Here is a 288,358-nt window from a genome sequence, read left to right on the forward strand (position 1 = left end):
CCTATGCAAATATCCCGTCGTGGTGCAGCTCAGTTCGTAGTGGGAACGGGGCCTAGGTGAGTGCAAATTTTTGTTTTGTTTGTGGGCACTGTCTACAAGGGGAATGTGGAGGGCTGTATGGCAGAATCTATGGAAGGGGGTGGGGGCTGTATGACATCTACAAATGGGAGGTGGGGGCACTGTCTACAAGGGGGATGTGGGGGGCTGTATGGAAGAATCTACCGGGGGAGGTGGGTGCTGTATGGCACTATCTACAAAGGGGACGTGGGGGGGGGGCTGTATGGCACTGTTTACAAGGGGGAGGTGGGGCTGTATGGCACCATCTACAAAAGGCAGGTGGGGGCACTGTCTACAAGTGGGAGGTAAGGGGCTATATGGCAGAATCTACAGGGGGCTGTATGACATAATCTACAGGGGGCACCATCTACAAGGGGGGCTGTGTGTGGCACCCAGGGGAGGGGGACATTATACTGTGGGGGGGCACAAAGGGGGCATTATACTGTCTGGGGGCTGCTAAGGGGATATTATACTGTGTAGGGGCACTACAGAGGGCAATATACTGTGTGTCACTTAGGGGACATTATACTGTGTGGGGGCACTAAATAGGGCATTATACTGTGGGGGTCATTTCACTTTTTTATGGCATTTGTTTTATGATGGGGTGGGGTGGGGCGCCAAAAGAAAATTTCACACGGGGCGCCATCTATCCTAAGGCCGGCCCTGTTTGTATAAAGGTTTGATGACCAGGAGATCGAAGACAGTTTTGCATATCCTCTAAATTGGCTGACTATAGTACCAGTTTTAAAAGAAGGAAGAGCAGCCCTCAGACACTAACTGCTGCACTGACAAGTAAAATACTGTGTAGACCACAGAGAAGGACCATTTATAATCACATTACTATTTGTTTGTGAATCTCTTTTAAAAAAATACTCAGTTTGCAGGATCCCATGATGTTGGTAATATGTTCAGACTGATAGAGAGGTATTGGTAGGACAGGAAAGTTATTCCAATCCCGCAAAGTGATATCATATTGCTAAGACAACTGCCAGGACCACCACCGACCCTGAGAATAAAGGGGCTGCAACACTGATTTAGCGCTGCGTCCCCTTCTGTTTTTCACTGCACAGTGGCACTCCAGGCCACCCGGCTGAGAAGGAAACAGTAGCACTGCCCCATTTACTTGAATAGAGCTGGGGTGCCTTTCCCTGTACAGCTGGGGACCGGGAGCACTGCTGTGCAGGGAAAACAGGGAAGGGACCAGAACACTAAATCAGTGCTAAATCAGTGCTGTGGCCAATTCAATCTCACAATCAGTGGAGTTCTCGGCAATCTGTCCCTCACCAATTGCAAAGTGATGGCAAATCCCAGCGAAATGTCATCACTTTGTGGACTACCCCTTCAAATAAACAGATTTCAGATTGCATCGTTTTTTTTTTATCCATAAAATGTATTGTAGACTAATCATATCTATGCATTTGTACTTCGCTTTCGTCATGTCAAACAAAGCTGCTCATAGTCATTAAATTGTTATTGTCAGAGCCAATTTAATCAGGATTGCCTGGACTGAAAGGACTGTACTGTCTGTACAAGTTGATTTTTTTCTATCCAATTCTGTTGTTTCCCCATAGATAAGTGGCATAATTGGTGTCTGGCAGCTCCTCTACTCCCTACATTAACATGCACATTAGGCCTCATGCACATGAGCATATTACGGCCCATTACAACCTCTGAGTCATAGAAGCCGTACTGTACCTCTGTATGCCCCATACAGAATCATGCCCCAAATTAATCCGCCAGGAAATAAAAATTGTGCCATGCTCCTTTAGATACTGTTTTACAGAGCTATACTCCCTTCTATAAGTATTATTTGTAAGAGAAGAATATCTCTGTTAGGGCTCATGTACACGACTGTATTGCAGCACCGTTATGTATTGAGCAATACTAGGGCTTCCATAAAGGTGCTATCCCTCTACTGTACCACCGTATGCCTACGATTTCATATGGAGGCACACAGAGGTTTTTTCTGGCAAATTCCATACGAAGAGAAAATAGTGGCATGCCCCATCAGACTCCATGTGTACACAGCTCCATAGTAGAGGAACCGTACAGTCTCTGAGCACTGCCATACAGGCTTCGAACACGCTCTGCTGTGTGCATGAGCCATAATATGATAATAGGGTGCCATATGGCGGCACTCAGTTGTATGAAGACACTGGAACTCCATGTGCCGCAGCCTCCGTACAGCCTTTGTGTGCACGAGGCCTTAGTCTGCCAAGTGCAAATATTAATAGAGAGTTGCGGTTTGGGACAATTATTTGACCAATAACTATCTAATGTCTATGGACAGTTTTACCCCGGTTTGCATGGTAAATATTGTTGCGTTCACAATAAAACTCAATCACACTGTGGCATTCTTTGTTAATAGCTATACTAACCTTAGTCATCTTATTGTTTCCTACTATATGGTCTAGATTTGAACAGGAAATACACCACTCGCAAACAAACAAGCAAACAAACAGAGACACAGCTGTGCGCCACAATTAAAACAACAGAAAGGTAGAACAATAATAAAATAAATAGAATTTCTCAGTCAGCCAGGAAACCCCTCCTTTCACAGAAGCTCTCATGTCCTATTTACTGTTTACTTCAGTTACTAAGCCTAACATACTAATCCCCTATTAGAAGATCGGATACGTTTTCAGGGGTCAAATGGTCACAGATAACTACCTGCAATTATACTAACAGGGCCCTCTTCACCTTCTGCCTCTGAGCAGTTTGTCTTGTTTGGCAACCAATTTTTACATTCTTGATTGTCGTGCCAGGCATCAATGGACCATGATTTATGAGTGTGTAGTAATTCATAGAAAGATAAAGAACTGCACTTTTAGATACTTGATACTAATGAAAAATATTAACTTTTCCACACATGAAACATTTAGTATAAGATTTAGTATACAGTTCTATTTGTTAACACAGTTTACAAAGCCAATGAGTGCCCATAGCCAGGGTTACATACAAAATTGCATTTAAATTAAGGTATTTCAAAAATAGGCAGTATATGATTAAAAATGAGACACATAAAAAGAACAAGATGGCATCAGCGGGGCATATGTTTATGTAATACATAGATAAGTAATAAATGGAATTTATCCCTGTATCACTATTCATCATAAGTAAAGTTCTAAAGTGCAAAACATGGATAACGTATATAATAACATGTCATTTCATAAAGCAAAGCAACAAACCCATATTAAAGAGTTCACCCGGATGGAGCCCACCCCGACGCGTGTTTCGACTTTAACCATTGCATGTGGTCTGCCAGACTTAGATTGAGCCTGTAACAAATAAGGTGTGTGTATATAACCTGCTATAAAAATTTGTGTGATATATTTGTTAGTGATACAGTATGTAGCGTCCATGGCCGCGGCCCATCGGGTTTACTTACCTCTTGACGCCCGCAGCCATGGATCTGTTATCGCTGGTCCCCATCTCCTTCGTAGGAGACGCCAGCGCTCACTTCCACGCCGGTCCGCTGTGTCCCGCTCTTAAAAGGCCAGCGCCCGCACATGAAAACAATCATCATCATCAACTCACATGATTTCCTGGACTATAAGAAGGTCCCTGCCCTTCTGATCCTTGCCTGAGCATTGTTAGTGTATCCCAAGTCTGTCTTGCAAATAGTCCCATAGTGTTTTCCCATTCCAGTTGTTACCAGTGCCCTGTTACCCGTATCCTGTATCCCGTGCTGTGTTCTAGTTTCTGAGGCTCTTAGTGTTGGAGTTGTGTCTTACTGCACCTGCTGTCGTTTGCCACGTCCAGTGTCTTCTCCCACGTCTTGTACTGTCCGCCACGTCTGGCGCAACCTGCTGCACCTACCTCCATCCGTGCTGAAGCCACAGCCACTGTCTGGACTAGTTCAGGTGCCCGTGTGTTACGAACTGCTATAGACTTTTGTATAGACTGTGACTAGGCCAGCTGCCTCTCCACTACGGCGGAGCGGCCTAGTGGGTCCAGATACCCTGTGATCGTGACACAGTATATACAGTCAACACTATGATTTAATGATTCTATATGCCCTTCAATGTGTTCAAGAGGAAATGGACTGAGGGATTTGGTCACATTTGCCAATGGAAGTCTATGGGGAGGAAAGGTGGGGGGCAGGGTCAGAGTGAGAGAGAGGCAGAAAGACATACAGAGACGCTGCTTAAAGAGGCTCTGTCACCAGATTTTGCAACCCCTATCTGCTATTGCAGCAGATAGGCGCTGCAATGTAGATTACAGTAACATTTTTATTTTTTAAAAACGAGCATTTTTGGCCAAGTTATGACCATTTTTGTATTTATGCAAATGAGGTTTGCAAAAGTACAACTGGGCGTGTTTAAAAGTAAAAGTACAACTGGGCGTGTATTATGTGCGTACATCGGGGCGTTTTTACTACTTTTACTAGCTGGGCGTTCTGACGAGAAGTATCATCCACTTCTCTTCAGAACGCCCAGCTTCTGACAGTGCAGACACAGCCGTGTTCTCGAGAGATCACGCTGTGTCGTCACTCACAGGTCCTGCATCGTGTCAGACGAGCGAGGACACATCGGCACCAGAGGCTACAGATGATTCTGCAGCAGCATCAGCGTTTGCAGGTAAGTAGCTACATCGACTTACCTGCAAATGCCGATGCTGCTGCAGAATCAAATGTAGCCTCTGGTGCCGATGTGTCCTCGCTCGTCTGACACGATGCAGGACCTGTGAGTGACGTCACAGCGTGATCTCTCGAGAACACGGCTGTGTCTGCACTGCCAGAAGCTGGGCGTTCTGAAGAGAAGTGGATGATACTTCTCGTCAGAACGCCCAGCTAGTAAAAGTAGTAAAAACGCCCCGATGTACGCACATAATACACACCCAGTTGTACTTTTACTTTTAAACACGCCCAGTTGTACTTTTGCAAACCTCATTTGCATAAATACAAAAATGGTCATAACTTGGCCAAAAATGCTCGTTTTTTAAAAATAAAAACGTTACTGTAATCTACATTGCAGCGCCGATCTGCTGCAATAGCTGATAGGGGTTGCAAAATCTGGTGACAGAGCCTCTTTAAGCTTCTAGTCAGTGTTATATTTCACCCCAGTGCTGGAATCACAGCTACACTGCTCATTACTTCTGTATAATGCAGCATCCTGCTGTTGCTTCTTTATATGTGATAGAGACAGGAGAGCAGGATTCTACTCTTCTATGTGTGCTGTGTATAGAAGACATAATAGCAGTTAGGCTCCACCCACTATCTCAGAGACAACGGAGAATAAAATAACGCCTGCAGAGGGGAAAACTGCTAAAATAAAAAGTCATATACTGGCCAGAAATAGTGTTATTTCTCATGTACACACATATGACATATTATTCTGAAAAGGCACCCAAAAGATTAGGTTTGCTTTAAAGAGTCCCATAGCAAAGTCAGGGATGGATCCTGCACCAGTTAGTTACTAAGCTGCAGTAAGGGCTCATTCGATGACTTACAGAATCTGTGAGAACAAACCCTCTATGTCTCTACATATAAAATTGAGACACATGGAGGTACAGTAGGGACTTATAGAATTCCATAATACATTGGTATTCACAAGGCCTTATGCAAACAGCTGCTTAACTACTTTTACATGACCAGTGATCAAGGCATGGATATATGATAGATGGTCAATTTGCTTATAGTATCGTAGTACCACACAGCAGATATTCTGAACAAGGTGCTGAGTTCACAATTTGTCACACATAAAATAGTTACTGTGTACAGATATTAAGAGTTGGCTTTCTATCACCGACTACTGGTCACTAGCAGTACTGCAGCCTATATTCAGTTTCAAGAACAATGTTAATTAAAATGAGATTACTTCTTAAAATCACATCCGCAATCACATATAATCTGTGCTCTTAGTGAGAAACACTTTAAAAGCCAAAAATATGAGTGTTTAACATACGTTTGGCCGCGATTCGTCGGAGTACATTAAAAAGCATAGACAACTGTAATTTCCAAAACAGAAGGATCCCACAAGAAAAAACCATATACTATGCAATATACACTTCTTTTTACAATGGGAGTCAATGGTAGACATGTGCAATTGTAAAGGCATTCAGTTGCATGTGTCTGAATACGTTTGGTGGCACATTTAAAACACGTACGTAAGACCCAAGCACAGTGGGAAAAGAAAGGTAAGCTATTCTTGATGTGGCTTAAGATGTTCAGAATTTCCTATTATAAAAGAAGGTGATTATCACTTTTCTTTTCCCCTAGTAAAATGTCGTAAACATATATATATAATAGATTAATGACTCAAACAGAATAAATAATCTAATCTAGCCTCAAATAATCTAATAATTAATAATCCTTGGGTACATGAGCCAGAGGCGTAGCCAGGTTCTTCAGCACCCGGGGCAAGATTCAGTTTGGCGCCGTCCCCAGACACACACCCTCCTGTTAATAGCACTATACCCCCTGTCCATGTACATAGTGCCATTGGAGCTCCCTAGAGGAGCCCCTGACGTCACTGTCCATATATGAATAGAGACATCAGTGGCTTCTCCTCGAGTGAAATCCCTGGGAAGAGCGTCGGCAACGGTTTGGCCGGGGATTCCTCTATGCCGCCCAACTTTCAAGTATCACAAAGAGGCACAACTGATGCAGCACACACAGCAACACAGTATAATGCCCTCTAGCTGCCCCCACACAGTATAATGCTCCCATAGCTGCCATCATACAGTATAATGCCCCCATAGATGCACTTATACAGTATAAAGCCCACACAGATGCCCCTATACAGTATAATGTCCACACAGATTCTTCTATGCAGTATAATGCCCACACAGATGCCCCTATACAGTATAATGCCCACACAGATGCCCCCATGCAGTATAATGCCCAATCACATGCCCCCATACAGCATAATGCCCCTATAGCTGCCCCATACAGTATAATGCCCACTTAGCTGCCCCCATAGAGCTTAATGCCCCCAAAGCTGCCCCCATACAGCATAATGCCCACATACAGTATAAGGCCCTATAGCTGCTGCCATAAATGTTTTGACTGTAAATAAATGTAGTAAAATTGCACTATGGAAATATAACCTGCCTTATTCACACGCCGAAATGTGCAGTTTTTGCATGCATCTTTTCCTGCCAAAACTGAGATTGGATTAAAGGAAAAATCCTCTCTTAGGGCTCATTCAGACGAGTGTGTTCCTCGTCCGTGTGTTATGCGTTGAAATAGCTCACAGCACACGGACCCATTCATTTCAATGGGGCTATTCAGACATGCGTGAGTTTTCATTCAGCATGTGTCCATTGCGTGAAACTCACTGCATGTCCTATATTGGTGCGTTTTTGCGCACCTAGTCGTCCATTGAAGTCTATGTGTGCTTGAAAACCACAGACAGCACACGGACGACATCAGTTACAAAGACACTGACATCAGTTACAAAGAAATGCAGAGAATTTTTTTAAAAAAAAGTGCATCCACGGAAGTGAAAAAAACATGCCACACGCAAAGCACACTGATGCCAATACGCAATGCACACTGATGGCACACGGACATGAAATGTAAGAAAAACGCTGCATTTTTTTGCACACGCAAATCGTACACGCTCGTCTAAATGTAGCCTAAATATCAGCTCCCGGCTAAAAAAAATAAACGAAGTCACCGAAATTGAACACAGACATAGTTCCTTGGTCACACCACAAACTTGTTGGATTGTAGTAAGCATATTGTTTCGGAGAGAGATAATGAAATAATTCACAAGAGAAGTTACCAGCAGCGCAGGGCATGCGGAAAGACAGATAGAAGGGTGAATAGATCAACTCATCTTATTCTGTTTCAATAATCACTTTATGCAAAAGCATTACCCTGAAGACCCAGTCTGTACAGGGCATGTGCGTTCTTGCTGAATTGACAATCCCCACAGATACCTGAACTCACCCGGATGACACAGATAGAGGTCCAAACGAGTTTATTTGGCAAAACAATGGATGAACTATCATAAAACTGTTCTTATGTAGCCGGGTTATCTCTACTCACACTTGTAGGGATTGTCCCACATTTAATTACACGAAAGAAACTCGGACATAATATAATGCGTGACAATCTCTTTCTAACAAAGTTATAACCAGCCCTGTATCTTACATCAATCCAGAGATCTTCCCATACATTGCTCCGATAGCTCTGATAGATTTTCTTCAGACTAGCAGATAAAGGGGCGTGTCCTTTTTGCTGCAGCCCCTCCCCTTCCTGTCATAGTTTGTATCGGCGATCGTTCTGTTTCAATGCCTCTGCCTCCTCCCTAGGAGAAGCTTTATAAATGCCCCCATTACATGTATTTTTAGAAGGAGAGCCCAGCCCTATATAACTGAAGAAGACAAACTGTGTTTTTGAATAATAACTTCTTCTCTACTTTTTTTACGTCCTCCCTCGATCAGCTCAGTAGGACGTGCACGTTAGTATACAGAATGAACACCAGGGGGCGCCATTATAATGAACTAAAGGGAATATCTCGCAACTGGAGCATTTTTGTAACATAAGGTAAATTACAAAACGAATAAATTTTTAATGGTGATCTATATTTATATAACATTTAATACTGGGACATCCCCTTTAACTGTGTACTAACAGAACTACTGGTCACATACAGGAATAAAGCAAATGATACATATTTGTAGGGGAGGAGTATTGAATGTGAGAAACAGATCTGCTAGAAGGACTGATCAAAATAGAGGGGAGAAATACACACACTACTACTGCTGTGGCAGCACACTACTTGTTTGGTGTCGGTCGATACCACTATATAACTAATATAAAATACATGCTATGGCAATAATACATATAGTTAAACATATGAAGAATTTTCTTTTCTGCAATCTGTAATATAAAAAGAACGAGAAGAAAAAAAAATAAGCATAAACCAACGCAAATACGCAGTATAAAGACAGATGCACTTCGTCTATAAAGTCTAAGGCTGGATTCACACGACGATGTTACGTCCGTAATGGACGGACGTATTTCTGCTGCAAGTCCCGGACCGAACACACCTTGTCAGACAGTGGCTGGGGATCAGCGAAAGCAGAGCAAGGAAGGACGGGGGAAGGGGGTTGTCAGGGGGCCCCAATCTAGAGATAGGTGCAAGTGCCAGAGGTGGAATCCGCATCTATCGGACATTTATGTCATATCCTATGGATATGCCGTAAATATCCAAGATGGGAAAACCCCTTTAATTATGGCAGCTACTTCAGCTATAAGAGTGACAAACACTTTATGAGTCAGTCGTGTGGAATTCAAATCCAAGAGCAAAGAATCCAGAATCCGCTGGACAATGCCAATCATTGGTTCCCTTGATTCACCCATATAGGATGAATGAAGAAAATGGAAAATGGAACTTCCATTCACAGCCTTGGCTATTCAAGTGGCTTTAAACAAATTTAGTGTCAAACTGTAAAGGCCGCTTTACATGGGTTAATGATCAGGCAAACGAGCGTTCATATGATTAGCTGATGAACAGGGAGTCATCGGCTGATCGCATCTTTTATGCAGCAATAAATTCTATTGTTGTCTGGAGCACAACTCCCTGTGTAAACAAGGAGCTGTGCTGCCAACCTGACTCAAATGTAAGCGGACGAGCGATCGTAATAGCAATCAACATTTCTAGCAAATTTCATATTTCAGAAGAACTTCTTTGGGTTCTTGAAGTGGCTTTTCCCTAAATGCACGATAATTTTAAGACAATGTGGCTTTTTGTGGATAGGACACTGTTGGTTTGCATTCTCAAAACCTTGCAATATGGAGGGCAGGGGAGTTGTTAGGGTCTGAAAAGATCAGGAACACAAGCCCCTAGACAAATATTTACTCCCCCCCCCCCCCCTGAAATATATATATATTTTTTACATATATATCGGAGATAGCATATCTATAAGACTAAGGCTCCTATAGCTACACCACTGGATAGAATTGGATGTATTGTCTCAGCAGACCGTATCATACATGATAGGCTTAGATATATGGCCCCAGCAGACAGTATCACACATGATAGACTTAGGGCTCATTGAGACGAGCGAAAATCTCATCCGTGTGCTGTGCGTTGAAATAACGCACAGCACACGGCCCCATTGATTTCAATGGGGCTATTCACACATCCGTAAGTTTTCACGCAACGAGTGTCCATTGCATGTCCTATATTAATGCGTTTTCACCTAGCCGCTCATTGAAGTCAATGGGTGCATGAAAACCAAGGAAAGCACACAGGCGACATACATGTGCTGTCCGTGTTTCACAAGTGATGCAAAATGCAATGCACACGACCAGATTTACACACGTTTTTTACGCACGTAAATCTGTCACGCTCGTGTTAGCCTTAGATACAGGGCCCCAGCAGTAAGTATCCTTGTACTAACCCACAGGGGCAAATTTGGCATTTCAGGGGTCCCAAGCAAAGTTATGTCTTGGGGCTGTAATCAAAGAAACCTGTAGTGCGTTCCCCACACAATGCCCCCTGTATATAGTGTCACAAACCCCCCTGTATGGTTCCACACACAGTCCTCCTGCCATACATCCCGTTGTAGACAGTGCCATGTAGTCCCCTGTATGTAGTCCCACATACCCACCTTGTCTCAGCAGACTGTATCACACATGATAGGCTTAGATATATGGCCCAGCAGACAGTATCACACATGATAGACTTATAGACTTAAATACAGTGCCCCAGCAGTCAGTATCACACATAATAGACTAAGGCTGGGTTCACACGAGCACATTAACGTCCGTAACGGACGGACGTATTTCGGCCTGGAAGTCCCGGACCGAACTCAGTGCAGGGAGCCGGGCACCTAGCATCGTAGTTATGTACGACGCTAGGAGTCCCTGCCTCTCCGTGGAACTACTGTCCCGTACTGAAAACATGATTACAGTACGGGACAGTTGTCCTGCAGAGAGGCAGGGACTCCTAGCATCGTACATAACTATGATGCTAGGAGCCCGGCTCCCTGCACTGAGTTCGGTCCGGGACTTCCGCCCGAAATTCGTCCGTCCATTACGGACGTTAATGTGCTCGTGTGAACCCAGCCTTAGATACAGGGCCCCAGCAGTAAGTATCCTCGTACTAATATTTGTCCACCCCCCAAAAAAAATGTGTGTGTGTGTGTATGAGGGGCATAACTAGGAAAGGCTAGGCCCCATAGCAAACTCTTGACCAGGGCGCCACAAGCAGCCTGCCTTATAAATAGTGCCCCCTGTAGAATGTGCCATACAGCCCCCCTGTAGACAGTGCTATATAGCCCCGCCTATAGATAGTGCCACACCCCATTTGTAGATAGCGCCCCACCTCCCCCTTGTAGATAGTGGCATACAGCCCCATGTAGATATTGCCATAAAGCCCCCACTGTATATAGCGCTATACAGCTCCCACCGTATATAGTGCCACACAGTCCCCCTTAGTAGATAGTGCAGCACAGTCCCCCCTTAGTAGATAGTGTCACACAATGACCCCTGTAAATTGCGCCATACTCAGCCCCCTGTAAATAGTGCCATACAGTTCCACCATGTGTATAGTGCCACACAGCTCCCCCTTGTGTATAGTGCCACACAGCCCCCCTTTGTGTATAGTGCCACACAGCCCCCCTTTGTGTATAGTGCCACAAAGCCCCCCCTTGTGTATAGTGCCACAAGGCAATGGCGCATCCGAGAAAGTTGTATCAGCCAGGGAGATGTCACTCAAACATGGAAAGGTGGGTTTGGAGGCAGGACTATATGACTCTTCAGGATAGCGGCACCGCCCCATGACCCTCTAATGAGTAATTAGCATATAGTGTGCGCCGATTTAAAAGTGGATTTTAAAGATTTTGCTGCATCTGAAATATTGTCAGGTCATGTGTTACCGCGTGGTGGCAGTTCAAGGGGTTTAAACTACCTGACAGATTCCCATTAAATATACAATCAATTGAGAACAATTCCATCTGCCCTGCAATTTTGTTATTATAAATATATCCTATATAATTACAGATCCAGAACCAAGCTCTAACATATATACTGTACCAGAACCAACCTCAGTACATAAATACAGCACTAGAACCAAGCCCATACATATATACAGTACCACAACCAAGCTCAGTACATAAATACAGCACTAGAACCAGAGGCGTAGCTAGGTTCTCCAGCACCCGGGGCAAAGATTCAGTTTGGCGCCCCCCCCAACCTCTTTCCCGACATCTCCTTGCCCCTCGCCGTGTTTGTTTTCTCTACCAATCAATGACGTGTCATTTCTTTTCCAGATTTCTTTTTATGTAACTCGAGCATAAAAACATTTGTACATTTTACAAGCAATATAGTTCTATACACAACACCAGAACCAAGCTCAGTACATAAATACAGCCCCAGAACCAAGCACAATACATATATACAGCACCAGCACAAATACAGCTCAATTTAGTGCAACCCCTGCTGTACAGGTTTGTACAGCGTAAAACTACAGCTCCCAGCATGGCCCGAACAATGATAAGGATATGCTTGGAGTTGCTGTTTCACAAAAAATAAATCTTATCATAATCACACCACCCATCATCTCGCTGCAGATCATACAGTGACTACAGTGCTGATTAGAGGCATAATGAACATTTACATTAAGTGACTCACCGGTGACGTCTCAGATTCTAGTTCTTTTTCTCCATCCGGTCCAGACCTCTATGATGACTTCTCCCGGTCACAGCCCATTTCTGCAGTTTGCCGCTCAGATGTCTTCAGCTTCTCACTTTTCCAACATTTCTACACCTATAAATAAAGATAAAGTTATCATTATACCGCACACTACGCCCCTAAATATAATAGCGCCAGACACTGCACCTCTAATTATAATAGCACCATACACCGTGTCCCACACACACACACTGTGCCCCCAGTAGATAGTGTCTGCCTTAGAGCCCCCTGTAGATAGTGCCCCCATAGAGCCCCCTGTAGATAGTGCCCCCATATAGCCCACCCCTGTATATAGTGTCCCACAAATAGCTCCCCCTATAGTGCTCTACAGCTAGCCCACCCCTGTATATAGCCCCCTGTAGATATAGCCCAGCCCTGTATATAGTGCTCCACGTATAGCCCAACCCTGTATATAGCCCCCTGTAGATATAGCCCACCCCTGTATATAGTGCTCCACAGATAGCCCGCCCCTGTATATAGCCCCCTGTAGATATAGTCCATCCCTGTATATAGTGCTCAACAGATAGACCACCCCTGTAAATAGCCCCTCTGTAGATATAGCCCACCCCGGTATATATTGTAGTATTTCACACTTTTCGGCAGCAGAGAGATCCTTTTTCTTTCCCATATTGCTTGAAACCTGTGGCCTGCTTAATAATGTGGAACGTCCTTCTTAAGTAGTTTTCCTTTGATTGGGCACACCTGGCAAACTAATTATCACAGGTGTCTGAGATTGATTACAATGATCCAAAGAGCCCTAAGACACAATACCATCCATGAGTTTAATTGAAAAACAAATAATTCAAAGTTTATGACACTTAAATCCAATGTGCATAACAATTTGAAACATGGTGTGTATGTATATATATATATATATATATATATATATATATATATATATATATATATATATATGAGACAGCATATCTGCAGCACTCTGACACTATAGCTATGGATAAAATTAGATACAGTGGCTCAGCAGACAGTATCACACATGATAGGATTAGATATAGGCCCCCAGTCGTTGACATTACGGCTCCAGCGCTGGATCCAGGAAAGTTAAGTATAATAATTGTTTTGCTTTATCATGTGTAACTAATTATTTTTTTGTGTTTGTGTTTTTTTGCAGGTTCGGTCATTGGACTATGTCGGATTCGAGGACTACTTAGATGACGGCTTTTTTTATTCTCAATAAAATGGTTAATGAGGGTTCTGTGTTTTTTTTTATTTTAATAAAATATTTTTTTATGTCCTTGTATTTTTTTTAAACTTTATTACTACCGCCTTAGTAATGGCCGCTGGCTGATTGACAGCGTCCATTACTGAGGTGGGGCTTAGTGTTAACCAGTGCAGAGGCTAACACTAACCCCCATTATTACCCCAATACCCACCGTCACCAGAGGTGCCAGGAAGAGCTGGGTACGAATAGTACCAGATCATCGGTAGGGATGGTTGAGCAATGGGGCGGCCGCAGGCTTGTGTTATTAGACTGGGAAAGGCCAAAAACAGTTACAGCTTGGTTCTGGTGCTGTATTTATGTACTGAGCTTTGTTCTGGTGCTGTATTTATGTATTCAGCTTTATTCTGGTGCTGTGTATATGGACTGAGCTTGGTTCTGTGGATGTATATATGTACTGAGCTTGGTTCTGGTGCTGTATTTATGTACTGAGCTTGGTCATAGCATGAGAGGGCCCGTGCTACCCGGCCCATAAATGTTAGAAGCTCGGCGGCGCGGGCCCCATAGCCCCATAACGGCTGCACGCGGCGCCACCAGGCATATGGGGGGACGTGTCATTGGGCGGCACGGGCCCCCTGCTTCAGCAGTAGTTACGCCACTGACCCCTCAGACAGTAATCTTATACTGTATAAGATTACTGTCTGCTGGGGCCCTGCATCCAAGGCAAACATGTGGTAGGCTTAGATACAAGGTTCATGTGTGATACTGTCTGTTACACCCTGATATCTAAGCCTACTACAAGGTAGCCTTAGATACAGGACACCAGCAGACCATAACATTACACTTACCCTCCTCTTCGGCTCCGGGTGCAGCAGATGTCCCGCGGCGCACAGTGTCGTGACATCATGACACGAGAAGACGTCAGGACTTCCGCTGCGCTCGGGAAGGAAGATGGGTAAGTATGTGTCATTACTATAGTAACAGGGGCCCGTGTATTTTACTAAATAGGCCCCAGTTACTATAGTAACTTTTGTAGATGCGGTGCGGGCGGCTGCGACTGCTGCGAGCCGAATGTGGCAGTCGCCGGGGATCCAGGGCACCGGGCCAAAGATCCGGGGCTTGGACCCAAAGGCCCGATGCTAGCGACACCCCTGATGGGAGGGGGGGGGGGTGAGACCTCAGTTCTTTTGACAAATATAGTGTTCCTTAAAGTGTACCTAACTTTTCAGGTGACTTTTCAGAATAAGCTGTCATATGTGTGTACATGAGGAATAACACTATTTTTGGCCCTTATTTGACTTGTATTCTGCATTTTTTTTTATCAGTTTCCATCTCTCCAGGCTCTATCTCTGAGGGTATGTTCACACGCTTAACCAAAAACGTCTGAAAATACGGAGTTGTTTTCATGGAAAAATAGCTCCTGATTTTCAGGCGTTTTTTAATCAAACTCGCGTTTTTCGCAGCGTTCTTGACGGACGTTTTTGGAGCTGTTTTTCTATTGAGTCAAAGAAAATCGGCTCCAAAAACATCCCAAGAAGTGACATTACAGCCCGAAAAATGGCTGAAAACACTATGTGTGCACATACCCTCATACTCAGCTGTCTCTGAGCTAGACTACAGGTACATGCACAGTATAATGAGTTAAATGACTAAGGTGTCCTACTCACATCCACTACTAGTATATAAAACATAACTAGAACATTATCATAAGAAGGCATTCTTTTGGTTAAAGTGAAAGGCCACAGCTTTATTATTCTGATGGACAACGTCAACCTGCCCAGCTACGATGGGCAGCAAACCGTCCTGGTATGTCCCAGCAATATTCTGCCGTGGACAAATAACATGCAATAGTTATAAACGGCTTGCTAGACATGCCAACACCGCCAGCTGTGACATACAATACTCTTTTACAATAAAATGCAAAAACAGAAATTTATCAAAAAACACCAGGGAGGGCAATTTTCTGTTGGAACAGCCCAGAAAGCGGCCTGAGGTAAGTGTGCTTTCAACTTATATAAACTCTTAACCCCTCCTCTCTTACTGTCCTCTCAGTGACCTGTAACATAAACATAAAAAAGGTTGGGGCCAAGGAGGGAGCAAAACGAGTATTCCCGCCCTGACCTGCCTCTGCCCTTTATTAACTCTAAACTGACCCATAGTCCAGGGCACCTTCCTTATGCAGTTTGGCGCCCGCTAGTAGTTGGTGCCTACCAGCTATCATGTTTACTATAAAGTGCACACATAGAAGAGAAGAATCCCGCTCTCCTATCTCTATCTATTGCATATATATATATATATATATATATATATGCAACAGCATGAAGGGCATTATACAGCAGTAATGAGCAGTGTAGCTGATAATCCGGCACTGGGGTGACACAAAAGTCTTGCCAGCAGCCTGTGTCTTTCTCACTCTGCTCCTCCTTGCTCCCCCTGCTCACCCCTGCCCCTCCATAGACATACATTCCACACACAGAGGTGTAGCTAGCAGGGGGGGAGGTGGTGGCCCCAGGCCCACTAAGAATATACAGGGCAGAAATATAGACATTGCCCAATTAATGGTAAGCCCAGACATTTTACCAAAGTCATCAAGGATAGACAAAGCAGACCTAAGTGATTGTGGCCAATCATCTAAAGACAATAAAAGATCATCTGCATACAGTGCAACTTTCTCACAAAGATCACCATATGTAAAGCCCCGCACATGAATAGACTCTCGGATCGCCTCGGTCAGGGGTTGAATAGCCACTGCGAAGAGCACCCGTGAACAATGGGAATATGTCAGATAACAAGCCATTAGCTTGTATTCTAGCTCTCGGGGACGCGTACAAGTACCTCCGCTCCACACTATCAAAGGCTTTGGCTACATCCAAAGATGCAACCATTATCCGAGTATCCCGGTAAGCCTGAATATTAAGGTACAGTCTTAAAATATTCACCTCAGTAGACATATCTGACATAAAGCCGGCTTGATCAAAATGGATTACAGCTGTAACTACTTTGGACAACCTATTAGCCAAAATCTTAGCCAGTATCTTAATGTCCACTGTTAGCACAGAAATCGCTCTGTAAGTTTCTGCTAACTAAGGATCCGCATCTGGTTTCGACAACACTACTACAATTGCCTCATTCATGAGTGTGGGAGCCTCCCTGCTTCTAGGGCCTCTTGGTAAACCTCTAACAAATGTGGGAGAAGTACATCTGAATATTTCTTAAATACCTCTTCAGGCAAGCCATCTACCCCAACGGTCTTGTCATTGGCCATGTCTCCCAGAGCTGTCCCCAGCTTCTCAAGAGATAATGGGACATCCAATTAAGAGGCCTGTTCCATAGTGAATAACAGTAAAGATAAAGAATACAAAAAGTCAACCAGCCCCTTATCTGAAGGATCAGCCTTTGAAGAGTATAAATTGGTATATAAGGAGGAGAGAATCCCTAGAATCCCTTTTATAAGTGGATACCAGCTTACCATCCTCCCGTTTTAGAGTGGCTATATGTGTGGACCCATGTTTATCCTTCGATATGACTTCTAGTAAATGCCCAGCTCTCTCCCCCTCCTCATAATATCTCTGCTTCTGGAAAAAACACTCATTTTCTGCCGTGGTCAATAAATGTTCATTAAGCTGGCGTTGAGCCTCGCAACATTTTTGTTCGAACTCATCCGAGGAGTCCAAATAATATGCACTCTCTGACAATTGAACAGCCAATAGTAAGCTATTCTAAAATGCCTTCATTTTAGATTTAACCATGCACACCATTCGGATTAAAAGACCCCTTAAATATGCCTTCATAGTATCCCACACCATTGACTTGACCGCCGCCCCTTAGTTATGTACAACAAAATTCAGAGATATGGTACTGTCGGCGCTAATGACAGTTAGTCAATATGGGTTAAATCTCCAATAAAAATGACCCCCCTCAATTACTAAAACAAAGTTAACCTTAGCATATACCGGGGTGCGATCCAATAACCTGCGAGGGAGATAAGTGACTTCAACTACAAGATTAGCCATATTGTCATTGGCTAGAACTAGATATATCCGGGACAGAGACCTATGCAAAACAGAATAGCTTTGTCCCACCCAGTACTTATTTAAGAATTTCGTACCATCAGCCCCCATGTGCGTCTCTTGTAAACAGCAAATTAAGGGCTGGTATTGTTTCAAAGATTCAAAGATGGCCCTATGCTTATTGGCATCCACCATTCCCCTAACATTCCATGTAAGGAACCTAACAGACTCAGTCATAGTAGAAAAGTATATGTAGAAGAAAAACCTCCAGCTCACCTTCGATAGAAACCCGCTGCCAGCTGCGCTCGGATCCTCGTGTCGGCACGCGGTGTCTATGGATAGGTAGCGGTACAAAGTAGGTTCCAGCGCAAGAAGATTCGTAGAAGATGGGCGATTTAAAATGGAATATTTTCCAATTTTAGTGTAACAATGGTAAAACAGGGAGACAATATCCCACGAAGAAAGGTGGATGTAAATGATGCAGCGTGCTAAAAAACTTATTTATGGCAGTGCTTTTAACTGGCTCCTATCAAGCCCTGGCAGACAAAGATGGCAGACCTGGGGCCTCCATTAAATCCCCAGGCTGCTATGACAACCATCGGCACCATACGATTGCATTGCGGAGGGGCAATGGGCTAATGAATGGGTCCACCCCGTATTCCTAATGGCTTAGATGCCGTGATCAATGTTGGCCGCAGCATTTAAGTGAGTAAATGGCTGGGCTCAAAGTTATATCCCATCTTGGTTATTGCATTGAGGTGTCGACTGCAACATATAGCCTAAACCGCTCCATACTCCCCTTTTGGCGGCTGTGACGTACAGTTACGTCACATGTTGCCAAGAGGTAAAGCTGACCATACACCTTAGATAAAAGGCCTCTGAACCTGTTAGAACCGGTTGATGATCTAATATTTATGGGGGCCTCCTAACTCTTCCCAATGGCTAAGTTCAGGGAAAAGAGGTATTGAGCATTTTGGATTTCAGCATGGCTGATCCTTTGTTTCTACGAGAGATAAGCCAATGCCAGACATTTCTTTCAGGGACAGGCATACAGTCACTAACACTGACGTCCCTTGCAGTCCCAGTGGAGCTGCGCTTTCGGCTCATCTTGCCTGATAGATGGTGCAGCCGTGTCCTCAACCCATTGAAATAAACATGCATGTAAATTTATGGGGGAGTCGGGGGAAAAAGCTGTCTTGTTTGTATGGCCAGGTTTAGGCGTGAGATTCATTTGCTTTTAGTTGAACTAGCCCAAGAACATTTTTCAATCATGTTCAATAAATGTTCCAACCAATTGATCAAATGTCCATCAGCTTTTTACAAAAAATGCCAATTTTTGATACATTTTTTCTTTAGTTGCAATGTTGTTTTTAGTACTTAAAGCTGAAAATGTAAAGACAAGCAGAAACCAGGATTCAATGGATCAGGCAAAGTTTTCCAATCCTCGTGTGACTGATGCTTCTTAGCTCGCTATGACCCTAGTTTTTACTTTTTTTTTCCTGAAAGGGATGGTTTGTTGTAAGATTGTCAGTTTCCAGACACCAGCTGTGTCAATGTGCGATCGTGTGCAGTCTTTTATATGACTTGTGCATTGCTCTACAGCCTGTCAGCTGACTAACTACAGCAACATTAGGCGATCTGAAGAATTTGTATTAGATGGAGTTCTTCTATAACAGGATTTATTAAACCGTTTCATAGATTTGTTAAATCTCATGAGAAAGATTGGGGCATTTTGTGAGATACATTGGATGGCGTGATAGACAGTTTTCTGTTTTATTGATTTAATTTAGCTAAAGTGGTTAAGTTTAGATATCTCAGTTATACATAAGTATATAATTTGCTATATAAAGCTCCTTAGTGTAAAGTCATTAAAAGACTTCTGAGTGTAATTCAACGTATAAATCTGAAAAATACAGCGTGACAACATTCCCAACCTACAATACAAAATGATAACTTCTTTATTATGAAACCTTCATATGGAAAGCAGACACAATGTATCAAACCAACAGGTTCTTCATGGAAAGAGGTTCAATAGTTAATACACTAATTCACTTGAATGGGACAGTGGTGCAATACCTTGCACACCTGTTACGAATGTAACGGCGCAAGCAAAGTACGAATAAGATGGAAACCATGTAAACAATGAAGAGGCTACGCCGCTAGTATGAGTGCCGCGGCCCCTTCAAACAACTGGTTGGCGGGGATGCTAAGAGTCAGAGCCCCATCCTAAGGACAGGCCATCAATTTTAAAATCCCGGATCTCCCTTTTAAAGGGGTACTCCACTTTGGACAATAACTACTTGTAAGAAGGGTCCCTTAACAATAATTATATCACAAACAGTGCCCCTGCTTAAACCTTCAGCAATCAGCTGTAATCTGTGGGGAGACTTGGCAGTAAAGGTTCCTACACACACACACAGCGTTTTTAGGAGGAACGCCACGTTTTTAATAGCAATTTTCCTGGCGTTTTTTTTTGCCACATTGGAAATCAATAGGAACAAATAAAATTCACTACAAACCTCATATTTTTGGGTTGGGGTTCTCTTTTTTTCTTTCGTATTTTGGCTCAATGCCATTTTTTAAAAAATGCAGCACGCGGTTGGTTTTGCATTTTTTTTCAGCCAGTTATTTGCAAATTTTTTACCTTAGACCTTCATTGTTTTTTGTTATTTTTTTTACCTAATCTAAAAAATGCTCGTGTTAATGTGATTTGCATTTTTTATGGTGTTATTTGTGCCATTTTTTTTTTCAGAAAAAATCATGTGTTGCAAAGACGAATCTGTAAGTCATCTGATCTTTGAATCACATGATTTGCATTGTGAAAAAGGCCACTTAAAAAAACCTAGGTACGAAAATACAAAAAAATGCTGAAAAAACACCTGAAAAATCACATATACCATAAAAAAAGTTGGCGTTTTTCCATGCAAATTAGAAACACTGCAATAAAAAGGGTGTGTGAAGGAAGCCTAAGCGTTTAATTTCCCTGCAGTGCCCCCCAAGGGAAATGAAACGTTACAGTGTCCCTTCAAACCAATGGAATGTCTGTGTTACGCAGGACAAATCCTCAAGTACGAGAGAAGCTATTTGTAGCTGCTCTCCATTCTGGCCAAGAGATGGGATCCTGAACACGGGACTTCCATCTATTACCTCAGAATTCCCTAATAGGGTATCTGAAAATGGGGTTTTTAACTAGACAACCGCTTTAAAGGGGTTTTTGCACCAGGAGCCCCGAGGGGAAGTGCGCCCAGCCAGACAGCAGCAGTCGAAGGGTTAGGCAGGGAAGTTTCAGAGAGCGTTTTAATTTTTGTTACTGCTACAGCTGAAGTAGTCGATGCTTAGAGTGACAAGGGGTGAGGCCTACCAATACACGAGTAGAGCTTAGTGGTGCTATGTCCTACCAGGATTCTCCTTCTCAAGCTTCAGCAGTCTACAAAAGAAAGCAGGTAAGTCTTGCAATGCGACTGGAGTGTTGTGTGCAAAGCATAGAGCATGAGCCGAAAATACAGATCACTGGCTTTGATAAAGGGGCCCCTAACTCTGCTAAAGGGGAACTCTGAATCTGATAAAGAAGAGACATTCCCTTGTTTAAAGGGAATGCCAATGCTGGATGGGAATATTAACTAGCTCTGTTAGAGGAAACTGTATTCTTGTATCATTTTGTAATGTTTTATACCCTGTAAAATCTAAATGTTGCAATATATCTATGGTTATCTTTATATAAACTTTATCGTTATCTCTATATATATATATATATATATATATATATATATATATATATATATATATATACCTGTCTAATTATTGTTTTCATCTGGTTTATGATTCTAGCCAACACTACTGAACATTAGGATTCACCTAGCGTTGTTGACTTCAAATTTTCTGAGTCGAAGATCTGCCGTACAATGTTTAAGGAGAATTCATGCTAATGGAAGGCAATATTTGAGGTGTGAAAAGTGGCAGGAGACCTTCATACACTACCATTTATTTCTATGCAAATAAGCAGAAAACTGGTGTAATTGCATTCATGTATGACCTTAATTAATTAAACCGAGTGATAATCTGTCTCAGTGCCTAGGGCAGCATGAGGTGTAAATTTGGCCCTGAGTATTAGCAGTACATATCCAACGTACAAGTGAAATACTTTTTTGTGAGCAGCTTATCGGTATCATGTATCTAATGCTATAAGGTTGCCATACACATTAGCTGTATGTCGGCCGAAACCACTGATCTAATGTGTATGGCGGTGTCCCGACTCTTCCCTGACAGCAGATATTGGGGGAGAGAAAGATTGGAATTCCAACATGCCCAATCCTTTGGTTTGCAAGGAGATAAGCATCTGGCAGTGACTTTCACTCTTCTTCCTATTGGCCGAGCCGAGCATGCGTGTGTATGGACAGGTCGGTAGGAATAGTTGTCGGCCAGATGATCATTAGGCCGAAAAGCCATCTAAAGTGTATAATTTAGCCTTAGTGGTGTCTGTGCAGTATATTAGTTGTGCGGCAGCATGTGAGCGGTGTCTGTGAGGCAAGTGCCCAGTGTGTTAGTGGTGTATGTATAGTGTGCATTAGTAGTTAGAGTGTAGTTAGTAGTGTGCACAGTATGTGTCCAGTGTGTAAGTGGTGTGTGCAGCATGTGTTGGGTGTGTAAGTGATGTGGTTTCCAGTGTGTTAGTGGCATGTGTGGAATGTGTCTAGTGTGTGAGTGGTGTCTGTGAGGCATGTGTCCAGTGTGTGAGTGGTGTCTGTGAGGCTTGTGTCCAGTGTGTGAGTGGTGTCTGTGAGGCATGTGTCCAGTGTGTGAGTGGCGTCTGTGAGGCCTGTGTCCATTGTGTGAGTGGCGTCTGTGAGGCATGTGTCCAGTGTGTGAGTGGCGTCTGTGAGGCTTGTTTGCAGTGTGGAAGTGGTGTCTGTGAGGTATGTGTCCAGTGTGTGAGTGGTGTCTGTGAGGCATGTGTCCAGGGTGTGTGTGGTGTCTATGAGGCATGTGTCGAGTGTGTGAGTGGCTTCTGTAGGGCATATGTCCTGTGTGTGAGTGGTGTCTGTGAGGCATGTGTCCAGTATGTGAGTGGCGTCTGTAAGGCTTGTGTCCAGTGTGTGAGAAGTGTCTGTGGGGCTTGTGTCCAGTGTGTGAGAAGTGTCTGTGGGGCATATGTCCAGTGTGTGAGTGGCGTCTGTGGGGCATATGTCCAGTGTGTGAGTGGCGTCTGTGAGGCTTGTGTCCAGTGTGTGAGAAGTGTCTGTGGGCATATGTCCAGTGTGTGAGTGGTGTCTGTGAGGCTTGTGTCCAGTGTGTGAGAAGTGTCTGTGAGGCATGTGTCCAGTGTGTGAGAAGTGTCTGTGGGGCATATGTCCAGTGTGTGAGTGGTGTCTGTGAGGCTTGTGTCCAGTGTGTGAGAAGTGTCTGTGAGGCATGTGTCCAGTGTGTGAGAAGTGTCTGTGAGGCATGTGTCCAGTGTGTGAGAAGTGTCTGTGAGGCATGTGTCCAGTGTGTGAGTGACGTCTGTGAGACATGTGTCCAGTGTGTGAGTGGTGTCTGTGAGTCATGTGTCCAGTGTGTGAGTGGCGTCTGTGGGGCATGTGTCCAATGTGTGAGTGGCATCTGTGGGGCATGTGTCCAGTGTGTGAGTGGTGTCTGTGAGTCATGTGTCCAGTGTGTGAGTGGCATCTGTGGGGCATGTGTTCAGTGTGTGAGTGGCATCTGTGGGGCATGTGTCCAGTGTGTGAGTGGTGTCTGTGAGACATGTGTCCAGTGTGTGAGAGGCGTCTGTGAGACATGTGTCCTGTGTGTGAGTGGTGTCTGTGGGCCATGTTTCCAGTGTGTGAGTGGTGTCTGTGCCAGCATTTGTCCAGGGTGTAGGTGCTTAGACAGAGAGAGCTTTTGGATAAACTATAGCTTTAGTGGTTTTGCCATTGAATGGAGAGGGGCCAAGCCAAACTTCTTGCACAGGGACACTTTGCTATCAGGATCCTCTTCTGTTTTATATAATAATACACGCTAGTTCTGCTGGATGTCCCAAAATGTTGTGTCCCATTAACTCTATAAAGAAATCAGAGGTGCTTGATATGGGCCCATTCACAATCCGATAACTGCATTGGACCAGATTTTACAAAAGCATTGAATATGTCTATACTAGTGTAATAATATAGTCACAGACACTCTCACAAGACCCTGTCAGTCAGTTCTATTATATCACAACGCAATATATTTATAGCTCGTAAATGTGTCTTTCTATGATTTTATAGCAGGTAGCGCCACTAAGATCGCCTGTATCCTGTGTCACTCTGTATGATCGCATACACATCAGCATCACAATATGTCAATGTATTTATGCTTGTTTTACACAGTCACTTGCCTATTGCCATAAAGTAATATGCCACCCAATGTCTGACAGTTTAACAATGAGCCACTGAGTATGTAAGTGTTCTGCAACGTCTCTGTTTATCTACATGACAGTGTCTGCTTGTGTCAATGTGTTCTTTTCTATATCTGCCAGTCTGAATGTGTCACATGCAGATCCCTGTTATGACAGACTGTCAGTATTTGCCTGCATGGCGACAGCTATATACATGACAGTGGGCGTCTGTATCTGCAGGTCAGTGACAGTAAGTCACTGTACATCTCTGCATATGTAGCTGAAAGAGGTTTGTGTCTGTCCTTTTCACTTACAGCATTATCAAGCACGTCTTTTGTTACCGTGCAATAGTATTTCTCCATTGCCTTCCTTTTGTCATTGCATATGTGTTATTTAACTGTTAAATTGCTATATTTGTCTCGTGTTAATTATTTCACATGTAGTCATTTAGATTGTAAGCCCACATGGGCAGGGCGCTCATTGCTACTGTATTTGGTCTACAAGGTATTTACATGTATTCTCCTATGTGATAAGTTGTATATTTCACTTTTTTATTTTTTTATGTATGTGTTCTTGTAAATGTATTACTTTTTGGTTTTACATCGTCATGAAAGACTACAGTGCTACATAAATTATTGTTGATATTATTATTATTAATAATAATAATAATAATAATGATGTAAAATAATTTAATGCCTACTAACAATGAGTTGATTTGCTGAATGTTGTATCATTTGTGTCACAGTGCAAGTCCATGTACTCTATCAGTAGGGAAGCTGACATATCATTTAAAAGTAGACTATGGACCAACTAATGGGGCCAAGCCGTCACAGAATGTCCTCTTTTTTTTCAGACATAGAGTCGCAGCTCAGTCAGGTCACAGGGACAGAGTCTTATTACAGTCAGCGGTGCCCGTCCTGCAATTCAGACATTAAAGTGCAGTATTTTTCAATTAGAGCTGACGAATTCAATCAAAATTCCATAGATTAGGATGAAATGAGGCATGGGTCATTTACACGAGATTTAATTGCAGGGCTATTAGACAAATAGTATATCTGCCACTCTCACATGATCTATCATTTCAAACATCAATATCTGAGGCGCATCTAGCCTAATATCACCTCCCTCTGATCACCCCAGACATCCCCCCTCCCTGCTCAGCTGTGCTGCTCTTTTGATGAGGACCGGATTCATTTAAACCAGTGGGTGTCAAAGATTAATGTGAGGTGGGGTGGGGTATGTTTCTGAGTGTACAGCACTCATTACTTGTTTTTCAATGGTATCATGAGTATAACATTATATTAAGGTAGGCGTAGATGTAAAGATTACCCCCCCATCAGACAAACAATCCAATATTTATTCAGTATTGGAACATTTGTCCAATAACACTCTACTTGTAAAGAGTGTTGCCACCATAGACCAAAGATTGTCATGCCATCGGTTAGATCAGCTAAAGCCAGAGGCATAACTTGAGCCCCAATGCAAAATCTGTTCCAAGGGCTCCCACCTACCATCTGCCATTTATAATACTGGTGTCTTCTTATGTGGCAGAAAGGCCATTGGGCCCCCTCAGACACTCTTTAGAGTGTTACTGTCACCTCTGCACCCCCTATAGTTATGCTATATATATATATATATATATATATATATATATATATATATAGGGGCTAGCGTCATCTCAACGTTGAGTCAATAACCCAGAACAAAGTAAAAATATTGACAATTTCTATAATGTTGTCCATAATTTCGACTTAAAATTTGCTTACAATGTACCTGAGGAAAAATTTAAAATAATTATCTAAACTACAGCTCAGTGCTTCACGCCTATCCCTAAGGAACAAGTATCTCACGCCAGGCATTAAGGGGTAAATTGTCTCATGTCTATTTGGTTATAACCAGGGCCTTTACTCTGCTAATGAGAGGATGGAGGCATTTCAGCTATGTCCTTATGTGTTTTGAGGGGGAGTCATATGTTTTGTGTTGAGGTTACGGGGTGCGCATATCTATATATTGTAGTAGCAGGAGAAGTGTAAAATCTATTCCTATAATGAAGGATCTCAAATCTGTATCTATGGAGGGATTAAGAGTCTGGGATCTAATGACAGTATATACAAACGAAAGGTCCAGGATCTGTAATGAGGAATTGAGGGGTTTTGTATTTGTTCTTATAACTAGAAGAGGGGGGGGGGGGGGGTCGTCAGCTTTAATGTTCTGATAAAACAAACCACACATCATTTCCCCACACGAGGGTCTCTATTCTGGGTACAAAGTGTGAGTTTGAGACATTTCAGGGAGATTCATTATAGAGGAGGGGGGGGGGGGGCTCTCTCCTCCCCAGTAACGTACTGGACGTGCTTTCATTGCTGCCTGTGCTGCCTCAGTAATTTAATTGGAAGTAAATGTGCAAGATAGTGGATGTCATTGAGGAGAGTCCATGCCTCACTTGCCAGGAATCTCATTGTGTTAACCAGGAACCCACTGTGCTCCTTTTAGAAGCTCTAATCACATTTTTATGTGGTTCTGTATTACCGGTTAATGGGTCTGTACCCCACCCCCCCTCACCGCTCGCTGATACACAGTAATTGTTTCAAGACAATCACAAAAGGCAGATTGCATGGGGGGGGGGGACGACGACAAGAAAAGAACAATTATTCTTTCCAAATGTTGTTCTAACTCTAAAACTTCATCAGTGAAACTAGAAGATACATTATTGGAAAGTGTGGCTGCTAATATATATATATATATATATATATATATAAATATATAGCTATACAAAAATAGAGAAATGTAATATGCAATATATATATATATTTAGACAATTACGTGCATGCTAGCACACACACACACACACACACACACACACACACACACACGTAAATACATACATACACTACCGTTCAAAAGTTTAGGGTCACTTAGAAATTTCCTTATTTTTGCAAGAAAAGCACAGTTTTTTTCAATGACGATAACATTAAATTAATCAGAAATACAGTCTATACATTGTTAATGTGCTAAATGACAATTCTAGCTGCAAACGTCTGGTTTTTAATGCAATATCTACATAGGTGTATAGAGGCCAATTTCCAGCAACCATCACTCCAGTGTTCTAATGGTACATTGTGTTTGCTAACTGTGTTAGAAAGCTAATGGATGATTAGAAAACACTTGAAAACCCTTGTGCAATTATGTTAGCACCGCTGTAAACAGTTTTGCTGTTTAGAGGAGCTATAAAACTGACCTTCCTTTGAGCTAGTTGAGAATCTGGAGCATTACATTTGTGGGTTCGATTAAACTCTCAAAATGGCTAGAAAAAGGGAGCTTTCATGTGAAACTCAACAGTCTATTCTTGTTCTTAGAAATGAAGGCTATTTCATGCGAGAAATTGCCAAGAAACTGAAGATTTCCTACAACGGTGTGTACTACTCCCTTCAGAGGACAGCACAAACAGGCTCTAACCAGAGTAGAAAGAGAAGTGGGAGGCCCCGCTGCACAACTGAGCAGCAAGACAAGTACATTAGTGTCTCTAGTTTGAGAAATAGACGCCTCACAGGTCCTCAACTGGCAGCTTCATTAAATAGTACCCGCAAAATGCCAGTGTCAACGTCTACAGTGAAGAGGTGACTCCGGGATGCTGGCCTTCAGGGCAGAGTGGCAAAGAAAAAGCCATATCTGAGACTGGCTAATAAAAGGAAAAGATTAATATGGGCAAAAGCACACAGACATTGGACAGAGGAAGATTGGAAAAAAGTGTTATGGACAGACGAATCGAAGTTTGAGGTGTTTGGATCACACAGAAGAACATTTGTGAGACGCAGAACAACTGAAAAGATGCTGGAAGAGTGCCTGACGCCATCTGTCAAGCATGGTGGAGGTAATGTGATGGTCTGGGGTTGCTTTGATGCTGGTAAAGTGGGAGATTTGTACAAGGTAAAAGGGATTTTGAATAAGGAAGGCTATCACTCCATTTTGCAACACCATGCCATACCCTGTGGACAGCGCTTGATTGGAGCCAATTTCATCCTACAACAGGACAATGACCCAAAGCACACCTTCAAATTTTGCAAGAACTATTTAGGGAAGAAGCAGGCAGCTGGTATTCTATCTGTAATGGAGCGGCCAGCGCAGTCACCAGATCTCAACCCCATAGAGCTGTTGTGGGAGCAGCTTGACCGTATGGTACGCAAGAAGTGCCCATCAAGCCAATCCAACTGGTGGGAGGGGCTTCTGGAAGCATGGGGTGAAATTTCTCCCGATTACCTCAGCAAATTAACAGCTAGAATGCCAAAGGTCTGCAATGCTGTAATTGCTGCAAATGGAGCATTCTTTGACGAAAGCAAAGTTTGAAGGAGAAAATTATTGTTTGAAATAAAAATCATTATTTCTAACCTTGTCAATGTCTTGACTATATTTTCCAGTCATTTTGCAACTCATTTGATAATATAAGTGTGAGTTTTCATGGAAAACACAAAATTGTCTGGGTGACCCCAAACTTTTGAACGGTAGTGTATATATATATATATATATATATATATATATATATATATATATATATATATATATATATGTATACATAAAAATTCTAGACACAAATCTAAAGATATGCAAATGTAGCTGCATGTAATCTGTGATTGTGCTACTTATTGCCTATGTTGAAGTGTTGGTGGAGTAGAGCTGGAAGTTTCAATCAATATCTAAAACTGATTTTTTTTTATGATTTAATCAAGTACAGGAGCCTGTGCAGAATATAACAGCTATTTAATTTCAGATAATTACAGTACACAGATTGTACACCGGGACTGGATAAATCACAATGATCGAATCAATAAAGATCATCAGCCTATCAATACAGCGACTTCACAGTTCTTATGCTGAATGATCAAAAAGCAAAGGCAGTGTATAGCCTCTATATAAAGAAAGCACACTACTCCACACACATATTATATGTGAATATATTTGATAAGAACTGAAAAAAACTTGAATTTAAGGTTGCAGCAGGTACAGGACTTATGTGTAAGACAGAGATGTGTAAATGTAGTTTGATGCCAACCACTAGTGCCAATTATAAGGCCAGGATCACACATGCAGTTTAAGTTTTTGGTGACGTTTTTGTCTGTATTTTGACACAGGAGTGGACACAAAAGAAAAGAGATGCTTCAGTCTTATCTTTATACCTTTCCTTTCTTTTGGATCCACCTCTGGCTTTGGCCAAAAACTGCTCTAAAAACTGTATAAAAACTCTGTGTGATCCTGGGCTAAAGCTACTTTGATGCTTCACATTTTAATCTGCACTTAAATCCAGTAAATGCAAGTGAATGGGTTTCATTCCTTTAACCACATTCACATGCAATGGTAAAAATCTGCAAGGATGAAAATCCATAGCATGCCCTACCTGTCATAGATTTCTAGCAGAAAATCCACGGGTTTCACTCCTTGTAGAAAGATTTGCATGTTTTCTGCATGTTAATACACACAATTTCCGCAACTGTCCTAGTCCAGAGGAATAGAAAAAATGATTTTCAGTTGCAGCAATTCCTGCAACAAATGTGCCGTGTGTGAATATGCCCTTAGGCCATGTTGAGACATGGCGGATTTTCTGCAGATTTCCACTGTGGATAGACCACAGCGGAAATTGGGAGCAGACTTTTCTTTCTTTGTTTTCTATAGCTTTTTAGTTTACTTAGTGCAGACCTTGCCGAAATCAGCGGTGCAGAAAACAGCTTACGGTGTGGAATTTACATTCCGCAAGATGCTCAGTGTTTCACATCTGGATGCCCCCTCAAATATGGTAATTTTGCAGCAGATTCATTGTGTAATTGCCACAAAATCTACAGTGGCCAAAATTGTCCACTATGTCTGAACATGCACTAATAGTGCTCATGATGTTTTCACAAAGAGGGAACGGCATACAAGGAAGCTCAGGATGAACAGTGTTAGCCCATGTTCAGACGTGGCAGAATTTTTCCGCTGCAAATGTTGGTGCAGATTTGGGGCAATTACGCAATGAATCTGCACCAACATTTGCATATTTGATGGGTAATTCAGACGTTGCAGATATCACAGTGGACTTGCCACAGATTTCAGTTTTTGCATTGCAAAGGCTGAAATCCGCATTGAAATTCAGCTTCTTCTCCGCAATGGAATGAGCATGCTGTGGAGGGAAAATTCTGCACCGCAGCCTGATTTCCGCACAGTTACTTTCTGCAACGTGTGAGCTAACTTTCCTAAAAAATGTATAGAAAGAAATTAAAAAACCGGCTGCTGCAGAATTCCACTGCGGACTGTCCAGAAGCCACAGCAATTCCGCCACGTGTGAATGTGCCCTTACAAGTCACTCCACAAAAGAAAATAGTGCCTGCCATAAAATGTTTAATAACATGTTTTATTTATAAAATATTATCTATGGGTGTTATCTATGGGGGGGGGGGGGAGTATTTATATTCATATGCCGTCCCATAACATTATCAGATCTGAATGCTGGATTACGGATTTTTACCTATTAATGCTTGTTAACAATGTGCCATGAATACTAGATGGTAAAATCAATTCGCCTAGTTCAAGATTGGTAATGAGTCAGGCGCTGCTTATTTCTGGGAAAACAAAAGGATTGGACATTAAAGATCCATTAGACATTAGATGGTTGAGAGATTCTGTCAAAGTTCCCAGGATCTGCTCACAGAATCACCAGCTTAGGCCAGATTCACTGTGGCCCATTTTCTTGTTTTTGTTTTTTTTTAAAACAAAAAGCAGAATCAGATCTTGTAGTGAATGGAAGCAGAAATGGAAACTTTATACTTCCTCCCCCTACTGGATATGAGCCTGGTTTTGATCAAATAAAAAACAAAAAGTGCAGGTAAATGTCATACATTAACATTACAAACATTGAACGAAACATTATACGTTTGGTCTCCAACCTGTGGCCCACCAGCGGTGGCAAAACTACAACTCACAGCATGTGGTGCAGCTGGCAGAGTAAACCAAGCACGGAAGTACAAAAACATATATAGAAACTAAGCACCATGGCATTTATGTGTGTATGTGTATATAACTATTCCCAATGCATTTGTTTTTAGTGTCCAGAGCTGTGGAGGTGTTTATCTAAAAACCAAAATATCTAAAAAATATATATGATGCATTATAGATTTGGCTGAGGCCTGTAGCATCATTAGTTTCAGTTCACACGAAGTTGTTCAGCTCTCATTTTGACGTGGAAACTTTGTTGGAATCAGCACCAAAAAAAGGCAGAAATCGCCCCCATTAACTTCAATGGGAGGCATTTTTTTTTTCCAGAGAGGCTTCTGGCCACTTGCAGGAAAAAAAGCATCTTGTCCTTTCTTGTGGCAGTTAGGGTATGTTCACACGACAACGCAAAATACGTCTGAAATTACGGAGCTGTTTTCAGGCGAAAACAGCTCCTGAATTTCAGACGTTTTCGCATGAACTCGCATTTTTCCCGGCGTCAATTACGGACGTAATTGGAGCTGTTCTTCATTGGTGTCAATGAAAAACGGCTCCAAAAACGTCCCAAGAAGTGTCCTGCACTTCTTTGACGCGAGCGTAATTTTACGCGTCCTCTTTTGACAGCGACGCATAAAATGACACCTCGTCTGAACAGAACATCGTAATACCCATTGCAAGAAATGAGCAGATGTTTGCAGGCGTATTGGAGCCGTCTTTTCAGGCGTAATTCGAGGCGTAAAACGCCTCCATTACGTCTGAAAATAGGTCGTGTGCACATACCCTTAGTCTCTGAGCGTTTTTCACGGCGTTTTTCCACCACGGTCCTTGCATTAGCTCGAATGGCCCCAGGCAAAAAACACTGGGGAAAAAATTGGGTAAATAAGTGCAGGCAGTTAAAAATGTGCCTTAAAATTCCTGAAGGCATTCGGAGTCAGATTTTTTCTGCCTGCAAAAAAATCTTTGTGAACAGGGCCTTAAAATGCCATCCTAATGTTATTCTAGTTTTTATTGATTCTGATGTACTATATGAACGGGATACAGGACAAGACATAAATCTAATTTCCAAAACATTCCTAAGTATGCAAAATGCCTATTAATAGTAGATGTCAAAGAAGTTTATGGGAAAATTTCCACGCTCATTGTTCTACCACAATTGTGTATTATTTATCCCATTAGTGTCATGGCTTTAGTAGGTGTTATATAACACATGTATAATGCTTAAAATAGAGCAAATGTAAGGCTAATGTCTTTAAAGAAAATAATCAAATATATGCATTTGTATAAGCGGATTGTAAATCCATGTATAGTGCATACGAAGCACATGATATATATATATATATATATATATATATATATATATATATATATATATATATATATATATATATTTAATTTTTTTTAGATGCACCTGACTTCATGGTTGTAATTTCCATGCACAGTAATTGGGGCTCACATTAGCTTTTTCTCCATTTACTTATGGCCTGTTCACATCTGCATTAAAAGGCTTCGCAAGGGGCTTACATCGCAAATCCGTTTGAAAATATCGGAAACAATGGTGCAGTGTGCTGCGCTATTGTTTCTGGTAAAACCACGGACACCCTGATTAAAACCTGAAGGAACCCTTTTAAGTTAAATTGGTGACGGAGTAAAACAACGGAAACTCAAACGCAGATGTGAACAGGCGTTTAAGTAATAGACACTTTCTGAAACAGTGCTCCAAATCCCTTACATAACTATACAGTTTAATAACAATATTCTGGCTGCCTACAGTAAACTCTAGAGGGAGCATAGGAGCCTAAAGGGATTTTCTGAGATCCCCATAAAATGTACTGACTGCAGGAAATTGGCCAAAAAAATAAATGAACCTATATTCCCCTGGTATATTCAGCGGGTGCTGCTGCTCCAGTGCCATCACTTCGGTGTTCCCCGGCGCTCTTTGTTTACCTAGTATACTTAGCCTCAGCGTTCCAGTGCTAAGCTACAGTGATCATATAGGGAATACGGACTCTTCATCGCTGCAGTTAGGCAAACTAGGTAAACAAAGAGAGTCAGAGACCACCATAGTAGCGGCGCTGCAGGAGATTTGGATCTTTGTATCGGAAGATCAGAGCCCTGACTGCTATAAAGAAAAATTATTAAATGAATTAGTGCAGAGTTTCGGACCCACAAACGACATGGTATTAAAAAGTGGACATTTATTTTAAGGCTTATTTTTTTTCAGAATAGATTGTAGAGCTTAAGTTTGTAGTTATAAAACCAATTTTTGTTACCATTATCCTGCTACTTGTATACTTCTAATATATTCTGAACTGCTGTATACAATATATCTTATAATCATTCACCTCTATAACATATAAACTCTATACAGATGCTTGCCTGGTGTGAAATGGCTTATGTATACTGAAATAGGTTGTTATATAGATAAGACTATGAGGCCTGGGATAATTGACGACCTTTGCAGTCGCATAATTGTTGCACGGTGGCTGCATACTTGATAATGTACAATTAGACTGTCATACACTATCAAATTATCGTTTAGCACTGATCTTAGTGTTTTGAGATTACACTTTGTATAACATACAAGCAATTATGTAAAATTATATTGGAAGCTTTTCAACTTTTGATTTTTTTGAGCAGGCTAAGGATTTAAATGTGAAATGGTTACGGTCTGTGGCAGAGTTTAGACTTGTATGTGAAAAAATTCTTCCTGTGCAGAGCTGGAGAATTTGCTATATATAGCAGGGAGGTGAGGGGCCTCTAGGCTCTGGTTAATCAATATTTTAATTAGTACAATTCCTGTGTGTGATTAGAGCCTAAACAGTTCTCTATGGAGTTTCTGCTATGCATGCACTGCCACCTGCTGGACAATTTGGAACAAAATTGTATTTTCACAAATGATCTTCCTATTTAGGTTAACATTATCATTTTTGTTATACATAGGGTTTTTCACAGATAAATTTGTCCCTGATATTACATTTCAATAGTCTATACCAGTATTTCTTATCTGTCCCCACGGTACACACAACAGTTCATGTTTTCAGAATTTCCTTAGTATTTAACAGGTGAAATCATTGTTGTCAATGCATCAGGAATTAGCACCGGTGTTCTCTCTATGGGATATCTTAAAATCATGACCTGTTGGGAGTACTTGAGAACTGGATTTGAGAAACCCTTGTCTAGTGAACCTTGTGTGCAAGGCAGCACCGTCCATGAGGCGAGATGAGCTTCTCACCTCAGGCGGCAGCCTGCTGCCTCTCTGAGGGGACTATAATTGTTCATTATAACACTATAACTATGTTCACTTGAACACTATAATGGTTCCTGCGTCAATAGGATGCAGATACAATTACATGCATAAGCGCTGAATTCGGTGCCATTCAGTGCCTTTCAAAAACGCAAGCAGCACGTCATTGTAACGCTTATGTCCTTGAAAGGCACTGATTGACAGGGCAGAATGACTTGCCCTGTCATTCAGTGCCTTGTTCAGCCCCAGCAGACCTTCTCAGAAGAGAGCAGGCCTGCATTGCCACAGAGCAGCATGGGAACGGGATCAGGTGCACTATCTATAGGGGTAGCTATATGTGGGGCACTATCTACAGGGAGCTATATGTAGGGCACTATCTACAGAGGGGCTATATGTGGGGCACTATCTACAGGGGGCTATATGTGGGGCACTATCTACATGGGGCTTTATCTGGGGCGCTATCTACAGGGAGGGCTATAAGTTGGGCATTATTTACAGGGCTACTATCTATAGATGAGGGCCACTACCTACAGGGGGATCTATGTAGGGTACTATCTACAGTTGGCTCTATGGGGGTCACTATCTACAGGGGATCTATCTAGGGCACTATCTACAGGGGGCACTATCTACAGGGGGCTATATGGGGGCAATATCTACAGGGGGCTCTATGGGGGGCACAATCTACCGGGAGCACTGTGAGTGTGTGTGGGATACAGTGTATGGTGCTATTATAATAAGGGACACAGTGTATAGCGCTATTATAATTAGAGGTGCAGTGTATGGTGCTATTATAATCAGGGACACAGTGTATGGCGCTATTATATTTAGGGGCGTAGTGTGTGGCCCCATGAGAATTTTATCTTCGTTTATAGGGTCAGAAATGTTTGAAAAGTGAGTAGCTGAAGACATCTGAGCGGCAAACTGAAGAAATGGGCTGTGGCCGGGAGAAGTCATCATAGAGGTCTGGAATGGATGAAGAAGAAAAGAGAAAAAAACTAGAATCTGAGAAGACGTCACCTGTGAGTAACTTAATGTAAATGTTTATTCTGCTTCTAATCAGCACTTTAGTCACTGTATGATCTGTGTGAAACAGCATCTCCCAGCATATCCTTACCATTGTTCGGGCCATGCTGGGAGCTGTAGTTTTACGCCATACAAACCTATACGGCAAGGGTTGCGCTTAATTGAGCTGTATTTGTGCTGGTTTTGTATTTACGTACTGAGTTCTTGTGCTGTATATATGTATTATGCTTGGTTATGGTGTTGTATTTATGTACTGAGCTTGGTACTGGTGTTGTATTTATGTTTTGAGCTCGTTCTGGTGCTGTATTTATGTACTGAGCTTGGTTCTGGTACTGTATATACGTACTGAGCTTTGTTCTGGCATTGTATATATGTACTGAGCTTGGTTCTGGTACTGTATATATGTACTGAGCTTGGTTCTGGTACTGTATATATGTGCTGAGCATGGTTCTGGCATTGTATATATGCTTGATTATGGTGTTGTTTTTATGTACTGAGCTTGGTTCTAGCACTGTATTGAAGTACTGAGCTTGGTTCTGGTGTTGTATTTAGGTATTATGCTTGGTTCTGGTGTTGTATTTAAGTACTGAGCTTGGTTCTAGTGCTGTATAAATGTGATGAGCTTGGTTCTAGTGCTGTATAGATTTACTGAGCTTCGTTCTGGTGCTTTATTTATGTACTGAACTTGGTTCTGGTGTTGTATATATACTGTGCTTGGTTCTGGTGTTGATTTTCTCTGCAGAACATATAGCTTATCCACAGTGTATAAATTAAAGCTCCATGGGATGCTGCTACTTACTGTATGTGGATTGAAGTACCATGCAATGAAATTGTTACCTTTAAGAGACAACTTGCAAGATTTTTCATAATGTATAGGCTCTAATAGATCCCTAAACATGGGACATTTTGACTTTGAAGATGGAATTGGGGTGACAGTGGACATCTTAATGCAAACATCATTTTCAGAATAAATTCACACTGTTAGACCAAAAACAGCAACACCTGTACACCAGGGGCGTCGCTAGCACCGGACCTCCGGGGCCCAAGCCCCAATTTTTAGCCCGGTGCCCCGGATCCCGAGACGACTGCCTCTACAGGGGTCGCAGCGGTCACGTTTGCGACAGGGCTGTGGCCCCCGCACCGCTATAGAAATATACTATAGTAACTGGGGCCTATGTCATAAAATACACGGGCCCCTGTAACCACACAAATACTTACCTTCCTTCCTGAGTGCAGCGAAAGTCCTGACGTCTTCTCGCATCATGACGCTGTGCGCCGCGCTTGACGTCACGATGCTGGATGGTATCGGGACATCCGCTGCCCCGAAGAGCTGGGTAAGTGTGACATTGTTACTGTCTGCTGGGGTCCTGTATCTAAGCTTGCCTTGTGGTAAATGTTAGACACAGGGTCCAACAGACAGTATCACACATGGGCTTAGATACAGGGTCCATGTGTGATACTGTCTGTTGAACCATGTATCTAAGCTTACCACAAGGCAGGCTTAGATACAGGACCCCAGCAGACAATGTTCTTATACTGTATAAGATTACTGTCTGCTGGGGCCCTGTATCTAAGCCTAATATGTGGTAAGCTTAGATACATGGTCCAACATATAGCATCACACATGGGCTTAGATACAGGGCCCATGAGTGATACTGTCTGTTGAACCATGTACCTAAGCTTACCACAAGGCAGGCTTAGATACAGGACCCCAGCAGACAGTAATCTTATACTGTATAAGATTACTGTCTGCTGGGGCCCTGTATCTAAGCCTAACATGTGGTAGGCTTAGATACAGGGTATACAGGGTCCAACAGACAGTATCACACATGGGCTCTGTATCTAAGCCCATGTGTGATGCTGTCTGTTTGACCATGTATCTAAGCTTACCACAAGGCAGGCTTAGATACAGGACACCAGCAGACAGTAATCTTATACAGTATAAGATTACTGTCTGCTAGGGTCCTGTATCTAAGCCTGCCTTGTTTTTTTGTTGTGTTTGTGTTTCTTTACAGGCTTGGTCGTTGGACTTTGTCGGATTCGAGGATTACTTCGATGACGGCTTTTTTTCTTTTCAAAAAAATTGTTAATGAGGGTTGTGTGTTTTTTTTTATTTCAATAAAATATATTTTTTCTATGTCTTTGTATTTTCTTTTAAACTTCATTACTACCGCCTTAGTAATGGCTGCTGGCTGATTCACAGCGTCCATTACTAAGGCAGGGCTTAATGTTAGCCAGTGCAGAGGCTAACACTAACCCCCATTATTATACCGGTACCTACCGCTACCAGGGGTACCGGGAAAAGCTGGGTACGATCCAGTACCCGACCATCTCTAGTGATGGCCGAGCACCGGAGCGGCCTCAGGCTGGTATTATTAGGCTGGGAAAGGACAAAAACAGTGACCCTTCTTCTCACCCTGGTAATGCTAGGCTGCTGCTGTGTTGTATCTGGCTGGTTATCAAAAATGGGGGGGACCCCACCCTTTTTTTAACCAGCCAGATACAACACAACAGCAGCAGGCTAGAATTACCAGGGTGGGAAGGGCCACTGTTTTTGGCCTTTCCCAGACTAATAATACCAGCCTGCGGCCGCCCCAGTACACTCCCTGCACTACAGAAGGTCGGGTAATGGATCGTACCCAGCTCTTCCCAGTACCCCTGGTGGCGGTGGGTACCAGGGTAATAATAGGGGTTAGTGTTAGGGGCCCCAGAAATGCAAAATTTGCCCCTGTGGGTTAGTACAAGGATACTTACTGCTGGGGCCCTGTATGTAATGCTACATTCACACGAGCGTGGCAGATTTATGTGCGTAAAAAAAGTGCGTAAATCTGGTCATGTGCGTTGCGTTTTGCATCAGTGTGCTTCGTGTGTGGCATGTGTTTTTCACTCACTCGCAAGCACTTTTTATTTCAGTGTAATTGATGCGTAAAACACGGACAGCACACGGATGTCGTCCGTGTGCTGTCCATGGTTTTCACGCACCCATTGACTCCAATGGGCGACTAGGTGCGTGAAATACACCAATATAGGAGATGCAGTGAGTTTCACGCAATGGAGACTCGCTGTGTGAAAACTCACGCATCTGTGAATGACCACATTGAAATGAATGGGTCCGTGTGCTGTGCGTTGCTTCAACGCACAACACATGGACGAGAATCACGCTCGTCTGAATGAGCCCTAAGTCTGTCATGTCTGATACTGTCTGCTGGGGCCATGTATCTAAGCCTATCATGTGTTATACTGTCTGGTGAGACAATGCATCCAATTCTATCCAGCGGTGTAGCTATAGGAGCCTAAGGGGATGTTCACACTGAGTATTTTGCAGAGTTTTTTGACGCGGAAACCGCGTCGCAAAACTCGGCAAAAACAGCCCGAGAACGCCTCCCATTGATTTCAATGGGAGGAGTTGGCGTCTTTTTCCCGCGAGCAGTAAAACTGCCTCGCGGGAAAAAGAAGCGACATGCCCTATCTTCGGGCGCTTCCGCCTCTGACCTCCCATTGACTTCAATGGGAGGCAGAGAAAGCGTATTTCGCGCTGTTTTATGCCGTGCAGGGAGAGGAAAATCTGCCTCAAAGTCCCAAACGGAATTTTGAGGCAGATATTCCTCCCCCAAAATACTCCGTGTGAACATAGCCTAAGGCTGGGTTCACACTGAGTTTTTTTGCAGGCGGAAAATCTGCCTCAAAATTCCGATTTTCGCAGAGTTTTTCGCCCGTGGCCATTGATGTCAATGGGAGGTCCGAGGCGTAAACGCCCGAAGATCGGGCATGACCCTTGTTTGGGAGAAAACCGCCTCCGCCTCCCATTGAAAACAATGGGAGGCATTTTCAGACGTTTTTTGACGAGTTTTGCGTCGCGGTTTCCGCGTCAAAAAACTAGTCAAAAAACTCAGTGTGAACATACCCTTAGTCTTATAGATATGCTATCTCCGTTATATATGTAAAAATTTATTTATTTTTCAGGGGGTTGGGGGAGTAAATATATGTATTGGTGCTTGTGTGCCTGATCTTTTAAGACCCTAGCAATGCCCCTGCTGTACACACACTGGTGCCGGTGCCATGCACCTGGCTAGAGTAGGTGTATATGCCAATAAACATGTAAGGCCACATGCACACGGCCGTAATTTTGATCCACAATTACGGACCATAATTGCGGATCAAAGTACGGACCCATTTGTTTCTTTTGCTCCCGGACACCTTTCCGTATATTTACGGGAAGGTGTCCAGGCCGTAGAAGGGCTCTGCAAAAATAGGACATGTCCTATTTTTTAATTTTGCGGACCGTGCTGCCATACTTTATAACGGGAGCATGGCCTGCAAATGCGGGTGACTGTCTGCGGCCGGCTGTAGCTGTAATCACGAACCGGGATTACGGCCGCGTGCAGGGGGCCTAAAGCCTCATGCACACGACCATAAGGATTTTTACTGTCCGCAAATACGGATCCATAGTCATCCGCAAGTCATCCGCAAATACAGGACGGTATCCATAATTATGGTCCGTAGTGCATCCGTATTTACAGATCCGCAAAAGAAACAAAACAGGGAGGAGACTTGAGAAATCCCTGACATAGCGGATGGACCGGAGAGAGCGGCGGCGGCAGGAGCAGGTAAGTTATTTCTGTGTATGTACGTGTTTTAGTGTGTGATTACTACTGTATGTAAACCTACTACACTGTGTGTTCGCTCAAAAAATGGCGACACACAGTGTAGGAGGTTTGAACGTTCAATCCCCTCCTTTCTCCTGGCACTAGCCAGGATAAAGGAGGGGGGATTCTGTGAGCTCACTAGAGCGAGTTTGTCTTCTCAAATTTTGCAGCATAAAGCAATGTGGTTGCTTTACCACATGCCAATGCTGCAATTTTGGAAATTGCTCCATCTAGTGACCAGCACTGGGAAATGTTATAAATTAGAATTTAATTTATAATATTTCCTGACTCGTGAAAAAATTAAAAAAATTAGAACAATGCTTAATCATTTATACACTAACTGTTTAACTAAAAATAAAAATAAAATTTTTCTAGCGACACATTCCCTTTAAACCCAAAGGAAAACAAACGCGAGACGTGATTCACCAATTAGTTCTAATGCAAATAAGTTCCATGCTTTATTTGTTATACACTAAAAAATATTTAAGAATGAGTCTGACAATACAAACAGAAGGCCAAACAGTAGTTGTACTAATACATAATGTATTCCATATGAAAAGCATGACAAGATATCCCCAATGACCAAAGTTTTAGGCTAGATAATGTAATAAAGTGCAGAAGTATTCAGATAGTCAGGATCATCATTCTATCAGGCAAAAATATAAATGTATATAACCCATGTTCACAGAACCACAAGAGATGCATCCATCCTGACGGGTGTTTCAGCTTTTTTTTTTGCAGAAGAGCCTTCTTCTGAGGGTCTTTGAAGTTTTCTGTTCACACTTTGTTTGCACAGATATATGTTGGGAGATATACCCCTGACGTGTACCTCCAACGGAAGCCTCCTACGTATTGCATTGTATGCTACTGACTCCTATTCTAAAAATACATATACCGCATGGTATAATAGGTTTTTTTTTTTTACGCGATGCATTTGTATCGAATAGCTTAGTTGACTACGCTATTGAATACAGTTAAAAATGGTATGCCGATACGGCTTCGACTTATGCCAAAAGGACAGTATCGGCATATGTTGGATCCTATACGGTACTTATATTATGACAATATATTCTGCAGTGCTGTATAGAAGTTGTCCTCACTCGCTGTCCACAATCGAAATACCCCAGTTGTCTGTATATTTTGTTTGTGTGGGAGGAAACCCACACAAACACATGGAGAGCAAACAGTACAAACTCCATGCAGATGTTGCCCTTGGTTGGATTTGAGACCAGTACTCTGAGGCAGCAGTGTAACCACTGAGTCACTGTGCTTCCCTAATAAAACCTACGGATTACTTCAGCATATATATATATATATATATATATATATATATATATATATATATATATATATATATATATATACTTAACATAAAAATAAATGGTATGTGAACACAGACTTAGCAATGCATATCACAATAATAATACACTTATATACTGGGCCTTCTACAGGTTATATGCTAATACTCTATTCAGTGATCAGGGTTTGACTGGCCCAGCAGAGTACCAGAGGATCCCCTAGTGGGTCCAGGCTCTAACACAGGGCCATGCTCTGTTCTTCAACTACGCTTCTGTCCACTCCCTAGTATCACATTCTTAACTTGTTGGTTTGACTTCAGTTCATGTCTGACTACATTCGCTACAGCCAGCTGTCACTGATCAGAAGCTACTCTGAGGAACATGACCTGGAGATTTCGCCCGTAAGGAGGTCAAGGGTGAAAACCAGATAATCCCATAGATTTCACATCTCAGATTAGCTAGCATTAATCCAATCATCACACAGAGGGTTCACTTTCTTCAGCTTTCCATGTCATGGTGCGTGACGCAATCATTAAAATCTGGATTGTGAACACAAATCTTGAAGCCCACCTTGAAGGTCCAGATTGAAGAATGGACAAAGGGGGGAATTGCCTTAGGGGATTCATCGCACTACCCCCAAAATATATACCCAGTTTGACAAGCAATTGTTTGGATACTGTTTGTTTGTATTTCTTGGGCACTGTATAGTAGCATTATTTGATTCCACAGGGCAGTATTAGTTGTGCATTGAATGGTTGAGTATTATTTGGGAACTCTTTATTACCATTACAAAAGAGGTTGATACATACTTTTTCACCACTGATTGGGGACAAGGGTGATTATGGGAAACTTGAGTTGATAAGACTTTCATTAACCAAAAAGAAATTGCTTGGGCTTGATGGCCCTAAAATTATAGAAAGAGTTCATACTTACTGATACAAGAACAGGTGAAAAACCAGTTCCCAGTAGGATGTGACAAACCACATGGGGGAGGTCGCACCCGTGCAAAATACTGATGAACATCAGTTCGCACATCTACTATTCAGGAGTGGGGACTGCTTACTGTTATAATTGCAGACAGATAAGACTTCCGTAAGGTGGCAGTCACATGGTTACGTGTAGTGCACCATGCTACCTAACAACCGTTTAGTTACAAACATACTATTAGATCTGCCTAGCACCTTCTAAGTGTACCACACACACAGTACTGACACATCCTCATGGATGATAGGAGTTTTGCAGGATGCAGTCTGGCCTTGTGATGTTGGGTGGAGCATGGGGTGTCATTACTGTGAGGATTTGGAGCACTGTATCAGAAAAAACAAAGCTCCGATTGCTGTAAAGAGATATTCAGAAGTTAATCAGCACAGAATTTAGAATCTTAAAATGGCATTATGTGTTAATCATGTCTTCCGTTACAAGCCCTCCCGGGGCCAAACCACCTCTAACCCAAACCGTTTATATGATGCGTTCTATTCCTTCTATCAAAAACTATAATCCAACCCCAAACCACCTTCCGAGACTGCGGTGAGGGCTTTCCTTGCCAATATCAATCTCCCTCGTATCAATCCTGAAGCCCTTCGGGTTCTTAATGACGAGGTCACGGTTGAAGAACTTAAGCTCACCATTAAAAACTTGAAGTTAGGTAAAGCCCTGGTCCCCGATGGCCTTTACTACAAAAAATTCTGTCAACAGCTATGATGCTAGGTCTACCAATGCCTGCTGAATTTCTTTCTGCCATGATTACAGTTATACCTAAACCACGGAAGGATCCCCTGATGCCTTCTAATTACAGGCACATTTCATTCCTTAACATTAACACTAAAATATTTACATAAATTCTTACTATCTTGTGGAATAGGTTTGTTCCTAGTCTGGTGCATAAGGACCAGGTTGGCTTTATCCCAAGTCGAGAGGCCCCAGACAATATTAAGAAAATCTTAAATATCATTCATTCTGCTAACTCATCAGCCACACAAATGCTTCTTTTGGCTCTTGACAATGAAAAGGCCTTTGACAGCCTTTCATGGGAATTTCTATTTTGGGTCCTGGAGAGTATAGGGAATGCGGGATTCTTCCTTCAGGCAATAAGATCTGTTCATACAGCCCCAGAGGCTTACCTTAAGCTTCCAGCCTCTGTGTACCGTCCCATTCATATTCATTGAGGTACTAGGCAAGGTTGTTCTCTCTCACCTGCTTTGTTCGCTTTGGCCATAGAGCCTTTAGCCATTATACTTCGAGAGAATCCTCTTTGCGGATAATCTGATTTTTTTCCCTTACCAAACCCCTCGCATCCCTTCCTAACTTGATACATGAGCTGGATTCCATCTCCACGGTCTTGGGTTTCCAAATAAACCATTCCAAATCTGTAGCCTTATACTGTATATTTTCCCACAAGTACAAAAACGTATGAATTTTAGGTCCCACACTAAAAAACGATTTCTACTGTACTTAGGTGTACCCCGTACCCCACTCCCTAGATACCGTATACAAGCATAATTATCCCCTATGCATAGATCTATACGGTGGGATCTCCTTAAATGCAACAAATTACATTATCATGGATGGGTAGAATTCACACAGTTAAGATGGTCACCCTTCCCGACTCCTGTATTCATTTAGATCCCGATCCAGATCCCCTCTCCCAGTTCCATTCAGGGATCTCTAAGTCCTTCAGAAAGACATCTTTCGATTTGTGTGGACCACGGATTACGAGGAGGACTATGTTTATCCACAAGCGAGCTGGAGGTTTATTGGTCCAGAACATTGCCAATTATAAAGCTGCTCGGGTAGCCCTGTTACTATTAACGCACCGCCCTCCCACTCAAGCCGCTCTCTGGGTCTCCCTTGAATTTGATTTATTTACTCCTTTTTCCTTGGAAGCCCTAATTTGGATGCCTTCGATGCTACATAATACATTGAGAAACCTATCCCTTTTGTCCCATTTCTTCACTGGCGCACAGTGCGATTCAAGCAAGGTCTCAAATCCCGCATTTCCCCAGCCACCTCTATGTGTGGTAACCCCTTGTTCCACCAGGGTTGTGTAAGACTACATATAGTTGGTTAATATATAGAATATAGGATGCACTCAAGAAGTAAGAGTGAGGTGCCTGATGAACAGGGCTACCCACTTCAATAGTATAGGATAATCACGACACTCTATTAACGAAATTCATGCATAAAGTGATTTATTGAATTCACAATTCGACAATGATTTCATACAGGTCAAGAGTAAAATTCATATGTGTAAAGAGACAAATATAAGGGATGTTTCGGTCCTACCAGACCTTACTCTCCAAGTTGCTGCAAATGAAAAGAAGAATATTAATGACCGAGCACTAAAGAGGGGCTGTGTAATAGGTTTAGTGATAGTCGGGAAATGGGGAAAAACAGTAGTATAAATAGGGGTATAAACATAAATCAAATGACAAAACACAACATAAAATAGTATAAAAAAGAATAAAATTCCAGATGACACTTAACGTAATAGAAACTAGTCTACATTGATCTATGGTCTCATAATTAACCAATTTCTTGGGGTTGCTCTAATAAGTTACTCTGTATATTTTAGGTGATTAATTGTAATAAAGCAGAGAAGCCACAGAGAAGAATTGTAGAACAGAGATAAATTATGACTGACCCAGAGAGTAAGGTCCGGGAGGACCGAAACGTCTCTTATATTTGTCGCTTTACATATATGAATTTTACTCTTGACCTGAATGAAATCATTGTCGAATTGGGAATTCAATAAATCACTTTATGCATTAATTTCCTGAAGAGAGTGCCGTGATTATCCTATACTACATATAGTTGGTGGCACACCCAGAAAATGACTAGGGTTCATGAATTCCTAACACAGGGTAGACTGATGACATATACCCAATTTACTTCTGCTTTTCATCCACCAACATCAGAACATTTTGCCATAAATCAGAATTTCTCCTTCCTTCAGTCATTCATCCCAACCAATAACCCAGTAGAGTACATCTCTACAGAAAGGTTTATTATTCACTTTCCCTCCCGTATAGGTTTACTTTCAACTTTGTTTAATTTGTTTAATACTCTTCTTCAAGGTGTTCATGCTGAAGTGGGAGGAGGACATGGGTTCCACCCTTTCTATAGACAAGTGACAACAATGCTGTGAGATCATTAGTAAAGGTAGCTGGCAGTATTCCTTAGCCGAGACCTCAATCAAGATCTTGCATAGAACTTATTTGGTCCCTGCTCGTTTACACTCTATTTACCCTGACGTTGTTCCCTGTTTCTTTAGAGGATATACTGCTGAAGGGACCATGTATCATATATGATGGTCTTGCCCTATAGTGGCTCGAATGTGACTCGAATTTGTGAACTAATCTCTGATATTTGCCAGCTTACAGTCCATACACGGTTGTCTATTTACCTGCTAGGTCTGAAACCACTTAGACTGCCTAATGCTAAATTCAAACTCCCCCTGTTTATATTTCTAGCCAACCAAATTTACATTGCCTCCAGGTGGCGCTCTCTTACCTTGGACTACAATGCGATAATTGAACTAAAAATCTGCATTGCGATTTATGAAAAATTAGATGCCATTAGAAATTATTCCCTTGAATCATATTGCAGGGTTTGGGACCCATGGTTCTCCTCCTCCCACACACCAGATGTTCAATATTGTATAACCTTGTAATGTTTGTTTTCTGCGATAGATCACCCTATGATATGATCTCACCACCATTCTCTTGGAGAATTAACATAGCAATTTTCATACTTGTAAATGTGGCCTTTTTTTTTTTTAGCCTAGTACCGATCGTATTTGTTATCTACTCTTGTTGTAGTTCCTCATTTGTAACTGGATGTACATTATGCCCTTGTTTCCCCCTCCCGTTCCTCTCCCTTTACCTTTTTTCTCCACCACGTCCTGCATGGTGTTTGATGCTGTTACTTCATAATAATATCTCCTGTTTGCATACCTTCAATAAATACTTTTTGAAACAAAAAATGGCCTTATGATTTATTTTACTGGGGTATTCCCATCTCAGACATCTATGCTATATCCACAGTCCATGTCTGGAACCCGCATCTATCTGGAGAATGGGGGCCCCCTGACCCCTTTCCCACCTGGTGAGGCAGAAGAAAGCTGCCGCATCCAGGCAGAGAGTAAAACTCCCATTTACTTTTATGGGATTTACTGTACATACACAGCTGATCACGCTTATAGATATCCATAACTGTCCGAAATAGAAAAATCCCTTTAAGGGAAACTTTAGGATGATCATAATTGAAGGTGCACCTGTCTTGGCAGGTTTCTAAACCCCTAGGTATATTTTTTAGGTAGCTCAATGTAACATATTGACGCTGAGGATATACAGCTCATCTGATTCAACAAATATCAAGCCCATGCGTTCTTGAACAAGGTACTTGTACAGTTATAGAGGCTAATAAATATTTGACCTATGTTTCACCTCCTACACAATTGTTGGTGAAAGGCCCGACATCTTTAAGTTATTGAAAGGGTATTGTGCAGTTTGTCTTAGTCTGTAACACACTTAGAGCAAGGTTGTGCCATTGCAGCAAAGGTAAAAGAACTACTGTACAATGTTGCCTCAGGAATACAGGCTTTATTTTGCTGTTGTACAAAATGTTACATATCACAATGTATATAAAAAAATCAATACATTTTTAATGAGTAGCTTATGAAAAGGTTATCCTTCAAATTAGATGTTTAAAAGCAGAAGGATGTAGAACCAATAGGACAATTTATGACACGTGGCTTCTGAAGTGCCCCTAAAGACCATAATCCTGTTTGTATATGAAAGGGTTACATAACTAAAGAGCCAAATTGTCCAAAGAGTACGTGAGTGGTCAAAATTCTTATACAAGAAGTGTGGAGGTTTCCTTAAATGTAGTTTTTGGTCAGTTAACGTCATATCCTTTTCCTTGATTTGCCTATTGAGATATTTTGAAGAAGTAGAAGGAGACAATCCATTGCTAGGAAATGGATAGTGCAAGGGTGGATACTGTAAGCACTGGTATACCAACACACAGAGGCTGTACCCAAAATGGGAAATTATAATCTGCGCAATTGACATTCTTCAAAACAGGCTGTTTAATTATATATATAATTAGAACAGGGAACACTGGAATACATTGGCTGTTTTCATAGACTTTTTTGGTTGGATCATGTACATGAACACGTAAAATCAGATTAATCTCACCATAGACATAAAGTCATAAAATACAGAAAACTATATATATATATTAATCCAAAATCTATAGGACATGATAGGTGCCAAAATAAGATATCCAAAAGGTATTATATTCAAGATTATCAGACAGTCATAGGAAAGTATAAAAAAGCATGAAGAAAGCCCAATAAAATGATAACACAAAGCCAGCTACTATAACTTTTTTCAGAAGTTGCTAGTGAGTTATCTCTGATTAGTCTTCTGCTTTAAGGTTTTTTTAAATGTTACTAAATATTAAATTTCTAGGCTGGAAATATGTGCCAGATTATCAGACTTTTCTGTCCTATTGGATGTTCGTTTAAAGACATTTCACTGTATATTTATTTACAAATGTGAATTGTTAAGCTGCCTATTCCCATCAATGCAATAGTTCCTTTCTATCAGAGTAAGGATATTTTAGATTCACATTAACTTGAATGATACATTTCATAAGCCTCATAAAAGAAGATAAAGACAATCAATAGAAAAATAAAAAATATTGACCAGTATATGTAGAAATAATCTTCCAGGTCCTTACATTTACAGAAGGTGGTCTAGAGGCAACATAGTGGTTCAGAGCAGGCAGGAGCTCTGTTCAGTGGCAAGTAGAAGATAGTCTTTAATAACTGTAGGGACTGGTAGTAAAGGAATGATAAGATAACACTGACTACCAAAATGTTTGCGGAGTGTAAATCTGCACAAGTGCTGCAGGGATCGCACGCTTCCAGAGACATTGAAGAATGTTGTGTAGAAGGAAAGATGAGTCTAGAAGAAGTAAAAAACTTAGTATGAGAAAACTAGGACATGATCGGAGCTGGTTATTTTACCTATTGCAATAGAGCCAATTGTAAAAGCTTTTTTTGTCAGCCTCCAAATATTAACCACCTTAATATGGTTCCACACAAAGGCACCATGCCGCAGCACATGGGGTGCCTATGGCTCCATGCATAAAGCCCTAAACTGGGCACTACAGGTGACACAGAAAAACTGGTGGTGACTAAGCAGATCAGGGAGAGAATGGTACTAGTGATCGCAAATTGAGGTATATAATGCTGCAAGTTAGATTGCATGATCAGCAGTTATCTCAAATGATTCTTACCTGAAACACATCCTCGGGGATATCTTGTCTCCATTTGGAGCAAACTTGAAGGTTTAAGTATGAGTTGTAAAGTAGCGCAATTACTTCAGGGAGTCCAGAACAGCAACGCAGAACCTATAAAGCATTAGGTATAGTTGTCTTAAATATCAATAGTTATAACTAAAAATGTATTTTGGTGATCAGTTTCCTCCTACTGTTGCCCTGATTGTCATATTTGTATAATTGTTAATAATTTCTATTGTTAAAGAGGTATTTCCAACTAATACATTTATAGCATATCCACAGGATATGCCATAAATGTGTAATAAGTGTGTGTCCCACCTCTGGTACCCACACCTATGTGGAGAATGACAGAATGTGCAGACCTGCACCTGTCATATATATCCAGCTATAAATGTGTGAGTTGTGAATACCCCTTTAAAATTAAAATGTCATGGTACAGTAACTGTGCAATAAAGACAAAGTACAAAAATTAAAGTCACAAATCATCGTAAAACCTCTAACATTCCCCATTAAACTGTTAAGGTTGCAGGCTGGTATCCTTATCACCCCCTTCTCCCCAGATTTTCTGTAGGGTACTTTAACTACGACCTCTACCAATCGCTAGAACAATGATAGATAAAAGAGAAAAGGACACGGCGCCAGAAGAGGTTTGTTTTTCCAGGGAAACAAAATATGTGCTTCCTTTTCCAAATTGCAAATACTGGCAGGTAAATGCAAAGAGGTGCAAGCTGCTGCCGATCCCCAAACGCAAACACCTAAAGGAGTTGCCTTGATGAAAATTGTAAAGAAAAGAAAAGAAAAAAGAGGGATACTGTAGGCGCTGCTTGGTTGATAAAAGTTGGTTTATTGCATAAAGCAAGGTAAACAGATTGCTACGCGTTTCAACGCCGGACTGGCGTCTTCCTCAGGCAGATAACCAACTTCAGGCAGATAAACCAACTTTTATCAACCAAGCAGCGCCTACAGTATCCCTCTTTTTTTAATTTTCTTTTCTTTACAATCGCTAGAACAAAGAAGCCATTGCATTTGCACATTACAGTCATATTGATTTCCACAGAGACATGTCAACATGACCTGGAAATATCTTACTTTCTGTATTAGGACAAAAGGGGCACAGAGCCCAATAGACCTGTGTGCAATTGATCACTAGGATCTCATGCTGCTTGCACCAAATTCTGACCCTCCCATCAGCATGGTGCAACAGAAATCTGGATTCATCTGACCAGGCGATGTTTTTCCACTGCTCAGAGATCCAATTTTCTTTTGCCCACTGATGTCTTGCCTTTATCTTTCCGTAGACAGCCATGGCACTCGAAGTGGTCATCTGCTGTTATAGCCCATCAGTGCTAAGGAATGACGAGTGAGTTCAGACACATTATTTGGAGCACCAGCATTGTATTTGACTGCAATTAGTATGGCTGTTCCCTGCCTGTTTGTCAGAACGATTCTTGGCATCCTCCTCTGATCCCTTTCGTCAACAAATTGTTGACATCAACAGGATCCCATTTCTCTGGCTGTTTTTCCTCGATCACACCATTCTCGGTATACTCTCGACACTGTTTGCATGAGGAAACCCCACAAAGTTGCCAGTTCTTTAAATACTAGCCCTGATGACCGTGTCTCGTTCAAAGTCACTCAGATTGCTAGATTTTCCCATTCTAATGAGGATTCATACTAAAACTGATCCACAGAAATCTTGCTCACTTGATTTTGTGGTGCTTTCCATTGACACGTGTCTGATTCCATACAGGGAAGCTCCACCAGTGAAAGGGCAGGTGTCTAATAAAGCGGCCATTTAGTGTATACATCACTTACCTTTCCAAAAGCTTCAGGACACACACATCGGGCTCCGTGGTTAAGCAAGGTGCGTACAGTACAATGTGGTTTCTTGCCTTGGTACAGCTCACCATTTTGTAATACACAGCTTAGTGGCAGAACTCCATTATAATCAGCAGCATTGACATCCACATCATAATTCAGAAGCAACTCCACCATATGGTGTTCGACTGTTCTGCAGGCATGGTGTAAAGCTCTTCTTTCTTGCTGGTCTTGAGCTTCTGGGTCTGCACCATTTTCTAGAAGAAGGCTGCAAAGTTGCAGGCAGGTATCCTCATTGCCACCTTTTCCACCACAAGCTGTAATCAAAGGAGTCTCACCATCAATGTTCTTAGCATTGATGTCTGCTCCACACCGTAGGTATAATCTCATATGGCCCAAAAGACCTAGCCGTGCTGCAATGTGGAGTGGTGTTTCCTGCATTACTTCTGTGGTGTGATTCACATGGGCCCCCTGCTGTAGGAGCAACTCCGCACATCTAGGACAAAATATAAATAATGACAAACTGAACTTTACCTTCACATGATCAATGGAAGAGTTAATGGGCACTGACAGTTTGATACAGATAATAGGAAATGCACTCAAAGGGATGCTCGAGTTAAAATATAACAAAAAGGAAAAGAAATAAAAACTACAAGGCATCTATTCTCCTCCTTCCAGTACTATAGCGGTTAGTATACATTTTCCCTACCGCCTTAACTAAAATGTGGAAGACAAAAAGCTTTACATACTGACAAATAAGAATGTGTTTGCATTCTGTTTATTTTTTTCTCATTCTAGGTTTCCGGTCCTAGGGAAAAACCTGTCCCCTAGGATATGCTTTTCGTCCTACTTCATTCTAACCTGTGGGCAGATGGAAGGGAATATGACTGCAGAATCAGACTACACAGGGTTGGCTTGTGGTCTGTAACCATGGAGACGCATACATAGGTTGGCAAAGAAGTTGTAGACACAAACCAGTAGGATGTTTTTAACCAATATTTGCCAAGTTTATTAATTTCTTATTGGAAATTCAAGAATAGTTACAATCAGTAATATCCTTTCTCAAGTGATGGCAAAATTAATAATGGCATTTATAAAAAGCAGATTATTTTTCATACAAATAATTGCAAAGTATTAACTTAAAGCTCAAGGGCCCAAATGTAAAATCTTCAACAGGGCCCCCTATCTACCATGTGCCATTTTAAATACTGGTATATTCTTATGTGGCAGAGGGACCTATTTGCCCCTCAGGCCCCAGGGCTTAAAAAGTGATGCCATGTGCCAAAATTGCACCAAAATATGGACATTAACTAAGCCTACCAAGAGGTGGTATAAGAAAGAAAAAAGTGTCTAGCATTTCTAGCTAGTTGCGCCAAATGGATCAAACAGCGTGCACCACCTTGATAAATTTGGCGTATCTTCTGACTGCCTGGTCTAAGTTTACACTGTCTAAAACAGACAATATTAGTAAATCTGCCCCAATGTGTATTCATCCTACCTCAAAGAGGTTTTTATGTCACAGAGATGTAGAGGGATAAGACCATCATCACTGCAGTGGTTAGGATTGGCTCCATGTTCTAGCAGTAGTTGGACACAACTATCATGTCCTCCAGTGCAAGCTTCATGCAGGGGAGAGCGCCCTCCAGGTGCAGCATTGGGATCTGCACGACGGTGCAGTAGATATCGGACACATTCTGTATAACCATGGGAAGCAGTTATGCATAAGGGTGATGTTAACTCTTGCGTATATTCCAGCGTCCACAAACCTGGGATAGATAATCACAAAAATAGATAATGAAAAAATGACTGGGACAAATGATGTTACCGAAGTTAGCAGAATATGGGGACGCTGATATTAAAGTGGATGTCCAGTTGTGAGCATGAGATGCATATGTAAGTCGGCCATACACATGAGATAGCTGCTGTTTGAATGCTTGTTTAACCACTAGCTATCTCCCTCAATTTCCCTATAAATATGCACTGGTTGGGAATGCATATTTAATTCAATTGTAAAATAAAATATTGAAACAACTTCAGTTTATCTGAATAGGAGTCTAACACGGGACGTCAGTCTCCTGTTGACCGATAGCAAAGTCATAAACACAATATAAAGTGTGCTTGGAGCTCTCTGCCTTTGTGATACAAATATTAAAAATAATTACACCTCACGTGCTGGCCTGTATGGTAGGGAGTCTCTTTGCTTCTCCAAGTCGGAGAAGCAAAGAAAGTTGCAACAATACAAGCCAGCATGTAGCGGTGAGGTGCAATTCATTTTAATATTTAATTCAATAACAAGAAGCGTCTTACTACTTAAAGAGGCTCTGTCACCAGCAGCATCAGCGTTTGCAGGTAAGTAGCTACATCGACTTACCTGCAAACGCCGATGCTGCTGCAGAATCAACTGTAGCCTCTGGTGCCGATGTGGCCGACACGATGCAGGACCTGTGAGTGACGTCACAGATCTGCACTGCCAGAAGCTGGGCGTTCTGAAGAGAAGTGGATGATACTTCTCGTCAGAACGCCCAGCTAGTAAAAGTAGTAAAAACGCCCAGATGTACGCACATAATACACGCCCACTTGGACTTTTACTTTAAACACGCCCACTTGGACTTTTGCAAGCCTCATTTGCATAAATACAAAAATGTTCATAACTTGGCCAAAAATGCTCGTTTTTTAAAAATAAAAACGTTACTGTAATCTACATTGCAGCGCCTATCTGCTGCAATAGCAGATAGGGGTTGCAAAATCTGGTGACAGAGCCTCTTTAAGGTACTGAGGATCTGGCATATTGAAAGCCAAAATCTTTCTTCCGACGCCATACTTTGAGGACTGTTGGGCTGCAATTATACACTTCACTAAAAATCAACGGGTTTGGCAGATATTTTTCTAATGTGTATTTCCCACCAAACACATTTTTCACCTATCCACAGAATAGATAATAATTGTATGATCACTGGGGACCCCACTACTAAGACCCTCACCAATCACTATAGCAGGGATTCTGAGTCTCCGTTCCTCCACACCAATTGCGGTGAGGCAAAGGTTGAATGGAGCGGTAGTCAAATATGTGCACAGCCATTCCATTCAACTCCATGCAAGTTACATAAACATCCAAATACTGCATTTAGGAGGATTTGGGACAGATTTTTTAGTGATTGCTGAGGGGCCAAGTGGTGGGGACCCCAGTGATCAAACATTTATCACCTAACTGAATTTAATGATGGACAAGAATATTACAAATTGACAGGTCTAGAATATTCAGCCCTTAGTACTACACTGAGCTTAATTTGTTATTGTATACTAGGATGATCATAATGCAAATACTATTGACCAATAGACCACTTCTTGTGCCTTCTAGAATTTAGGGATTCAGGTGTTCACAGCTTAAGATATTCCATAATTTAGAGGATCCATGAATATTGCTTCCAATTAAATCTGACCAACTGCTTCTGTGGGTCAGTATGTGTAACAGATGAAAATCAGTACTAGGAAGTGATCTTGATCCATTTCATTACGGAAACTTTATGGTAGGGAATGGATAAAGGAATAATTTACCTCTATTCATGTTTACAATTGATTCCATAGTACTATTGTTTCTCAAATAACAAGTTCTATAGGAGGGACTTGTATGGACTGCCATCTGTTTTCTTGTATTTACCCATCAAGGGTATGGAGTACTAATGTTACGGGATCCTGTTGTCAGACTGTACTAAACAACCACAACTAAAACATATAATATACAGTAAAAATGGAAGAATAGGATCCAGCGCTGTTTCATTAAAAGGAATGAAATTCCATTATGCCATGACTAAGCACAGGTGTTCTGTCTGAAACGCGTAGGCTTACTGCTGAAGCATCCACCCTTACTCCTAGTGGATTTTACTCTTTGTCTGAAATAAAGTTGGAATATCATTCCTTTTAATGAAACAGCGATGGATCCTATTCTTCCGTTTTTGCTGTGTTTGTACGGTATGCCACCACGTGGATCTGTACGCAGTCCAAGTCTGGATATACATATCGGTGAGCTGGAGGAATCCTCCTATATTTTCAAAAATATACAGCTATACTATTGACACAATAAACATTAAACCATCCTACCTGTCAGGCCAAACCTTGCAGGGGTCTGTGCCTGATACCCCATTTCCTCCCCTCTGATATTCAGCACACAGTTTGCATGCCTGGATCCCAGAAGTTGGACAAGACTTAGGTTTCCAGTCTCCAGTGCTGCAAGGAAAATGTTCTCTGGGGCCGGATGCTGCTGGTGGCCCATCTCTGATATGACCCGCAGCTTCTGCAGAACTTTGCTCCTCACACTGTCCATCCCAGTAGTCCACCCCTGTATTACCACCGGCACGACAGCCCATCTGCTGAGTATTTATAGGGCTCTGTTTGTGAATGTGAGGCATGGGGTTGATAAATCTAACAAAGTGGCACAGGTCACATGCTGACTACACAAAGCTACTTGTGATTATTATATTGGCATTGTGCCCAGACTTACATTCTTTTTCAGCTACATTATAAATATACATACAAATAAACAGCATACAAACACTATGCAGCGTTGAATGATACATACCAAATTGATGTAGTTCAGAAAACATGCCCGTCTATCTCAGCTGTTGTGTCAGGTGCTGCATGGCATCAATTCAAAACATAGTTTGGTACTTCCACTGAGAATTTTTTTTTTTTTTATATTAAGACACATTTCGAGTGTATGCTCTTAAAAGCTATGTAAACAATTGAATGACATTTTTTTAAAATAAAAAGGTCAGTCAGTGTGATTGGTGCAACTTTATAAATAGTTTTTATTAAAAGTAATTTTAACTTTTTGAGATACAGCTGCTCTGTATTCTCTATACAAAGCAACTGTATCTTTCGCTATGACCTGAATCCGTCAGTCCCACATACCTGATTTGTTTAGTATCAGCGGGTCCTCTGTGTCTCTGACACGCAGGATCCACCTGTAATCTATCACATCTAAGTTATGAATACATATAGACCGCTGACCTGATGGATTCAGGACAGAGCGAACGATACAGCTGCTCTCTATTGAGAATACAGAGCAGCTGTATCTCAAAAAATTAAAATCATTTTTAATAAAAACTATTTATAAATCACACTGATTGATGTTTTTATATGAAAAAAAAAAAAAATGCCATACAAAGGTTTACATAGCCTTTAGGGTATGTTCACACTGCTTATTTTCAGGCTGATTTAGGAGCCTCGTTTTATGCTCTAAAATACACTTGAAATAAGTCTGAAAACAGTTTCCCATTGATTTCAATGGGAAGTACACTGTTCACATGAGGTGTATTTTTACGCTGCTGAATTAAAAAAAACTCCTGGTAAAAAGAAGTAGCATGTCACTTCTTGTGGCGTTTTTTAAGCTAATTTTTCATTTACAGTATAAAAACATGCCTCAAAAAACACAGCAAAAGAAGCCTCAATTTAAAAAAAGCTTCATTTTTAGCTTCAAAAACGCCTTGAAATCAGAGGCTGTTTTCCCTTGAAAACAGCTCCGTAATTTTCAGCCACTTCTTTTTCTCAGTGTGAACATACCCTTAAATGTCAGTTCACGCGCTGCGTAAATACTGCGGTTTTACTGCAACGGATTTCTTTGCTAAAAATACGCAGCAAATACAGTAGCAGCAAAGTGGATGAGATAAAATAAATCTCATCCACACGCTGCGTAAATACTGAGCAGAAAAAACGCTCAGAAATGTACCTGCGGGGCGGAATTTTATTCCGCAGCATGTCAATTGTGTTTGCGCAAACGCTGCTTATTTGTTGCGGCAGCTAAATCCCACAACAAATAGCATTCGTTGAATTTTTTGCGGCGGGTTCGTAGCGATCCCGCCGCAAAAAACGCAATTCAGAAGGAAAAAAAAATCACATACGTACCCAGAAGTCTGTGTTCTCCCTCCAGCGCAGTCTCCTAGGATGCCGTTTTATCCCCGCAGCCAATCACAGACTGTAGCGGCGGTCACATGGGATGAAACATCATCCCAGGAGGCCGGCCTGTATGACGCCACAGGGCCGGTCTCATGGAAAGATGCTTTATCCCATGTGACCACCGCTGCAGCCAATCACATGCTGCAGCGGTCTCCTGGGCTGAACGGTTACTGCAGCAGTTTTCCACAGCGGACAGTCCGGGCGAAAAACTGTAGCACATTTTGGTGCGCTTTTTCTCCCGGGATTCCCTGTGGCTCACAGGACAAATATGCTGCGTGCTTTTATGCAGAGTGTGAACATGGCCTAAAAGATCTTATTTATCATTGTCAGCAAATGCCAAAGAAGATCTCCAACAGAAGATAGTGTGCGGATTTCAAGGGCTCGTCGCTGAAACATCAATTATGTACAGTATACAGATGTAACCATCTTTATCTTGACTTTTAACGCATTAAATACACAGTGGCAAGAAACTTTAACTTGACTTTTCAATGGCCTTTTTGTGTGTGATATCACGCTGCAGCAAGTTATCAGAGTCAAGATACACTTGGCTACATCTGTATACAAGCATAGACAAACTGGCCAATAGATGGACACAAATTATTAGTATTTGGAATACATGAAGTTCACAGACTGTATTTCAATCAATAGGTTTTAACATAAAGTGCTGTGAAAAAACATTTGCCAATTTCACCTACTTTTGCATATTTGTCACACTTAAATGTTTCAGATCATCAAACTACTTTGAATATAATACGAAGATAACCCAAGTAAACATTTTAATTAGTGAAGGAAAAATGCTGCTCAGTCCTATGTGAAAAAGTAATTGCCCCCTAAGCTACTAAATCAACCAATTACCCAAATTCAATTGACAATTGTGTCCAATTTCACTAGCCATACCCAGGCATGATTGCTGCCAGACCTGTTGAATCTAAACATAACTTAAATAGAATCAGGCTTACGGTATGTTCACACGGCAGCGTCCGTAACGGCCGAAATTACGGGGATGTTTTCAGGAGAAAACATCCCCGTAATTTCAGCCGTTACGGCATGTGCAGGCGCTTGAACGCCGCGTCCATTACGGACGTAATTGGCGCTGCTTTTCATTGGAGTCAATGAATAACGGCTCCAATTACGCCCCAAGAAGTGACAGGTCACTTCTTTGACGCGGGCGTCTATTTACGCGCTGTCATTTGACAGCGGAGCGTAAATATACGCCTCGTGTGAACAGACAAACGTCAGCCCATTGCTTTCAATGGGCAGATGTTTGTCAACGCTATTGAGGCGCATTTTTCGGACGTAATTGGGGGCAAAAACGCCCGAATTACGTCCGTAATTAGTGTGTGTGAACATACCCTAAAAGGTCTCAAAAAGTAGAACATGATGCCACGTTCTAAAGAGATTCAAATGCAGATGCCAAACAGTCATTAAAATCTACCTTTCTAGAAAGGGTTACAAAGCCATTGCTAAGGCTCTGGGACAAATGGAGAAAACTTGGAACAGTCCCATCCCAGGGGTGGGTGGTCTACCTTATATTAACATTAGTTGGATGATCTGAAACATTTAAATGTGAAAAAATAGTAAAAATAGAAGAAATCGGGTGGGGGAAAAATAATTTTTTACAGAACTGTTTATTTACAAAGATCTGCCTGCTGATTAAAAGACGGATTGCACGTATATTCAATACATTAACTTTCATGCTCAGATATTTCCATTAGACACAAAGACTAGAAGAGTTCTGGATAGGCCCTATATGTCTGATATGTGCGGGTTACACCTCTGGGACCTCTGGAACCTGCACCTATTTTAAGTACGGAGGTCCCCTGTCCTGCCTGGTGAGGCGACCACTGGCTGCTGCATTTAGGTGTTAAATAAATGGAGACGTCCACGCAGGTGTGCAAGCAGCAAGCAAGCAGACCAGCACCCATCAGATATTTATGGCATATTCTGTGGATATGCCATAAATGTCTATAATGGGAATAACCCTTTAAAGGGAGTACTAAGATTTTCAAATATCTTATTAGAAAATTCTTATTTAAGTTTAGTACCCCCATCTATTAATGAGATCAGCTACAAAGAGCACCTCTTGCTCTGGAGGACCAAGCACGTTGGTGTATTACATGGAAGGCTCATTGAATTTATAATGCACAGTGGCGCTACAGTGAAATGTAACCCTTGAAACCGGTTGTAAAGTGTGTGGGATAAATCCCCATTTAAAGGATACGTTATTTTCGTTTTCATCCCTCCATAGCATTGTAAATATTGTATTGCGCCTTTAGTATGAGCGCTCGTTTTGCCAGATTATCGGCCCGTGTAATAGAGCCTATACTCCGGCCACTGTATTCTATTGTACTTACGTGAACAGCAATGCCTGCATGTTTGATTTGCCTTTGACTGTGTTTTTCCAGTAGATAATGTAGACATGCTCAAAATTGAGGACCCCTCTTGACAGTGTAGATGTGGCAGAAGATGGAGAGGGTCCATGTTTGCTAATGTTATGCGCTGTAATTTTATGTCATGTTGCCTTGCAATGCTGTGACTTTGTTTCAGGTGTCATGGCAATTGTCTGGTTTGCATTTAGACATGAGCGAATTTCCCAATATTTTTTTCGGGGCTGATACATCAAATGGGTTGTCCAAGAATTAAGCATTCCAGCCATCATACGCCTGCCTGAGCCATGACTAAAGACTGTGCCTCTCATATTGGGAAGAACTGAGTATACATGTGGCCGTGTGCACCATTGGCACCAGCCTGAATTAAAGTTTGCAACTACCTCTTGTTTTCATACTATTTATCCCGTTAAACAATCTGCACGGGGCCCTATACCATCCACGGACCCATCACTACCTTACACGGTTTCCTCAGAGATTACAGCTGATCGCTAGGGTTTCCAGCAGCGGCACAATCTGTGATCTGCTTATCATCAGGAGATTCTTATAACAAAAAGGTCTACTGAGACCAACCCAGTGCCGTATTTGCCAGTTGGCACCAGAGCACAGGTGACAAGGTGCAGCAGATTTTAGGGGAAACACGACACTATAATGAGAGCATTTTTTCTTTTGCGTAGCTGGCTTGCGTAAAAAAATTATTTATGTATTGAGTACATATCTATTCTAAGGATAATAAAAAAAAGGACTTATATAATCTAAGGATTATAAAACCACAATTATTGAATCTCGTGGGGCACTTGATCACATCTATAGTCAATTTGATGCTTGATAATAATTCCTCCATTTCTGTGGAGAGACACGACTGTTTTCGTAATAGGAACACTAGTAACAGACGCTAACCAAAGGCAGATATTTTTGGAAAGGTTTACCTGTCGTTATTTTTTTTCCGTCACTATGGGGTTCTGAAAACGGATGTCTGAAATTTGTAATGTAGACTATTTGAGATTCTTAGAAGTAGCAACAGACCAGTGTAGCCTATTGGTCACATTATGTTTAAAAGTTAAATTACTTGTGATTTGTATTACTGTAGATAATATTATAGATAATATTTGCAGGACAGTAATAAAAGTCTCTATGATCAGTAATAATAAAGGCACCAAACAAGTAACCAAAGAGTCCCATAGCAAAACATTAAATTAGGCACTACTGATCATCTTCAGAGGTGAGATCAGGAAATTTAAAGGTCATTATTAGGGTATGTGCACACGGCTTACTTTCGGATGTTTTTTGGGCCGTAAACGCCTGAAACCGGCCGAAAAATCGGAAGCAGAACGCCTCCAAACATCTGGCCATTGCTGTCAATGGGAAAAACAGTCGGGTAAAAAAAACGGCCGCGAAAAAGAAGTGCATGTCACTTCTTGAGATGTTTTTGGAGCGAAAAACGCGAGCTGCTTAGAAAACTGCTGAAAATCAGGAGCTGTTTTCGCTTCAAAACAGCTCCATATTTTCAGACGTTTTTTAGTAAGCGTGTGAACATACCCTTATGGTTTACATTCTGTCCTTTTTGTAATTTTCTCTCTTTTTTTGCATTAAAAGGATCACTAATACTAGAAGCGAATGACAAAAGCAAACAGGAGATAAACTTGCTCGCACTGTTTTTCAGTCTGCAGGATTTTCTACATGTTCCTGAAACAAACAGTCTTGTAGAAATTCTGCAGAGAACACAGGGGTTAATTTCCTGCTGATCTGCTCCATTTTCAACTGGTGAACAGATGAGGGAAAGACCTAAGTAGAGTGGTGGAGGTTCATAATCTGTGTGTCCTGCTGCAGACAGGGCAGAGGGGGGAGGCTCCTGCTGAAGCCAGTAGTCTTACAGCCAGACTCAGGATAGTGAAGCTGATTACCTAGAACACATATATAAGAATTCTTTAAATATTTCTCAGTATTAATTGAATTATGAGCCAAAATAGGATCACAAGAAAGGAGATTAAAGGAGAAATTGCTGGAATATATTTTGTAAATCCAAAACTTTTTTTAAAGTTCTTTTTATATGCCATTCACTGCATGATATTAATAACATGTTAACTGTATTATTATGGGCATTATAATAACGACATTACCAAATATGTAACTTTTTTAAATATTTGAGCACTTTTATTCAATGCAGTTCAACAATTTTAATTATAAAAAAAATGTGCTGTTGTTTTTTACTTGTAGCTGTTTTTTCACAACTTTTTTTATTGTTTTTTTATTTTTTGTTCCTCTAGTGGACTTTCCCTAAATATTTTTACTGATAAATAATAATAATGCATTGGAACACCTAAGGCAAGGCCTAATACTGCAACCCTGATAGTCTTTGTTAGGACCCCGGCTGTCATAGCAACTCATCAGCATCAGCACCCAAGTATCAGTGTTGCCTTCCCTTTGTCTGCACCCTTAGTTGGTGCAGTTGATAAGGACCGTGACGGTGAAATTACCAGGACCAGAGTTTTTTTTTTATAATCCTAGTAGTTACTGTGGGATGTCAGGTGTCAGTGCTTCCCGCCCGTGGTCACTATTAGGCTGGGTTCACACGACCATGTTACGTCCGTAATGTACGGAACGTATTTCGGCCGCAAGTACCGGACCGAACACAGTGCAGGGAGCCGGGCTCCTAGCATCATAGTGATGTACGATGCTAGGAGTCCCTAACTCTGCGTGGAACTACTGTCCCGTACTGTAATCATGATTACAGTACGCGACAGTTGTCCTGCAGCGAGGCAGGGACTCCTAGCATCGTACATCACTATGATGCTAGGAGCCCGGCTCCCTGCACTGTGTTCGGTCCGGTACTTGCGGCCGAAATACGTTCCGTACATTACGGACGTAACATGGTCGTGTGAACCCAGCCAAAGTTGCATCGTCTTAGGTGGTTAAACAGACAGATTCGTCATTATCTTCAATCCCGGACATTGCAGCGGGATATAGGCTGTATAGTACAACCAGCATCTACTGCTGTTGGCATGGGCACAGTTCCTGTACCCGTGTCATCACCGCAAAGTAACTGTATGCTGGGAAGTTAGTCCACACCATGATGTGCAATTACATTGTGGCATACCTCCCAACCGTGCCGGATTCAGCGGGACAGTCCCGGATTCCGGGAGGTGTCCCACTGTTGAAGGAACCATTAGCGCCCTGTCTCAGCATTCAACTATGAAGTCCTCGGCCAGACCAATGGAAGCTCTCTGGCCAGGAACTCCTGTCCTGTCATTATACAGTGGGGAGGCACTATGGGAGCATGATACTGTGTGGGCTGAACTGGGTGTGTATGGGCAGGGATTGGGCAAGGATTGGGCAGGGTTAGAAGGAAAAAAATTTGCAGCGCCGCCGCATCAGTTGTCCCTCTTTGCGATGCTTGAAAGTTGGGAGGTATGCATTGTAGTGCGGGTAGGAGTTTAAAAGTAACATTATTTCTCTTCTGCAGACTAAATTTAAATACATGAGACATTACTTTAAGCTTAATTTATATACAATGGAAACCCCCTTTAAGTCCCGTTATCCACTGTTTCTTCTACCATTACATCACTGGACAGCATGCAAAACAAGTTTCAGTTCTTTAGGAAACAATTGTGATATCAAGCAACAAGTAACACATACCGTGGTTCCTGCAGTTCCATCTCATCTCTTCTCCCTTAATAACCAGGGTATGATTCACAATGTCCAAACACTCTCTGAACAACATGATGATCCCATCCAAATCACCCTGACAAAAACAGCGTACAATACGCCCATCATCCCAAGAGTAGTTCCTAAACATACTATACTTGTTCTCCGGTCTGCTTACAGGCAGCTACTACTGATAATTTGCTCATGCCAGAGAGGAGCACAGGACTGGATATGGCAGCCTGGGGATAATCTCATGAGCTGGAGATCTTTTGTATTTTAATCCATATAGGTTGTAATTTCTTTTTTTAACATCTAAGGATAAGCACATTAAAGTAAGTGAGATGTGATATACTAGACCAAGGATTAGTGCAATAGATAGCGGACAGAAATCATGACAGCTAGAAAGACAGGGGTTTAATAAAAACAACAAAATCCCAGTACAAAACTCAATGACCCTGAAGCTCTAGTCTAAAGCAAAATTCAATATGTTTGCTTCATTGCAATTAAAGCAATATGTGCCTAAAGAGGCTCTGTCACCAGATTATAAGTGCCTTATCTCCTACATAATGTGATCGCCGCTGTGATGTAGATAACAGCAGTGGTTTTTATTTTGAAAAACGATAATTTTTTAGCAAGTTATGAGCAATTTTAGATTATGTTAAGTAGTTTCTTAACTGGGCGTGTTTTTACTTTTTACCAACTGGGCGTTGTGTAAAGAAGTGTATGACGCTTACCAATCAGTGACCAATCAGTGTCATACACTTCTCTTCACAACGCCCAGTTGGTAAAAAGTAAAAACACGCCCAGTTGTCTATTAAGAAACTAATTAGCATAATCTAAAATTGCTCATAACTTGCTCAAATATGATCGTTTTTCAAAATAAAAACCACTGTTGTTATCTACATTACAGCGCCTACGAGATTATGTAGGAGATAGGGCACTTATAAATTGGTGACAGAGCCTCTTTAAGGGGAATCTGTCAGATAGTTAAGGAGTAAACAAACCTATGTTACCAGTTATAGTCCTTGCATAACTCAGAAAAAGTAGTTTTAATCGCCTATGCGCTGTATGCAAATAAGCTGGCAAGTGGTCCGCCGAACAGGGAAGTGTCCTGCATTCTCTGCTGTAAACCCTCCCCAACTGCTCCCCTCTGCTGTTGATTGACGGTGCTACTGGTCCTCACCATCATACGCTGTGCTGAGGGCCATTAGAGCCATTAGGGTATGTTCACACGTAAAAGTAAAAACAGCTGACAATTACGGTGCTGTTTTTAGAGAAAACAGCCTCTGATTTTCAGCCGTTTTTGAAGTTGAAAACATTTTTTGAGGCGTTCTTTCTAGACGTTTTTGGAGCTGTTTTTCCATTGACACAATGAAAAACAGCTCCAAAAACGGCTCAATGGCGTTTTTTGAAACGCCATTTTTTAAAATGGCGGCGTAAAAAAAAACCCCCGTCTGAACTAAACACTGTTTTTTCCATTGAATTCAATGGGCAGATGTTTGTAGGCGTTTAACTACTGTTTTATCAGGCCTATTTCGGGGCGTTTACACCCTAAAATATGCCTGGAAAAACAGAGTGTGAACATACCCTAACATTTACATCTACAGCTGCCTAAGGAGTGATTGTCATTTTTATGTACTACCTGTATATTTTGAGACTCCTCATGCTGGCTAAATGGATGGGCTCCTCCTGGTGTGAAGTCAACGTTATGTTGTGTGCTCTGATCAATGAATAATCCGCCTTTGCTGTTCCCGCTCCCCTCTTCCTCTCATGCTTTTTCATGAGAAATTGCAGCTACATCCCCCTCCTCACCCCTCCTACCTGTCATTTATTTACTGTTTGTATATTTGATGATTTAGAAGGTTTAAACGTTCACAGAGAGGCTGCAAAAGGTGAGGAAGATGCCACTTTCCAATGATAATGTCGTCGAATGTAATATTATTATATACCTATCCCCGATACTACATTTAAGAACTGGTCAGTCTGACTTGCAGAAAGTTACAATATTTAACATCACACTTCTACAAGGAGCTACCTACACAAGTAGAGCGGTAATTGCCGTATTAATTCTGCCTCCGTAAACCTTGGCCCTGGGAAGGTTAATCTAGAGAGGCTGGCACAATATTATAGTGGGGTAGTGTATAGTTAGAGTATTACTAGGAATTGAGTGATACTAGTAATCAGTAGCTGGAAACAGTGACCTCATGCCAGACTTTAACCAGATGCTGCAGTGTACGGCCTGGGATATTTATAACTCAGAGGTTTCTCACTGTTGATCCACGTATAATAATAACATTCTTTGGACAGAAAGTTCTGTACAAATAATATTTTAAATATTCTAATGTTTTGTATTCTTACTGTTTAACCTTCTATATCTACAACTAAGGTATAGGTAGTGTTCCATAAATAAAATATTGATAAAATATTTAATTCTAAACAATTACAGACTTCATCAAAAGCAACGGTGACTAAGAATGATCTAGGCCCTCAGATAATTGCCCCTCAGCACCCATCTAACTGATACACTTAAAGGGTAACTAAACTTTCAAATAGCTTTTGACATGTCATAGTTACATGTCAAAAGTTTTGATCGGTGGGGGTCCGAGCACAGAGACCCCCACCGATCGCTAAATCAAAGCAGCAGAAGCGCACAGGTTATCGCTGTCCCACTTAGTTTCTGATCATCTTTCCTCGAAAAGACGAACAAATGGTGTACGGGCTCAATAAAAAGTCTATGTGCCCTTACACCGCTTGATCGGCTTTCCAAGGAGACCTGATCGGAAACTAAGCAGCACAGCACTCACCTTAGCGCTCCTACCGCTTCGCTTTAGGGTATGTTCACACGGCCTATTTACGGACGTAAATCGGGCGTTTTTGCCCCGAATTACGCCCGAAAATAGCGCCTCAATAGCGCTGACAAACATCTGCCCATTGAAAGCAATGGGCAGACGTTTGTCTGTTCACACGAGGCGTATATTTACGCGCCGCTGTCAAATGACGGCGCGTAAATAGACGCCCGCGTCAAAGAAGTGACCTGTCACTTCTTTGGCCGTAATTGGAGCCGCTATTCATTGACTCCAATGAATAGCAGCGCTAATTACGGCCGTAATTGACGCGGCGTTCAAGCGCCTGCACATGCCGGTACGGCTGAAATTACGGGGATGTTTTCAGGCTGAAACATCCCCGTAATTTCAGCCGTTACGGACCCCCGCCGTGTGAACATACCCTTAGGGTATGTTCACACGTAGTCAACCAAAACGTCTGAAAATCCAGAGCTGTTTTCAAGGGAAAACAGACCCTGCTTTTCAGACGTTTTTTACCAACTCGCATTTTTACCAACTCATTTTTTTACCAACTCGTTTTTGGAGCTGTTTTCATTGGAGTCTATGAGAAAACAGCTCCAAAAACGTCCAAAGAAGTGTCCTGCACTTCTTTTGACGAGGCTGTATTTTTACGAGTCGTCGTTTGACAGCTGTCAAACGACGACGCGTAAATAACAGGTCGTCTGCACAGTACGTCGGCAAACCCATTCAAATGAATGGGCAGATGTTTGCCGACGTATTGTAGCCATATTTTCAGACGTAAAACGAGGCATAATACGCCTCGTATACGTCTGAAATTTGGCCGTGTGAACATACCCTTAGCGATCAGTGGGGGTCTCAGTGCTCGGACCCCCACCAATCAAAACTTCTGATATTTCACTATAACATGTTTTGTAAACTGCCTGAAGAAGGAGCCTGTGTGCTCTGAAAGCCGCATATAGAACTTTTATGGTTAGCCAATAAAGGTATCATACCTTCTATACTTTTGTCTTTTTTGACACAAAAGTATTTAACATTGCATACTATAACATGTCAAAAGTTTTTTTTAAAGTTTAGTTACCCTTTAAATTACTCTTAGCCGAAGAAATATATAAGCGCCTTGTAAATGCGAGAAACTTCTTTTCATGATATGACTTCTGTGGAGAGTTTTCAGAGCCTTCATTTAGAGACCCAAATGTCTGTTTTCTAGTGATCTCATAACACATTTTTTTGTTCTGATTACTTGTAGTACCATTTGTCCAGTGGGAAAGGTAGATAAATGATCTGTTATCTTGTATATTGTAGATGGTCACTTACTACAGATGTGTCCACCCTTCACTATTCCCAAAAAAAACATATATATTAGATGTACAATCTTTTTTTTAACATGGAAGCCTATGAGCAACGGATGGCAGAGGTATACTTTTTTTTTACCTCTTTGTTTAACATCTCGCGCCATACGTCTCAGAATATGTCAGATTTAGATATGTTAAAAAAGGAAGGATACATCTATAAGCAGTAGGCCAATGCTTCTTAAACTATGAGCCGGACCTCGCCACAGAGGTGCCCCCTAGTTTTGGGTGAGGCGCAGTTAGTGAGGCAGTTTTTACAGAAGTGATTATATTCTGCACAGTCCTTTCTTTCTTTACACCAGTCTTTGGTTTAGCAACATAATTGACTAATTTTGTGCTTATTGTAAAGTTATTCTTGGTTTCAGAGACAAATGAAAGGTAAATTAAGAAATATTTTACATTTTGGCATGAACTTTGATGACCAGTGGTGATGCCCGAAATTATCATGTTCTGATTGGTGAGGTCCCAGTAGAAAAAGATTTAGAAGCCCTGCAGAAAAAGGAAGAAAGGCCCGTGCAAACTTAGCCGTGGTCAACCGAGGAACTGATCAGCTCTTTGATCTCCCCTTGTAAACAGGGGATGTGCTGCCGACAATCGTGCAATAAGGAGGCAATTGTATAATGAGGAGGAACGAGGGTCAGGACCCCTGTTATAGAGATTGATGGGGGTCCCATTGATGGGGCACCTGCAATCTTACATTTATCACCTATCCTATAGACTTGTGTTCTGTTTAGTTAGTGTTCAGAATTTGGCATCTCTATCTCTTTCACTTTCTCACTAACTGCCACTGTTCGTAACTGTACAAGGCTATGGTGACCTGCTTATGAATTTGACATTAGTCTGTATCTGCAGTGCATTGAGAGAATACGTCCTACAAGGAGAAGCTTACATTTTATTAAGGGGTCCTGCAGGGCAAGTGTATTAAATTTGATATGTTCTACAAGACGGTTTATTGTGCTTCTCAGTTATTTAGATACTATTATTTTCAGAAATTATTATTTATCCAGCTCTTTAATGTCATCTTTTTAGGTGCACCAAAATGGCGCTTTACTTTTTGTATCAGCATCATTGTCAACAAGCAAATGAGTTTAATCGAAGACAGTGTAATAAAAAAAGGAAGTGAAATTAATTATTTTAAAACGGGAGCAAAACAGTGATACATATTACATACAGAAGATATACAATGTTACTAAATTTAGTGCATACAGTAACTTAATATACAGATGTAGCCGTCTTTATCTCGACTGATAACTTACTGCAGCGTGGTATCACACAACAAAAACTTGAAAAGTCATTGAAAAAGTCAAGTTAAAGGATCATGCCATTGTGTATTTAATGCGTTAAAAGTCAAGATAAAGATGGCTACATCTGTAGATGTTATAATAATAAAAACCATTGGGCCAGGAGTTCAAATGAAACTGCTTTTCCAGGAGTAGGGCAGGGGGAGTTATTGCAGCTCTGTGGGAAGCTGAATGGTAGGATGCCCTCTTTGGAAATCCCGAATCTTTTAGGTCAAGATAACTCAGAAAAGTTAAAAAGAATATTAATAGAATTCACTTTAAGACTTTACATATTAAAGAGAGCCAACTAGTTACCCAATAACACCTGTGGAGGGATTGGTGCATCTGTCTCCTTCATTCAGTCATCATTGGAGAGCTCGAGGATGGCATCAACATGTTTGACTTGATTTTTTAGCAGGTCAATAATTGATTTTTCTTCCCCCTTGGCCAGTAATGATTTCAGGTGATGAACGAATACAGATTGTGCTGAATGGTCAGGCCTAGAAATCTGGGACAGAGTTTTACTTCCCTCGGTCCAGGCAGACATAGTAAAGGATTCTTTTGCCGTGCTTTTTAAGTAATATGGAACAGATTGATGTATGCGATTTGTGGCAGTCTGTCTGTAGAGAAGGCTGTGTGTATTTCTGTGCTAGTTGGTGTCGCTGGCTCATGCTGGTGTCTATAGATAGAACTAATCATGTGGTTTAACAGTACTAAACTGTCCAGAGAAAATCACAGCAGAGGCAAATGTTTAATCCCATAGAAAACGAAATAACCTAAAGTTCATTTATTCCATCAGTATAACTCCTGATAAAACAAGACCCGGATAAGATTGTCATATTTTTGTTAAACTCCAAGCTGAAAGTCTACACATGTTTCAATCAATTGCGGTGGTGTACAGAAGCGAAATGATGAAAATTGAGTGACAGTCCAAATAATTTTGTAGGAAAGAGACACACCAACGAAGTTAAAGGGATAGTCCCACAATGAATGATAGGTCTTAATATATAGCATTTTAAAAATTATTAATATTTGTAATTTACATAAATGAGCCAAATTGCTACATTCAAAAGAAAAACTTTCCCCAAGTACGCCAGCTCCTACCTGTGTTGTGATCCCCTTTCCAGTGGCTCCGCGCTTCTGTAGTTAATTTTCAGCGGCATGAGTATTACTTCTTTCAAATTTTAGTCATTCGCACTGGAGCCCAGGAAAAATATGCCAACCACCAAAAGAACTGTATCATGTGACAAGCCCCTTATGCAGGAGAAGATAACTGGGATAACATTACTCTTAGGCCAGATTAACACGAACGAGTGCAAACTTGGACGTGAAAAACAGCCATTTTTAATGTGCGACTTGCACCCTTGTGGGACCCGTTTTTACGGATCCCCATAAACTTTAGTCTATCAAGGGATCCGTGAAAACGGACGAAAATGGGACATGTTATATTTTTCAAAGGACCCTTCAGACAGTCCGTTAAAACAGCGGCCGTGTGAACCGTCCATTGAAATACATGCGTCCGTGTGACGGCCGTTAAAAAAACTGACCGCACATTGACCCATGCAATTCAATGGGGATATTCAGACAAGCTTTGTTTTTTATGCAGCGTGACGTTGTGTGAAACTCACTGCATATCCTATTCTGGTCCGTTTTGCGGACCATGTCGCCCATTGTAGTCTATGGGTGCGTGAAAATCACGGACAGCACACGGACGTTATCCGTGTGCTGTCTGTGATTCACGCACCAGTTGCTAAAGAAATGCTGAGAAAAAAATAAATAATTAACAAAATGTCCACCAACACTGACATGAAAAACTCATGGCACACGGAACAAACACTGATGGCACACGGAACCGCAACGCAGGGAAAATGGTGCGTTTTTTTCAGCCGTAAAACAGACACGTTAGACTAAGATGGAGCCTGAAGTTGATCAGCATTATCAGGGTGTATTCAAACCTAGCATTTATGTTACAGTGACTAGTGCTAAATTGATGCAAAATTCTGTGGTTATGTATTTTGTCTCAATTTACTGGTAGTTGCTGCAATGGAGGTTGGAATATATCCTGATCATACCTTTTAATTAGCTTTAAAGAGCAATCTCATTATACAACTCAATGGAGTTTCCAATTCTTCTGCATAAGTTGTCCATGCACAACATCTGTCAACCAACTTTAGTCAATCGAATTATAAGAATGTTATACCAGTTTTAGCAATTGTACAGGAGTGTCTGTTTCTGGACCTTTTTTTATTTCTAACCTTTTTGTTTTGTTTTTGGCTTTGCACACTCGCACATTATTTTTCAGAAGAGCAAATCATTTCATTGCTTTGTCATTTTGAGAAAACGACTTAAAGGGAAGGTGTCATGAATTTTCTTTTTTATCATATTGCTTTTAATATGATATTAACATAAATTTAATTTATTTGTGTTCTCATGTTCTACTTTTTACTTTGTTCTTATTTTTACTTCTCTATGGGGGCTGACATTTTCCTTTCATCTCTGTATGTGTCGATGTGTCTGTATGTGTCGATGTGTCTGTATGTGTCGATTAGATGGAATACGGCACATACCACCCCATAGAGAATGCGAACGGGAGCCGTTCCATTCTCTGAAGCGTACGCTGTCTGTGTGGGAACGGCGCATGCGCCGCTCCCACACAGACCAAAACGAAGCTCATTTGCAGAGCGAAATCCGGCGCCATTTTCATGTGGACCGGAAGCCGCTGCCGGACAGTAAGGGCATGCCCCCACGTGGCGGATTTCCTCCGCAACTGTCCGCATCAATGCCGCACCTAATCCGGGTTGCGGATTACGGCTGCGGATCTGCCCAAAATGTGCAGTAAATTGATGCGGACTAGCTGCTGCGGACTGCGGAAAAAGTGCTTCCCTTCTCTCTATCAGTGCAGGATAGAGAGAAGGGACAGCACTTTCCCTAGTGAAAGTAAACGAATTTCATACTTACCGGCCGTTGTCTTGGTGACGCGTCCCTCTTTCGGCATCCAGCCCTACCTCCCTGGATGACGCGGCAGTCCATGTGACCGCTGCAGCCTGTGATTGGCTGCAGCCGTCACTTAGACTGAAACGTCATCCTGGGAAGCCGGACTGGAGACAGAAGCAGGGAGTTCTCGGTAAGTATGAACTTCTATTTTTTTACAGGTTGCTGTATATTGGGATCGGTAGTCACTGTCCCGGGTGCAGAAACAGTTACTGCCGATCGCTTAACTCTTTCAGCACCCTGGACAGTGACTATTTACTGACGTCGCGTAGCAACGCTCCCGTAATTCCGGGAGCCCCATTGACTTCCTCAGTCTGGCTGTAGACCTAGAAATACATAGGTCCAGCCAGAATGAAGAAATGTCATGTTAAAAAAGCAAGACGCATACGCAGCACACATAACATGTGCATGACAGCTGCGGACTTCATTGCAGAATTTAGAATCTCCATTGAAGTCAATGGAGAAATTCCGCCATGAGTCCGCCACTGCTCCGCAACAGACAGAGCATGCTGCGGACACCAAATTCCGCTCCGCAGCCTATGCTCTGCAGCAGAATTTTACGCATCGTCTAAACGAACACTTCTAAATTTAAGTGGAAGTCAATGGAGAAACGGCTCCGCTGCGGATTAACGCTGCGGAGTGTCCGCAGCGGAATTCAAGTGAAATTCCGCCACGTGTGAACCCAGCCTAAGATGACGACTTCAAGCCGCGGCTTCCGGCCATATGTTTATGGAAGCGAAGGCGCAAGGAATAGGAGCGGAGGCAGGTGAAGGTAACTTATGTTCGTGTATGTGATGTGTGTATTATGTTCGTGTATGTTCGTGTTATACTGTCTGCTGAGCACTGTATCTAATCCTCCTACACTGTGCAGTCACTCAGAAAATGGTGGCACACATTGTAGGAGGTTTGAAGATTCTAACCCCTCCTTCTCCTGGCACTAGCCAGAATAAGGGAGGGGGTATTGTGTGAGGACACTAGAGCGAGTGTGTCTACCCCAAATTTGCAGCATAAAGCAATGAGGTTGCTTTACCACATTGGCCATGCTGCAATTTTGGGAACTGCTCCCTCTAGTGGCCAGCACTTGTAAATGTTATGAATTAGAATCTAATCTATAATATTTCCTGACTTGTGAAAAAAATAAAAAAAATAAAACAATGTGTAATCACTTAAATAATAATTGTTTAACTAAAAAAAAAATAAAAAAATTCTAGCGACACATTCCCTTTAAGCTTTTTGTGAAAGTCAGTCCAGCTGCCATTGTGATACTGTCTACTAATAAGTAAGTGCCCCTATCAGTCTGTGATAACAGTATTAGCAGGGCCCCATCCGACTGTACTTTTTTTCAATATATGAATGCTTGAGTTTCCAAGCACCTGGCTCTTTGTGCCCTTGTTGTTACCTATTGCCCACTCCTCCCTCATTAGTATGGCTCACAGAGAAGGCGGGGAAGGTCCTCCTATCTCTTGCCAAATTACAGAGAGAAGGACACTGAACAATGAGGACACATCTGAATCCATATATCACTATGTCGGTGCTTCCTGTGCCCATGGCAGGAGGCAGGTAAGGTGCAGCAACATGTAATCATAGGGATCCTGAATTGCTCACCACCTATCAATCAAGCGTGGACCTTCTACAGCACCTCCGTCCTTCCCTGACCATGTTCTGCTCACCCTGAAAATCCAAGACCGCTGTGATAAAAGCTTGGGTAGAAATCATGAACTTGTCACTGTAATAATTTGATAATACTGGAAGGGTAAAAAGAACTAGACCTTCCCTTAATATAAAATGTAGAGGTGCATATATTGTCATACAGTAGCCATTGCCTCATAGTGTCCTGTATCTGGTAATTGGAATCCATATAATCACATTACATTTAATTGATATTAGACTAGCATATTATATACATATCGCTAGGGCACCATTATTCTTTTTTTTTAAAATAATGCTCTGCATTTACATTTCCTTGCACAAAAATTGGACGCTATATCAGTGGTGCTGATAATAGTGTTGGTATTTTGGTACCATGAGTGCGTTTCTTTAGAGAATTGGTAAGGGAATGGTGCCAGTCACACATGAGCAGATTTTAATGTATTAGGGTAGCCAGCTGGTCCTGAATTGAGAACTGCACATGTTTGGAGGGGAATGAGGGTGGAAGTAAAGGGCAGTCTTATTATATATTAGAACACTGGGAATTGGTGGGGAAAGGGAGGCAATGGGGGGCTATTACATGTATGATTGCCAATTCAGCAGCAGTTTATATTGAATTTCAGGGACAGGCTGTCCCACTCCTGCATACAGTAGAGGATAACCAGTTATGGGATGTGCTACTACAATTGTCATCTACAGCCTGGTTGGAAGGGTGAAGGGCTTTTCAATGATTTGTATAAACAGGGGCATCAGAATCACAATCGTCATATATATAATTACATATTCCATTAATTACTCCTTCAGTCAGACATAAGGTAGGAAGATGAAAAATCTTATCCTTGAAGCTAACACCTTTTAACACATGCTCCCAAATCATTGCATCCTCAGCAGGAAGTCCTCAAAGTTTTTGTGTGAAAGTTGAGCCGCTGGGTAATAATGAAGCTGTGACTTAACCGTCATTATTATAGAATTGGAAATGTGTATAATCATCCGCTCTCATGTTGAAATCCATTATCTGTATCTACAGTTCATCAGTATGATACACTTATTGGAGTGTCCCTCTAATTTTACAGAGATAAGACTGTGTGATGTTCAAGGCCAGAAAGAATCAATATATAGAAGTATTATTTAATAGATCTCCATCTAATTCATAAGGTGAAAAGTGATCATAGGAAAATGTAATACAATAATCAGTCTAATTAGAGTGCTTTCACACTGCGTTTACAGTGTCTGTAGAAGGTATATGTTGGGAGGATTTCCTGACTTATACCTCTGATGGATTTCACCGTATAGGCATACTGTAGCATCCTTCGACTATAGGCTCCCATGTTAAAAATAATTATAGTGGTATACGTTTTTTTTTACCGGACACCCCTGTATAAAATAGAGAAGATCATTTAGTATTCCATGCAAAAAAAGTTATACCGAAGTATACAAGCCCGATGGAGGTCAAAAGGACAATTTATTTGCTCTTCGTCAGGGTGAATTTGACTATGTGCCAGAAGCATTCACGATGCATGGGAAGCGGAAATTTCAATTGCAGTGTGAATCCATCCTTACTTTGCAAAATCTTGAAGAAGCCTACTTCTGAAATTATACATGGCTCATTTTCTGGATCAAACCAATTTTATTGTGGTATTCAAAGTATGTGGAGATAATTTATTATAAATCTACATAAGATATAATTCACAGATATAGTGTACAGGCACTTTTGGTGTGTGTGTGTATATATATATATATATATATATATATATATATATATATATCTCTATAGATATATATATTTATATATATATCTATATCTATATAGAGATATATCTATATAGATATATATATATATATATATACACACACACACCAAAAGTGCCTGTACACTATATCTGTGAATTATATCTTATGTAGAGTATATACACATACACATTTCCTATGGAGTTGATAGAAACTATTTCTTCTTCCCTTTCTTTGCTCCTTTCTTCTTCCCTTTATCTTTTCCTGTCTCTTCCTCCGCTCCAGGCATTGCTTTGCTCCTCTTCTTTCCCAGCGGTGTTTTAGAGTACCAGGTCTGTTACATGGCCAAACAAGAAAGTTCCGTTATTCTAAAGCACTTAAGAAGATATTAGATCATTATTACAATTTGATTAGTATCAGGGATTTAATACATTTTACATTATTTCCTGGCAACAAGGAAGGAATATAATAGGTAACAACAAAGTAAAATGGCTGATCTGCAAAATTGTGTAATAGCAACAAGGGCTTTGTGTTGATAAAGCCCAGTTAACCCCTTAACGACGTTTGACAGATATATCCGTCACGGTTAGGTGCTAGTTCCCGCTTCATGACGGATATATCCATCACTCTGATCTCGTGGGTACTACCACTGTACCCATGAGATCACCGGCAGGAGCACGGCTGTTATACAAAGCCAGGCTCCTGACGGAATCGAAGAGCTCTCCGATCCTGGGGGGTTTAACCCCTTGGATGCCACTGTCAATAGCGACTGCAGCATTTAAGGTTTTTGAAATAGGGAGGGAGCTCCCACTGTCAACCCATCGGCACACCCACGATGCAATCGTATACCAAAACATTATATCTGCGATCAGAAGTGAAGTCCCCTGGTTGCAGGAAAAAAAACTTTAAATAAACAGTTAAATAAAGTTTATGAAAAATAAAAATAAAAAGATTACAGTAAAAATAAAATAAAACCACATTTTTTTTTCCATAAAAGTGGTTTTATTTAGTAAAAGTGTAAAAGAAAAAAACACATACACCCATATGGTATCGTCACAATCATAACGACTCGAACAATGCAGTTAACATCTTAATGAAACTGCTGGTTAATTGGCATCCAAAAAAAAATCAATATATTATATGCATCCAAAAAGTGGGCAATTGAAAAATACAACTCGTCCCGCAAATAACAAGCCCTAATACGGCTATGTCGACGGAATAAAAAAAGATTATGAAAAGTTATTGGAATGCGACAGTGAAAAAACAAAAAAGAGTCCTTGGTCATTAAGGCCAAAATAGGCCTGGTCATTAATTAAAGGTGATGTATTATCAGAGAATAAATATTATATAAATCAGATATTTATTATGACATTTTTTAAAATTTATTTCTGTTGATGTTTTTTTCATATAAATATCCAAATAAAAAAAAAATATTACATTTTTGCACACACAACAAGCTGACATGTCCTGGTTTCTGCAGCTCATTTCAGCTTTGCGTTTCCCAGGGGCGTAGCTAGGGGTGGGCAGGTGGGGCACATGCCCCGGGCGCAACCCGGTGGTAGGGAAGGGGGGGGGGCGCCGAAGAGCAGCTGATCGCTGCTGATAGGCGCCCCGTATGTCGGATTGTCATAGTTGGAAATACATTTTTCAATTATATTCTAGACTGGGGCAAGGTCAGCACAGTCATCTTTTTATCATTAGAGGGCAGAGGACTTAATGTTTGAGGCCTAGATAGGGCAGGATAGCAACACTATAAACTGTATTCACAGATAAGGCTTTGTGGGCAACACTCTGTCACTCCCTGATCTTTGAGGGAAGGGGCTGTGCTTCATTTCATTCTGGAGACTAGACTAGAATAGACTGGAGTCTATTGACACTTTTCTGTCCATTAAGTCCCGTACTTTGCAGCTGAAATAAAGCGCACGCCCACACCCTTCTGTACTGTCTATACAGACAATGCAGGAAGGGTGTATTATCAATATAACTGCCTCCAAATATAGAATAAATAGCTGCAACAAATAAAATAAACACATTATTTGTCTTCTACAAACTTACATCTAATTAATGAAGCTAAAAATTTGTCCAGGTGTTTTTTTTCATACTGATGACAGGATAGGTCATCAGTATATGATCGGTGGGGGTCCGACACCTGGACCCCACACCAATAAGCTGTTCCGGCGGCCTCCAGGCACCGGAAGTTATGCATTGGTCGGTGCCAGAAGCAGAAGGCTCCGTAGACTGTATAGCGGCCATGCTTGGTTACTGCAGCTCTGTTCCTATTTACTTGAATAGGAGCAAAGCTGCAGCACTGCAGCAAGGCCGCTATCCTGTGACATCTGCATTTGGCACCGACCCCTGCAAAACTTCCGGTGCAGCCAGAACAGCTAATCGGCGCGGGGTATCTGGGCATGAAAAACTACCCCCTGCATCTGGACAACCCTTTTACATACATGATACATTCCCATTAAAGGGCAATTGCACCCATCTTCTAAAGTCACCATGCACAATCTGTAGCAGGATTTGGTGCCAGTAGTGCAATGTAAATGTTACCTTTGCAAAGATTAACAACTGTTCTGTCCCTGTCTGGGGTTTGTCCTTTTCCTTCGCAACACAGATGTAAAGGCAGGCAGAAGATCCATCTAGTCCAATGCTTTACATGATTTGTATTATTCTGAAAACACACTGACCTTGAAAGCCTCCTCCTGTTCACTGTACACTAGCTCATGTCTGGACAATGGACCCAGAAATTCTGCGGCAGTTAGTGGTTTCTGAGAAAACTGCATTATTCTTCTTTCATTGAGCACCGAGTCCACGGCTTGCACCATGTGACCAGGGGTAAACCCATCTGTGGTCTTAGCCAAGGAACTGTAATTCAGAGAAGGGGCACTGACCACTCGAAGGGAGATCAGCTGCTTCCAAAGAACTGATGAGAAAGGATATGATTGATTATATAATATACAACAAACAGCATCTTCAGGGACTAACTGGCGAGAGGCTTCATTTTGAAAAATGTGATGTCTGAATAGAGATTTATATAGAATTGTTAGAGTTGAAGTTTATTAGTTTAAAACTTCATTTATTTCATTAGGTTGCATATCTAAAATATAGATTTTGCAGAATGTGCCCAAGCAAGAAACACCTCCCGCAGTGCCTTGATGAGGTTAAAGACCGTTTGAGTAAAGTATAGCACTTCTTTCATTCATTCATTTGTTCATCTTTGTACAGTAGAAATATGGGATTCCATCTCACCCAGACGTGCTGCGTAATCTGGCCGTGGCACCAGAATAATTTTCTTGTACACTTTACTCAAAGGTTTGACTTCTGCATCAAATGGTCGCTGACTGGTTCCTACGACAAGGATTCGATCCTCTGGTTTTATGGATTTCAACAGTTTTGGAAGATCCTTTTTCAAACGTTTGGGATCTAACTATAAATGAGAAAGGTGGTTGAGACTAAAACATAAAAATGGAACAATAAAAGACGTATTATACGTAACATATATGTTATATGTATATGAGAAATGATAATGATATGTCTTTTATGTATCAATGTTGCATCTCTGATGTAATCTTATGAAGTCATGTAGGATAAATGTTGCAGGTGTGGTATAGTATAAATAATGAACACCAGGGGGCAGTAAATCAATGAAGCATAACTAGTATAGTGGAAATTTACTGGACATATATGTTAGCGTTTATTCCCTGTATTAGTGTTATTCATATAACGGATTCTAGCAGGAGAGACCAGTATGAATAAAGAAAAACATTTACCGCAATTACATATAATGTGCTGAAATATGTAAAACAAGGTAACAGATTCTCAGCAGGGCAGTGTCATCTTATATAGCAGAGCTTTTACAAATCCATTGCATTGATAGGATCTACTGTATTTACCTGTTTCTCTGTCTTAGGTACCTTCTTATAAAACATCTTCTCCGCATTTTCAATCCAGATGATGGATGGCTGCAGCTGACGGGACACCTATAAATATTTTACAGTAATCTGTGATTCTATCTCCATCATCATTAATACTGAAACACATACTTAATGGAAGTGCAGTCAATTCTCATCATTGCTTTTTTACATTTGTGTATTATGTTTGCGTCTTAAAATCCAATTGGAATTGAACCTTTGTTCCCATCTTATCCAAATGTTTGCATTTGCTCTTATTCCTGATTAGATTGATTTATGTGCTGGAAACAAGTATATACATTGTGGTCTCATATAAATAAACTTTTGCATAGATCAATTTCTTTGGAGATTTTTTTCAGTATGCTATTACCTACAGTCACCACTAGAGGATGTCCTTCCATCACTGCTACACAGCCACATGTGCCTCATTTACAGCACCTGCACAGTGTGAACGCAGATTCTAGAATAACCTGTATATTATGAGTAACGTACAGAAATGTACCCTAACCCTGCGTATAGGCTGAAACTACTCTTTAAACCTTATTGTCTATGATTTTCCCTTCATCGGATGGGGCTGATATTTTCTGACGGTTATATGACGGCTGCTTCAAAGATACAATTGTTGTTCATATCCTGCAACGTCAAAGCCTGGTTCAACATGCAAAGTGGCCACTTTCACAGATTTAGATAGAAATGTTATGCGATAGATCAAGAAGACGCTTATTTTATTCTCTAAAAGATCAGTTCTGCTCCATTAGAATAGTTGGTAATAGTCAGATTGAACACCTATGAAATGTATTCACGCATCTAGGACTTTTTCTACTTTTGTGTAACAGTAAGGCCAAATTCACACGAGCATGTTCTGTCCGTGATATACGGTCGATGTATCGGCCTCATTTCCCATACCGAACACACTGCAGGGAGCCGGGCTCCTAGCATCATAGTTATGTACAACGCTAGGAGTCCATGCCTCTCCGAGAACTACTGTCCCGTACTGAAAACATGATTACAGTACGGGACAGTTGTCCTGCAGCGAGGCAGGGACTCCTAGCGTCGTACATAACTATGATACTAGGAGCCCGGCTCCCTGCAGTGTGTTCAGTCCGGGAAATGTGGCTGACACACGGACCGTATATCACGGACCGAACACGCTCGTCTGAATTAGGCTTAAGGGTAAGTTCACACATAGCTAGTTGCAGAAAATCTGCAGCATAATGCAGTAAATCCTATATACAGGGCATGCATGCTGCATCATCTGGCAAAATATATTCCCTTATGACTTGCGACTGTACTCCCAAAATATATTAAACCGAGCAAAGAATGAACCAAGGAGTCTTTAAGTAAAAAAATACATGTAGTCTTTTTATTCAACAATGTTACGCTATTTATACAATATGAATTTCTAAAAATGAATCACAAATAAAAGCATGGCCGCCACAAGAGTCAAATATTAATCAAAATAGACTCATGTGAGTAGGTATACACCTCAGGACAAAAAAATGTAAAATACCATGATAACAATGAGGTGAGATGTACAAGCTACAGGTAATGTGTTGCACTGCTTAGAAAATGGTTGAAAGGGATGTAGCTCACCAACATGCAAAGTACAATTGAGACAGGACTACTAACCAAATCATATAGTGTCCACAAAAGACTGATGCATGTATGAATATTGGGATGATACCCATATGCGTATGAGAACCCAGACAGCAACTAGCAGCAAATAGTGAAAGACGAAGTACTGACAGAGTACTGACCCATGTAGCTAAGACTCCACGAATGGCAGCCGGCCCCAACGTGTTTCGGCTTCCGCCTTCGTTTCGGCTTCCGCTTTTATTTGTGATTCATTTTTAGAAATTCATATTGTATAAATAGCGTAACATTGTTGAATAAAAAGACTACATGTATTTTTTGACTTAAAGACTCCTTGGTTCATTCTTTGCTCGGTTTAATAATAATAATGCAGTAGCAGCAGAGTGGATGAGATTAAAACAAATCTCATCTACATGTTGCGTAAGTGATAAATGGGAAAAAAACGCTCAGAAATTAACCTGTGGTGCGTTCTTTTAATCCCAACCATGTCAATTGTATTTGAGTAATCACTGATTTTTGTTGCGGGTTTTCCTTATTTAATTCAATGGGGAGGTAAAACCCGCAAATAATAGCAGATGTTGCGATTTTTGCAGTGGAAAAGCTGCGATTCCGCTGGAAAAATCGCAACTCAGAAGAAATAAAAAAATCTTATACTTACCCAGAATTCTGTGCTTCTTCGTCCAGGCCGGCCTCCTGGCATGACGTTTAATCCCATGTGACCACTGCAGCCAATAACAGGCTGCAGCGGTCACATGGGATAAAACGTCACCGCAGGGCTACTGGATGTTGGAGGGACGCATCACCATGGTAAGTATATCCTTTTTTTTTCACTGCAGGATTTCTGCAGCAGACATTCGGGCCGAAAAACTGCACCACAATTTGGTGTGTTTTTTCGGACAGAATTCCCTGCGGCGACCAGGGCGGATTCGCTGTGTGCTTTTACGCAGCGTATCTGCCCTGTGTGAACATAGCCTAATAGATCACAGGGAGTTGAATTAGATTTTTTTTATCAATAAACAAAAACTTTTTACCTTCAAATTAAATAGTGATCTGCATATTAAAATTGTAATTTTTAACAGCAACTACAGCCTTGAGTCTGTCTGTACAGTCTACAATTTCGCTGCCAGGGGCAGGCTGATGGCTGTAGGTTTTCTAGCTGCTTTTCACATGTGAAATAGCAAATTCTTCTTTGCAAAAATATTCAAGCCCTGTCAAATTGTATGGGGCAGTGACTGAAGTGCACACAGGGGCGTAATTATAGTAGGTACAGAGGTAGCAGTTGCACTCAGGCCCTGGTGCATGAAGAGGCCCAAAGTTCTATCTGCCACTTAAGAGGACACCAGTATTATAAATGGCATATGGTGGCTGTGGGGCCCTTAAGGCCAAATGCACACGATGGGTATTACGTGAGGATTTCCGCATGTATTTTTGTGGGGCAAATCCGCAGCGTAATTCAGTAGCAGCAAAGTAAATGAGATTTCAAGAAATGTCATCTACAAATTGCGGATTTTTTTCTACATGTAAATTGACCTGCGGTGTGTATTTTAAAATCCGCAGCATGTCAATTTACCTTGCGTTTCCGCTTGCGAATTGCATCTGACTAGTTTTAAAAAAATCTGCACCAAAATCGCAGCATAAAAACGCACCTATTTCCACATCAAAATGTAAAAACCGCGGCACAAAACGCATAAAAACGCACTATTGGGTGTGGATTTTACCTGCGGAATTACCTGCGGTTTTGATGCAGATTTTCTACGCCAAATTCCGAACGTGTGCCATTTAGCCTAAATTGGGGTCTGGACTTGACCGCTCAGACATTAACATTATTGGATGCCGGGCACATGACTGATGCTGCGCCATTGCTTTGTATCGGAAATAAATCCTTCCAATGCTGCATTTATAACTCAGAAGATTATAGGAAGTTCCTGCTCTAAACACAGTTTATGTAGAAGTTATAATTTTTAACAAACCTGTAGTGGAATGTCGTGGTAAAAACCTGCAATGTGGGGTTTACTATTTCTTTTAATAAAAATGTTCTTTCCCGTGCACATAAAGGAATCATCAAATCTGATCCAAGTCATGGAGCGGAGACAAGCTGTATTTTGTGATCATTGTAGCCTTGTGTATAAAAGCAGTATAGTTTAAACAGGTAACTAATATTTATGTAAAATGGTATTTGTCTTATCTTACATAGTTCTTAGCTGTATTTGTCTTTTAGGACACATTTATGTAATAAAGAGACCTCAGATTTTGACAATGAGGTGTGATAAATATATATTATACACTATATTGCAAAAAGTACGCGTGCACCCCTCCTAATTATTGAGTTAAGGTATTTCAGCTAGACCCATTGCAAACAGGTGCATAAAATCAAACACACAGCCATGCAATCTCCATAGACAAACATTGGTAGTAGTATGGGTCATAGTGAAGAGCTCAGTGACTGTAAGGGTATGTTCACACGAGGGCGTCCATAACGGCTGAAATTACAGGGATGTTTCAGCCTGAAAACATCCCCGTAATTTCAGCCGTAACGGCATGTGCAGGCGCTTGAACGCCACGTCAATTACGGACGTAATTGGCGCTGCTATTCATTGGAGTCAATGAGTAACGGCTCCAATTACGGCCAAAGAAGTGACAGGTCACTTCTTTGGCGCGGGCGTCTATTTACGTGCCGTCATTTGACAGCGGCGCGTATATTACGCCTCGTGTGAACAGACAAACGTCTGCCCATTGCTTTCAATCGGCAGATGTTTGACAGCGCTATTGAGGCGCTATTTTCGGACGTAATTCGGGGCAAAAACGCCCGAATTACGTCCGTAAATAGGCCGTGTGAACATACCCTAAACATGGCACTGTCATAGCATGCCACGTGTGCCACAAGACAGTTTGTGACATTCGTGATCTGCTGTGGTCAACTGTAAGTGCTATTAATGTGAAGTGGAAGTGTCTTGGAGTGAGGGTAAGTTCACACGCTGAGTCAAAAACGTCTGAAAATACGGAGCTGTTTTCAAGGGAAAACAGCTCCTGATTTTCAGACGTTTTTTAAGCCACTCGCGATTTTCACAGTGTTTTTCGCTGCGTTTTTTACGGAAGTTTTTGGAGCTGTTTTCCGTAGAGTCAATGAAAAACGGCTCCAAAAATGTCCCAAGAAGTGACCTGCACTTCTTTTTCGCGGCTGGTTTTTTACGCGGCCGTTTTGAAAACGGCCCGTCGGAACAGAATGTTTTTTCCCATTGAAATCAATGGACAGATGTTTGCAGGTGTTCTGCTTACGATTTTTTAGGCCGTTTTTTTGGCGTTTACGGCCCAAAAAACGGCCAAAAATAGGCCGTGTGAACATACCCTTTCAACAGTCAAGGCAAGAAGCAATAGACCATGCAAACTCACAAAGAGGGACTGACTAGTGCTAAAGTGTGTTGCATGTTAAAATCAACAATCTGTTGTATTACTACATCATTCCATACTGCTTCTGGAAGTGACATCAGCACAAGAACTGTGCATCCGGAGTTTCATGAAATGGGTTTCTATGGTCCAGCAACTGCACACAATCACCATGTACAATGCCAAGCGTCAGATGTGGTGTAAAGCACGCCGGCACTGGAGTCTGCAGCAGTGGAAACATGTTCTGGAGTGATGAATTACGCTTCCCTAGCTGGCAGTCTGATGGACTAATCTGGGTTTGGTGGATGCCAGGAGAACGCTACCAATCAGAATGCATAGTGCCTACTACAACATTTAGTGAAGGAGGAATAATAGCCTCGGGCTGTTTTTTAGGGTTTTGGGCTGGGTCCCTTATTTCCAGTTAAAGGTAAAGTTAGTGCTACAGCAAACCAAGACATTTTGGATAATTGTATGCTTTACACTTTGTGGCCAAAGTTTGGAGAAGACGCTTTCCTGTTTTACCATAAATGTGTCCCAGTGCACAACGCAAGGCCCATAAAGACATGGTTTAATGAGTCTGGTGTGAAGGAACTCCAGTGGCTACACAGAGGCCTGACCTCAACCCCATCCAAAACCTTTACGATAATTTTAAAACGCTGATTGTAAGCCAGACTTTCTCGTTCAACATTAGTGCCTGACCTCACAAATTCTCTTTTGGCTCAATGAGCACAAATTCTCACAGACAGACTCCAAAATCTTGCAGAAAAGGGGAGACTGTTATAGCTGCAAAAGGGGGATCACCTCCATATTAAGGCCCATAGTTTTGGAATGCGATGTCCATCAAGCTTATATAGGTGTGATGGTCAGGTGTCAACAGAACTTTTGCCATATAATGTATTTACGTTGGTTTTAATGTGATCAGTGGTTCTGCAGAATAGATGAGTGTTAAAGTGTAGCTTTGGTTTTACAAATGCTCTCACGTGAGATAGAAACATCATGAATTTACATAGGTTGAAGTCCTTAAGCTGTGCCCCCCACCAATCACAAAGATGAAGGGCCCCCTAAAACTTGCGATTTGACCTCAGATCACATCTTATTACACCATCACCAACATTTACTTTGGTGTTTTTTGGTGATGCGCAGATGTCAGAGATAAAAGTTGGAGAGGCATATGGCTTATAAAAGTGTCAGGGTCCCTTCATACTAGAGTTTGGTGAGGTTCCAACTCAAGGACATATCAGTAGTTTTTAAACTAGAGGTGCACTGTAACATTGTGGTTCTCTTATCATAAGAAGCTTATAGGTGTTCAGGGAAGCAGGACATCTGGGTCAGGGCTCCGTTCAGGGGTTCCGTCTGAACTTTCCTTCAGGGGAACCCATGAACGGAACCCTGACTGAAACAAATGGAAACCATAGGTTTCCGTTTGAATCACTATTGATTTCAATGGTGACGGATCCGGTGCAAATGGTTTACGTTTGTCTCCGTTGTGCAAGGGTTCCGTCGTTTTGATCGAAGCAATACCGCTGTCCAGTAGTGACAGAAGCAATACCGTAAAACTCTGATGGAACCCCAGAACAGATCCCTGACGCAGAAGTGAACGAAGCCTTAGGGTATGGTCACACGTGCACGTCCGTTACAGCTGAAATTACGGAGCTGTTTTCAGGCGAAAACAGCTCCTGAATTTCAGACGTAATGGCAAGTGCATGCGTTTTTCGCAGCGTCCATTACGGACGTAATTGGAGCTGTTTTTCTATGGAGTCAATGGAAAACGGCTCCAATTACGTCCCAAGAAGTGACATGCACTTCTTTGGCGCGGGCATCTTTTTTACGCGCCGTCTTTTGACAGCGGCGCGTAAAAAATGACCATCTGCACAGAACATCGTAAAACCCATTCAAATGAATGGGCAGATGTTTGCCGACGCTTTCAAGCAGTATTTTCGGCCGTAAATCCAGGTGTAAAACGGCTGAATTACGTCCGTCAATAGTACGTGTGAACATACCCTTAGCTAGCGATACGGATATAGTGAACCTTGAAAGGGAATATAGAAGGCAACCCCTTTAATTGTATGTTCACATGCTTAACAAAAAACGTCAGCTCCTGGTTTTCAGACGTTTTTTTTAAGCAACTAGCATTTTTTGTGGCGTTTTTTACAGCTGTTTTTCTATTGAGTCAATGATGGCTCCAAAAACGGCTCCAAAAACGGCTTAAAAATTGACCGGCACTTCTTTTTATGGTGGCGTCTTTTTACGCGCCATAATTTGAAAATGAGGCGTAAAATAACGCCCCGTCGGAACAGAGCAACGTATTTCCCATTGAAATCAATGGGAAGATGTTTGTAGGCGTTCTGCTTCCAATCTGAAAATAGGCCGTGTGAACATAACCTTAGGGGAGCAGTGTATGGGCATGACCACACGTGGCGGATTTCCTCCGCAACTGTCCGCACAAAATGTGCAGTAAATTGATGCGGACTAGCTGCTGCGGACTGCGGGAAAAGTGCTTCCCTTCTCCCTATCAGTGCAGGATAGAGAGAAGGGACAGCACTTTCCCTAGTGAAAGTAAAAGAATTTCATACTTACCGGCCGTTGTCTTGGTGACGCGTCCCTCCTTCGGCATCCAGCCCGACCTCCCTGGATGACGCGCCAGTCCATGTGACCGCTGCAGCCTGTGCTTGGCCTGTGATTGGCTGCAGCCGTCACTTAGACTGAAACGTCATCCTGGGAGGCTGGACTGGAGACAGACGCAGGGAGTTCTCGGTAAGTATGAACTTATATTTTTTTACAGATACATGTATATTGAGATCGGTAGTCACTGTCCCGGGTGCAGAAACAGTTACTGCCGATCGCTTAACTCTTTCAGCACCCTGGACAGTGACTATTTACAGACGTCTCCTAGCAACGCTCCCGTCATTACGGGAGCCCCATTGACTTCCTCAGTCTGGCTGTAGACCTAGAAATACATAGGTCCAGCCAGAATGAAGAAATGTCATGGTAGTAAAACCAATACGCTCCGCAGCACACATAAGATCTGCGGACTTCATTGCGGAATTTTGACTCTCCATTGAAGTCAATGGAGAAATTCCGCCATGAGTCCGCCACTGCTCCGCAACAGACAGAGCATGCTGCGGACACCAAATTCCGCTCCGCAGCCTATGCTCCGCAGCGGAATTTTACGCCTCGTCTAAACGAACACTGCTAAATTAAAGTGTAAGTCAATGGACAAACGGCTCCGCTGCGGATTAACGCTGCGGAGTGTCCGCAGCGGAATTTAAGTGAAATTCCGCCACGTGTGAACCCGCCCTATCAGTGTACAGTCATGATGGAAGAAGCTAGTATATATATATATATATATATATATATATATATATATATACATACATATATAGTCTTCAATTAGCGGACATTTACTAATGCTGTTCTAGCCACAAAAAAGAAAAAAATGTATTGTATTTTTATTGTTAGTGCCTACATCTTATATTCTTTAATACCTAAAGTTCCTCCTGTTTCCTATTGAAATATATGATATGCTGTGTTTCACAGGTTTACTATTTATCTACCTTTGCCATGTAAACATTTCACTTCTACAAGCAGCTTGTACTTTTTCTGTCAGAAAAATATTGTTTTCCCTCCACCACCCATAACCCTGTGATGTCATTGCGCCCCTCATTGCAGCTTCTTGCTCTGAAATCCCGCTCCTTGCTGGCAGACAATAAATCAAGAACAGTATTTGCTGATGATGTAGATCGCAGCTGTTCTGGGTCTACGATTGGCTAATTAATTATCGCAAAACGTTACAGTTGGCAAAACTGGGCCTTGGATAAATACCTCCCTCACACTCTGGAATCTTCCCTGAAATGACTTCACCATGTCCAAAGCATCTTCCTCCTCCTCATGTACATCGGTTAACATAGTGCCTGTCTAATACTCACTGTTGATGGACAATGACCTCTCAGCATAACACCTAAAATGACTATGTTTGCCACAGATATAAAGACATTTTTAGCCAAATTTTTTTTTTTTAATTAAGATGTCTGATTCCTCAATTGACATGTACATTTAGCATGGCCCAATATCAATGTAATGTCTATGAATGCAGGAAGATGAGCAGTTTTGCTGCTTACATGTATGTTGAGTAAACAATTGGATCAGACACAAAAGAACCTGACCAATCTCTATTTTCTCTGACAGACTTCAGCAAGGATTTACCAGCTCACGTAGTCATTACGTTTTGGATATGGATTCTGAAAATTTCCCTCTAATACCTAATATATATACAGAGCAGCTGTATCGTGCACTAAGACCTGAATCCATCAGGTCCGCGAAACTGACGGGTTCAGCGAAAACGGGTCCTGCATGTCTGCGCAGGATTCAACGTGTAATCTATCACATCTAGGTTATGAATTTAGATGTGATCGGTAACAGCTCGATCCTGGACCTGACAGATACAGGTTTCAGTGCTAGATACAGTTGCTCTGTATACAATATACAAAGCAGCTGTATCTGAAAAAGTTAAAATAATTTTTAATAAAAAGTATTTTGAAAGTTGCACCAATCACAATGAATCACAAAAAAAAAAGATTTCAAAGGTGTACATAGCCTTTAAAGCTGGTCATACACATAGGATAACGGTCAGATAAAGAAAAAAAATTTGGCCCACAAAATCTTCCTCAGCTCCCCCTTTAATATGTTATTAATCTCAGCCTAAAATCCTTTTTTTTTTTTTTTCAATAAGAGGGAGTGAGGTTAACTTGAGCCAGACACCTATGACGTAGCATATTTCCAAAGGAAAGAAAGGCTGGATTCACACGAGGTCATTACGTCCGTAATGGACAGAACGTATTTAGGCTGCTAATCCCGGACCGAACACATTGCAGGGAGCCGGGCTCCTAGCATCATAGTTATATACGATGCAAGGAGTCCCTGCCTCGCTGCCGGACAACTGTCCCGTACTGTAATCATGTTTTCAGTACGGGACAGTTGTCCTGCAGCGAGGTAGGGACTCCTATCTTCGTACATAACTATGATGCTAGGAGCCCGGCTGTTGTGTTCGGTCCGGGACTTGCGGACGTAATGTGCTCGTGTTAACCCAGCCAAAGGATCCGATGGGTTTAAATTCAAGCCTTGCTTTCCCCAACAGGAGACATCAGGGTACATTCTACATTAGATAGTCGGTAAATCCCATTGTAATCAGCAAAGATATCTAATCTGTATGGATATACTGTATATGTATAGCCAGCCTAAAGAAATACCTTATACAAGTCTGTCATTGCGTCTTTTAATTTCGGAGGATAGACTCAACAACCATCTCTGTGCTTGTGTACTTACCTTTAACACCATATGCAGCATCATCTGTAGTCCACTTTTGCCTGGGTACTTCCCAGAAATGTTAGCTGGCGATAGGTTAAACAGGTTGGCTCCAGTTTCATTGCAGATGGCATTCACCAACATCTTTTTACCCACACCAGCTGGTCCTGTGAGAAGAAGAGCCTTCACCTGTGGGGCCTTCTCATGAACTGATTCACAGCCTGCAATATAGAGATGACAAGTTATAACCCATAGAATCCAAAACTTGCAAACTATAAGATAAATAATAAGATATTTGCATTTCCAAATTCCAGGGGAGACTAAGTGGCAACCGGCACAGGTTTATTTCTTCAGTTCTCAATATGGGGCTTTTCTGTTGGATGAATAAATATTGCGATCTTTGTTATCACTTGCACAATAGTCTGATGGAGGAATCACCTGCCACAACCTGAACCCTTTTTGTTATTTCTGCTACAAAGTAGCAGCAACGTTTACAGCAGTCAGTATTGTGTTATATAATAATCCTACAATGTACAGACTAGATGGCTAAACACTAATGGTCCCTGCAAACAATCACATCATATTAAAGCTTGACCTCTGCTAGATAATCAATGAATCATAAATGATATACGCTATACATGTTCTCATTAACACGGGTCTCATTGAGATACTGCTGCATTTTTAACTATTTTCTTCCCTGGTACTTAGCAAACAGGGTAATCAACTCCCACGTAATTCAGCCTTCATTTACATTAGCTATGTTATGTCTGATAATCATTAATGAGGCGTGTTATTTAGCAAGGAATGGTACATCTTCTCAGTGTAGAACCATTTATGATGAGCTCCTACATCACTTCATGTCCCCTGTTACTGTACTACATGACAGCAAAGTCACATCTGACTCTCATTATATAGGAACATCCTTGTTCTACAGCTGGAATCACAACAAGTCCTGCTCCATGAGAAAAGATAATATCCACCAAGACCTGACCTGGCCTTCACTATCCTCCCCACACGTCCTTCACCAAGAAGAGAGTGGCCGAGAGCAGCCATGTGTTCATCAGGAGGGCCCTTGGTCTTACAACTGACTTCAATAACCCTAAGGTTATAACATTGAACTCTTGTATTGGAAAATGTTATATTTTTTGTTATTTTTGTTAATACTGTTCAATTAGATAATTCATGAGTAGAACGTTTGCTGATTTATAGACCAGCCGATGACTGGATATAATGTTGGATATAATGTTGGACAATGATATAATGTTGGATATAATGTTGGACAATGATATAATGTTGGATATAATGTTGGACAGTGAACTGTGATGTCCCCTATTTTTTAATTGTGCAGTGAAAGAAGCTGGGCTGGAACAATGAGAAGTGCAGGACACTGATTAGTCACTGATTGGTCAGCGTCATACACTTCTTTACAACACCCAGTTGGTAAAAAGTAAAAACACGCCCAGTTGTCTATTGAGAAACTAAATCTAAAATTGCTCATAACTTGCTCAAAAATGATCGTTTTTCAAAATAAAAACCACTGCTGTTATCTACATTACAGCGCCGATCAGATTATGTAGGAGACAGACCACTTATAATCTGGTGACAGAGCCTCTTTAAAGAGGCTCTGTCACCAGAATAAAAAGGCTCTATCTCCTACATCAGTTTATCGGCACTGGAATGTAGTTACTAGCAATGTGTTTTTATTTGAAAAACGATGTTTTTTAACAAAGTTATGGCGTTTAGAACATTTATGCAAATGAGGTCCATAATGCCCAACTGGGCGTTTTTTAATTTTCAATCAAGTGGGCGTATGACAAAGAGATGTATGACGCTAGCCAATCCGCATCATACACCTCTCTGCCTTACACCCAAGCTAGATTCACTGAGCAGCGTGATCTCGCGAGACCGCGCTGTGACGTCACTTCTGCCCACAGGTCCTTCATCCCTGCGTCTGAAGACAACATCTTTCGTCTCCCTCCAGGCTGCTGCTGCTGCTACTACCGATCCGACGACTGGGACTTCTCATCGGCCTGGAGGGAGACGAAAGATGTTGTCTTCAGACGCAGGGATGAAGGACCTGTGGGCGGAAGTGACGTCACAGCATGGTCTCGCGAGATCACGCTGCTCAGTGAATCTAGCTTGGGTGTAAGGCAGAGAGGTGTATGATGCGGATTGGCCAGCGTCATACACCTCTTTGTCATACGCCCACTTGGTTGAAAATTAAAAAACGCCCAGTTGGGCATTAAGCACCTCATTTGCATAAATGTTCTAAACGCCATAACTTTGTTAAAAAAACATCGTTTTTAAAATAAAAACACATTGCTAGTAACTACATTCCAGCGCCGATAAACTGATGTAGGAGATAGAGCATTTTTATTCTGGTGACAGAGCCTCTTTAAGCAGCAGCAATTGTACCCAAACATTTTTTTTAAATTTGATTTTAGACTTTAAAACGTTCCCCCAAATAGCTCTCCTCAGCAAGGAACACTCGCCGACGAGGAACTATGTGTGTATATTAACCCAAAAATTAAAAGACCCTATTACCAAGTGATTTGCTTCAGAGTCAGCTTCCTATCGGGCTGGTTATTATGTCAGAACCTGAGTCCATCAGAAAACCTGTTGACTATTGACACTGGTGGCTTTTGTTTTTATTACAATCACTCATTTTTGACATTTCCAGCAGGGTCTTTATTTAGTGCCAAAACGGCAAATGCTAAATTACAAGTGCATAAAAAGTACACAGTAAGGTTAGAAAGACATCTTGATCCAGAGTTTGATCAAAGTCTGTTCATCCAGAGGAAGGCAAAATCAAACGAGTATTATGTAGATTCCAGTTATCCTCATTTTAGAGGACAAACAAATTCTTCCTGTCTCCATTTACGACACCCAGAATCAATTACCCAAAACTAATACAGAAAACGAGTAATATTACATATTTACAGAAAGATATCCAGACCTCTTTAATATAATGGAACAACCATTACAACATCCGTGGGCAGAGAATTCCATTGCCTCACTGCTCTTACAGTAAAGAAAACCTTCTGTGCTGATGATAAAACTTGTTATATTTACAGGTCTAGGTACAGAAAAAATACTTAGAAAGATGACTGCATCGGCCTTTCATACATTTGTACATAGTAATTGAGTTACATTTTTCTTTCTTCAAACTAAATATATTTAATTTGGCTAAACTGGCAACAAGCTATTCCTTTAATTACTTTGGTTGCTCACTTCTGAATCCTCTATACCTCTGCTACATCTTTCTTATACACAGATGCCCAAAACTGGTCAAAGCATTCCATGTGCGCTTTCACTATTCAAATGTAAAACTATGTTCTTAATATGTGTCTCTGGGCCTTCACGTTCATTATGCCATCCATCAGTAATCCTAATGTCTATTTTTTCCAGGTTTTTTTTACCATGCATGCGCATTACAGTTAAAGTGAGATTTCCACATCAGAAGACGAAGCAGCATGGTGCTCCACTGATCACCATGGCCCCTTTGATCTGGCGATCGGTAGGGGTCACAGACCTTTTTAACAGTGACATCTTCTGACTGTCTCAGTGACATGTCAGAAGATATTTTAAGATGAATCATCCATTTAAGACTAAGTAAACCTTTGAAGACTATGTATATATATATATATATATATATATATATATATATATATATATATATATATATATATATATATATATACAGTATATAAAACAGTGTATTAAAGTGTTTTGTGCAACTTTGTAATTTGTTTATTTTAAAAATTATTTTTAAGCTGTGTCGTGCGCCGAAACCCAAATCCGTTAGGTCAGAGGGACTGACGGCTTCGGTGACGGTGGATCCTACATGTCTCTGACACGAAGGATCCAGCTGTTATCGATCACATCAAAGTTCTAACGTCTTCAAAAGGTGTTCATATCCTTTAAGCCAATTGTTAACACATTTACGTACATTTTCCCCAATTCTTAATGTACGTCTTAGCTTAGGCTGCTGTATGAGGAAGGAAAACTTTTGACGTTTTAAGCATCGCAGTTGAAATCATTGATACACCATTTAAAGACTACTCTTCCTGAGATCTGACAAACAGTTTTGTTGCCAGTCATTGTATTGTGCTTGAGGCCATCTGCATACAAGGCTATTATTAAAAAAATATGGTACAATAAAACATGAATGAATATTTGTGAACACAAAGCATGGGACAGCTGAGAAGCAGGAAATACGGCAAACTACGAATATTAAAACAATTACTCAGTACCAGAATAACAATAAATATTTTGCCTTGTGCAGCTATACAATCTCTAGGGCTGGAATATTGTCCTTGGTATTTGTTGTTGTTGTTGTTGTTGTTTTTTGATAGATTTATAATTCTCTGTATACACTGTGCAGAACAAACCTGTAGATAATCCTTGTTTATTTGTGAGGATGGGGCTGTATAGTCTTTTTAGTCATGTGAAAGCCACAGTCCATAGAAATATATTGAGTCCTTCAAAAGTTCATTAGTAGGGCCATGGCGTGAAGAAACTAACCTTTCAGTGTGTAGCCCTAACCTTTATGTGCAACTGACCTATAAAAACAATTCTATTCTATACATTATATTAGACCCTAGTGCCTGCACACAAGGTTATGGCAAGGAAAATAAATATAAACCGCTGCAGCATGCCTGAGCAACCCCCTAATATTTATTAGGGCCTATGCACACAGTCGTATTAAGGATCCATATTGTACAGATCCATAATAAGGCGCCTATAAACTGCTATGAGGCCATAATGTACCTGAGGTTTTTTGCGAGCATGCCATGATTTTTACTCTGTATGAATCCGTGAGGAAAAAATTGTAGCATGCTCCAACGCACTCCATGCGACAGAGGGACTTCATGTGCCACCAAAACGGTCCATTCCCACAGCTTTGCTATAAACATGAGCCCTTAGGCTGATAGGGCATTTGGTCAGTAACAACAATAACCCCTGGAGAATTTGTTATCTTTTCTTTTATATGTTACCTTATAAGCTTGGGAATACAGTGACTCATAGAAGCACAATACGATGGCACATTGGCTTGTAGGACTGTAGTATGGATGTAAAATGTCCAAAATAGAAAAAGTGGCAGGGCTTGAGAGCCATCCTCTGTGCCACTCTTTTAAACTCTGTCTATATATTCACTAACAGGTTATGTACTCTGTTGATAAATAATGTGCACACCACACTGGGGGAGCGAGTGCCCACTGATTTGAACAACATTTTGGGGTATTACATTGTCTGTAAGTGAATATGACTGCCATGAAAGTTCCCATTTCTGTTACTGTATTGATATTAATTCAGTTATAGGGTATCTAATAATACATAGGAGTAGGTAAACTGGTGTAATTTTATATTAGTTTATATTTTAGTTTTATTTTAGTTTTTTTTAAATATAAAATACAATTTTTAAACAAATACCAACTGGAGTGTTTTATTTTTTTTTCAGGATAACCTCTATTCATATAAAAATTAGAGAGATTGGCCTCTCCAGGTCAATGGGTTGGTTTTCCATAAAATAAAAATCAATTGAAGACGATTCCATGGGCTTGACCTGGTACAATTGGCTCCAATGTCTTTTTTAACTAAATCACTGTTCAAGCTATTTTGGAAGAATCCTTTTCAAATCTATTAAATATTATAACTTTGAACTTACGAAGTTTATAAATTTTGCTTCTGAAAATGTTTACAATGTAAAGTTTGTATGTGTTGTATTTGAATGTTAGTTTCATAGACAGTATAACTTTATACAATGATCTCGGCTATGAGCTGAGCTATGGCCTGCTTGCCATTGCAGACCACAGCCATTGCATTGTGTTAATGTGTGGCCTAAAATAGTATAAAAAACATTCATAGAAGCCATTTGTGCTCACCCAAAGGTAGAACTCCATAAAGAACAAGAAGCTGTTTGACATCGCTAAGAGATGGCATTGGTTCTATATCAGCCTGGCGCAAAGTAGTGCCTAAATAACTATATTCACCTGAAAACAAACACAAATATGCATATTTAATAACACTAACACTGTACACTACATAATACACAGTAACAAATCATCTATTGTTTCAGTATTACAAAATTGCAGCTGCCCCCTCCCCATTGTGATGGTTAATATTCAATTCCCTGTTATTATTTCTAGAAATAATATTTTCTAAATATATTAATCTTTTAATTTTTAAGACAAATGGCCATGTTTTCTGGAAGTTGCTGTTCTCATCATTTAGGGCTAGACAGTACTCCATCATTTTGTAGGCAGACAGATGATGGCAGTCAATGAAGAAGGGGTACAGTATAATATAGAGAATAAAAATGTACCGGATGGTTGCCTTGGTAACTACACCTTGTGTAATAATGGTTGTGATCATATAACAGCCATGAAATATATAGTTAGGGCACAAAGAAGTAAAGCTGCAAAACTGCACCTTACCAATAAAATCTGACAGTTTCACAGGCTTTGGTTTGATGAGAAGACCTTCTGTGACGAGCTCCTCATATAGCGAGTCAATGGTCCTATAGATAAAACAAATGTTTGTAATACAATGCATATAACTGTATGGGCTAGAGCATCCCAAGTAAGAAAAGACCCCACTGCTCACAGCTACATAAACTTTTCAGTGATAAGACCTCATTTCCAACTTTATCAAGAAATGCAATTTTCAGTTCCAGGTGAAATTTAAAGGGGTTTTCCCAAGAAATGTATCACCTAATTAGAATATAGGTGATAAATGTTTGACCACTGGGGACACCACCTCTAGGACCCTCACCGATTACTGTGCTCAACTGTATCTATTAGTTCCATAGAGTTTGAATGGAGTGGCAGCACGCATGCTGGATTACCGCTCCATTCAAAGTCCTTCTCACTGGGGTCGTTCAGGTATGGGGAAAATGAATAGTGATCATTGAGTTCCCAGCAGTGTGGCCCTCAGCAATCAAACAACTATCACCTATTCTGTGTAATTTTTACCTTCATTGAAAGCAAGTTTATTAGAAAGTTGCAGAACTCATAGACTGTAAGCTCTTGCGAGCAGGGCCCTCACTTCTCTTGTTTGAATTGTTCATTTGTTTTGTCACTATGTAATGTCTGATATTGTCTGTACATGAACCCTCTGAATTGTAAAGTGCTGTGGAATATGTTGCCGCTATATAAATGGAGATGATTTTTATTATAACTTTTAATTATACAATCGATAAAGTGTAGCTAAATGTTTGACAAACTTCTGACATGTCATAGTGACATGTCAGAAGTTCGGAATGGTGGGGGTCCGAGCGCTGAGACCCCCACCAATCGCTAGAACGAAGCAGATGAAGTGCTCGTGTGAGCGCTCAGCTGCTTCGTGTCTGTTCGGCTTTTTCAGTAAATAAATGTATCGGTGTACGAACTCAATAGAAAGTCTAGGAGCCCGTACTCCCATACATCGGCTTTCCGGAAAAGACCGAACAGACACGAAGCGGCTGAGCGCTCATTCGAGCGCTTCAGCTGCTTCATTCTAGCGATTGGTGGGGGTCCAAGTGCTCGGACCCCGACCAATCCAAACTTCTGACATGTCACTATGACATGTCAGAAGTTTGTCAAACATTTAGCTACACTTTAAGCTTTATTTAAATAAAACTGAAACCTTTCCAAAGCACATCCTTTATCTTTCTTAATGTTCTTTGTTTCTTAAAGGGGTTCTCCTGGCATTTTCTACTGATGGCCTATTTTAAGGTGTTCATTAGTGAAGCCTCTTCAATGTTTGCTAGGCACATCGCCGTACAGATCTGTAGCAGCTGTGCCTGGGATTGCAGCTCAGTCCCATTCCCTTAAATGGGACCGAAATTCTAATCCTAGACACAGCCGCTATGGAACTGACTGTAAAGTGTGAAAAGGCTGTGGCAACTAATACCGCGGCCCCATTAATCAAATGAATGGTGAGGGTGTCGGGAGTTGAACACCCACTGATCTGATATTGATAGCCTATCCTAAGGATAGACCATCAATATATAATGCCTGGAGAATCCCTTTAAAACTTCTATATTGTAAATTAGACAAGTTAACAAATCCTTCCACTGAGTCCCTGGCCGATAAAAGAGTGATGTCTTTTATAACACACTTGTTACAATGAAAACAGGAAAAAGTGACATTATTCCCATCTACAAACCTCTAAAAAACTTGCATCTCCAAATATTACTTATTAAATATTAAAATATGTGCCACATAAAATGTGCAATCAAAAAATGTGTGCTGAGTCCTGCATACCCCAGTGAAACATTGCGTCTTGTCAGGTGGTGTGGTACTGGTGGTAACTAGGGTAAATACCTAATTATCCGCATACCTGTCTGGTGTTAAATCCTTTTCCTTCTTTTTCTTTCTCTTTCCACTTTTCTTGCCTTTTTTCTTTTTCTAAAGTAAGACATATTTAAAGGGAATTTGCCATAAGAAAATGATCTATGGTTTAGATTAAGTTTTTAAGTATAACATATTTTTTAAGAATTTTGCGTGATATTTTTAAAAACATTTTCCATGTGACTATATCTAAAAAAAAACAATCCTTAAAGATTGCTGTTTTCACACTGGCCACTGAGCCTCATAATAGACTGACACTTCCTGTTCTGTAGAGATTACTTCTCAGCAGTCATCTCATTATCATAACAGGGAGGATTACAATAAAAGGTAACACCTCTATATAGATAACACAGGATTTCCCATTGGCAATAGGTGATGGACACAACTCCCCAATAAACCCTCCCTACACAGTGACCTCTGCACAGGTCACAGAGCATGCCTAGAACACTCTCCAGTAGAAGTCAATAGGTCAACTTCAGACTATTGTTTCCTATGGTCAATATGGCGGCTGTAAAGCATATCTCTAAATAGCTCAGGCAAAATGGCTACCCCATAATCATGTACAGAAAATAGAATTAAAAAAAATGTACAATTAAAAAAATTCAATCAGATTAGAAAAAAGAATATGTATAAGTATCCGGCTATAATTAGTAAAAAAATAAAAAATGAAATCCAAGTAATACTTTTCTTTTAAGCAGTTTAGACATATAGATATAACCCATGTCTGTACAAAATATTCATATAGAATGCTGCAGGAATTGCCTACTGTTCTGAAGGGTGGTTGTACATGGAAATAAGATGGACAAATTTTAGCATTAATACTACAGCTGCAACACCCGAACCTCCCTTGGTTCCACTGAATAGATCTTAGATCACCATTGAACATTATGGTAATCTAAGGTGTTGCTGCCGTAATACAGACACTAAAATACGACCGTATGGGTGTGTCAAGTGCTATCTGTGTTACAAAGCCAGAAATTGTCTTCAACATTGTTGTAAAAACACTTATTTGCTGTAATGCATAAGAACATTTTATTCTTAACAACTTTGAGTCAGGCAATGCTCCATTTATTTATTTTTATTTGCTTTTGTGCTTGCTGCCTGCATTTTTGTTTTAAAATTTGTATTATGTAACATATATAGTTGCAGTTCACATAGTATCTATGCCCTGGATAATCTAGACCTGAATATATAAATGGGAAACCTAGAAGCCATCACCATAAGGGTCTCTTTTTCACGGGTAGAATTAAATGAGCGCCGATTGACAATACAGCATCTGAGTTGGCACTCATTTTCTATATTCAAAGGAAGCAATGATTGCAAGTATGGGGACGAATGATCCGGAGCCACCAACTCTGTACCAAACAACTAGCAAAGCTTATGGTATCATATCAGATTACAGTCTGAGCCTTTGTGCTTAGATCAGTACAGTATGCCAAGCTATAAAAAAACAAAAACGTAGATTGCGTCATCCTATGCCTGCTGATAATTGTCTGGAACTTTTTATTTTTAAAATAAAGCTCCAGCTTTGATTAACATTGGCTTTATAGTCAGCAAAATTAAAATCTATATATTTACACATGATGCTTTTTGCTGTTTTATACCTGGCAACCATGGACAAGCAGGTTAGCAGATGTTGGTGGATATTATTATGGCTTTATTTTTATTCTACCTTTAGCTTTTATTTCTTATTAGAACTTTACATGCATAGGAGAATAATATTGGAATATAGAAACATATCTCTAACTTACTAATATGTAACAACTCATTTCGGAACCTGTAGTTCTCGTCATATGCACTGCAGATGGACTATTATTTATAGTCCACCCTTTAATAATTAATAGCAGAAAAGAGACAAGCATTTTTAACATTTTTAGTAACCAGGGCAACGTGAATTTATTTAGCCCAGGTAAACATAATCTCTGTTTAATCTCCATAATGCTCTATGGAATGGGTTTAAGCTTTCTACTATACAATTAACAATCTAAATGTCCGTCTGCATCTAAACTACAGTTGCCATAATCCTCTTACTCAACAAGAAGAAAGGGGAATAGCTGGCTGTGCTCTACAAGTGTAATCTTCCATACACAGGAAGCGAAATGGGACCTATGGATGCAAGATGTGGCACTTACCAGGATATATAGTTGCTACACTTTTTTTCTATAAGGGCGGGTTCACACATAGCGGAATTTCACTTAAATTCCGCTGCGGACACTCCGCAGCTTTAATCCGCAGCGGAGCCGTTTCTCCATTGACTTTCACTTTAATTTAGCAGTGTTCGTTTACACGATGCGTACAATTCCGCTGCGGAGCATAGGCTGCGGAGCGGAATTTGGTGTCCGCAGCATGCTCTGTCTGTTGCGGAGCAGTGGCGGACTGGTTGCGGACTCATGGCGGAATTTCTCCATTGACTTCAATGGAGAGTCAAAATTCCGCAATGAAGTCCGCAGATCTTATGTGTGCTGCGGAGCGTATTGTTTTTACTACCATGACATTTCTTCATTCTGGCTGGACCTATGTATTTCTAGGTCTACAGCCAGACTGAGGAAGTCAATGGGGCTCCCGTAATGACGGGAGCGTTGCTAGGAGACGTCTGTAAATAGTCACTGTCCAGGGTGCTGAAAGAGTTACGCGATCGGCAGTAACTGTTTCTGCACCCGGGACAGTGACTACCGATCTCAATATACATGTATCTGTAAAAAAAAAGATAAGTTCATACTTACCGAGAACTCCCTGCGTCTGTCTCCAGTCCGGCCTCCCAGGATGACGTTTCAGTGTAAGTGACGGCTGCAGCCAATCACAGGCCAAGCACAGGCTGCAGCGGTCACATGGACTGGAGCGTCATCCAGGGAGGTCGGGCCGGATGCCGAAAGAGGGACGCGTCACCAAGACAACGGGCGGTAAGTATGAATTTCTTTGACTTTCACTAGGGAAAGTGCTGTCCCTTCTCTCTATCCTGCACTGAATAGGGAGAAGAGAAGCACTTTTCCTGCAGTCCGCAGCGGCCAGTCCGCATCAATTTTCTGCACATTTTGTGCAGATCCGCTGCAGAATCTGCAACGCAGATTCTGTGCGGCATTGATGCGGACAGTTGCGGAGGAATTCCGCCATGTGTGGTCATGCCCTAATAGGCATAAAAACAGTGGGGTGGATCAAAGGATACAACAGGGCGATGGCCATTTCGCATTGCTACACGATTCCTCAGGCCTACTAAAATCCGGCTGCCTCTCTGTTGTAACCTTATGCCAATTATCGAAATAAGGCGCAGCAACTACATATCCTGGTGAGTGCCACATCTTGTTTCTTTTGACTGTATAATTCTCTTACTCACCTTTCCTCCTTTCTTTCCTTTTTTCTTTTTGTTTTTATCCCTGTCTACGGTTAGTTTCAGATTCTGGAGTTCTTGTCTCATCAGTTCATCCACCTTAGTGAGAATGGAAAAAATACATTTTTTCTATTAAAAAAATTTTAGGTGTCAAGTCAACCATACATGACAATCAGCCAATATTTTTATAAGTGGGTTATTCAAGTCTTCCTTTCATAGTGATTCAAGAACGGGAAAAATTTGTTGAGGAGGACTATGGCCATATTAACACAAGTCTAGATTGTAATTATGCCAAACCTGTATCCTAATCTCTTCTTCTACTTCCTTTCTCTTATCTTCTTTGATGAGCTCAGAATCGTGTGTCTGATGTAGATTCGAAGACTCATTTCGATTTTGCCAAACACCTGCAAGTGAAGCAGACATTGAGAAGTGAAGAGCAATGCAAAGGTCGACCTTTGAGTTAATTTTTTATATCTTTAAGCTGCACTAGAACTTACAGAGCCCTTCTCTCTATTATGATCTGTGTCAGTTCCAAAATATATAATGGACGCTTGCAGATGTTTTGTCTTTTGTAATTTTCACTTTTCATAATAAGCCTTACCTTCGTACGTGTGGTTTGCAGATGATATGTCAGGCAGAAATTGGCTTTGGTTCATTTTCCAACCTGGCTCTTCCTCCTAAAGAGGTTAAGAATACTTTTAATATAACATATTTTCATTTTTTTGCTTTGCTGATTACTTATGACCACAAATAAATCCGCAGAAAGGTTGTGCTATACTTACACTTATATTACCAGACATGTAATGCAAAAATTCTTTCATTGAAAGGGATTGCCTGCTTTGTTTTTACAAGGGTCTCTTGCCCATAAGCTGATTTTAGGGTGTCCTGATGCTAAGACCTTCAGCGATCAGTTGTAATCTGTGGGGTTACCCAGAAGTGTTCATTTCCCCTGCAGCGCCACCTCAGGAAAAATGAAGCATTACACAGTTGTCATTGAAATCGATGGGCTGTCCGTGTAATGAACAGATGTTCCGATTCCTCCAGTGTTAAAAGATAAGGATCCTGAACATTTGACACTCCTCTATTAACTTGAATTTTCTAATGGATTTTCTAAACCAGACAACCCCTTTAGTTGTAAAATTTGTAGAGTACTGATTACATTAATGATAAACAAAAGACACAATTTTTTGATAGGTACACATATATTGTACAATAGATGAAACAGAGAAGGTAAATGGGATTCAAGTGTGACAAATGGGTAATTGGTGAAGTCAATATTATAGAATGACTAAAAAGGGTTTAATATGAATGTTTTTCCTACAGAATCATATAGCAGTGATATATCCCTTGTTGGCTAAACCCCACACAATATCCTGATTTTTTTTCCACATTCTATAATAAGAGAAAAAAACCCTGATGTGGTGACAAGTCTTCTCTCAAGCCGATAAGTGGAAAGTAATAAGGGTTCATAAGTTCATGCTTGAATAGCACGGATGATTGGAAAGATAGATACCACGTGTGATCACAAAGATATACGGTTCACGTGCAGTACTGCATACATTTAATTAGTACACTATTTATTTTAACGTAGCAAAGTTTTCAATTATCCATATCTACAAAGAATTATCTAATCGACTAAAGGTTAATAATCTCTATTTGACAAAGGGAAAATAGCCAGTGATTTCACCTCATATTATCTTACTTGAAAACTTCCCATTCGTTGAAGTACAGATTTTTTTCATTAATTTAGTATATACTTGAATATTTTAATTATTATTTTCTTTTAATGAAAAAAAAGGATAAAATAAAATATCAGTACTGAAACTGAAGAATAAGATGGAGAATATGATGTTCATACTTGCTTTTAAAAAGCTGTAGTGGTGACCTAATTTTCTATATTTATTTTTCATTATTTATATAGCACCAACATATTCTTCAGAGCTTTTATGCAAGGTATACATTCAATAAATAATGAATAATATATGAAATTTAATATATAAAATATTTTTATGCCCAAATTATGCAGTTTGCATGCACACAGTAGTATGTAGCGTATTTCCATTAGGGAATGTTCACACGCTGTGTTTTCAGGTGTATTTTGGGGCGAAATACGCCTGAAAAAAAGGTAGCTGAACGCCTACAAACATCTGCCCATTGAAATCAATGGGAAAAATTGCATTTAGTTCAGACGGGGCAGTTTTTCCGCCATTTTAAAAAAGGCCCCGTAAAAAAAGGCCCCATACAAAGAAGGAGCATGTCACTTCTTGAGCCATTTTTGGAGCTGTTTTTCATTGTGTCAATGGAAAAACAGCTCCAAAAATGTCTAGAAAAAATACCTAAAAAAAACGTTTTAAGCTTAAAAAATGGCTGAAAATCAGAAGCTGTTTTCTCTGAAAAAAGCTCCGTAATTTTCAGCCCTTTTTGCGTGTAAACATACCCTCAGGCTGGAATCTGACATGAATTTTTTTTTAGCTAAACACAAGAGTTGATCCAAAAGTGAGGAGTCATATCAGATTTTCCTTTACACTTTTCATTATTTTTGGATCCACTCCTGTGTTTGACTCAAAAACTGCCACATAATACCTGTAATGTGTGATTTAAGCCTTAGAGCTGCAGTTGCTTCTCCAGAGCTGCTCTTATAAGTGGGGACAAGAAATTACAACCATGTCAGCTATTTTGAAGTCTATAGGCAACTGTATACAAGCAAATAAAATGTGCTCTCCCTATTTCTTCACTCCTTGACTGCCAACTTTGTGTTTCTGCAATAGCCACAATCTTGTGCTGCTTGTAGCTGCCTGAAGAAGTAGACAAAGGGAAAAACTTTTACTCTGAGTTCAGAACACTTACACGACAGCCCAAATGTACCTTGGGAGCTAGCAATGTAAGCTCATCTATCATTTTCAGCACAAAATACCCATAAAATATGGTAAGACATGTATTTTAAATGTAAAAAATATAGTGCGTCCTGATGTATTTCTCAACAAAGTCTAGGATAGCTAGCTATCACGAAGCGGAGTCAGATCCCAGATATTATATAAGTACTGTAGTGAAGGTTTATGGAAATTGGGCAAGGAACCAGCTTCCAATTTGTTTAATATTAAATACCACTGTTAGAAAACACGTTTGTATGTCAGGAAAGATTTGTGGCTACAAAGTCTCAATAATAATTCTTCATTAATCCCTGTCCTTCAAGAAGGATGTATGGAGACTATTTTTTGTTATTCCTGGGGCCGGGGAAAGGGCGGATGGTGAGAGGACTACAGTTACACACTGATTAAATGCATATTTTCAAAGATTGCCATCAAATTGTAACCACATCTTTCCTCTCTGACCTGGAGGGCGCACTTGGCTTTCTAGGAACTTTGGCAGCTATTCCCTCTACTCCCCCGAGCCAACGTTCCCTCTGATGCCAGTTTGTGTCATTCAACAAAATACACAATGTTTGCCTTCCTTCAACATTGGGCCGAGTGTCACTTTTGCTAAAATAGAAACTAATGTATCACCACCATAGGCATAAAAAAATTAATATTATCTTTATGATATTAAAGTAAAAAGAAAATTCATATGTTAAGAATGTTGCTTTTATTTAGGATTCTAATTATTATTTAGCATTGTGGATTTTCCCCTCAATATTTTACGCAAAGATATTTCAGCTATGATAGTTGTCTGGCTTTAAGAAAACAGACAGCAGGCAGTTCCAGCAGTTTAGATTCTGATTAAAATAAATTACAGTCTGGTCTCTATACTGGAAAGTTAAACAGGTAGTATTCTGCTTTAATGTAGAAAAAACACATGCAAATTCACATAAAAAATATTGCCTATATTTAGGGGCGTAAGTACAATAGATGCATTCTAAGCAACTGTTATGGTGCCCCACGAGAGAGGGGGCCGACCAGGTTGGCTGGCCCTAGTCTGTGGATTATTAACCCAAGGATCATGGATATAAAAATCCAGACATCTGCGCTGACTCTGGACTTGATATAACACAGTGGACCAACACCAGTAGATGACATGGCTCCCCAAACCATCACTGACTGTGCAAACTTCACACTGGACCGCAAGCAACATGGATTGATCCCTCTCCACTCTTCCTCCAGACCCTGGGACCTTGATTTCCAAATGAAATGCAAAATTTACTTTCATCTGAAAACATAACTTTGGACACTGACCATCAGTGTTGGTCCACTGTGTTATATCAAGTCCAGAGTCAGCGCAGCGTCTACCAGGAAATTTTCAAGCACTTCATGCTTTCCTCTGCTGACAAGCTTTATGGAGATGCTGAGTTCATTTTCCAGCAGGACTTGGCACCTGCCCACACAGCCAAAAGTACCAATACCTGGTTTAATAACCACAGTATTACTGCGCTTGATTTGGAGAAGAAAGCAAAAAATGCACGGTGCCACATAGTGCAGATCACCAAAAATAATGGGATAAAACAGAGGAAAGTCAATTGAGCTCACTCTTGGCGTTGTGCTAGCACAGGCACAACGCTGTTGTAGACTTATAATGAGATAGGTATCATTAGACCGCTGCAGCCAGGTCCCATCCGGTAACTGGAAGTGGTTACCGCTGTGAAGTATTTGCAGGAAGAAAAAATTGGTGGAACATAAACGGCGCTGCTGGTAATAAAGGTAGAAGCAGGCCAAGTGTCCTGATGAAGACGCTGGTTCAGCGTTGAAACGCGTAGTCTTTTGCAATAAATTATTTATTTTTGTATTTCAAAACATTGAGCTTGATTGGCCGCCTGACCTAAACCCCATAGAGAATCTATGGGGTATTGTCAAGAGGAAAATTACACACCAGACCCAACAATGCAGACGAGATGAAGGCCGCTATCAAAGCAACCTGGGCTTCCATAACACCCCAGCAGTGCCACAGGCTGATCGCCTCTATGCCACGCCACATTGATAACACCTCAGCAGTGCCACAGGCTGATCGCCTCCATGCCACGCCGCATTGATAACATCTCAGACATGCCACAGGCTGATCACCTCCATGCCATGCCACATTGATGCAGTAATTCTTGCAAAAGGAGCCCCGACCAAGTATTGAGTGCATATACTGTATATACTTTTCAGTAGGCCAACATTTCGGTATTAAAAATCATTTTTGAAATTGGGCTTGTATAATATTCTAATTTTCTGAGACACTAAATTTTGGGTTTTCATTAACTGTTACCATAATCCTCAATATTAAAAGAAAAAAATGCTGGAAATAGAACACTCTGTGTATAATGAATCTATATAATATATGAGTTTCAGTTTTTGAATTGAATTACTGAAATAAATTTAACTTCTTGATGATATTCTAATTCATTGAGAATGGCTAGTATATATATACATACCGTGTTCCAAATTATTATGCACATTGGATTTAAGTGTCATAAACATTTAATTATTAGTTTTTCAATTAAACTCATGGATGGTATTGTGTCTTTGGGCTCTTTGGATCATTGTAATCAATCTCAGACACCTGTGATAATTAGTTTGCCAGGTGTGCCCAATCAAAGGAAAACTGCTTAAGAAGGACGTTCCACATTATTAAGCAGGCCACAGGTTTCAAGCAATATGGGAAAGAAAAAGGACCTCTCTGCTGCCGAAAAGCGTGAAATAGTGCAATACCTTGGACAAGGTATGTAAACATTGGATATTTCAAGAAAACTTAGGCGTCATCATCGTACTGTGAAAAGATTTGTGGCTGATTCAGAGCACAGATGGGTTCGTTCAGATAAAGGCATAATGAGGAAGGTTTCTGCCAGACAAATTAATAGGATTAGGAGAGCAGCTGCTAAGATGCCATTGCAAAGCAGCAAACAGGTATTTGAAGCCACTGGTGCCTCTGGAGTCCCGCGAACCTCAAGGTGTAGGATCCTCCAGAGGTTTGCAAGTGTGCATAAAGCTATTTCGGCCACCCCTAAACAATGCTCATAAGCAGAAATGGTTGCAGTGGGCTCAGAAATACATGAAGACTAATTTTCAAACAGTGTTGTTTACTGAGGAGTGCCGTGCAACCCTGGATGGTCCAGATGGATGGAGCAGTGGATGGTTGGTGAATTGCCACCATGTCGCAAAAAGGCTGCTACGTCAGCAATGGAGGTGGCGGAGTCATGTTTTGGGCTGGAATCATGGGGAGAGAGTTGGTAGGCCCCTTTAGGGTCCCTGACGGTGTGAAAATGACCTCGGCAAAGTACGTAAAGTTTATGACTGACCACTTTCTTCCGTGGCACAAAAAGAAGAACCGTGCCTTCCGTAGCAAAATTATCTTCATGCATGACAATGCACCATCTCATGCTGCAAAGAATACCCCTGTAATTGGCTGCTATGGGCATAAAAGGAGAGAAACTCATGGTGTGGCTCCCATGCTCCCCATACCTCAACCCTATTGAGAAACTTTTGAGCATCCTCAATCAAAATATCTATGAGGGTGGGAGGCAGTTCACATCAAAAGAGAAGCTCTGGGAGGCTATTCTGACATCATGCAAAGATATTCAAGCAGAAACTGGCCAAATACTCACAAATTCAATGGATGCAAGAATTGTGAAGGTGATATCAAAGAAGGGGTCCTATGTTAACATGTAACTTGGCCTGTTAAGTTTTTTTTTATTAAAACAGCTTTTGATTTCTGTAAATATGACCTCCTGATGCTGCAAATTCAACAAATTACCATTTTAGTTCTCTTTACAACCTTTAAAATGTTTTGATCTCTGTTGTGCATAATAATTTGAAACATTTTGAGTTTTTTACTTCTAAAAAAATATATGTTATCATTAGGAGATTTGTTCAATAAAATTCGCATTATACTCCAACGGTTGATGGCTTGAAGATTATACTGACTGTCATTTGCATCGACTATTTAGGAAAATCAGCGAAAAATAACATTTGCATAATAATTTGGAACGCGGTGTATATATGCAAGAAAACATACTTAAAGGGGTTAAAACCTTCTCTAAATGAAGCCCCCCTCCCTGCAATCAACTGATAGCGGCGGGCCCTGGTCGTTTACTGGTATCACTGAGGGAAGCTCTGTATGGCAACTTTTTTTCTGCAGCGGCCTGTGCATCCTGATAACCACATTGAAAAGATTATGGTTGTAGGGAGTGTGTCCCCAGCAACAAGATAGCCAGACACTGATTGGATCAGAGCTGTATTGGCACAGTTTTAACAGCAGGTAAGAGAAAGATGAACTTGGCTCAATGCCAATGTCCTAAGCGTGGCATTGATCAGATAAAAAAAAATAAAACATTTGGGAGAAGAGCCTCTTTAATTGTAACTAAAACTTCAAGTTAAGCTGGTCTTACAAGTAAAGAAAGTGTCTTGAAGCCACACGGATAACAGTGACAGCCACAGTACCGCCATAGCAGCAATGGCCACTGGACTGTCATAACCATGACAGCTACAAGACTACCATAACAATGACGGACACAAAACTACAGGACCACTATAACAGTGACAACTACAGGACCACCATAACAGTGATGGTCACTGTTACTTAATTTGTTTATTACTGAAATGGATGCATCAATTTGCATTGATAATTTTCCTAATATATTACAATATGGGTCCAAGCTTTATGCGGTACTAAATCCCCAGTTTGATATGATCAATATGATTTCAATCACTCATGGCTACCTATAGAGTGAGTTTATGGAATACACATTTTACTGATTTTATTCAAGTCATTGGAATCATTAAAACTCTGTCTACACTGAGTACCTTTTAGCGGTAGCTGTAATCCTCCCTTACCGAGTCTTTACATTGATCAAAAACGGCTGGCATATTTAGCAGAGGATTCAGCGCCCCGTATTGGAGGAATAAATCTAAAAAGAAAATAATACAAACTGTTGCGTACATTTTTTGGTAGAAATCTAAATGGTAGGTGCACTTTAATGAGTATCCATGGTGTCCTTTGTTGTCTATTGTTGCCAGTGACTGCATTGCCAAAAAATAAGATGTATTACTTATGTCTGATTTCTTAAATGATTTAATATTTTAACCATTTGTTTTATAGTCTTATACATGGAATATTGCGTAGTCTGCTTGCTGTGAATCCCTCCATGACCTACTGATGTCAACATGCCAAGAGCCTAGATTAGGGTGCAGAGGAGAAACTAGAGGAGTGCTGGATAATGTCGTTTGGAGCATGTTATATCTTGAGGTTGCCAGCCTATAGTAACCAGCCTGCCAACTCATTTACGAAAACTGAGCAATGTCAACCAATCATTGGAGAATCCATTTAAAACCTTCAATGGCAATGTACAGCAAGTAAGACTGTGCACATACAATGCAAATACATCAGCTAAACACTAATAGAAAAGCACACCTCAGTTTTGAAGTCTAAACTATGAACTCCAACACTTTACTACAACATGGACTTAGTTTGCCTGACACTAAACACTAATGCCACATGGAGTTAGGCTTTAATGGAAATAATACTTTGTTTCTGACACACAACATGTGGACTAGATTAGACTTTTGTTACGTGTTAATACATTTTGATAGTGTAATGTAATGAGGTTGTCCCCTATGGCAATATTTCTAAAATTGTTGCCGTCACTGTATCCTTCTCAGTGAAACATAGGAAGTTGTAGGAAGACCACCTAATCCATTCATGTTAGGCCTGCCATTCTGAAAAGGTAATGTCAAAATTAGTTTGGGAAATGGGAATGATAATGGGCCTCTCTTAATTCAATTTACGGAGTACGTATACATTCTGCAGAGACCTTGAATAAAAATCTAGGGGGAAATTATTCATAATGTGTCAGTATTTCAGTTTTAGGTCAAATTGTTTCATACACTAGGAAAATGGAAGGTTTTTCTTTTGAGTCTCAATGTCAGAATTGAACATAGGCAACAATTCATGTGAATAAGGATATTAAGAAAAACGTAATTATTAAGAGTAGCTTCTACTATAACCAGTGATTTGACAACTGCAATTTTGTTTGAAAGAATTACACAAATTACAAAATATATTTACCACATAATAATCAATAAGGATTTGGCATGTTAGATCTTAATATGTCCGATCCTTTTGTTCCACTGTCAGAAGTGTTTAGCACCAGCTTGTCTCCCTCTTAAAATAAACATGCACACTCAGCCAAGTATGCATGTTTATGGAGAAGACGAGAAAGATAGCTGTCTGGTGAATGAGCGTTAAGCCTACAGCTATCTATGTGCATTGCCAACTTGATCACAGACCCAACCCCCCCCCCCCCCTCCGAAAAATATATCTGAGCCTATGTTCACACTGCCATTATTGGCCTTCTGTGAGGGGTTCTGCTATATTTCACTGCAAGAATAGCGCAGTCTGCAGCGTTATTTTTTCAGTCAAGAATACCAGGACCCTGACGAAAGCCTGAGGAACCCCATTATAAGTCAATGAATTTTATTATTATTTTTTATTTATATAGCACCATAAATTTACGGAAGACAGTTTTATAGACAAGTGAAACAATTTTTTACAAGATACATTTGGTAGGATTCCTGCCTACACAATTTTTCAATCTATAAACAATAGGACATAGGCACAAGAGGTCGGGGAAAGTAGTGAGTAGTCCTAGTCATGTCAGGTGAAGGTGGTGTTGTGATACCTGTTGGCAAACTCTTTAGTGATCCATAAGGATTCATTGGTATCTGTCTGAAAAACAGATCTGTCATAACTGTCATGCCCCATTATGAACAGAAGGCATGACGCTAGTGTCTACAGACAACCCAGGGCAGTATATACTATAGTAGTAGTACTGTCAAGTTTTTCTAAAACCAGTTTTATTTTTTAGGCTCTCCATGTGTTTTTCAGTTTTTATCTCTCCAGTAACTTTCATTGAATCTGAATAAAAAGTTAAGGGGGCTGTGAACAACATGAGCATGGGCTGCAGTTTATTATCTGTTGGTTTTATGAATGCATTTGGTCATCTTTAAGTTTAGGGAAAACACTGATAAAATGGAAATGGTGCCAGTGGAATATTTTCTGTATAAGTCATTTTTTATGCTTATATTTGGTATTTTTCCGTCACATTTTTTGAAGATGCAAGCTAATGTATTTCTGTTGGATTATGAACAGTAATTCTAGTAACTATTACATGTGCTTGTAAAGTTCCTCTGTTGCTACTACATGTTGTTTTTGCTGGCATTTGATACAGTTTACTACACTTTTATGCTGTGTGTATATATATCGGGTGTAGTCATGAAATCTGATACAGACTTAAAGGGCTCTCGAGATTTTTAATTTCTTCATTGGGAACCAGCAGTGATACCTTCTTACCTCCTCTTTGCCTTTGCCTTTTTTTCCTTTGGCTTTATCTTTTTCTTTCTTTCCTTTCTTTTTTCCCTTCTCCTTTTTTCCTTTTTCTTTTTTCTTTTTATCTTTGGCTTCTTCTTTAGCAGCCAGCTCTGCAGCAACCTAAAGCAAAAGGAAATTTATGGAGAGTAAAGACCCAGACCAGTCAGATTTTATGCATAATTATTTCACAGTCTATGTTTTTATATATCAGAGCCTAAATTGTGTGTGGATCTCACAAACAAATAACCTCTAGGGGCAACAAAAAATCACAACAGATTTTAATATTTAATACATTTAAAAAAAAAGTTAACTAAAATTCAGAAACCAGATGGGAAAAAATAAGTACACCCTATAATTCAGTAACATGTAGAAAGACTTTTAGCAAAAATATCTTGAAGTAAACGTTTTCTGTAGGAGTTTATCAGTCTTTTGCATCATTTCATTGCTTCAGTTCATTGATGTTTGAGGGCATTACTTTTTGCACAGATATCTTAAGATCCTGCCACGGCATCGTAATGGGGTTGAGGTCTGGACTTTGACTTGGCCATTACAAAACTTATTTTCTTTCTACTTTAGCCATTTAAATGTCGATTTTCTAGTGTGTTTGGGATCATTGGCAAGTGGCATGACCCAATGTTGGCCCAGCTTAAGCTGCTAGACAGATGGCTTCATATTTATCTCAAGACTATTCTGTTATAAAGTGGAGTTCATCATCATCTAAATAACTGCAAGATTCCCAGGATTTTGGGCTGCAAAACAAGCCCAAATCATCACCCCTCCACCACCATGCTTGATAGATGGTACTTTATAGGATGTTTGTGGTGATCAGGGTCTTAAGAGTGTGTGAGCTGCGGGGTCGCACTGGGCGCAGGGGCTGCTCCTGTTAAAGGGGGCTCTACAGAAGGCCTAGCACCCAAGACTTGTGAATATTGTATAGCAGTATTATTTAGAAATCGTATTTCACTGCTGTTAGATAACTTTATATACTGAGCTTTCATTTGGTCAAGTTGGTATTATTTGAGTGCTGTATGGTGGTATTTAATTTATATATCGTTATTTATAGATTGTATAACAGTACATCATATTGTTCCAGAACTTTTGTGGTTTGTTTAGTTGCAATTTTGCTGCCATATTCTTTTTGGGGGAAAAAATTGAGCTGTCAGGGATCTGAGGTCTGCAGGTCATGTATGTATGGCATATAGAGGTTGTCACACTTCTTGATTAATAATCTTGTGCATTTGATAAATAACACCTGGCTGCTAATCACTGTCTTCATGATTTTAGAAGTAGGAAGGGTGTACTTATTTTTTCCCCACTCGGTTTCTGTATGTTGGTTTACTCTTTGGAAAAAATGACTTAAGATTGAAATCTGTTGTGTTTTTTGTTGTTGTCACCAGAGGTTATTCGTTTATATAATTGGGTGAGGACCACACAATTGTTATTTAGGACCTAATTGTAAAGGATCTACCAGGCACAGCTTCGGGGTTAACTCCCATAGGTAATCAGTCTGCACCTGAATCTACTTCTCTGAGACTGACTCCATCTTCCACCACTCAGGATGGCAGGCTTAGGAGTGGGAGAGCCTATCGCAGCCTGGCCAGAAGGAGCTAGCTCCCGCCCTCTGTCTATTTATACCTGCCTTTCCTGTTCCTCCTTTGCTTGTGATTCTTCTCGTGTGGTTTCCTGGCCCAGCTACAGCTCCTAACTATTTGATCCTGCTCCATACTGACCCTGGCTTACTGACTACTCTCCTGCTCTGCGTTTGGTACCTCGTGCTCTCCTGGTTTGACTTGGCTCGTTCACCACTCTGGTTGCTCACGGTGTTGCCATGGGCAACTGCCCCTTTCCCTTGCTTTGTATTCCCTTGTATGTTTGTCTCGTGCACTTACTGAGCGTAGGGACCGCCGCCCAGTTGTACCCCGTCGCCTAGGGCGGGTCGTTGCAAGTAGGCAGGGACAGAGTGGCGGGTAGATTAGGGCTCACTTGTTCGTTTCCCTACCCCCGTCGTTACATATTCACAAGCCCATACCTAGTCTACCCTGGTCCCTAACACCACTATGGACTCCCTTGAGATCCTGGCTCAGCAAATGCAGGGTCTCTCCCTACAGGTCCAGGCCCTGGCTCAGAGGGCCAACCAGCCTGATGCTACCTTGGTAGTTCCCCTCACCTCACCTCCTGAACCCCACCTCAAGTTGCCCGAACGGTTCTCAGGGGACCGGAGGGCTTTTCTCTCCTTTCGGGAGAGTTGTAGGCTTTACTTTCGCTTAAAGCCTCATTCCTCAGGTTCTGAGAACCAGCGGGTGGGTATAATTATGTCCCGGCTCCAGGAAGGGCCCCAAGAGTGGGCCTTCTCCTTGGCTCCTGACGCCCCTGAACTTTCCTCCGTTGATCGTTTCTTTTCTGCTCTCGGACTCATTTATGACGAGACTGACAGGACTGCCTTTGCCGAGAGTCAGCTGGTGACCTTACGTCAGGGTAAGAGACCTGTTGAGGAGTATTGTTCTGATTTTAGGAAGTGGTGCGTAGCTTCTCGGTGGAATGACCCTGCCTTAAGGTGCCAGTTTAGGTTGGGTCTGTCGAATGCCCTGAAAGACCTGCTAGTTAGCTATCCCTCTTCTGACTCCCTAGACCAGGTTATGGCTTTAGCGGTACGACTTGACCGACGTCTCAGGGAACGACAACATGAACGTTTATGTGTTTTCTCCTCCGACTCCCCCATGATGCCTCCCGAGGTTCCGTTGCTTCGTTCCTCCCCGGAAGACTCAGAGGTACCTATGCAACTCGGGGCCTCCGTGTCCCCCCAACAACGTAGAGATTTCCGCAGGAAGAATGGTCTCTGCTTCTACTGTGAGGATGACAAGCATCAAGTGAACAACTGTCCTAAGCGTAAGAATGCAGCCGGAGAACTTCCGCGCCTAAGTGATCATCGGGGAGGTCACTTGGGCGCACAGGTATTTCCCGTAAATATGAAACGTAATAAGATCTTGCTTCCCTTTCAGGTCTCTTTTGGTGGTAGGTCTGCTACTGGCAGTGCCTTCGTGGATTCAGGGTCCTCTGCTAATATCATGTCTGTGGAATTTGCTATGTCTCTTGCTATGCCTTTGATTGATTTGCCTAAACCTGTCCCGGTCATGGGTATCGACTCCACTCCTCTTGCTAATGGTTATTTTACACAGCATACCCCTGTTTTTGAACTCCTTGTTGGCTCCATGCATTTGGAGCAGTGCTCTGTACTGTTGATGCAGGGATTATCGTCCGATTTGGTTTTAGGCCTTCCCTGGTTGCAGTTGCATAATCCCACGTTTGACTGGAATACTGGGGAGCTTACCAAATGGGGTAATGAATGTTTGACGTCATGTTTTTCTGTTAATTCTATTTCTCCCCCTGAGGAGGTGAACACGCTACCTGAGTTTGTTCAGGACTTCGCTGATGTTTTCTCTAAGGAGGCCTCCAAAGTGTTACCTCCTCATAGAGAATACGATTGCGCTATCGAATTGGTACCAGGAGCTAAGCTTCCTAAGGGTAGGATATTTAATCTTGCTTGTCCCGAACGTGAAGCTATGAGAGAGTATATCCAGGAATGCCTGGCCAAGGGTTACATTCGCCCCTCTACTTCTCCGGTAGGTGCTGGCTTCTTCTTCGTAGGGAAGAAGGATGGTGGTCTTAGGCCATGCATTGACTACCGTAACCTAAATAAGGTCACTGTAAGGAACAAGTATCCCCTTCCTTTGATTCCTGATCTCTTTAATCAGGTTCAGGGGGCCCAATGGTTCTCTAAGTTTGATCTACGGGGGGGGGGGGGGGGGGGCGTATAACCTTATCCGCATCAAAGAGGGGGATGAGTGGAAGACTGCGTTTAACACGCCCGAAGGTCATTTCGAATACCTCGTCATGCCCTTTGGGTTGTGTAATGCTCCGGCGGTCTTCCAGAATTTCATAAATGAGATTTTGAGAGATTACCTGGGGATATTTCTTGTAGTGTACCTTGATGACATACTGGTATTTTCCAAGGACTGGTCCTCCCACATTGAGCATGTCAGGAAGGTGCTCCAGGTCCTTCGGGAAAAAAACTGTTTGCAAAAACCGAAAAATGTGTGTTTGGGGTACAGGAGATACCATTTTTGGGTCAAATCCTCACTCCTCATGAATTCCGCATGGACACCGCCAAGGTTCAGGCTGTGGCGGAATGGGTCCAACCTGCCTCCCTGAAGGTGTTACAGTGTTTTTTGGGGTTCACTAATTATTACAGGAGATTTATTGCTAACTTCTCGGTCATCGCTAAGCCTCTTACGGACCTCACTCGCAAAGGTGCTGATCTCCTCCACTGGCCTCCTGAGGCTGTCCAGGCTTTTGAGGTCCTTAAGAAGTGCTTTATCTCGGCCCCGGTGCTGGTTCAGCCCAACCAAATGGAGCCATTTATCGTGGAAGTTGACGCATCCGAGGTGGGAGTGGGGGCTGTCTTGTCCCAGGGTACCAGGTCCCTCACCCATCTCCGCCCCTGTGCCTACTTCTCCAGGAAATTTTCGCCCACTGAGAGTAACTATGATATTGGCAACCGCGAACTCTTAGCCATTAAATGGGCATTTGAAGAGTGGGCCACTTCCTGGAGGGGGCTAGGCACCAGGTAACGGTCCTTACCGACCACAAGAATCTGGTTTTCCTAGAATCTGCTCGGAGGCTAAACCCGAGACAAGCTCGATGGACGCTATTTTTTACCAGATTCAACTTTTTGGTTACCTATAGGGCTGGCTCTAAAAATATTAAGGCCGATGCACTGTCGCGTAGCTTCATGGCCAGCCCTCCTTCGGAGGAAGATCCTGCTTGTATTTTGCCTCCCGGTATAATCATTTCTTCTATTGATTCTGATTTAGTCTCTAAAATTGCGGCTCATCAAGGTTCAGCTCCCGGGAACCTTCCTGAGGACAAGCTGTTTGTTCCCCTGCAATACCGGCTAAGGGTACTTAGGGAAAATCATGACTCCGCACTATCTGGTCATCCAGGCATCTTGGGTACCAAACACCTCATTGCCAGAAACTATTGGTGGCCTGGGTTGCCTAAAGACGTTAAGGCCTACGTCGCCGCTTGTGAGGTTTGTGCTAGGTCCAAGACTCCCAGGTCCCGACCAGCGGGCTTACTACGTTCGTTGCCCATTCCCCAGAGACCTTGGACACATATCTCCATGGATTTTATCACCGATTTGCCTCCATCCCAAGGCAAGTCGGTGGTGTGGATGGTAGTAGACCGCTTCAGTAAGATGTGCCACTTTGTGCCCCTCAAGAAACTACCAAACGCCAAGACGTTAGCTACCTTGTTTGTCAAACACATCCTGCGTCTCCATGGGGTCCCTGTCAATATTGTTTCAGACAGAGGGGTACAATTTGTTTCTTTGTTTTGGAGAGCCTTCTGTAAAAAGTTGGAGATTGATCTGTCCTTCTCCTCTGCCTTCCATCCTGAAACCAATGGCCAAACTGAGAGGACTAATCAATCTCTAGAACAATATTTAAGGTGTTTAATCTCTGACTGTCAATATGATTGGGTCTCATTCATTCCCCTCGCCGAATTTTCCCTTAATAACCGGGTCAGTAACTCGTCAGGGGTCTCCCCCTTTTTCTGTAAATTTGGGTTTAATCCACGGTTCTCCTCCGTTTCACCTGGTAGTTCCAACAATCCCGAGGTAGAGGTCGTTCATCGGGAACTGTGCACAGTCTGGGCCCAGGTTCAGAAGAACCTAGAGGCGTCCCAGAGCGTACAAAAAACTCAGGCTGATAGAAAACGTTCTGCTAACCTCTTGTTTATGGTCGGGGATCTGGTGTGGTTATCGTCTAGGAACTTGCGTCTTAAGGTCCCGTCCAAGAAGTTTGCTCCCCGGTTTATTGGGCCGTATAAGGTCATTGAAGTCCTCAATCCTGTCTCCTTCCGGCTGGAGTTACCCCCATCTTTTCGTATACACGACGTGTTTCATGCCTTCCTCCTTAAACGCTGCTCCCCGTCCTTGGCTCCCTCGAGGAAACCTCCTGTTCCCGTTCTCACCCCTGAAGGGGTGGAATTCGAGGTGGCCAAGATTGTGGACAGCAAGATGGTCCAAGGCTCCCTCCAGTACCTGGTCCATTGGAGAGGATACGGGCCTGAGGAGAGGACTTGGGTACCCGCCCGGGATGTTCACGCTGGGGTATTGGTCAGGAAGTTCCACCTTCGTTTCCCCTGTAAACCAGGTCCACTTAGAAAGGGTCCAGTGGCCCCTCATAAAAGGGGGGGTACTGTAAAGGATCTGCCAGGCACAGCTTCGGGGTTAACTCCCATATGTAATCAGTCTGCACCTGAATCTACGTCTCTGAGACTGACTCCATCTTCCACCACTCAGGATGGCAGGTTTAGGAGTGGGAGAGCCTATCACAGCCTGGCCAGACGGAGCTAGCTCCCTCCCTCTGTCTATTTATACCTGCCTTTCCTGTTCCTCCTTTGCTTGTGATTCTTCTCGTGTGGTTTCCTGGCCCAGCTACAGCTCCTAACTATTTGATCCTGCTCCATACTGACCCTGGCTTACTGACTACTCTCCTGCTCTGCATTTGGTACCTCGTGCTCTCCTGGTTTGACTTGGCTCGTTCACCACTCTGGTTGCTCACGGTGTTGCCGTGGGCAACTGCCCCTTTCCCTTGCTTTGTATTCCCTTGTATGTTTGTCTCGTGCACTTACTGAGCGTAGGGACCGCCGCCCAGTTGTACCCCGTCGCCTAGGGCGGGTCGTTGCAAGTAGGCAGGGACAGAGTGGCGGATAGATTAGGGCTCACTTGTTCGTTTCCCTACCCCTGTCGTTACACTAATAAATAAAAACACTGAATAGTACCTTCTTGTTGATATGACTGGTACTTTCAAGAGATTATTTGCATTACAAATGCATGGATTTTAACCCCTTCCCTTCCGCCCAATGTCTTTTGACGGCGGGCAGTGCAGGTCCCAAGTCTGCAGCGTCGTCTTTTGACGTCACTGTGGAAAAGGCTTATAAGCGCTCCAGCTAAGCAGGATCTGTTGTTAACGGCTCCTGTACTTAAAGAGGCCTAGTGAATACGATATGGTGCGAAGGAATCTCCAAGCCGGCCATTCAGCTATTTGATAGCCGTGACCGCAGCACGATCAAAGGAGATTTCCCCCATTGATCTCGTCACCGGGTTTCCCGGTGACCTGATGTGAGACTAGCGGAACCCTCTGCAGAAAAGACTCTGGGCTATCTGTTTTGTAAGCCAGATGTTAGGGCACATCATGTGTTGCCCTAACAGCAGCCTGTTTGATAGAAACACAATGTAATGTATTAGCATACGGGAGTATACATTAAAAGTATAAAACAAAGTTGTTAAAAAGTTATCCCTTCATGTGATTAAAAAATAAATAAAAAAAATAATATCCACTAAAAAAGTCATTATTTAGTAAAAATTTGTATTTTATTGCCCACACATTACATAAAAACAAAAAAACGACACATATTAGGTATGTACATGTCCGTAATAACCTGAAGAATTAATAAAAAAATGTATTTGGAGTAAAACATGAATGGTATCAAAAACAAAAACCATGCAGAAAATAGTTTTTTTTTCGATATTTACGCTGCAAAAATAAATGACATAAATTACATAGTAACTTATTTGTACCTCCAAACTGCGCAGGGAAAAAAAAAAAATTCATGCATAAAACACAGCCTCGTAAATGTTAAAAAATAAGTTATGGCTGCTGAAAGAGAGGGAGGCAAAATTTAAGAAATTTAACTGGTCATTAAGACCTTTTCAGGCCTTGTCATTAAGGGGTTAAATATTATTTCTGCTCAGAATGTATCCCATTCTCCTATGCTGCCCACTATTACTTTAAGAGACAGCAGGACACAGACAGGTTGTTATTAAAGTGCTGTTTAACATGGGTGTTTTGGAACATGATAGTCCTTTTTATTGGCCCAGAGAGCTGACATATAACATCTGCCAGAATCTTTACAAATTATTTGATAAAGATATCAAAATCTGGAAAGAATCTGCATTTTGCTTGAAAGCTCTTGGCTTCATGTGAACAAACCCTGACAGAGTAGCAAGATCTTGACTGGACCTGGTAGACTAAGGCACCGCTCTCCAGGGGTATTCAGTGTCATGTGCTAACATTTAATACTTATTATCGCTCCAGGGATCAAAGGCAGGAGCCAGAGTACAAAGCTTAGGCAGAAGCAGGGCCGTAACATGCACAGGGGAGATTAGGATCCTATTCCACGAGGCAGCAGATCTAGTGACAGGGATAAAAATGAAAAAGAAAAAAAAAAGGAATGACTGCTGCAGCCAGAGATGGAAATGTTACATTGAATCTGCCTTCACTTTTAATCTTTTATTGTTCGGAGATACAAAGTGACAGGTGACAGCTGGGATAAGGTAAAAAGACATCAGTCTCCGGTGAACAGACTTTTATCCCTGACCTGTGCCTCCCCCAGTCTTGATTGAACAGTGCCAGAAATAGTGGACAATACACAATTCCTTGACATATAGGATATCAGGATATTTAGTTGTGATACCTGTTCTGGAGTCTTTTGAGCAAAGATAGCCTTCGATCCTCCGTCCTCTTCATCTGGGAAATCGGGGAATTTTCCGGTGGCATGCCTAATATAAAGGAACACACATTTTTAGTACATGTACATTAAAAGTATGGATGTATTTCATGGTAATATTACTTTAGGGGATCACTATTGCTTAAAAAAGTACACTGCTATTTTCCTTCTGCCATAACTTACAGTACAGAACAGACTTTCATTTGACCTTGGTTTACATTCCGGGCACATTTTTCGTACTGTAATTGGAAATTGCACAAAGGCCATAAAGGCCATACAGATAGTTGTGATGTCACTTTACACTGGATATCAATATAGTACAAATACAATATCCATTTTTCATAGACATCTTTGTAAATAATATTTGCATTATAATCACATTCTGATGTCAGAACATGACGATATATAAAGATGAGTGGCACAGCATAGACACAAATTATCTCTTTCCGTCAAAACAGTCAGTCACCAATCACTTTTGTAGGAAGTTCCTTCTATTGTGCCAACTGCTGATTGGGTGACATGTAGTGCTCCCTCTCTATTAAAAAATAAGAGCTTCTTCAGCAGCTGTGGTGTGTATTATAGAGTTCTGTGTCCCAGCTGCAGCAAAACAACATAATATACAACTCAGATGCTGTAGGATTATGGCATTTTATATTAATTAATCAATCAATCAATCAATCAATCAATCAATCAATGGTCACCAGAAATCTCCCCTCAAGGGTCTGTTACATGGGCCAATTATTTGGAAAACGAGCGCTCACTGTGTAAATAGGACAACGATCAGCCGATAAACGAGCAAACGCTTGTTCACCGGCTGATTGTATCGTTTATGCTGTAAGAAATATTATCGTTTTCGGCAGCACATCTCCCTGTGCCATGTCAGGCCATGTAAGAGGACCCTTACTCTTCAAAAAGAGGTTCTTCAGCAGCTGAGTTATGTATTATAAGGTATAATGTAATAATTCCTAAAGAATATTCACGTCGGAGTAACTTGAATGGTATAAAAATACTTGATCTACAGCCTTGAGATTTTATATGTCATGGTGACTTCTAATATTCTGGTTTTCGATTATTTAAATGAAAGTCATTAACATAACATTAACCCCTTACAGCTAATGAGGTCGCACTAGTTTTTTTTAGGAAAAATTGGTGAACTTTGTTAGAGAGTTAGACATCAGTATTATGAGAGGTTCACACTAAGAGAATAATAGATGCAGCTTCTGAACACCTAATATTTCATCCAATTAACACATTTCTATCTGTATTTTAAAAATCCCAATGTAACAGTTTTTATTTTAGAAAGAAGCACTTACTATATGTGTATAAAGAGGGCAATGTCTGGAAAACGCAGTTTTTCTGTGGCCTAACCTCAATGACAATCGGAAAGATTTAGCAAAACTAGTGCAAGGGGGAAATGGAGCAGTTGCCCAAATAAACAAATTACGTTGCATCTTTTATTTTCAAAAAGGTCTCTGAAAAATTAGAGCTGGGATCTGATTGGTTCCTATGGGCAAATCCTTCACTTCTCACTTGCACTAGTATTTGATAAATCTCACCCAATGTCTACTACTGTATATTACACTATTTACATACAGATTTTTATAAAGAAAATAAATCAGAATTTTATTGGTTGACATTTTTGGACCCATATGGTTGAGATAGTATATTATACTAGTACTGTACATTCTGAATGTTGACTATGATAAAAGTATATGGCTTAAGGTATCAATGAAGAATCCTTGTGGGTGGTATAGTTAGGCAGATTTGGTACGGATTTGACATGCAGGTCTCTAATGATGGATCTTCATGTTGTGACCGCTAAGCAACTCTTGGCAGGGATCTTTTATTAATGGTGGGAACTGACCTAACATGAGTATAGATGGAATGAGAGGGCATACAAGGCCTTTTCTTCATTCACCAGCATCTCCTTACTAATAGCAGCTCTGACATAACATGGCCTGCTGATCTGCTGCAGCCCATCTGCTTTGTGAGGAAAGCACAAGCCGAAAGGACAAAGACAGAATCATTATTTATTGCCTGTCCTATCAACACCTTCTGCATAGAGGCAACCTTAACATTCCTCTCTCACAGATCTATTAGCGGTGAGCAGTTTCCCTGTATTGTGTTCTATGGATTCTGCCGAAAAACTAACCCACAAAAGCAGGTACACAAATCTCTTAACACACACCTATATCGTATTATGTTGTAATTTTAGGTCAATGTGATAACATGAAATCCATGATATGATACAAAATCAAGACATACTATGGGACAACATATTTAACTAAAACACTGGGGCTCATGAATAAATAAGTCATAGGTTAAAAAAAATAAAAAATTACAAAAATGGTAAAAAGTTTTTTAGGAAAATATAGTACAAAGTTACTTCTATCTATTGTTTAATTTTCTTTCTTTCATTCCAACAGCTCAGATATGTTTCCCAATGGTCAATAGATGGGGATGTAGCTGCAGGGTGGGGGGACTGGCGGGGAATATGGTTCATTGGCTGGGTGCCAGAGGGGGCTACAAGGGCTAGGGCAACCAACTGAATCTTTGCCCTTGGGGTGAAGCAAAACCTAGCTACAGTCTTTCTGCGCTGTGCTACTTATCACCACTAAAATCATTGTACAACTACAGACCTGAATTTCTTGAGAACATGGAATCAACATTTCAGGGACATATCAGTCCAGCTTGGACTTTTCTTAAAACAGTATGATCGATGATGCCATGTTCTGCTAAACAAAGACTTGGAAGACAATCAAGTTGGTGAGACCAGGGATTTTCTACACTGTCATTGGTTGTGGAGCACAGTTCATTTCCATATAGATATACAATATATTGCTTTCTTTATCTGTTGGTGTTTCAAGTTGTGCCAGCTTTACAAAGTGTCATTTGTTATTTTCCTAAATATGTTGTAGACGCCACCACTCCCAGATCTTAGATGTAATACAAATGACACTACTGACACGTGAGCCCCCATGGGAAAAAATACAGAGTCTGAACATGATTACCAGTCTTAACTATTACTTGATCATTAGACGGGCCAAAGAAAATGTTGAAAATTACAGGTTTCCTATACACATTATAATTTTCTCTTGGCGGAGAATATATATTTTTTTTATCACATCATCATGAGCTGTAATGTTTTGCTGTCTTTAATACCTAATGGAATTCTGACTTGTTACAACTTACAAAACAATGATAAGTATTATCCATATAATTTAATGTATCCATATTTAGAGAAAGTTACATTCACAATGTAGTTTTACTGCTGGAACCGCTCACTTTCTACTTGCTTGTTACAAAAATAAAGTTTAAAAACATTAATATAGTTAAGAGCGCAGCATTTGGTTTTATTTATGCAATTAAAATGGTAATATGAAACCGGCAACTGTGATTTTTTTTACAGATACCTGGCAAGCGGTGGATGATTTTTATTGTATATATGATACTTGAACTACACTATCATTTGCCAGTTTTTAGAGATTGTATCAATGCAGCCTGATATACAGTGACAAAGATTATAAATTACGTAGATTCCTAGAAATATTCTAAATAATCCAATCTCTGGTACAGAAATGGTTTCCTAAATTACATTCCTACCTCTTCAACAAAGCAACAAATGTCTTAGGAGCATAAAGGTAATGTGGACATTTGCAACCATTTTGTTATTCCTATACTGCATCTATAATAGAAAAATAACGAAGCAACTTTGCACAGTCTTAACTAAAATTATACTACCGTCTTGTGTGTACAGCTCCTATGCAGAACTATGTGTCTCCATGGTTTGACTATAAGTAAGCTCTGACGTCTATACTGGATATAGGAGCCATGAAGACAGAGTATGTAGCTCTGAGAAGATTTTTTACAGTTAAAATACATGGTACAGCAAATACCCATAGGGTCAGGCTGGCACATTTTATAAAGAAACCAAAATAAACGTTATGAGTACTGGAAATTTTGAGTTTTAGGGGAAAACCAGATGAATACTTTAACAAAATAAATTTTGTAACTGTTTCTTTTCTGACATCTTAATTCAACAACCGTCATGTCCAAAAACGAAATCTGGCATGGGGAAGGGGGTGTATATAAAGGTGGTTTTACATGGGTATAAATATAAGAACTCGGCGCTATTTGGTGAAATAATTCACTTATAAGTGGATTGCATAATAAAGATTACAAATTATTTCACCAAATACTTGAGTGCCGAGTTCTTATATTTATATTACTAAGGAGTGGAGTCCTACTCAAGCACCACCGAACATCGGAGGGCCGTACATTTCCTATACATTGCAGTTTTACATGGGTAATTATTGGCTGTGTTTACCACCCTTACATCTTGTTGATTGGTGCTCATTTCCCTACAAATGGAGCAATGAGCGTTTAGTATGGGGACGAAAGATCGTTACTAACATTGTAGGCTGTGTTTTCCTGGTATTAAAGGGTAACACTTATGACATATCCACAGGATGTGCCATAAATGTTTGATAGATGTCGGTCCTAGCCATGGGATTGGCACCTATATCGAGAATGGAGGTCACTTGACCCCCGCTCACCAGGTAAGGCAGCCGTTAGCTGCAGATTCTAGACAGGGACTAGCGGAGAGGGGGCCGCGCATATGCGCGTCTCACATTCCATTCTATTTTATAAGAAATTTCAGAAATGGCCCCCTCTTCAATAGTCCCCTCTGCGAATCTGCAGCCAGCGACCACCTCACCAGGCGACATGGAGACAGGTGACCCCCATTCTCAATATAGGTGTGGGTGTCAGAGATGAAACCAGCACCCACCAGACATATATGGAATATCCTGTGGCTATGCCACAGTTGTCTAAGTTAAGTTCGACCGACAGCTATTCCTCCCAACTCCCTCATACACATGCACACTCGGCTCAGCTGGGAATGCATATGTTTTTAATAGAGAGAAAGGAAGAAGGCTACTGCCAGAATCCTCTGCCGTCGAGGCACAGTGTGATGCCGCCATACGCATTAGATGGTCGGCCAATCCAGCCAAAATCGGCGGGTTTGTTCGACATACATCTATTGTATATGGCCAGATTTAGTCCCATTTATGTGAATGGGGCTAAGCTGCCATACCAGACACAGGCCATAGGCAAGAGTGGTGCTTGAAAAAGTCTGACCTTTTTTCTAATCTCACACAATCCCTTTAATAAAAATAGTACATAGCTGAAATTCGTGGAGTGCTTGTCCAAGAAATATTTTAGCTAATAACAGGGGTTATCAGTCAGCTTAAGGTTAGTATTTTGGACAGAATTTTGCATTAGTATTTGGAAGCCAAATCTAAGAGTACTGTGAAAGAGGACTAAATCGAGACATTTCACTATATAGCTCTTGATCTTGGAAGACTAGCTAAGGCCAGAATCACACACATTGCTTTGATTCAGTTTTTAGTGCAGTTATTTGCTCAGTTTTTTTTTTTTTGCCAAAACCAGAAGTGGATCCAAAAGGAAGAAGAGGTATAAAGAAAAGACTGATGCATCTCCTCTCTTTTATGTCCACTCCTATGTTTGGCTCAAAAAACTGCGCCAAACAATGACACCATAAATTGCATCAAAACTGTGTGTGTGATCCTGGCCTTAGGAAAACAAAGCTGTTAACTTAACGGCTCAGAAATCACCATCAAGGGAAGAATTGGGGTAAAAAAATAGAATAAATGTAAAGTGTGATGAAAAAAGGATTTTTGAGCCAATTTGTAAAACAATGAGTGGGGTTTATTACTAGCTGCACGCCAGTGTTCCGGTGTAGAAAAGTCGCAGACATCACAAAAGTCGTAAACTGCGCAAAAATGTTAACATTTTGTGCCATTTGCCACACTAATACTACTTTTATAAAGCGTGGGTGGAGCTTAGAAAAAGCGGCTGGGGGTACCAGAAACTGGCTTAAGTTATAGTGCAAATTTACACCAGCTGGCGTAGATTTCCGTTTTTGGCGCACGGACAGCCAAAGATGCGCCTAGTTTATTAAGAGGCATGCGCCTCTAAATGAATGAGGCGCATTTTACTCTAGCGCACTTCATATTAAAGAGGCTCTGTCACCACATTATAAGTGGCCTATCTCCTACATAAGGAGATCAGCGCTATAATGTAGGTGACAGCAGTGCTTTTTATTTAGAAAAACGATCTATTTTTACTGCTTTATGAGCGATTTTTAGCTTTATGCTAATGTGTTTCTTAATGTCCAAGTGGGCGTATTTTTACTAGACCAAGTGGCCGTTGTACAGAGGAGTGTATGACGCTGACCAATCAGTGACCAATCAGCGTCATACACTTCTCTCCATTCATTTACACTGCACTAGTGATATATCTATATCGCTATGTGCAGGCACATAAACACACTATAACGTTACTGCAGTGTCCTGATAATGAATACACATTACCTCCAGCCAGGACGTGATGTGTATTCAGAATCATGACACTTCCGAATCTTTTCTGTGAGATTACCAGCAAGGCAAACGTAATCTCGTTTATATCGTAATCTCGCGAGATTACGCTTGCCTTGCTGGGAATCTCAGAGAAAAGATTCAGACGTGTCAGGATTCTGAATAAACATCATGTCCTGGGTGGTAGTAATGTATATTCATTATCAGGACACTGCAGGATATATCGCTAGTGCAGTGTAAATTAATGGAGAGAAGTGTATGACGCTGATTGGTCAGCGTCATACACTCCTCTGTACAACGCCCACTTGGTCTAAAGTAAAAACACGCCCACTTGGGAATTAAGAAACTCATTAGCATAAAGCTAAAAATCGCTCATAAAGTGGTAAAAATAGATCGTTTTTCTAAATAAAAAGCATTACTGTCACCTACATTATAGCGCCGATCTCCTTATGTAGGAGATAGGCCGCTTATAATCTGGTGAGAGAGTCTCTTTAAGACTGGCTTATAAAATGCCAGTCTTAAAATTTTTCCCCCAATGTCTTTGCTCTTGGTAGTTCTGCACTTGAAGACTTGCATCCACGTAGACAGAGATGTAACTTGAAGTTCCTGGGCCACAATACAAAATATGTAACAGGGCTCACGCCTACCATGTGATATTCATAGTACTGGTGTCTTTTTATGTGGCAGAGAGCCCTTTGGGCCCCCTTAGGCACTAGGGTTCAGGTGTGACTACTACCTATGCCCCTCCATACAGTAAAACAACTTGTGCATTGTCATAGACTGTCCACACATTATACATGGACATTTACTAGAGCAAGGGAAACCAACTAATGGTATTATATTAAAGGGTACCTGTCACCAGTTTTGAGGTCTCAAAACTGCTGACATATCGATAAAGAGGAGGGGAAGGGCATTATAAACACACCTTTCATCTCGGTCATGCAAGTTGCATGACAGAGAAAATTTATGTTTAATTCCCCCGGCGCACCACTTAGTGCCACTAAGGCGGGAATTGACGTGCAAGTACTCATGAAGTTCACACTGCAAACTCTGATCCTGTGCTCTGATCCTCTGCTCTCCAGCGGTATCCTGCTTGGCTGCTAGAGCCGCTCGGAGAAGAGAGTGGCACTTGCAGCCGCCGGGGGAATCAAACGTCGGTTTCTCAGTCATGCAACTTGCATGACCAACACAAAAGGTACGCTACCGTTCAAAAGTTTAGGGTCACTTCGAAATTTCCTTATTTTTGAAAGAAAAGCACAGTTTTTTTCAATGAAGATAACATTAAATTAATCAGAAATACACTCTATACATTGTTAATGTGCTAAATGACTATTCTAGCTGCAAACGTCTGGTTTTTAATGCAGTATCTACATTTCCAGCAACCATCACTCCAGTGTTCTAATGGTACATTGTGTTTGCTAACTGTGTTAGAAGGCTAATGGATGATTAGAAAAAACTTGAAAACGCTTGTGCAATTATTTTAGCACCGCTGTAAACAGTTTTGCTGTTTAGAGGAGCTATAAAACTGACCTTCCTTTGAGCTAGTTGAGAATCTGGAGCATTACATTTGTGGATTCGATTAAACTCTCCAAATGGCTAGAAAAAGAGAGCTTTCATGTGAAACTCGACAGTCTATTCTTGTTCTTAGAAATGAAGGCTATTCCATGCGAGAAATTGCCAAGAAACTGAAGATTTCCTACAACGGTGTGTACTACTCCCTTCAGAGGACAGCACAAAACAGGCTCTAACCAGAATAGAAAGAGAAGTGGGAGGCCCCGCTGCACAACTGAGCAACAAGACAAGTACATTAGAGTCTCTAGTTTGAGAAATAGACGACTCACAGGTCCTCAACTGGCAGCTTCATTAAATAGTACAAGCAAAACGCCAGTGTCAACGTCTACAGTGAAGAGGTGACTCCAGGATGCTGGCCTTCAGGGCAGAGTGGCAAAGAAAAAGCCATATTTGAGACTGGCTAATAAAAGGAAAAGATTAATATGGGCAAAAGCACACAGACATTGGACAGAGGAAGATTGGAAAAAAGTGTTATGGACAGACAAATCGAAATTTGAGGTGTTTGGATCACACAGAAGAACATTTGTGAGACACAGAACAACTGAAAAGATGCTGGAAGAGTGCCTGACGCCATCTGTCAAGCATGGTGGAGGTAATGTGATGGTCTGGGGTTTCTTTGGTGCTGGTAAAGTGGGAGATTTGTACAAGGTAAAAGGGATTTTGAATAAGGAAGGCTATCACTCCATTTTGCAACGCCATGCCATACCCTGCGGACAGCGCTTGATTGGAGCCAATTTCATTCTACAACAGGACAATGACCCAATGCACACCTCCAAATTATGCAAGAACTATTTAGGGAAGAAGCAGGCAGCTGGTATTCTATCTGTAATGGAGTGGCCAGCACAGTCACCAGATCTCAACCCCATAGAGCTGTTGTGGGAGCAGCTTGACCGTATGGTACGCAAGAAGTGCCCAACAAGCCAATCCAACTTGTGGGAGGGGCTTCTGGAAGCATGGGGTGAAATTTCTCCCGATTACCTCAGCAAATTAACAGCTAGAATGCCAAAGGTCTGGAATGCTATAATTGCTGCAAATGGAGCATTCCTTGACAAAAGCAAAGTTTGAAGGAGAAAATTATTATTTCAAATAAAAATCATTATTTCTAACCTTGTCAATATCTTGACTATATTTTCTATTCATTTTGCAACTCATTTGATAAATATAAGTGTGAGTTTTCATGGAAAACACAAAATTGTCTGGGTGACCCCAAACTTTTGAACGGTAGTGTATGTTTAAAATGCCCTTCCCTATATCGCTCTGTCAGCAGTTTTGAAACGCCAAAACTCCTGCCCTGAACTTCTTTCGGCTTTGAACAAAGTGTACTAATACTTTGTCTACCTGTTCTTTACTGAGCTGCTTAACTGATCATTCTGCAACCATCATATGTAGATCAGATAAAAACCATAGACCAGATACCACACTCTTGTACTGAAAAATAGAGCGTATTTTAAGGTGAGTGTTTTTTGTATAACGCCCCATGCACACGACTTTTGTGCCACTTGGGCCGTTTTTGACGGCATCCGAGTGGCACCCGATAGTCTTCATGGACCCGTTCACTTTAGCGGGTGAATCGGGTCTGTGAAAAATGATCCGAGTTTCTGATCCGAGTTTCTGATAGGACATGTTCTATGTTCCTCGGATCATTGACGAGATTCGGCCGGTGTGCATGAGGCGTAACCCTCCTTACCTCAAAGTCATTTAAAATTTACCAGCATCTTTTGTCAACTACTGAGCATGAAAGCCGGTACAGACGCTTCACTAAGATTACTTTTCACGCAGCACCTGTGGTATGTTAGAGTGCAAAAGGGTAAGATAACTGGAGGGGGTGAAAAGAACAGATGGAGAGCACAATTTCCAAACATAGATGGAAAAACTGTATCAAGTTAACTTACAACTACTGCACAGGCTGCGGGCACAATGTACAACGTATGTAAGCAACAGTTGCTTCAATGAAAGCCCCCCCATAACCCTCATCTTTCAAAGCTGTTTTGAATTTCTCAGCTTATCATAAAATAACATTGATTTCACGTATATTTCCACCTACCACCCAGTCTCTCTACTAAACTATGTAGTCGTTTCCTGGATGACTGGATTTTTAGGATAGTGGACACAAAAAAGAACATATCCTGATGATGTTAGACAGGAAAGTCTTCACTAAAGCACAAAGGTTATTTGCCTGATCATACTGTACTGTAAGGGTCATTTTAGAGATTTAGACCTACAATATAATTCTAGAAGGTTTTTTTTTTTGTCAGAGTCAACGGCAGAGTAAGTGGGAAAGGAGGAGGACACTTGCTCAATGAACTTAATGCTTGGGGAATAACATGAGGATTAGGGCATATATTATAATCATGGTTCTCAGGAGGATTCCACCCTGCTGATTGCATTCAGGAAACTAGACGCTCCCGATAGAGGCCCTTGTGCCACCTCCCACTTGCACTAATGGTGACTTGATTTATGGGAGGTTGTGATTTCTACATCTCTGTCTTGCACTGAGATTTATCCCCTGTCTGGCTTGGAGGCCTGCCTTTCTTTTCTTAGGATTAGAAACCTGCTCCAGGGTAAATCAAGCATGTGAGGAGCGTGAGACATTGAAATACAGAAACATAGAAATTGATGCCAGATAAGAAGCTTTTGGCCCACTGGGGTTAAACAGATTCCACTTGTGTTGTATACTAATCCGCATCACCAACTGTATCCATCACACCCTTTCGGTGCCCGAAAGAGCAGTGATGCATAGAAAATGGGAAAGATGCAGGCTTAATTCCATATTAACGGAACGATGAGTCTTGTATTTAGCCCCGATGAAAAAAACTGTTTATTGACAACAGGCTGTGACTTCATGGTAAAAATTGAAAGTGGCACATGGGAAGGGCTGTGTTTTTTGTGTTTAATTGAACATTCCATGTTTTTGCCTTTTCACAAAAAGAGGAGATTAACGTACTTGTTCCACTTCACAAGATCTAGAGAAAACGCGATACATTGAAAGCACTCACCCAGATAACCTTTTATTGTGAGGCTTTTCAATTAGAAAACAGCAAACTGGAGAAAGCAGAAAAAGAACAAAATTCTCATGCATGTTTCCAAAAACCACAGGTGTGGCTTTTTGCTAAATCGAACACTTTTCTGAATAGAGCTGATCATGCCCTCTCTTTCCTATGGTTAACTAAAAGGAAAACATCCTCTTGGATTAATGGGACTTCATGCCATGTCTGGGAATTTCCTTCCTTCTCACCACAACCTCATTTTTTACTTCACTCTTCATTAAACTCACACCTGTAACAGCCGCTTTCTTGCCCTCCCGGAGCTCTGCAGCCGAGCGGCAGTACATATGTAATCTATATGTAGAGCTCTGTATGTAAAAAGAACCAGCAGTTACCGGTTCTGTCTAATGTATATGTGGGGCCAGGACTAACAAACATGTCATCACAAATATGTGCAACCCTCAGAGACTAAGTCCATGAAATTCAGATGAAACCCGAATACGTTTCTCTAGCTGCCTTAGCTATACATTATAAGCTTATTAGGGAATCTCGTTGCTACTGTATTAAAATGTAACATGACAGATTTGTCTGGTTTCTATTTTTGTTGTTTGGCTTGGGTAAGTACTAAAAGGCATTGGTATTCACTCTATATGCAAACGCGTACAATCTGAAAAATATAAAAACTTTGCAAATTAAAACAGGCAGATTATACCATTTGGGACCTACTTTCACATACATAAAGTAGGGAAAAGAGAAACACCATACATCTGCCTCTCACCTAAGGCTATGTTCACACGGGGTATTTTGCCGAGTTTTTTGACGCGGAAACCGCGTCGCAAAACTCGGCAGAAACGGCCCGAGAACGCCTCCCATTGATTTCAATGGGAGGCGTCAGCGTCTTTTTCCCGCGAGCAGTAAAACTGCCTCGCGGGAAAAAGAAGTGACATGCCCTATCTTCGGGCGCTTCCGCCTCGGACCTCCCATTGACTTCAATGGGAGGCAGGAGAAAGCGTATATCTCGCTGTTTTATGCCCGCGGCGCTCAATGGCCGCGGGCGAAAAACGGCGCGATAATTGCCGCGAAAATCGGCGTGCAGGGAGAGGAATATCTGCCTCAAAGTTCCAAACGGAATTTTGAGGCAGATATTCCTCCCCCAAAATACTCCGTGTGAACATAGCCTAAGGGTTTGGCATCACACATTGTTCTTTGGGAATGCAAACCTATGAAAACACTCTGGAAAACTGCTAATATGAACGATAAGTGTTAAGAGGTTTGAGCTTCAATTAAAACTTTAAGAGAAGTTTGTTTTTTTCTTCTGCGATGTGATTTTTTTTATATATTTGCATCACTACCATAAGAATACAGAAAACAATATAAAGCTATTTATGCACAGAATCACTTTACATATTTTCTGCTATCTGTAGAAAACAAGGGTATTATGTTGAACATACTTCTATGTGTCCTGTTTGAAATGAACTGGCAGGAGATAGTATAATACAGCCAAATAAGAAGGCAATTAAGGGCCTGTTCACATCTGGGTTGGAGGCTCCGTTAGGGGCCTCCATCGCAGACCCGGCCGAAAATACCGGAAACAGTGGTGCAACATGCTGCGCTATTGTTTCCGCTAAAACCACAGACACCCCAACGGAACCCATTAAAGTGAATGAGTTCCATCAGGTGCCAGATTTATCCATCGTACAACGGAACCGGTGCTTCTGGGAAGACCATTGCAGGTGTGAACCTGCCCTTGGTCTATCATAAAGCTTCATAATTAGACTCTTTAGCATTGTTCTAAATAGCACTTACATCATATTTGGTTATGCAATCATTATTAAAAGTTAAGTTCGATTTTTTTTACACTACTTAACTATAATACAGTACAATATAATACATTAAGCTTTATTAAAACATTTTTTTGCATCCGCAATTCAACCGCAAATCTGCGGTTGAATTGCTGCCCCATTAATTTCAATGGGTCCATGCACACGACCGTGGTTTCCACGGTCCGTGCACTGCCCAGGAGCCTGGACCGCAAAAAGATAGGACATGTCTTATTACGGTCGCATTTTGCGGTCCAGGCTCATAGAAAAGAGTGCACACAGCCATGGGCACAGCCCGCGTGACACTCCGCGGCCGTCCAAGCCGCAAAACACGGCCGTGCACACCACTAGGGTGCATGAGGCCATAAACTTTTGTTTATGTGACTATCCAATTAAAAAAAACTAACATTTTTATACTAGCTACTAGAGACTAGCAGGAATAAGCTGCCACCTTATGTTTTACTTAATCTCTTCCTGAAGAATGTGTGTGTGTGTGACATTTCTCTGTCAATTAACTTTCATTTATTTCAGCTGTCATAAAACACACACATACAGACAATAAAAGAAGGAAGTGTGTGCCTCTAATGTGGCCACCCGTAAAATATTTTTTTTAACAAAAAAATAAAATGCTAACTTTAAAGAAAAAAACAAAAACATTATTTTGATTTTACAAACTAAAATATAATTAATGAAACTAAAATTAAATACATCAGACATTCTCTTTAAGGACGCAGAAATTACACAAAAAGTGTGTCACCCCATACCAGTAGTTGGATCCAGTTCTTGTCTTTAGACGTAAGTGGAATCGGCTCCTATTTGAATGGTGGTCCATTTTATATGCGCTACAATAGAGATGGTCAGAGCTGCTTGATAAGTGACCGGACTTTGGTAGAATGGAAGTGTAAAGCTGGCCATACACAATATATCATAATCAGCCAATGACTGAATGCGTATGAGGAAAGCATGACTGTCTCCCAATGACTGTCATCAGGTTTTCAACATGCACGATCCTTTGTTCCCCTGGAGATAAGTTGCTGCCAGAGGGGTTTGGCAGTAGCTTATTTCCCTCTCAATGAAATAAATATACATGCTCAACTGATCCAAGGGTTCATGTTTATGGGGCAGTCAGGAAAGAAAGCAACAATCATCTATCTATCATCTATCTATCTATCTATCTATCTATCTATCTATCTATCTATCTATCTATCTATCTATCTATCTATCTATCTATCTATCTATCTATCTATCTATCTATCTATCTATCTATCTATCTATTTATCTAACAGCTATGACATTGTTTGTCAAATTTCTCAAGAAGGGAGACTTCCTCTAAATGTCTGCATTACATCCTAGTATACACTGACGAAAGGACCTTAGGAAAAAATCAAACTGGGCCCAATTCTGGCCTTTTTTGCTCAGTTGCGCTTCATTTACTCAAGATCCTCATTACTGCATGGGCCATGCATTATTACACAGCCCTGTTAGTTCTCAAAATTCTGGTACATAAACACATTTTCATATAGTCTACAAGTGAATTCTTAGTCAATAGAGTGGCATCCTCTGTTCGGGATTCTCATCCCTTAACCAGAGTGGAGAGCAGTTGCAGTTACAAGGAGCACCTCTCACTCAGGAGGACCTGTCCTGTCCTGCATTAAACCGACAACCCATTGATTTAAATGGTCACTGTCAAATGCCTAATTTCCCCTGTTGTGGCACTGCAGGAATATTAAGGGGAACCTGTCATCAGCATTTCACCTTTTCAACTCTACTCACCCCTCGATGGCCGCTGCAATCAAAAGTTAATTGCCGATATCCCCTCTCCTAAACTCCTCCGACCGTAAATAACAGTCTGCAAACATTTTGCGCCTTTCATGGTAATAATCTGGCGGTCTCGTTCGTTCGTCTTCTTATGCCCACCCACCGGCGAAAACTGGCCCGCCCTAAATGACAAAATCTCGTCATGTATAGTCTGATACCCTTCCCTGCTTTGCCCGGGCCTCAAATCTAGTTACTGCGCACGGTATCCCATTGTGTGCACACACCAGAACACGACATCGATGTGCAAGCGTGGGATTTTGTGTGTGCTGGGAGAGGCAAGGAGCTGTCAATCAAAACGAAGGGGTTAAACTCGGCAAAGGCTTGAGGAATGAAGATATGACTTTTCGAACTAAGATATGACTCTTTTATGCTCATTAGCATATGGCGCGGGAATACTAAAAAATGGAATACTAAAGGTACAGAGCCTACTTAGAACATAGGTTTTCACCCACTTACACCAGGTATTGCTGGTTTAATACATGAAATGCTGGTGACATGTTCCCTTTAAGCACTTACTGCCAAGTTTCCCTACAGATTACAGCTGATCGCTGGGGGTACCCGCATGGGGACACTTGCGATCTGTTTTTTTTGTTAAGGGACTCTCCTAACAAGTAGGACTTGTCCAAAAGGGACAACCCCTTAAAGGAGGCAAAAAAAATCTAGGCAAAAATTGATTAAAAATACTTCAGTTCCTGGTTCCAGTTTGTCACTGTAGCATTAAATGGAATTGACTCCTCTTAAAGGGACATTTTGCCTTCCCTTTCTATTGCCCGTTACAGTCAGCATAGCCTGGTTATATGGCAAATATGCTTATGTAGATATGTTAACACTGGCATAGTTAGGGCTCCACTATATAATAAATAATAAAAATAGATGAAAAACTAAGTAACAAATAACTAAATAAAGTTCAGTTGTATTAACAATAAAACTGCATATTAATATTTGTTAGAAAGTGGCTATTAGGACATTCATCTTTGAACATAGGGGTAGTTATAGCATGTAATGTTAAAGAAAAACAGAGGAGTTATCAAATTAGAAGTAGAAATTAGTCAGAATGCTGCATTTACTCTCAAAATGACATTAGAAAACGAAAGTTGTTCACTATGGACTACACCATATTTGTACGTTTTTATACATCTTACCAATAGTTCTCCAAATAAAGAGACAAATCTAATACAATTGACAAGTAACCTAAGTAACATTGTCTGTCGATGATATATAAACAAATACCTCAAGCACAAGAGGGTTATGGAGGTGGCTTAATAGGCTATAGAGATCTCAAAATAGTAATCTGAACTAGGAAGGTGTACAGATGTCACATTCATTGCATCCAAAGTTCACCACAACTAGAAAAATTAAACACTAATAAATAACCTTCCGGGCTGCAGGTCCACTGGTCATTTACCCATCCAACTTTCAATACTTCCAATTTATCCACATGCAAGTGAGAAGGAAAAACAAAAGAACTCCGTTTCCGTCTGAACCCCATGTTGACTGCCCTGACTTGTTCATTAGTGTCAGCAAGCCTATAAATCTTTATGTACAGAAGCTCCATAAAGGTCCCATTCCACCTACAAATCCAGTGTCACCCCATAAAGAACATTGAGTCCAGATGTCCGGAATTCTTTGTGGACTTCTTTTGGAACATTAATGTCCTCACATGTCACCCTTAAAAAATTGTAGTCACTTGGAGACTAAAAATGTTTTCCGTTGTGTATATCTTCAAACTAGCAATTTTAAAATGTTAAAGCTTGCATGTTTTAGCAATATCAATCCAACCAAAGGAACCTTTGGAAAGATCAAATCCTGCTTAGTACCTATATTCTAAGGAGTTGAGGCGAACCACAAAAGAAAATTGTATTAATAAAAGCAGTACACGTCCTGTTTGGCCTCACTTCCAATACAAAAATGCTTTGGGATTATATAAAACACTGTTTCAAAAGTAAAAATGAAACAATATATCTCCCATTTGAGTGAGTTTTAGACCACGAATACTGGGAATGCACCGAACTGCCTTTAAAAAGTAGGAAATATTCCAAACAAGTGGGGACTAGTTTCAGACAAAAATAACATCTAATATTACATCCTTCTGTCTTATAAACTACTCCTGGATTTCCTCAGACAATTTCCTTTAAATACAATGGACGCTTAATCTTCTATGGCATTCCAACAAACAGATACATAGAAATAAATGGGCTGAGTCAAACAATTGTGTCGCTAAAATCCCACTGTTGGGGCTTATGGTTGGTGATCCCATTTTAGATCTCGCCCGTATAAAGAATTCTGCACAAGTTTAAAATATCATTCAGATGGCAAGAACAACTTCAATGAGCAAGGACACTTTTTCCGAAAGAGAAAAGGCCTTTTCAAAATGTGAGATTGCTTTATAGGGAATTCCAATAGTCATTAATTAGTGAAGCGGCCTTTAAATGCAGTTACTGCCAATAAGGGAAGAATCTGTAATGCGAATGCTTCTATCCCTATAGATGTCCAACAGTAGCGCTCTAGCTTTTACTAATTGCCTATGTGTTGGAGGAGCTTGGAGACAGCTAGAAGAGCTACACTTGGCTGCACACGACTTGGGATACAGTACTCACTTAGGTCATGGAATGTTATATTACCTTCCAATGTGCTAAATACTTCCATCCACTGAGAGACATTATCTATCAATGAGACTATTTCTCCACTAAAGATAAGACTACCTTCTACTAAAAGACATATAGCCTGTCCTTGAGTCATGAGGGATGCCTTGATGAGGATATCCTAGACATGCTTTAATTAACCTTAGTAACTGGGGCAGGACCAGACATTAATTAAACCTTTGGCTGATTGTCTCCGCAGACATAAAGTACTTCATCTCGAATTCCTCCTGGTAAATATTCCTATACAAGAATTAAGTAAACAGATTTGAGTGGCACGTCATTATATGAAGCAGGCCCTGTGCTCACTCATTAGAAGGGCAGGCTGTGTGCGAGCCTCACTCACTCATTAGTTTTTTTCACTCCCCGGTTGGGACATGCATTATTCATTCATTAGCCCTTTCCGCTTATAGAAACATGTGAGGAATTCTGCGTCTTTTGTCCCATGCTTAGTGTTTTCTTTTGCTTCAGTACCTATGTATAAAAGTCTCTGCTGACTTGTGAGGGTTCATAGAATTTCCTTCATGCACTACCCCTAAATCTCTCTCATTCCGGGAATCTAGAAATACATTTAGACAGTCTACAGCTGGGGCATGTAACTATATGCAATACAATAGGGAGATGATGTTATGTTTAGGCCTTTGTGTTTAGTTTTATGTTTAGTCTTGTTAACTAGTACACAGAAAAAGTAAGGTGGGATGAAATGAATGGAAAGAATTACTGTAACAGCAACTGATGAAAACCAGTATAGAAACCAGTATACTTCAAATTAGATCTCTGCACTGCTCTTATATTCAAACCTCAAACCCGCAGCACCACCTCATCTACACCAACATCCTGGCAAACATATGTATGGAGTTTGCTTGGTATCCCCATGTTTGTGTGGGTTTCTTCCAGGTACTGTGGTGTCTTCAAATACTTAAAACACATATTTGGGTTAACTAGTCATTGAATTTTGTGCAAGACCTTGCTGTGGGGAAGTCCGATTGTGATCCACGCTTGGGAAGTCTCTGTACAGCACTGAGCAATATGTTGGAGATATGCTGGAGTAACAAATACAGGATTCTGTACCCAAACCATGCTGGTGGAGAAACCTGAAACATATTCCCTTATCAAATATAGATGATGCAGATCCATCCATATATCTTAAATAACTCATAATGTGTACCTGGTATAGCTGCAGGACTGGTTTTAATGACGATTGGGACCCAGGTAAAAACCAAAGCAGATCTGACATGCATGCAACGCCTACAGACGCAGAGCGAGTACAAACACATACGTACATTCTTTCTAATTACATTCATGATCTTATGAGAAAGCAGAAAAATAAAAATGACAGCCACAATGCCATGTGTGTAGGCGTAATGTAGCTGTTTTTTCAGGCGTAACTCGAGGTGTAAAACGGCCAAATTACGTCTGAAAACAGTGCGTGTGAACATACCCATAAAATAACACCTTTAGGCTACATGCATAGGTTGCGTAATTTAATGCGGAAAATCTGCACCAAAACCGCAGGTGTACGCACGTAATTCCACAGCTAAAACCGCACCTGCACATTTTGATGCAGAGAAATAGGTGCGTTTTTTGGCAAATCCGCAGTGTAATACAGTACCAGCAAAGTAAATGAGATTTCAAGAAATCTCATCTACACGGTGCAGATTTTTTCTGGACATAAATTGACCTGTGGTGTGTATTTTAAAATCCTTAGCATGTCAATTTATCTTGCATTTACGTTTGCGAATTATATCTGTCTAGTCTTAAAGAAAAACGCACCTATGTGCGCATCAAAATGTAAACACACATGCGGTTTTGGTGTGGATTTTCCCGCATAAAATTATGCAATGTGTGCATGTAGCCTTACTTCTAAATTGAAGTATAATAATTGGAAATACTTCTCTACTCTGTAAAAGACTGTGAAAAAACCAGCATGGGTCTAATTTTCCTGTACCCAAGCTAAAGTCTACATGTCACAGGATAAGACCCGAAATCCCACATAAAGTCTGCAGTCCCACCTAACATTTGGACAACTAGCAGGTACCTAATTTAATGCAAGGCTGTAACTTATGCAAGACTTCTAATTACAGTCCAGTCATATTATCCTACTTTCGACGTCGGCAGCGCGTAGCCCATGAAGGAAGTGATGTGTCGTGGGCAGGCTTGGTGGGTATATAAGGTGTGCGATAGGCTGTCTGAACACATCACTTGTTCGGGCCAAGGGTTACAGTATTTCTAAAAACAGGGCACTTTATGAACTGTTCGCGTCATGCTGCGGTGAAAGTGTATTGTGAGTGGACAAATGGCGCAATTGTGAATAACCGATGTGGAAACCGCGGAGCACCACGTGTCATTAATGTAAGACTTTCACGAGGGCCGAACCACATACTACAGTGGAGCAGTTCACTGTGAAAATCAACCAGGGGGCTGTCTAAAACAACAGTTCAACGAGCCCTACTGCGTATGGGGCTCCGAAGCAGACGGATGGTCACTGCTCCTATGCTAACAAAGGTGCATAGGAAAAAAGGCTTCAATTTGCACGACGGGATCAGGATTGAACCACCGATGATTGGCAGAGGGTTGCCTTCTCCGATGAGTAACGTTCTCTGCTTAATCGAATGGATAGACCAGCGTGTCAGACGAGAAACATAAGAGAACAAACACCCTGCAACCATTGCTGGAAGAACACAATCTGGTGGTGGCAGCGTTATGGTGTGGGGAATTTTCTTCATGGCATTCTCTGGGGCCACTCATCTATGTGGAAGGCACTCTGAACCGATTTGGGTATGAATCCATCGTTACAGATCACCTCCACCCATACATGCTGTTTGTCTTCCCTGGGACAGATGGAATCTTCCAGCAAGACAATGCGACGTGTCACATGGCTAGAAATGTCCGACAGTGATTGGAAGAGCACGGCCAAGACTTCCAAGTACTTCCCTCGCTGCCTAATTCGCTAGACTTGAATGCAATTGAGCACCAGTGGGACCACCTTGATTGTCTTATTTGCTCTATGGATCCCCCCCCCCCACGCACCCTCCAGCAAATGTGGGATGCACTGCAGTCAGCATGGCTCCCGATACCTGAGACAACCGACCAGCACATTATGGAGACAACTCCCAGCCCCTCTAGCTGCTGTCCGTGCTGCACACGGCGGTTACTCTGGATATTAGCTGGTGGTCATAATAATGTGACTCGACTGTATATATACATCTGCTGTATGTCTAGCAATAGTATCTATATTGTGCATTCGGTTGAACAATGTTTTGTCTAGACATTACAATACTTTCCTAAGCTTTGGCTAACATATTTCATTAGACATATTTTCTTAATATACTTTACTATGAATGCCTGTGACAAATCAGTTGATCTCCATAAAAACCATACATGAACTCTGAAGCTGAGATGCAGACATAGGCGGTTATTTATGACAGAACAGCACAAAGTCCCATGCCTCATTTAGCTCCGATGAGCCTGTTCTTACACACACTTAGGCTTAACTCCAACTGTGCAGCGGAAACACAGCTGCCCCTTTATTTAAAAGGAAACAAAAATATACAGACCTAAAACATGTCCATTGTGTGCTTTGGCCTAGGCCATCATTATTCAAGATTTTCTTAATTTTAAACGGTCTTCATGTAAACCATCTCAGACTATAGGATGCTGTAAACAGCCGGTAGAATGTTGATAGGATGGCAGAGAAACAGCAGGGAATTCGCCTAGTTGAAGTTTAGTATTTTCGGAACACTATATTGTGGACTTGCAACTTATGCAAGTACTTAATATATTCAATAAACCATATGTTGAGCAACGATAGAATGTAAACAGTGTCATTGATGCAAGAGTACGAGATCATGGTTTTGCACCCTGTTGTGGTGGAATGAACAATCAATATAGCGCAAACACACATAAATAATGTGCAGCTTTTGGATCGAATGCCTTCCTTGATAACATTCTGTACATGCAGCAATGGCTGGGACAAGCACAATCCAAACCTTCTTTGTTTTATTCCTAATATTTCTTCATTTGACCCCTTGGAGACACAGCTAATTTTAGTTTTTTTAATTTTAATTTTTCCATTATTGCATTCCAAGAGTTCTAACTTTTTTAGTTTTCTGTCATAGCCGTATGAAGGATTGTTTTTTTTGTGGGATGAGTTGTAGTTTTTAATGTACCATATAATGTACTGGGAAACTGAAAACAAAATCTTTTTGGGGTGGAATGGGAAAAAGACAAGCAATTTCTTTATTGTTTTTTGGGTTTCATTTTTACAGAATTGCAATAAAAACGACATGTTTACGTTATTCTACAGGTTGATACTATTACGGTAATACCAAATTGATATAGTTTTTTTTATGATGTACTACTTTTACAAAATTGTTAAAACAAAAAATGTGGTCGTTGGAACAGTGTGAGGGATTATTATTTTTTTGGGGTGAGCTGTAGTATTTATTGCTACCATTTTGGGTGCATACGACTTTTGATCATGTTATATTTAATTTTTTTTGTGGCAGCGATGTGCCCAAGAACCAGCAAGGCTTGTATAGTGAATTTTTCATTTCCTACGGCTTACACCGTGCGGGTTAAATAACATGATATTTTTATAGTTTGGCCTTTTACAGAGCAGCGATACCAATTATGTTTTTTATTGCTTAGATGGCATTCTTTACCATGTGATCTATGGATCACTTATGCAATACACTGCAATACTTATGTATTGCCTTTATCTGTGCTCTACTATTAATAATAGGCACTGATGGCAGACCTGGAGGCCTTCAATAGGTTTCAGATTCCACAGTTGCTATTGACCGTGGCATCTGAGAGTTATCTCTGCAACTCTTTTAAACAGCTAACACCCACCTCATATGGTGCAGGCTCTGCTCCTGAGGCTCTATGCACACGACCGTAGAATTCATCCGTAATTACGGACCCATTCACTTCTATTGCCCACGGACACCTTCCCATATATTTACAGGATGGTGTCCGTGCCGTGGAAAGGCTTCGCAAAAGATAGGACATATCCTATTTTTGCTTTTTACGGACCGTGCTCCCATATTTTATATGGGAGCACGGCTCGCAAATGCAGGTGGCTGTCCACGGCCGTCCGCGCCCATAATCACGGACAGTGATTACAGGCACGGTCGTGTGCAGGGGGCCTGAGTCCGTGTCTTATTGTGAAGGCACACAGCTGACTCAACTGTACGTCGAATGTCGCCAAGGGGTTAATCATTATGAAAAAGGACCCATCAGCACTCCTGACATGTCTGTTTTGGTAAAAACTTGTATTCCCCATGAAATAGCAATTCTGGACCATCTTTATTTAGAACTCTCCATTGTACTGTTTCTCTGTTTTCCTGTCATGTATGAATAAATTGATAGCTGGGTGTTTCCATTCCCCTTGTCAATAGGGTGTGTACCTACGTACTTTTTGGACATTATCAGACTGACACACCCTATTGACAAGAGGAATGGTGACACCCAGTTGTCAGCTAATTATTTTTCATGTATTTCAAGGAATAACAAAGTAAGAGGACAACACAGAGTTCTAACAAAAGATGCTCCAACATAGTTACTTTATGGGGAATGCAAGTATTTATTAAACAAACATGTTAGGAGAGCTGACAGGTCATGTCTAAGGCCCCGTTCATACGAAGTTTTCTGGCACTGATTTTGACGCGGAAACTGTGCCGGAATCAGCGCCAAAAAACGCCCGAAACCGCTTCCTATTGATTTCATGCACTTTCTTCCCGCGTTCTGTCTCTGACCTCCCATTGGAATCAATTAGTGGCAGAGAAAGAGTCTTCGCGGCATTATTTGCCTGCCGCGTCCAATGGTCGTTGACGAAAAGCGCAGTGAAAACCGTGGCAAGAAAGTGAAGGCAGGTTAAGGTCTGCCTCACAATTCCTGAAGGAATTGTGTGGCAGATTATTTCTGCCTGCAAAATACTCTGTGTGAAGAGGGCCATAAAGTTATGTACACCTTTGGAAATATTTATTTATTTTTAATAAATCAATGTTATGTGTTTTTAAGCAACTTTGAATTTACTTTTTTTTTTTACGATACAGCTTTCATGTACCTTGTATACATAGAAGCTGTATCATTCTCTCTCAGCCGTTCCGTTAGTTCAGTTGAACTGACGGCTCGGCTGAGAGCAGGTCCTGTGTGTCTCTGACACATAAGATCCAGCTAAGATCGATCACATCAAAGTTCATAAGTGAAAAACAGCAATTCCTCCATTGTTTTTTGGGTTTCGTTTTTATGGTGTTCACCCTCTGGTAAAAATTACATCTTAACATTATTTTGCGGTCTATAGGAGTACGGCAATACCAAACATATAGTTGTTTTTTTTGTTTTACTATTCTTACAAAATAAAACAATTTGTTTTTCACCCAAAAATTAATTTTGTGTCTACATATTCTGAGACCCATAACACTTAGGCTGGGTTCACACGACCTATTTTCAGACGTATTGGAGGCGTTTTACGCCTCAAAATACGTCTGAAAACAAGCCTCGAATACGTCGGCAAACATCTGCCCATTCATTTCAATGGGTTTGCCGATGTACTGTGCCGACGACCTGTAATTTTACGGGTCGCTGTCAAAAGACGGCGCGTAAAGTAACAGCCTCGTCAAAGAAGTGCAGGACACTTCTTGGGACGTAAATGGAGCCGTTTTTCATTGAATCCAATGAAGAACAGCTCCAAATTACGTCCGTAATTGACGCCTCGAAAAACGCGAGTACGAGCAATTACGTCTGAAATGCAGGAGCTGTTTTCTCCTGAAAACAGCTCCGTAATTTCAGCCGTAATTGACGTTATCGTGTGCACATACCCTTATTTTTCCATCAATGGAGTTGTGTAAGAGCTTGTTTCTTGCAGGGCCAGCTGTAGTTTTTATTTAATACCATTTAGATAATAACATTTTGGGGTACATGCAACTGTTTGGTCACTTTTTATTTTTTTGGGAGGCCAGGTGACCTAAATAGAGCAATTCTGAAGTATTTTCGATGGCGTTCGCTGTGACAGATAAATAACATTATATTAGAATAGTTTAGACTTTTCTGGATGCGGTGATACCAATTATGTTTCTTTTTTTCATAATTTAGATAACTTTAGGGGAGAAATGTTTAAATGTTTTTTCTCAACTTTTATTTTTTTTTAGGGGACATGAGCAGCAGATCGTTAGAGCGTTGGTAAAATACACAACAAAAAACATCTTCTTCGGGGGCTGCCACCAACTTTATAATTCAACTGCTGGAGTCATCATTTAGAACTTGAATCACAGGTCCCTGCTTAGACTTTGTTGCAGCACCTTCATGCTGGATTCACATGCTGAAGTATTTTCAGTGGCGTTTTTTCAACCTTTTATTGTATATGTTTTTGGTCCAAAAACATATACAATAAAAGGTTGCAAAAAATGAAAAGTATCCAAAAATGAAGCGTCCAGATTGTACTTTAAAACCAATAGTAAAATATGAGAAAACATACGTAGCGTTTTGGTTTGTGGTGTTTTTGTAGCGTTTTAGGGTCAGTGTAGTTTTTTTTTTAAAACACAGCATGCTCGAGGTATGGCGTTTTTTTCCTTTTTTTTTCACCCAGAAAAAATGCATGTAAAAAATGTCACTAAATAAAAAGAGCCACCAAAAATGCATTTTACATTTAAAAACTGCTGAGGTTTATAGAATGCCAGACAAACACCCTGTGTAAAGGAAGATTAATGTGCTGTTCTATGACAGTAGAAAAAGAGCCCGATTATCAGACTTTCTGGATTATTAGATACTGAATTAAAGGAATGTCACTGTACAAACTGACAATGTGGCCCTCGGAGTAAAAACGTTGCGCATCCCTTGTACATTTTATCTTAAAATAAAACTGTAACCTTCATCGCCCTATATGAATTCTACTACTATTAATATACTAATGGTCATTTCACAGGGTAGAGATAGAAACTGGTTGCAATAAATGACGTTTATTCCTGAATAATACAACAAAATACCTGCAATTTATGGGAAGAACATAATATACCCCCCACAAGACCTGTGGATGGGGAACAGTAAATCAGAAGATCATGTCTCAGGAATGCAGGTCAAACATAGATTAATGGAAAACGGGAACATATTTTCCTAAAATCTCCACCCAACAGCCACAAAAAAACTTAACCTATTCTTTGCTGGAATGGTTGGGTCAGATATAGGAATATAAACCTTAAAATGAGTGTTGATGGGTTCAAGATGTTATACATTTTAACCAATACAGGCATTTTGCAATTTTTTTTGCAGTATTATTATTTAGTATTTATTTAACACCAGCTTATTTTAGTAAGAAATTGTATAAATACAAATAAAAATTGCTACAGAAAAACAAAACAAAAGCACAATAAGAATAAAATGTAAAAAATAAAGTATAATGAATGTAACTTGCTGAAATCTTCCAAAATGTAAATGTCTATAGCCTCCAGGACTATCAGAAAAGACAACGCAGTACTAAAAACTGTCTGTGGCCTCAAGATGGTGCAAGTTAGGGTATGTTCACACGGCCTATTTTCAGACGTAATTTGGGCGTTTTACGCCTCGAATTACACCTGAAAAAACGGCTCCATTACGCCTACAAACATCTGCCCATTGCTTGTAATGGGTTTTACGATGTTCTGTTCCCACGAGCCTTTTATTTACGCGTCGCTGTCAATAGACGGCGTGTAAAATTACGGCTCGTCAAAAGAAGTGCAGGACCCTTCTTGGGACGTTTTTGGAGGCGTTTTTCATTGACTCCATTGAAAAACAGCTCCAAAAACGGCAGTAAAAAACGCAGCGAAAAACGTGAGTTGTTTAATAAATGTCTGAAAATCAGGAGCTGTTTTCGCCTGAAAACGGCTCCGTATTTTCATATGTTTTTGCTCACTGCATGTAAACATACCCTAATAGTGGTCAGTACCTAGTACCTTGCTGATATCCTGCTTATCATTTACTGAATTTTGACCTGGATCATTTACCTTTGCTATTTGTTTGTGACCCCTCTGAATTCCTGACCTTCTCTATTTCCTAAACTCAGCTACTTTTACCTTGTTATAAGTTTGTGCCCCCATGTACTGTGTTTTGTGGTGTTAAGCTCTTGGTATTTCAAGTGACATCAAGGAAAAAATGCCTTAAATACCAAAAATTTTTGAATCCCTAAGGCCCTGTTCACATAGAGTTTTTTTGCAGGCAGAAAAATCTGCCATTGAGCACCGCGGGCAAAAAACGCTGTGAAAAGATGCTTTCTCTGCCTCCCATTGATTTCAATGGGAGATCAGACGTGGAACCGCGGCAAGAGAGAGCATGCCGCTTTTTATTAACACGAGCGGTTAAAAACCTCCATGAAAAAAAATTTCTTTGCCTCCCATTGCACTCAATGGAAAGCGGTTTCGGACGTTTTTTTGCCACTGATTCTGACACGGATTCCGTGTGAACTGGGCCTAAGTTTATGTACAAGGGTAAAATTATATTATAATATACTCACAACACTGCGGGCTCAAATGTATTACCTGTGTCTTCCTGGAAATCTGTAATAGGGGTGATATTGACCAATACAATATCTATGTAAACACTTCAAATCCTGACAGGGGCAAGGTTTTGTGTAAAAGGATGAATATTTAGTGGAAATGTGGACATAGACATAGCCAGGTGGAACGGGAGGAGTTTAGGTAGCCAAAGGGATATGCATAGCTGTGTCCGGGATTTCCATCCCCTAATTTTGAGGGGCCTGGAGCTTCCATTTTTACATGGGTGTTTTCCAGTCCTCCTGTTTTTTCCCCCAATCCAAATATAACTGGTCAATATATGAGATTGACCAATAAAAGGAAAATATTAAAATGACCCAAAGAACACAGAAATTGGACAGAGGATAGATGTGACCAAATATGCACAGTATCCAAAAAGTGCCACTAAAGAAACCTCCTCAATGTAAGATGGCAGCACATAAGAGTTGGCCTTGTACAACGAACCTATATGATGCAGAGTACAGCATCTGACTTAAATTACTGACTTAGGTATATATTTCTCTGTGCAGAACATTTATTGCATACTTTTTATGGGCCGACTAAATCACTCCTGGTTTTAGATGATGAGAGCTTAATGCCTCCTCTACTTTACTGTTGAATCTCAAATGATCCAGTAACATTACGCAGTGGTCTATAATAATGATGGCACCGTCCTAGTATTAGCATGAAATGTTTTGATTACCCTCTATTGTATGTCTAGGCGGGCGACTTCTGACCTGGCCTTTCCTGAAAAAGGGAAATATTGAAGTTGAGCTCCTTAGTGTTGGGAATAACAAGTCACGTCGAAGACATTAATATATTCACTTCTGTAACCTAGTATGCATGGAGACACTAATTGTACTATGAAGGATCATGGAAAAGATAAACAAGGGTAAGGAGCAAATGTCAAGTAACGCTACTGATCATTATTCCACCTGATTTATCAAAATTCTCCACCACCCTTGTCTGCCATAAATACCAAATATTTAACAGAATAGCAATATAATTCTAAGTAACATGCGCCATTTTAAGATTATTTTACGTTCAAATGAAAGGAGTTGGAAATATGGAAGAACAATGTTTTTTCGCACAATAATTTTTCAGCATTTGATGCTCCATATTCCGTCAGCTATAAAATTTGCATTACTATGACTACGTTGCTATTTGAGGTTTTGTTATTTTGCCGAATGAGTTGCAGATTTTTTAAGCATCATTTTGGGGTACATATAAGTTGGCATTTAATATACATGATTTTTTCATGAACTGTGGAATACATAAAAAAAGAAATGCCAGAGTGTTTTTAATTTATTTTTGTTCACCGTTTACCTTAACTTTATTGCACAGGTTTTTACGTGTATGGGGATACATGTTATATTTGTATATATGTATATATCATATTATTTTTGTGAACTTTCATTTAATAAAAATATTTATTAAAAAAATGGTGTTTATTCGATTTTTTTAAACTTTATTTAATAATCATATTGTTTTTTATAGTCCCATTAGCAAACTACTGTATGACATTACATTGCTGCCTGTCCATATACAATGGACAGATAGTCTACTAGAGCATACCTAGGTTAGGCCACGGTCTGTCAGTGTACATTCGCCGGCCATGATAAACATGATAGTTGTTCAAAGGGCCCTTTGATAATACCTTAATTGCTATTTGCCATTGCCGCAGCAGCATAGCTGTCAATCACACTTTGCTCTTGGGCAATGCACCTGTGCTCTGAAGTCCTCTATCATGTACATGGGGATGGGGTAATAAAACTACTTCCCCCCAAGTAGATGTATGTGCTATTGCAAAAGGGGGTTCAATTTGCATCATTATTCAATCTTTGAAACGTCAAATTGTATTCAAGGAACCTCTCATGATTGGGCTGGGCAGTGTTGATTTACCAAATTTACTAAATCTGGAGGTCTTCTGTCTAACTCTGAGAGGATCTCCGTGGCCATGTCTTTCTTATTTCTTACTTCTCTCGCTTAACTTATTATTGCAACTTTTCTTTCTTAAAAAAGCTTTCATTTAATAATTTCACTGTGAGACAAGAGAGTTTGTTTAACTGGTTGCCGACGCAGGACGAGAATACCCATCCTGAGCAGCGGGTGCTTGCCGCATTAGGATGAGCATTCTCGTCCTGTGTGACACACAGTGTGCCAGCGCGATCAGGAGCGGGGCAAAAGCTGTAATACATAGCTGCAACCCCACTCTAATGACGGAGAGAAGAGAAACTTCTTCTCTCCGCTGTTAACCCCTTGAATTCCATGATCAAAGCTGACCGCAGCATTCAAAGTGAAAATGAGAAGGGGGTCCCCCCTTTGTTCGCGTCAGAGGAAATCTCTGTGACGCGATCAAGGTCCATAACTTGTATGGCCAGACAGTCCAGGGTTCATTGAAGGACCCCAGAGTTGTCTCACCATATCTCCTGTTAGGGCATACTGAGGTAAACACTGCGGATTTTCAGCAATGGATTAATTGTGGAAAATTTGCAGCTTATTACAGTAGCAGCAGTGTGGGTGAGATTTCAACAAATCTCGTCCCCATACTGTGAAACAATGCCGCCGGGAAAAAAACAGCTGTGCTTTCACTTTCACTTTCCGTTGCGGGGTTCACCCGACGGAAACCTCGGACGGAACCCCGGAACGGAAGTGAACGGTGATGTGAACAGGCCCTTAGCCTCCCTTTTTAAGTGACCCTGACAGGAGGATTTTCAGGACACACTAAGCGGCCGCAGGTGAGTTTTCTTACCAGTCCCTCCTCTACTACATAGTACTGTTTCACATATTTGTTGTCTAAATTAGGCCTCTTTCAGAAGGCCATAATACAGGCACATTTTAGCATACTATGTCGATATTAAGTTTAATTCAGTTGAACCGTGGTAGGTCCGTGTATTATAACCACTAAAACGTGCCCATATTACGACTGTCTGAATGCGGCCTTAGTTTGTCCAAATTTTAGTAAACAAAGAGGTAAATCCTGGGATCAGTATGCCTAATGTGATCCCACAGTAATTTTATATTGAACTCAAATATAAGCATATCATTTTCATTTCAGGACACAAAATGTTGATGACATCTGGAAGCAAAATTTCCATATTCATTTTGCCAACTAAACATACCACAGATTGTAGTCAGCAACTGCTAAAATGTATATGAATACCATATATGTATATAAGTGCTTTTGTCTAAGTGTGTGGTCCTATATAAATTGTGAACAGAAAGTAGGTTTTCCCATGAATAGTTTATCCTGGTTTGTTTTTATCTGTCATAAAATGTATTCATTTTTACTTTCAACACAAAAACAGTTGTTACTACATACTAAGGCCCCATGCACACGACCGTGCCCGCAATCACGGTCCGCAATTACAAAGTATGGGAGCACGGCACGCAAAATGCAATAGAACGGACATGTTCCATAATTTTCTGAACATTTATACGGCACGGACACCCATCCGTAGCGCTATGGAAAGGTGTCTGCGTTCAATGAAAGTGAATGGGTCCATCTTTGCAGACCGCAATTGCGGTCCGCAAAAACTGAGGTTTTTTACGGTCGTGTGCATGGGGCCTAACAGTTTTGATTATGAACTGTGGTATTTGCATGATGACAAGTACAAGGCCAAGAGCCTCTCCTACTACATAGAAACTCAGTCACTATATCTGTAGGTCTTCAGAAAAATATAAATGTGCAACCAGTAATGATCGTAGTTTTCATCCGTAATTATTGATCAGGTAATTATGGATGAAATTGCGGACCCATTCCTTTCTATAGACTATGGACACCTTTCAGTATATTTACGGATGTGTGTTTCCGGGCTGTAGAAATGATCCGCAAAATATAGAACATGTCCTTTTCTTGTCCGCAATTGTAGCATGGACTCGCCCATAGAAGTCTATGGGCGCTTCAGCAATTGCGGACGGCTATGAGTGTGCATCAGTATTTGCGGATCCGTATTTGCGGACAGTAAAAACCCTTATGGTCGTGTGCATGAGGCCTTACATAGTGGAAAACTATATAAATTGCCTCAAGTCATATCAGGTCGTGATACAATGAGCATTGTAGGAAGGGTGACAAATGCTCTGGTGAATCAAGATTATCATTAACAATTGTAAAATAGTTTGAAAAATTAAGAATAATTGTTGGCCAACATTAACCATAGTCCCCTGTCTAGGGATTGGCAAACTGGGCAATTGCCCAGAGGCCCATTTTCTAGGTATCCCCCAAGCACTGGACTCCCAGGAGCAATCTAAGGGCGGATTTACACGAGCGTGTGCGTTTTGCGCACGCAAAAAAACGCTGCGTTTTGCGTGTGCAAAAGGCACTTAACAGCTCCGTGTGTCATCAGCGTATTATGCACGGCTGCGTGATTGTCGCGCAGCCGCCATCATTATGACACTCCGTTTGGATGTTTGTAAACAGAAAAGCATGTGGTGCTTTTCTGTTTACATTCAGAGTTTGACAGCTGTTGCGCGAATCACGCTGTTCGCACGGAAGTGCTTCCGTGTGACATGCGTTGTTTTCACGCACCCATTGACTTCAATGGGTGCGTGATGCGCGAAAAACGCAGAAATATAGAACATGTCGTGAGTTTTACGCAGCGGACACACCCTGCGCAAAACTCACGGACTGTCTGCACTGCCCCATAGACTTGTATAGGTCCGTGCGACCCGCGTGAAAACAACGCGGGTTGCACGGACGAAAATCACGTTCATGTGAATACGCCCTAAGAGTGGAGTTTCTAAACCATCATTGCCCAGGACCACCAAGGACTACCATTACATCTCCACAGCTCCAGACCAGCAAGGACTTTACTATTTACCTTGTCCCTATTTAGGCATTATATGGCATTACTATTTAGGCTGGGTTCACACGACCTATTTTCAGGCGTAAACGAGGCGTATTTACTCCTGAAAATAGGGCTACAATACGTCTGCCCATTCATTTGAATGGGTTTGCCGACGTACTGTGCAGACGACCTGTAATTTACGCGTCGTCGTTTGACAGCTGTCAAACGACGACGCGTAAATTGACTACCTCGGCAAAGAAGTTCAGGGCACTTCTTTGCAACGTAATTTGAGCCGTTCTTCATTGAAGTCAATGAAGAGCAGCTCAAGATTACAGGCGTCAAAGACGCCTCGCATAATACTCCTCGTATTAAAACAGAAAAACAAACAGTCTGTCTTTTCAGACGTAAAAGCCTCTCATCGTGTGCACATACCCTTACATGCTGAATAGCAGTTTTATTTGGGTATTAAATGCGACTATTGTATGGGAAGTATATGGCAGTGTTATGTGGGATTCATTGATGGTGCTATTATTTCGATATTCTCTGAAGGAACAATTTAAACACTGTATAGCGGGACTTTTTGGGCACTGAATGGCCGTATTGTGTGGCCATTATATGTCTCTGTGTTTTATATATATACACACTTGCATGGTTTTTACAACTTCTGCTACTTTTGATATTGTGTGTCTTTTGCAGTATTATGACCCGGCCAGGTGATGTGGGTTTACAAACCTCTTTAAAAATATTGTTGTCATATGTATTGTTCAGAGAAATTGTACCTTCACATATATATTAATATTTAAAACTAAATTAATTAAAATTTTATTATTTTTGTAACCCAGTGAGTGCTGGTTTTGTCAGGAACTTTTTTCCTTTTTTTTTCTGTTCTTCTATATAAATGAAAATAATTGTCTAGTGGTGAGAGCAAGAGGGGCCTTACTTTTCTTGTTGTCCAGGACTCAATTTTCTATAAACCCCCCCCCCCCCCCAGCCTGTTTGAAAGAATTAAGTAGCGGTTTGGTTCCGTCTCTGCTGATACGTTGATAATGAGCAGAAATGCCTAGGTGCGGTATCCCTGCTGAATACAGCCCTAGTCTTAGGTCATAGCGGGACGACATAGCAGCAATGCAAGAGACAGTCTTCTTAATAAAACCCATGGATTTACTCTAGGACTGCATGAGAGTAATATTTTTTTATTATTTTTTTAAACATTAAGAAATCCGCCCTTTTACTGTGGTTACTAGTAGTGACAGCTGGAGTTTCTCCTTTAGGGCGGATTCACACGAACGTGAATTGCGTCCGTGAAGGCCGCGTGGTTTTCACGCGGGTTGCATGGACCAATAGAAGTATATGGGGCAGTACAGACAGTCCGTGCTTTTTGCGCAGCGTTTGTCCGCTGCGTAAAAAGCGCGACATGTTCAATATCTCTGCGTTTTTCGCGCATCACGCACCCATAGAAGTCAATGGGTGCGTGAAAACCACGCATGCCGCACGGAAGCACTTCCGTGCGAACTGGCTGTTTCGCGCAACAGCTGTCAAAAGGATGAATGTAAACAGAAAAGCACCACGTGCTGCCACACGGAGCTGTCAAGTGGCTTTTGCGCAGGCAAAACGCCGCGTGTTTTGCGTGCGCAAAAACGCCATGTTCGTCTGAAACAGCCCTTACAAATTGTTTGGCTCATGACAGCACAGTTCAGTTGTCATTTTCAGCTAAGGCTCTGTTCACATCTGTGATGAAGGTTCAGTCAGATCCTGCGTCACAGATTTCGTCATATTTGACAAAAAAGCGCTGCATGAATTTTTCCTGTGAAAAAAACAAACACATTGGTGTAACCCAGGTGACGGGATACGGCTATGCGCCATAGTTTCTGTTATAAACCCCTAAAAAGAGTATAGCTGTCCACATGATGGGGACAACAGAGAATCTCCAGAACGGCTCCATTCAGATTAAAAAAAACTTTGGGGGCAAGTAGAACTCCAATAACTCTGGCCAAAAGATAATTTTTTTTGTTTTGCTTGGAGTTAGGCTGGGTTCACACGACCATGTTACGTCCGTAATGTACGGAACGTATTTCGGCCGGAAGACCCGGACCGTACACACTGCAGGGGGCTGGGCTCCTAGCATCATAGTGATGTACGATGCTAGGAGTCCCTGCCTCTGCGTGGAACTACTGTCCCGTACTGTAATCATGATTACAGTACGGGACAGTTGTCCTGCAGCGAGGCAGGGACTCCTAGCATCGTACATCACTATGATGCTAGGAGCCCAGCCCCCTGCAGTGTGTTCGGTCCGGGTCTTCCGGCCGAAATACGTTCCGTACATTACGGACGTAACATGGTCGTGTGAACCCAGCCTTAGACTTTAAATGCACATATAAATCTGACATAAAATTCACCCTTATCCAAAAACAATAATTTGCAATAAATAAACTGATCCAAGTTATTTGCATACTCTCTGTAATTGACAAGCTGTGAAACTTTGTAAAAAATGCCATTATGATGATCACATCGTTCACCGGAATTGTTACCTGCATTCTATGAACCATTGACGAATCTGGTCTTGCAGTGTTTCCTTAATGTCTAATCCCTCGGTCTCTCGTATAGTGTCTTTTATTTGTACAAGAGCATGATGGAAATCGGCTTCATAATGCTCTTGTTGCTCGGTCCGCAGGGCTTCCGTTTTTTTGGCAATCACCTCTGCCTTATTCATTTTGTTGAAGTGTGTTGGTGGCACCTGTAAATAGAGTAGGGTAATATACCCATTCAGATGGGTTATTTCTTTGCACAGTTAAACCTATGCTGTCTCATTACAGAGATTATCTGAGATGACAAAAATAGTTCTCTTTTTCTTTTTTACAGAAACAGCACCACCCCTATCCATAGGCTGTGTCTGATATTGCAGTTCAGCTACATTTAAGTGAATAGCACTAAGCAGCAGTATCAGACTCAGACAATGGACAGGAGTTATTCTATTCTATTCTATTCTCAGACCCTTAAATCTGAGGAATGTCTGAGATATATGTTACAACATTCTAACATTATACAGTTATAAAACTACAGTCCTATGGCACAAGATCTATTTCCGGTCTGACATGTTTTATTATAAATGTTTTTTACTTTAATGGAAAAAAAAATGATGTCAGACATTGATAAATATGTTGCACTAGTCAAGATTAACAAGCCTTTCCCAATTCTAAAGACCCAATTTAAAGGTTTGAATGCGCCCCAGTCCCACCAACTCTGGTCTCTGAAGTTCTGCATGTTTGCCCCCTTGTTGCCCCTCTTCCACACCAATCCCTAACGTTCTTATTTACTATATACAGTGAGCTCCCTATTTCCCTCAACCACCGTCTCCTGCACACAGTTCTCAATGCAGTAATCACGTATATGTAGTACCTTCCCCCAGTTCATATATATATATATATATATATATATATATATATGTATATATATATATATATATATATATATATATATATACTAGTGTGTATGTATGTATATATACACTACCATTCAAAAGTTTAGGGTCACTTAGAAATTTCCTTATTTTTGAAAGAAAAGCACAGTTTTTTCAAAGAAGATAACATTAAATTAATCAGAAATACACTCTATACATTGTTAATGTGGTAAATGACTATTCTAGCTGAAAACGTCTGGTTTTTAATGCAATATCTACATAGGTGTATAGAGGCCCATTTCCAGCAACCATCACTCCAGTGTTCTAATGGTACATTGTGTTTGCTAACTGTGTTAGAAGACTAATGGATGATTAGAAAACACTTGAAAACCCTTGTGCAATTATGTTAGCACCGCTGTAAACAGTTTTGCTGTTTAGAGGAGCTATAAAACTGACCTTCCTTTTAGCTAGTTGAGAATCTGGAGAATTACATTTGTGGGTTCGATTAAACTCTCCAAATGGCTAGAAAAAGAGAGCTTTCATATAAAACTCGACAGTCTATTCTTGTTCTTAGAAATGAAGGCTATTCCAAGCGAGAAATTGCCAAGAAAGTGAAGATTTCCTACAACGGTGTGTACTACTCCCTTCAGAGGACAGCACACACAGGCTCTAACCAGAGTAGAAAGAGAAGTGGGAGGCCCCGCTGCACAACTGAGCAACAAGACAAGTACATTAGAGTCTCTAGTTTGAGAAATAGACGTCTCACAGGTCCTCAACTGGCAGCTTCATTAAATAGTACCCGCAAAACGCCAGTGTCAACGTCTACGGTGAAGAGGCGACTCCGGGATGCTGGCCTTCAGGGCAGTGTGGCAAAGAAAAAGCCATATCTGAGACTGGCTAATAAAAGGAAAATATTAATATGGGCAAAAGCACACAGACATTGGACAGAGGAAGATTGGAAAAAAGTGTTATGGACAGACGAATCGAAGTTTGAGGTGTTTGGATCACACAGAAGAACATTTGTGAGACGCAGAACAACTGAAAAGATGCTGGAAGAGTGCCTGACGTCATCTGTCAAGCATAGTGGAGGTAAATGTGATGGTCTAGGGTTGCTTTGGTGCTGATAAAGTGGGAAATTTGTACAAGGTAAAATGGATTTTGAATAAGGAAGGCTATCACTCTATTTTGCAACGCCATGCCATACCCTGTGGACAGCGCTTGATTGGAGCCAATTTCATCCTACAACAGGACAATGACCCAAAGCACACCTCCAAATTATGCAAGAACTATTTATGGAAGAAGCAGGCAGCTGGTATTCTATCTGTAATGGAGTGGCCAGCGCAGTCACCAGATCTCAACCCCATAGAGCTGTTGTCGGAGCAGCTTGACCGTATGGTACGCAAGAAGTGCCCATCAAGCCAATCCAACTTGTGGGAGGGGCTTCTGGAAGCATGGGGTGAAATTTCTCCCGATTACCTCAGCAAATTAACAGCTAGAATGCCAAAGGTCTGCAATGCTGTAATTGCTGCAAATGGAGCATTCTTTGCCGAAAGCAAAGTTTGAAGGAGAAAATTATTATTTCAAATAAAAATCATTCTTTCTAACCATGTCAATGTCTTGACTATATTTTTTAGTCATTTTGCAACTCATTTGATAAATATAAGTGTGAGTTTTCATGGAAAACACAAAATTGTCTGGGTGACCCCAAACGTTTGAACGGTAGTGTATACATATATATATATATATATATATATATATTGCCAACCAAAACTTATTCTATGCAATCAGGTTCTTTCCTCTATAGAGAAGAACTGATTGGTTACAGTTGGCGTCTGTCTTCATTATATCTTTATTCTTCAAATAATCTTTAGTGGGATGACGCTGTAGGAGCATAAGTTGAATTTGATAGACTTGCGTCTTCTTTTCAACTTTACTAACTCTGTTAGGGTATGTGCACACGTAGTGACCAAAAACGTCTGAAAATACGGAGCTGTTTTCAAGGGAAAACAGCCCCTGATTTTCAGACGTTTTTTGAGCAACTCGCGTTTTTCGCGGCGTTTTTTTACGTCCGTTTTTGGAGCTGTTTTCATTGGAGTCTATGAGAAAACGGCTCCAAAAACGTCCAAAGAAGTGTCCTGCACTTCTTTGACGAGACAGTCATTTTACGCGTCGTCGTTTGACAGCTGTCAAACGACGACGCGTAAATTACAGGTCGTCGGCACAGTACGTCGGCAAACCCATTCAAATGAATGGGCAGATGTTTGCCGACGTATTGCAGCCGTATTTTCAGACGTAAAACGAGGCATAATACGCCTCGTTTACGTCTGAAAATAGGTCGTGTGAACCCAGCCTTACCATGTATATATATAACATGTTTGTTTTTTTAATTTAACATTTGTAAATGACCAAAATCACTCTTTTTGTTCTGTTAAATAATGCGTACAAGTAATTAACAGCAAGAATCAAGTCTGACCTATTTTTATTTCATCAGCATAGACAAATAAAATTTTCTTATATACATCTACATATAATGAAATTATACAACCCGACTTTATCAATTTCCTTAAAGTGAAGCTCCCCCTTTAATTAACATTGTCTCTGTAGTCAGCGAGTGTAAAATGTAGCACTTTTGTAGTATATCTTCATACCCTGCAAGGGCTCCTTTTTATATTTTACCGTGTGGCCTTTAATGGGTCAGTTGGATACTGCAGTTACTTCTGCATATACAACTCAGAGATTCTGTAAGAAATCTAGACTATCAGAGGTTGTGGGATCAGTGAGCATTCTTCCTGCCATCCAAGGAACTCTGATACTGAGAACACTGTGTGATGTGTATGAGCAGCAAGGAAAACAAGAATAGCCTGGTGTAGGGGGCTTCTAAAGTTCAGGAAACTTCTCATAGTGGTGACAATGGATAATTTAGTGCTGCGATTCTGAGACAGAGCTTTGTATTGTATAACTCTGAAAAGAGAATTAAATTGTGATCTTTAGCAATACAAAACAGGAGAGTTTACAAACTTACTAAAATGCTCTCAAGGGTCAAATTTGAGAACAGATTTTGTGGCTCTATTGGGACTGAGAGAGGCATTTATAAAATTTGGAGTACAGCAGAAGTGGGACAGAGATAACTATTCAGAAATTGGACCTGCACTTGTGCTTGGTAGATAGAAATGTCACAAAATGTCATTAAATCATCGGCACAAACTTAGCAATGCCATTATTCAAGGACTATTCAATTTATTTTTAATTTAAGATGTAATTAGTGAAATCTTGAAAGTACTTTTTTTCCTGAATTAAAGTGATGCTCCACCATAAGTAATCCAAACTCCCTGATATAATATTACCCCCACATGTTATTATAGGAAGACCTTACCAGACTTCTTTAAGTAAGAGCCTTTATCAGATGCTCTATTAGAAGTAGATTATCCAATGCGCCTGCAAGAGTATGTATGGCAAGGGAGCAAACAACTATCTAATAAATATATCACACTAAATGCTTGAGGTCACAAACACTATGTAGATACAGTCCCCAAATGCATGTAAATAGCACAGGCCATAACAACACGTAATCATGACAATTATAAGAAATGATACATGACCGAGGCATTGTGTGGTTATGAGTCAAACCGCCCCACGTGTATCGCTGCCTCCTAGTGCAGCTTCGTCGCAGCTTCGTCAGGGGTGAATCCTGGCCGACACCAAGTCTCTCTATCATTCCAGCTTGGTCATGGACACTATCGCTGCCACCCTCCTCCTGCACTTCCCAGTGCAGGCGCTGACCATCCCTCTCTCATACGGCCAGTGCATGCCTAATTTCCACCTAGCTTTCCAGGGTATAAAGGGACCTCTCCCTGGTTTAATCATTGCCTGAGCACTTAGGTTCCTCTCAGCTTGCTAGCGATAACCTGCTGATCATATGTTTCGACTTCCTGTGCTTGACTATGCTTGTACCTTTGACTATCCTTGCTTGCCGCCTGCTCTGACCTCTTGCTTGTAACCCATGACAAACCTCTTCTGGCTACCCTTTTCCAACCGTGAGTGCACGTCTGCCACCTGCCCGACCACATGCTATACTTAACCTTGCATTCTGTCTGCTTTTTCTGTACCATGCCTGTTAAGATCGGGCGTTGCCACGGGGGACTACTCTGGGAGTTGCGACCTAGGGTTTTCCAGCAGCGAAGTCCATATCCCTATACAGGTGTTAAATGGTGAATATAAGGGGTTCCCTTAGACTTGGCTCTCCTGTTTAGCCCCCAAGCCAAATCTCTTGGTGAAAGTTTCACTTTCCATGGGCCCCGTGACAAAAGTTGTTTAGAGATTGAGCAATTTAAAGCTATTTCAATATTTACGTTTATGAAATCTCTTAATATATTATAAAATAGTTTATCATCAGATTTCATTTATGTGGATTGCAGCTTTGGGCTAGTCTGATATCATTTATGTAAAAAATACAAAACTTGCTGAGACAAGCCGAAGACTAACTAAATGTAACATAGACATCCAATTCAAAGCACATCATGGTCAATGTCAGGCATAAAGAAAAATAACCAAATAAAATTCTGCCATATGAAACCCTAGAATACTCGAATATTTGATTTCATATTAAAAGAATTAAAATCTGTATTTTATCTAAGCATGAATAATACCGGAATACTGAATAACACTTTTGTTGCTCAGCATCTGACTGCTCATTTAGTATAAAGGCTTTTACTACACTTGAAATCTTTATGTGGTTAAAGTCTTTTACCCCATGCCCCTATACTGTTTCACCGTTGATGATCATGGGACTGTGCCAGAGACACCTGCTTGGCACGCACAATGCTTCATTGTCTGGTAGGAAAACTAATTAGCAGGCTGTAGTAGCAGGTTCATATCCCCTGGCCAGGAGTTAATTCCGAAAGCGTCCTTGTGTTCCAGAATTAGACAAGAGATCCGTAGCTGTCCTATGTGCCCTTCCCACGATTCAGTTCCAAAGCCACGTGGTATTTGTTAGGATCCCACGTAACATTCATTGCCATTGCTTTGTCAGTGACTTCCTGACATGCAGCTGGTTAAGTGGTTGAAGGAAAATGATTGTGTTGCCTCCTCAAGAGCAACAGAGGAAAAAACACAAAATAATAAAACAAACAACCAATGCACTGAAAAAACAAGCCACTCGAAGAAATGAAAAGAAAAAAAACCCGACACAATGGGTCTGGGGAATGCCACTGGCTTCATAAAATGTATAAATCTTTACACTTTTTCTCTACGTAGGAAATATATTGTAAAATATTTAAGAAATGTAAAAATAATCTTTACTTTATATATAAAAAGATCTTTGATTTTTTAAAGAGATTTTTAGGTGGATTCTAGATGGCTGCCTGTGCCCTGTGATGGGACATGGCACATGTTCTACTGAGACTCACTTTAGATGTAGCTCAATGTGCCCAAAACACGATGGCTGATAAGGGTTACACCAGGATGCCAACTGTACTGTGCAGCTTTTGCAGCAACATACCTCATAAAAGTCAATGGAAATGGTTCAGCTTTGCTGCATTACATTTGTAGTACTATGCAATTTCCATGAAACAGTAAACCGTCATTTATAAGGACAACCATAGCACTTATATATTATGTTGCAAAATGTGGACACCTATAAGAGCTTATTGGACATCCCATTACAAAACTATCGGTATTAATATGGAGTTGGGCCCGTTTTGTGGCTTTAACAGCCTCCACTCTTGTAGAACGGCTTTCCACAAGATTTTGAAGTGTGTCAAAAGAGCATTTGTTAATTGAGGCACCGATGTTGGATGAGAAGGTCTGGCTCAGAACGGATGTTCTAAAGGTCACAAAGGTGTTTGATGGGGTTGAGGTCAGGGATCTGTGCACGCCACACTATTTTCTCCACACCAAACCTGTCAAACCATGCCTTTGTGGACCTCGCTTTGTGTATAGGGGAACAGTCATGTTAGAACCGGGAAGGGCCAAACTGTTGCCACAAAGTTGGGAGCATACAATTGTCTAAAACGTGTTTGTATGCTGTAGCATTACCATTACCTTTCACTAAAAAGAAGGGGCCAATCATAAACACTTAAAAGAAGCCCCTTACCATTGTCCCTCCTCCACCAATTTTTACAGCACTAGAGATGAGCAAATTTCCCAAAATCCGTACCGGGTCTAATTCGGTCGAGCCAGCCGTCGGATTTGATTTGGTCTGAATAAATTTGTTGTGAATTGAATGTGCCCGATTGCCTTGAGTAGATGTTTATAACACTCCGAGGTCTTCTAGGACTGTATCCAACCCCTTTCAGGCTTTTTCGTGCCAACACAGCATTAGTAATGTCAAAATGACAGCAGCATATATGGGTAAACAGATTGTAGCCGGTGATAACAAACAGCCCATATAGACACTAAACTGTTGGATTTTTTATGCATTTTAAAATTCAAAAATGGTCTAAGAATAGTTTATATACACACACACACACACACACACACACACACACACAAGCGGCTCAAAAATTATCATTTTTTGGGGAGTAACAACAGGTTTGGTGTTATTTTAAAGTGTGTGTATATATATATATATATATACAGGGACGGCCTTAGGGGTGTGCGACCTGTGCCATTGCACAGGGCGCATCACTCCAGCAGGTGGAAGGGGGCGCTGCGCTGGCTCCCTTCCCCTGCTTGTTTCAGAAGCGCCCAGGCCCGGCAACTCAGCAGCTGCCTTTCCGCCCGGGCGCTTCTTCTCTCAGTGGCGTCGCTACCGCTGTGGCAGCCATAGCGGCTGCCAGTGGCGACACAGTGCATGAGGGGGCCCGTGCTGCCCGTCAGGATGGCCCCCCCCATGGGAGTGTAGTGGAGTGGAATCCCCGCTCACAGCGTCGGCAACGATGTGGATGGGGATTCCGCTTGAGGAGTTGCCCCTGATGTCATTGTCCATATATGTAAAGAGAAATCAAGCGCTCCATCCAGGAGCAGAATCCCCGGCCACAGGCGGTATCTACAGAAAGGGGGGTGGGCTATCTACAAGCGGGCTGTGTATCACTACCTACAAGGGGGCTCTGTGTGTGTGGCACTACCTGTGAACATGCCCTAAGGGAATTATTTTTCATTGACCTCTAGTTTCTATTGCGGATGAAATCCTATTGAAATTATTTTGTATTGTTTAAAAAAGGAAACCAGTTAGAAAAATAAATAGGTGACAAAGTGGCACTCAGTGTTTAGTGTTGCAGTTTTGCCGCACTCAGGTCACATGGGTTGGATTTTACCGGGGCAAACTCTGGATGGAGCTTGTATGTTCTAATAATATGGGTTTCCTACCACACATAGAAAACATTCTTAAGGCGTTTCCTATCACATTTAGTTATGGGATTTGCCATAGCCTACTTATTGGTGAGAATGAAACCACTGGAACAACCTACAACCCACACACACACACATTTCTCTATACAGACAATAAGCCACTGGCCCCTTTATTCTAATCATCAATCGGGGTCCCAGCAGTTGTATCTCCCTCAGTTAGTCAGCGAATGGGTCTGAGTTGCAGTTCCTGAACAGCGCCAAGTCGAGAGTGGCGCTGTAGATAGATAGAAGTCCTAAGCAGACTGTGTGCTGTAGTCCATTTTGGTTCCAGTCCAGTAGTGAGCCTTTTTCCCTGCATGGTGGACTATAATAGTTATAAACATTTGTAGCTTCTACACTGCATGTCACTAGCAGCATTTTTGTTCATCCTGCTGTTTAAAGTATACTCTAAATACAATCTGCTTTAAATTTACAGCTTTCCTGATATTCCTACACTTCCTGTAGACATTTACGACCTGACGTTTGGAGGAGTGTCCCTGTGTTTGTAATGGATTGATTATACTTCTTATGGGGTTGCTCCACTGAACTTTTTTATATCATATATCCGCACTTTTATGTTTGGATGAACTATTTTTAATGGACGCGTCAAAATGTAGATGTTCATTTATAGTAGTTACCTTCCTTATGCGTTTTTGCAGACTTGAAGTGGAATTAACTTTTCTGTTTAGCTTGTCTCCTCTGGAAACATGTGTAAGGCTATGCAGACACATGCGTTGGTGTGTTCCGTTGTTCTTCTCTATCAGAGGAGCAGAACAAGGGAATACCGGAACCAATGATTGGATTTCCGTCAGGGTGTCTGAGATTTTACCTGCTGGATCTGCGACGGAGGCCCTAACGGAGCCTCCAACGCAGATGTGAACATGGCCTTACATATTATAATTTATTGTTATTTTTCCCATGCATTTTTATATACAGTAGTATATATAGCTTTTTTATTAGATTTTTTCAAGAAGAAGATACTGGTATAATTTGATGAAAATTGCAGATTATGATTTTTTTTTTTTTAAAGAATTGCTTGAAATAGTTCCATATAATGTATTAGGTTTAGGTTTACTTATTGATATCTATTGATTATTTTTATAGCTTTAGCTTGTCCATGATAGGGTCTAATTTATTAAGGAGAAAGTGTATGTGTTGCCCGAGCAACTAGTCAGAGTTCAAGTTTTTGCAATGCAGTTTAGAAAATAAAAGCTGAATGCTGATTGGTTGTTATGTATGAGGAGAAGATTTTTCATTAATGAGACCTAATATCTATCTAAGGCTCTGCTTACATCTGCATCCCAGTTTTCGTTAATAACAGAAACCATGGCGCAGTGCTGGTTCCATGGTCTGACGGACCATGGGGTCCATCGGGTTTTGTCATGGTGTCCATCATTTTAACAGGAAAAATATCGCTGCATGTACCATTATTATTCCAGCCAAATAGGATGGAATCTGCGATAAAGGCTCAGAAGTCCCTGAAGCAGATGTGAACAGAGACTGTGGGTTAAGTTTTCACAATTTATGTAAACTTTTAGGGATGTGACTTTAAACAATCTCGTTGATTTACTGTTAAAGCGGTTGTCCAGGATTAGAAAAACATGGCTGCTTTCTTCCAAAAACAGGGCCACAATACAGATGGTGTGTGGTATTGAAATTCAGCTGCATTCACTTTAATTGAGATGAGCTGCAATACCAGATGCAACCCATAGACAGGGGTGGCGCTGTTTCTGGAAAAATGCAGCCATGTTTTTCTAATCCTGCACAACCGGTTTAAGTACATTTGGATAATCTGAGTAGTGCTTAGGGTGTTCTCATACCACTAGTAATCTGAAGAAAGATCGCTGCATCGCAGGTAATAAAATTAAATGTGGCCGCTTTGCGACCCACAAGTTACCGCTATTGTGATACCACAGTCGCAAGAACTCCAGCGGGTTTGGATTCCTTGTGACTCTGTTGTCGCACCAACTTTTGGGTCACGCCACATGTCCTTTCATTACCTGTGATGTAGGCAGCACGACAGAGCGATCTTTGGCCATGTGACCTGTATTGCGGCCAATGTCACAGTGTAGCCATATCCTTACATTCTAAGTGGTGCTATTTTATAAACTATAGATAGTCAACCCACAGTGCACAAAATTGTTACAACGCAAGTAGGGACATTATCGTCCCATTTATCATATGCACATGCATACGAACTCAAATTTGATCATACTAACAATCCAGTTCTTTAGGAAAATTCACACAACGACCATTTACATGGCAAACAATAGGAATGATTGTTATATATAAATTACCAATTTTCATCAGCAATAAATATTTTATGGCATCATTTTGTGCAATTAAACTGGCAATTATTGTCATGATAGCTTGTATGTGTACCAATAATTGTTACGTGTAGACGGGCCTTTAGTGACATTACGTGATCAGATTCCACTAGTAATGGAGCATGGTAGACAAATGAAAAGGTTATCTATAAATTAATGTTTAAAAGGAAATATACTTTTTCTATTCTCAACATTAACGCCTAATGTCAGAACATATTACAACACCACTCCATTATAGGAACTCCTTCCAAAAATACCTTACACTCTCATTTAAAAATGCTCTCTCTTCGGGAATCAATTTCTCTTCCACTCGAATAGATGATCATATTCCACTAGGCATGAGGGTGGTCCGACCATAACACAACACAGGTCCTCTAAGAGCTGTTGCTGGATGGGTTCAGAGCTGGTTCATGGCATGTGGTTTTCAATTTTAAACCAATGTATGAATTGTAATAAATTTGTGTTTCAATATATAGTGTTAAATAAGTTCATAGTCTAACTCTTTACCAGGATGCCTTTCACTGTTGAAAATACTTATGACCCCTTGTTGGTGGTTTGAGATTCTCCTCTTTTGGATTTTGGAGTCTGCCAGATGATTTGTGAGTCTTGAACCCTATTTGTATAAGAACTAGTGATAGAGTGTATGCAACGAAAAACATACAGTATATCAAATTTTTATCTTGAAATGATGCCATTGAAGCCCATAGAGACATAAAGCTTGTAAGGTTTTCTCATCCAGCCCATAGTAACTTTCTAAGGTGTTCCACCCAATACTCTTGAATTTATAATGAACTTGTATAACTCGCTAGCAATGTTTAGCCAATCGTTTATGAAACATTAAAACTTTTAGCTGGCTCAGACATTCTTCAGTCCAATCTGCCTCCACTTCTTGGCCATTTTTCAATGTTTTCATCGGTATGTGTTGATTTAGGTGAAATACATTCAGACTGAGGGCTCTGCGTGATGTGTGTTTTGTAACAAGATACGCCCCATCCTGTACATTTACCTCATCACATTTAGTTCTTCCTCTATACTATGAATTTTCATCATAAAGAAAGATGAATTTAGCCCATCATATTGCTTCAGGCAATGCAATAAAAATGATCTTCTCCATATGAATGCTGCTAGTATTACAATCTCTATTACACCAGAAAGGTAAATGGCCCATAATGGGCATATAATGTATACGCTATAAAATGAAAGAAACAAGTCAAGAATATTACCTGGCCGGCCTATGCTTTTGCCTTCCCGGACCTCGTACCGCCTTGTGCACGGTGTGGAATAAACGGGTATTCAAAAGAAAACCTAAAGCCATCTGACCTTGCGGTGGAGCTCTAAAGTGAGTTGATAAACAGAGGAATATATAACCTGGAATTTGCCTTTGGAAGACCTGTTTGTCCCACCTGTTAACAGATTGCTCCCGCACATGGATTACAGAGGCTTACCGGAACATTAGAGGTAAAAATACAAGCTATTTTATGAAATCTTGGAAATTGATTGCCTTTTGAATAAAGAGGATCGAGGGGGATATATCTAAACCCTGCGTCTACTAAATAGACTGCCTATTCCTTATTATCTCCAAAATCCAATGCTATATGCAATAGGAGGGAAGAGCTAAATAATATAAGGATCCGCCGTCAAGACAGCTTATGTACTGTGGGATGAGTATTCTCCCAGGATTGGAATTCCATTATATAGGAGTCTATAAAGATAAAAATATTTCCACTTGTTATGAATAGGCATGGTGGCCACCTTGAGCATATAAAATCTATTTTGTTCAAAAACGCAAGTGTGAACACAACCTAGCGTTTGTTCCAAATTTATTATCTGTCCCTATGCTTAGGGAGAACAAATGTATTGTATGAGCGATTTAATTAATATGTTGAAGGTGTATCAGATTATATGTCATCCTTCATCTTTTGGCCAGGAGATTTTCTTTTAAAACTTTTTGTATGTATATATTTATGTACCTGAAAATATTCGGAGGTTTAAATTAATAAAATTGACTTTATATAAATTATAGTTACCTGAGAGTGCCTTGATATATTTCTGGATCTTTTTTCTTTTCTTTTTTTGTATATAAGTAACCTTATCGAGATTCTTCAAATATAAGTTTGTCATTATTTTATTACTCAAATTCATTCCACATTATTTATCATCTATATAGAGAATTTAGTTAAAATACAATCATTCATCTAAATAACCTATGTACATAAGTATTCGCAAACTATCTAGTAAAAGATACAGGTCTTGGAATGTGTTAATTCAAGCCAAATACCAAAAGAAAGCCTGCTTATTATTTCAGTTCCTATAGAACTGTTCTGGAGTCTTTTAACAAATAAAAATACATACAAGGTGACTCCAAGTATGTGCAATTTGATTGCCGAAGATGTCAGAGGTTAAAGATATATATATATATATATATATATAGATATATATAAGTGAGCAAATGTCATTATGTCAAAACATACTAGGCATATGCAGATCATGTAGATAAAAAAAATTCCACATAAATTGGAGCCTGCCATTTTGTGTCAAATTGTGTCTTTCTGAGAATATAGTTTATCTATTCTTTAAGGCCGACTTCACACGTAGCGCAAACACTGCGGCTTTTACTCAACGTATTTCGTTGCGGAAAATCCACAGCATAATGCAGTAGCAGCAGAGTGGATGAGATTTGAAAAAAATCTCATCCACACGCTGCGTAAATGATAAGCGGAGGAAAACGTTTAGAAATTGACCTGCGGTGCGTTCTTTTAATCCGCATGTCAATTATATTTGAGTAATCGCTACTTTTTCTTTGCAGGTTTTCCACATTGAATTTAATGCTGAGGTAATACCTGCAACAAATAGCAGATGTTGCGATTTTTGCAGCGGAAAAGCTGCGATTCCCCCGCAAAAATCGCAACTAAGAAAAATCTTATACTTACCCAGAATTCTGTGCTTCTTCGTCCAGGCTGGCCTCCTGGGCTGACATTTCATCCCATGTGACCACTGCAGCCAATCACAGGCTGCAGTGGTCACATGGGATGAAACGTCATCCCAGGGCTGCAGAACGTCAGTACGTCGGAGGGACTTGTCGCCATGGTAAGTATAGCAGTTTGTTTTTTTCATTTTAGGAATTCCGCAGCAGACATTCCTGGGCAAAAATCTGCACCACAATTTGGTGCGGTTTTTCGTCCCGAATTCCATGCGGGCCAACAGTTGGATACGCTGTGTACTTTTACGCAGCATATCCGCCCTGTGTGTACTTACCCTTATAGCATCAATATGTGACATATAGACTCATGTATTAAACTTCCTACAACGTAAAAATGATGCAAGTGTGTTAATATAGCATATGAAACATGCTAATTATTGTACATAGATATCCATATCTCAATTAATAGATAATCAAACATATGATCGATCTTTTTTTTTTTAAAGTGGCTGTGATGACGCAACTACATTACAGTGAAATATGTATCATCCCATAACACCCACCAAGTTACGCATACAATTAGCTGGAACTGTTCTATAGGTCCAAGTTCTGAGACATATGTATAATGCTATGCAGCTTTAAAAAAAACAAAAAAACTGTCACAAAGGCCACTATTCGTCAGCAGCAGTGAAAAGAAACAAGAAACTAATTTGCTTGGGCCATTGCCCAATCCTGGAGTAATCCTTGGTGACAACTACAAATATCCTACTGGCTGTATATGAAATTAGGGAATTGACAACCAATCGTCTATGCCCCTTCCTGCTGTGGATTGGAGTTTGAACACTGCCTGTGACATGCATGCTGCTGCACAGCACACAGTCTGCAGCCTCACCTGTGCCTTAGATCTACATATGTGGCACTCCAGCATCCTGCTCACAATTTTTAATGATTTATATTACTATAGTTTCTGATGGATTTTATCTGGCCAAATTTCCCTATGTGATGCCTGGACAAGACATTATAGGACACAGGGAGATACTAAAGCAAGCCATGAGGAAGGACGTTGTATACGTCTGAAACGCGTAGGCATCAAACCAATGTGTTTACCCTTGCATCTGGGAACTCTCCTCTTTTAAGTAATCGAAATAAAATTGGAACAACGTTCTATTTTAACTTTACTGCGCTGGATCATCTGCTTCAGTTTTTTTTCATGTCTCCGACACCGTGCGCCGTCACGGCGATCCAGGCGCAGGGTGCAGTGAAAATCTGCCATAAGGTGAGCTGGAGGATTCCTCCCACAAATTGTCTACAGGGAGATACTGTCTGCAGACAGTGATTTCTAAAATAAAAATGGCGGACAGAAGCTAGACTATCAACCTCTACAATCTTACTATATAACAACACATACAATCCCGTTCCCAGCAGAAGGAATATCACGTCTCGAAGCATCTAATTTTCAGGCATTTCTCTAAATAAATACGTTTTGCCACATTTTATCTTTCTTTCATTATTTCCATTTACACTGATAATGTTCATAATTAATTACCATATTCATTAAAGTCATCTATACTAATTATCCCAGCTAATCGATATGGTGTATTCATTTTAATAATTAATTATTTATAGATTTTACCCTCTGTATGATTGGTAACTTTAATTAGAATTCCATAATACACACATTAGTTTTCTATTAGCATTGGAAATTCATGTATTTCACACAAAATTTATGTTAATTGCATTTCATCATGTCTTTGATGAGATATTGTACTTCAATAGATATGTACTTAATTCAGCAATGTTCTTAAACAATGTTCAAATAATACATACGCTGTTCATCTTTACTCTGAGAAAGCACTGACTTTAATCATGAAAGTATTCCCTCATTTATATTGATGCCCAATATTTATACAAATATTAGATCTAAGGTTCAGAAAATATCTCTTGTGAATGCTCAGATGGTCAAGTTAGCCCTAAGTCATGATTTTCATTTCTTTCTATAGAATTTCACAAAACTAACATCACTGAAATTTCCCTGTCTAAAATGATAGAAAAAAGTGTCTGCTACAACCACCGATTTTGGTGCGAGCCTGGTGGACTATCTAATGCTTACAAGGGTCTCCCGAATGAGCTCCAATGGCAGATTTTATGGGAAAGCGGGATCGAGCATGTTGGATTCCATCATACCTAATCCTTTGTTCACACAGAAGATAAGATGCTGTTAGAGGGGTCTGGCAGCGGTTTATTCCCCTATTCTCATTGAAATACCCATATATGCTCAGCCAGTGTTGTTGGTTGACAGATTAAAGAGGATCTGTCACTAGTTTAGTAATGCCCAATCTCCTAGCCAATCTAGAAGGCGCTGTCATACTGATAATGCTAGTGAAAATTGTGTCCCAAAACGTTTATTATTCTAAAAGTTATGAGTTGCTTTCTAACTATGCAAATGAGGCTATACTAGACAAGTGGGTGTCAACAGCAGTGTATCTACCTCACAGCCTATGACTCTGTCCTATCAGCATGAAGCTGCTTCACACAGTGTGAGAGACCTGAGGCTAGAGGGAAGGGGGATCACCTCAAATAGCCATATATCGAGCTGTGGACCACCTAGAACAGTGGTTCTGATGGCATATGAGAAATGAGATTCGAATCTTTTATATGGCCCCAGGGTTGCGTTCTAGTTGTGAAACAACCGGAGGTATCACCAGTTGAAAACACAGTCGGCAATGAAAGCTGTATTCTAATTGATCACGCTGTGTTGCTGGGCTGGGGAGATGAGAACTGTATGATGCTGATTGTACAGAGTCATATATTAAACATTACACTGCCCTGAGTGAAAAGAAAGAGTAACCTCCTATTTGGCAAGTACCAGGGGCGTAACTAGGAAAGACTGGGCCCCATAGCAAACTTTTGACTGGGGCCCCCCCCTCCCCTGGGTGTCACACAACCCCCCCCTTGTAGATAGTGCCTTTTTTACAAACCCCCCCTTTTGATAACGCCATACAGCCCACCTGTAGATAACGCCATACAGCCCCCTTTGTAGATAACGCTGTATGGCGTTATCTACGGGGGGGGGGGGGCTGTATGGCGCTATCTACAGAGGGGGCTGTATGGCGCTATCTACAGAGGGGGCTGTATGGCGTTATCTACGGGGGGCTGTATGGCGTTATCTACAGGGGGGCTGTATGGCGTTATCTACAGGGGGGGCTGTATGGCGCTATCTACAGAGGGGGCTGTATGGCGTTATCTACGGGGGGTTGTATGGCGCTACGTACAGAGGGGGCTGTATGGCGCTATCTACAGAGGGGGCTGTATGGCGTTATCTACGGGGGGCTGTATGGCGTTATCTACAGGGGGGCTATATGGCGTTATCTACGGGGGGCTGTATGGCCTTATCTACAGGGGGGCTGTATGGCGCTATCTACAGAGGGGGCTGTATGGCGTTATCTACGGGGGGGCTGTATGGCGCTATCTACAGAGGGGGCTGTATGGCGTTACCTACAGGGGGGCTGTATGGCGTTATCTACGGGGGGCTGTATGGCGTTATCTACAGGGGGGCTGTATGGCGCTATCTACAGAGGGGGCTGTATGGCGTTATCTACGGGGGGGCTGTATGGCGCTATCTACAGAGGGGGCTGTATGGCGCTAATCACGCATGCGCACAAGCGGGACCGGCGCTCCATTCATTTCTACGGAGCTGCCGACACAGACCCCGGAAGTCCGAGGTTTGTGATGGAGAACTTCAGGGGACTTTCAGTCCCCCGTTCTCCCTATCAATGCCAGGGATCACACATGTATCCCCTGTCCTGTGGATATCCTGTGGATAGGGGATACATGTATTTTGCTTAATGGCAGAGCGGGGAGATACCTCCCTGCTCTGCCATACTGTTCAGCGGCGTCGCGCTGTAGCAGCCATAGCGGCTGCTAGCGGAGCCTGCGGCCATGGTGGGGGCCCGTGCCGGCGGGCGACACGGGCCCCCTCATGCCGCGGGCCCCGTAGCAGCCGCTACTGCTGTTACGGCGGTAGTTACGCCACTGGCAAGTACAGTCAAATTGGCATATTTCGAAAAATGCTCATAACTTTGTAAATAATACATTTTTAAAATAAAATTACACTGTAGTTATCAGCATGATAGCGCCTATTAGATTAGTTAGGAGATAGGCCATTAATAAACCAGTGACAGATCCTCTTTAAAGATGGCCATAGACAGTATATATTTGATGCCACTTTGGGATCTGCTGCTAATCTAATGCTGATGATCAACCAAAGGCATAAGTTTATCAGATGATTCTGCCAAATTGAGCTTTGCCAATAAATATCTAGTAATTGTAATACCAGTAATTGTAATGTAACTTATTGCATGTAATATTGTAGACAGTAGGACGCACTATTAGTTTCATTTTTAAGGTGCCAGCCCTCCTTGCTTATAGGGCCCTATTCAGTTGAGTATTTGGTATGTCCACACCTGATCTGAACATATCTGTCTATAAAACTCAGTGCGGGGGCGTAACTAGAATTCACAGGGCCTAATATCAAAATGAGATCGGTCTCAACCAACTTGTGACAATAAACTGAAACAACAGCATAAGTAGCACTAATTAAAGGTATGAATAATACCGCCATATATTAGAGAACTCACAAAGTAGTACTAGAGTAAATAAATACTTGTTATTTCCCACAAAAAGGAACACTGTTCTTGTACCTGAGTGGGCCCTCTCAACCTCTGGGCCCCATAGCAGATGTAGTTACACCCATGCTCAGTGCTTAAAGGGAACCTATCACTAAGATCTTGCTGTCCTATCAGAACTGGCCACCTTGAGTTAGCCAAATTACACGAGCCGCAACCTATAGAATACAGTTGGATATTGTTTGTTTTAAAATAACCTTACCGCATTTGCTTTGTGCCCTGTCACTAACTCATGTTGCCCTCAGATGGGCCCTTTAAATTATTATTCCTTATAGACTCTGAACTCTCTAGTCAATATTTCAAATAGGAGGCTCTGTTATCTGAGCTCTATTGACTAAATAATAGTACCCATACTATAAGCGTATGGAATCCTTTTAACAGTTAAATTGATGGCAATATATTCTGGGATATCTACTCAAAATGGCATGCTTGTTGTGTTTGGGACGTATCTTGCAGAATTAATTTGAACACATTTTGGATTTTTCTATCATCTAATAAGTAACAGAAATTGAACGATAAAGTCAGTGATTGATTGAAGAATAACTCCAGAAAAAGGCTGAATGGCTTCCTGGATGAAATGTTATGCCACAACAAGGACGGCACTGAGAAGCTGATGACAGCTTGTCTTGTGGAACATGTTACAGCTCTACATCAGAAAATGATTTCTGTCTTTCTGCCTGAGATTGTTTCCTTACATCTATTAAGTACACAGCAGATCTGCAACTACCTGCATTTTATTTCTCCTGTATAAGAGACATCTGTGTTTAGACTTGTCTATTACATATGCATGCGCATTGATTTATCCCATATTGCGGCATGCTGATGGCGGATGCTGATGTCTGATAAATATGTTAACAATAGCTTAACACGCTTTCCAACAATTTCCCCCCCCCCCCTTAATCGACTTCAGTTACTGCTTCTGAATGTTGTTCTCAGCAAAAAGCCATTCCAGAAATGTTAATATTAAATATATGATCTTTCTTGGCTACGATAAGGTAGGCAAACATTTACTCTCCTCCGGACACAGCTGCCGAGATACTGGTGTTTCAGCTAATATTTATGTCAATAGAAATAAATTAAATTAAAAAAAAAAAGCTCTTTATGGGTACATTAACGTACGACGGTAATGGTGTGGCAGGGATCAGCACTACAAAATGTCCACAAAAAACACAACATAAACCCGTGTATTTACGTTTCTTGTCTGCATTTTCGGTTTTGTATAGAAATCATTCCCATTTATAGTTCTAGTAAAATCTGGTAAGTACTGTTTCCACTCAAATCCGGCACTGTAATTGCGACAAAACTCTAATTGTGAACACATGGCTAAACTATCTGCAGTACCATTATCGCCGCATGTGAAAATAACTTTAGGGTCAATGCACACGAAGCGTATTACGTGCGGTATTGCCGTGCGTATTTGTGTGCCGCAAAACCACAGCGTAATACAGTTCCAGCATAGGCAATGATATTCCAGGGAATCTCATGTACATGCTGCAGTATTTTCCAGCGCGTAAATTGACCCGCGGTGCGTATTTTCGGAACCGCAGCATGTCAATTTATCTCGCAATTCCGCGTGCAAATTCTATCTTTCTAGTTCTGGAGAAATAAGCAGAAAAACCCCCAGCATGAAACGCATTTACGCAGCAAAATGTAAAAACCGTCCTGAAAAACGCATAAAAAAATGCACCTTCAGGTGAGTTTTTTCCTGCAAATTTCTTGCGGTTTCCTGTGGTTTTGCAGTGTGTATTTTCCGCAGCAAAATACACATCATGTGAATGTAGCTTTATACTTCTGTTGTGTTTTTAATCCATTCCCAGTTTTGGCTACAACATATAAAAATTGTATCAAGATACTAAGTGTGAACAGTGCTTAAAAGACTATGTTAACATTTGCGTCTGGCAGCCCCCAATGAATTATACTGACAGTGGTATATAGATCGTGGTCCCAGTGGGTGTAACTGTGAATAGGTACGGAGGGAAAGGAGGCCTGCACTGGATCCCCCCCCCCCCCCCCAAGTTGACAAATCAGTCCCCAGCAAGGGTCCGCGCTGCCTAGCAAACAAGGTTCTTAAACAGGTTGTCCGGGGCACGGGACAGTTTTTCATAATATTGACCTATTCACAGGGTAGGTCATGAGTGTATGATCAGTGGGGGTCCGACACCCGGACTCCGCACCATTCAGCTGCTCCGGGCACTGGATGTTATGCACTGTCTGCAGTGTTCGGTGCTGGAAGCAGATGACTCCACACACTGCATTGTGCCCCTGCTGAAGAACTGTGGATAGGTCATCAGTAAGAAAACGGTCACGTGCTCGGACAACTCGTTTAAGCTGGGCAGTGTCAGGACGTTGTATGTGACGCAGCACACAATGTCCAGCAGACGTTAAATGCAGAATCGCATATAATGTCCTGATGCTGCCCGATGTCAGGACCTTGTATGCGCTACACCGCAGTCCTTCGCCGGGGTCTAATGTGGCAGCCTGGGGGGAATCCAGGGTGGGCCCCCTGCGGAGTAGAGAAGAGGAACAGGGAGTAAATAATATTTTTATCAAGGTCTGATCTCGAGAGAAATCTGCTCAATGGGGGGAGGGTCAGCTCTATATTGTTACGCCCTTTTATACTGGGGTCCCTATGCGCTATTATTGCTAACAAAAGTGATATAAACTGTCTACAGCGGCTCTGAACAGAAGCCTGAATGGCAGTGTGAACATTTGTAACAAAAAAAATTCAAGTAGTGTAAAAGCGTGAGCATAGCCTAACACTGCAGAAACAATGCTCTGCTCTGCATTTACTTTGCCTCCTCAACGCTTGTTTAAAGTGTTCACTTCAGAAAAGAATTGGAGCCAGTATATAGATGATATGACTGTGTGCCTCGATACTCAGTATGCATGCGTTTACCCTGTCCCCCACCTGCATGTAACCTTTACCTGCCTTTTTCTCTTTCTCTATCTCTCCCTCTATCTCTCCATCATAACATCTGCGCCGGCCTCTAACATTTGTATTTATGGTAACATTCGTAATCATTTCCAGTACAAGAAGTCACTTCTTCTACCATAATTACATTATGATAAACTCAGACAGTAGACGTATGTAAGTAAAAATCTGCCACTTACTGAGCACGTCACTGTGCGCTTATAGACTATGGCATTGACATCAGGTCACTTACATTACCTGAAATTATGAAAGAGCGCTAATGCAGGAATTATTGTGGGTCCTTAGTTTAGTTGTGCTCTGGCTGGATATGTCTTGAATACTGAGAAGCATGGGGTGTACTTGGAATTGTATGCCTATGTTAAATAGCAGTAAAGTAAATTGCTGGCGATGCACGCCATATAAGCAGTCTGCCTCTTTGGTGCCCTGGTATATCCATATTCCTACCTCGGCACCAGACGTCTTCATTACAGCCTTACACAACCGTTTTTCTCTGGCCATTATATTGTACGTAGGTCATATATTATAAATTGTGAAAGCGAAGCCTCATTTGCATTTTGAAGATTTCACAAAACTGTGGTCCACAATGTAACTTCATATCTACTACGTGACCCTGTTTTAGAGGGACAGTACTACTCTTTTTTTATCCTATTCCTCTAGCCCTTTTTTGGGGGAGTCTGATCAACAGATGTACATTAAAGGGAATGTCGCTAGAAATTATTTTTTTTGATTACACATTGTTTTAATTTTTTCACAAGTCAGGAAATATTATAAATTAGATTCTAATTTATAACATTTCCACGTGCTGGTCACTAGAGGGAGCAATTCCCGAAAATTGCAGCATTGGCAATGTGGTAAAGCAACCTCATTGCTTTATGCTGCAAATGTGGAGTAGACACACTCGCTCTTGTGTCCTCACACAATCCCCCCTCCCTTATCCTGGCTAGTGCCAGGAGAAGGAGGGGGTTGAATCTTCAAACCTCCTACACATTTTCTGAGCAAATGCACAGTGTAGGAGGATTAGATACAGTGGTAATCAGACAGTTTAACACAAACATACACGAACATAATACACACATCACATACACGAACATAAATTACCTGCTCCTGCCGCCGCTGCCGCCTCCGCTCCTACACCTTGCATCTTCACTGCCTTGAACATATGGGCGGAAGCCGCATCTGGAAGTCGTCATCTTACTGTCCGGCCGCGGCTTCCGGTCCACATGAAAATGGCGCCGGATGTCGCTCTACCAAAGACCTTCCTTTTGGTCTGTGTGGGAGCGGCGCATGCGCCGTTCCCACACAGACGGCGTACGCTATAGTAAATGGAACGGCTCCCGTTCGCATTCTCTATGGGGATGTATGTGCCGTATTCCATCTCTGTATGTGTCGTTAATCGACACATACAGAGATGAAAAAAAAAATGGCAGCCCCATAGAGAAGTAAAAGTAAGAAAAGAGAAAAAAGTACAACACAAGAACACAAATAAATAAAATTAATTTTAATACCATACTAAAAGCAATATTATATATAAAAAGAATTTTTTCGTGACACTTTCCCTTTAAATGATGTACTTTGTTTGGCTTCTAACTTTGTTTTAGCATGAATCATGTCGAATAAATTGTGTTTTGTTATTGAATATACTAGGCAGACGCCCGCATGAATACATATACTTCCACCCCACAAGCCTATGCTGGCACGCAAATAGCTGGACTAAGCATGTTTCTATTTCTCCACTAAGTTCTATTAAATATAAAATCTCTAATCTCAACACAACAACAAATGGTTCACACATTTTTCATTCCTATTCATATTAAATTAGATTAGTCTTTCAGGTTTGGGAACGTCTTTTTGTATGTGGGCTAGCAGCTAGCAAATAATCCAGCATGACGCAATTCATGGGTTTGTTGCAGACAAATAGAGAAGGACTCTAGAGAGAGATTCTTTAAAGGAATGATAAAGTGACCAGGAAGGCAATTTGTAAAGAAAAATATTTGTGCACTGAAAGGAATTGGACTGGTGCATTAAGTAAACGTATGTGGATGTGCCTTGCCATACATCATGCCTCCCCACTGTCATGTGCGATAGCTGGTGTGATGGTGGCGGCGGGGGTGTGTGCGTGTGCTGATGCTGGGTGCATGTTAATGGACGTTCTCCAAAGTGCAGGCCCACTTCAATTCTTGCATCCTCCGGCTAATGACCCAGAACAGCTGCTCAATGTGCGTGCTGGGCGCCGGCAGAGAACATTAAACAGGGGAAGGCAGTTATGGAAGGACATATCAGCACAAGCAGTGGGGTGAAGGGAATGTCGGGGCGAGAGGGAGCCCATTAGCTGTGAAAGCCAAGCGATTAATGCACCCGCAGAGACTTCATTAATAAAGTAACTTCGGCAAAGATGAGCCATCGTTAAAACCTTCAGGGCTGTGTCATAATGGAGCAGTGTGTGGGACTAACATAAGACGAGGAAGAAAAAGTCAGTAAAAATATAGAAAATAAGGGTTATGAAAGATTCTATTATGCGTTTATCCTCATTTCTGCTCCAAAGCACACATTACACTGCGGCCACTCTTCAAAGAGCTTAGCTTTAAAAATATAAAGACTCAGCCAAAAGTTATTAAGCTGCCGGTCAGTTGGGTAGCAGATATTCCCCCTCACTGTGATGCAGAGTATGCTTCCTATTGCTATTACTGCATATAATCTCATGCATTTCTTCATCGGTGCGGCATGGGACGCAAACATAAATGACTATATAAAAATAGGTATGAAAATAACACGTTTCGGATCTGTATGATTTGCACAAGAATGTAGCTCAGGTATCTCCAAGGAAGCCAGAAGGGAAGCGGGATATGTTAATATTCGACATTTTTATCACCCTCCTTCTTGTCATCCCATAAATAATTAGCAATCGGGAAGCTCTACAGATTAGCAGTGTTCTAGTTTATCAACAGCAGCATAGACCCCTTTAGGGCCTCAGCGAGAGATAATTTGACTGCTGCAGTAATGTCCATCACCAGGCAGATCTGTGTAATTAAAGCAAGTGTACACAGTGCTTACAATGGGGAGCATGGTGTGGCCTGGTGCCATAGTATATATCATTTACGCCTGTCAGTTCTTGAGGCTTATTTACATGAAACATGTGCAGTGTATGTGAAAAACATCCATACATAGAATTTTATTTTGCGAGGCCATTGAATATTCTATATATATATATATAACATGAATAGTTATTATTGGTCATGTCAATTAAAGGGTTTGTGTACTGTTTAAAGAAGCACCACCAGAAGAAAATGTTGAGATGGCTCAATGTCAGTCTCCTAGGAATAGAGAAACAGACGCTGTGGGATTTCGAGAGTCAGATCGGAGGTCACGTGGTATTAAGGACAAACTGAATGGAGGTTGAAAATATATGAATAAAGCGCTCAGTAATTTTTTTTACCTCACTATTTTTATATCACAATTACTAATGGGGGAGGCACATTTTTTTTTTCTGTGGGTGTTTGGGCAAATACAGACAGACGTTGCGTTTTTGCGCGCGCAATCAACGCAGCGTTTTGCGCGCGCAAAAAACATTTGACAGCTGCGTGTGTCATCCGTGTATGATGCGCGGCTGCGTGATTTTCGCACAGCCACCATCATAGAGATGAGGCTAGTCGTTGCCCGTCACTGTCCAAGGTGCTGAGAGAGCTAACTCTTTCAGCACCCTCGACAGTGAATGCCGAACACAATATCGAAAAACCTGTTGAAAAAAAAGAAAAAGTTCGTACTTACCGAGAACTTCCCGGCCGTTGCCTTGGTGACGCGTCCTTGGTGACGCGTCCTTGGTGACGCGCCTCTCGACATCGGGCCCCACCTCCCTGGATGACGCGCCAGTCCATGTGACCGCTGCAGCCTGTGCTTGGCCTGTGATTGGCTGGAGCTGTCACTTGAACTGAATTGTCATCCCGGGAGGTCAGACTGGAGGAAGACGCCGGGAGTTATCGGTAAGTCAGAACTTCGTTTTTTTTCTACAGGTTCATGTATATTGGGATCGGAAGTCACTGTCCATGGTGCTGAAACAGTTTAACTCTTTCAGCACCATGGACAGTGACTATCTCCTGACGTCGCGTACCGATAATTTTTTTGCCGGGTTCGGCCAAAACGAGTTCGGCTGAACCCGGTGAAGTTCGGTTCGCTTGTCCGGCTTCGCTCATCGCAAAGACACTCCGTTTGGATGTTCGGAAACAGAAAAGCACGTGGTGCTTTTCTGTTTACATTCATCCTTTTAGAACCTAAAAACGAACCAAATGGGACATATCCCTAAAGAGAATATTGTACTCAATATAAAAAGCACAAAAAATATCTTTATTAAATATAATGACAAAATAACACAATAATAGAAAAAGAGAAATAATACAGCATATACGGAGACATATACAGCAGGGTCAGATAGAAAAGACCATGACCAACAGAATCAACCATATACTAATGATCACTCACACGCTCAAATAATATCCAATAATAACACAGGCCCAGGGGCGTGTAATATAAATCCCACATGTAGCAAAAGCAATGCAAAGGTGGCCTGTATAATACCAAAGCCTATACAAAATAGGGAAGGGCAGAATAACATATGGCAGCATACATATAATGATAAAGCGTCAAAGCCAGCACAAAAAAGGTGCAGCTAAATGGATGTGCATAAAATAATGCATTTAAGGACAGCACAGTATAGCTAAATAGATATACGTATACTGCTAGGTAGAAATCAGCACAAGAAAAGAGTGTAGCTGTTGACGTATATCAAAAGATAATGTAGCTCAGATAGCCATAGAAAAATGCAGCTGCCATAGTTGAACAGTATAGCCCAAAAGTCAATATAAGTTTAGCAAAAGCACATACACATACCCTGAGACATGTTGAGAGAGCGTGGAGGATCAGAAGATCTGGGTGAACAAACGCCTCGACGCGCGGTTCGCCCGATAGACCGGCTTCGTCAGGAGGCTAATTTAAAATGGTACTCCAGGGTTATAAATAGAGAACATAAAATTAGGCTCACCTGTGATGAGCGCAAATCGGCACTCGGAACACACGCCCAGTGACGCCCACATCACGGGACGCGCCGCGCGTCAGATGGAGAAGACGCCGCATGGTGAAAAATCACCATAGCGACGTAGGACGCTAAGCGGCACTCCCGGATGTGGCCTACGTCGCCTTTCATCACAGGTGAGCCTAATTTTATGTTCTCTATTTATAACCCTGGAGTACCATTTTAAATTAGCCTCCTGACGAAGCCGGTCTATCGGGCGAAACGCGCGTCGAGGCGTTTGTTCACCCAGATCTTCTGATCCTCCACGCTCTCTCAACATGTCTCAGGGTATGTGTATGTGCTTTTGCTAAACTTGTATTGACTTTTGGGCTATACTGTTCAACTATGGCAGCTGCATTTTTCTATGGCTATCTGAGCTACATTATCTTTTGATATACGTCAACAGCTACACTCTTTTCTTGTGCTGATTTCTACCTAGCAGTATACGTATATCTATTTAGCTATACTGTGCTGTCCTTAAATGCATTATTTTATGCACATCCATTTAGCTGCACCTTTTTTGTGCTGGCTTTGACGCTTTATCATTATATGTATGCTGCCATATGTTATTCTGCCCTTCCCTATTTTGTATAGGCTTTGGTATTATACAGGCCACCTTTGCATTGCTTTTGCTACATGTGGGATTTATATTACACGCCCCTGGGCCTGTGTTATTATTGGATATTATTTGAGCGTGTGAGTGATCATTAGTATATGGTTGATTCTGTTGGTCATGGTCTTTTCTATCTGACCCTGCTGTATATGTCTCCGTATATGCTGTATTATTTCTCTTTTTCTATTATTGTGTTATTTTGTCATTATATTTAATAAAGATATTTTTTGTGCTTTTTATATTGAGTACAATATTCTCTTTAGGGATATGTCCCATTTGGTTCGTTTTTAGGTTCTATTGCTATAGGGGACCCCATTACATGCCATTTCTTTGGTGCGAGGTTTTTGGTTAGGATGTCTTGTACATTCATCCTTTTGACAGCTGGTGCGCTGTTTCAGTCGGTTCGCACGGAAGTGCTTCCGTGCAACCTGCGTGGTTTTCACGCACCCATTGACTTCAATGGGTGCGTGATGCGTGAAATACGCAGAGTTATTGAACCTGTCGCGCTTTTTGCGCAGCAGACAAACGCTGCGCAAAAATCACGGACTGTTTGTACTGCCCCATAGACTTGTATTGGTCCATGCGTGCCGCGTGAAAACCACGCGGGCCGCACGGACCGAATACACGCTCGTGTGAATCCCCCCTTTCTTTAATGGAAAAAATACAGCCACTTTCCTGAAACTATTACATATTATGCATATTCTCAATCCTGCAAAAAGAACTATTAAAATGAGAGTGTTAGCAAGTAACTGGGTCAAACAATATAAATAATAAGACATAAATTATATAGATACCCATTAAAGCACATGTTTTTTTTCACACAGATTCATATGGAATTCATGAGAAAAAAAAAAAAGATTGTGACAATCTCTGTTGCATGTCGTAATACGGAGTTATTCACACAAAGGCGCCACGGTGACACCCCACGGAGGTATGAATAGTAGCGTCATAGAGATGAACTTAGCTAAAGTAGAGAAACCACACATTAGAGCTAGATAGCAGAAAGCCTCCACCATATTGTTTTCTCGACAAAAAGGAGAAAAGTTCCTGTACCGGAGGGGCCCCTTATCCTCTGGGCCCCATAGCAGCAGCTACGACTATTAGTTTTATAATTACGCCCATGCTGGGTCTACAAGGTACAGCTTTATTGTTACAAAATAGGTTGCATAATGGGAAGTATGAATAGTAAAAATTTTATGTATTATTGATACAAATTAGTTATACAGAAGTTTAGTCACAATTTCTATACTTGAGCACGTAAAATGGATAGTCAGCAAAGACTTTTTCTGCTAACAGGACAAATATTGCTGCCGCTGAATTCCCCGGCAAGTCTTAGGAGACACAATGGAGCAGAGAATGTATAGTTTATGTCTCCAGTTTTCTCAGATAATAAGTGGGTTATTGGAGTGAAGCTCTGCATACATCCCCCAGCGCTAAAGTGTATACTGAGATTACGTAGGTGTTCCTGTGCGTTAGACAGGAGAAAATGTTGTACCATGTGATTGGTTTTAGCCCCAGACCCTTCTCTTCTAACAGCTTTTGAACGGAATAATAATGCTAAACACTGGTCTTCATGGTAATATATATTTTTGGAGTTCTACTACTGACATTTTAATGTAGCATCATTTCTATCTAAAATGGCATTCTTACTATGTTGTGTAGCTATTTTCTGACATGGGCATGTGGGCTGTCATGTGGGTGAACCTGTCTCAGTGTGGGAGTGCCCTTTCCTTGTGTACTAAGTCAAGTATACACAGAGAGCACAGATGTGTGACTATGGAAGAAAACGACATAAAAATGACTGACACAGAGAGACGGGGGAGAGAGGAAAAAGCAGGGAAGAATATGTGTTCATGTGTGAGTGCCGATGACTGGGTGACCAGAAGACTTAGATGTTAGGCTTCGTTCACATGTACTAGGTTCAGGCGTTCCATCCGAGCTTTCCGTCAGGGGAACCCATGAACGAAACCCTGACTGAAACAAACGGAAACCATAGGTTTCCGTTTGCATCACCATTGATTTCAATGGTGACGGATCCGGTACAAATGGTTTCCGTTTGTCACCGTTGTTTTAGGGTTCTGTCATTTTGATGGAATCAATACCGTAGTCGACTGCGTTATTCCTCTCGTCAAAACGACGGAACCCTTACACAACGGGAACAAACAGAAGCCATTTGCACCGGATCCATCACCATTTAAATCAATTGTGGTGCAATGGTGGCCTAACAAGCCGTACACCTGTGTGTCCATCAGATGACCATGGACAGAATATTAGCCCCTTAGTGACCAGCCTATTTTAGGACTTAATGACTAAGCAAAGAGCTATAACTTTTTTATTCTTCTGTCGACATAGCTGTACGAGGACTTATTTTTTGCAGGATAAGTTTTATTTTTCAATGACATCATTTTGGGGCACATATCATTTTTGATGAACTTTTAATAACTTTTTTTGGGGCGATAGAAAAAAACCCATCAATTTCGCCATTGTTCTATACATTTTAAATTTACGCCATTTACCGTGCGGTGTAAATAACATGTTAACTTTATTTTATGGGTTGGTATGATTATGGCGATACCACTTATGTAGAGGTTTTTTATGTTTTACTACTTTTGCACAATAAAAACACTTTTCAACTAAAATTATTTAGTATTTTGTATATTTCTGTCGATATCATGTGAGGGCTTGTTTTGTTGCGGGACAAGGTATAGTTTTCATTGGTACTATTTTGGGATACATGGAATTTATTGGTTAACTTTTATTATTACTTTTTTGGGGGAGGAATGGAAAAAATAGCAATTCCACCTTTGTTTTTTGTGGGTTTCTTTTCGGCAATTACCATGCAGTTTAAATTACATGTTAACTTTATTTTCGGATCATTACGGCAATATCATATATGTGTATTTTTATTTCTTACACTTTTTTTTTTTTTTACTGTCCTTTATTAGCAATTTTTAATTAATATTGGTTGCTTATTTTTTTAGTCCCACTAGGGAAGCTTACTATGCGATTTTGTGATTGCTTATATAATGCTTTGGTATACTTAGTAAAACTGTAAAACTGACAGGCAATTTATGCGGCCATGCCTTTGTCAGACCCCCAGCTGCCATGGCAACCAACTCTAAGGCCTGCATTTGCGGGACACCGATGGGTGAATGAGGTAGCCCCCTCCCTCTGTAAACCACTTAAATGCCGCAGTCGCTATTAACTGCGGCATCTATGGGGTTAAACGGTCACGATCGAAGGAAACTTTGATCGCTACCATTAGAGCAGGAGCTCGGCTGCCATCAGACGGCCAAGCACCCGCACCAGACTGCATGGGACACCTGTGCAGGACTTAGACTAGGCGCCGTGAAGAGTCGTATTGGTGGTCACTAACGGGTTAACCACTGGAAGTAAACAATGAATGTTCCTACTAAATAAAAACAAGCAATAATCTTGAAAACTGTGAGGAATCAATTCAGAAAGTATATTGAAAAATGTTAAACTTTTATTTATATAAAAAATCACAATAATTTGAAGAAACCGGACATCCACAAACCCATATCAACTGACTGTATTGTATAATTCATATTGAAGGAGTTGTCTTATCACAACAACCCGTCACCATGCGCTGTTTGGGCATATGGACATTATAGGGGGGTTCCCTTGCTTGGTACCCCTCTTTATAAGCCAGAGTGGAGAGCAGCTGAAGAAAGTGGCTCTGGCAGACTCGGTCAGTCCATATATTACATGGACAGCCATTCATTTGAATGGCCGTCATGTAATATTACCTTTCGGCTGCTGCAAGGGAATATGTATGACTGGCTGGAGCCTCCCATGGCAATAACAACTGATTGCTGATGTTTTATGAAGCCGGACCTGTTGCGATCAGTGGCGGATTATCATATGGGCGATTCGGGCGGCCGCCCGGGGCCCGAGGCTCCCAGGGGGCCCATGGCAGCCCGAACCGCACATCTTCCAAACCTATTCAGCGCGCTAGCGCGGCTAACATCCGAAGATGAGGAGGGGAGGAGCAGGGAATTGGCCGGGAAAGGGGTAGGACACGCCTCCCTGACAAGTGCGCCATTGAGTAACAGAACAGCGACGGACGGCTGTTCTGTTACTCCAAAGCTGCAAGAGAAGAGAAGAGCCGGGCGGTCACCGGCGCTGAGGTTAGTTATCCTCCTACCCAACTGGTTCCCGACCGCTGGCTGTATTTTTACGGCCAGCGGTCAGGGATGGGTCCTTAAAACCCGAGCCATAGACTTTCTACGGCTCGGGTTTTAACTTGCTGCCCGCGCGATCGGGCAGCTGAATGTCGGGTCTCCGGCTGTCAGTGACTGCCGGGGACCCTGAGGAGAGGATAGAAGCAGCTTTCGCTGCTTCTGTCTTCTCCGATGTCTTCTTACACAGCGTTCAATGAACGCTGTGTATAGGAATAGAGACAGCAGCAGCGGCGCTGTCTCTATTCCTCCCGGTGATCATGTGACTGGTCACATGATCACCGGGTGCCGTTAGTGACAGACTGTTGCTGGGTCTAACTAGACCCAGCACAGCCCTATTAGTGACAATCGTCACTATGAAAGGGCTGATTTCCCCTGTAACTGGGGCTGCTGTGCAGCCCCAGTTACAGTGGAAAAACCTGGTGTAAAATAAAGAAAAAATATATATAAAGTTCCCCAAAGGTCTTCTTTGACCTTTGGGGGACAGACCATAGTAATAAAAAAATAGTAAAGTAAAGTGCAAAAAAAAAAGAAATAATAAATACGCATAAAATACCCACCCCAAAATAAAAACGTTCCCCCCCCCGCCAAACATTGTTGTAACGCTAGCGCTGACCCAATTACCCTAATATAGACATGTAATATATTAAAATTTACGGTAAACAATGACGATTACAAATAAAAGGTCTATTTTAGGGTAAAACTGTTATTACCAAAAAAAATAGCTGAAACGTAAAAAAGCTTATTTTTTTACTATTATTTTCAAACTTTATGAATAAAAATTCTAAAATAGCAATTGTCTACGGAAAAAAACGTCGCAAAAATCGCGTCGTTTTTTTTTTTTTTTATAAAAATGTGTGTTTGGTGCAACCTGTAATTCCGTTTTATTAAAAAATATTTTCACTTTTTGAGATACAGCTGCTTTGTATCCTGTATCCGTCAGGTCAGCAGGACTGACGGGATCAGTGAAACGGGCCCTGCGCTAAATTATAATCTTAGATGTGATAGATTTGAGGTGGATCCTGCGTGTCACTGATCCTGTCAGTCCTGCTGACCTGACGGATACAGGATACAAAGCAGCTGTATCTCAAAAAGTGAAAATATTTTTTAATGAAATCAATCAATCACACACATACTTATATATATATATATATATATATATATAATTATAATATAAAGTTTTTAAATGTGTACATAACCTTGTGGCACTATATACAAGGGGGAGCGCTGTGTGCCACTATATACAAGGGGGAGCGCTGTGTGCCACTATATACAAGGGGGAGCGCTGTGTGCCACTATATACAAGGGGGAGCGCTGTGTGCCACTATATACAAGGGGGAGCGCTGTGTGCCACTATATACAAGGGGGAGCGCTGTGTGCCACTATATACAAGGGGGACCGCTGTGTGCCACTATATACAAGGGGGAGCGCTGTGTGCCACTATATACAAGGGGGAGCGCTGTGTGCCACTATATACAAGGGGGAGCGCTGTGTGCCACTATATACAAGGGGGAGCGCTGTGTGCCACTATATACAAGGGGGAGCGCTGTGTGCCACTATATACAAGGGGGAGCGCTGTGTGCCACTATATACAAGGGGGAGCGCTGTGTGCCACTATATACAAGGGGGAGCGCTGTGTGCCACTATATACAAGGGGGAGCGCTGTGTGCCACTATATACAAGGGGGGGGCTGTGTAGTGCTATCCACAGTGGTATGTGTGTGGCGCTCTTTATAGGGGGGGCTTTTTGGTGCTATTTACAAGGGGGAGGGCTGTGTGGCGCTCTCTACAGGGGGGCTGTTTGGCACTATCTATAGGGGGCTGTGTGTAACGCTCTCTATGGGGGGGGGATGTGTGATATATATAGAGGGGGCTGTGTATGGCGATATCTATGGGGGTGTGTAATATCTACAGGGGCTGTGTGTGGCACTATGTACAGGGGGCTGTGTGTATGTGGTGTTTTACAGTGTGTGGTATTATTATATTCAGGCGCAGTGTTTGGTGCTATTATATTTAGGGGTACAGTATGTGGCACCATGATAACTTTATTTTCGTTTATAGGTGTGGAAATGTTGGAAAAGTGAGGAGACGTCTGAGTGGCAAATTCTGCAGAAATGAGTCATGGCCGGGAGAAGTCGTCATGAGCGCTGGACCGGATGGAGAAGAAAAGAGGAAAAAAACTACTAGAATCTGAGACGTCGTCACCTGTGAGTCACTAGATTTATAGAGAATCTGTCACCTCTCCTGACATTTTTATTATAGGAATCCTTGTATTTCACAAAAAGTCTTTCTGCAGTCCAGGACTGATAGACAATTCCCCTTGTCAGGAGGTTGTGTCCCTGCACAGTGTGATACTGTCAGTATGTAGGGACACCGCGCTGTGACAAGGGAAATCGTAACACTGTTAATGCTTGCCCAAAAAGGTAGTGTTAAAAATAGTTACGGCGCGGCAGGGCGGCGGTGAGGAAGGGGGGCCCAAGTTTGGGTAACAGCCCAGGGCCCATGGTCTACTTAATCCGCCACTGGTTGCGATCAGCTGTTTGGCAGGCTGGCTTCAATCTAGAAAGGGTTTGTCATGTTTAGCAAAACTAATATTTGTAATTCTTCAAATGTTTTCACAATCACAGACTGTTAACACATTATTCAGACTTGATATAGAAAGTCATCAGTTCTAAAATCAGAAAATATAAAGTTTTCAGCACACTGGGAACTTCTGAAAAAGTTCAGCACCCAATAATGACTTTATATTATTATACTGAGCGGCACATTATTTTTCACATTTTTTTACACTTCATAAACTGATGACAGAATTGCAGCCTCTTGGTAATTTTTTATTTTTTTTTACCTAGCACGCAGAGCTCTCTGGGAAATAAACAGTTAAGCGGACCCAGCAGTGCAGACTCTGCATGTTATCTCTAAAGTGCTATATTTTGGATATGTGGCTTTGGCTCTGCAGTGAGGGGAGAGTGGGTCATTAAACATAACATTACCCTGTAAATCAAACTGTTCTGCCCCCACGCAAACACAGGCATAAATATTTATGCAAAGTGTCCATAACAGCTAATTTGTCAGGCAGATTGTGCCGATATAAATAGAATATATTCAGATTGGCTGCACAACTGCAAAGAAGCTCCCTGTGTGTACAAAGCCATTATACACCATAGTGCCGAGACTCTGTCATTTTACACTGTAAAGACGATGTATCACGCTATATTAATGCCACACAGTGAGTGCCTTTCTATTACATCCCGAGATGCTGCATTAAGTGCAAGACATTAGTTTTCGGCATATGCTCATCATTTTTTCTTTTCGGTTTATGTCACACATATCAGACAGTAAAAAATGGTGTTGAAAGACACAGAGATACTAAAAAACCTATTAATAAAGTGTGTGTGTGCCAAAAACAGCTCATTACACCAACCCCTGCTGCCTAGCAGAACCACTCCTATAACCTAATTTAAAGGGGACCAGTCACAGGGACTAGACCTTTATATAATTCGCTATAGTACTCTTATAAGGATGCTAGAGGGCACAATTGTACTCATTTAAAAGGTATCTAGTGTTAATAAAAAAAAAATTGTAAAAGATAAATAAAAAGATATATATCGGATGTAGTGCAGCCAGAAATGTTGTGTCCTTTTGCCATGATTTTGTATGGTTTCTGTAAATGTACTACCTATTCTTGCATGTTTCTGGGGTGGGCAGGCTATTAATGTTGTGATGTTTGCCCTTACTTCAGTTTCAATTCCAGCTGCCCACACTTGCCACAGTTCTGTGCATAGTGCACATTGAGTCAATTAGATGTCTCTCCATTTCTGCTCCTCCTCCCCTCTCACAGCATGCAGTTTTACAGAAATAGAGAGAGAGAAGCTGCAGCTATTATTTACTGTATTCCTGCAGATGGATTTTTTGGAGAATGATATTTACGGAGAGCTTGCAGACAGGGAAAGGTGAACTATAGCCGACTGCCGTGTAAGGAAAATGTAACTTTTCCCTGATATTTGACAACGTTTTTCTGTATTCACATACACTAAAAATTTATACAGGAAAGTGGCTTATTCTGGCAGCAGGGGTACTGTTCTGCTGATGGGTTGCTCCCCCTGCAGGTGCTGTGGTAGCATTGGTTGCCATGCGGTATTGTACCTAATAATGTAGAGATCCACCTAAAAGAGGTTGCAGGAGTGAGCTGTCTTATACGGTTTGATCAAAATGTTCATTCTTTTTATGTTTGCTTAGAAGCAATAGATCACTGTGGAAGTTGGATGTTCGAACCATGTCTTGTTTTTAGTATATATTTGAATGATTTATCTTCCCTTTTTTTAGTTTCCCTTTGGTACCAGCACGTCACCTATTTGCCCCCGGTAGTTTTAATTAGCAGGAGAGTGCAAAAGGGTACAGTCCCATTTAGCGGCGTCCACATGTGGCCAAGACCACGCTCCCTTGCAATGACCAAAGGACACATGATTTTGCAGGGCATTTTCTGCAAAATTGTGAGGCACTTCGCTAATGCATGTGGGCGTGGTTTTAGCCGCATGCGGACGCCACTACATAAAACCATATTCTGAAGGTTTCTACCTATTTTCCACTCAGTTTGTTCACTGAAGCCACATGGAAAAATTAGCTTTATTGATATGGTCAAGTGGTCGTGGTGCTTTGTCGGGGTCAGTACCGGATCTCAGGAGCTGTTCTGCTGTCCTATGCCCCACTGCCGTCACCATGCCCCCTCTCACTCACTGCCAGCGTGAGCTTGTAAGGTTGAATAGCACTATTACCGACTGCGAGTTCTAGTAGTAAATTCTACCCCCACCAGCTGCGGTGCTTCTGGAATGTCCTGTCCAAGTGTCCATGGTGCAAGCTGTATAAACAACCAGCTCCCAGCAGCGTGATAGATCCTGAGTCTGTATTAGCAGCCGCGATGGCTCCCGGCTCCTTTTCCTCTAATAAAGAGCAGCTACAGTACGAAGTCCAGCTCACATATTAGTTAGCACACAGGTAGCGCCTCACACACTTCCCCTAGTGGCAAATGAGAACTTCCACCCACAGCTGATTATTCCTGAGAGCTATCAATCTATAGACTGCCTATTATATATCTATAGTACCGGAGTTAGATGACTAGTTATTTTTCTACCATTTATGTTGTAGCATTTTTACATAAATTTTCCCTCTGAAAATAAGTTGTTTAACAATTTTTACAACTTTTCTCCAGAGGGAAAATTGATACAAGAACATTGCAACATAAAATTTATAATTTATGGGAGAAAAACAACAAGTTATGTAACTCCTGTAATATTGACACATAATATACAGATTATAGATTATTAGCTCTTGCACAATTTCTGTCCATGACATATACAGGACAGTGCTGCACGTTATAACAAAGCCAATCTGGCGTGGAGAGACACAACTGCAAAGCCTAGCTATTATTGTGCACAACTTCTTTTCTATTTAATAGGACCCATGCATGATACTCTCTGGGTGTCAGAGGGTTGCAAAGTGTGCAGTTTCGTCTCTCCATGCCCAATGTCATATCGAGCAGGAGAGTGTGCCTGGAGAGCCCCTCTAAATTAAAAAAAAAGTACTTAAACTAGATTTGTTGTCCCTTCCATTATGTTACCAATTTTAACAGATTTTTGTGGGTCCAGGGTTGGATGATAGGGAGGGAACTACCAGAGTAGCCTCCTACTCCCATTTCCCTACAGTGCTTCCAAGACATACCTAACAGAATGTGAGTTTGAAAAGTTTTAAAGTATTATTATGCAGTTTTTAAGGGTATAACCTCCATCATTCTTTTTAGAAGATGGAGAATACTAATGTTATGTGAGGGCAGAGGTTGGGTGTGCTTGGGCGGGAATTGGGTGTGGTTAGAGGCATGGCTGTGTGCGCCACTGAGAGTATTCCTCTACTTATTCACTAAAAGTTGGGAGGTATGGTAAGTATAGTATAGTATAGAAGGAAGCGGAAGTATGGAGTGGAGGTAATGTGCCACAGATACGTACTTTCCCAATCCTGTTTCTAATTAGATTCAGGTTGGGGTTCACTCATTCTGGCTTTTTTCCCACTACGTGTGAATAGGATATGTGATGCAGAAAACACACCAAAAATCCACAATGAATCCACAATATGTGAACAAGGCCTTTTAAAGCCGTTTATAAGAGGACAATAGGTAACATTGTGTGTATACTTCACTATGTTTATCAGCTACAGCTACAGCAGCTACCTCTTTGTTCTTGTGATGACAATATGCTCTTCTCTACTCTTCCGTAATGGTCAGTATACCCAGTACACAGATATTACATAGTTACATAGTTCGTACGGTTGAAAAAAGACACATGTCCATCAAGTTCAACCAAGGGATCGGTGCTTATCTTTATTGTTTTCCTATTTTAAATTTAGCTACACAAATTATTTGGAAAATGTTCCTTATATGCTCAGCTAAGGCTATGGTGCTGTGTTTCTTGGATACAGTGCATGAATCTTCCGTACCTCCTGTATATGGGTAAAAGGTTTTAGTTTTGTGTTCTAAACATAATGTTGCCCAGGAGAAATGTGTCCTCTGGAAAACCTACCATGCCCAGGAAGATCATTTCCTCTTCTCTTTGCTGCTTGGTTTTCTTCCTTTGAATATAGCCTCGCCAGACCTATGGTGTGAATGAAAAATCAATAAAGATATGGCCGCAATGGAAACAGCTTCCTGAGCTGCAGAGCAATTGGGGAAGTAGAAAAGCGTACAGGAAGGGAGTGTGGAGTGAATGGGCAGTAAATAAACTGGAAATTGGCTTCAGGCTACAACTTTGTGAACCTTTCACATTACTTAAATCATAGAAAAGTCAGAATATTCCAAATGTAAATAATGTTACTACTGTGGGAAATGGAAATACCACTTTTTCCTTACTTAACCATAGTTTTAGCCCTTTAAATTTTTTTTAATCTGGATTATATATGGTATAGTGTTCTCTTACTTGACAATGTTTTAGTGTATCCAAGATGAAAATAGGTAATGGCAGATAAAGGTTGGTTTAGGGTCAGTGCCATTTTAACACATGGGAAGTCAATTCTTAACACTACTTATGTACCATCAATCTTCAGATCAGACTCCTAATGCAGACACTCAGGAGACGAGCTATGAAAAGGTTCTTATAGTGACATTCTAAGACAAGTCGAACCAAGCCATGGGCCTTGATGTACTACACCACTGGCTCTACAGCTGATGCTTTGCAATAAGTCTCTGCTTTTTTACAGACAGCATTCGTGTACTAACTAGGCACTTAGTTTGAGAACCACTAGCATAGTAAATAGCAAGAAACCCATAAGACCGCATGAAATTGTCATACCTTCTGGATACGCTGTGCAGCCAGGTCTGGATCCAGAACTTTCTCTCCCTGGAGTTTGGCCATTCTTTCTCTTTTTTCTTCAAGATGGATCTCCCTCATGAACTTGGCTCTCAGCCGCCCCTGTCTTGCTCTCTCAGACACCTGGATCACACGGACTGCCTCATCTAGTGACATTGGCTTCAAAGACTTTACCTGTCATGCGAGAGAGGAAAGTAGTCATGCCGGTGATAAAGGAGGTTATTTTTAAAGTAGTATCAACCTAATGGTCAATTAGGTTAATATAGTGTGTTATAATCTCATTAATGATGCATAGGCCTGTGAATATTACATTGTAATTAATATAATGGCAAATGAAAAGCTGTCTCTATTTTACATACTATAAATGAGGTGGGAATATAGCAAAACATCCTAATATATTGTATATATATATATTTTTTTTTTTTTTTAAAACCTAGATTTTAATAAGTCCTTTAAAAAGTGTAACACTGATATATATTTTGTTTAGATACGCACACCTACTGTTGTGTGATCTTTGTACTATATCTAGACAAAGTATATACACTGTGAATATGTACTATGTGTTTTGGTTTTGTAGAAAATCAATAAAAAGATTTTACCCAAAAAAAAAAAAAGTGATATTTTAAATTAAATGTTCTGGAAATGTTTATAATAAAAGGCTCCAAAAATGTACATTAATAGAAAAAGAAAAGGAAACAATAAAATCTGTTATTTTCTGAAGTGTCTGAGGTCCTGTGAGTCTTATATATTTTATATTACTTTCATAAATTTGGGTAATAAAATACATCTCCTTTCTTAGTACATTTCTTAAGAACACTTTCCCTATTTCTAGTTCCACATGGGCAAATTCCTGCGTACAGATTATAGGTTATCCATGTGTGGATGGGTTTGAGTATTACGGTTCATGTCCATTTGTAGACTCTCCCATTATCACACCCAGGCAGACCCGTAACTTGCTGGTCTTGGGTCCTAATGCTAAATCTTGTCAAATCAGTGTTTCCCACTTTAACAAGTCATTTATAGAATATCTGTTCTCTTTTGCACTAGAAGGGCCAAGAAGCTTATTGTTCATGATTTAGAAAAATGATACAGTTTTCGGATGTTTTTTGTCCTTTGTTGGACTTTGTACAGTCATAGTGATGTCACTCGTGTACATCGGGTTTTCATCATTTTTCACCTGCAGTTTAGGTGTCGGATATAAGAGCCCTTATTGTCCCACATCGTGATTACATCATTGTTTTAGAATTTTATCTGGCGCTTGTGTATCGTAATTTGTTGCTGTTCTATTTTTTATTAGAGCTGTGCACTCCTAACAGTGATAGCATGAAATCCCTTGCTGTGTGCATTTATATTAGTGTGGTCTGTGTCTGCACACACCCCTATGATATATCTCTACTGTATATATGTGGGGAATATATTTGGGGAATTGAAATAATGCTGCTTTATTAATCTTTCCAGGTTTTTTTATCTTCTATTATTCATCTCCTCCCAAAATAAAAGAGCTTAACTATTTAAACAAACCGACACTAAATTATGTCTAGGAACTGAAAGATCAGGGATCAAACTGATATTTCCTGCAATGTGCCAGGGGAGTACTTGGTATGAGGTGTTCCTGAAAGAAAAGAGAGGATTGATGAGCGGCCTGTTGTACAGCTATGCAAATCTTCACAAGGAGGATCCCTGACCTGTAGAGTCGTCCTCCATAACACCTCTTAACCCCTTCACTGCCTGAGAAATTACCGCAACTTGTAAAGTGATTAGATATGTAACAACCTCACCCCTCTCTTCCTGCAGTGATTACGGACAGGAAATATGAGAATTACATATTAGGCGTCCTCCCTATATACCGTCATTAATTGGCCCCTAGAGTTCTTAAATGCTAAATTTCTAAAACTACTACTAGAGCTGGTCCCGCTGAGGAAATCCGCTCTAGGAAGCTGCACTTATATTTTGTATTTGGTAATGGTTTTACCACTGTAGTATTTTACCACCGTGCCCAGAGAGTGTATGGGAATGTATGGATTGCATTATTTACCAATGCGTTTTTTTTTAAAAACATGTGGTTTTTACATGTAGCAGTAATAAAACAGAACAAAACTAAAAATGTTGCTTTGATAAATCATATACTGTTGATAAATGTCCCCCTGTTTCTTTGAAAAGATGTCTCCATACATTTTTGACGTGCACATTTGGCATATTGTGCTCAATACATACTACCCAATGGCCAAAATAAATGCAAGCAGTGGCACAAATGAGGCGGGGGGGGGGGGGGGGAGTTTCGTGGTTAGCTTCCAATTCTTTAGCATTAGTCGACACACTGTTCCTCTGACTGCTAAATTGAACTTTTGACAGCAATTATTGGGAAAAGTTTGAAACTGGCGCATACATTTACATTTTGAAAGCCAATAATAATTAGCAATGGCAACTCCGTACAACACACAATACTACCCCCAATATAGCAATCGGGAGGTGGGGGGAATAAAGCATAATGCATTATATGCAAATGAACACGACACAACACACTCCTTTTTCCTCACACCTCGTCCAGTCCCTCTCCCCGGCTGTCACTACTCATCTAAATAAAATATTTAACCTCTCTCTTTTAAACATCCTGTAATAATCCAATTACTGAAAAAAACATCTCTTGACCCATCCTGCGCTGCCAACTACCTGTCTCTAATCCCCCCTTCATCTCTAAACTCCTGGAATGCTTGGTATACTCTCACCTAATACACTATGCCTCTGCTAATTCTCTTCTTGATCCTCCGCACTTTACACTCTACAGAAACTGCTCTTACTAAAGTCCCAAATGATCTCCTGACAGCTAAATATAACAAAAACTACTCTCTGTGCATTATTTACAATGTGGACCACCAACTATTTCCAAATAAACTTTGCTCTATTGACCTATGTACACCTTTGAAATATATATATATATTTTTTTTTAAATAAAATGTCTATCAGTGTGTTTGGTGCAACTTTCTAAGTATTTTTTATTAAAAATTATTTAAACTTTTTGAGATACAGCTGCTTTGTATCCTGTATACAGATCAGCTGTATCTTGCTCTGAAACCTGAATCCGTCATGTCAGCGGGACTGGCGGGTTTAGTGAATGCAGGTCCTGCGTGTATCTGACACGCAAGATCCACCTGTAATCAATCACATCTAATTTATGAACTTAGATGTGATCGGTATCAGTTCGATCCTGGGTGTCAGAGACATGCAGGACCCGCTGACCTGAATCCGTCATGTCAGCGGGAATGGCGGGTTTAGTGAATGCAGGTCCTGCGTGTCTCTGACACGAAAGATCCACCTGTAATCAATCACATCTAATTTATTAACTTAGATGTGATCGGTAACAGTTCGATCCTGGGTGTCAAAGACACGCAGGACCCACTATCACTGAACCCATCAGTCCTGCTGACCTGACGGATACAGGTTTCAGTGCAAGATATAGCTGCTCTGTATAAAGGATACAAAGCAGCTGTATCTAAAAAAGTAAAAATTCTTTAGAAAGTTCACCAAACACACTGATAAACATTTTTATTGAAAAAGAAAAAAATATATATTTCAAATGTGTACAAAGCCTTTAAGGATACTACTCTCTCTTGGTTTTCTTCCTACCTCTATGACCGCTCGTTCATTGCATCATTTGCTGGTTCCACTTTTTCTCTTCCTCTTGGAGTTCCCCAGGGATCAGTCCTAGTTCCTCTCCTCTACACAGCCCCTATTGGACAAACTATCAGCAGATTTGACTTCTAGTACCATCTCTACACTGATGACACCCAATTATATACCTCTTCCCGTGACATCACTCCTGCTCTAAAACAAAACACCAGAGATTGCCTGTCCTCTGTCTCTAACATCATGTCCTCTTTCTATCTGAAATGGAATCTTTCAAAAACTGAGCTCCTTGTATTTCCGCTATCTATTGAGCTACCTAAATGCCTCAATTTCAGTGTAAAAGGCTGTAGTGAGCCGAAACATTGCATGTAGTGAAATTAACAAGCAAGTTTCTTTTTGAAAGTGAAGTCTGTATGCTGTTGCCTTTTTGCTCTATTGGGATTGTCTACAGGGAAGTGATCAGGCCCTTTGTTAATGTGCATTACAGTCCATATTGTTGTGGAGAGTGCTGCATCCTTGGTTTTTTTTTTGGTTCTTCATTTTAGTGTGTGATACTACTATAATTTTTAGGCAGTATACCCGCTGTCTTGGAGGATCTTGGACCCAGATCTGTCTTTTACTCACTATAGTCAATTACTCACACACTCATGTCACCAGCACCCCAAAAACATTTCCCGAATAGGTCTTTCACCCTCACTGTGCAAGCAGCCAAAACTTTAAGGTTAGGTTCACATTGCGTTTTCGTTGAATTTTTAAGCATGCATTTTTGTATTTGGAGATGGAGTTAATCAACCAAAACCAAAAAAATGCATTCTAAAATGCAACAAAAATGCACCATGTGAACCGAGTCTAATTGCTGCTTTGATTCTTTCTCGCCCTGACTATTGCAACTCCTGACTAATTGGTCTTCCCCTCACCAAACTCTCCTCTCTCCAAGCTATCCTAAATGCAGTAGCGAGGCTTATCCTTCTGTCCAGCCACTACACTGTGCCAGTCACAGCACTGGTTGCCCATTCCTTTTAGAATTCAATTCAAATTGATAACACTCATCCACAAAGCTCTACGCAGTGCTGCACTATCCTACATCTCTTCTCCCATCTGTGTCTACCACCCCACCCATGAAATGTCAATTATGTAAGATTAACGTCATCTATAATTCGAACTTTCCACTCCCGTCTCTAAGATTTTTCCTGTGCTGCATCAGTTCTCTGGAATGTGCTACCCCAGACAATCAAATTAATTCCCAATGTCCACAGTTCTGCGTGTGCCCCGAAAACACATATTTTAGGTAGACCTATCACATTTTCAAATTTAACTCTTCTACCTTTTACCACCCCCTCTACATTATTCCTCAGAAGTCACAACCCTTCATCTCATTCAGCAATATTTATCACACCCTAATGCACTTATTTGCTGAGTGACTGACTGGGCTGTCCTTAGCCTTTTTGAGGCCCAGGGCAGGTGATAATGGTGGGGCCCCCTTGCACTTCAAAAAAATCCATGTGTGACTCACGCCCATGGTATTTTTTTTTAAACGTAGCTTGTCTTCACTAAATCACGTGTGTGTCCTTCTTCTATTCTCTTCAGGTGCCAGCCGGGCTCAGTCATCACATCACATCACATGACACTTCCTGTCCCTGTCATGTCATGTGACCCACACGGGTGTAAGATGCTGCTCTTTTTCCTGAAGGCCCCGGTTGACAGTATCACACATAATAGGCTTAGATACAGGACCCGAGCAGACATTATCACATGTGACAGGCTTAGATACAGGGCCCAATCAGACTGTATCACACATGATAGTCTAAGATACAGGGCCCCAGCAGACAGTATCACACATGATAGGCTTAGATACAGAGACCCAGCAGAGTATCACACATTATAGGCTTAAATAGAGGGCCCCAGCAGACAGTATCACACATGATAGTCTTAGATACATGGCCCCAGCAGACAGTATCAAACATGATAGGCTTAGATACAGGGTCCTCAGCAGACAGTATTACACATCCCAGGCTTACATACAGCAGTTCAGCAGACAGTATTACACGATAGGCTTAAATACAGCAGCTCAGCAGACAGTATCACAGATGATAGGCTTAGATACAGGACCCCAGCAGGCCAGCAGACATTATCAGACTTCAGGGGGCGCTTTAGTGGATGCAATTGTATCCAAAACCTGTTCATTTTTAGTTTAGTTTTAGTAATTTAAAAGTTTCTGTCTGTTGATAGCTTTTCATGATTTGGGAGTTCCAGCATCTTGACCAATGGTACTATAAGAGATCATGCAGGCTTAGGCCTTATGTAGCGCATAGGGACCTTGTACGGCATCAGATGGTGTCCCTGCACATTCATATTATGGACTTGTAGGCACTCTGTGAAGCAACGTATTCTCCCCTAAAATATGTCCTCCAAAGTACAGCATGCAATGGAGCAAGCCATGATTTCTATTCATATGTAGGAATCTGTGAGAAAAAGCCTCTGCACCTCCATATAATTGAAGGCACACGAATGTATAGAATTGGCCCCCTATTGCGGATCTGTAGAACACAGATAAGTAATACGGCCATGTCCATGAACCCCTAACCAAACCATTGGTAGTATAGAATGCCTGTAAGACCAGGTACAGTTCCCATTACTTATTAATTACACTGTTCTATTTAAATTGGGGCAAGCATTTCTAAAACCCATCCTAACTTTAGTAAAGTAAAACGCTGCGACATTGTTACAACCAGGTCACAACCTTCTATGCTTTTCTGTGACCTTTCCATAAAGTTTAACATCTATTTGAGAGTGCATCTCAGCTTGAACCACATCATCCTCTATATTCTCACAATGTTAAGCCTCGCTTGTTTATACAGGAGCCCAATGATTTATAGTAAGGATTGCGCATTTTATGACATCCCCATTTGTATGAGCTATTAACCATGAATATTTATGGTTCATAGGGTGGAATAGCAGTTTCATTCAACCACATTTGTTTCTGACACGATATGGGTTGTTCTGGGCTATTGCTGTTATTATTTGGCTTCTTGTCTATATTTTGTTAGTATAAACTGCAGCCTCCCTATCCAGATGACGGCAATTAATATGGAATTTTAGATATGCACTTAACTGCACCCATACCGCAGAATATATTCAAAATGAATTTAATAAATCTGTAAAAGCACAAGTCACTCACAACTCCAAAATTCCGCGATTAAAATAAAGAGTGTCTTTGTTCTCTATGCTGACTGAATGAAAGAATCCTTAGGCTCTGTTCACACCGCTGTTAGTACGTTTTGACAGGCAGAACAGCGTTGCATGCTGCAGTAAGGTATCCAGAATAAAAAAAAGGATAACTGACGGAAACATCACTTATCCATTATAAGGGCCTGTTCACATCAGCCTTGACTTTCCGTTCTGGGGTTCCGTCGGAGGTTTCCGTCGGGTGAACCCCGCAACGGAAGGTCAAACTGAAACCACTGCTTCCGTTTCCGTCACTATTGGTATCAATGGTAACGGAAACATTGCTAATGGTTTCAGTTCGTCACCATGCCGGCAGGTTTAGTTTTTCCGACGGAATCAATAGCGCAGTCAACTCCGCTATTTATTCCGTCGTTAAAACGGAAACCTGCCGGAATGGTGACGAACGGAAACCGTTAGCAATGTTTCCGTCACCATTGATATCAATGGTGACGGAAACGGAAGCTGTGGTTTCAGTTTGACTTTCCATTGCGGGGTTCACCCGACGAAAACCTCCGACGGAACCCCGGAACGGAAAGCCAACGCTGATGTGAACAGGCCCTAAGTCAATGGAGAAAAACGGATCATAATGGATCCGTCATTCGCTCTTGTAAAAACGTAAATCATGATGCAAGTGTGAACAGAGCTTAGTTAAAGTAAATCTGTCAATAGATAGTGGTGTTACCCATTGTAGACATTGTAGAGTCCTTCATTTTAAGTACAGGTTAGGGATTGCAGCAACACTTTGATTGGATGCTGTGGCAACCACACTTTTTTACCTGCACTGGGAGATGGAGTGTTACATTTTGGTGCACTGGAGATGAGTGAACTGATTCATCAACTTCACAACTTGATCGGCAGCAATTGCTAGAGATTAACTTGACGGTTTTGAGATTTGATTAGTCAGCCTAGAGGTGGCAAATCAATTTGCAAATCTACAGTAGTAGCTAAAGATTTGAAGGTTGATTTGCAGACCACAAGTCACAGTTTGCCAAAGTGATTTGCTTGTCTCTTTCAGCTGTTCTCAGGTTATCCTGATAATAACTTCTCATAAAACCTTTGATATGTTTCTACATCACATTACAATGTCTCAGTGGGTCACTTTACCATCCCAACACATGCACAAAATCCCATTTATGCATCGCAGGGCCTTGAATTTCTACTTTTACAACAAATGGATTTATAGTGTAGAGGACATAGTAGGGTGTAGATGTTTCTCATGTCTTTCTGTAACACTTTGTACCTGTGATCTCTAAATGGAAATCCCACGCATCTCTCTCACGCCTGCCTAATCCCATCTATAACTTTGAAAGATGGGTTAAACAGGCTGTGCCTGGTAGATCTAGATAGCTGGATATAGAACTAACTTATCTCTATAAAAGATTATTTTTGTCCTGGATAAAAGCAAGTGTTAAGACACCTATTATAACTATCTGAAACTGCTGTTCCAAACTTTGCGTTCTTTTTTTCACCTGCCAGTACTCCCAGTATGGTATTGGGCAAGATTGATTAATGGAAGGTAAAAAACTTAGGGACGTGTTTACAGAGACAGGCCAAATCCAGAGGGATAAAAGGAGGTAAATGTACATTTATTGCCAAAACGTAGATCCCATTATGTGTAATGAGCGAAGTCTTTCCTAAAGGAAGCGTTGGGTAAGGCTTTCCTGATTACATATGACAGGTCCGATCCAGTTTTTGGCAGTAAATATACATCTCCCACATGAAGCATATTACAGTTGTATTACTTAAGTTGAAAGCCAATATGCTAATTTCCTGTATCAAAAAAGGGTGAACAATGAACACCAGACTTATAATTTTTGTTATTATAACATTTGAAGAAGGGCTGGTTTAGACCGATTACTTTTTTCATGTTTTGGACATATGATAAACCTCTCTTCTCCACGCAAGCTTACCACTTCTGTGTCCTTGGCTCCACTACGCTCCAATATCTGGGATAGTATTCGCTCACGATCCTTTAATACTTTCATTTTTTCCTTAATGAAATACTTTGGAATTGGAATTTCCAAACTTTCCTGGAAAATAAGGAAGCACAGTTTAGTATAAAAGAAAAATAAAGTAAACCACACAGTACTCAATGGTTCAAAGGTGAAAATAGTCATAAACTGTCACAAATGTAATGAAACAATGGTCTGAAACTTTGAGTCCAAACAGTGACCCTGGAAGTAATACTTTCCTGCATTTTAATTGCAAATTAGTTATCACAATATACTAGAATCAAGTCTTTTATAAGTGGAGAGATAGAATGTAAATTAGGCAATTTATAATATGGGGCCATAGAATATTTTGGGCTTTACTGTTCCTCCTTATGCTCCGATTTTTTGCAGGATTTTTCTGTACTTTTACACCGGCACATTTTGGCCAGTGCAACGAGCGCCGATCGAGTTCGTTTGCTCCTTTCACAAGGAGCTAGTATGGGGACGAGCACTCAATACTACGATCGCTCGTCCCCATACATTTGTATCATGTCAGCAGCACGTCTCCCTGTTTACACAGGGAGACGTGCTGCCGACAACTATAATAGTTTTCAAACAATACGATCAGCTGTTGGACGAGCGTTTGCTCGCTCATCTGCTGATCGCTGCCCTGTTTAAACAGGACAATTATCGGGAACGCGCTTTCTTTGAGTTCTCATTTGCCCGATAATTGGCCAGTGTAAAAGGGCCATAAAACTAGTCCAGTCCAACTGCTGTAGTTAGTCAAACATGATGATCTAGGCAGTTAGTCAAAGAGTCAAGACCTGTTCCATCATCATAGTATAGTGCTACTATCATCTGTAGAAGACTGAAGGGCTTATGTGCTTGGATTATTTCCACATTTATCAGCATTACCAGTAAAGATCAACTGTTTTAGGGCATTAATATCATGATTTTGGGCTATTTGCTAGATTGTCATTGCAGTGAACTACCACAGATGTTATTTTCTGACATGTTAACGTGACATGTCTGGAAATAATAAAAGTTGAAAACCCTTTAAGGTAAGGCCCTGTTCACATCTGCGTCAGAGGCTGCGCTATTATGTCTGGCGGAGTGACGGAACACATGACGGAGACCCTACAGAACTTATTAAAGTCAATGGGTTCTGTTGGTTTCCGTCATGCAACGGATCCCAATCTTCCAGTACTCCCATTATTCTGCACCTATGATGGAGCAGAAAAAGGGAACTCAGAACGGAGATGTGAACACATCCTAAGTTAACATTTTCTGCGAATTAGGGTTAATTATATTGTGAGTCCCATTGGGGACATGGACTGATGAGAATGGTGGCAACCCCTATACAGCGTTACGGAATAAGTTGACACTATATGGGGAAGAGGAAATAAATAAATAGTGATAATTTCAGTTCTGATTAAAACTGTACAAAATAAATAAAACATTATATTATTTCAATACTATTATTAAAATATTATAAATATTGTAATTAAATTTTTATCTAGTACACTAAAATAGTGCTGGGATACACTGCTATAGCACAACTGTAATACAACTTTGGGATGTTATATTGTGCGATTCTTACAGTACAGTTTCACCATACTGTACTAAAGCTGTTGAAAACATTAACACTGAGACACAGACATTGCTGGCATGAGATTATAACAATTTTTCCAGCCCAGTCTGGAAAAGTTTCAGCCTTCATTTATTTTATTATTCCTTTGGGTGTATCCAGGTATTTTTTAATTCCCACACTTCACCGGGTCTGTTTTACAAATGTGTATGAAAATGTATTAAAATCCAAGACCTTCCCCTATCCCTTTGTTTTAAAAATGTGCATTTTAAAAGAAGACTCTACAATGATACTCTGCTCAATACCATTATCCATGCATTAATTCTACTCATAACGTGAAAATTGCCCCTTTGAATGAAGTGGAGCTGAGGAAGCCTATGTCGCTCCAAACCCTGCAGGGCTAAAGTTCTCAGCATGCATTTTACATATAGTTATAACTTGAGAAGCTAAAGCTGACTGTAGACACTGGATTATTACTGGTCATTTTTAGCAGGATCTCATGACACTATAATATCTATAGGCGTCTATATAGGGATCTGGTAAATTTCATGTCATGTACTGTATCTGGGAAGAAGAAATAATCAAACAGGTTTGACTTTGCTGTGTTCAGAAGAGGCACTGCCAACCTTCCTTTAACCCCTTAGTGACCAGCCTATTTTAGGCATTAATGACCAAGCTAATTTTTAAGGTTTTCCACCGTCGCATTCAAAGAGCTCTAACTTTTTTTTTTCTTTGTGTCGACATAGCTATAAGGACTTGTTTTTTGCAGGACAAGTCATATTTTTTAAATAACAACATTTTGGGGTACATTTAATTTATTGATGAACTTTTATTAACTTTTATTTGGGGGGATTTCGCCACTCTTTTTCGCTTTCTATATTTACGCCGTTTATCGTGTGGTATAAATAACATAATAACTTTATTCAGCGGGTCGTTACAGTTGAGACTACACCAAGCTTATATAGTTTTCTCATGTTTTACTACATTTACATAGTAAAATAACTTTTTTTCAAAATTATTTGTTTTTGTATCTCCATATTTTAAGAGCCGTAACTTTTTATTTTTCTGCTGATGCAGCTGTATGAGGGCTTTTTTTTTTTGCAGGACTACGTGTAGTTTTATTGGTACCATTTTGGAGTACATGTGACTTTTTGATCACATTTATCAAATTTTTTTGAAGGCAGGATAAACGGAAATTAACAGGCATTAACTAGAGGCAGACCTGGGGGTCTTTGTTAGGCCGCGGTTTCTATAGAAACTATTGGCACTCCTCCCTCTAGAACCACTCAGATGCGGCGGTCGCTATTGACCGCCGAATTTAAAGGGTTAAACGGGCCGGATCAATACTGATTTCGATCCCACCTGCTCGAGCAGGTCTGCTCCAAGCCCTCAGCTACCTCCGGTAGCTGAGAGCAGTGAGCTTTAAATGCTCCCGGCCGCTCAGATTTATTCTGATACAGTGCATCAGAATAAAGCCCCTTAGTGACATACATAGCTGTAAAAACACCTATGGTTGGTCAGTAACGGGTTAAAGGAAATGTATCACCTATATTTAAAACCAGATAGTGAAACAATCTTTTTTTCTAATTTATTTTTTGTATATTTTATTATTTGCACATGATTATGGAGGAAGCTATCTAGCCTAAGCTGCTGTTAAAATAATTTAGAGATATGCTTTACAGCAGCCACGTGGACCACAGGTACCTGTGAACAGAAGGGGACCCATTGACCTCTATGGGAGTTTTTTTGGGCATACTTTGTGACCTGTGCAGAGATCATTGTGCAGAGAGGAGGAGGAGGGGGGAGTTGTGTCCATCAACTATTGTCAATGGTGGATCCTGTGTTATCTATATAGAGATGTTACCTTGTAATCCTGCCTATGATGATAATGAGATGACTGCTGAGAAGTGATCTCTACAGAACAGGAAGTGTCAGACTATTATGAGGCTCAGTGGCCAGAGGGAAAACTGCAAGGTTTTAGGATTTTTTTTTAAATATAAATAATGACATAGAGAATACAAAAAATCACCCAAAAGTCTTAAAACATATATTGAACATAAAAACTTGATTTAAACAATAGGTCAATTCCTGATGACACGTTCCCTTTAATATACTTGTTTGGTTGAGCAGAACATGTATGTTAATTGTGGTTTTTGTGTCTAGTTTTACCTAACATAATACACAATCGTTGTATAATAAAAGACTGTACAACTTTCTAACATACTTTGTGTTTCAATTCTTCATAATTTTAAGATCTCTATTTGCTTCCAATGTATAGAAACAGAGGCTTGCTTTTTTCCAGAGGCTGAATACATAATTCACAGATTGTTACAACATATCCAGCCTAATTAAACTTCTGCAAGCAATACAGACTGGACTCCAGACTGTTACATTTAACCTATACTAATACATTGTAGCAAACCCTCAGCACAGAAGAGAGATTTTTGCTCCTGTTTTTGAGAGTTTCCTAGACTAAATACAATTTAAGCTGTTAGAAGTATCAAGTACTGATTTTCAGCCTACGGATAGAAAAAAGATTGTTTTCGGTAAGTGACAGCAAGCAGAAATCTTAATGGTGAATTTGAAGCACAAGAATATGAGAAAGTTGCCTAACTTTTAATTATACAAAAATTAAAAGCTATGGACACCTTTGCACTGATTTTTTTTTTATTGTTCATTTGCTTCCTAAATGCAAAATTAAGCAAATTTATAAAAAGCCTTTATTAACAATTTCCTACCATTTTGCTGCTGTGGAGTCTGTGTAGCTCCTTCACCTAGCTGGTTGACCTGCTGTTTCTGACACAGATCTGACTGCCCCTCTCAGGGGGTGACATCATCTGCTCTCACAATTCCCTTCTATCATCAGTAGAGACATACCTCCCAAACATAACAGTGTCCCGTGGTCCTGGGCGGCCGGGGGTATGTCCCGCTGTCAACTGTATCTGCGTCCTCAGGAGCAGATACAGTTGAATCCAATTCTGAAGCAGGGAACCATAAACTCCCTGCTTCAGAATTAGCTCATAGCGGAGGAGCAGTGGGAGCTCCTCCGCTCGCCGAGGACTCCCTGGGCATAGCGCTAGTTTAAGCGCTGTGCTTGGGGAAGCCCTTGACATTACTGTCCATACATGGACAGTGACATCAGTGGCTATGCCTTAAGTGGAATCCCCGTTGCCGATGATCTGGCCGAGATTTTTTTTTACAATTGGCTAAACCTGCGACTTTTGCTGCGTATTTACTGGTAATCTGTAACAATTGCCATTTGTTGCAGATTTTTACTTTTCCATTGGAAATCTGCAACAAATCCGTGCACTTTCCACAGCCGAAATTGACATGCTGTGAATTTTAGACATCCGCAACATTTGGATGAGATTTGTTAAAATCTCATTCACTTTGCTGCTACTGTTTTCTGTTGCAGATTTTCTACCCACAATTCCAGACAGAACATCTGCAGCCTTCTGCTATGTGTGAACATGCACTTACTGGGACACACCTACATGAGAAAAGTCTGAAATTAGGAGCAGGTTGCAAAATGAATATCTGAGGGTCTGAAAATAAATGAAGGAATGAAGATTGCAGCCTGAATCTTAGTGCCTTTTTTTTCAACTCCAGGTACATACAAAATCATTTCTTCCAAGTCAAAGGTGTCCATAGACTTTAAGCTTTATTAACATAAACTGAGAAAACCCCTTTAAAAACGGGTTCTCTGGTTTTAATAATTTCCTAGAAATACATGATGCAGTAATGGGAACTGATGGTTATCTTCCAATTTAAGCCTCTAGGACACAGAAAAGTGAGTGAAGAGCACCCTTGTGCACCACCAGTATTTCTTCAATTCCATTTTCCATAGGATCGTGGGAGACAGCAATGAGAACTTGGTATCTTCTGAGCTGGCTGCTTAGTAAATAATGGTGAACTCCAATTTTTCCTTCAATTGTAGGCCAATAGAGCTTTTATATGTAAATTATATTATGTATATGGCCACATCAAATACAAAAATGTTGGCAGAGTTAGTTTTATGTAAGTTGCCCTGCATGTTTCACCTTTAGGTCATAGACAAGATAGAATTATTTGTAATGCTAGTTTAGTGGTTTAGTTTAATTTAGCATAATAGATTCATAAAGCATTGATCAAGGGAAAGCACATTGGACATATGGAAGCAACAAGGATATGTCAATCGCCACTAACTTTCATCATAGCCACAAAATGTTTGACATAGTTGCCCCTTCTGTTAATTATCCTTTTGGATTTATTACAACATATGTTTAGGCTTACCTAAATAAACTTAACTTGAATGAGGTATGAAAGGCATGGCTTATAATAATGTATAGGGAATATACATTTTAGGAAAGTATTAGTAATTCTATGTATGAAATGTCTACTTTTATTTATGTTTTCAGATATCTAGATTACTGAACAGTGGCTGTAAACTAAACAGATGTATAGCCATAAAGAGACTTGGTTAGAGTCCAAAGCTGTAAAAAGTTATGGTAAGACCACTTTCACCTTTGTTTGACCTCAATGACAGAACATCTTGGTAAGTTTCTTAATACTCACAGGTCCCAGCTTCAGATCTTGCAAGATGTCATCAAAGTACTGAAACTCTGAGATTTCCAGTTCCACCAGCTCATCCTTTAATTCTAATATCCGTCCCATCACTCCATCTAGAACCAGCCTTATCACCCTTCTCTTTTGTGGATGTGTTATCTGATCATGTGCTAACTCCAGATTGCGGAAGATCTGTAGGTATCGGACATAAAGTGTCCCGAGCTGCTGGGCAACTGCCATTCGATCTTTCTCTGGTTTCGGAGGCACATCTGGCATCTCCTGCTGGAGAAGCTGTGTAAGATCTTGTTGGGCTTCTACCCATAGTTTGTTGTAAAATCTAAAAAAAAAATGAATACGATTATCCACTGTTGCAAGGAGCAGCTAAGATTAACTTTCATTTTAAAAACCATAACTTTCCCAATGTTTTCTTTGGAAATAGGATTTGAGGTTATACATTTTATATTCATCCTTTCTTCTTAGTACTAGATAAACTGGTTCAGGGGTGTAGCTAGGAGGAATGGCAGGGCATGTACCACCTGGGGAGAGGGGCGGCAGGGTATTTAGATGTAAGGCTAAGGCAGCGAACTGAATTTTTGCCACGAGTCATGAAAAGTCTAGCTAAAACTCATGCCGAGATCTATGTCAACTTTTCACTTTCCTGATGTTACAGATCCTGATGGCTCATTGCTACTATCAATTTTATTATTAATTATTAGTCTTTTTATCTTGTTCTTTAAGAAGGTGCCATTATCATTAGGGCACTACTCAAAGTCTAATATGGGTAAGGTGACAAGTTTATACTCAAGATGACCTTGAATTTTAAACGGCGTTTCCACCCAAAATATAAAAAATATTATATATTAATAAATTGGAAGTCAGAGAGGTAGCCCAAGGTAACTATAATTCTCTTTTATTTTAAAGATATGGGCATTTTTTCTGTTTTGTTGCAACACATGTTTGCAAAAGTGACAACTGGAAGTGCTGCCATATTGGTTGTCAATTTTTGATTTGCTTCTTAGAAACAGGTAACAGTCTGTTTATTTTGTCAGCCTGTTCTTTTGGTAGCAATGTGACAGTTTTATCATCCATTTCTGAGAAATTAAGTCAAAAGTGACAGCCATTATAACTGGACTTCCTGGGGTCACTTTTACAAAAATTGCTCTGGACAACAAAGCAGAAAAATATCAACAGCCGTATGTTGGGAGCCAAGAACAAATCGTACACCTTCTGTGGGAAAAGCATTAATCTCATATAATGGGATCCCCTCATGTCAATGGCTCTATATATATGACTCATGCATGGAGCCTTTGATACACTTGTGGGAAACAAGCCTCAAAGCCCCTTTACACGGGCTGATGATGGGGAACTTGAGCACACTTTTGAACGGTGCAACAGGCAACATGCCAAGCAATCGACCGACAAACCAGCAAAGTTTTTTGGCTGATCGGATCTTTTATGCGGGCATTAAAATCCTCTGTTTTTGGTAGCGCTTCTCCCCGTGTACATAGGGGACGTGCTGCCAACAATAATGAAACTGCCTGTGCCTTAACTATCGCACTAACGATCATTGGGACACATATAGTAGTGACGATTGCTGCAGGTAAATAGAGCTAAATGAGCGCCAATCGGCACTCGTTACAGCCAGAAATTCCAGTTTTTGTCCTGCCAACGTAAAAGGACCTTTAGAATGACGAGCTGTATCACTTCTATTATAGTCTTCTGGCGTGATTGGAAATGGTCATGCACAAAAGCCAAAGGGAGAGGTCATTGTTTCTACTATGTTTTTTACGTTAACATGTTAATACTTTTTCTTTTAATAAGGATTATTAAATATCTGATGTTCAAGCCCATATATGCTATATTTTCTCGACAGTTTCCCATATTAACCCTTGTATACAAAAGTGATTATATATAAGGCAAAAGCAAATTGGTACACATTCTAAATCTATAATTGTATTAACGCCTTGGTAAGATCTAGAACACATACCGTATGTAATTCTCAGAATATTTATACCTGGTTGTGTCATTCGTTGACTCTAAGAGTAGCCTTATACTGTGTATGCCTATGAAACAGGGGCATTTTAAAAAGTAGAATGAACTTATGTGCTAATAGAGGGAGCAAATCCAAAATATTGGTAAACCTTCACTTAGATATTAATGAACTGCTATAAATGCCATACTCTAATATATCAAGCAGATCACTCAAAAACCAGCCTCAGCACTAGTGGGCTCAAATATTATGCATTGTTTCATTGCCAGAAGATATTTTATACAAGGCTTAAAAATCTGCATAAAAGCCCACGCAACTTAGTATTTAGATCTTTTATTTTTTTATTTTGGGCTGAAAAAGTGTAAACAGTAATCTGTATAGGGTAAGCACCTTCTTCTTACAATACATCCACTTATCCCAGATGGATGAATGTAGTATTCTGTTTCTAAAGAGTGGGTATAGAGAACAATAAGGTAATATTATGGCATTGTGCTATTGAGTTCACTTGGTGCACATGGCAGCTGCAAATCTCTGAACTCAATAGAGGGGGTGGATGGAAGGGTTAGGGGTGCCGGGCGTCCTGTGCTGAGGTGGGGCTAAAAATGCATATATGTAATGGGTTCTGGTGTCACCATGGTGCCCGCTTTGTTCAAAGATAATAATGAGGTTGGCACAAATTCAGCTGAGAAGGTCTTTGGGCAGCTTTAATGTGCAAACTGCTTACTCTGCCAAATTCCTTCTGTAGTTGTGCTGTGAGGTTGAGACTCACGTCCGTTACACCTTAACATACCCTGGCAGATGCAGGCTCTTCATGAACTTTTGGGTAAATGTTACCCATGATGGCCAGTGAAAGCAGACAAGACCCTGCTTCAAGCGTTCTCCAAGAATGTAGTTTTATGAGAGTATCTACTATTCCCTATTACTTAATATAACTGAACATAGCTGTTTCTTAATTCAATGTAATAAAGTATATTACAAGTGTAACTAACGTGCAAAAAGTCATAGGTTATAATAATGAAAACCATCTGTAATCAGAAACCCCAACTGGTGTTTTATTCCTGATTGATGTAAAGAAAGACACTGTAAAATCTAACAGCCATTAACTTAAACAAAGTGAAATTCTATTCATATGTTTTATTTTATGTACTGAAACGATTGCGATCTATAAATACGTTCTGACCACATTAATATGCAGCCCCTTTTACCAACCATGTGGGCCACACATACTTTTAGATTGCCCATGTTTGTGGAGTCTGATCAATCAATCAAGTGCAACTAAACTAAATTAGATCCTTAATCGACCAACACATATTTTTGAAGAGACGTTTTTCTTCTAGCTTTTTTTTTTTTATAACACTGTAATGTTTATTTCGTAACTCCTTTTAAAGACAGCCCAAAGTGGTGGAAATGGAAATGGACTCACGAAAAAATTGTGTGCACATGGGAGTCACTAATTATCTATATTTTATACCCATAGGCACCCTGTATGCCACTGTATGGTGCCTCGTTGAGGAACTGTATACTCCCCCTGTGGAAACATGGACAACAAAAATATTGAAAACAGGTGGGACAATACCGTTTGTAACCGATCTGTGTTCTTTTGTAAAAGGCATATAATAGAACTACTAAGTTGAATTGGTTGAGCTAACCATAGGCACAACACTATGTAGCGCTTGTCATGCAGGTCACCAGTTCCAAGTGTTACCTGCTGCACTGATCTAGAGCTCCATGTTCTCCCTTGACGGGTACAATGTATAATAATGGCAGCAAATGTAATTCGGGTGCTGCTGGTTCAGAGTATGGAGAATTTTACTCTTCAGTTATTCTTCCGAAGAAGATACAGCTTGTGTCTACCCAATCGAAGATCCCAGGACGGGATCGCAACGTGTCTTATCACTAAGGCCTCGTTCACATCAGCATCGGGCTTCCGTTCATGGATTCTGTTAGACCTTTCCGTCGGAGGAACCCATGAACGGAAAGGCAAACGGAAACCAGGGCTTCCGCTTGCATTACCATTTATTTCAATGGTAATGCTTACGTTGCAAGTGGTTTCCATTTGTTTCTGTTCCGTAAGGTTTCAGTTTTTTTTAGCGGAAACAATAACGCAGTCGACTACACTATTGTTTCTGCTACAAAACGGATACCTTACAGAACGGAAACAAATGGAAACCATTTGCAACGGAAGCATTACCATTGAAATCAATGGTAATGCAAATGGAAGCTATCGTTTCCATTTGGCTTTCTGTTCATGGGTTCCTCCGACGGAAAGGTCTAAAAGAACCCATGAACGGAACCAATGCTGATATGAACGTGGCCTTATAAATTATCTTCTTTGGAAGAATAACTGATGAGTACAGTTCTTCATAGACTGAACCAGCAATGCCCGAAAAGCTATAGGAACAGGTTTTTTTCCGCATTTGCAGTCACAAGAGGAAACATGAAATTAGGGACAAAGGGGATACAGTATGGGTCCATGTAATTTTATAAATTTTATAAATTTACGAATATGTACGACATAAATCCATAGTGTAGCCGTGTGAATGAGGCCTTACCATCCTGAATAACATGTATAGAACAATACACTTGAGTTTCATTTACAAATATTCTGCTGTTTAGTGACACATAGGAAGATGTATAATGTTCAAGTCTTGTGGTTCAGTAGGTACACCAATAAGGTATGACTGCAGAAGAGCACAGTGCATTGATTTCCCAGGAACTAAATGACTAACTATTTGCTCGTCCACATAGTTGTAGCCTCCACCATTTTTACGTAATACGTTCAATTTACAATTTTTCTTGCTATTAAATGTATCACCTTATTTGAAAATCTTATAAATACACACCACATTGTATTTGGAAAATATCATATTGTGCAATAACCAATTACTCTTTGCCCACTTGCTACTCATAATAATGTTGGGGCAGCCTGGCGCAGTCATAGTTACTCATGTTATGAGCATACATAAGCATTAACAGACTGTACTGATTTTTTCCATCCCTCATTTCTAACCGAAAAACATAAAAGGCGTAGAGAAAAAAAAATTACTTGCAGAGAAGTAACAAAAAAACACAGGGTGGGGAGTAAAAGCCTCAGATGTGAAATTCCCAGTCAGGCAGAAAATGTGCAGTTCAACACATCCTCCTAAGGGCATGACCACACATGGCGGAATTCCTCCGCAACTGTCCGCATCGATGCCGCACAGAATCTGCGTTGCAGATTCTGCAGCGGATCTGCACAAAATGTGCAGTACATTGATGCGGACTAGCTGCTGCAGACTGCGGGAAAAGTGCTTCCCTTCTCCCTATCAGTGCAGGATAGAGAGAAGGGACAGCACTTTCCCTAGTGAAAGCAAACGATTTTCATACTTACCGGCCGTTGTCTTGGTGACGCGTCCCTCTTTCGGCATCCAGCCCGACCTCCCTGGATGACGCGCCAGTCCATGTGACCGCTGCAGCCTGTGCTTGGCCTGTGATTGGCTGCAGCCGTCACTTACACTGAAACGTCATCCTGGGAGGCCGGACTGGAGACAGACGAAGGGAGTTCTCGGTAAGTATGAACTTATATGTTTTTTTACAGATACATGTATATTGGGATCGGTAGTCACTGTCCCGGGTGCAGAAACAGTTACTGCCGATCGCTTAACTCTTTCAGCACCCTGGACAGTGACTATTTACAGACGTCTCCTAGCAACGCTCCCGTCATTACGGGAGCCCCATTGACTTCCTCAGTCTGGCTGTAGACCTAGAAATACCTAGGTCCAGCCAGAATGAAGAAATGTCAAGTTAAAAAAGCAAGACGCATCCGCAGCACACATGACATGTGCATGACAGCTGCGGACTTCATTGCGGAACTTAGAATCTCCATTGAAGTCAATGGAGAAATTCCGCCATGAGTCCGCCACTGCTCCGCAACAGACAGAGCATGCTGCGGACACCAAATTCCGCTCCGCAGCCTATGCTCCGCAGCGGAATTGTACGCATCGTGTAAACGAACACTGCTAAATTAAAGTGAAAGTCAATGGAGAAACGGCTCCGCTGCGGATTAACGCTGCGGAGTGTCCGCAGCGGAATTTAAGTGGAATTCCGCCATGTGTGAACCCGCCCTAATTCTTTTATGAATGCACCTGTTCTTATAAAGCACATGTGAAGTACACAGAGATCTATATTATTCTGCCTCTCCAGACAGTCATTGATCTGGTTATGGGGTGACAATCTAACCACTTATCGTTTTCCATTAAAGGGGATGTGTCGTTTGTACCGCAAAAAAATTATCTGAAAACTGCTAAATCTCTAACGATGGACACACCCTGAGGGTATGTTCACACGCTTAACAAAAAACGTCTGAAAATACGGAGCTGTTTTCAAGGGAAAACAGCCCCTGATTTTCAGACGTTTTTTGAGCAACTCGCGTTTTTCGTGGCGTTTTTTACGCCCGTTTTTGGAGCTGTTTTCATTGGAGTCTATGAGAAAACGGCTTAAAAAATGTCCCAAGAAGTGTCCTGCACTTCCTTTGACGAGGCTGTAATTTTACGCGCCGTCTTTTGACAGCGACGCGTAAAATGACAGGTCGTCGGCACAGTACATCGGCAAACCCATTGAAAGTAATGGGCAGATGTTTGCCGACGTATTGGAGCCATTTTTTCAGACGTAATTAGAGGCATAATGCGCCTCCATTACGTCTAAAAATAGGTCATGTGAACCCAGGCTTAGGCCTTATTCACACGAACGTGTTCGTTTTGCGCGCGCAAAAAACGCTACGTTTTGCGTGCACAAAAGTTCCGTGTGGCATGAGTATTTGGTGCGGGCCTGCGTGATTTCCGCTCATATGGCAGCGTGATGACACTCTATTTTTATGTTTACAAACATAAAAGCAGGAGGTGCTTTTCTTTTTTCATGCATTTATTTTACAACTGTAGCGCGAATCACGCGCGGCACCCGGAAGTGCATCCTTGTGCTGTGCGCGATTTTCACGCACCCATTTACTTCAATGGGTGCTTGACGCGCGAAAAACGGACGTAATACACGTTCGTGTGAATAAGGCCTAAGGGTCAAATACTAGGATCATTATTCAATTTAACAACAGAGAAGTATGGCCAAACTGGATTTCATTAAGGGCCTGTTCACATCACCGTTCATTTCCGTTCCGGGGTTCCGTCGGAGGTTTCCGTGGGGTGAACCCCACAACGGAAAATGAAAGCACAGCTTCCGTTTCAGTCACCATTGATCTCAATGGTGACAGAAACATCGCTAATGGTTTTCGTTCCTCACCATTCCGGCAGGTTTCCGGTTTTCTGACGGAATCAATAGCGTAGTCGACTCCGCTATTGATTCCGTCGGAAAAGCGGAAACCTGCCGGAATGGTGATGAACGGAAACCATTAGCGATGTTTCCGTCACCATTGAGATCAATGGTGACTGAAACGGAAGCTGTGCTTTCACTTTCAATTTCCGTTGCGGGGTTCACCTGACGGAAACCTCAGACGGAACCCCGGAACAGAAATGAACGGTGATGTGAACAGGCCCTAAGCTGTTTTATTCCCTGAGCAAAGTAGCCAGGTGGAGTTTGGTGCAGTTTTTGCATGCCACACACTAACTCTATGTTCACACGCTTAACAAAAAAACGGCTGCAAATATGGAGCTGTTATCAAGTGAAAACAGTCCCGGATTTTCAGCCGTTTGTAAGCAACTAGTGTTTTTTACGGCCGTTTTTTGAGCTGTTTTTCTATTAAGTCAATGAAAAACGGCTCCAAAAACGGCTCAAGAAGTGACATACACCTCTTTTTACGAGACGTTTTTTTACGCGGCCATTTTTAAAATGCCTTGTGGGAATGGAATGGAATGTTGTAGGTGTCCAGCCCCCGCATGTTTAGCCGTTTTTCAGGGCGTTTATGGCCCGAAAAACGGCTGAAAATAGGCCGTGTGAACATACCCTTAGAAGAAAATTTGTTAAGATTGGCATTTTAGAGGCCAATCTCAATCTACGGAGCACAGAATTAAGAGGCGTCTAATTTATTAAAAGGCACATGATTTTGCAGCACATACTTCCCTTTCTGAAAGCATATCCTTACCCCTATCTGACATTACAACTCAAACACCTGCTTACCCATTTACCCAGTGCCTGCCAGAGAGCACCCCCATTTACATTGCCTACCAGAGATTGACCACAACAACAGTGGCTGCACCCATATATAAGGCTAGAGTTTCCCTATTTACAGTGTCTGTCAGAGAGTGCCTTTGCATATAGCGCCAGCCAGGGAGCTTCTCATGTAGACAGTGCCAGTCCTTTACTCCAGGGCATACTTTAACATACTCACTTCCTCTTTGATCCTGCACTGTCTAGCAGGAATTGATATAAAACAGGCAATCATCAGCTGTTCACAAGTCACTCCCTTCTAGTGGAAGAAGAACTTAGTTGCGCGATCAGTGAGATCGCTGCAGCTGCAAGCACTACTCAATGGTACCTGCATCATGGAGAGAGAAAAAAAGGAGAGTCATTCTGCACCAATTCCAGCTATGTAAAAAAGTAATAATTTGGCATTATAATTCAAGGATGCCCACAGTATTCTAAACCATTTTAACACATTGGTGGGCCTAGTGCAGAGTTTTCATGAGTGGGGCACATTTTTAGACATATTAATGGGAAAATTTGGACTGATAGCTGACGTCTTCTGTGATTGGAGTCATTCCCTCTCCCTTTTCTTCTCAGTCCAGATCATCATGAAAACAATTTTTTTAGCCTTGCCTAGTCGCTGTAGAATTTGCTGGCCAAACATCTTTGGTTCCTTATTTTTCCAGCACATCCCCTATTAATTCCACACCCTCTACGCACATTCACAGTCCTACTGCTACCCTTAATACTGTGCCTATTGCTGCCAAATTACTGTACCTGCTGTGTTGCAAAGTGCCTCCAAAGTGCATCCAAAGTGCCTTGCAAAGTGCCTCCAAATACTGTAGAAGTGTGTAACACAGAAGAGTGCCAGATAGATTGTGTCCTAAAAAATGAGGCTAAACAGATAATGTCTAAGACAGTAATAGCTCCCCAAATGGGGCCCTTGACAGAAGTAGTGCCCTACACAGTAATTGTGCTTAAATGGTGCCCCACATGGTAATAATGTCTAAATGGTGCCCCACATACTAATAATGCCCCTGTTTAGGCCCCACACTATGTAACAGTGTTCCTCATAGTGCTTCCCACAGCAGTAATTGCCTTTTTGTGCACCACATATTCATAATAAACTCCACAGAGTTAATAGACCACTTTGTGTTCCCCCCATAGTGAAAATGTCCCTTTTTGTGCCTCCAAAAACTTATGTTTACCCTACAACGAGCATGTAACAGGTGGTTCTTCAATAATCACAGAGGTTACCAGTTTAACAGTTTTATTAAATAGATTGGTTTTGGAGAGGATCTGGACTCCGCATGAGGTCCCACCAGATCGGGTAGCGCCAAGGTGACCGCAAGATCTTATTGTGCTGCAATGGGTCTAAGAAGGGCTACCGTATGACACAGCCTGTCCCACCTTTAATACACGCAGAGTTGTACTAGTCACTATGCAGGAAAATCGCCTCAGTGGGTTACAGTGGCCGCTACACCCCTGCCTATCAGGCGCACCCAACCGTCCACGACTTTCAAAGTGTTGCCGTGTCACTCCATGCAGCAATCAGAGAGAACGACCCCAGGCCGTGGAGTCACGCACACACAGTTCTTAGTCCAAGGCTTCACAGATTTTGATACTGTCTCTTTAAGGACCACCCAGGCACACCCTTATTCAGCAAAATTAACTTGTAGGTGCTACAATAACTTGCAGTAGCAATACAACTTCCATCAACAAACAACTCTTCTTCTACACAGCCTAGTTCAGACACTCGGGAGGAGAAGCAATGTTTCTGAAGCTTGAGTTGTCCCCATATCTCACCCACTACAGTACATGCTCTGGGGAAGGAAATCTTTGCGAGAGGATTTATTTCAGTCTCACCAATAGCGCCTGCCACATGCCCTTCTGAACTACTATGCCCAGTAGCCCATGAGGCTTTGCTGCTACTTTCCCCTGAAGCAGACTCCTTTTTCCATATCTCTGGACTTCCTATACAACCACCTCATAGCATGGGGATCACGGCCGTCTTCCACGTGACTGCATTAGGCCTCTTCGTAGAAAGCTTCTCTTTGATCTCTCTAACGGTCCATGCTTGCGCTCTCTTCACAATTTGTGGCCTAGGACATCTGTCTCCGCTTCACAGGGTCCTGATCTCATTAACACAGCATTGGCTCTGCTCTGTCTTCCCACCCTGCCTCCCTATATCCTCCCCCTGGCATCCCGACATTCCCTCAGCGCTAGCCTGCAACAAACTCCTCCCCCTGCACATCAGGGGAAGATCTCCTTCACCCCACATGCCCAGGGCATCGACGTCATGGCGCATGACGCTCAGAGCGTTGTTGCCATAATAACGCTGATGCCCTGCTTCCTAATGGCTTTGGGGGCTCCGCTCCCACTGAGGACAACAATTTCTCCCATGCAACTCAAAGACAAACAGCTGGGGAACAGACATGGATCCACCAGGGACAGAACAAAGTTACACCCGAATGAGGTACAGACAAGACTGAGGCAAAAGGTCAGTACATCAGGGGAGAGACACAGACAACAATGGGCACAATATCACTTAAAGGGGCAGTGTCCTCCCCTTACAAGCAGAGCACCCTCTACTCCTCTTCTATAACGTCAGTGGCCCAGCGTAGGTGGAAAAATGTGGTGACGTCATCGCACAGTCTGTGTTGGGACGCTGACATCGAGCACTTCTGATAGGCTGCAGGCCTTTAGTGACCTTTTGCCTAGAAGAGTGGATGGTGGGGCAGGGAGCCAATGGTTCCATCGTCCACTATCGTTTTCAATTATATCCGTGTCCAGAAGACGCAAATAAAGCTGAAAATGGCGCTGCTGCCATGGGGCCTGGTACAGTTGTATTTGCTATATTGTTAAAGCTGCTCTAAAAGCAGCATATTACCGAATTCTAACTTGGGGCCTAGTGTAATCTTAGCCAACAGATCCATTTGCTTATTAAACAAAAATGGAAGCACACTTGTACAAAGTATTTGATTACATCACAACATATAATTTAATCTTCAATTCAGCCATTGGACTCTTGTATGGTTCCATTAGATTGCTTATTTCTATAGAGTAGGAAACCATGAATGGTCCTTGGTGGCTTCCCCTGCTCTCTTACCCTTTCTAATATTGTTTCTAAGAAAAGATTTATATCAAAGTATAGTACTTCTGACTACATAAGGAAAAAGAGCAGAACAGAAATGTCAGGTCAGAAATGTAACGGTACAGCTTTTTGACTGTTGTGTGTATGGGAAACGATTATTGCAGAAATGTAAGACTAATTGTGACTCTGTTACATCTATCGTCTGCTATGCAATTAAAATAGTAAAACAAAAGATGTCTATTATCATTTAATATATAAGCATGTAAAACATTAAAATGAGCCACAATTGAATCAACGGGTATATGAATAGAGTCAGTGTATATATATCATATGTATTCATCTTTGGCCCCCTCCAGCAATAAAGGAATAATCAGTAACTCTGCATCACTGCCTGTTATAACCCACAGAAAGGAGCTGTTTAACAGTGAGTGCCCTAACGATCCATAATTTATCCAGGTTAGACATAATACAAGGCTTATATCCAGGGAAGATTAGTCATAAATGCTTAATCTACTGATTCTTGCCTATTAAACAAATCTGGCGTATCGAAGAATGGCTGTGATATAATGAGGCAGAACGCTCCTGATCGCTACACACATTTCACCTTTAAAAATAACTCTGGCAAATCTCTCTCGATCCTCACTGAATTAATGGGTGCAGCATGCGTCCTGTGTTCAAATCTCCTCATTCTCGTGAAAGATGGGATAAGAGGCGAGTCTTACGGAGATATAACCAGCGTGAAGGGCAATGAACTTATTAAAAGCCCCATTGAGGAGCCTGGCTGCAGCACATTAGATCCTCAAATGCCCAGAGAGTCTACTGGACGCTCTTGCTCTCTGGAACATAATATTTTTAGATGGTCTGATAAAGTGGATCAGATGGTACGAGAAGTGCAAGTTTGTCAGTGTGACTCTATAAATCACACCTGCGCCGCACTCTAGACTGGCAAATCTGCGCTCTGGAAGTGAATACACTCACCATTTGCAGTCATGTGAAAGGCAAAGCATTATAAATTATATGCTATTTTATTTCCTGACATGGATGTAACCAACCTGTTAAACTGATGTCTTGCATTCGAAGCAAACTACTGAGACACAAAGTGAAATATTAGCCATTTTACTCCAATAGTAAGGTCTAGTGCCTGAAATACTTGCTACCACCCTGAGCGTTCAGTGAGACAATCCTAAGGCAAGTGCAAAGTATTATTTCTAGTAGAAAAAAAAGCTTAAAAATAGCACCTACCGAGCAATAAAAGTTTTTTAAAGCTGGATTCACACATTATATATTTGTTGCCGATTTTGTTATTGATTTTGATGTCGTTTTTTTTAACCAAAGCCAGAAGTGGATCCCGAAATAGGAAACGTATACGATTTTCCAGCCTAAGGCCCTGTTCAGTTTTTTTGCAGGTATAAAAAGCTGCCTCAAAATCGACACTTTGAAGTAAAAGCCGCCAGGATCAAAAGTGTCAAAGAAATCCCACTGTTGAATCCAACATGCCCGATCCTTTCTTGAAGAAGAAGGAGGTGTCATTCAGAAGCTTATTACCGCTCTGCACTGAAATAGATACGCATTCTTGGGTGAGCGGAGAAAGATATCGGCCAACAATTATCTTATATGTATGGCCAGCTTTAATGATTGGATTTAGGTTTGATAATTGTATTGACTGGCTTTTTAAGGATACGGTCACATGTGGCAACATCCGCATACGAACAAAACCTGCTCACTTCTGATGTTGCCGGCAAATTTGTGTGTGGCCTTTGGCCACCGCAAGTAAAAAGGGTCTTGGAGGCACGCGGGCGCCACTCCATGGGCCGGTACCCTAAGAGGTGCATTTAAGAACAGGTAATAACATTCAACTTGTTTATTGACTTTGTGTATTCATCACCTAGACCAGCACCATATGTAAACAATAGTGCATAAAGAGAAGGCAGTGAGAATTGCGTCCAGCAGATCAAAACATGTGACTACATCATCCATGGCCTTGTGTCGTGCACAGAGGTCTATCCATGCTCTAATCTCCGTCATAGTGATCTGCACATGCACAGACGTTGGTCCACAGCCCTGATCCCATGGATGATTGTAAGATTCGCAAATTTCCCCTGCTTTCTCTTTATGCGCAATTGCTTACTGAAAGTGCTGGTTTTCTGGGTCTCTGAATTGGGCCAGAAGTAATATACAAAGTAAATGAGAAGTAGGATTATATTAATTATAATAATTGTCTGTGCCTCTTAATAATTTAGGCGCATCTCTATCTGTTAGTGCGCCAGAAAGTAAAATATACGCCAGCTACGGCATGACGTAGATCTGCGCTATATTTTAAGACAGTTTCTGGTGCAAGTTATAGTAAACTTGACGGGCCGCTGTTGACCCAGCCCCCTTCCGCTAAGCCACAGACTTTTTAGAAAAGTCACACATTTTTGCACAAACTGCGACTTTTATGCCGTTTTTGATTTTTCCACACCAGAAACTAGTCGTTAAACTACTAATAAATTCCCCCCCCCCCATTGTTTCTGTGTCAAAGATTAGATAAATGTTTTTTGAATGAAGATCCCAACCAAAAGAAATGATTGCTTCTGACGCAACTGATTTAAAAGGGACAAATGTAATATGATATAAAAATGATAAAATATTTTCTCTCGCCCTCCACCTTAACACCCCGGGAGACCACCCCATGTCCTTTACTTTTTTTCTTGCCTCTTGTTCTGTGTAATATATGCATCTAGTACAGTTGTACTGATGCATAAGTTAATATTCAGATGTCGATTCAGACAACCCTTTTTAATGCATAACCTGTTTGCAGTTGTATTGATTTTATTGGTCCATGAGCCTAAACTGTGTGCTTATTTTTCTTTGTATATAATTGGAAAATGATAACTAAACAATTTTAAAATTTTTTACAAAGGCATGGCAGCCGTTAAGAGGAAGTATGGAGAAGTCTCACAGGCTGAGTGCGCTCCATACTTAGCTAATACAGCTAACACATTATTGATTCCGCCCGTTCAACTACTTAGATACCCCGATCAATAGTGACCACGGCATCTAAGCCATTAGAAAAAGGGGGCATCGTGGGGTGCTGATGGTTGTGATGGCAGCCTGGCGGCCTAATGACGGCTCACAGGTCTGCCATCTTGGTGATCCTATTAAGCCCTGGAAAATGATGAAGAATTAAAAAAAAATTAAAAAATGCTAAACTAATTGCATGCACCAAATGGAGATTGGAGGGTTGGCATAAAGCTGCCCATAGATGGAAGACAAATTTATCCAACAGCAATCTTCTCTGACTCCCCCATAAACATCCTTGTCCGCCATTTTTATCACAGTCTGGTACCTGGTGGTCAGTGGTATAAGCAGGGTCTGTTGACTGGGGGGATGTTCAGTATATGGTTCCTCCTGTTCAGTAATTGTTTCAGTAGGTGGTCCCTGCTGGTCATTAATAAGTCCCGTGTACATCGCTGGTGGTCTGTGGCCTGATTCTAATATACTTGCATATGTCCAACTGCCTCGCGCCTTCACGACTGCCTGTGAGCAGTTGAGATCAACCATTCAGGCTAGGATGACTGACCAGATGAATATGGGCTGTCAAAAGAGCTTGAAAGTAATCGCCACAATGCTGGAGGCAGTGCCTAGGCTTTCTGGGTTTTGCTCAGACCTAACCCAATGTGAGCAAGGCATTTTTTGAGAATGTCCACCTGGGGTCCAATTCTCCCCTATTATTTATTGCAGATGGTATAGTCTATGTATTTGCTTTCTAGAATATCTGTTGGAAAATTCAATATGGCTGCTCTAGAAAGTATAAACTAAAAGGATAAACTAATAAGTCCTGGCAGTAAGCTGCTATAGGAACATGTAAATTTACTTTGGATATATCCACACACCTTATAAGAGGGTATAATTAATAAGATGTTCCATACATAACCGTAAAGTAAAATTAAATCAATAGTACAAAACATTGTAAATAATTATGATGGCTCAGCTCTAATTATATTGCAGATGACAATATTATAATATGCCAGTCCATTGTCATATTAAAAGATGCCCATACACATAAAATTATATTGGTGGTCCCTACTGAAATCGATCTGATGTGTATAATTTGTACAGTTACCTTCTGGCAGGATCGGCCATGCTGGTTAAGCCAAGCATGCATATTTGTAAGGCGGCTCGGGCAATAGCTCTCGGCCGACAACTATCTTATGGGTATGTCCGGCTAAAGACAAAATCCCTACAATACGATCCTGTGGCATGCTTTTTGTGATAGTATGGCCTGCTAAAAAAAAAAGAGGGACTGACATTTATTGTATCTAATCACAATGTTACATAATACTTGGTAACGATACACTTTACATGAAGCACAGGGAGCACCTCCTCTCTGGTAATAAATGCCCTTTGTTAACTGCAGGGGGTGGCATATTCATGTGCTAACATGGAACCATGTCACATGGTTGAGGTGATTTACTTTACTGGAGGGACTGTGATTATTATAGGGGTACTGCGGTTGGCACTGTTATAGCATACTTCCTACACTCCCAGAGTAACTCCCCGACCACAAAGGACAAGCGTCTCTATGTAGGGGGCACTATAGGGGCATTATATACTGTGTGAGAAGGCACTATGGGGGCATTATAAAGTATGGGGCACTACGGAGGCATTATACTTTGTTTGGAGTCACTATGGAGGCATTATACTGGGTGAGGAGGCACTATGGGGGCCTTATAATGTGTAGAGGCATTATAGGGGCATAATTCTGTGTGACTATGGGGGCATTAAACTGTGTGTGAAGGAATTATGGGTGCATTACACTGTGTGGGGAATACTATGGGGGCATAATATTCTGGAGGGGGCACTAAGGAGTGCATTATACTATGGGGTGCACTATTGGGGCATATTACTGTGTGTGGGGGCAATATGTGGGCATTATACTGTGTGGTGGGCACTATGAGGCCCCACACACATTATAATGTCCCCATATCTGTTGTTTGTGTGTGTGTGTGTCATTATAGGGGTTTTTACGGGAATGTAATAATGACTTCCTCTTCTACGGATCAATATCTGATTGGTGGGGGTCCAACTTTCGACACCCCTACGAGAAGCTGAATGAAAGGGCTACGGCACTATGGCACAGCGCCATAAATTTGCTTGTGGCTGTGCCTGGTACTGCAGCTCACAGTTGCTCAGTCCCATTCAATTGAATGGGACAGAGATGCAGTACCAGGTACAGCCACACCCAAATATAAAGCGCTGTGTCTAGTTAAACAATTAAGGGGACCTTTTATTCTGCTGATTAATTTCGGTGTCCCGAGAACCGTCCCCCACTGATTATATATTGATGATAAGCCATCAATATTACATTAGCATTGCATTATATAGTGAAAGCGATCGCTGGTTCAAGTCCCCTGGGGGTTTTAGAAAAAAAACAAAAACAGTTAAAGTGCTTTTTAATGTACAAAAAAATATATAATAGAAGTAAAAAAAAAAACCTTTCCCCTAAAGTAATGTTAAAAAAACTAGAAAAATTAACAGAACTGGCATCGCCGCGTCTGTAAAAGTCTGAAGTATTACAATATAACATGATTTGCATGGTAAACGATGTAAAAAAAAATATGGAAAGGCCAGAATTGCTGTTTTTTGGTTACTTCATCTCCCACAAAAAATGGAATAGAAAGTGATCAAAAAGATGTATGTGACCCGAAATATAAATAGAAACTACAGCTCCCCCCGCAAAAAATAATACCTCACACAGCTGAATGGATGAAAATAAAAAAAAGTTATGGCTCTCAGAATGTGGCGACACAAAATGTTGTTTTTTTTTAACAAATAGTTTTTATTGTAAAAGTGGTAAAACATAAAAAAAATATAGAAATTTAATTAAATTTAGTTTCAACCTATAGAATAAATTTAATATGTCGTTTTTGACACACAATAAATGCCGTAAAAACGAAACCCAAAAAGCAATGTCGGAATCTGTTTTTTGAGCATTTCAGCCCACAAAGAAATATTTATCCGTTTCCCATTACATTATTTGGTACATTAAGTGACATGAAAAACTACAACTCGTCCTGCAAAAAACAAGCCCTCATACGGCTATGTCGACGAAAAAATAAAAAAGTTATTGCTTTTGGAAAGTTTGGAGGAAAAAACTAAAATGATAAACCAAAATTTGGCCTGGTCATTAGGACTTGAGCTCTCAGAACTGCTGACTGTGCTTTATAGAAGAGGGTGAGGGCAGTGTAAGGATATCTGTTGTGTTGGTCATATAATTTACATGACCGAGAAATCAATGTTTAATGCCTACGGCTCTCCTCTCCCCTCTTCTTTGCTTTTAATAATGGCTGTTTTGTGTTTGGACGCTAGAGCCTTCACTCAGAACAGAAAGTGGCACCTGTGACCACTGCTTTAGGGGCATTAAACGTCGATTTCTTGGTCATGCAAGTTGCAGGACCGAAATAACAGGTATTACTACACTGCCCTCCACTATATAGCACTTTCAGCAGTTGTGAGGGCTCCAAACTGCTGATATATTCTCTTTAAGGGCGGGTTCACACATGGCGGAATTCCACTTAAATTCCGCTGCGGACACTCCGCAGCGTTAATCCGCAGCGGAGCCGTTTCTCCATTGACTTTCACTTTAAATTAGCAGTGTTCGTTTACACGATGCGTACAATTCCGCTGCGGAGCATAGGCTGCGGAGCGGAATTTGGTGTCCGCAGCATGCTCTGTCTGTTGCGGAGCAGTGGCGGACTCATGGCGGAATTTCTCCATTGACTTCAATGGAGATTCAAAGTTCCGCAATGAAGTCCGCAGCTGTCATGCACATGTCATGTGTGCTGCGGATACGTCTTGCTTTTTTAACTTGACATTTCTTCATTCTGGCTGGACCTATGTATTTCTAGGTCTACAGCCAGACTGAGGAAGTCAATGGGGCTCCCGTAATGACGGGAGCGTTGCTAGGAGACGTCTGTAAATAGTCACTGTCCAGGGTGCTGAAAGAGTTAAGCGATCGGCAGTAACTGTTTCTGCACCCGGGACAGTGACTACCGATCCCAATATACATGTATCTGTAAAAAAACATATAAGTTCATACTTACCGAGAACTCCCTGCGTCTGTCTCCAGTCCGGCCTCCCAGGATGACGTTTCAGTGTAAGTGACGGCTGCAGCCAATCACAGGCAAAGCACAGGCTGCAGCGGTCACATGGACTGGCGCGTCATCCAGGGAGGTCGGGCTGGATGCCGAAAGAGGGACGCGTCACCAAGACAACGGCCGGTAAGTATGAAAATCGTTTCCTTTCACTAGGGAAAGTGCTGTCCCTTCTCTCTATCCTGCACTGATAGGGAGAAGGGAAGCACTTTTCCCGCAGTCTGCAGCAGCTAGTCCGCATCAATGTACTGCACATTTTGTGCAGATCCGCTGCAGAATCTGCAACGCAGATTCTGTGCGGCATCGATGCGGACAGTTGCGGAGGAATTCCGCCATGTGTGAACCCGCCCTAAGACTCGGTTCCCACGGGTCGGATATGCGGCGTAAAAGTATGCAGCGTATCCAACATAGAATCTGCAGCGAATTCCGCCCGAAAAAACGCACCAAATTATGGTGCAGTTTTTCGGCCAGAATCTCCTCCGCTTTGGAAAAAAAAAGTTCATACCAACACTGGGCCGTAGTCATGGCAACGTGTCCCTCTGCTCTGAGTGCAGCCCGGCCTCCTCGGATGACGCTGCAGCCCATGTGACCACTGCAGCCTGTGATTGGCTGCAGCAGTAATATGGGATGAAACGTGATCCCAGGAGGCCGGGCTGCACTTAGCATAGCGGAGCGTGTCACTATAACAATGGCCGGGGTTAAGTATAAGCTGTTTTATTAATTTTAAATTTAAAAAAAGCTTTTTTTTGTCTCTAAGGCGATTTTTGCGGTGGAAGTTCAGCGTTTCCGTTGCAACAGTTGCAACACTAGGCTATGTGTTGCGGGTTTTCCCCATTGAGCTCAGAAGAGCAACAAATATGGAGCATAAATTGACATGCTGCGGATTAAAAAAATGAATGTTTTCGCTGCAGTGTGTGCATGAGATTTCTTCAAATCTCTTTCACTTTGCTGCTACAGTAATTGCTGCAGAATTTCTGCACAGAATTCCACTCTTTAAATTTTATATTTTGTGTCATTTTGTGCATGTGTTTTTTGCAAAGTTTTTGAAGTCCTATAGAGAAGCCAAAGTAAAAAAAAAAACAGAAAAAACGCCATACCTAAAGCATGCCGCGTTACAAAAACATCTCTGACTCTAAAAGAACGCTAAAAAAAGCCACAAACCAAAAATAACTACACACTTCAAAGTACAATCTGATCATGGCGTTTTGGAGAAAACAACACTGCGAAATCTCTGTGAAAAACGCAGCGTTCTTTGGTCATTTAGACATCAATGGATTGAGTCATGAAAGAGTTATGTCAAATGTACGTGCAAGTATTCCATTAAAATGTGTGTTATTATCTTACGTAATAATCAGCTTTACAGACATTTCTTAATTTCGACAATATTGAGCAACCTTTTTATAATATTTTTTTTAATGCACAATGATTAACATAAAACATGGCGTGATGTGAATGCAAAACCCAGCCCTTAAATAATACAGGGGAATTCAAAGGTTCCTGCCTTAAAATAGATCATTGGAATAACCAAAGCCAGTACTTACGTGTGAGACATGACTTCTGCAGCACTGAGTGATCGCTTCCGGGTAAAAAAGATCCAGCATCTGATATTGCTTAGAAACACACTAAGAAAAGAGAGTGTGGGGATATCCCCTAATCCCAGGTGAAGATTACATCTATTATATCATTGAGAAACTCCATATACTGTATATATATATATTAGGAGGAGCGTGACTCTGCCATGATTGTCTGTGCTTTCCTCTGTTTATCCGGTTACTAGGGAGACACTGGGGAGAGGCATTAAAAGGCATCTCCATTTAAAAGGACGTTGCTTAGCAATGCTGCTGCTTCCTGACTCAGCCACCGGTGCAGCTCTGCTGGACATTACTTATTAGTCATTGCCAGGTACAGAGATAGACTGGGGAACAATCGCTCCTCTGTAACTGCTGCAACCATGACAATGCTTATTGATATTTGTAATTTCACTTCTCCTTAGCTGAAAATGTCCAAGAATGTGCACAGTACAGTCATAGAATTATAGGCATAGAACAAAACTCTAAATATTCTAAAAACAATTTCCAGTTTCGGGGGGTGAGAGGTTATGTGGCTGGATAGAGACTACTAATATAGTTGGCACATAACTCAGTTGCCTTAAACCCCTTAAAGGGGTATTCCCATTTTGGACATTTCTCCACATGATCCCCCGACCCCATCCTTACTAGTCTTGCTCTCGCTGTTCTTCGGCCTGTAACTGAGAAGGGAGTACGAAAACAGATGAGCTCGCTAGGCTGTTTGCGTCACTCCCATTTACTTTTACGGGAGTTACAGAAACAGCGTAGCTCAGCGATCTTGGCTATTTCCATACTCCTGACCACCTCGTCAGTCAGTGGCTAGAGAGCTGCAAGAGCAAAAGAAGGTAGAACGGGGGTCAAAAAGTCTGATTATAGAAATTGATGCGGGTCCCAGAGGTGGGACCCACATCTATCGGACATTTTTGGCAAATGAAAGCAATAGCAGAAAAGCAGGGGTAATCAACAGGGGAGATGAAAACATGCAGGTGGAGCCGAGAGCATGAATGGGGAGGCCAGGGGCAGAGTACATGAATGGGGAGAGCGAAAAACAGAACATAAAAGTGGAAAATGGGGAGCATAATATATGAAGAGGTGTGGGGGGCTAGAGCACAAATGTTAGAGCTTTGCACTTGAAGGTGGACCAGGGGGGCAGAACACATAAACAGTGAAAAAGAGGAGTAGACCATATGAATTGAGGAAGCGGGGAGCATAGTATGTGAATGGAGAAGCAGAGCACATGGCAACTGAAAGCAGCAATAAATATGAATTGGGGTGCGGTGTTGCTGTATTCATACACTTTGCCCAAGCTTTACTTAAAGGAATATTCCTATTTCCACTGGATATGCCATAAATGCCTGTTAGGTGCTTTTCCCACCTCAGGGACCCTCACCTATTGGGAGAATGGGGGTCTGGTCCATACTGTTCAATCGAAAGGGGGTCTCGCTTGTGCATGGTCATCTCCATTGAAATCTATGGAAGTTATGGAATAAGCTGAGCAAGCAGCATGGCAACGTCTCCAATAAACTGTATAAAGAGTGAGGCAGACTGAAATCGGCAAATGGTAGTCACTGGACCCCTATTCTTCCGATGGGTGGGAGAGTCCCAAAGGTATGAGTTACACCTACACTTATTTATGGCATACTCTGTGGATATGCCATAACTGCCTGATGGTTATGAAGTGCAGGGAGAAGCCACAACTAAAGCGTCTCTTCCTGTACCATAACTCAATTTAATTTTTTGATGCCTAGCACATGCTGTTGGGATTCTGTTGCCATATTTGTCCTGGCAAATTAGGAACAGTGGGCAGCTATGTAACATACACATCGCATATTTGTACATACATACCGTAAAAAGAAATAAAGAGTAGAACATCAATGAATATGAAGTGATACACATTATATAAATGTAGAATCAGTCAATAATAAAAAGTTTATAAGGTAACCTGACATTTTCCTATGACTGCTTATCTTAACCCTTTTAGGATGCCTCATTTTGACCTTGAGGATTTTTCCATTTTTGCACAATTACTTTAAAAAAACATTTTAGCTAATGTTGATGTGGGAGGTCTTTTTTTTTTTTGCATTATGTAGTGTATTTTTTATTGGTATAATATTTTGGTACTTAAAATTTTGTGTTTCATTTATAGAAATTTAGCGGAATGCACAAAAAGTTTTTTGCTGTTTTTTTCGTCGTTTTTCAACTTCAATTATGTTTAACATATATTTTATGGGTTGCAACGATTAAGGGAATGTATCATTTTTTTATGTGCTATAACTTTTATTTAAAAAAAAACAGTTTATTATTTATTTTTCATGTGCATGTTTTTTTTTAACCAATTATTTTATTCAACGTTAAATATAATTGTTTTCTCACAAGGGGACTTTTAGTTTTCAATTCAGTTTTTTATTATTATGCATTGCAATAACTGTATTTCAATGCAAGGGCAACTGTTAGGACAGGGATTCACACAGCACAGACCTGGGGGCGGGGGGGGGGGGGGGCTTTGCTAGGCACAGGGTTGTCCCTTAAAACTGCTGTTGACAGAGCTATAGTTACTATAGCTAGGCTTGTATTCACCCGGGCAAAGATTTAGTCTGGTGTCCCCCAACTTACACTCACTCACACAATCACTAGTGATTGCGGCACTATAAGGCTTAAACAGCCGGTGCTGCAGGGGCAGCTACCAATTACAACCAACCCCGGCGGTGATCGCGTGGGACCCAACCACTTTGTCCCCACTCTAAATACTAGACCCAACACTGTATATTTACGACGTCTGGCGACAAGAGGTTCAAAAGCATATTATGGCATTGTACATACTGCGGTGCTCCAAACTTAACTTGGGTTCTGTGCACATGGCAGTGGGAACGGCTTTCCTGACATCACAGGACAGGATCTAATCCTGTAAATATGCATCTAGGGGAAGTTTCGTTGCAGGGTAAATGTGGTAATACATGCCAGCCATTCAGATGAATCACTGGCCATGTCAGCCAAAACAAGAACCACTTAGTGTGTTCTTTTGTAAAACGGTGTCAAAATGGGGATTGTATCCGTAAACATCTGTACAGCTCTTCTTACCCTCTATTTAGGACTCACTCCTTGCTATGACTGGGAGAAAAACATTCAAAACTGCACCAATAAACTGAACTGTGCGAACATAGCCTAAACACAAAAAAAATTCATCTAATTTAACATGCAGTGTAGAGTGATCAGCAGTGTCCTACAGTTACCAACTGGATTTATCAAGTTGATACCATCAAGAGTATAGAAGACATTTAGACTTTGTATTACTAAATAATATTTGCCACATCTCTGGGGAATTATGCCCCAACCTTGACCTTACCATTTAGGCCACATGAACCTCAGAGTTGGCATGAGGTTCTATGGCCCTAAACATCTTGAACCTGTTGACCAAACACGCTCTCCTTTCGGTGAAAGAAGCCTACCTGAGTTCTCCTTCCTCACCTTTTACCACCCTTTTCGCTATTTATCCTCCCCCTTCTATCTCCCTGCTAAACTTTCTACTGACTTTGGCTTGGGTCTGTTTGCTTTTTCCTTCTACTTTCCTATTGTTCTCTTTCCTACCTTTTCGGTTCTCCTACAAAAAAATGAAAAATAAAGCAAAAATATTGGACCAGACCTTCCAAAAAAATCATTGAAGCATGAAATACTCTCATCTATATTCACATGTATTTATGCATTCAGTTATAGGTTATTTTGCTTTGTCTAGGGTTTTACCATTGTTGATCTGACCTTTGTTATGGTCTGATTGTTTTTTCTTTTGTTATACTATACACAATACTATATATGTCTACTATGGGTAAAGAAAGCAGGTAGTGGGAAAGAAATGCCCACAAGCCTGAAATAATCAATCTAATTTTTAATAACTTGCAGGATATATTATTACTTTTATTCCATTGGGACACGGTGCAGATATGGGCAATCTAGCGCTATGAAAGATCCTAATATGTCCAAGAATGTCAAATCCGGGCATTTAATAGCAATTTTTAGGGCAGTAATGTGCATTTATAATTTTTTTGCAGACTATAATAGAACAATTTAAGTTTATGTTCTGTAAATAATTTTTGTCATGTTAACATGTTTACAAAGAAACGGTAATATTTATCGTTTTTTGTTTTTTTCACAGCTTTTTTTTGTTAAACCGGCACCTTCGTGTGCTAATAGCATTGACCAGACATAAAATTAATCATATTTGGTATGGCAAAAATAAATATTTATAAAATGGTCATATTATACCACACAAAACATAAACTTACATAACAATTCTAATCTGAAGTATGTGCCAAATTAATATCAAAAGGAACAGCACCAAATACATAACCAAAAAGTGCAAAAAGAAAAGGCATATTGTCAGAAAAAAACACAATTAGTGTAGACAATCCATTGTAGCACAGCCTATACTATCATATTTTTTTTATTAGTTGACACCATTTTCATTAAAACGTTCATCATGATGAATGATGTATGGATGGTATATGCAAGCCGCCCACAGACAACACTACAACCTGTTCTTACTGATCATGTCAATGTATGAACCTGGGTCAAATCCCTCAAGTCTGATGTCATAGTTGCTGTGTAGACAGACAGGAATAGTTGTCATTTTAGACTATTCATAAAGATTTACCTGTAGTGAACACAACCTGCTTAAACTGCTTATACAGTAGCCTGTGTATCTTATATATTCATGTAAAGAAGAAACAAAGTGCACAGATTTATTCTTTGTGTTTTATTTCCTTAAAGAGAACCTTTCACCTCCCCATACATGTGCTGCTGAGTCGGCTGCACAAACCCTGGGGCACTTTGCATTTTTTTTCTACCACCCTCCGTTATTTAGATATCGGTGCCGTTATATTTGGCGCCCGATATTTAAATGACCCCCTGAACTGTCAATGGGGCGTGTACTGGCAAGGGGGTGTTACTATGGCTGAGACACTGTCCAATCAGATATGAACAGTGTTACAGCAAGCGCGAGCAGAGAGTGTGAGATCAGTCTTCTGCCGAACTGGCAAGGGGGCGTGTCACTGCTGCGGTCAGTGTATGAACTGTGGAGCGCTTACATTGTCCGTAGCAGAGACACGCCCCCTTGCAAGTTCGGCAGACAATGTACAAGACTGATCTCTCGCAAGAGCAGAAGAGAAGAGAGCACGTATGCGCGCTCTCCTCTCCACAGCTCTAACACTGTCCGTAGCAGTGATACGCCCCCTTGCCAGTTCGGCAGAAGACTGATCTCACACTCTCTCTTCGCTCTTGCTGTAACACTGTCCATATCTGATTGGGCAGTGCCACAGCCATAGTAATACGCCCCCTTGCCAGTACACGCCCCGTTGACAGCTCAGAGGGTTATTTAAATATCGGGTGCTAAATATAAAGGCACCAATATCTAAATAACGGAGGGAGGTAGAAATTTTTATTAAAGTGCCCCAGGGTTTGTGCAGCCCTCCCCATTACATGCTGCACTCAGCTGCACATGTATGGGGAGGTGAAAGATTCTCTTTAAGTCTACATCTATATTTGTTCAATTAAAATGCACGATTAGTGGAACCTCTATGCCACAACCAGTTTAACATAGAATAAACTAGGGTGCGGAGCCTAAGGAACCATCCTGTTCTTCACGCTTAAACCACCCCCCCCTCCCCCAGAGATATGGACTTTCTTAGTTAGAGCCCCAGGTTGTGGCACCTGGAGTAGTCACCCGTTGGTTGAAGGTCCACTTCAGAGGACATCAGGTTGAGATGTGATTTAGAAGGGAGGTCAGGATAGACAAGGGTTAATACCACCCCATATCATGTAATTCAGGCATGATCTTGAGGTCGATATCCTTTTAAATATGTCGCCAATTGCTGACATCTTTGGGCTGTGCCAGTTTCCATGGTAAGCAGATGTATAAAGTTCATGTGGCTTGCAACCGGTGGCAGCAGAGCGATGCTGGACCAAAGAAGAGGGATCAAAGTTCAATCCATTCTTCTCGAATTCTGTAAGCAGAACATTTCTACAAAAATATTCCTGATGTTATTCATTCTCCAAGCAGATGAACTCTATTCATTCTTAATAAGTTTATTTATTGCTTATTATTACTATTATAACGATTTGTAATCTGTCTGTGCATGAGCTCTAAATCAGTTTCCCATGTTTGGTATACAAACAGATGGCATTATTTGCACAGTGATTAATAACTGTATAGCAAATGAATACAACTTTATCATGTATTAAATGTGTGCACACAAACTCAAAGTGACAAAGAGTTACTTTGTTATTTTACAGATAAATGTAATATTTCTGTTTGGTAACGAGGCAGATCAGGACTTGTTATGTAACACATTCAATTCTACAATAAGCAAAAACTTAGAGAAATCATTTACCCCCTGGCAATTGAAAAAATAATGATACACAGGTAACCTAGTTTACCTAAATAAAGGAACAAACCCATTGATGCAGTGCACGGCATGCAGTGTCAGAGACATAGGGGGAAATTTATTAAAATTAGTGCAAAAGACAATTTAAAGTGTTGCCCAAAGCAACCAATCAGATTCAACCACCTGAAAGAAGGAATATGATTGGCTGCTATGGGCGAAACCTCCACTTTTCCCTTGCACTTGTTTTTATAGATCTCCCCGATTGTACATACAGTGCCAAGATAAGCTGTGCATGCAGTGCCAGGATAAATAGTGGATGTGGTGCACTGGGCATACAGTCCTAGTATAGGTAAATAGTTCTAAGATGAACAATTCACATGCTAGTTGGAGGGACAGTGCATATAGCGCCAGGATTAACAGTATTTATAGTCCAGAGAAATAATACATGCAGTGCTCAATGCATAAAGCCTTAGATTAAAAAAAGGGTGCATTTAAAGCCCAGAAACTTCCAAACAGTCCAGTGCAAACATAACGTCTACAAGAACATGGCTTACCTCCTCCTGATGAGTGCTTCTCCTTCTGTTATATTCTAGAGCTCTTTTTACCTAATTGCTCCGTCCCAATAATATTACTGTATTAGTAATGTCTCCACAAGATATTATCAATTGCTTAATGATATAAAAAAAACTTTGGAATCATGGGACAGTGGTGCCTTGAGCACTAACTTAGTATTAGATGCAGGGATGGATTTACTGTTTGGGCTACTATATAAAGTCCTGTAAATTTTGGTTAGTAGTGATTACCTTTCCTTTTTATGAATAATAAAATGAATATTTCAATAATTACTGTGCACATCCATCACAGAAAGGATGAGAAAAACTCTATAGAGGCATAAGTGATAGTATGATAGTCTATAATGAATTATATTTAATATATGTGCCTTCTATTTATATCGGAGTTATGTGTCATCTATTGTTCTTGATTTTATTCTGAAATTAGTATTTGTCCTTGTGAGAAAAAGAAATATCATTGCCTAGGGTCCCTTTCATAGGATCATTAATGTGATCTGTGTTCTGGGAAGAGTTGGCTTCTGTTGGTGCTCATTATATATTTCCACAACCCTTTAAATCAGAAATAATATCGGTATAAGTGCTGCATGGTGATTGAATGGTTTTGTCGGATTTACTAAGCTGCAGAAGTATACGATCAGCACAGATGGCGTCCCTGAGAGAGAGAGAGAAGCATAAATTAAGACTACAGTGATACAAAATGATGAGTAAACATGCATTTATATTCTATATGAGATAGGTGGGCTATCCAAAGCAAATCTCTAGTGGATCCAAAGTATGGTAGACCAGCAGTGCTGGTGTTGCCTGCGGGCCACCTTGTTAGCTGAAGTTCCTGCCTTAGATTAGGCCCAATGGAGGTCATATGAGGCCATATGTGCCTACACTGTTCCATAATTTTATAACAGAACATTAGAGAATAAATGTCATTGGTTGATCAGACGACATTAGATATTGTACGTCTCCTTAGAAAGCATTAGAAACGTTAAAATTTAAAGAGATTATTGGAACAGGACAAGGCTAAAAACGAAGCAATACTTATAATAGCACTATCTTAGGACTTGCTAAAGTGGCTCCAAGAGTAGAGCTTCACATTCATTCTCATCAGTCAACATAAGGGATGTACTATATTCATGAAATAACACCACAGCAAATTAGACTTAGTGTGCAGGTTGGATCAAAGTAAGAATTTTATGAAATCCATGGCAATGGTTAAAACCATCCCCTCATATCATCTTTAAGTCAAAAGAAAGTATATTTGTAAAACCAGACACTGTTATTTTAGGGATTTTTAGATTATCTTAGATCAGATATGTTTAGACGTTATTAAGCATGATGGTAGCTAAATGTATCATTCCCTCGAAAATTATGTGAACTTGAAGAAAAGAACAGATTGGATTAACACAAGAATTTTATGCAATCCACAGAAATCTCCAAATTCCTGCCTCCATATCATCTACAATACAAGATAAATGCTTGGCAGAGATTTATTAAGGGTATGTTCACACTCAGTGACCAAAAACGTCTGAAAATACGGAGCTGATTTTCAGACGTTTTTGAAGCAACTCGCGTTTTTCACTGTGTATTTTACGGACGTTATTGGAGCTGTTTTTCAATGGAGTCAATGAAAAACGGCTCCAAAAACATCCCAAGAAGTGACATGCACTTTTTTTTCGCGGGTGTCTTTGTACGCGCCGTATTTTGTCAGCGACGTGTAAAATTACACCTCGTGGGAACAGAACACCATAAAACCCATTGCAAGCAATGGGCAGATGTTTGTAGGCGTAATGGAGTCGTTTTTTTCAGGCGTAATTCAAGGCGTAATACGCCCAAATTACGTCTGAAAACAGTGCGTGTGAACATACCCTAACACTTGCGCATTATCCGTGTGGTGCACCAGCATCTCTCCAACTTGCAACATGTGCCAGATTCATCATTTGACATGGGATAAAAACAATGACAGGTCGGAAAATGTTCCTAAATGAGTCACTCTTAGTACGACACTAAGGTCAATCCCACCATTTGTATATATGCACATTCGTATGTGTGGGAAAAAGTGTCGCAGGGGCTTCATAAATATGGTGTTCAGGCTGAAAAACTTGAAATACATTGATAAATCTGCCTCATTTTTATGGTTTGGGGGTTTCCTCACCATCTTGAATCAGATATTTTTAACAGCTGTATGATTCTCTCGAAATGTGGAATGTAGAAATGGGTGAAATCAAGATCACATGCCAAATAGTATACCGTTTGTAAACCAATCTTAGCAATTTAGTTTTCATACTCCCTTGAAACATTTAAAAACATCATCACTTTATAGGATGTTCTTAATAGCTTGTAATATAAGATGTTTAATAGCTTGTAAAATGTGACACTGGAAATGTGCTCATTAAGAATATTGATGAGTATTAAGTAAAAGTGTGCTGCGCGTACAAAGGTAATAAGGTGGTAACCAAATCTGGAATGTAAATGGAAATTTTATGTGCACTACAGCCAAAATACTACGCTTTTACAGTAGTAACAACAACAGTTTATGATTATGCTGAAAGCCATTTCATTCCCAGCTACAAATTTGACATCTCCTTTAAATAAACCTATGCAATTTTGGGAAAACAGTTGCGTAACTTGAAACTCGGGCTCTGATGAAAAATCTATAAAAGGCCCCCCCCAAATATCATGTGTCCTTAACAGTATTGGTCTCCTCATGGGGTAGAGGGAGCTGTTGGACAACATCAAACTACAAAGTCAAGGTAAGACTGCAACCCCTTCCCCCTCTATAGTTATGCCCCTGCAGTTAAAGGGGTTTTCCCATCAGAAACATTTATGACATATCCACAGGATATAATCCAAAAAGTAAAATATTTGAGGCAGCAGAAATCCCGATATCAGGAGCGGTGTCACGCTGTAAAATCAGACAAACCCAGTCTGACAGCTTGAGGAAGACCCTCCACTTGTCACGGGTCAAAACGTTGCTATTTTTTACTGGATGTTTGACCAATAAAAGAACATATTGATTGAAACTTGGGAGACGTGTGCTGCTGTTCAACCATGCTTTTTCTGAGGATATCCACAGGATATGTCATAAATGTCAGATAGATGCGGGTCCCACATCTGGGACCCGCACCTATCTCTATTACAGGGCCCCCTAAACCCTGTTCTACTGCTCTGTGTTGAGGCTGAAGCGTGTGATTCCCGACCATGAATTACGGAAACAGCATAGCTCGCTGATCTATGCTGTTTCTGTAAGTCCCATAGAACTGAATGGTAGTTACAGAAACAGCGTAGCTCGCATGCTACGCTGCTTCTGTAACTGCCATTCACTAATATGGGAGTTACAGAAACAGCTAGGCTCAGCAAGCTATGCTGTTTCCGTAATTCATGGTCGGGAATCACACGCTTCAGCCACAACACAGAGCAGTAGAATGGGGATTAGAGGGCCCCGTTCTAGAGATAGATGTGGGTCCCAGAGGTGGGACCTGCATCTATCGGACATTTATGATGGGAAAACCCCTTTAACTACGCTAATAAAAGTCACTATGTCCCAAATATAACAACATTCGATTTATCACAGTTTATTTCATATACACCAGTATATCAGTCAATGGGCCACTCAATCTTTTTAAAACAAAATGCAGTTTTGTTCAAAGTGTTTTACTTCTTTTGCTATAAATCAATAAGTAGTGAAATGTGGGAATGCTGGGTCTGAACCAGACATTTGCCTGTAGAGCTCTAGAGAACATAAAATCTTAACACAGGTGATGATTGATGTTTCTCACTTCTAAGTTACAAGGACTCTATTCATTTTTAATTCATTTATTTACTATCCATTCTTAAGCATGTGAATATGAAGAAAGGTCCAAAGGAGTGAGGATTGATGAACGAGTAAATGAAATGTTACAGTGCCTCACTATATCACCAGTGATTTGGGTGCTATTAATGGATAACTCAAGAAACTATTTGTTCCCTTACCCTCAAAGCAATACTTATATTAGGTTTGGCTGAGTAAGGTTGTTACGATAGTGAATTGAAGGTGTAGGCTGAACAGTTTTGTATCACATGCTATTGTACCCCAAATGTCTGGGTTTTTAATGACTATGACTGGACAAAGCACAAACAGGCCATGCGTATAAACCTACCATGTGCACAAGCTGCAAACTTACCTCTAGGACCTGCAGGGGTGATTAACAGTAAAAGGTCTTATACACACGACTGTATCTGGGATTCATGTGATATGGATCCTAAATATAGTGGTAATGAATTTCTGTGGAAGGATGCATTGGTGAAGTCCAGGCATCACTATATTCTGGCTGGCGAGGACCCAGGAGAAAAAGGTTGAGAAGCCTTGCTCTAGACAATAGATAAAATAAAATGTCATTTCAAGGCCCTGTTCACACTAACATCATGATTTCTATTTATAACGGAAGCTATGATGATGTAACGGATTCGTCATCCAAGGGATCCAAGAAGTCACTGACCGATCTCATTGACTTTACAGGGGTCAGCCGGGGCTATGTCATTTTTGACGGCAAGAATAGTGATGATTGTTATGCTATTTTTATCATCAAAAATGGCAGAAACTTTGACAGTACCCCCCAACGCAAGTGTGAGGAAAGCCTCATATAATTATAAAATAAATTATTAACGACACTCTTATGAATATTTGTACGTCATTTAACTTGGCCAGTATATTTATATAAAAGAACTGTCTGCATTAAAATACAAAACTCAGTAAATAAAGTGATATAATAAACTTCTGACTAAAAATCCTAGAATATAGGAGAAAATCCGTGGGTTTTAAATTAGAATTTTCCACAAAACTATTGGTCGCTCTGAAAAAGTATTTTTCTTAAATCCATTAAAAAAAAAAAAGACTTAGCGATTGTGTGTGGACCCATTTATTTGCGCAATCTTTGAATCCGTTGTAAAACAAGTTCAAGGTCTAGATCCACAGTCACGGTCAAGTTCATGACTAGGGTCGTAGGAAGCTGACCCTGTAGTTGTTTGTAGATTCACAATCACATTCATGAGTATGAAAGGAGCTTGTGCTTTTTTTATGCACGTCTCAAGAGCTCGCTTTGTCGTCTTTATGATTTGCCTATAAATAACACAAATTGACTGTGAGAAAAAAATTAAAAGGAACAAATCTAGTGTCAGGTGCCGGAGACAGGATGTTTTTTAGGGGAATTTTTTCCTGTTTCTGGTAAACAGAAGGGACGCTTTTGTGTGGCAGATGTAGGAAAGGGGAGGGGGGTGTTCTGCTTTTATTGTTTGAACACCTGCTCTGCTTCTGACTCAAGAAAGGCAAAGTCCCATTGATAGGATTCAGACCTGGACAGGGAGGGATCGAAGTTACTGGATGAAAAACTTTAGACTGGTCGCAAAATTGTAATTATTCTGTAATAACACAAGAGAAGAAGACAATTACTCCCTCTCCAGACAGCTTCCTGCAGGGTTCCTGTGCGTACAACAGCCACACACAATACTTTACTCACACCCCCAGGCAAGGAATCAGCTCTATTATTTACGAGATTTATAAAAAATGAATGATATTAGAAAACAGGAATCTTGGCAAACATGGAATATGAAGCACGCATGGTATAAATCCTTCAAATAAATGTTTCCTTAGATACACTATATGTACATAATATATAAAACATTACATAACATTATTATAAGAGAAGGAAGACATTGAATGTTATTATCTTATAGTTTGGCACCCGATCTTTATCTTTCTATGTATGCATTCCTTGTACATTTTTTAATCTTCATCTTTCTTAAGAATTTTAAGTAGTATTGATGCAAAAAATATATTAAACACCATTTCAGTTTTATTGCCAGAAGGGATCAGATATGGAGATTTAATTTCCGAAACTCTGAAATTACATACCTGTAAACCTCATTTTATTACGAATTTCACCTCCATAGTGTTGCCAAGAATGTCTGTTTATTAAAAATCTGATTGAAGAATCAACCCCAGGTTCCTGAATTAAGGCTGTTGCCAATATCAGGCTCTCACTTTCTAGAATGAAGGATGGAAGTCTCATACTAAGGGCATGACCACACATGGCGGAATTCCTCCGCAACTGTCCGCATCGATGCCGCACAGAATCTGCGTTGCAGATTCTGCAGCGGATCTGCACAAAATGTGCAGTACATTGATGCGGACTAGCTGCTGCAGACTGCGGGAAAAGTGCTTCCCTTCTCCCTATCAGTGCAGGATAGAGAGAAGGGACAGCACTTTCCCTAGTGAAAGTAAACGATTTTCATACTTACCGGCCGTTGTCTTGGTGACGCGTCCCTCTTTCGGCATCCAGCCCGACCTCCCTGGATGACGCGCCAGTCCATGTGACCGCTGCAGCCTGTGCTTGGCCTGTGATTGGCTGCAGCCGTCACTTACACTGAAACGTCATCCTGGGAGGCCGGACTGGAGACAGACGCAGGGAGTTCTCGGTAAGTATGAACTTATATGTTTTTTTACAGATACATGTATATTGGGATCGGTAGTCACTGTCCCGGGTGCAGAAACAGTTACTGCCGATCGCTTAACTCTTTCAGCACCCTGGACAGTGACTATTTACAGACGTCTCCTAGCAACGCTCCCGTCATTACGGGAGCCCCATTGACTTCCTCAGTCTGGCTGTAGACCTAGAAATACCTAGGTCCAGCCAGAATGAAGAAATGTCAAGTTAAAAAAGCAAGACGCATCCGCAGCACACATGACATGTGCATGACAGCTGCGGACTTCATTGCGGAACTTAGAATCTCCATTGAAGTCAATGGAGAAATTCCGCCATGAGTCCGCCACTGCTCCGCAACAGACAGAGCATGCTGCGGACACCAAATTCCGCTCCGCAGCCTATGCTCCGCAGCGGAATTGTACGCATCGTGTAAACGAACACTGCTAAATTAAAGTGAAAGTCAATGGAGAAACGGCTCCGCTGCGGATTAACGCTGCGGAGTGTCCGCAGCGGAATTTAAGTGGAATTCCGCCATGTGTGAACCCGCCCTAATACATACTGCGGAGATTTTCAGCATTCCAGATTGTATTCTCCCACACTAATTTGTCTATATTTTGTTCTTGTTTTGGCCACATTGATGAATCTGAAATTGGGTAGAAGACATCTCTTGGCGCCTTGTGGATTAGATTTGTGGTTTGAAAATTAGTTGTACTAAATTTATCTAGTTTTGTAGACTAAGTAATTTAAAAGGTATGTCCACATTTGAGCAACATTTTTTAGCTCATATATTTCTATAATCTACATAAAAGTTAAATAAATTTGTAATTACATTGCATTACTTTTGCACTAGTCCTGAGTTCTGGTCTGTATCATAGCCTACAGCTGCATTCACAGTCATTGGTTGTCATTAGAAACAGTCAACATGCGTGTCATTAAACACATCCCTAACTTAGCTGTGTACAATAAGGCAGGGAGACAGATCACTTTCTCCTGCATCAGACTACTGTACTGTGCCTGGTGTAAAGGCAACAAAAATGAAATTGCCCAAGCATAGAATTCTCTAAGATTTTAGCTCTGAGGCTAGCAGAATTGTTAATGCAGTTCTGGACAATAATGCAGACTGTAAATCAGAATCAGTGCAAGATAATTCAATTTATTTGCAAACAAATATAACTTTTTATGTAGATTAATTCTGTTTGTAAGCTATGAAATGGTCTTCAGATATATACTTTGTCTTGAAGAACGAGAATTTATAGTATTCTATAGTTAAGCCTTGAAAGGTCAACAACCTCCATCTATTTTACAGAACAAACAACTAATAATAATATTACTGCAGCATCATTTCAGTGTCAATGACTGCTACTAGGCCCTTGACTGATCATACTGCTCTGGAATGGACACTTAAAGGGAATTTGTTGTTAGCAAAAAATGATTTATTTTTTTTAGTTAAAGGAACAGTGTTACCACAAATTTTTTAATATGTTAAAGATGTTAGTGCTTTATTAAAAACGTTTGGATTAATTTGTGTGTTTGTGTGTTACTTTTTCTTATTTTTACACTTTTTCTTCCCTATGGGGGCTGCCATTTTTTTTCCATTTCTGTATGTGTCGATTAACGACACATACAGACATGGAATACGGCAGCTCCAGTCCCATAGGGACTGCGAACGGGGCCCGTTCCATCCACTAACATGTACGCCGCTGTGTGGGAACGGCGCATGCGCCGCTCCCACACAGTTCAATTTGAAATGCGCGCCGTCCGGCGCCATTTTCCTGTGGACCGGAAGTCGCGGCCAGACAGTAAGATTACTACTTCCGGTCGCGGCTTCTGGACTTGTGCACATGGAGCAGCGGCAGCAGACGGAGCGGATGGACCGGAGGGAGCGGCGGCGACTGGAGCAGGTAAGGGATTTCTATGTATGTTTGTGTTCAGTGTGTGTTTACTACTGTATGTAAACCTTCTACACTGTGTGTTAGCTCAAAAAATGGCGACACACAGTGTAGGAGGTTAGACCGTTCAAACCCCTCGTTTCTCCCGGCACTAGCCAGGATAAAGGAGGGGGGGATTCTGAGAGCTCACTAGAGCGAGGGCTTTTTACCCAATTTTGCAGCATAAAGCAATGTGGTTGCTTTACCACATGCAATGCTGCAATTTTGGGAATGGCTCCATCTAGTGACCAGCAATGGGAAATATTATAAATTAGAATCCAATTGAATCCAATTTATAATATTTCCTGACTCGTGAAAAAAAAAAAAAAATTAGAACAATGTTTCATCACCTACACACTAATTGTTTAACTAAAAAAAAAAAAATCATGTTTTGCTGGCAACACATTCCCTTTAAACAATTAGTGTGTGGGTGATTAAACATTGTTCTAATTTTTTTTATTTTTTTCACGAATCAGGAAATATTATAAATTGGATTCAATTGGATTCTAATTTATAATATTTCCCAGTGCTGGTCACTAGATGGAGCAATTCCCAAAATTGCAGCATTGCATGTGGTAAAGCAACCACATTGCTTTATGCTGCAAAATTGGGCAAAAATCCCTCGCTCTAGTGAGCTCTCAGAATCCCCCCCTCCTTTATCCTGGCTAGTGCCGGGAGAAACGAGGGGATTGAACGGTCTAACCTCCTACACTGTGTGTCGCCATTTTTTGAGCTAACACACAGTGTAGTAGGTTAACATACAGTAGTAAAACACACTGAAACACGAACATACATAGAAATAACTTACCTGCTCCAGTCGCCGCCGCTCCCTCCGGTCCGTCCGCTCCGTCTGCTGCCGCTGCTCCATGTGCACAAGTCCGGAAGCCGCGACCGAAAGTAGTAATCTTACTGTCCGACCGCGACTTCCGGTCCACATTAAAATGGCGCCGGACGGCGCGCATTTCAAATGAACAGACGGCGTACACCATAGTGGATGGAACGGGGTTCGCATTCCCCATGGGACTGGGGCTGCCGTATTCCATGTCTGTATGTGTCGTTAATCGACACATACAGAAATGGAAAAAAAAATGGCAGCCCCCATAGGGAAGAAAAAGTGTAAAAATAAAAAAAAGTAACACACAAACACAGAAATTAATACAAACGGTTTTAATAAAGCACTAACATCAAACTGATATTAAAATTATTTTTTTGGTGACACTGTTCCTTTAAAGAGGATCACAAAAAATCTAGTAACCTGTCTGGAGTCAGCTATGCTTTCAGAATAACAGTAGGTTCAAATCAGCCCTCACTATTCGTTACAAATGTAAACAACTCAAATGTAACACAGCAGTGTACTTGGGTGGGAGTTCCTAATTGACTGACCAACCCACCCCACTGTTTATGAATAGGCAGCCTCTAAATATAGAGTTAAATGGTGAAACGAAAAATTATAATATTTGTTCTGCCTGCAGCCATCACTATAGGGAACTTACTGTATATGGATTAATGCAGCAAGTTGCATGTTCAATAGGAGCTGTCCAAATCCATATGCAATGAGCTCCCCTTAGTGGTAGCAGCAGGCAGGCAGAACTTTACGTCTGTGTGGAGGGAAGCACAAAATTTGGAGCTCTGTTCTGGAAAAACTCTTATTATCAGAATATGTTAGGAAATGAATCAGCACACAATTTTGATCCTATGTACGCTTTAAGCTTTAACTGCCTTCGGTCTCCACGAATAATACATTTAACAACTTCACTAAACCATCAGGTATATTAGATGTTAAGCCCAGACCCTCACAAAACCTTCGAGGATATTAGGTATTAACCCATAACTACCTTAGTGCACCATGGATATTACTATTATTCCCTTTAACACCGTAGACCACCAGAGATACTAGTTATTATCCACGTGATACTATTACTTACCCCTAAACCCCCTTTATGTAAGCATGTGTCATGTATTATAGGTACACTACCGGTCAAAAGTTTTAGAACACCTACATTTTTCCAGTTATTTTTTACATTAACACAGTTCTAGTACAGCAAATAATGTGAAATGGTTCAAAGACTCAAAAGTAAGTTAAAAACAAAAAAATAATATGAATTTTTAACCTCAAATGAAGCATTAGTCTAAATTTCTGATTTTAACCAAAGTGCTTTTTTCAGGGTAGACACCAAGGACAGCTGCTCTGCAGCACAGAAAGCAAATTATGGTTTGAAATTGGATGCAAACTATTCCTGCAGGTGTCTCATCTGATGGAGATTACTTTCAAACCCTCTGATTCTATATAACAAGTGTTGGAAAAGACTGCATTACAACACCCTGTACGGCAGGATTTGCACAGTTTTGCTCCTCAGGTAAGACCACATTGCTATCATAATGGCAAGAAAAAGGCAATTAACAAAATAAGACAGACAGACAATTATAACTCTTAGAAATGCAGGTCTGTCCTACAGAAAAATTGTCAAGAAAGCCAAGGTGGCAGTCAGTACAGTTTCCTATACCATCAAAAGGCACTTGGAAACTGCAGGAAACGCTGACAGGAAGAGTTCTGGCAGACCAAAGGCCACTACAAAATCAGATGAGAGTCAACAGTTTGCGTGATCTGCGCCTCACAGCACAAAGTCTTCAAGTCCAGCTTATTGAAGCAAAAAATAAACAAGTTAGTTACCATTTCAACTGTGAAGAGACTTCTATCTGCAGGTTTGACAGGTCAAGTATCAGTAAGAAAGCCACTGCTAAGATTGCAAAATTTAAAAAAAGACTTGCCTAGGCCAAACAGCACCTCCAGTGGACTACTGAAGAGTGGAAGAAGGTCTTATGGATTGATGAATCTAAATTTGGCATCTTTAGTACATCACGCAGAGCTATTGTACATCATCGAGTACGTGAGACGATGCTCCCACAGTGTGTGACACTAACTGTCAAACATGGAGGAGGAAGCGTGATGGTCTGCGGCTCTTTTGCTGGATCCAGAGTTGGCAATTTGCACAGGGTTACTGGCAAACTGGACAGAAAGGGCTACCACAGCATTTTGATGTGCCATGCAATTCTCTCTGGTGTACGACTACTTGGTCAAGGGTTCATATTACAGCAAGACAATGATCCAAAACATACTTCTAGGTTATGTCAGAACTTACTAAGAAGACAAGAAGAAGCCGGTAGGCTTCAAAGAATGGAATGGCCTGCACAGTCTCCAGACGTAAACCCCATTGAGCTTGTTTTGGATGAACTGAAAAGAAGGGTGAAAGCAAAGCAACCTACAAGTGCAGCACATTTGTGGAAACTTCTGCAACAAAGTTGAGAAGAAATATCTGAATGCAATTGTAGAAAGAATGCCTCGATTGTGTAAAGCTGTTATATCAGCTAGAGATGGCTACTTTGAAGAGTCAAAAATCTAGATTTAATTTGTTGAAACAAAAGATAAACGTTAATCCATTATTTTTATTCCTCTTAACTTGTTTATTTCTTCTATGCTTTCATTTCAAAGTACATTTGAGACATTAAACTGTGTAAATATCAGTACAAACTGGAAAAATTAAGGTGCTCTAAAACTTTTGAGCGGTAGTGTAGAACGTTAACAAACTAAAGGTATATTGGGGATATTTAGCCATCTATGCCAGGGGAACCAATATATTCTGGAAATCTCTTTTAAAAGCTCTGCATTTGCCCATGCAACATTCACATAAATGCCCAATGATGTCCTCTTAGTTGGAGGCTCATTCACCTTCACAAACGCTTGCAATAAATATATCTGAGACAGAAAGTTCAGTTGCTGTTCATAATGGTACACAAACAGGGCCGGCCTTAGCTTGGACGGCGACCTGTGGGGGCCTCCCTATTGCTGCCCTACACAAACAAAAAATTAACCATATATATAGACATGCACAAACTGGGGCATATATACTGTACATAAATAAAGGAAGATATTTAGAAAAACAGGCAAATACATATACACACTTTCTGGAATATATACATACATACAGGTAAATAATACACACACATATATACAGTATAAATCCAAAAAACAGGCAACACACCGTAGTTTGTAGTTAAAAAAGAGGGTACTTTATTGCCCCATGTGCGACGTTTCAGCTCTATCCACTAGAGCCTTTCTCAAGCAAAAGACATGTGAACACACATAAGTATAAAACAAGGTTCCAATCAGCAAATACAAAATCAGTAATCAAGTACATACAGTGTCAAAATACAAAGACAGTATAGAAAATCGCATTGTAATAGATCAATGTAGAGAGAAAACAGATACAGTGATGACTATAAAGTAATGAGTGCAACTGTATTCAAGATATATGCAATATAGTGTAAAGTATCAATCAACACTGATACAGACACCTGTGTAATCGTGAAAAAAAGTAAAAAAACAATTGGTTTAAAAATGATATCACCTGAGGAGACACGAACACCACACCGCAATGGCGGCGTCCACGAAGCGCTATTGCGCATGCGCGGAAGTATAGCTCAATAGTACGGTATCCCGGATGTGCTGCGCAAATTCGCGCATGCGTACTGTGCATCTGGATAATGCGGTCGCCATCTGCATATAGACACACATAGGAACTTACCATCTCTCCTTGCTGACAGGATCACAGATGTCTTGCAGGGCAGGCTGTGGGCGGAGCTTACTCCTATGCTCTTGCTCCTCTCTTGTTTACTCCATGTGTGTAACTAAGAGCAGGGGACAGAGCAGAGGCAGAGCCCAGTTGTGCATCCTACATGCTGGGAGGGTGCAGCGCCCTGTGCACTCGCACAGGTCGCACACCCCTAAGGCCGGCCCTGTACACAAGATGCTCGCAATCGGTAGGAGGAGACATTGTCACAAATGCAGCCGTATGCTAATATTACTATTTACCAATCACAGACTGCTGAATTAAAGCATATCTAACTTTTCAGGAGACTTTTCATTTTCAGAATTAGCTGCAATATGTGTGTACATGGTGAATAACACTATTTCTAGCCAATATATGACTTGTATATAACATTTTTTAGTATTTTTCACATCTGCAGGCTCTATCTCTAAGTCTCAGTTGTCTCTGAGCTAACGGCTATCATGTCTTCTATACACAGCACAGAGAGAAGAGGAGAATCCTGCTCTCCTATGTCTATCTACAACAATATATTTAAAAGCAGCAGCAGTATGAAGGGCATTATACAGCAGTAATGAGAGGTGTAGCCAAGAATCCAGCACTGGGGTGAGACAGTAACACTTACTAGCAGCTGCAGCACATCTGTGTGTGTCTTTCTCACTCTACTCCTGCTCCCTCTTCCCCTCTCCATAGACTTGTGTGGGCAGCGTGTCGGACTCACTCTGCTCCTGTTCCCTCCTCCTCCCACATAGACTTGTGTGGGCAGCGTTTTGTGTCTACTTCCTTGTTCTGCTCCCTACCCCTGCTTCGTTCTCCCCTCTACATAGACTTGTATTAGCAGTGTCTCTTTCTCTCCCTCCTTATGCTTCCCCCTTCCCTCTCCATAGACATGTATGGGAGGTGTGGCTGTCTCTGACTCACTCTGCTACTGCTCCCTCCTCCTTGTCCCCCTACTCTCTTTATAGACTTCTATGAGCAGTAAAGAGACACACCTCAACTTTCTGCAAGTCTGTCAATTCTGCTCTATAACTAGAGACAGATTTTGCTTCACAACACAGGGTGGACAGCAGATTACAGGAAGGGAGACACCTAGTGGAAGTAACTTCACACAGAATTGACATAGATAAAACAAGACAGTAAGTACATATATATCAGATATACTATTAGATTAGCATAAATTGTTTGAAATGTTTGTGTCCATTAAAACACATAGCGAGTTCATACTGTTATGTGTGGACAAGATTTTTCTGGGTGGTTCAATGGCTGATATCCATGCACCTAGAAAGAAGAAAACAGTAATTCAATGCGTTGAGCTTCAGAACACACAGGGCCATTTGGCTAGAGTGTGGCTCTTTGGAGTGGGATGTTAAGAAACTTAAAGAGGCTCTGTCACCACATTATAAGTGCCCTATATTGTACATGATGTGATCGGTGCTGTAATGTAGAGTACAGCAATGTTTTTTTATTTAGAAAAACTATCATTTTTGACGGAGTTATGACCTATATTAGCTTTATGCTAATGAGTTTCTCAATGAACAACTGGGCGTGTTTTACTATATGGCCAAGTGGGCGTTGTGGAGAGAAGTGTATGACGCTGACCAATCAGCATCATACACTTCTCTCCATTCATTTATACAGCACATAGCGATATAGCTATATCGCTATGTGCTGCCACATAAACACACTATAACGTTACTGCAGTGTCCTGACAATGAATATACATTACCTCCAGCCAGGACGTGATGTGTATTCAGAATCCTGACCACTTCTCTGTGATTTACAGCACAGCACAGCGAGATCTCGCTGTAAATGACCGTTTACAGCGTAATCTTGCGAGACTACGCCTGCTGTGCTGTAAATCACAGAGAAGTGGTCACGATTCTGAATACACATCACGTCCTGGCTGGAGGTAATGTATATTCATTGTCATGACACTGCAGTAACGTTATAGTGTGTTTATGTGTCAGCACATAGCGATATAACTATATCGCTATGTGCTGTATAAATGAATGGAGAGAAGTGTATGACGCTGATTGGTCAGCGTCATACACTCCTCTGTACAACGCCCACTTGGCCATATAGTAAAACACGCCCAGTTGTCCATTGAGAAACTCATTAGCATAAAGCTAATATAGGTCATAACTTAGTCAAAAATGATCGTTTTTCTAAATAAAAAACACTGCTGTAATGTACATTACAGCGCCGATCACATCATGTACAATATAGGCCACTTATAATGTGGTGACAGAGCCTCTTTAAGTTTGCTGCTGATCTTACAAAGTTATTTTCTAATGGTTTCGCCATGGTGAAATTAAAAACATGTTAGTGGGCATCGTCTTTATGTTTGATATTGAAGTGTGTCCATCCAAATACTACATGCACTCAGCTGCTCTTTCTTTATTACAGGGGTTCTACAGGCAGATCTAGAGGACTATGGCTACAGAGACAGCTCTGTTGCAGGGGCACAACACGGGGTAGGTGGAGTACATCTGATAATGTTGCTGGGGTTAATTAAGCGCTCATATATTATATATTTATATATACACACACATAGATGGAAAAAAGCTGTACATTAAGAACTTAACATTACACACGCAGACATAACATGCATGTTTGTCAGGGCCAGAATCCGACTGTATAGCTAAAACTTACCATAGTGAGCTTCAGGGGTCCCACCGGCGAAGGGGTTGGGTGGGAAACATTCTGAAACCCCTGCCTTGAGCACTAAGAGAGTTTGCCGCACACCTGGCTGTACATAGCAAGACCCTATATTTGCTTACGTACAGTTCTACATATGCCTACTTTGCCCATTAATGTGCTAGATGTAACCAACAGAAATGTCCTTGTAGTCACAGTCTCCGAATATCTGCCCTCAGGGACCAAATTATTAAAGAACATACACGGTTGGGGGGTGTGGCCAACTGCCGACAGGACTGGTCGCATGCTTTAGGAGCTCCGTTCCCAGCCCCGATTTCCTTACCTTTATCCTGCTGATATTTCGCTAGGATGCCTCACAGACCCGGTAGACTTCACCGCCGACAGGGAGAGGGTACTATGAATCGCACACGGCAATCCATGGCTGCAGGGAAGTCCAAGGAGTTTACTCGAGCTGCTCCTCAAGATGGCGCCGGCGCCTCTGCTTCCTTACCGCCTCCCTCACCAGAGAGTGAACAGCTCGACATCTCGCCTGCACCCGAACCAGAGCTCACACTGGCGCAAGTGTCGTCCAGACTGCTGGACGCGATACAGCTATCCACATCCTTCTTGACAGGAAAGATTGCTGAGGTAAAGACTGATGTGGGACTTCTTGATTAAAATGGTGATACTCCCAAAGAGTCTTTATATCCTGCAACATCTCTTCACTCCTATACCAAAGTCCTTCTTCAGACAACTGGAGTCATAAATCATTTCCTTTATATGGGGAAGGTCTAGATCAAAACTGGCCATACAGAAGCTACAAAGACCAAAAGAGATGGCTGGTATCGTTCTCCCGGACATTTATCTCTACTATTTGGCTGGCCAACTTAAATATCTTGGCGCCTGGACTCAAGCCAGTCGTCCATCGGGCCTTGAGGGCATATTACTGGACTATTCTGCGCATAGCTCCTTGTGGCCGGTGTTGTTTCATCAGGGAGTGCCTGGAACTTCGTTACTACCTATCTGTCGAGTGGCGAGAGGAGTTTGGAAAGTGGCTATGGCTATTTCGAGTTCCTCTGACATTCCCGCGGAAACTTCTCTGTGGCATAATATCGTCTTGGACTCCTTAGTTACATACCCGGATGCCTCATACTGGATTCATGTCGGCATAAAAGTGATTGGGGACGTGTATGAAAATAATATCTTCCTGTCTTTTGAACAAATGCAGGAAAAATTTCAACTTCCACGACAACACTTTTCAGAGATCTACAGTTGCGTCATCTCCTTGCTACACAGTTTCCGGGACAGCGTCAGCCCATCTCCTCCTATCCTCTCATTGGGGTGGTCCGGTCGCAGGGCCCCAGAGGTCTGATCTCTGCTATCTATGCTCACCTATTTGAAAAGAAGGCTAATGCGGCTCCGCTGCCAGTTGTTTCCAGGTGGTCTCAGCTAATCCCATTGCTGACAGAAGAAAATATTGAAGACTTATTGCAATCTAACTTGCATGTATCTCCTGCAGCCAATAATAAGCTCATCCAGTTGTACTATATCCATCAAGCGTATCTGACGCCTCAGCATTTATTTAAAATGAACTACATGTCTGAACCCTCCTGTCCGAAATGTTTTCATGCTCCAGCTGATTTTTGGCATATGGTGTGGATGTGTCCCCATATTCAGTCCTACTGGTCAGAGATCATCGGATTCCTTAACTTAATGCTGCCTTTTCCTGTTACGGGGTCCCCAGAGCTGTGTTTATTTGGAATACTGAATGAAGACATATGGTCCTGTCATACTAGAATCTTTCTGCGGGAGACGCTATTTTTGGCTCGTAAGGGCATATCGATGAGATGGATGGATCGGCGACGTCCTAAGGTTGCAACTTCGAAAAAGCTGGTTAATTCTACTATATCGTACGAACGCATCATTTTCAAACACAGAGATCGGCCTGACAAATTTCATAAGATCTGGGACCTGTGGTGCAGCTATTGGGATACAACGTACTCCTCCGGGGAGCTGGACATGGCGGTGGAAGCGATGGGGGGAGGAAGGGGGAGATAGATGTGATATCTTTGCCTGACTAAGTGGTGGATCTCCCGGACCTCTTGCATATGAATATACTTGTATGTGCCTTATGATGTATATGATCTATTTGATGACTTTCTTTTCCTTATTATTTTATGCCTCATTTGTGTAGCGGTGTTACTACAGTGTGGTAATTTTGTTGTGATTTGTTCAGCACCTGCGAGTGCTCAGTTGCAATGATTGGGACGCTGTTGTCCTTTACCTTTTATACATCATACTGTTATGAAACAAATTTACTTTTCAATAAAACGAGTTTAAAAAAGAACATACACGGTTCAGTCATAACATTGAAACCACCTGCCTAATATTGTGTCAGTCCCCCTCATGCTGCCAAAACAGCACTTAATCGTCGAGGCATGGACTCCACAAGACCATTGAAGGTGTCCTGTGGTTTCTGGCACCAAGACATTAGCAGTAGATCCTTTAAGTCCTGTAAGCCATGAGGTGGGACCTCCATCAATCAGACTTGCTTTTCAGCACATTCTATAGATGCTCGATTGGATTGAGATCCAGCGGAATTTGGAGGCCAAGTCAACACTTTGAACTTTTGTCATGTACCTCATACCATTCCTGAAAATGTTTGCAGTGTAGCAGGGCGCATTATCCCGCTGGGGCACATTATCCTGCTGAAAGGGGTCACTGTCATTAGGGAATACATTTCCCATGAAGGGATGTACTTGGTCAATGTTTAGGTATATGGTACGTGTCAAAGTAACATACACATGAATGCCAGGACCCAAGATTTCCCGGCAGAACACTGCTTCCGCCGGCCTTCCTTCTTTCCATAGTGCATATTGATGCCATCTATTCCCCAGGTAAGCGACAAACATGCCACCGCCTGTCCACATGATATAAAAGAAAATGTGTTTCATTAGGCTCGGCCACCTTCTTTCATTGCTTCACTTGTTGCCTAATATATCCCACCACTTCACGAGCCATTGTAATGGGATAATCAATGTTATTCGCTTCACCTGTCAGTGGTTGTAATGGTATAGCTGATTGTTGTATATTACAAACTTTATTAAGAAGATAGCTAAGTAGTTTTACTTGCAATCCTATGCAAAAAAATGGCGCAATAAAGTGTGGCAAGTAACAAACTTAGATCTGCTACATCTGTATCCATCTGGATGTCAAAAACTAAATGAATCTTAATAGATGTTGGTTGTATGATGCAGTGTTATTCTATACTTAGGGTGTGCCTTTTTTGAAATTACTAAAACTAAACTATAAAGAAAACTAGCGAAGGAGAAATATTCCATATGTTCTTAATATAGGTTTAGACAGTAAATGGTTTAGTAACTGGATTAGAGTAGATTTATATTGCTCCACATTCTTCATTTTCCATCTCAAACATCTATGATTAAGCTATAGATGACCATCATGGGATTACTTCCTAAATACATATTTATCTTTTTATCTATCCATGACCAGGACATATTTTCTTTTGAGGATTATCTTCCCTGCTACCTCTCTCTGACTTTAAAATTTTATTTTTTCCCCCACTCACATTCCCTCATTGTCCTTCTCTGATTTTCTTCTGGCAATCCTTCTTCAGATACCAAACTTGACTTGTCTGTGATTTTTAGCAAGGTGAGTGAGGGTCAGCAAACATTATTAGGGCACATGGTATGTTTTAACCAAACATCAAATGTTGGCTTCCAGGAGTTGAATGAGAAAACCTCTACTAATAACCCTTAAATAATTCTTAATGCCATAGATCGCAATCTTTCCTATGTCAAAGCTATTTGTATGTTTAGCATGCTATTAATATGTCAGCTGTAAATTAAGTGAGAAATTTGGAGTTTGAGGAAAAGCTTTCAGATTGAAGCCATTTTGCGCTAAATAAAACGTTTTTATGTTTTTGTTACCTTTGGAAAGTTCACCCTTCTACATTCTTTGTGGCCAACCCCTCCACTTTAAACTTTCCTGAACTTTTAAATGGTACACAGTCCCTCTAAGAGTCTGTGATAGAATAACATGACCGATAAAAATCAGTTTAAGCCAGGTTAAGAATTCCATGATATAATATGGGAAAGCCAATGCATTGTTGGTATAAGATTGTCATAGGATTTTAATACAGGAAAAAATGATATCATTTTAGAGAAAAGACATGTTATTTTTAAATATAGACATGAATTAAAGACAGACAATGTCTGCCCCCTGACTTGATGAATAACTTCTCATGCACACAACCATGTTATGGATTCAAGTTGTGCAGATTTGTAATACGGTATCTCTAGAAATCTATGGCCCATAGTTATTCCGTAACCCATACATAATCCATCCCTATGGCTCCATAATAGAGAACTGTAGGGACTCCATCTACAACTGTAAGGCAATTTTGGCCGTAACAACGAGCGCTGATCAACTTTGATCGGCGCTTGTTTGCTCATTTCACAAGGAGCTATGATCAGTAACGTATGGGGACGAGCGATCATTACTACCATCACTCATGCCTATGCATTACCATGATGTCGGTAGCACATCTCCCTGTTTCCACAGGGAGATCTGCTGCTGACAATAATAATATTTTCTGCTGCATAAACGATATGATCATCCGATGAACGAGCGAGCCATGATCGGGAATGATTGTTCATATGGACGCTCGTTTGCCTGATCATTGGCCTGTGTAAGGGCGCTTACTGTTTCATTCCTAGTATAGTGTCCCATATACTGGTTGTTACGTGAATATGAAGTGTTCTCGTATAATGGCTGTTCAGACAAAATTTCAGATTCTCTGCATTCAAAATGCATCTAGGCATTCAGGACACATTATTGTGCCAGTTTGTTGACTTTCTTATAGCCCTATGTCAGGTAGATAATTATAGAGCTCATTGTATCAATGTTTTAGAGACCTGGTGATTACCAATATAAAGACTTGAGCACGCTGAGCAGTATTCATGCAGTTTTTTTCTTTTTTTAAAGTATACATTCGGTATCCCTGTAACAGTTCAAACCTTTACAAAAATATAACAGAATTAAGGTATTTGGTAAAATTTATGAAAACATGAGACAGATATCTATGTGGATTTTCCTCTATATTTCCTCTATTTTTTTTATTTTTTTTTGTAATATGGAAGGACTACATATCTTAATAAGAAAGTACAACGTATGCCAAACAACATGGTTTATTGCAGCTCTATACGCTCATGCATTCTGTGGAAATGGAAAAAAGGGAAAGCGTGTGAAGCAATTGCATAATTTCAAGTGCCACAGCTCCACTGTTTATAGGCTTAAAGAGGCTCTGTCACCAGATTTTGCAACCCCTATCTGCTATTGCAGCAGATAGGCGCTGCAATGTAGATTACAGTAACGTTTTTATTTTTTAAAAACGAGCATTTTTGGCCAAGTTATGACCATTTTTGTATTTATGCAAATGAGGCTTGCAAAAGTACAACTGGGCGTGTTGAAAAGTAAAAGTACAACTGGGCGTGTATTATGTGCGTACATCGGGGCGTTTTTACTTATTTTACTAGCTGGGCGTTCTGACGAGAAGTATCATCCACTTCTCTTCACAACGCCCAGCTTCTGGCAGTGCAGACAGCGTGTTCTCGAGAGATCACGCTGTGACGTCACTCACAGGTCCTGCATCGTGTCGGACGAGCGAGGACACATCGGCACCAGAGGCTACAGATGATTCTGCAGCAGCATCGGCGTTTGCAGGTAAGTCGATGTAGCTACTTACTTGCAAACGAGAACACGGCTGTGTCTGCACTGCCAGAAGCTGGGCGTTCTGAAGAGAAGTGGATGATACTTCTCATCAGAACGACCAGCTAGTAAAAGAAGTAAAAACGCCCCGATGTACGCACATAATACACGCCCACTTGGACTTTTACTTTGCAACACGCCCAGTTGTACTTTTGCAAGCCTCATTTGCATAAATACAAAAATGGTCATAACTTGGCCAAAAATGCTCGTTTTTTAAAAATATAAACGTTACTGTAATCTACATTGCAGCGCCGATCTGCTGCAATAGCAGATAGGGGCTGCAAAATCTGGTGACAGAGCCTCTTTAACTTCAAGTTACAGGGTCTAGATGCAAAATCTGTGACAAGACCCTAAACTTTACATGCAATATACAGTACTGGGGTCTTCTTATGTAACTGAGGAACCATTCGTCCACCTCAAGCATCAGTTCTTAAATGCAACTGCAACTTTGGCAACTCATATACTTATTTACCTAAAATTGCACACAGTTATGTCACTACACAGGAATAATAAACACAGTGATGTCACTATACAGGTAAAAAAAAAATTACAATGTTGTCCTAATATAGAAATAATAAACACAGTTATGTGGCATTACAGGTATAACAAATACAATAATATCACTCTACAGGGACAACAAACACAATCTCGGTACAATAAAGATATTGATGTCACAGCACATGGGTGTTGAGTGTTGACCAAAGTGAAGTAACAGCACAGGAATAAAAGTCACAGTGCAGTGATGACGTTAACAGTAATGTCACACTACAGTATTTATAGTCACAGTGTATCACTATATACTGTAGGGAAAATGCACAGTCGTGTCAGAAAACACAAACAAACACAGTGATGTCATAGCATAGGGAAAATGACCAAAGTCAAGTAACAGCACAGGAATCATATTCACAGTGATGACACACTACATGGATAATAAATTCCAATACACCAAGAAGGAAACAGCACACAGTCTTAATGTTCCAAATAACCTCGCAGCTTTCTTCACCACATGTGCGAACGCAACGTTTCGGCTCAACCTAGAGCCTTGCTCACAGTGAATTGACTCGCAAGATTGTTTGGAGCGTTGAGCCTGTGTGCTGTTTTCTTCTTGATGTACTGGACATGATTTCAACTGTCCTATATGCCCAATGGTAACATGCATACAGCCCCATATTGGAGTGTGGAGAGTGCTATATCCCCATTTGTTATAGTACATAGATAATAAACACTTTGAACTTATAATACAGGGTTATAGCACACAATAATATTACAGCATGGGGATAATGAGCACGGTGATGTCACAGAACATGGATAATGTCACAAAATAGAGATAAAAACAAAGTGATGTCATGTCACAACACAGAGATAATAAACACAACATTATAATATAAGGACAATGCACACAGTGATTTGACAGTTCAAAGATAATAAATACAATACTTCCTTAAGTGGACCCAGGTATGACTGCACCCTCGAAGTTACTCCATAGTTACTCCCTTGCCACCATTACACTCATAACCACAGTGTCCCCTATAGCATTGCCAAGCACAGTCTCCTCATAACAGTGTAAAGCTGGCCATACACTTTAGATAGTTGTCGGCCGAGCGATCGCTCTGCCGTCAGCTATTCCTCCCGACTTCCCCATACACATGCACATGTGGCCGAGCATGCTGAGACTTATCAACTAATGAATAAAAGAATCTGGAACATTGACATTTAACATGCCTGATCAATCTCTCTCCCAACATCTGCCGCCGGGGAAGACTCGGAACGCTGCCTACACAGATGATCAGCCAGTCCCGCAAAATCGTCAAGTTTGGCCGAAATGCATCTACATGCATTAAGTGCTTCCATTAAAGTGCCAGCTACAGTGTAACCTTAACTATGCAAACCCCAGTGAATCTATATGTGCCAGCCACAGTGAACTATCCAAGTGATAACTGTAGTGCCTCATGACAATAGTGCAAAGGTTGTGGTAGCACCCAGACCCTGGAGCCCTTAGGGTAAAACGATAACCTGCCGGAATGGAGACGAACGGAAACCATTAACAATGTTTCCGTCACCATTGATATCAATGGTGACTGAAACGGAAGCTGTGGTTTCAGTTTGACTTTCCGTTGCGGGTTTCACCCGACGGAAAACTCCGACAGAACCCCGAAACGGAAAGCCAACGCTGATGTGAACAGGCCCTAAGTGAGTGTACTCACATACTGCAGTGAGTACATTGCTAATACTTTAAGGTCCCCACATAACCCCTTTAAAGGGTTGTCTGTAATAGCATAACCACTTTAATTGATTTGGGATCATTAATGGATCTTCCAGAGGTGTTAATGCTGTAAAACAGATATACCAATGCAAAAATATAAAGATCTGGAGCTATACACGACAAAAGGAGTTGTGTATTATATAATTTCTTATCTCAGTGTGTGAATGTGAAATTCTGCAATTGTTTAATTGTTTTGTAGAACTCATTGTGTTTGGTAAGGGAGTCATAAACTGAAATGCTAGGCTGGAGATAGATTTATGATTTCCTACGTGGTGTCCTTATTGGTTGGTTATTGTAAGGGTATGTTCACACGAGGGCGTCCGTAACGGCTGAAATTACGGGGATGTTTCAGCCTGAAAACATCCCCGTAATTTCAGCCGTAACGGCATGTGCAGGCGCTTGAACGCCGTGTCCATTACGGACGTAATTGGCGCTACTATTCATTGGAGTCAATGAATAACGGCTCCAATTACGGTCAAAGAAGTGACAGGTCACTTCTTTGACGCGGGCGTCTATTTACGCGCCGTCATTTGACAGCGGCACGTATATTACGCCTCGTGTGAACAGACAAACGTCTGCCCATTGCTTTCAATGGGCAGATGTTTGTCAACGCTATTGAGGCGCTATTTTCGGACGTAATTCGGGGCAAAAACGCCCGAATTACGTCCGTAATTAGTGCGTGTGAACATACCCTAAGTCTGCTTTACAGTGGCAGTGACTTCATCCCCAGACTGGTGTCAGTTGGCAGGGAAGGTGTTAATGAAGGAAGCAATGAGCTTTCTCCTCACACACACAAGGTGCAGGCAGCGTCCCCCATATCTTACTAAGCAGCTCCAGATGTGAGGCCTGTGGAGCTGTCTAGTGATTTATTCACCATTTCTGAGGAGACTCCCTTTCTCTCACACGTTTCTTTCTTTTCTCTCTTTTAACCCCATCAAGTTTTTTTTTTGTTTTTTTTCAAGACTATCTACCTTTTTGTTTTGAAGATTGTGGAATCCACAAAGTGCCCGATGTGATTTAGGTTGACCTTTCAGAGTCGGAGTAATAATAATTTTAAATGCCTCATGAAAACAAATGAGATGGGTCAGCAATTAAGATTCCTGCAGTCTTCATAAAAGTGGACATCACTGACTGGTTCAAATCATAAAGCCATCTGTTAGGCAGGTCCACATACGGGTCGAAGATTGAGTAACAAAGCAAATGTTTAGTTTGTCCATTAACATAGATTTTGGGCCAATGGCAAGGCACTTAAGCCGCTTTGTACTAGACCCTTGTTGTCAGAACGTGACTGGACAGAACTTTTAGCAGTCATGGCTTTTTCTATCATGTTGACATCTGGGATTGTGTTATTATTTTAAACTATGCAAGATGTAGTGTTAAGGGGGTTTTACACAGGACGACATAGAACGCTCGTTGCCAATAACTGCCCTGTGTAAACAGGGGAACGATCAGCAGATGAACGAGCAAGCACTTGATCAACTGCTGGTCGTATCGTTTTAAAAAAGTGAAATATTATCGTTGTCGGCTGCACAACTCCCTCTGTATAATAATGGAAGGGGACGAGCGATTGGAGTAACGACCATTCGTCCCCATACATAGCTCCGTGCGACAGGAGCAAACAAGCGCCGATCAACAATGTCTCGTTGATTGGCGCTCGAAGCAACGGCCGCTTATCGACCGGTGTAAAAGGGCCTTTAGGCCTATGTCTATGTATAACTAATATGTCTATGTATAACTAATGTCGGCTGTGATATCACAGTGTGTATGCACAAATTATTACATAATAATAATGATAACCTTTCTTTATATAGAACCAATGTTTTTTGCAAAACTATATATTCTATAGTCCCACTTGCCTCCTGGTCCATTAAAGATTTTTTAGCATGTAGGCCACTATAATGTGAATATTTATCAATAATATCACAAGCCCAAGTACTAGTGTTTTCTAAAACTGCATTCATTTAAACAATTTCTGCCTCTAGACTTTAAAATGTTACATGTCTCATCATAAATGTCTTTAATACTATCAGGAAACAGGCATAGGCTCCGCTCCAGGTCTGACCTCTCATACACGGGATGCAATTTTGGCAAGACAAAAGTCTGTCTTGAGACACTGAAAACTACATTCAAAAGTATTTAACGTTTGGGAGCAGCTTCAAAACATGTCTCAGTTGTTTTATTTAATATGACGCAAGTCACCCCTTAAAGATTTCTGACGTTTTACAGGCACAACATATGGAAATATTATTAGTATTTCCTATTTATTTAGTTGTAATATATTTCTTACAACTACACATAATATTTTTCGATGGTAACAGACAAGAAACCCTGTAATTTAAGTTGTTTGACATCGGGAGGGGGCTCCCTCTTTTACCCATCGGCGCTCCGCAAACGCGATCGTGGGATGCCGATGGGTTACCTTAGAAGACGGGGGCCTGACAAAGTCCCCCAAGCCTGCAATGGATGTATGGCTATTAGGCCATACTAAGTATTCCAAGGCATATGAGCGATCAAACAAGTGCATAAATTAGATAAGTCAATGTTTCCATAAAAAGTGGTTTTATTTTTATAAAAAAGCACCGACCCAAACAATAAAGTGAACCATTAAACAAACAACATGATGAAAATCGTACCAAAAAAAACGCAAAAGACAACGGCGGAATTGCTTTTTTCCCCATTCCCTCCCCCTAAAAAAATAATAAAGTTGATCAATAAGTCCCATATACCCCAAAATGGTACAAATAAAAACTACAGTACATCTTCTTCCGCAAAAAACAAGCACAGAGTTGGCCACCTCGACAGAAAAATATAAAATGTATGGCTCTTGGAATGCGGCGACACAAAATAAAATAATATTCTTAAATAGAGTAATATATGAAATACACTCCTCAACATTGAAATTGCAACACCAAGAAGGAAAAGTTTTGGAATTGTGGAAATCACAAGATCAATAGACATGCTAATGATATGCAAATGAGAAAACAATGAGAACAAAATATTCCAAACATCTTGATTTATTCAGTATCGAGTATGAGTGCCACACGCAGAAATACACACCTTGGCATTCTATCAATGAGGTTATTAATGGTTGTCTGAAGAATGTTATGCCATGCTGAATATACTTGGGCACGCAAATCATCAAGATTGGCTGCTGGCAGCTCCCTTTGCAATTGCCGACCAATGTGCCATGGTAGCACATTTAGGCCACGTAGGCTGCTCATAGTAGCACGAACAACATGCGGCCTGGCATTGTCCTGTTGAAAAACGGCTTCTGGGACTTTGGGGAAATGGCCGTACCACTGGTTCCACAACCAAATTAATGTAACGCCGAGCTGTTAGTGTATCTGAAATGAAGACTAGAGGAGTCTGGCTAACGCACATTATGCCACCCCAAACCATAATCCGGGGACTGGGACCGGTGTGATGTTCCTTTGTGAAGGCCTCTTCATGGCATTGCCCATGTGGTCTCCAGACCAATCTCTGGCTATCATCGTCCGAGACAAAAGCGGGACTCATCGCTGAAGAGGATAGATCTTCACTCCATTGCCGTACTGTACACCATGATAGCCTTTGAGAGCAGTGGCGTGTTGTTAATGGAACACCTGTAGCTGGACATCTGGTTCGTAATCCCAATGTCGTGCAAACGCCTTCTGATGGTTTGTGTCAACACTGGTTGCAGCCCAATCAGATGATCTGTCTGTGCAGAGGTTCACCTCTCAGCACCTCTTGCTGTAATTCCAGTCTGGGACACACAACGTTACACAGTTGCTGACATCTCGGACTAGGCGCTTAGCAATCTGCCGGAGTGATAAACCAAGGTCTCTCAGTTCAAGGATTCTGTCCCTCTCAGTTTGATACAAGTGTCGATAACTGGCACGTTGACAAACAGGAGACATCGCAAAATCATTCCACTTAAAGAGGCTCTGTCACCAGATTTTGCAACCCCTATCTGCTATTGCAGCAGATAGGCGCTGCAATGTAGATTACAGTAACGTTTTTATTTTTAAAAAACGAGCATTTTTGGTCAAGTTATGACCATTTTTGTATTTATGCAAATGAGGCTTGCAAAAGTCCAAGTGGGCGTGTTTAAAGTAAAAGTCCAAGTGGGCGTGTATTATGTGCGTACATCGGGGCGTTTTTACTACTTTTACTAGCTGGGCGTTCTGACGAGAAGTATCATCCACTTCTCTTCGGAACGCCCAGCTTCTGGCAGTGCAGACACAGCTGTGTTCTCGAGAGATCACGCTGTGACGTCACTCACAGGTCCTGCATCGTGTCGGACGAGCGAGGACAAATCGGCACCAGAGGCTACAGTTGATTCTGCAGCAGCATCGGCGTTTGCAGGTAAGTCGATGTAGCTACTTACCTGCAAACGCTGATGCTGCTGCAGAATCAACTGTAGCCTCTGGTGCCGATGTGGCCGACACGATGCAGGACCTGGGGCAGGAAGTGAGTGACGTCACAGCGTGATCTCTCGAGAACACGGCTGTGTCTGCACTGCCAGAAGCTGGGCGTTCTGAAGAGAAGTGGATGATACTTCTCATCAGAACGCCCAGCTAGTAAAAGTAGTAAAAACGCCCCGATGTACGCACATAATACACGCCCACTTGGACTTTTACTTTAAACATGCCCACTTGGACTTTTGCAAGCCTCATTTGCATAAATACAAAAATGGTCATAACTTGGCCAAAAATGCTCGTTTTTTAAAAATAAAAACGTTACTGTAATCTACATTGCAGCACCTATCTGCTGCAATAGCAGATAGGGGTTGCAAAATCTGGTGACAGAGCCTCTTTAAATCTGTCTTTTATGCTCCTTCCAAATGCAACAGATTGGAGCTAGATGCTCAAAAACGTGATAATATGTAGATCTTAGCGACACTTGCTACTTCCTTGATTTGCATAACCTTACGTGTTGTCCTCCTTGGTGTTGCAATTTCAATGTTAAGGAGTGTAAATAGTTGAAGTTTGCAATCCTACCCTGTAACCAAGCTGCCATTGTTAATTATTACAATGTTAGGTCTCTTTCACACAGTAGTATTCTGGTCTGTATTTTGCTTCAGTATTTGATTAACTAAAATCAGGAGTGGGTCCAAAAAATGCAAGAGGTACAAATCTTTCCATTATAACTTTTCTCTGGTCATTTTTCACTTCTGGTTTTGGCTTTGAAATACAGATGCAAAATACTGACCAAAATACTACCATGTGAAAGTGGCCTTAGGACTACATCAGACGGCAAATATTGCGTGGCGACGGCAGTAAGATTCCTCCCACCCATTGACATCAATGGGAGGTTCGGGCGGTATCCACCCGAAGATAGAGCAGGACGCTTCCTTTTCCTACCAGCTGAAATAATTAGCTAACGAGAAAAGATAGTGTCCGACTTTCATTGAAATGAATCAGAGGCAGTTTTTTCGGCGGAATCCGCCACAAAATTCCTTTGTGTGAACATACCATTATACTGAATGTTCACCTTGGCATTATCAAAAAATCCTTAAGATTCATCTATTACCCAAACACTCCCTATATGAGAGGGACTGATGCAGGTTATAGGTGAGAGAAGATGCAGAAGAATTAAATTCTCTGCACCTTCTCTTGGGGCTGTATTCTGCTAGTAGCACCAGGAGGACTCCATGGACGAACCTCATCCCAGTGATGCTCTCTATTTCCTGAATCCCTCCCACTATTTGGGAATTGCTCATAACGTAATTCTTTATTATGTTAGACAAAGTGGCTCCAAAGGCAAATTGTAAAGTTGATTACCTAATAATCTTCTTTGTCATTGATGTTTTAGTTGCTTGTAGTTTATAATCATTCTGTCCTGTTATAAATGAAATCATCTGAAAATGCATTGACTTCCTGATGAAGTTGTGCTGGGCGTGTACTTAAAACACAGCATCCAACTTAACACACAGAGCTGCAGTGTAAAGCAAGAGGGGGAGAGAGCAGCAGCCTCAGGGTAGACCATCAGTAACTGATGGGTCAGGGTCTGACTTTCGGGACCCCCGCCAATCAGCTGTTTCGAAGGGGGTGCAGTGCTCATATAAGCGCTGCTTCCAATTAATTTCTTCTTGCTCACTGTGAGTCGTCGACACGTATTTAGTGGCGATTCACAGGTATTGCAGCCTTTTCTCCCATTCACTTCAATGGGAGAAAAGGCTGCAATAACTATGAATCACCACTAAATGCGTGTCGATGAGTCACAGTGAGCAAGTAGAAATGAAGGGGAAGCAGCGCTTGTACGAGCACTGCACCCCCTTTGAAACAGCTGATTGGTGGGGGTTCCGAAAGTCGGCCCTCGACCCTTCAGCTATTGATGGCCTATCCTAAGGATAGGCCATGAGGATAGGCCATCAATTTTTAGTGGCTGGAAGACCCCTTTAAATATAATGTTTTATTCCTCAACATGAACTCAGTTTTTACTTTTCTGCAGTTAATTTTAGTGTATGTAACTGCTCCTCTTAGAGGACACATAGGCTTACTAAGTTGCGAGATTGTACATTAAAGTAAAAGATCTACATGACTAGATGCTTGTGTATATAGTGGAAAATATGGAATGTGCACATTAAACAGATTGCATTCAAACCACTCCTTAATCAAACAGATAGATAGACAAAATACAAGGCGAACAAAGAAAAGGGAAATGTGTCTTGGCACAGAATAGATGAGCACCAAAGATGGGAGGCCAGTCAGGTCAATGTTTGTAAGGCTCTGTTCACCATTCGTTGTAAGTCAAGAAAATGTAGACTGAAACGTATACAACTGTATAGTATACCTTAAAGTGAACCTCCCCTTTTATATTTCTTATATCTTTATAGCGGTCAGAGCTCCAAATCACCTGCATATACATAGAGTAAAAGGAGAACATGCTGACGGCTTGCAGTTCCCACTAGGACCATGGGAGCTTACTGCATACCTACTCATTATTCAGTTCAATCAATGTATAACAGTATGCAGTTAGCTCCTAATCTCCCCCTAGTGGTGGCTACAGGCAGCCAGCATGGTCTCTTTTAAGTCTATGTCTATGCAACGAATTTGGGGCTCTGTAACAGAAAAACAAAGCTACAACCACTATGAAGATGTATTACAAATTGAATCAGCACATAATTTTGAACCTATTTAGATTTTGGGTTGATATTGACTTTCAAGGTATACTTTTTTGGCGGTATTCTGGCGACTATGGACTTTTGCCAAACTTCTGGCCCATTTAAGTCTATGGATCTAGATACCTTCCCGACGTATATGGTGAGCAGAATTGGTGGTTTGAACAAAACTTGTCTCTGAGCTAGGCTCAAATCATGTTTGCGGGTTACGTCAGAAGTATACCCAAAAAAATTATATACCAAAGGAATGTCCTACATAGCATACAGTTTGTTTTGTGCATACAGTTGAGTAACTTATTTTTTTTCTTTGCGATGGGACACAAAATGTATACTTTGGCAAGATCTTTACAGTAACTTTTTCTAAACTGTAAAGATACTACAGTAATTTCCTTTGGTATTGAATTTGTAGATTACTGATAAGAGTTGTCTGGAGACCGATGGTACAGATTACCCATAATCTGAATGATTTCTTACTGTAATGTCCAACTTTCCTTCCAGCGATTACCAAAAAATGATCTGATGTTCTGAAGTTGATGGTGTCATCTGCAGGTTAGATCATTTACACCTATTAGGGTCAGACAGGGAGCTAAGGAGTAAGCAGAGCAATTTTGCAAAGATGTATAATAGTTCTGAGGAACACCCAAGATTATCCCTCAGGCCAATGAATGTCTATGAAGAGAAGAGGCAAGATTGTTAAATGACTTATATCCAACCTGTATAAACATAGTCAAGAGATAAAATCTGAGCTTCCTGTATCTGGCATTCCTCAACATGTCTCCCCAAATCTACCCCTGACCTTGAACTGAGTATTAACCACCTATCTGCTGGACAAGATGCACAATAAGAGAGGTAAATCATTGTTAATATCCAGGTGCATACACCGATGTCTAATGCTAAGCCTATATAAACTGATCCTTCAGCATGCCAATAGGTCTTGTTACAGATCACAATGTTCTTTTCGATCTGCTTATTATAGAAGGACATGCTTATTAGTGGACAACGTTTGGAATTTAATTGCAATTCATAGCTAAACCCCGATCTCGCTTGTGATTGTAGAAAGTGGTGAACTGTTCCTCATTCAGGAACCTGAAAACAGGTCAAACACAGACTATAATGACCCAGGAAGTTCAATTCAGCATCGGAAATTACGATAGCATCATATTGATACTGGAAATCACGCAAGTAGTTTATGGATCACTTGTGCCCAGGGGACTTCTCCAGTCTCTGTACAGATTGTCATCGGACCATATAGTTACGTTCAAGGGGCTGCTGACTCGTTTCTCAAATGCAAGTCCGTGTTACAGTAGAGAGCAGTGCAGAACCAATGAGTAGGTGTATTAAAAGGGCACTGCATTTGGCACATGGGAATTTCTTTGGCAGTAACTACTACTACTTTGACTAATTTATGGTCACTGCTATGTGAAGGCACAATAAAATGGATAATTATGTGTGGTGGACACAATGATATGGGCTATTTTGTGTTGACGTTCTACACTATACTCTGGTATGGACATTGCAACCTAGAATAACCGCAGGGGGTACCACTGTGTGCCTACTGTGAGGAAAGTCTGCTTAAAGCTCTACAGTTTGGAACAATTCAGGGCATCACTAGATCTGGGGGCACTTAGAGAACATTGAAAATCAAAATTACAATATGGGTTGGTTTTGGGGGACTGGGGCTTACATTTGATAACTTTGCTGCAGAATTTGCTTCTATGCTTCCATGACTGAGGCTCCTGAACGACAGCTAACAATTATTGTGGCTATTAAAGGTAGTCAACTGGCTACCCCTGCTCTATACCTTTCAACGTCATAATTTTACAATGTGTGGTCATGGAAATCTTGGTGAATTTGGATTTTTATAATCTAAAGCAGATCGCACTTGATTTGCCCCAAAAGGGAGAACTACAGACAGACAATGAGAGCTAAAATGATATCTCAGCTATAAAATAAATTCATGCCTTATTTTTTTCATCAACAACACAGTTTCATGATGTGATGACGGCATTAATGGCTTTGTAAGGCTGAAGAGTATTCAATTCTGCTGGAACTGTGACAGATTGTAATAACTGTCAGTCGATCCCAGTATTATGCAACCCATAGACGCACAGATCATATGGAGGATATAAGAGATTAGAAATGTTAATTTAAGTATACAGATTAATAATTTGTACTTCTAAGGCAACAAAATGATCTAATGATCTGAAATCTGGTGCACCTTAAAAAATTTATGAAACAGCTTAAAGCTTTTTGTTTGCAAGTGATAAAGATCATTCAATTTTAGGCACGTTAAGGGTAGAAAATGAAAGGCAATAAATAATTCTACAGTGGAAAAATCCTTACAAACATACGACACATCTATAGTGTATGCATTGATTCACTGATTTACAGCAATTGTTCCAATGATGAGCGAAAATCGAATTATTAGTTGGAATAAGCAAAAATACAAATTAATATGGTGTTCTATGCTACTCAGAACGGACATGCATCTGTTTGTTCGATACACAGTGGACATTCTGACAGAGAATACCTTCCATGGTTGATGTTTACTGTCTAGTGCCTTCTAATTGATTATCTCACACCACTGTTTTTACAGCTGGCAATACAGTGGCCACTCCAATTCCAAGGGTCAAGTGAAAGGACCGACCTGTCTAAAATCAGTGGCTACATCAGACAAGATTCAGCCATTCAGCTTCTTAGGTTTATTAACTGCACCACTCCAGGCTCCAAACAAACCTGTTGTTAAGGCTGGATGATGACCAAACACACATAGGGTCTGTATGTAGTCTTCTAAAGATGTTCTCCACCAAACCTGAGAACACTTGTCAAAAATCATAGACACATAGCCCATTAGTGTTAAACTTCCATAGCATTTATGAATTTGATCACACTCTTTCTAAAGGTATTAGGTATTATAAAAGTGGTAAAAGGAAACAGTTTGACATTGGAAACTAATTTTCCATTTCCCCATACATTACAAGGCATTAAAAGATTATAGATGATACATGTTTGGAGATTGAATAAAGCAGGGATGAGGAACGTCCGGCCCGCGGGCCATATAAGGCCTGCGAGATCATTTGGTCTGACCCGACCTCGCTCAGACCTCGTTGCCACCGAGTCATTCGCTACTTGGGTCCGCCCGCCCTACTCACTCACGGAGCCAAGTTTGGCGGCGGCGGTCTAAGTGAGGTCGGTGCGTGCCGGCCCAAGAGTGGACCGGTCCGGTCACCTGACCTGAGTCAATGACGTGAGGTCAGGTGACTGGACTGGTCCACTCCCATCACAGCACGCACCAACCTCACTCTGACCGCCGCTGCCGCTGTGTCATTCCGTCCTTGGCTCCATCCGCCCTACTCACTCACATTTAGGAGCATGAGGACAGTGGTCTGAGCCGAGGGCTAAATGTAGAAATTTTGCTGTAGTGTAGACATAGGATAAGACCTGTCCTGAAAGCATGAAGTGAGGTCAGGTGACTTAAAGGTTTTTTTTCCATCAAGGACATTTATGATATATCCACAGACTATGTCATAAATGTCAGATAGATGCGGGTTCCACCTCTGGGTGCCAGATCTATCTCTAGAACGGGGCCCCTAAACCCCGTTCTACCTCTTTGTGTTGTGGCTGCCTCATGTGATTTCCGACCATGAAATAGAAAACAGCGTATCTTGCTGAGCTACGCTGTTTCTGTAAGTCCCATAGAACTGAATATTAGTCGCGGAAACAGCGTAACTTACATGCTATGCTGGTTGCGTAACTGCCATTCACTACTATGGGAATTACGGAGCTACGCTGTTTTCTTCTTCATGGTTGGAAATCAGCCGTAACACAGACAGGTAGAACAGCGTTTAGGGGCCCTGTTCTAGAGATAGGTGAGTTAATTAAATGTTTGACCAACTATAGCAGGCCAAATTTTAAGTTGATAATTTTGTATGGCCCGCAAATGATGTTATAAATATCCAAATGGCCCTTGGCTGAAAAAAGGTTCCCCACCCCTGGAATAAAGTATACAGTCATCAATAGAATTAATATTTCCAAGGCGTCCAAAAAGAAAGGCAGCAGAACAGCAAATCTCCCCTTATTTAAATGGATATCATTTAGGCAACTCATGTTTCCATTCCAAATGAAGGCATTAAAAATAGAAAATACTTCATGGAATCCCTTTGGTTAGGTATAGAGTTGGATTAGTTTGGATTCTTTATACCCAATCCCTTATTCTGATTTTCCGCAAGGTGATGCTGGGGGCAGACAGCGTGGGACGAAATGCTCACATTCTTTCATAGCTCCCTTGGCATTTTGCAAACTCCCAGTGACAAGAGTACAAAGAAACAACGTGCAAACACAATAGCAAATGTGCACAAACACAGTCGGCACTGCACAACAGAGGCAGTTTCTGGAATTCTGTTTAACATTCCAGCACATATGCTGGGGGAATGCACAGCAATGAGCTTTCATCTTATTTTAGATGCATGAAGACATAATTTATTTCTTCACCCGTTTTACATTGAATTATTACATTGTATTGAGATGTAAGGCTTGACATCAGTCCCCTCTCACCACCATGACCTCTCCCATCTGTTACCAAATGTTGCATGAGATTTTTTTATTTCTGCAAATTTTAGGGAGGGATTGAATATATGCACGCCGGAAAGATCCTGCATAATGGGCTGCCAAGGTAGTTTCCCACCAGGTTCTGCCATAATGTAATGTCAGAGTAGTTGGAAAGATTCTGAAAATACTGCCATGACATAATGTCAGGTTAGTTAACTTACTAGTGACCCTACTGATAACCTTGTACTGCTCCACTTAGCCTTCAAATTATCTTCATGTTCATTTTTTTAGGCTATGTTCACACATCGCGATTTGTTGCAGATTTTGATGCTGATTTTTGAGCCAACGCCAAAGATTATTCAAGTAAAGGAATGGGAATATACAGGACAGAACTTATATTTCTCAATCCTCCTGGATCCACTTCTGGCTTTGGCTCAAAAATCTGCATTAAATTCTGGACCAAAATCTGCAACAAATTGTGATGTTTGAACATAGACTAAGGAGGGATTCATGCAGCTACATGTAATTGCTGTAACAAAATATATTTTTCTTCCCATAATCCAATTTCTTATCTAGCTAAAGGCCCTACTACACAGGCCAATGAACTGGCAAACGAGGGTTCATACGAACACTCATTCCCAATCGCTCTTTGTTCTTTGGGCAATGATCAGCCGATGAACGATCAAACGCTCGCTCATTGGCTGATCTGCTTGTTCACGCGGCCAATAAAATGATCGCTAGTCAGCAGCACATCTCCCTGTGTAAACAGGGAGATGTGCTGCCCACATAATGGAAATGTATGGGGACGAATGATCATAGTAACAATCGCTCGTCCCCACACTTACAAATGAGCGCCGATCAATGAGCTGTCTCATTGATCGGCACTCCTTTTTTTGGCCCGTATCGGGTCGTGTAATAGGACCCTAACTCCTCCACATAAATGCCCTTTTACACTGGCCATTTATCAGGCAAACGAGCATTCACAGAACGTTTGTTCTCGATAATTGCCGATAATTGTAAACGCTCGTTCTTTGGCTGGTTGTATCGTTTTAAATGCCAAATCTATTATCGTTGTTGGCAGCACATCTCCATGTGTAAACAAGGTGATGTGCTGCCGGCAATGGTAGCAATGTATGGGGACGAGTGATCCTAGTAATGAGCGGTCATCCCCATACTAGCTCCTTGTGAAAGGAGCAAACGAGCTGTCTCGTTGATCGGCGCTCGTTTACACGGCCCACGTCAGGCCTTAGATGCAAGAACTGACAGGGTAGTGGGCTAATTCTCCAAAATCACAGCATGTTGTTTCCAGAGTGACATGTATTGTTTTATAATAATCTAAATTAAATTAAACAAATAATGATTAATTAGTTTGATAAGTCTCCAATGGCTATAAGGAATCTATTATTGACAAGTTCCAATGGATCCGTGATCTGGTAGGGCTTAAATAGGTTTAAGGGGTTTAAATGGGTTTTTCTATAATAAATATTTATTACCTGTCTACAGAAGAGGTGATAAATATCTGATTGGTGGGGGTCCGCTAGGATTCCTAGAAATATGATTGGATAGACTGAACATCTGATAGGCCCCATGCACACGACCGTAAAGTCTGCGGTTTTACGGACCCATTCGGTTCTATTGGTTGCGGACACCTTTCCGCAGCGCTACGGTTGGGTGTCCGTGCCACAGAACCGTGCCGGGAATTATGGGGCATGTCCTATTTTTCGTATTTTACGGACCGTGCTCCGTCAGCGCCCACAATCGCTGTGATTACGGGCACGGTCGTGTGCATGGGGCCTTAGGATCAACATTTGTAGTTACTATAGGTATAGGATGTATAACAATATTACGAACTGTATGAATAAATATAATTTAATGACCTTGACTATTTATGATCTCTGTGGAACTCACCTTCCCTGAACATTTTCTGGTCATAGGAAAAGTAAGAAATGCAATGTTCATGTAAAGGATCTGCCAGGCACAGATTCTGTGTCAACGCCCATAGGTAATCAGTCTGCACCTGCTTCTATGTCTGTGAGACTGACTCCATCTTCCACCACTCAGGATGGCAGGCTTAGGAGTGGGAGAGCCTATCACAGCTTGGCCAGACGGAGCTAGCTCCCGCCCTCCGTCTATTTATACCTGCCTTTCCTGTTCCTCCTTGCTTGTGATTCTTCTCGTTTGGTTTCCTGGCCCTGCTGCAGCTTCTGAACTATTTGACCCTGCTTCATACTGACCCTGGCTTACTGACTAATCTCCTGCTCTGCGTTTGGTACCTCGTACACTCCTGGTTTGACTCGGCTTGTTCACTACTCTCTTGCTCTGCGTTTGGTACCTCGTACACTCCTGGTTTGACTCGGCTCGTTCACCACTCTTGTTGCTCACGGTGTTGCCGTGGGCAACTGCCCCATTTCCCTTAGCTTTGTGTACCCTTGTCTGTTTGTCTGTCGTGCACTTACTGAGAGTAGGGACCGTCGGCCAGTTGTACCCCGTCGCCTAGGGCGGGTCGTTGCAAGTAGGCAGGGACTGAGTGGCGGGTAGATTAGGGCTCACTTGTCTGTTTCCCTACCCCCATCATTACATAATCACAAGCCCATATACCTAGTCTACCCTGGTCCCTCACACTACTATGGACCCCCTTGAGACCCTGGCTCAGCAAATGCAGGGTCTCTCCCTACAGGTCCATGCCCTGGCTCAGAGGGTCAACCAGCCTGACGCTACCATGGTAGTGCCCCTCACCTCACCTCTCGAACCCCACCTCAAGTTGCCTGACCAGTTATCAGGGGACCGGAAGACTTTTCTCTCTATTCGGGAGAGTTGTAGGCTCTATTTTCGCTTAAAGCCTCACTCCTCAGGTTCTGAGAGCCAGCAGGTGGGTATAATTATGTCCCGGCTCCAGGAAGGGCCCCAAGAATGGGCCTTCTCCTTGGCTCCTGATGCCCCTGAACTTTCCTCCGTTGATCTTTTCTTTTCTGCTCTCGGACTCATTTATGACGAGACTGACAGGACTACCTTTGCTGAGAGTCAGCTGTTGACCTTACGTCAGGGTAAGAGACCTGTTGAGGAGTATTGTTCTGACTTTAGGAAGTGGTGCGTAGCTTCTCGGTGGAATGACCCTGCCTTAAGGTGCCAGTTTAGGTTGGGTCTGTCGAACGCCCTGAAAGACCTGCTAGTTAGCTATCCCTCTTCTGACTCCCTAGACCAGGTTATGGCTTTAGCGGTACGACTTGACCGACGTCTCAGGGAACGACAACTTGAATGTTTTTGTGTTTTCCCCTCTGACTCCCCCATGATGCCTCCCGAGGTCCCGTTGCTTCGCTCTTCCACGGAAGACTCGGAGGTACCTATGCAACTCGGGGCCTCCGTGTCCCCCCGACAACGTAGAGAGTTCCGCAGGAAGAATGGTCTCTGTTTCTATTGTGGGGATGACAAGCATCAAGTGAACACCTGTCCTAGGCGTAAGAATAAGCAGCCGGAAAACTTCCGCGCCTAAGTGATCATCGGGGAGGTCACTTGGGCACACAGGTATTTCCCGTAAATATGAAACGTAATAAAATCTTGCTTCCCTTTCAGGTCTCTTTTGGTGGTAGGTCTGCTACCGGCAGTGCCTTTGTGGATTCAGGGTCTTCTGCTAATATCATGTCTGTGGAATTTGCTATGTCTCTAGCAATGCCTTTGATTGATTTGCCTAAACCTGTCCCGGTAGTGGGTATCGACTCCACTCCTCTTGCTAATGGTTATTTTACACAGCATACCCCTGTTTTTGAACTCCTTGTTGGCTCCATGCATTTGGAGCAGTGCTCTGTACTGTTGATGCAGGGATTATCGTCTGATTTGGTTTTAGGCCTTCCCTGGTTGCAGTTGCATAATCCCACGTTTGACTGGAATACTGGGGAGCTTACCAAATGGGGTAATGAATGCTTGACGTCATGTTTTTCTGTTAATTCTATTTCTCCACCTGAGGAGGTGAACACGCTACCTGAGTTTGTTCAGGACTTCGCTGATGTTTTCTCTAAGGAGGCCTCCGAAGTGTTACCTCCTCATAGAGAATACGATTGCGCTATCGATTTGGTACCAGGAGCTAAGCTCCCTAAGGGTAGGATATTTAATCTCTCTTGTCCCGAACGTGAAGCCATGAGAGAGTATATCCAGGAATGCCTGGCCAAGGGTTACATTCGCCCCTCTACGTCTCCGGTAGGTGCTGGCTTCTTCTTCGTAGGTAAGAAGGATGGTGGTCTTAGGCCATGCATTGACTACCGTAACTTGAATAAGGTCACTGTAAGGAACCAGTATCCCCTTCCTTTGATTCCTGATCTCTTTAATCAGGTTCAGGGGGCCCAATGGTTCTCTAAGTTTGATCTACGGGGGGCGTATAACCTTATCCGCATCAAAGAGGGGGATGAGTGGAAGACTGCGTTTAACACGCCCGAAGGTCATTTCGAATACCTCGTCATGCCCTTTGGGTTGTGTAATGCTCCCGCGGTCTTCCAGAATTTCATAAATGAGATTTTAAGAGATTACCTGGGGGTATTTCTTGTAGTGTACCTTGATGACATACTTGTGTTTTCCAAGGACTGGTCCTCCCACATTGAGCATGTCAGGAAGGTGCTCCAGGTCCTTCGGGAAAACAAACTGTTTGCGAAGACCGAAAAATGTGTGTTTGGGGTGCAGGAGATACCATTTTTGGGTCAAATCCTCACTCCTCATGAATTCCGCATGGACCCCGCCAAGGTCCAGGCTGTGGCGGAATGGGTCCAACCTGCCTCCCTGAAGGGGTTACAGTGTTTTTTGGGGTTCGCTAATTATTACAGGAGATTTATTGCTAACTTCTCGGTCATCGCTAAGCCTCTTACGGACCACACTCGCAAAGGTGCTGAGCTCCTCCACTGGCCTCCTGAGGCTGTCCAGGCTTTTGAGGTCCTTAAGAAGTGCTTTATCTCAGCCCAACCAAATGGAGTCATTTATCGTGGAGGTTGACGCATCCAAGGTGGGAGTGGGAGCTGTCTTGTCCCAGGGTACCAGGTCCCTCACCCATCTCCGTCCCTGTGCCTACTTCTCCAGGAAGTTTTCGCCCACTGAGAGTAACTATGATATTGGCAACCGCGAACTCTTAGCCATTAAATGGGCATTTGAAGAGTGGCGCCACTTCCTGGAGGGGGCTAGGCACCAGGTAACGGTCCTTACCGACCACAAGAATCTGGTTTTCCTAGAATCTGCCCGGAGGCTAAACCCAAGACAAGCTCGATGGGCGTTATTTTTTACCAGATTCAACTTTTTGGTTACCTATAGGGCTGGGTCTAAAAACATTAAGGCTGATGCACTGTCGCGTAGCTTCATGGCCAGCACTCCTTCGGAGGAAGATCCTGCTTGTATTTTGCCTCCAGGTATAATCATTTCCTCTATTGATGCTGATTTAGTCTCTGAAATTGCGGCTGATCAAGGTTCAGCTCCCGGGAACCTTCCTGAGAACAAGCTGTTTGTTCCCCTGCAATTCCGGCTAAGGGTACTTAGGGAAAATCATGACTCCGCACTATCTGGTCATCCAGGCATCCTGGGTACCAAGCACCTCATTGCCAGAAACTATTGGTGGCCTGGGTTGCCTAAAGACGTTAAGGCCTACGTCGCCGCTTGTGAGGTTTGTGCTAGGTCCAAGACTCACAGGTCCCGACCAGTGGGCTTACTACGTTCTTTGCCCATTCCCCAGAGACCTTGGACCCATATCTCCATGGATTTTATCACCGATTTGCCTCCATCTCAAGGCAAGTCGGTGGTGTGGGTTGTAGTAGACCGCTTCAGTAAGATGTGCCACTTTGTGCCCCTCAAGAAACTACCCAATGCTAAGACGTTAGCTACCTTGTTTGTCCAACACATCCTGCGTCTCCATGGGGTCCCTGTCAATATTGTTTCTGACAGAGGGGTACAATTTGTTTCATTGTTTTGGAGAGCCTTCTCTAAAAAGTTGGAGATTGATCTGTCCTTCTCCTCTGCCTTCCATCCTGAAACTAATGGCTAAACTGAGAGAACTAATCAGTCTCTAGAACAATATTTAAGGTGTTTTATCTCTGACTGTCAATATGATTGGGTCTCATTCATTCCCCTCGCCGAATTTTCCCTTAATAACCGGGTCAGTAACTCGTCAGGGGTCTCCCCCTTTTTCTGTAATTTTTGGTTTAATCCACGGTTCTCCTCCGTTTCACCTGGTAGTTCCAACAATCCCGAGGTAGAGGTCGTTCATCGGGAACTGTGCACAGTCTGGGCCCAGGTTCAGAAGAACCTAGAGGCGTCCCAGAGCATACAAAAAACTCAGGCAGATAGAAGACGTTCTGCTAACCCCTTGTTTATGGTCGGGGATCTGGTGTGGCTATCGTCTAAGAACTTGCGCCTTAAGGTCCCGTCCAAGAAGTTTGCTCCCCGGTTTATAGGGCCATATAAGGTCATTGAAGTCCTCAATCCTGTCTCCTTCCGACTGGAGTTGCCCCCATCTTTTCGAGTACACGACGTGTTTCATGCCTCCCTCCTTAAACGCTGCTCCCCGTCCTTGGCTCCCTCGAGGAAACCTCCTGTCCCCGTTCTCACCCCTGAGGGGGTGGAATTCGAGGTGGCCAAGATTGTGGACAGCAAGATGGTCCAAGGCTCCCTCCAGTACCTGGTCCATTGGAGAGGATAAGGGCCTGAGGAGAGGACTTGGGTACCCGCCCGGGATGTTCACGCTGGGGTATTGGTCAGGAGGTTCCACCTTCGTTTCCCCAATAAACCAGGTCCACCTAGAAAGGGTCCGGTGGCCCCTCATAAAAGGGGGGGTACTGTAAAGGATTTGCCAGGCACAGCTTCTGTGTCAACGCCCATAGGTAATCAGTCTGCACCTGCTTCTATGTCTGTGAGACTGACTCCATCTTCCACCACTCAGTATGGCAGGCTTAGGAGTGGGAGAGCCTATCACAGCCTGGCCAGACGGAGCTAGCTCCCGCCCTCTGTCTATTTATACCTGCCTTTCCTGTTCCTCCTTGCTTGTGATTCTTCTCGTTTGGTTTCCCGGCCCTGCTGCAGCTTCTGAACTATTTGACCCTGCTTCATACTGACCCTGGCTTACTGACTACTCTCCTGCTCTGCGTTTGGTACCTCGTACACTCCTGGTTTGACTCGGCTTGTTCACTACTCTCCTGCTCTGCGTTTGGTACATCGTACACTCCTTGTTTGACTCGGCTCGTTCACCACTCTTGTTGCTCACGGTGTTGCCGTGGGCAACTGCCCCATTTCCCTTAGCTTTGTGTACCCTTGTCTGTTTGTCTGTCGTGCACTTACTGAGCGTAGGGACCGTCGCCCAGTTGTACCCCGTTGCCTAGGGCGGGTCGTTGCAAGTAGGCAGGGACTGAGTGGCGGGTAGATTAGGGCTCACTTGTCTGTTTCCCTACCCCCATCATTACAGTTCACATGAATTTATGCAGAACAATAAAAAGTCTCCATACAATAAAACTGATCTCATGAGGTATTAGTAGTATTCTGGATCAATATTAGCTTCCCACACTTTATTCTACTATACAGTGCACTTCCTTCTAAAGTTAAATTTCTTCATTAAAATTATAAAATATCATGACTTTTTTTGTGCTAAATATCCATGTTTTAGGCAAAGTGTACCACTGAGGGTGAGTTCAGACGTGGCAGAAAAAATCTGTTGTAGAGTTCGATGACAATCCCTGTCAAATGTGTAAATCATGTGTTACATGCGCATTTTGCTGCAAATTTTACCTTTTAGCATTGCAAAACATGCCCTCAAATCCGTAGTGGAAAAATTCTGCTACATTTGAATGGGGTTTCAAAATTCCATTGTCATGTATTGTACTGTATTTTGCTGCAGATTTTCAATGCAATAAAAGCACAGATAATCTCTTAGAAGCAATGCAGAGGTCAGTGCCAGGAGCAGATACGTCTGACTACAGTATAGTGGATGTGCTGCAGAAGGAGCAGAGCTGCAGTAACCCAACACGGCCGGTATAAAGTGGTCAGAGCCTTCTGCTTCCAGCACCGACCCCTGCATAGCTTCCAGTGCCTAGAGGCAGCCGGAACAGCTGATCGGTGCAGGGGTCCGGGTGTCGGACCCCGAACCGATCATATACTGATGACTTATCCTGTGAATAGGTCATCAGTAGGAAAAACAGCCCCGAACCTGGAAAAACCCCTTTAGGCTATTTTCACACAGAGTTTTTTTGCAGGCGGAATTTCTGCCTCAAAATTCAGTTTGGAAGTTTGAGGCAGATTTTCCTCTCGCTGCACGCCGATTTTCTCAAAGTTTTTCACCCGCGGCCGTTGAGCGACGCGGGAATAAAACGCTGCAAGATACACTTTCTCTGCCTCCCATTGAAGTCAGCATTGAAGTCAATGGGAGGTCAGAGGCGTAAATGCCCGAAGATAGGGCATGTCGCTTATTTTTCCCGTGAGGCGGTTTTACCGCTCGCGGGAAAAAGATGCCTCCTCCTCCCATTGAAATCAATGGGAGGCATTTTCGGGCCGCTTTTGACGAGTCTTTTGGCGCGGTTTCCGCGTAAAAAAACTCGTAAAAAAACTCAATGTGAACATAGCCTTAAGGGTACTTATGCCACAGCGCTGCCTTTTCACGGTGCTGTGTCATAAGCCCGGTACAGGTGTGCCGTGCCAGTAAGAGTTGGTGTCGGGCTGTCCAAAGACAGCCCGGCAACTGCTCTAATGGCTGGGACCTCCAATCCCGGTCATTATTTGCTGCGGTTAATAGCGAATGCAGCATCCTAGTGGTTTCAGAGGGATAGGGCTCCCTCTTTCACCCAATTGGCAACCCTGCGAAGAAATCACGGGGTTAAGATGGTTTACATGGCAGATGGGGGGTCTTACAAAGGCCCCCAGGTCTGCCAACAATGTATACCTGTTAGATTGCCTGTCAGTTTTACACTGCAGAAGCATTGCAGTGTACTATAAAAGCGATCGAACGATCACATAGAGTGAAGTCACATAGTGGGAGTAAGAAAAAAGTTTAAAAAAAAAAAATAGATCAAAAAGTTTATAATAAAAAATTTTTTTAAATCTAAAGTAAAAAAAACAACAAAAAAGAAAAAAAATGTCCCCTTACCAGATGCTTTATTATAAAAAAAAAAAGAAAAAAGCTACACATAATTGGTTTTATCTTGTACATAATGAGCTGATCTATAAAACTATTATGTTATTTAACCGCCATTGCAAGAATTGCTGTTTTCTGTTGATCCTGCCCTCCAAAAAACGCAATAAAAAGCAATTTTAAAAGTTGTATGTACCTCAAAACGGTACAAAAAACCAACAAACTACCAGTTGTCCTGCAAAAAGATAAGCTCTCATACAGCTATGTCAGCAGAAAAATAAATATGTTACGGCTCTTAGAATATGGCGACACAAAATCAAACTTTTTTTTAAAGGGTTTTATTGTGCAAAAGCAGTAAAACATATCACACTTATCGTAATGACTCGCAAAATAAAGTTATGTTATTTTTTCCACATGGTAAACACCACAAATTTACCTCCTAATAAAGTTAATAAAAGTTAATCAACAAATTATATGCACTCCAAAATGGTGTCTCCAAAAAACATCACTTGGTCATTAAATCCCAAAATAGGCTGGTCACTAAAGGGTTAAAAAAAAGTATATATCTATCAATAGCAAAGGTAAAAAAAATTATTCATATGACCACACCTCTCCTCAATAAGATTTGAAAATTAAGGACAAGTTCAGCACATTTATTTATTAGTCAGAGTGAAGAGCGACTACAAAGAGCTTCTCTTGCATTGGAGGACCCAGCAAGTCCATGCATTACAGAGACAGAGCATTAATTTCTATTGGAGCTGTGTATTGCTTAGTTTAACCTGTGGAGGTGCTGCAGGAGTATTGAACATTTACTGCTAGGTTCCTCCACAGTTTACAGCTAACTACTGAGTGTCCCACGGACACCTTGTAATCAGCTTATTGTCGGGGACCCTAACAAAAATTTTGACTGTCCAAAACAGACACATCCATTAAGTCTGCATCTAGTGTAACAAATACTTTTTTATGTTATATCCTAAATCTTGTGTATGTATGCTATGCAAATTTAGTAAAACAATGAACAAGCACAGCAGATGCAACTTTTTTGGGGAAAATGGTTGTACCTACTGGCAAGATAACACAGGATGACTATAGGCAAACTATAGTTAAACCTATCCTATGGGAGAGGTGTACGAGTGAAAAAAAAACCCACATCATATTTATGTGTAAACTGCGAACCTAGGCCAAGGAAGGGTCTGCTATGTCTTTGAGATGAGCTGACGGCCCAGCTTCAAGCTGCAAAAACTCGACAATAGTCTTTTATGAGGAGCTTTAAATCCTAGTAAGCAACACATCAGCCTTCAGCTATGGATTTAACCCATTGACCTGAAGCTAGGCAGAGTTTAGAGCAGAAGAATACCTCAAAACCTGAACAGTTAATTTTCAAGGGTAACTTCTTGTATATAAAAATAATAAACAATGAACCAGGAATAAGAAAGAGAAGTTTCTACTATTTATAGGAACAGATTTCTAAAAAAAAAACAACTAAAAAAACCTTCGTGATAATAGATTTTATAGACATTCTGTATGTGTAAAAATTCCAGAGTTCTGAGACAAGTAATGCATTGTGACATCATATAAACAAACCCATGCGGCATTCTTTTGGGAACGACTTGAATAAGATAATTATTCCCAATTAACCTGTGTGCATTTTTAAAAATTGCAGGAAAACACAAACATAAATTGTGGTTTTTTTATTCCCTGAAGTCGGCAAATGTGCCCCAAGTCCATTTATCAAATTTTTAGAAGGTCTTGTATTATTATTTGCAGGGTGGTTTTAAAAACAACTTCTTAGTGTTTTGCTGGTGAACTAGCCTGGGAAATAAAATAAAGTGAAGAAATGTCTCACGCTATGGTCCCACTTCTATGCAATTATATGGGACAGTTCTGCTAGTTCCAAACAAAAATAATAGATAATTATTAATGGTTAATGTATTTTTAACTATATCTTTTGCACTGTATTATCCAGGGAGAGAAAAATAAATAAAATGGTAGATGTAAGTATATGTCAGCTATTTTTCCATTTTCCTAAATCTTATTTAGTCTAGGTTTACACTGCATTTTGGCACTACGTTCGGTGGGACCTTTTGAAATGTCCCACTGAACGGATGTCCCAGTCGTAAGAAACTGGTGGGCAGAGGAAGGTCTTCATCGTATTACATTGGTGAACTTGAGCTTTCAATGTACTGATTTGCATGAGTATTACCAGGTTGGATTTCAGAGGTATTTCATGAGCTTGTTTAGCATTTATTCCTCTATAACAGATATCCCCAAATTTTTCTTTATCTAATGAGCTAGATTAGGAGAGTAAAAACATTTGTTGCAATGAAATATGGTCCCAAGATTTGTTCTCTCCTCTCATGACAAGTACTCCCATTACCCCCTCTACCTTCCCTGTCTGGTGGAAGGTGTTGTTCTACAATAAGATTCCAGCTTTCTATTTATGCACTCTAATGTGAGACATAAAATTTTTTTTAGAAAATGTCCAGGGTAGTCATGTGGTGTGGGGGGCATCAAGTCCCTATTGTATAAATCTAACATGGTGTCCTAACCATAAATGCTGGGGGTAAACTGCAGAAGACTCTCCAGGAGAATGGACAGACCAAAAGGCTGCAATGGCTGGCTTCTCTTCTCCTTCCGGCTTGTCAACCAGGAAGGGACTATTGCTCTATAACTTGTTTCTGGTAGTGCAAAATGTTCAAGCTGACTGATCTGCTATAAAGTTAGCAATAGGCATGGGTTTCTTAAAAGGGAACTCCAGACAAACTTGATACACTGCGTTATGCTTATTGCCGGACCAGAGGTGTCGGTGCATGACACAGGTATTCAATAAAGACCAAAGAGAGAATCCTGTGTCATGCACCGCCCCCACCTGCTCTAGGTATAACACAGTGTGCATATATTGCCTGGAGTGTTCCTTTAACAACATTCCTATAACAATGCAAGATTTTCCTGCTAAATGTAAAACATTTTTCGAATGAAAATTGATGTCAATTAAAACAAACATTTGCATTGTCACCAGTGGAAAATTGTTAAAAAAAAATATGATGGTCTTCTTAAATTGTATTTAATTAGCATCACATATCTACATCATGAGGATGATAAAATCTCATTTTATAAATATTAATGGAGTTTTAGGCTATGTTCACACGGGGTATTTTGCAGAGTTTTTTGACGCGGAAACCGCATCGCAAAACTCGGCAGAAACGGCCCGAGAACGCCTCCCATTGATTTCAATGGGAGGCGTCGGCGTCTTTTTCCAGCGAGCAGTAAAACTGCCTCGCGGGAAAAAGAAGCGACATGCCCTATCTTCGGGCGCTTCCGCCTCCGACCTCCCATTGACTTCAATGGGAGGCAGGAGAAAGCGTATTTCTCGCTGTTTTATGCCCGCGGCGCTCAATGGCCGTGGGCGAAAAACGGCGCGATAATTGGCGCGAAAATTTATGATCATTTTATTAACTAAAAAGGCGGCAGATCTGTACTCTGCTAGAAACAATAAAAAAACTATTCTACTGTATATTACTGCATAAGGCTGGGTTCACACGACCTATTTTCAGACGTAAACGAGGCGTATTATGCCTCGTTTTACGTCTGAAAATAGGGCTACAATACGTCGGCAAACATCTGCCCATTCATTTGAATGGGTTTGCCGACGTACTGTGCCGACGACCTGTCATTTACGCGTCGTCGTTTGACAGCTGTCAAACGACGACGCGTAAATTGACTGCCTCGGCAAAGAAGTGCAGGGCACTTCTTTGCAACGTAATTTGAGCCGTTCTTCATTGAAGTCAATGAAGAGCAGCTCAAGAGTACAGGCGTCAAAGACGCCTCGCATAATACGAGGAGCAGCATTTACGTCTGAAACGACGCAGCTGTTTTCTCCTGAAAACAGTCTGTCTTTTCAGACGTAAAAGCCACTTCTCGTGTGCACATACCCTAATAACTGTATATACTGTAACTGCATTTAACACATTAACTTGACAGTTTATAATCACAAGGGGAGCATGAGGCCTGCCAGGTTTTGGCTTGGGGTGAAATACATGGTCTGGGCTTTCCAAGCACTTCATGGTAGCCAAAAGAGATGGATGTGATGAAACTGTGGTTTCTGTACTCCTCTTTATATACACATACAAATACAATGGACAAAATTCAAATAGCATTATGAAACAGGTACTGAAAATTAACTATATCTAATGCAAGGATATTTTGGAAGTAGAGAACACTCTATTAAGAACAAAGTAGTTGATAGGCAATGTAAAAATTAAGGAAACCAATCTAGAAGACAGAGAACATTGAAGGAACCAACCTGCTCATAACTTTCACTGATGCCGCATCAGAATCTGTAGACCCCATGTGATGCTGTAGGAACACTGTCTATCATCTAGACCTAGGCTTATAGGTAATGTCTCATATATTTAACTTTTGTTTCCTTTTAATTTCATTAATTAAATGTAAGTCTGTATAGGTGAATTAATGTGTTTTTTTATGTTTTAGCTATGTATTTTTTTAACCTCCAAGGGGCACACATTTTCTTCCTGTATTGTCTGTATAGACAGTATAGCAGGGTGTTTGTGAGTCAATTGGCAGAGAAATGTTATAGACTATGACAGTCCCCAGAAAGTGATGGGGTACATCCTTCTCCCCCAGAGACCAGTACGTGACAGGGGAGATGCAAATAGAGATTTATCTGTTTACAAAGTGTATTGTTTTACTTATCTTGCCTTATCTAGGCCTCCATAAGTACAATAGAGATGTCATCAACTTGCACACTCTCTAATGACAATAGACGATTTTGCTTATCCTTTCCCAGTTTATACAGCAAAGTTGGCACATCTGCTCCACAAAACAGGAATTGTCTGCCTACTGTATTGTTGTCATGAAGGGTCTGTGGACCCACTGTGCCGTACCGCCTTGGCGGTAAGGCAGCTGGCCAACAGGGAGCAGGTCAATGTTTATAGCTCGTATAGGTACCTGTGGCAGCTCAGACAGCAGCAGGGCAGGCTCGCCTTGGACTAGGCAGCAGGTGGACGTCAGGCGAGGTGAAGCAGGTCAGACGTGGGATACAACACGACGCGACTTTGGCACAGCACAGTGCTCGACCAGGATAGTATGGAATGCTGGGAACAAGAACAGGAAAACACTAGGAGTCCATCACATAGACAAACTTAGGAAACATCAACAACACTCAGGCATAGAAGCAGGGGACTGGAGCCCTCTTATAGTCCAGGGTACTCACTGGTTCAAGTTCATCAGAAGTCCGGTGCGCGCGCTGCCCCTTTAAGAGCGGGCACGAGCGGGCATGTGCGTGCGCGCGCACCCTATGGGATCCGGCTGAGGTGAGTGGACGCGAGCGCTGGCGTCTCCTGAGGAGGAGGCTGGGGCCAGCGCTTGCCGACTCGTGGCTGCGGCTGTCAGGAGGAGATTGGAGCTGACAGCCCACAGCCACGGACATTACAATTGTGACTGATCTAGTGGCCAATATAAAAACTGGAATATTATATGATTTTGTTTATGTGGATAGTCACATATTAGGTCATCAATCATCAGATCAATCATTCAGTGCTTACTTTTTGGATTATTTGGGAAGGAATGGTAAATTATTCCTGAGATTTTAGTCTACTAGTTTCTTCGATTACATTTGCTTCTTTATATAACCCTCTGCTTCGACACATAACGGGTTATATAACATTGCCACCAAACATTAAAATGGGGAAGAATTGAAAATCATCAATGTTTTGTTCTAGTTACGCTCCGGTCACTAATATTTACAGAGACTGTCCCTGAATATTAAACATGTAAACCTTCTCACAAAACAAACAGTCTACAGACTCACATAGCACGGTGTAGAGAGAGACTTCTAGAGAGAAAGAACAAAACTGCAAGTCTAGAAACATTTGTGAGAGAGAAGAAATGTATAGAATAGTTTCAGGTCTATCTATCTATCTATCTATCTATCTATCTATCTATCTATCTATCTATCTATCTATCTATCTATCTATCTATCTATCTATCTATCTATCTATCTATCTATCTATCTATCTATCTATCTATCTATCTATCTATCTATCATCTGTCTGTCTGTCTATCTACTTACATATCATCTATCATGTATCTATCTTTGTTTTATACATGTATTTACTTTACATAAAATTTATAACTACGCTGGTAAGATATAAACTCAGATGGGTTTTCTAGTTTTATGTAAATAAAGCTAATTTATTGTATAATAAAAATGTGTATCCCTCACCCTGACCACTTATAAGATCTCTGATTCCAGCCTGGTAATCTTGTTCTCAACCAGATGATGAAACCCATTCTAATATTGTTCTGCCCTACTATGCCTGTTCACCATGGCTGATATGTATAAGTGCAAGATCACCTCATACTTTACAGTACAATAAGTCAGAATATAGGAGGTTGATTTCCAAGAAACTCAAATAATGGTGAGAAAAAGAAGATTAGATAATCGGCGAATATATACTGAGGCTATGAGCCTGGATATTAGTTTGAACTACAAATGACGTTAAAGCTGTTATAGTCATCTTCAAGAAACCCTCTGCCAAACACTATATCTACTAATTCCCCCACATTTTTACTTATTTTAGCATACACAGTAAAGTTCACTCTACATCTGGGCTTCTCAAACTTTTTCTATATGGGCCTCACCAGCAAACAAATAGCACCATGCAGCAGCCACATTACCACCAGCAGCACCAACCAAATACCACTGCAGAGCACATAATACCTGGTAGCAGCACCAAAGACCACAAGGCAGCACAAAGTACCTCCCCAACGGCACAAAGAAGACACCACAGTACAGCAAAAAAAAACCTCTCAAGTGGCACCAAACAAATGCCACAATGCAGCACAAGATACCTCTCCGGCGGCACCACAGTACAGCACAAAATACTTCCCAAGCGGCGCCAGACAAAAACAGTACCACAATGCCGAGTAAAATACCCCAGCAGCGCCAATACCACATAGAATACCTTTCCAATAATACTACATACCCCACTGAATTAGAAATTACATCCCAGCAGTGCCACCCACATTGCCCCATAAATGTCAGCCAGATTGCCCCTATGAGTGACAGCCACATTGCCCCATGCGTGACAGCCATATTGCCTGCCATAGATGCCAGTCAAATGCCCCTGTAAGCGCAAGCCATATGGTCCCATAAGTGAAAAGCTTCATTGCCCCCTTAACTGACAGACAAATTGTCCCATAAGTGCCATCCATAATGCACCTGTAAACGCCAACCACATTGCCCTCATAAGTCAGCTGCATTGCCCAATAAGTGCCAGCCACTTTGTCCCCATATATGTGAGCTGACTGGATGTCCATCTGTGGCGCCTTGAGAACTTCTTGTGCTCATACTGCGTCGCCAGTGCAGGGCTGCTTCCTGGTTTAATGGGCTTCTGGCTGACATCATTTGGAACCACTAGCATCCCGCTCAGTAAAGCATTATAAGAAGTACATAAGAAGAACATTTATGCACTTGTTTTAGCGCTCATTTTAAAACATGGTACAGACATTTAAATAATAGAACATTTGCCACAAGGATGAATTTGCAGCTGGTTCTGTGAAGATTGGATAGATTTAGCCATGTAAGGTCCTGTTCACACCGCTTCTTCGTTTCCAACGCTCAGATCAGAGGAGCAGAACAACGGAAATATTGGGAGCGCCATTTCAGTTGCATGAGGGACGCCATCGACGCATGAAGGGACCCGTTGAGTTTAATGGGTTCGGTCAGGATTCCGTCATGTTGGCAGTGGTTTTACTGGAAACAATAGTGCAGCGCTACTGTTTCCTGTATTTTCAACCAGATCTGTGACGGAGGCCCCTAACTTCAATGCAGATTTGAACAGGCTCTAAGTGATTTTTGAGATCTGAGACTATGTTCTGTTAACTGAGAATTTTGCAAGGCTTTATAGGACTCCGCAAACATATAGAGATTCTTTCCTCTTGTCTGCTTGTTTTACTAGTTGTCTGCCTGAATACTCAGTTTATTTGTTAATAAATAACGCTCACAGCTAAGGAAACCATTCATTTACCGTTATCTGTGATTGGAAAGTGCAGTAATTGTGTCATAAACTTGAGGCATCGCTGATGGAGACAGCTATAGACAGGATAGTCATACAAAATAGCTTGTGACCATAGAATCTATAGGGGATCCTGGCTTATAATGTGGAAAGGGCATTCATTGCCATCTCCCACTGAGGTCCAGCCAATAAAAACCCTTTGATTTCACGGGATGGCGTCTGCTGGCATTTCACAATACCTTTCCAGTAACTTAAGAGCAAGTCTGTCAGCCACTCTGTATGTATCATGTCACCAGACAGACTAAAGGGGCCACTGTGCAATATTGTATATGTAGAACAGGACATGAGGTTGCTTGGGGTTCTCACCTTTCTGTTTACATTATTTTACAGACAAGGGACTCCATTTACCATAAGTCATTTTTATTTGGCAAGAGATGATATTTACCATGACTGCAACTACAGATGGATGAAAGAAATAGTGTCATATGTCACAGACTGATCTGTATTTGTTTATTTAAAAAAATAAGCATAGAAGAACTCTTAGAATTGTTATTGACCCACATCCCAGGATTCTCTGTGCTGTAGGGTACCCACTATAGCGGAACATTGGTCATCCACACCTTTTACCATATAACCATACAGCAAAAGGTGAGATTTTTTGAAAGTCCATCTGATAAAGCAGAAGAAGCATGATGTCTACAGTTAGGGTATGTGCACACACACTAATTACGTCCGTAATTGACGGACGTATTTCGCCCGCAAGTCCCGGACCGAACACAGTGCAGGGAGCCGGGCTCCTAGCATCATAGTTATGTACGACGCTAGGAGTCCCTGCCTCGCTGCGGGACAACTGTCTCATACTGAAAACAGGATTACAGTACGTGACAGTTGTCCTGCAGCAGGCAGGGACTCCTAGCATCGTACATAAGTATGATGCTAGGAGCCCGGCTCCCTGCACCGTGTTCGGTCCGGTACTTGCGGCCGAAATACGTCCGTCAATTACGGACGTAATTAGTGTGTGCACATACCCTCAGGTGCAGAATTATTTGGACAGTGACACAATCTTCATGATTTGGGCTCTGCTGCCACCACATTGGATTTGAAATGAAACAACTGAGATGCAATTGAAGTCTAGACTTTCAGGTTTAATTCAAGGGGTTGAACAACAATGTCCTGTGAAACGTTCTGGAATTGCAACCATTTTTCTACACAGCCTCCTCATTTCAAAAGTAATTGGACAAATGAACATTACCATAAATAAAAAATTAAAATATTTTGTAGAGAATCCTTTGCAGGCAATGACTGCCTGAAGTTTGGAACCCATGGACATCACCAAACGCTGGGTTTCCTCCTTTGTGATGCTTTGCCGGCCTTTACTGCAGCTGTCTTCAGTTGTTGCTTGTTTGTGGGATTTTCTGCCTTAAAGAGGCTCTGTCACCAGATTATAACTGCCCTATCTCCTACATAGTCTGATCGGTACTGTAATGTAGATAACAACAGTGCTTTTTATTTTGAAAAACTATCATTTTTGAGCACGTTATAAGCAATTTTAGATTTATGCTAATTAGTTTCTTAATGACCAACTGGGCGTGTTTTTACTTTTCACCAACTCGGCATTGTAAAGAGAAGTGTATGAGGCTGACCAATCAGTGACCAATCAGCATCATACACTTCTCATTGTTCCAGCCCAGCTTCTGTCACTGCACAATCACACTGTAACAATGGGCTGGAACAATGAGAAGTGTATGACGCTAATTGGTCACTGATTGGTCAGCGTCATACACTTCTCTTTACAACGCCCAGTTGGTAAAAAGTAAAAACACAGGTTGATCTTAGTTTCATTTGTCCAAAGAATGCGGTTCCAGAACTGGACGGCTTCTTTAGATGTTGTTTGGTAAAGTCTAATCTGGCCTTTCTATTTTTGAGGCTGATTAATGGTTTGCACCTTGTGGTGAAACCTCTGTATTTGCTCTCATGAAGTCTTCTCTTTATGGTAGACTTAGATACTGATACACCTACTTCCAGGAGAGTGTTCTTCACTTGAGTGGATGTTGTGAAGGGGTTTTTCTTTACCATGGAAAGGATTCTGCGATCATCCACCACTGTTGTCTTCCGTGGACGTCCAGGCCTTTTGGAGTTCACGAGATCACCAGTGCGCTTTTTTTTTTTCAAGAATGTACCAAACTGTTGATTTGGCCACTCCTAACATTTGTGCTCTCTCAAATGAGGAGAAAGAATTGATCCAGCGCTGATGATGGTATTAAAAGGGAGATGAGAGTCCCATGTTTATTGGAGAAAAGTAGTAAAATCGAACGGGAGACGCAGTCCCAAGATGCAAGTAGTCAGGGTTTGAACCTGAGCCTACGCGTTTCGAACGCGAGCTGCGTTCTTAATCATGGCAAGTAAGGTGACCTTACTTGCCATGATTAAGAACGCAGCTCGCGTTCGAAACGCGTAGGCTCAGGTTCAAACCCTGACTACTTGCATCTTGGGACTGCGTCTCCCGTTCGATTTTACTACTTTTCTCCAATAAACATGGGACTCTCATCTCCCTTTTAATACCATCATCAGCGCTGGATCAATTCTTTCTCCTCATTTGATATTCCACACCGCGGGCCGTCGCGGGGATCCGACTGACGCTACCAGGAGACGCAGACCGGTGAGCTGGAGGTTCTCTCCCTGTTTTCATTTGTGCTCTCTCTCTGATGGATTTCATCAGTTTTTCCAGCCTACAATGGTCTGTTTCAATTGCATTGAGAGTTTCTTTGACCTCATGTTGTGGGTTCACAGCAACAGATTCCAAATGC

General features: G+C 41.2%; 2 protein-coding genes across 4 annotated transcripts; both read right to left on the reverse strand.

The window, feature by feature from the left end:
* Window positions 1-48,195: 48,195 nt before the first annotated feature.
* On the reverse strand, window positions 48,196-54,948 carry ASB18 (ankyrin repeat and SOCS box containing 18). The gene is given in 6 exon segments (XM_075831177.1): window positions 48,196-48,387; window positions 48,722-48,835; window positions 50,540-51,038; window positions 52,041-52,308; window positions 54,641-54,872; window positions 54,874-54,948. Coding segments are annotated over 6 exon segments (1,380 nt in total).
* Window positions 54,949-74,483: 19,535 nt separating this feature from the next.
* On the reverse strand, window positions 74,484-233,106 carry DRC11 (dynein regulatory complex subunit 11). 3 transcript variants are annotated; one of them, XM_075829612.1, is made up of 19 exons: window positions 233,092-233,106; window positions 206,277-206,604; window positions 200,114-200,233; window positions 191,337-191,528; window positions 190,572-190,643; window positions 153,071-153,276; window positions 118,986-119,070; window positions 110,430-110,567; window positions 100,774-100,849; window positions 100,470-100,576; window positions 100,179-100,271; window positions 96,837-96,904; window positions 94,952-95,034; window positions 94,400-94,507; window positions 88,536-88,735; window positions 78,219-78,305; window positions 77,575-77,752; window positions 77,013-77,248; window positions 74,484-74,659 (listed from the first exon to the last, which is right to left on the reverse strand). In XM_075829612.1, exons 2-19 carry the CDS (start codon window positions 206,541-206,543, stop codon window positions 74,540-74,542), a joined length of 2,436 nt encoding a protein of 811 aa, XP_075685727.1. In that variant the 5' UTR covers window positions 206,544-206,604; window positions 233,092-233,106; the 3' UTR covers window positions 74,484-74,539. The 3 variants fall into 3 exon arrangements, with proteins under 3 accessions (XP_075685727.1, XP_075685726.1, XP_075685725.1); XM_075829611.1 differs by lacking the exon at window positions 233,092-233,106 and adding an exon at window positions 226,137-226,368; XM_075829610.1 differs by lacking the exon at window positions 233,092-233,106 and adding an exon at window positions 220,788-221,084.
* Window positions 233,107-288,358: the final 55,252 nt, after the last annotated feature.

The sequence above is a fragment of the Rhinoderma darwinii genome, chromosome 6, assembly GCF_050947455.1.
Source record: "Rhinoderma darwinii isolate aRhiDar2 chromosome 6, aRhiDar2.hap1, whole genome shotgun sequence".
NCBI classification, from domain to species: domain Eukaryota; kingdom Metazoa; phylum Chordata; class Amphibia; order Anura; family Rhinodermatidae; genus Rhinoderma; species Rhinoderma darwinii.

Coding starts and splice junctions, on each gene's coding strand:
- DRC11 (XM_075829610.1), bottom strand. CDS start 221,002: ATGGTTGATCTCAACTGCTCACAGGCAGTCGTGAAGGCGCGAGGCAGT. Junction 78,306..88,535: donor TGCTGCATATGGTGTTAAAG/GTAAGTACACAA, acceptor AAATATTTATAG/GTGTCCCGTCAGCTGCAGCC. Junction 77,249..77,574: donor AGATTACGCAGCACGTCTGG/GTGAGATGGAAT, acceptor CTTTCTCATCAG/TTCTTTGGAAGCAGCTGATC.